At 35.8% G+C, this 288,358-nt stretch overlaps 8 protein-coding genes and 2 long non-coding RNA genes across 11 annotated transcripts; 6 read left to right on the forward strand and 4 right to left on the reverse strand.

The window, feature by feature from the left end:
• The first annotated feature begins 12,909 nt into the window (after nucleotides 1–12,909).
• LOC105210903 (odorant receptor 94a-like) lies at nucleotides 12,910–14,251 on the forward strand. The gene is made up of 4 exons (XM_011182100.2): nucleotides 12,910–13,658; nucleotides 13,719–13,818; nucleotides 13,872–14,138; nucleotides 14,198–14,251. The coding sequence occupies exons 1-4, from the start codon at nucleotides 12,910–12,912 to the stop codon at nucleotides 14,249–14,251; spliced, it is 1,170 nt and encodes a 389-aa protein (XP_011180402.2).
• Nucleotides 14,252–84,104: 69,853 nt separating this feature from the next.
• Nucleotides 84,105–86,043, reverse strand: LOC114803782 (uncharacterized). Its single transcript, XR_003752201.2, has 3 exons — nucleotides 85,902–86,043; nucleotides 84,383–84,538; nucleotides 84,105–84,324 (listed from the first exon to the last, which is right to left on the reverse strand). It is a non-coding gene; the product is annotated as an uncharacterized LOC114803782 (long non-coding RNA).
• On the forward strand, nucleotides 84,954–86,264 carry LOC105210888 (uncharacterized). The gene is made up of 4 exons (XR_851656.3): nucleotides 84,954–85,211; nucleotides 85,280–85,603; nucleotides 85,673–85,830; nucleotides 85,910–86,264. It is a non-coding gene; the product is annotated as an uncharacterized LOC105210888 (long non-coding RNA).
• Nucleotides 86,265–115,267: 29,003 nt separating this feature from the next.
• LOC105210887 (C-type lectin domain family 3 member A) lies at nucleotides 115,268–116,157 on the reverse strand. Its single transcript, XM_011182086.3, has 3 exons — nucleotides 115,956–116,157; nucleotides 115,790–115,898; nucleotides 115,268–115,725 (listed from the first exon to the last, which is right to left on the reverse strand). The coding sequence occupies exons 1-3, from the start codon at nucleotides 116,103–116,105 to the stop codon at nucleotides 115,457–115,459; spliced, it is 528 nt and encodes a 175-aa protein (XP_011180388.2). The 5' UTR covers nucleotides 116,106–116,157; the 3' UTR covers nucleotides 115,268–115,456.
• Nucleotides 116,158–117,540: 1,383 nt separating this feature from the next.
• On the reverse strand, nucleotides 117,541–118,304 carry LOC105210886 (lithostathine-2). The gene is made up of 3 exons (XM_011182085.3): nucleotides 118,113–118,304; nucleotides 117,935–118,043; nucleotides 117,541–117,872 (listed from the first exon to the last, which is right to left on the reverse strand). The coding sequence occupies exons 1-3, from the start codon at nucleotides 118,251–118,253 to the stop codon at nucleotides 117,652–117,654; spliced, it is 471 nt and encodes a 156-aa protein (XP_011180387.2). The 5' UTR covers nucleotides 118,254–118,304; the 3' UTR covers nucleotides 117,541–117,651.
• Nucleotides 118,305–121,544: 3,240 nt separating this feature from the next.
• On the forward strand, nucleotides 121,545–232,946 carry LOC105210902 (cell adhesion molecule Dscam2). Of its 2 annotated transcripts, none has more exons than XM_054226595.1 (15): nucleotides 121,545–121,917; nucleotides 123,319–124,128; nucleotides 202,985–203,175; nucleotides 205,939–206,041; nucleotides 207,158–207,442; nucleotides 207,562–207,702; nucleotides 211,480–211,611; nucleotides 212,760–213,697; nucleotides 213,776–213,895; nucleotides 214,200–214,623; nucleotides 218,877–218,972; nucleotides 219,184–219,430; nucleotides 219,671–219,834; nucleotides 223,283–223,514; nucleotides 228,902–232,946. In XM_054226595.1, exons 2-15 carry the CDS (start codon nucleotides 123,918–123,920, stop codon nucleotides 230,331–230,333), a joined length of 4,716 nt encoding a protein of 1,571 aa, XP_054082570.1. In that variant the 5' UTR covers nucleotides 121,545–121,917; nucleotides 123,319–123,917; the 3' UTR covers nucleotides 230,334–232,946. The 2 variants fall into 2 exon arrangements, with proteins under 2 accessions (XP_054082570.1, XP_054082571.1); XM_054226596.1 differs by having other exon boundaries at nucleotides 121,545–121,773.
• Nucleotides 232,947–252,868: 19,922 nt separating this feature from the next.
• On the forward strand, nucleotides 252,869–253,759 carry LOC128920096 (uncharacterized). The gene has a single exon (XM_054226508.1). The coding sequence runs from the start codon at nucleotides 252,869–252,871 to the stop codon at nucleotides 253,757–253,759; it is 891 nt and encodes a 296-aa protein (XP_054082483.1).
• An 18,664-nt stretch (nucleotides 253,760–272,423) lies between these two features.
• Nucleotides 272,424–273,319, reverse strand: LOC105210885 (galactose-specific lectin nattectin). Its single transcript, XM_029039391.2, has 3 exons — nucleotides 273,076–273,319; nucleotides 272,899–273,007; nucleotides 272,424–272,846 (listed from the first exon to the last, which is right to left on the reverse strand). Exons 1-3 carry the CDS (start codon nucleotides 273,280–273,282, stop codon nucleotides 272,590–272,592), a joined length of 573 nt encoding a protein of 190 aa, XP_028895224.1. The 5' UTR covers nucleotides 273,283–273,319; the 3' UTR covers nucleotides 272,424–272,589.
• Nucleotides 273,320–276,323: 3,004 nt separating this feature from the next.
• On the forward strand, nucleotides 276,324–281,023 carry LOC105210884 (apolipoprotein D-like). Its single transcript, XM_011182083.3, has 6 exons — nucleotides 276,324–276,564; nucleotides 276,681–276,795; nucleotides 277,498–277,628; nucleotides 277,699–277,778; nucleotides 277,933–278,028; nucleotides 280,788–281,023. Exons 1-6 carry the CDS (start codon nucleotides 276,542–276,544, stop codon nucleotides 280,913–280,915), a joined length of 573 nt encoding a protein of 190 aa, XP_011180385.1. The 5' UTR covers nucleotides 276,324–276,541; the 3' UTR covers nucleotides 280,916–281,023.
• A 1,724-nt stretch (nucleotides 281,024–282,747) lies between these two features.
• LOC105210883 (apolipoprotein D) lies at nucleotides 282,748–287,421 on the forward strand. The gene is made up of 6 exons (XM_011182082.3): nucleotides 282,748–283,133; nucleotides 283,992–284,100; nucleotides 284,162–284,292; nucleotides 284,792–284,871; nucleotides 285,148–285,249; nucleotides 286,782–287,421. Exons 1-6 carry the CDS (start codon nucleotides 283,111–283,113, stop codon nucleotides 287,129–287,131), a joined length of 795 nt encoding a protein of 264 aa, XP_011180384.1. The 5' UTR covers nucleotides 282,748–283,110; the 3' UTR covers nucleotides 287,132–287,421.
• Nucleotides 287,422–288,358: the final 937 nt, after the last annotated feature.

Raw genomic sequence — 288,358 nt, forward strand, 5'->3', positions numbered from 1 at the left:
CTTGACCACTGTTTGGGACGATTCACCGGGATTCGACCACGACCGATTTCGCTTGACATTGTCGTATGTGATCCATTTTTCGTCGCCATTCACCATCCGCTTCAGAAATGCGACGAGTTTGTTCCGTTACAGCAGCATATCGCAGGCGTTGATTCGGCCCAGAAGGTTTTTTTGTGTCAAATCATGCGGCACCTAAACATCAAGCTTTTTTGTGTATCCGGCCTTCTGCAGATGGTTTAAAATGGTTTGGTGACTAACTCCCTTATCCTGGTCGATGTCCCGAGATACCACATGATTTGATGATTATTCGTCGTCACAGGTCTTCCGCCGGCTGCCTTATCCTCATTCCTCTGCAGTTCGAAGTTATAGAGTACCAACCCCAAAACACCATTAATCTCACGGAACGTTTCTCTAGCGGATTTGCCTTTAACGAAGCAAAACTTTAAAGTAGCGCGAATTCCGGCGTTAGTGAACTCCATGTTTACACGTCTTTAACTGTTGAACGCAATATCCAAACTAATCATGCATAGCGTCGTTTTGTAAGTTATGTCAACACCTTTCAAAGATTTCGAAAGTATTGCCAGATACGAGCTCTGTAGCGCTTAATACATAGCCGCGAAATTCAAAAGACAAAAAGGGGGAAGGGAGATATTTTCATATAAGGGTTACTCCGGCATGAGATCTGATTGTTTAATTAAAAAAGTTTAGCGTGTCAAAACTCTGTGGACCTTGATTTTGTGCCACTGTACCTCCAACCACATTCCTTACCCACTTTGCTCTGTGTTCAAGCTAGTCACTTTGTTCTTTGTGTGCTTTTTTGGGTTAAAGTAGTGAAGCACAACATAAAATTGAAATATTTGCGTGCAATTTCTATTATATAACATAAACATTATTGAAGATTATTATTTTTTGCTTGCTAAACGCAACATTTTGCGATCTTTATCAAGTTTCATGTAGTAAGAACTTAACCACCACAACGTGGAGGGTTGCATGCCACATGTGCGATGAACTGCATCCCTTAGTTTGGTACTTCACAACGCTTGCTGGCCCTTACTACCTGCCAGCAATACGGAAAAGAAGTTCTAAGACTGCAGAAACTTTCAATTTCATGTTTCATGCGCCTTTTCGTACTTTTGTACTTCCGCGAGTAATTTGCCCGCCTTCAAATTTTGTTGCTGCCAACTTGCAACGGCATGGGGGGAAGACTGCGTATGTGCTCGAGTACTCCATATGAGGGGTAGTTTTTATTTCTTGCTAAACGCCTTACAATATGCAACACACTACAAATTCACTCGGCGCGTCGTGTAGTGATTCCACACGAATGCGTGTATTTATCGGCCTCACTAAATTTCTGCCGGTTTTTTTGTATGCTTCAATTGCATTTGCTTGTACGCACTTCCTTGCCATGCACTCGCCATTTGCCATCTACCGGTGAGTACTTCAAATTAAATGTGTTCGCATATCCCCTTTGCCGGCATATGCAACGCCTCCCTCCCCCACACCGACACAATTTTTGACTTCGTTTAATTTGTAGCGCTCTTGACTTTAGCACGCAGCAGCAGTAGAAGAGCCAACAGCAGCACATTTAGCAGTTTTAGCAGTTCTTCTCCCCCAAGCGAAGTCAGTGTTTCGCCCCTGCAACTCACTAAACTCCATTTAGTTGCGCTCTTTTAACTTCCTCTAGCCGCTGGCTTTGGACGCATGTCGGCATCCCTTTTAATTATGCCAACCTTTCGCATCTATATCGTTTATTTACCGTTGAGTGGCTTCATATTGTACTGACATTAAGTAGTTTCCGACAAAAGCCTGTCGTAGCCGGTACAAACTCTTGCAGGTACGTTGCATGTCTGTATGTCTGCAGTCAACTCCTTCTGTTTTGAAATGTGTCCTCCCTTCTCATGTTCCATTTACTCTTGAAATATCTTCATTACTTCTTCGGAGGTTAAGTGATTTTTAATAGAACTCATAGCCGTTTTAATTATTTGTTTGTGTGGACTAGTGTTGGTATGCGGATTTGTGGAGACATAAGCTCATCCACCTTCAGCAAGGAACTCGTTATAAATAATATTAGCTCTTGGCGGTCGGTGATTCGATTTTTGTTTTTGGAAGTCATATCACTGAGTGGGCTGAAAGAGCGCTTGGATGCTGTAACGGACGGCTGATCTTTTTGGATGGTAATACTCATAAATTTTTTTAGCGAGTTCCAACGTAATAACCTATCGAGTTTTGAGAAACCACATTCTAATGTTGCTAAAAAGCCTACTATGGAGTGGAAAAAGTCCACGATCTCGTATTGGCAGACCATCACGTAAAGGGCCGTAAGATCATAAGACCACATGGGTTACATTGGGTGATTGTATGAAATATTGGGCCTGAGAAAGCTTTCGGCCGGATGAGTGTAGCGTTTTGTCAATCCGAACAACTAAACCCCAAACTTGAGACCACCTCATAGCTGCATAAGCGCAATCCGAAGAAGTTTCTGGACACATGGACTCACCAGAGATCAAGGAATGTTTGGAATCGTGGACTTGTTGAATATGCTCCGAAGAAGACGAAAACTCAGATATGAACCAAATTCTTGGATTCACAAGCTGTAAACTATCCGATTCCGGATCCGGATCCGCATGGCTCATATCTCCGCAGTCACCATGGCTCAATTATTGTTTGAATTAGGACACGAACTGCTGTCCCATTAACAGTATTCTGCAGTTTTGACCCCATTTAACTCCTTTTCCAGATTTTTTCTCCCAAATTCGAAAGGATCAATCGCCCGGAAATGATTTGAGTAGAATGAGGAAGTTATCGCCGCCATCGAGGCCTACTTTGAAGAATTTCTTGATCTAAAAGGAGACTATGTCTTCCAATAGTTATTCTTTTTTATAGGTTAAGAAGTGATGGGCTTCCATCGTATAACCAAATCAGCTTATCATATTCCACAACTTTCGAAAAAGTCTCTGGGGTATCTTTTCATATTCTTCGGCTCTCCTAATAGATTGCAGTATTTAATAAATTACTTTGTTATAAATGCACTCATTAGTTCCCATTTGTAACTATAGATTATATTTATATTCATATTCATAGTAATAGAAATTAATATGAACCAGTTCTCAATGCACTCAAACTTTCTTACAAAAAATAAGCCATTATTCAAATATTTTCATTATTCTAATTTCTCTTCTACTTTGGTGGCCATTGCTCGCCCATTAGAATGCTCCATTCACCTAACAATGTCTCAGCATTCTATACCACCGCCTTTTATCACTTGCTAACAATGCATTTTTTATTAATACACCAACAGACACACAAGCCGACAAAGATTGCAGAAAAATTCAATTTTCCATATGCTTTCAGCCGCTTCGCTTGAATTTCCATATTCATTGTTTAATTGTTCGACATTTTGGGTGGGTGGCGCGCGACTCATCTATACACCAATTGCTGCCGAGTCATAACGGTCAATGTGAACGCATAAATGACTTTGACAATTCTGCTCTCGATTGTGCGTGTGTGCTTTCGAAGTGGCTTGCCGCCGACAGAATTTTAGCTTTTCATAGGAAAATGTGAACATGTATGCTTATGTTGCAATCATGTGAGTGACCACACACCCGCAATTGTATTTCTAACAAGTTTATGATCAAGTATATAGATACATATATGAACACACAAAGCGCTTGCTAAAGACTATGCTTCATAAATAATAAAGTACATTCATTTTTATTGCCCACTCATATATAGTACACTCATTCATATATGTCTTATATATATGTACATATATGTATGTATGTCTGTGTATGTATGTGTCCATCCATTATGTCATTGTACAATCCAACATCGATTGACATTGTTGTTAATTTCTTCTAATTCTAATTGAGATTTATTTGCTATCATTTTAATACAGTCCATATTTACTCATACAGACATAACTAATTGTTTCGATATGCACACAAACACTCTCACATATACACACACACACATACTCACACTCACATATGAATTTACATCATAAAATGAATTGCTTTGCTTGCTTTTCTCTGTGCACAATATGTACTTTCTATTGGGTTAATATTCTAGCAAATGATAAACTGTTTTCTTTATTCAATTGTTTTCCATTGCTTTGGTCGTAGGTCAATTGTGCAACTTAGTTGGGATTTTGTAATTAATTTTCTTGATTTGCATGTTTTCATATGTGTAACACATAAACGTTGGGATCATTTAACAAGGTAATGCTTGTATGCAAATATTATTGCAAGATAGATAACATAATTGCATTATTGTTAAATAGTCAGAGCCTTGCTTGAACCATAAGGTTGAATACATACATACATGGTCGTAGTCATCTAACGAACAGTATATTTCGAGTTGAAGTAGCATCCTGATAGGTTAACGAGATTCGGTAAATATTACATACTGGAGCCTTTGGCATCCGAAATCAGATGAGACTGACTCAATGAAAGTAATCTAGTTTCAATTTGGCTTCCGAGTACTTTTTGAACAGCGGTGGTACTTCCTAGATGTGACATATTCAATCATGTCTCTCGCGTCAGGGTTTATCTTTTATTTCCCAAATACTCTAAGGCTAATGCTGGTATATCGAACGAATTTCAAGGTTTAAGAATACTTTTTTCTGTCTAAAACTATACCAGAAGCAAACATTAGAATTTCGAAGATTAACTAAAACGATTTTCATCTATATGGTGTTCTTTAGTTTCTAACCAGACCTTATTCATTTCAAAGAAATTATTTAAATATGACATACACTCCTCACTGGAATAGTTACATTGAGAATCTAAACTGAGTTGAATATGGAATCCATACTAGAAATTACTCGATTTGTTTCTAGCTTTAACTTCAAGTTGTTTGACATCTCACAGAACTGTCTGTTTTGAAGATAAAGATTTTCATCGGAAACTCATGTCTAGACCTTTCTCTTTTTCGATTTCTATCGATTCTATCTTCTAACGATCTTTTCTTAATCTCGAGCCAACTGGAGAGATTAAAGTGAATTGGTTATAGAGGTGATTTTAATATGTTGAAGTCTTACACTGCGTAGGTTTTTGGCCCTTCACACGCAAAACGCAAAAAATCGGATCAAAGGAGTACTGTTATCCTTTAACCACTTTATATGCCTGATTTTATTTTATGAAGCAGCTGATAAAGTCCAGAATTACTGTCAAAAGTTTAAAAGCTCTGCGGCAGTTTGGCAAGGTGCTTCGGGAAGTGATCTAACGAGTTGCTTATAAGGTCCAGGAATAAATTCGAGAATTATTCTGATGATTGCCAAACAATTTTCCAAGGTTCCAAGACAAGCTAAAAAAAATGGTGAATGAAGCTGGATGTATACAGATGGGATCCAGATTTCGCACAAATAATGATTCCTGTAGTTCCAATTTCACGATATTGTTGAAATTTAATCTGTTAATGAATTTTTACAAACATTTAAGTATTTCTTAACCAAGGCTGTGGGTGTAATAAAAGCTTAGTATACTCTAGTATAGACATTCTTCTTAAATATGTAAGAGTGTCTGTGGTTGTTCATTAGTGAAAATCAATCTACTTATTGACACGCGCGGAGTTTATGATATAACGAATTACCATAACGGAACTGTTAACAAAGCATAAATGGTTGAAACGAATATAGATTTCCGTGCAACATAATTGCGGCTATAGTAATGCATATAAAGAGCAAATAAGCGATCGCTTAAAGTATAAAGCATAACACAAAATCAATTAAAATTTTTCGGAAAATGCTAAACAATCAGAAAGGCAAAATAGACAGCTGGACTGTGGAGAAAGCATTAAGCAAATGAGAGCGTAAAAATTCTATGCAACGAGTAAATTGAAAACACAAATACACACACTCTAATAGAGAGAACAAAAGCGTAGATCAATGCATAGAAAATACACTTTGATCGATGATGATTAAGTGGCAGCATTTGCGGTGCAACAGCGCTGACGTTGCGATGCGATGAGGCACGAGCAAACTGGGCGCATAAAAGTATGCTGCGCTTTGTGAGAAGATGTGTGTGTTTGTGGAAGCGAATGGGGTTTAATAGCGCTGCCATTTATGGCATAAATCAATAGCAAACCGCACAATTACAAATCGAGTTAAGTACGAGCATAAGAATTGTGTGGATTAGGAGGAGGAGAACTGCGTGTACTGAGTTAAGCGCTTTACCAGTAAACGTAGAAAATGCAAACTTCCCATAAGATAATAACAGCAACAACAACAGCATTCGAACAAAAGCAAAATTTTGACCAACTCCAGCGTTGCAGCACTTCCTTTGATGTTCTGCATTAAGCACCGAAGTGGCAAGTAGATTGAAGGTGGAAGCGAGTTAAACTCGCGTTGAATTGCGCTCGGCATTCAGATTGATGGGCGGCTCATAACAAGCGCGTGATTGATATACACCAATGGATTTTCCAATTAGTGCCATCAATGGCTAAATGGCAGCTCATTTAAATCCCACGTTATGGATGGCATTTTAAAGAGGCCGCCACGGCCAGCAACTGCATCCCCAAAGTGTATATTCTCACAGTAGCTCAACAATCCGGTCGTTTGGCTGGCGAAGTTAGCTTGTCACAGTGTTGACCTATAACTTCTACGTGGCGCTTGCAGTATTTGCCGTTTGGAGAGGTTACGAATGCCATGTGGCGCTAATTGTGGCACGTAGCAAGAAGTGGCGGCGCCGTCAACAGTCATGCTTAAACAGGTAGTGAAATTATCTGCGCTGATTACGGTGGCGTATTCAGTGAAATTGTGAACAAATGGGGCGCAAATCAGGGCGACCGTGTTGGAGATGTCATAAGGGCTGTCTTGAGGCCTGGAGCTTGGAAAATATATAGATTCTCCTCCGCATATCAGACATTTTGACTCAACTTCTTCCTTTTCGGTCCCTGATTGCCAATCTAGAGTTCGGACAAGTTCATTAAAGGATTAATGGTTGCCGACGAGTGAACAGTTAAAGGTACTCGAAGAGAACTTCTCATCGTACCGCTAAAGTTACGGAACTCGGACTAAGAAACTCTAATTGATTCAGTAGTTAAGGATGGAAGTCCAATATTTGGGAGATTCTCTATTCGTAGTCACAACAGCTACATCTCTGCAGTTTTTAGTGATTATACAGTTATGAAAACGAGAAGTAATCTAAATTTCCGGTCCTTAGTGCAGATATCGGATATACCGCAGTCAAATACACGAACTGCAGAATTTTAAACAACTGCAAGCCTCGACTGGACTACAGCTGGAACTTGTTCTTCGATGTTATATGGAACAATGAGATCGATTTTCTGATCTGATCTAATCTATTCTCATCTATGGACTCTGTATCTATTATTCCATCCTAATATACCGCCATTCAACAAATCCGCCGGTGCTTGAACTGCGAAAGCAGCGCTAATGCAGCACAGCAATCTCTCAAAGCGGCCCATCGACGCGTTGCCATTATTGTCTGCGTAAGCTTTGGATACACTTAGCAGGGAATGTGCATTGCATGACATTAATGTTGCAAGTAGCAAGTTGCAAGTAACCCTAACACCAAAATGATGAGATAGATGACGATTTAGTAGCGAGCTGAGGAAGCATCGAAGACGATGGATGTACTCGCAACGCAGAAATACGCGTGTTAGTATTTGTAGCTTCCTGGGAAGTTGAGAGCTTAGCAGCACTTAGACGCGCTTAGATTTTCAACAACTACAAGTGCAACGCGACGCCAAAGAAAGAGTGAGTCTGCAACACACACACACATGCATGTAAGTTAACGGTGTTCATGCGATTTCTACGAGCACATTTCGCGATAATCCTCTTTTCGTATTTGCCGTATTCGCCGTATTCGCTTGTGACAAAGAAGCGGAAAGTATTGCAGTGGAACGAGGTATGAGGTATGGATGAGTGAAGGCGAAGGAGGTTTGAGTGGAAGTTTCGATGGCAGATGCGACATTGTTTGCATAACTAATTTTTGTGTAACATTTTAAAGAATATAATAAATTCATAAACGAATACATCTGGCTTGCTTAGATGAGATTGTGAAGGAGTTCGATGATGCAGTATTGCCAGATGACTGAATTTTTGAGTTGGTTAGATATATTGAGTACAGAAAAAGTTATTCAGGTTGTCGAGACTGAGCTCCTAATGACTACGCCAGAAGAGTTACTAAACCAGGAACCTCTTTGACTGCTGAATAAGAATGACAATGTTATAACCGAGCAGACCAAGGGAAATAGCGCGTATCATACAAATACAATTTTATGTTTTTCGATTTCATGTTTCTTGTAGTGTGAACCTTAGGAGACACATTTAATTAGAGATTAGAGAGAGCTAGAGATTTAACCTTTTACATCCCAACAAAAGCAGTCTCTAGACTTTATCTGTCGACTAAAAACCTCTTTATTCCAGAGATTCTCAAAGCTTCTGCACAACCGTTCATCATGAGAGCTCCTTGGATCTCTTACCGTTCCCTATATAGTCCTTACGAAACAGACCCTCATTTATATCTGTCAACGCGGCAGCTTTTCTCAGTATTATTTACCTTTGGGCTTGTGCGCTCACAACTTCAGTTAGCGGCCGTAACGGAGTCAGCTCAATGTTCAATTTAATGACTTAGAGGTTAGACTGTCCGTTTACCCCGCTAAGGATCAGCCTTAAAATAATCGTCACTGTTTTTAAGGTATATGAATTTTCAGTACACAAATGGATCAGTTCGATGTTTTGTGTACAGATAACTTACATGGAAAAAGTCGCGAAAAAAGAAAGCTTCAAGGAACATGTGGGCATGAGGGAACTGTTTCATGACAGGGTATATACATATAATGAAAGGTCGGAAATATTTTGGTTAGCAGTCGGTTACCATGCTTAAAGTCATTTGCAGTCATTTGAAGGAACTTTATAAATAAACTCGGGGAGAAACCGATCTCTTCAGTCCTAAAATCGACTCCGATCGGGTTTGAATATAAGTACTAAAGCTAAGACTCATCCAAAAGAGATTAAAAAGGAGGCTTCCGGAATGCATCGCTGGAAACTGAGAAAGGTCGGAATACGTGAGTCTTCAAAGACGGAACAAGAGAGCATATTATATATAGCAAATTGGAAGATAAAGTAGAAATATTGACCTTACCTTAATTGCAGCTTATTAAGATTAGTTGAATGCAATATTTCAAGTTTGTATGTATACAGGGTTGCTATGATCGAATTTCAGTTTGTCTTCAAAGCCGGAACAAGAGAGTACAGTATATATAGAAAATTGGAAGATAAAGTAGAAATTAGTTTATATAATGCCGCATTGTCTGTGCTTTACTCAGTCATTCCCAATCAGTATTTGGAAATCGAATTTTTCTTTTCGATTCTCTCCTCTATTTTTTCCAAACTTTTGGACTGATTGATAACCGTCAATCCAAATATCGGCTTACAAAGCATTTTCAATACCGAATTGTGTGTTCTAATCCCTTGTCAAAGCAGTGCCACATTTGATTTTCCTAAAAATTGATTAACTAATCTCAGAGTAAATTGTCAAATGACACGTTGCACGCGCACATGGTTGCAACAAGCAACAAAAACAACAAGCATTTGTATTTGAGTATTCGAAGAGTTATGCAATTGTTGAAATCATTAGAATGCTTGTTGAGCGCGCAAAACGCCAATCAAAGCATACGAAACGCGATTGCCACCAATTCGTGCAACATTTGTGTAATTTGAGCGCAACGGCAGAGTTTACTGCACACATATTTGCTTGTTTTACACGGCCACCCCGTCGAGGTCACACGACGCGACACCTCTGCGCCCGCTCTTGCTCCGCGCGCTATTTACAAAAGTGATAAAATCATCAGATTAATTTGCGATTTTTCATGCATTCGCTCGAATTCGCATGAGAACCGACGCTCCAGTGAGTGAGTGCATGTATGTATGTGAGTACGTGTGGCAAGTTTGAGGAAGCGTGCAGCCTCTTCGGTTTTACATTTTCCGTGCTCTATTTTGACTGCAAACCCTTTGTTGTTGCATTGCGCGGGCCGAGCAGCATCATTTTTCAACGTGCGTCACGTGCCACAGGCGGCATGCAAGCGCAATTATGTATATGGAACGTATTTATGTTCATATTCCTGTTTTACAGTGTGTTTGTTGTAATCTTTTTTGGTTTTTGTAAATTGAAGCTCAACAGCAATGTTGCAAGTAGTAATGATTGCTATATTGCAACAACGCCAGTCGGTACAGGGTGTGGGCGTCTGCTGCCGCACCGCTGTGTGGCATTGACTATGCGGTTGGTCGCATTGGCTTACTGGCTGTCTAACGGTACTCTCCGTGCGTGTCTGTTCAATTCTCAATATGCAACCAGAAGCGCGTCTGTTGTTTTTTAGCTGTGTGGCTGCTGCCACATTTTTTATTGTGTCTGTGCTTTGTTATTGTTGTTGTTGTTGTCATCATATTGCAAATCGTTACATTTTCCCCTTCACTTCCTCTTTCATATGGTTTCTTTTGACATCGGCAACTATTTGTTTTTTTGCTTTTGTTGTAAACTAATCAACGCCAGCGATCGCTTCAACACGCTGCGCAACACACGACCTTCACAACACCGATTGTTGCAACGCAGCTGCCTTCATTGTAATTACGCGGCAGATACTCAATCAGTTGATATATATACTTACATATATATTGTTAAAAATGTTGCAATATAATTTTTATTATTCCTTTATTTTTTGTATACTCCAAGGGTGACAGTTTTCCATTTCTCCATTGTCACCGCGATTTTCTTTTTTTTTATCCTTTTCAGTGCACCCTGATTGTGAGGGTGTATTTTGATTTATTATTTTTGTAGTGTAAATAAGGATTATTTGGCTATGTTTGTTTGTTTGTAGGAATATTCCTTTAACGTTCGGTAATCGTTCAATCTCTTGGTGCTTCTCGACGTCTGCCACCTTTGGTCGCCTTGCGTTCGATAATTATATGGTTTCCTTTACGTTTAAGTGCCTTGTTCCTGTGCCAAATTGCTTATTTTTATAACATAAGCACCCGTATCCAGTGATTTTAAGATTATCTCTGTGGGTTGTGCAAGTTCTGTGAGACAAATTTTGAGACCTTGTTTCAAATTTTCACAGAAGCTTTCTTCGCAAAATGCAGCGACTCACTGGAATACCCTCAAACATACCTTAATGTAAGCATATAAACTCTCCACGATACATGGTTTCTAAGCACCTCTCTCAATTTAATACAATACAATCTCATTTTTAACAGATTTAAATGTTTAACTATGCAATTCTTATATTAGTTTGGCAAATATCTCCCTTCCGCATTTTTGTCTTTTGAATTTCGCGGCTATGTATAAAGCTTCTATCTGGCAATACTATACATCTTTGAAAGGTCTTGACATAACTTACAAAACGACGGTATGCATGATTAGATTGGATATTGCGTTCAACAGTTATAGACATGTAAACATGGAGTTCACTAACGCCAAAATTTGCGCTCCTTTAAAGTTTTCCTTCGTTAAAGGCAAATCCGCCAGAGAAACGTTCCGTGAGATTAATGATATTTTGAGGGGTGTTGTCTATCACTTCGAACTGCGGTGGAATGGTTTCGACGATTCAGAGCGGGTGAAAACGACGCCATGGATAAGCCAGCCGGCGGAAAACCTGTGACGACGAATATCGATCAAATCATGGAAAACATCGAGTTAGACCGGCATGTGGCATCTCGTGACATCGCCCAGGAGATGGGAGTTAGTCACCAAACCATTTTAAACCATCTGCAGAAGGCTGGATACACATAAAAGCTTGATGTTTGGATGCCGCATGATTTGACGCAAAAAAAACTTCTGGACCGAAACAACGCCTGCGATATGCTGCTGAAACGGAACGAACTCGACCAATTCTTGAAGCGAAAGGTGACTGCGACGAAAAATGGATCACATACGACAATACCAGGCCAAACGGTCGTGGTCAAAGGCCGGTGAATCATCCCAGACATTGGCCAAGCCGCGATTGACGACCAGGAAGGTTTTGCTTTGTGTTTGGCGGGATTGGAAAGGAATCATCCACTATTAGCTGCTCCCATATGGTCACACGCTTAATTCTACCATCTACTGGGAATAACTGGACTGTTTGAAGCAGGCGATCGACCAGAAGCGTCCAGAATTGGCCAACAGGAAGAGTGTTGTGTTCCACCAGGACAACGCCAGACCACATACTTCGTTGATGAGTCGTCAGAAGCTATGGGAGCTCGGATGGGAGGTTATATCGCATACACCATATAGCCCGGCCACAGCGCCAAGTGATTACCACCTGTTCCTGTCCATGGCTAACGCCCTTGGTGTTGCACAGTGGAACTCAGAAGTTGCCGTCTAGATAGAAACAGATTATCGAATGAAACGGCACATATTTGTAACAAACCATTTCCATTTACATCTTTTTGCTTCCCTTCTAAAATAGTAAATAATTGGTAAAACGAAAATTACAACTCTTTTGACCATGATTTGTTTCACTAATAATAACGACCACAACTGGAAAGTTTTTTTCAATTTTTCAGCCTGGCTAATATGAAGTCACAGATAATCTTCTCAATCAGATTTTTTCCAATATGACTAGTTTCCTACTTGCCAGTTTTTGCTACAAGTTTACTTTCGTGAAGAGTCACTGTGAATCTACGAAAAAGTTTGTAATCGATTATTGAATGAACAGTTATTCAATGTGCACTGGTCAACTGTCCAAATTACGACCCAATAACTGTAATTAAATAAACTTTTTCAAAACTTTTAATTTCTGGTCGTTAATTGTAGGTTTTGTCTAAAAGCAATTATGAAATGTTACACTGGTGTTTTTTAATTCCAAACCAATTTTTCCAAGCTCTTCAATTATAAAAAAAGCGTTCTGATATATAAATAACATCAAATTTCCTTAAAACTGTCAGTTAGTCAATAGCAATTCCTTGTAATGAAGCTCGAAGAGTTCGATAACATATCCGGCGGACGTCGCGTTATAAAAATACTAAAACTGTTGGGACTTTGGCACTACGGCGGTGCTTTCAAAATGCCTTACTTACTCTACTCCGGTCTGCTGCACTCCAGCTTCACCATACCATACACCATAATGATGTGCCTGGATGTGGTGCAAGCATCGAATTTAGAGAAGTTCACTAATACCATGTATATGACACTCACCGAATTGGGTTTGGTGGCGAAATTGGTGAATGTTTGGATTTACTCGAGATTATTGGTGGACTTCTTTGCGGCTTTCACTAATGATAAACTATACAAGCTGCAGGACGCAGAAGAGCAGCTAAGTTGGCGTCGTACGCAAGGAAATTATGCACGCATAGCTTTCCTATACTTCGCGATGAGTTTGGGTGCCTTGGCCTCAGCGTTTGTGGGTGTACTCTACAGCGAGGATTACGAGTTACCCTTTCCGTATGCGCCACCCTTTGACTGGCGCACGCCGCGTGGCTATTGGTACGCCTACTTCTATGAGCTGCTGGCAATGCCGGTCACTTGTCTCTCGAATTGTGCCTTCGATATGATACAGTGTTATATGTTGTTGCAATTATCGCTGTGTTTCAAGTTGATTTCCGGTCGGCTAGAACGTATGGGCGCTTTGCGAGAAGACAGCGCATCGCGTGGATTTAGTGAGTTTAGGCTTCATCGGGAGTTTGTCGACATAGTGCGCTTGCATGCGCGCACCAAGAAGTAAGTTTCATGTGAAAGCTAGAGAACAATTTCAAAATATCTATCATTACTGGTTTGCAGACTCTCTCAGCAATGTCAGACTTATATCTCGTTTCCCTTTCTCATACAAATTATTTGTTCGTCGTTTGTGCTCTGCTTCAGCGCTTATCGATTGCAGAAGGTAACTTTTTTCTTTATTGAAAAATTCATAAAATTTTCTTATGCCAACGGCAGGTTCCAATCCTAGAGAATCCCACGCAATTCCTCACGCTCGTTCAGGCGAATTTAATCATGGTTTTACAAATTTTCATACCCTGCTACTGCGGCAATGAGATCATACAGCACTCCAGCGGTTTAAATAATGCCACCTACAATTCAGAGTGGTTCCGTTGCTCACCGAAAATGCGTAAATATCTGGTCATCTATATGGAAATGCTACAGCGTCCAGTACGTGTGCGAGCTGGAGACTTTTTCGACATCAGTTTGGCTATTTTTACGAAGGTTTGGTACAATTGTAAATTTTTAAAGCAGTATTTTTGGATTTTTTATTTTTTTTCTAGACCATGAACAATACTTACAGCCTAATGGCGCTATTGTTGAATATGAATAAATGAGCTCAAAGAAGAAGAATCTTATATAAAATAAAAATCTGTCGTCGATATGCGATAAAAGAAAGTTGAAATCTACTGAGAGTCTTTTTTACGAAAAATCTTTCTGTTGACCCAATAAAAGGTGGCAAAGAACCTAAGCTTATATTTTAGAATGTTATGTTAGATATTATATTATCCGTTAAAGGTAGTATGTCTTGGTAAATATCAAGTTCAACACTAAGGTATCCTTAATGCTTCCTCTGGCACCCAAACCATCGCAGTTTCAGCCGTATGTATTATTTTCCATAGTGGTCCATTTATAGAAATTTTTTTACAACTAGTTCATTGGTTTAGCGGTTAGGTTTCAGAAAACCATAGAACATCATCTCTTATAAAATAAATATGGGTAAAAGAACATTTATGGTTTTATGGAATCGAATCGTATGTTATATTTAGTAATAGCAAAAATGTTCTGAGAGATTGGTTTACGACAAATCTGTCTATTGACCCAATACAAGCTGGTAAAGTGCTTCGGTTTATTTTTGAGAAGATTGTATTAGCTATTATATTATCCGAGGAAGTTAGTAACGTGTCATGTTAGTAAGGTATCCTTAAGACTTACTCTGGTAACCAAACCATCGCAACTTTAGCCGGATATGTTATTCTAACCATAGAGGTCCGTTGACAGAAATGACTGCCAACTAACTGATCATCCTGTTTCAAAATATGTAAACAAATACTTTCAAGTAGTACATCAAGCAGAAGTATTAAATTTCTTGATAAGCGTGTAAATAGTTCCTCAGAGTCTATAAAATTCATTATTACTTCTAGGAAGTGGTCAGTTCTTTGAAGTACGGTCATTGGTAATTTATAAATTTATAACTAGGGAACAGGGAATTCAACGGACTGAACGAAGAGAAATTTTGGCAGATTTCTACAAACTAAAAGCTGATAAAAAATTAGTATCAGAGTTTTTTGAGTTTCTGGTAAAGCCAAGGAACATGTTTTCTTAAGAATAGGTATCCAAAGCAACTCTGAAGACACATAGAGATAATATTGTTATCTATTTCTATTATCTTTCATCTCAGATATATTTCATCTCCCTAACATTTTTCAACTAGACTTTCTTTTTTTGCTAAAATTTTATTTCTTAAAGCCATCACCTGAAATTCTCAACCAGTGTTATTTATATAACTTATAGACTGAAGGAAAATTACTAACATTTTTTATTATAATTTGAGGATTTAATTATTTTTGTTCTCATAAGTACTCTAATAGCTACCAGCTGACTAGCAACCCGATTTCAGTCAATATTAGTAGCCACTGTAGAATCAATGAAACAATAGACCAAATTATCAGACCATAAAATCGATATCCTACCGGAAACTCAAAATGATTGCACCACAAGTTGCACACATTGAGAACGGAATGGACTTTTTCAACACACAAACTATAAATATTTGAAACGGGATATTAAGCGAAATTCGTTAGACATTATGAAAACTCATACAAGCATGCGAAAAGCGATTAGTTGGAATTACACACACAAAAAACTGTAGAGCACTAAAATTATGTAGAAGCAAGGACATGTAGAAATGTTTGAGAGGGAGCTAGATTGAGAGAGATGTACCTTTGTATTTTTGTTGGACTGACATACATATGCAACTTAGTAAATATGTAACCCAAATTCATTGGCTTAAAATACGCTAAATTTCTAAATTCACACATGCGCAGATTAAGACCACAAACAAATGCACGCACACACAGCCATAGCTCTAAAAGCAAATATATACCCATTACATGAAGAGGAAACTACGCTAATTTACCTAGCATGCGTGCGCGCCGGCGCAGTGAAGTGTGCAACGCATCTATGAATACGCTCACGCAACATGCAGCATGCAACCAATAGTGGCCAAACAATAAAAAAACAACAATGACATACGAATTGCCCGGATTTCCGTGCTCCGTTTGCACAACGGCTGCTGCTGTTGACCCCTCGGCCACTTGATGACTGTGTTAGCTCACTGGACAAGGCTGCAGGGCAGCGCTCTGGTGGCACAGACGTTGATTGGCGCACTCGAGCGCATGGCATTATCAACGCTTTGACGCAAAGTCATACAATTGAAGAGACCATTGCGAATGCGACTTTTTGCGAGTGCCAGCTGGCGCGCATTTGAAGCCAGGCCGAGGCTGAGGCTGAGGGGGTTGCATGTTTTGGGTATCTAATAAAAGTGCTCGAATGCGAAACAAATGAATTGTGCAAACAATTGTAAATCACAAATGCATTGAGCACACACACATGTGTAATTTAAAATCGAGAATTTATTTTGTAACGGCATTAGGTAGCCCAAATGTGCACCAAGGTGTTAAGTGTGTTGATTGTGGTGATCAGTGATTTTGAAAACAGCAAATCTCCAAATCACATTTGGATTTTATTGCCACACACTCCAGAAATTGCTTTTGTTGTTTTTGCTATTTGTAGCTATTGTTCGTGTAAGCCGCTCAAATTTCACACAATTCTCAGCAGATCTAATGCCAATGGGAAATTGTGACCTTCAAATTTTCGGCAGCTAAGCGATAAATCTTCAAATTGCTGCCACAGGCACTCATACAATGACTCACTCGCCAAATATCCTGTAAATTTCATCCAAAGTAGTATTCGATACTTGAAAACATTGTTAGCTGCTCGTAAATGCATTGTTTTACAGCTGTTATGGGTGTGTCAAATAACTGTAAAGTACAAATTAAAATGCACATTATACATACATATGCGGCAAGCTACCTAGCGATAACATACATACAAATGTAGTTATGTAGAACCAAATAGCTTTCTTCTACCTTTCTTATGCCTTGATATATACTCATAAGTGCTTAAAATCACAAGCAAACCTCCTACGCTCCCACATCCTCTGACATTTGTAGCCAAGTCATAAACTTATTTTTCACGACGTCGCCGAAAGTCTCCAAAAAAATTAAAAAAAAAAAACGCAGCAACAATTACCGTAAACACAAATGAGTTTCTGGTTAAACGTATCGACACCATCGACACTAATATGGCATTTTTACGATCATTAGAATTTGATACCACCTTGCAGGTTGCAGAAATTTGTGACTCGATAAGCGACGAGCCTCGTAAGAAAGCAACAAAAATGTTAACAAATTGGAGAAGGAAATAAAGTCCAGTCAAACGAAAAAAAATAAACGATCTTCACCTTTTAGGTGTTAGATGAAATATAAATTGGATATTCGTATCAGCATAGTACCATAAGTGTCCCATTCGGGAAAGTCTGTTCCCCATAAAAGAGGAGTCAATGAAACCTTTGGCAATAATGTAGTGACTACTCCCTCTCTAAATAGAGAAGGTACAATCTTATTTCTACAAAAGCGTACAGCTGCTGGCGTACGCCGATGATATTGATATCATCGAAAGCAACAACCGCGCCGTTTGTTCTGTTTTTTCCCGCATGGATAAGGAGGCGAAGCGAATGGGTCTGGAGGTGAATGAGGACAAGACGAAATATCTCCTATCATCAAGCAAACAGTCGGCGCACTCGCGTCTTTGCTCCCACGTCACTGTTGACAGTCATAACTTCGAGGTCGTAGAGAATTTCGAATACCTGGGCACCAGCATCAACACCGATAATAATGTCAGCCTTGAAATCCAACGCAGAATCACTCTTGCCAACAGGTGCTACTATGGACTGAGTAGGCAATTGAACAGTAAAGTTCTCTCTCTCAACGAACAAAACCCAAACTCTATAAGCCGCTTATCATTCCCGTCCTATTTGATGGTGCAGAAGCGTGGACGATGTCAACATCCGATGAGACGACACTAGGAGTTTTCGAGAGGAAAATTTTGCGCAAGATTTATGGTTCTCAGAACATTGGCAACGGCGAATACCGCAGACGATGGAACGATGAGCTGTACGAGTTATACGACGACATTGACATAGTTCAACGAATAAAAAGACAGTGGCTACGCTGGCTAGGTCATGTTGTCCGTATGGACGAAAACACTCCAGCCCTGAAAGTGTTCGATGCAGTACCCGCCGGAGGAAGCCGATGAAGGGGAAGGCCTCCGTTCCGTTGGAGGGACCTGGTGGAGAGCGACCTGGTTACACTTGGAATCTCCAACTGGCTCCGAACTGCGAAGGAAAAAGAGGAGTGGCGCGCTCTCATCGATTCGGCTGTAACCGGCTAAACGGTTGTACGCCAATCACATACATACAACTCCCTCCACTGCCCATCTCCACAGCGGTCTTCAGGTTCCAAACAGATACGACTTACAGTAGTTTTAGACAGAAAAAATGGAATCCACTTTAGTTTAAGAAGACCAATATCCATTCTCTAAAATCCGGGTGAATAAGGGCCTCGATGACCTAAAGAATCTGTTGTTTTCATCTCCTCCTTCAGAATATACTATTGTCATATCGTCATCGAGACAAAGGCGATAGTCTGCCTCAGCAGCAGGAAGTTAGCTAGATCAATTGATGTGAAACCGTTGCCAGTTATGAAACCTAGAAGACTAAAAAGAATAACTGTATAAAAATACCGTCTTTCAAAACCTTGTATTGCTATCTAGTACTATCTGAGCTCGGCAACAGTCATTTTCACTTACTTCCGACACCATAGTGAAATCCCTGCATAACCTTATTATTTAGTTTCAACGAAAGCGGTGAATGGTTCCCAGGTATTCTTTGACAAGTTTAGAACTAAAAGTCTTGTTCAAAAACCGCTAAATACTGTAGAAATATTTTAATAATCAATTGCTTATTTCAAAATATGGACAGTGAGGCATCTCTCAAGCTTTTCTCAGGATTGCATTCGGAAAACGTTGAGATAGCTAAATCTTAGTCAGAAAACCTATAGGAGTTTGAGAATTTTGTTCCCACATGAGTTCATTTCGTGGATCCGTCCAGTTGGAATACTTATGTATCCAGGTCCATTTTGACTACATAGTAAAAAGTGTCCTTCTTTGGAGTGGCTTCTTAATTTAGCATTTGAGATTTTATTTCCAGTTTTAAAAGAATCCAAAACCTTAAAGTTATGGATGCTTATCATTTTTCTTTTTAAAAGAAGGATGCGGTAATATTAAAGTCGCCTCTAAATGGATTATCTATTTATAAATCCGGATCAGAGCTTCAGCTTCGTTGTTGTAATTAATAGATAGATTCTGACTGGTTTGGTATTCAAAACATGTTTTGGACAATATTATCATACAGATTACTATTGGATAAGGAATAAATTTTCAATCGCTCCACGATAAGATTCCAAATAGATCTCGTTGCGGCAGCGTAAAAATCTACAAGTAGTACCTTTCTTTTTACATCTTAACTGGAACTATAAAAAGCCGCTTGACCTCTGACATCTTTCAAAGCGGCGGCTCGACGTCATTTTCGTTATGACCACAGAATACCAGAAATTGTTTAAACACACACAATTGAACATAGTACCCGGGAACAATAAAGATTCTACGACCATCGTGGACAAGCTGAAAAGAAAGAAAAGAAATAAAAACGCGAACGCACTTGAAACGTACAAGTTGTAAATCTGCATGTACCGCTAAAGCACAAAAACGCGCTCGTAAAAAGGGTCTGAAAATTAATTCAACATATGTCAGTTATGCACAAGCGCTTTTATGTTATGTTGCCACAGCGTTGCATGCACCTACAACCGCGTCTCAGATTCACGTGTGTGTGCCTATGAGTTTGTTGCAAGCAAACTCGTTTTCGAACGTGCAACCACTGGATGCCACAAATCCGCTGCGCTCGATGTTGCACAGCCATACACACATATATATATATGGAAGTCTATGTGCCTCGGTGTGCGTGCGCGTAAAACAATAAAAGTCGCTTTAATGATCGGCAACGTCATAAAAAATATATTATGACATTTACATGACGTTTACGGTTACGCGCTATTTTCGACGCTTAAACGTCAACCGTGAACAGCAACAACAACAACAACGGCAACGGCTCAACAGCCGTTAGAAATCCATTTTCCAGTGAAAATGCGTGCGACTGCTTGTGGAGCATGCGCCGCTTGCCGCTTTCCAAACTGTTTTACAGCAAACAGTAGTTGTTGTTTGAGAAACTTTGCGCTAATCTTTATTGCTAAGTAAGTACTCGATACTTTTATTAGTGGCTTAAGCCAGACGGTGTCGTATGAAGTACATACCTGTCAGCTTTGTTACTAGAAACCGCAAATTGAGTGCCTACAATTACGTAGATTTGCGATAAGATAGTTGGTAGTGAGCTGTTGAAGGTAGAACTGCTAAAAGCTTTTCGTCAGCTCCCTCTCTCAAATGGCCATTTCATGCTGAAAAATAACCCTCTAATATGATAAGGGCTCCAGCAACTATTACTTCTTCGTCGAACTTCCTCTGGATGGCTTAAAAGACCTTTCGCAATTTGCAGATTTATTGACCAAATCCTTCAAACATCACCAGCTTGAAAAAGGTTTTATGAATCGGTGATAGATATGTATATACTTGAAGATAAGGTCATATTCGATATCCCACTTCTCTTTTTGGTCTCTTCGACTTATGCTGACTTGTCCAAAAATGGTTGAGGTGTTTGGTTGTGATCTGGTCGATTTGGTTGTGATCTGGTTGTGATCTAAACGAGTTGATTATTCTAGTCTATGTAATCTATGGATTGTTCGATTCGCTACTCTCCAAACCATGGAAAATCGTATAACTCTTCCTACTGCCTTCAGTATTGGGGTAGTGTCGTTAAACCTGAGATCAGTTGTATATTTCCAATAGAGAAAATCACTACCATTTTTTTTTGGTTTTAGTGACTGCCCAGGTCTTATGAAATTAGTGGTTAGATTGAACTCGAGGTATATTATATATTTACACATTTGTATTGACAAGTCCATAATCCGAGATTACTGTTACCGTTTTCGGAAGTTTTTTATCAAACTTGATCCACTTTCTAAACTAAGTCCTTTGTGGTTAACTGACGGATTATTTGTTTGTTGTCTGTCTCTTGTTTCTGTCCCATCCGTCGGACTCATGAAAAACTGTTTCAGAGACTCTAAGAATCTAGGATGTAAATACTAGATTGTTTAGCAGTTTTAGCAGAAGGTTTAAATCCATCTTCGAAGAATCGAGCTGGAAGAGAAGAAATAAATGTGTGGATCAAAATTTTTCCCTCGAGAACCTGTCGAATACTGTGTATTTGTAGTGCGAGAACTGGAAAAAGTGCGTTGAAGACGGTGGGTCAGGTTTAATAAGCCTTCGTGAAAGTATAACCATTTCACATACCTCCGATTGGACCAAACTTGACAAGTCTTCTTTCAAATGAACGCATACTGGACATAGACCTAGAACATAAATTACATATCAAGACGATTCGCAGTTCAAAAATTGAGGACATTGCACGTACTCAAGGTAGAGACGGTCCCTAGTCGGTTCTAAGTAACCAGAATGGATCCAAATTCATATCTAGAAAAGGACAGAAACCCCTACAGCTTCCCTAAAAAATATTACGATTTATAAATTTGCCGCCACAACAACACCAACAACGTTGAGTTTAGTTTCAGAAGAAGATTTCAACTTTTAATTGGACTGTATGTTTCTCTACATAATACCGTACAGTTCCTTTAAGGTCACACCGCATATCGGCTCCAAACCTTATGCTGTCTGTAAAGACACCACAATTTTTCTTCAAGATATCATAGCGCTTCTTATTTAAATATTCATTTATCTCTCGACGTTTTTTATTTACATATTCACATGCAAACCTTGCCTTTGTGTGCTTTTGCAATTTGTTATGCTGCATGCCACACGTGGCGGAGGCATGTCCTGCCACCCACACCAGCTAAATGTCAAGCAAACAAAACCAAATGCATTCACTCATGCTTGGCTAAAAGCGGCACTCAACACACACACAAGCGCAAACATATTGACACAGACACATACATACATACATACACACATATTTAAAAACGAGGCAATATGTATAGAAAATTACACAGAATACATATATTTATATGCTTGCATTCAGTAACTTATACACTTGCTTGTAAGCGCATTTGAGCGCACGCCTATGTTTGTGGGTGTGTGCGTGTGTCTTCCACAAATATTTGGACGATTTGTCGCCTACACAGTGTCGCAATTACCATGTTTGCTTAGCGCGTTGCATGACATTGCATTGTGTTGCATGCAACATGCCAAGCATCCATCCATCTTACCCTCCAAGGCTATGGACGGCTTTATTCAACAACACAACGAATTGTGTTTGCCAGCCATGGTTGGCGCATATTATCCTTTGTCAATGACAAACGCCTTCCTTCACGCTGTCAACAACTTCAATTCTATGCCTACAACAGCAGCAACAACACGCAGCTTCATTATATCCTCTTCTCTTCTACTACTATTTGAGTCTATTCTAGCTTAGGCTTTTGCTTCCCAGTTCTATTTATTCCATTTGCTAAAATGTCACATGCGGTCGGCCAAATGATGCCACATCTGACGCCAGCGCGCTCGGCGCTCAAAGCTGATTTCGGTTTGTCTTCATATTTTCATATGGATTTGGCGACTGTCGACTGTCTATTGGCACTCTTGATATTTGTTATTTGTAGGCGCTGACGTGTTGGCGTTGTGCTACAGTGTTGCATTGGCGGCAAAAGAGTGAGAACTTTTTGTCTTTTCTTTCGTGGAACAACTGGCAAATCGGAGCTTTTACCGATTCTCCACAACTTACTTCATTATCTTTTAGAGACTAACTAGTTAAACTTCCACTTCTGGGAGATCATAGATCTTTCCGTTTCTCTTTTCATAATCCCTTATAAAACTTTGTCACCTTCTGAAATGAAGATTGAAAAGCAAAGAAAAATATATAGTATATATATTCCTCTTCTCAAATTGTGGTGAATTTCTACATAAGAAATCAAACTTTCCAATTTAATGTTTTGCATGCAATTCCATCTAAGGAGTGTCTACATTTTTTCATTGGCTGGATTGGCAAATCCCTGAAAGCTTATCCGATATAGCAAAATCTGGACTTGCTTTGGTTGACAAAGTCCTTATGGGGCATCAATTATACAGTTTTTGGACTCATTCAGGAGTTTGAGTGGAATCAAAACTACCTTGTCTTAAAATCGGGCTTGCTGTCAAAGAAGGCCCTGAATTATGCTCGGATTTTATGATGTTTAATAGTTGGGGAGTCGGAGACAATAGAATTGACTTGTAGACGGGCTTATATTCGAATCCAGAGAACTTATGAGTTTTTTACCGGTAGTAAAGGTCGGCTTGTGGAAATAAACGGACAATAAAAGACTGTGCTAGTATTTTGCTGTATGGTCTGATATCGAACTAACGAAGTAAAGCTAAATCGGTCTTTCGGCCGTATTACAGCTGAAGTAAGTCAAAAAGGAACAGAACATATAACATATTAATAACGCTAAGGTACGATCTCTGTCTGGATTTAAAACAATCAGGAGTTGGAGTCCAATCAAAACTTCCTTGTTTTAAAATCGGTCTTGCTGTCAGTTCCTGTCAAGTCCCTGAATTACGCTCGGTTTTAAGATGCTTGAAAGTTGGGGATTCGTGGACAATAGAAGTAACTTGTTGACGGGTTTATATTCGAATCCAGAGAACTTATGAGATTATAACTGGCAGTAAAAAACGGCTTGTGGAAATAAATGGACAAACCGAGGTTGTGACTGAAAGACTGTGCTAGTATTTTGCTGTATGGTCTGGTATCGAACTAACTAAGTGAAGCTGACGGTCTTTTGGTCGTATTACAGCTGAAGTAAGTCAAAAAGGAGCAGTACATATAACATATTAATGCCGCTAAGGTACGATCTCTGTCTGGATTTAAAACAAATTTTGAAGATTTTTAGTCCCAAGCGACAAGGAGTTCAAATTGATAGAGTCCAATTCTATCTTAAAGTTAAGCCCTAAGACCTAGGGATTCCATTAAAAAAACTGACTAGCGGCATCTGTCGATTGGTTTCCCTTGAGCTCTTCTGATAGGACTCTTTCAAACCTATTTCTCAGTTCCACCTTCACTAGAGTTCACTGTATCTCCGCCACTACATACGACTTATTTAAAGCTATGAGTGCAATCAGACTGCCTTGAAAGTGCTCATATGTATGTATGTGGTTGTTGTGCGTCTGTGTGCGTGTGTCTCCATATCTTGGCATCGCCCCAAATACACAATAACAGCAAATTATTTAATATTCATAACATAATTTTGTGTGTTTTGCATTAATATTTGTTTAGCTCTATGCATGTTGTTGTTGCATGGCTTTGTGTTGTTGTAAATGCCGCCACTGCTGCTTCTGCACATACTTCTAACAAATGCGCTTGCCGTTATTATTATTGAATGCAATGTACATATGTGTGTGTGGCATGTGAGTATGTGTTGTTGTTTTATCAGCTGCAAATTGTAAACTTGTAAGCCATATTTGTTGTTGTTGGTGTTTGTATGAGTGTGTGTGTGTTTGTCTGTATTTGATTGTGCAATGCAATAATTCTGTGTCAGCATGTTGTCTCCGCCGCTGTGAGTATTTTTTAATAAAGTGCGCCTTCGGTTGCCACAGTTACACGCAAATATCCTGCCGCATCTCCCCTCTCTCACTACTGCTCCTCCTTATCCACATACTTCCTGCCTACATGCAAACACACATAGATAAACAAATATTTCTTGTTATCTCTTAAAGTGTCCTTTGTCCTTTTGTGCTTCCATTTCTTCTTATTTGCATTTGTGCTTTTGTTTACCGAAAACAACAACAACAACAACAACAGCAACAAACAAAACAACAAGCTGTTTGTGCTGTGAATTGCTCTTGAGTTAGCTCCTCTCAGCCGCCTCGCCTACCGTTTGCTTGTTGTTGTTGCTGTTGTGTTGTATATTTTAATCAAAAGCTCACAAGTTCACTTACAACAAAATTAAAATGTGGAAAATATGCATTTATCTGCTGCTGTTGGGAGCTCATAGATTCGTTTTAGCATTTTAAATGAAATGTGGCAAACGCTGTCAACACTTCAATTTATATTCATTTGTAGAGAAATGTTTGTGTGCGCAAGTGCAGCTTCGAGCAGTCTCGAGTCCTTGGTAAACTCGAAATTTTTTCAAGCACTTGAATTAGTTAATAATAAAGATAGAATGCGGTGTCAACACAGGTGTGACATATTTGAAATGAATTTTCTGTTATTAATTTTGATAAATAATAATGAACATGTTAGAAATAAATTATAGATGAAGTTAGAGGAGAGCGGTTGAAAGCTGAGATAATGGTGTAGAATAAATTGCCACTTTTTATAGTCCGAAAAATCCAAACCTAAAATATATTGAAGCTCTAGTTCAAATGTATTAGAAATTCAGACTTTTTACGCCATCGATCGATGATGATAGAGTGAGAGATCTACTAATTAACTTACACAGTTCTCTTCTAGCAAATTTGAAAATTTTGCGTATAAGATGGGATATGGTTTTCGATCCTACATATGCCAAAAATAGATCACCATTAATAGAAAGGTTAATGTTAATAGCAAATAGAGATCAAACCCGGGTACAGTAAATTGGTAATCATATCTTTGTATCAAGTCTCATAGAAGTGATCCTTCTCACTTCAACTTTCTTGAGGAACGCTGGTAAAAGCTTTAGTCTCGTTTATATAAAATAATGAAGGAAATTTGCTTTTTCATTTAGAAGAAGACTATGGAATATTTGATGCAATAGATCATGGATTTTATACGTTTCTAGAAAAAATAAACACATTCAACTAGGTCCTAAACATTTTCCATCAACAGTGAGAGCTATTAATCATGTGGAACAGTTCTCTGACAGAAGCTCATTTCAAAGTGTATTGTGTAAGAAGGGATATTGTTTCCGATCCTCGTATGTCTGCCAATCAGTCCATGGTTCATAAAAGATATTTTGATGTTAGGGATTAGGCCGGGTCCACTACAGTAGTAATATTTACTGATCTCATTGTATCGTAATGTACGGCAGAAGTGAATTTTCCCACTTCAACTTTCATGGGGAATGCTGTAGAAACTGTAAAAAATTTAGTATCGGTTATAGGAAATAATGAAAGATATTTCTTTCTTCATTTACCAGAAGACTATGGAATATTTGATGCAATATATCAAGCATTTTATAAGTTTCTAAAAAAAAATAGAGGCCTTCAACTGGGTAATATGTAAATATTTTCTATAATTTTGTGGACTAAAAATTGTATTATGATTTTTCTAAACTACCTAACCTAAACCTAAACTCTTTCAGAGAGAGAAAGAGGCGGTTGATATAAAAGCTTTAAGATAGTTATAACAAAAGATATACAGTTGAACTTCCCTAACAATAAACACGGTAATCTACAAAAAAAACTTCGAGTTAGAGAGACTTCCGAGTTTGGGAAGGTAATTATTATGAAATTTGACTTCTATTGCCAATCAGGAGTTCGTGTTATATCTTTAAGAATGTAATAATTGGGTGAATGTAAGTTGTAAGGACTGGTTGGTCTATTGTAGTGCAGATAACTAGATCAGTGAGTGGTTTCCTATTCAGCCCCAAGTTGTTGGTTTACGATTCTAACCATCGAAGATAGATAGTTTCTAAGTATGTGAGATCTGATCACCGAATATTTCTGCACTTTCAGGTGCCATTCGCTTTTGGTTTTGAGAAACTTTTTGTTACAATGTTTCCACGTTAGATCGCTCTTTTCAAAAGGTGCAATGAGAATCTCTCCGAGAAGTGATTATGTTATGCCAGATATAACTTAACTACATTCTTTACTACTCATTTTCTGGATTTTAAAAACATATTTATGTGCAACATAAATGTTCAATTTAATGGTACATTTACATTTAAAGCATAAAATATGACAAAGACTTGAGAAATTGTAATAAAACTGCACTGCTAGTAACAACTCACTCAAGACTGAGGAGCAGTGATAACTTCATTGAAGTGAAGAAATACATACATACCTACTTAAATAGTACAACTCGAGGCGTTCTTGTGTTTATTACCATATTTTATCTTTTAATATGAAAATAAATACCAAGTTGATAATGATGAGGAAGTAGAAGTAGAAGAAGTCAAAGGATGTGTAAGGAATATTATATGATAAATACATATTTGTATATTTGTATATGGTGTGTATTTATCAGTCTTGTAGTGCATTCTTGTATATATAATATTTATAAATATGTATATTTGTATCATTCCTGCCTCACTGATTGACTCCTGCTGATAGCTCCTGTCGAAATTTGATGCTGAAAACATTGATTTCAAGACCAAAGGCATTTTATGCATAAAAGAAAATGGAATATACACATATACATATATACTCAAATGCATTTATGAGCGTCTTAAATTTCTTCATTCAAATAAAAGTCAACATTTATGCATGTGCTCCGACATATCAGTCAGTGTTGCATGTAATTGCTGACAGTTATGTGCAACTTTCGACATGCACTTGCCTCAGAATGTATTGAATTTTGAAGTACTTACATACATATTTATATACATACATACTTACATACATTTACGAGTATATATACGAACATATATCGAGTTCAATTGCCTGCAGCGCACAGTGCACTAGAGAAGTATACATACATACTTACAAGGCATTTATAATCAGTTTATTTTAATTTATTAAATTCTGCTTCAAGTCTTTATTGGCTTAAGAAAAGTTTCATATTTTTATACTTATATATTTATTTACTCATATTTTATGCATTTCGAACAAAAATATGTTTTTTGTTGCTGCTTTGGCAAGCAATAAGCCCACACACAGTCAACACTCCAGGCGCTGCATATTTATTTATTTATTTACGGCGCTATCGAAATGTAATATTACTAGAAATAAATATAGTATATACAGAATTATTCTTTATTCCAGGCAAAGAGGCGTTTTTTGCAGCCAAAAGCCCCTCCTTTGCCTTTCTTCTTTACTTCCTCTCGATATTTTTGCTCTACTCATCGGTTTTGTATTTTGCTGGGTGGCCAAACTAATTTCTTTAATGGACGTCATATTTCTTTGTGCTTTAGATAAATCTAAGTAGAGCTGCAACTCCATATGTAAACACGCATTTATTTACTTGTATTCATAAAATTTTGTTTGCCTTTTTGAATTTGATTCTTTTTGTGTGTGTTTTCTGCAGATTTTCCGATTTCAATTGCAGTTTTGGTTTTCTTGCGCTCGAATTTCTTTGTCTGGCCTGTCATAACTGCTGTTACCACCAACACATGGGCCATAAACTATCGTATTTGTTATATATGAGAGCCTACAAGCACTGTAGGAAATATTATATATCTTTTCAAGCATTCTTCACCGCATATTAAACTCTAATCTGTTTAACAGAAATATTATATGAACGATTTTCCGACAGGTTACTCTACAAGTATATATTTACATGTGTATATGTTTCTACCATTTTCACCAATAAGTTGTTGTACCAGTTCTCGCCTGCTGACTGCCGCATATCCTGCCTTTGCCGTCTTGCGGCGGGACATGTCTGCCATTGTCGCTGCCAAATAAAAACTTAATTCAGATTTTTAATATTTGCAAAATTTGTTGATTTCTTTAGCGCATATTTCGTTGGCGGTTTTGGTGTCGGTTGCCAAATTTGGAGACACTTGATTTCTTTTTTAATGTGTGATTGCGATTGCTATTAAGTTTATGTTTATGTTGAAGTTTTATTCTGATTGTGTAGGATTAGAATTATGATTTGGTTATGGTATTGTGCATAATAATGATTGATGTAGTTCAATGACCAAGTTATTTTAGATTGGGTATCGAAGGCCTGATTATTTTTTGTTTAATAATTTTTGTTCATTTGATGCCAATCTCTTAGAAATGGAGCTTAAAAATGGAGGTATTTTTTTATCTTACTAAGTTTTGCATAGTCAAACTTTCATACTTTGAGAATAGATGATTTCTGAAACAGAATAACTACCATTCAAGTTTCACTGTACTCTTTTTGCTTAAGGTGTTCATCCCATGTTTTTTAGGATTCTTTTTATATTTCTTTTCTACGACCTAAGTTTATTATCACGTACCAACATATATTTCGACAGTATAAATATAAATTTTAAGCTAAAAATATTGGGTAGAATATGAGTTGCAGCGAACACCCCCTCTTCGAAAAAATGAGCTCGCACTCCTCCACGATTCCGGCTGATTGGCTTATCGGCTAAAACAAAAATTGAAGTTTTAGTAGACATTTGAAAAAAAGAATTACACAAATTTCTTTTTTTTTTGTTTTTTTTTTTTGCTATAAAAAATCGAAAAAATGGGAATTTAATTTATTCTGCTGAGTCTACCCTACAAATTTCAAGTCATTTGGGCAAGCCGTTTTGGAAATACGATGGAGAAAAATTTGAAAATCACATTTTTAAGAAAAACACGTTCAAAGTTTCTAACTCAGCGCTTCGAACAGCTTCTTCTTCTAACTGCTGTATCTTTAAAACGACTTCGAATTTTTTGAAATCTCTTAGCTACCGTATTAGAAGACATGTTAAGAAAGTAATTTATGAAAAATCCATTTTTCGACCCCATCACATGGCTTCCCTGCCTATGTATACTAGAACATTTTCGGATGTACAAATTAGTGGTTTATAAAAAGGGTGTAAATTATAAACAAGTATTAGGCAATATTTTTATGTGTGGCCTACTTTAAGGGGCATAACATATGTACTTATTAGAAATTTATTTTAAAGTAATTTTGTACAATTATCTCTCACAGTTTTTTTGATAAGGAATACAACAAAATATTGGAAAATATTGCCTACAATTTTGCGCATTATATTTGTTTCTTATCAAAGACGCACACCTTTTTCATTTGATACAAAATGTATCACTACTATATATGGATGCCAGAATTTTAATTCATTAAATACTATATATTTTAAGGGGTTGCATGGGTTTTGTCGCTTAAAAATTGTCTATTTTCAATATTTTTTTCTATGTAAAAAATTATTTATTTAATTCAAACTTTTTTTTGTCTCATAGATACATATTTAAATAATAATTTCTGAAAATTTCAAAATAAAATTAAAACTTTTCCGTTGTGACGTCATTTCCGGTGACACCTCGGAAAAAAGGTGCGTCCGCGTTCTCAGCATAGCTCCTGACAGGATCATCCAAAATGAATCAAAAATAAGTGTTTTAGACAAGACCATAAACTCGTGCTTGAACGAAGGAATGGCAAAAAAAGTAAAAATTGGAAATTTGGCAGACATTTTTTCAAAAAAATAAAAATGACAGTCAAATTTGCTTGATAAAAATAAAAATCCTTCGTTCAAGCACGAGTAAATTGTATCTCGAATACCTGTGCAAAATTTCATCAAGATCGGTTGAGTAGTTTTCGAGAACATTTGACAACCGACTTTGAAAACACGGAAAAACGCGTTTACAGTTTTGAGTAACAATAATACCGGACTTGGAGCGCACACCTTCCAAAGGCTGTATCTCCGAAACTATTATTCGGATCGACTTGAAAATTCAGGAACCCACGAAACCCATGTAACCCCTTAACTCCATCAGAACAGAGTTTTTAAATAATCCCAGAAAACCAATATGGCGGACAGTGTTTTTAAAACTATGTCGGAATCGAGAACCCCCGAGTAGCGAGTTTCATGCGAATCTGATGAATTTTTAAAACGCTGTCCGCCATATAATATAAATAATAATTTCTTTAATTTTTATAATTTAAAAAATTAACATAACAAAAGCAAATGCTGCTACTACTAGTTATTATATGTTAATATTATTATTATTTCTTCTAAAGAGAGATTTTGCTCTGTTAATTTTTAGAAACATATCTTAAAGTACCTTCATAATTTCAATACACTATTTTTATTATTATTAGCTACTTTCGGTGGCTGTCAAACCCTGAAGAAGCCATTGCAGCAACAGTATATGTATACATATAAATAACAAAAACAATTTACACTGAAAACTCAACAATTTTTACGACCTTTTGATTATGTTTATTTATTTGCAAGCCATTTTACACTTCAACTTAATAAAACAAAACAAAAGCGCTATAACTTTAAAGTGCTATTACTTAGCAGCACAAGGGCTTGCATATACATACATCCATACAAACATACATTTACGTGTGTGTATATGTGACTGTGTGGTTGTGTGTGTCGACATGCTTGGTGAGCTTAGCAACATCAACGCCATAGCATTGGCAGTGCCACCGACGCATTGGCGCTGTTTATGCAACAGCAAATCACAACAACAACAAGAAACACTGCAACAAACAACAACAATTGTAGCGCAACGTTTGCATTTCGCACATGAAAGTGAAATGTAAACAGACGGAAAATGCACTCGAAGCAAACAAAAAATCATCTTCAACAAACTACAAGTGGAGCTACAACAACAGCAGCAACCACAACAACACACACTTGCATGCACAAAATAATATGAATGGCGAAGACCATAAATGCCAAGTGGTAAAAATTACTATGGAAGAGAGAATTTTTAAGTAGGCACTCAAGGCAGACGCAAGGCGAGGAGGTGAAGGCGGGGGTGCGAAGTGCAAGACTCCGGCTGCAGCTGAAGGTGAAGATGCAAATGCACAGATGAAAGCAAGATTTGCAACCGAGTGGCAGTTATTGTTGTTGTTGTATGTGTGTTGCAACATTTCTGGCTGCAGACGTGAAGCAGACGCTGACGAATGACAACAACAACAGTAGCCAAACAAGATGCAGATAAAGTTGAAGCAATTGAAGTCGCAGCAGATAATGCAACTGATGAGGATGATGATGTGCTGGCTGTCAAGTCAAAGTCAAGAGCGGAAAAGATGCCTGCTGCCTAACTGCTGGCTGCTGGCTTGTTTGCAACAACGGTAGCAGCAATCAGAGTGCAATATCAATCTGCAACAACAGCAACGACAGCTAAGAATGCCGGCTCTCCAACAGAAATAAATGACAACATCATCACAGCTGTCGGCAACGTCTTATATTGGCATCATCCGCCACAAGCGGACGTCTGTCGGCTCAACAGCAGTCGACAAGTGCGGCATGCAAGTATCAACAGCAAGCAAGCAGCCGCCTGCCTACAAACGACGAGTAGCCATTTAGTCAATACAACCGACAATCAAACGTCAACATCACGGGCTGTCAACGGCGGCGTCCGCAACCGGTTGCCTTCCAATGTGCACTGGCTCTCCACATAGTGTGTGGCGTGGTGTGGCCAACAGCAGTAGTAAACACCTCAAGACAACAGCAGTCAACACACAGAGAGCAGCTAAGGCGCGCGGTGCAGTGCGGTGGCTAACGGCATTTTCGAGTGCTCAACGTTTAAGTAATACGGCCAATAAATGTCGTTCATTCGCTCATTCGTTCTTGCAACATGCATAACTCGGATGACTGTTGCAGACTCTTGCTTGATGTTGTTGTGTATTTTGCATTTGTTGTTATCCACCGGTTTGTAGTATGACTCTTGACGTCTGCTGTCGATGTGTTTATGTCTTGCAAATTGAGGGCGTGCATCAGTAGTAGGCCTCCCAGTATTTTTTTTTCATTCAGCCTTGAAGTGTGAATAGTTTATAAACAGTGGATGTGGCAGTTTCAATTTGAAAAGTTATGCAATTTGGTTAAATACATCGCTAGGTTAGGTTAGATTGAAATTAACCCGTATGGACTCACTGAACACGTTTAGGTTTTTACAGATTGTTCTTTGAGGATCCATACCGCTCAAGAGCTCCACTTACGTCAATTTTAAAAATCCGACCGACAATATTGACAACATATTTAAAGTTTGTAGTATTTTTGACAACATGGGAAAATCCTTGGATCTCTCCGCGATTAGCTTGATGATAGAGAGCAGTGAAATCGGAGCTGAATGACAAATAATTGAGTTGAGCTGGGAGGGCCATTAATTAGTGATGAACTTTCTTATCAGAGCTCAAAGCGAATTAAAGATTGTAGAGAAGTATTAGAAGATGTATGGGGGGAAGTATTTGAAAAGGCTTTCGATGTCTCTAGGAGGGATCAATCTTGATTATGATGAGTACAGGACTCCGAGCTCTCGAATTCTTACTAACTATGGTTAGATGTGAAAAGCTCTAACTCTAGAGGAAGTGCGGATATAAACAGCGAAGTCTAAGCTGCATACTGTGTATAAACCCCCCACAAAAGTTCTAAAAAGTTAGCCTCAATGTCATTTCAAGTACCTACCATTCAAGCGTTGCATTCTCCTCATTGCTAATAAATAATTTTTCAATGCCACTTGAATGCATCTAATAATGACACAAGTGTCCTTGCAATTTTCTACATCATTTATTGCCGCTTTATCTGCACTCTTTGAGCTGAGTAAATAAAATCAAATGTGAATCGGCACCCTACCAAATTGTCAGCGATTTCGCGTATCACATGTCATTCGGAAAATACACATAGATATGTAATTATTGTGTGAGTGTGTGTGCGTTTGCATAGTGGCTGGATGAAAGACAATTGAATTGCCTGTTTTTACTCGCAATTAAACTTGAAAAATACAACAATCGAACCATAAGGTGGATGTTTGCTGCCGGCCAGCGCAACCGAAAATATCATACGAGTTTGAGAGTGGCATTGATTTATATTTAACAACAACAAGAACAATACGTAATTATGGCACATGTAAACACAGCGATTAAATATGCCATTTGAATGGCTCAAGCGAAGTCAGCAAACTGATGCAACAACCAATCCGAAGAGCTGCACAAACAGCCCAAGCGGCGCCGACAGGACAGGAATGGGTTCTATAATACTTTTTTTTTGTTGCAGGTAATAAAAATTGCAAGCAACAGCGTTAGCGGCAGTAACAGCTGCGCTGTGGGGTGACATGCGCGAGCACCCTTTATGCAACATCCCTCTGCGTGCGCTGCAACAACGCGCAGTGCCTTGTTAGCCGCTTGGCTACCACGTTGATTGCCTGAATGCTCAGGCGGCTGACGTGCTCTCAAGCGCCGCTGGACCGCACGGCTTGGTTGCCTATTTGCACGCTTGCAATTGTCGAGTGGCACTTTGACGCTTTGTTCATATTCATCTCGAAATAATTACTTTTTGAATAACATTCACTCACTCGCACACAGCGAAGGGGTTTTTAGCAGGAGGTCGCCGTTGTGTAATCAGTGAAAATGAAAAATTGCCTTTCCAGTCCATACCTCACAGGCTTCTACGGTCGTTTTGCTTTCATTTCATTTGCAGAGTGGCTTTCGGGTTTGAGGGCGTTGGTTGCATGCCGCACACACAGGGCACAAGCTGGTTACGCCCATTCGCATATGTTGCGTTTGTCGTTGCTGGCGCTGCAAAAAAGTGAAATTTCAATTTTGAAATTCAGCCAAACATCAGGTTAAATCTTCTATGCAAATGGCAAATTAAAAATATGCACGAACTTAAGCAAACACACATTCACTTGCGCTCACTTGTTACGTTGCTTGTGTGTGCGTTTGTCGCATGTCAACATTTTTATATGACATGTGCACCACCGCCGTCGTCCTCATCGCCGCTGTCACCATGGGTGCGTAGAGTCAACATGCAAATAAATGCGTGTTGCACGACGAACCCTTTTGTGATCTGTGTTTTGCTTTGGGTTTACGCCGCAGCAGTAACAATAACAAATGTGGCAATGCAGTTGCGTGGCGTATTTGAGTTTTCGAGATCCACAAATCGTTGTGATGTTTATTTTTTTAAAAATGTCAGTGAAGTTCAGGAAAAGGAGCTTTCGAGCTCTGAGCCCAAAACTTACCGAACAGACGCTCAAAACTGGTTAGTCAGTGCTCAACCTCACTTTCGGTTGTACCGAAATGTTTCCACTTGTGCTTGAGGCTAATCTTGGACAGCTTGGTCTCATGTTATCTCAACGTGTTCCTCACCGAGCTCCTTGAAATAACCAGTATACTCTCGGGCAGTCCAGTCTCAGGTAAACTCAGCGAGCTCATTGAAATAATCAGTCTACTCTTGGACAGCTCAATCTCATGTAAGCTCAGCCAGCTCCAGGAAATAACCAGTATCCTCTTAGACAGCTCGGTCTAAAGTAAGCTCTTCCAAATAACCAGTATATTTTCAGACTACTCAGTGTCTTGTAAGCTCAGCGAACTTTTAGAAATGACCAGTCTATTTTCAGACTACTCGGTCTCATGTAAGCTCAGCTAGCTCCTTGAAATAACCAGTCTATATTCAGACCGCTCGGTCTCCTGTAAGCTCAGCGAGCTCGAGTTTTTGACAGCTCGGCCTCATGTCAGCTCTAGCCAATAGCAAGTATTTGAGCATTGGTAAGCTCCTTATCGGTTGTGAAATTGTTGCTCGTAGAAAGCTTGGACTAGAACTTTCATGCACTAAGTAAGATATATTTAGATATATATATATATTAGATTTGAGATTTTATATAAAAAGATAATTCTTAAACCCCACTTTCCATCTCCTTTTGTCTACTACGCCACTGCGTTACTTCTCAACCTACATCCCCTCCATCATGCAACAGTGTCAACGTCATCACCATTACCAACATTTTAGTCGTACTTGCCCTCATTGGCATACTTCTACCCATCCAGTCAACAACTTGCCCAACTCTCCACCCGCCCTTCTTGTGCTCATCATCAGCAGCATCAGCGCTCATCGTCAACATTCTCATCAGCGGCTAAGTAAATATTTGCATAATGTCCGCAATGTGCAACCATATTAATTGCGGCCTACGCGTATGACAGTCGCAGCAATGCAGTGTACACATGATAAAAAAATAACAACAACAACAGCAAAGCTGTAAAATACACAGATTGTCTTCCCTTCGCGAGCGCTGCGCTCACTTGACATTTCAGCTCTCGCTGCCGCCGGCTTTGTTATTCTATTTTAAATAGTAACACAATATACAATTTAATATTTTTAGTTATTTATTATTCTTTTCATTTACTCATACTCACACTCATACTCATACTCTAAATGCATTTTCACCCTTCAGCGCAACTGTCAAAGTGTTCGCGCCACAAATGTCGCGATAAAATTGTATTTAAATTTTAGAAAACAGTTGCGGTTATTGTTTTGTGCCCTCTCGCCCAGACCGCACTTGTTTCCACTATTTTTCAAATGTTTGCATAAGGCGTTTTTCAAAATTTTGTGGCCCTTAAAAATTGCGACATATTGCATTCGTATTAAGTCGCTTAATCAAATTACACTTTGTGGAAAGATTGATTGGCCAGTTGCTTTATAATTAAGCAGCCGAAGTGGTGGATTGAAAACTAGCTGATTTGCATACGCAATTTGATTAAAACACTTTCGGTGGGTGGGCTCTCGAGGTCACTAATGACTAGTTTAGTGCTATAAAGTTCATTTTTATCTAAAGAACGCTTCGGGATAACTTTTACGGTCAAGCTTGACATCAGACCGATAGTAAAAGAATTGATAGATAGAGAAAATTTACCATTACTAAATTTTTTTTTTTTTTTTTTTTTATTTTATTTAGAAGAAAAATAATTATAAATAATTACTCCACTTATATATACAAAGCACTGGCTGCCAAGGCCTTCGGCTTGAATAATCATAAATCTAAGGTATAAAATTAATACGATTACAATTCAAATAGTTAATAGTGTGTTAAGAATTATATATACGATTACTTAAAATTTAAATATTTAACTTGCTAGACTTTAAGAATTTTACAAAAAGGTTAACGTTATTGTCGTCTGTACGATTAAGTAAGTCCGAGGGTTTCGTGTTGCCAAAAATCAGAACTCTGAGCTGTTGTAGAGGTGAGCATCTGTCGAGGATATGGTTTATTGTGAAATCTCCAAAGCCACATAAAGGGCAATTAGGTTTGTTTGTACTATTCAAAAGGTGTCCATGTGTGGCAAGTGTATGTCCAATCCTGATGCGAATAAATGTTTTTATATTCTTGCACGTGTTGTTATTTGAATAATGTGGTGTTTTCCCTAATGGATTTGCAAGTTTGTAATGATGGTTGTAGCTTATCCAATCGTTTTGAAAACAGTCGTTGATGTGTTGTTTGACATACTGCTTAATATCTTTCATGGTAAAATAAGGTGACGTATGTAGTGGTTCTTTGCTAGCTGCTTTTGCACATATGTCGGCCATTTCATTTCCTTTGATTCCAACGTGTCCAGGAACCCACATAATTTTGATTTTGTTATTACATTTATTTATGAGGTTTCGAATTTTAGTGACCATAGGGCAATCGTTTAATTGGTTGAAAATGGCATCTATGGCGGATTTACTATCACTGCAGATAATGGTTTTATTTCCACTATTCAAAGCAAAGAGTACAGCTTCTAATATGGCAGCTGTTTCAGCTGTGAATATTGAGCAGTATGATGGCAAAACAAAGGCAGCTATTGTGGCACCGACCTTATTTGTCACAGCAAACGTGGTAGAGGTATCACTTTTAGATCCGTCTGTAAAAATAAAATCCCACTCATCGCTATATGGTCCTATACTTTCATTATATAGTTGTATATATTCGGTGTTGCTGGTGGAATTCTTCTGGTGCTGTTGTATGTCGTTAATGCGACACGACGATAATGTCAGCGATGGTGGAGTTAATGGTGATTGAATCAATGAAGGGTACGTAAATAATCCTATTTGTTTAGAAGTCATGAGACAGCGTACGATGGTTGAAGGTTTGTGGTACGTGCGTGAACTTTGGATAGCGCTATTTACGTCCTTAAGTATTAACTCATTTCGACACAGAAGCAACTTTGGGATGAGCAACATAGTGTTATATGAGATTCTCTGGGATATATCTGGTAATCCGGATTCTGCTAAAATTGCTTTGATCGGTGATGTTGGGAAAGCACGTATACTCCTTCTAGCTGCTGCATGATAAGGTGCTTTTAAGAGTTTGATATTGGTTTTGGCACTGTGTCCGTAAATAGCAAGTCCATAGTCAATTTTTGATAATATTAAGGCTCTTGTGACATTAATGAGCGTGTTTGTGTGACATAAACAATGTTTCGATGATAAAAATTTAATGATATTTAGTCTAAGAAATAAGTTTGATCGGATATATTTACAATGTTCTTTATAAGAAAGAGTTTTATCAAATATAATACCTAGTATTTTTAAACTTTGGGTATGTGGGATTTGGATATTAGACATTGATAGAATAGGGAAGGAGCAGTTGTGTTTTCTACAAATATGAAATGTGGAGCTTTTGTTTAATGATATCTTCGCGCCGGATATTTCGGACCATTTATTGATATCATTTAGTATTTTTAGAAATATACGTTTAACTTGATTCAGATCTTTAATTTTTGTAAAAACCACAACATCGTCTGCGTAAATAAAGTGATGCGTTCGAGGGTTGGAACTTATAATGGTGCTGACTTTATTAAATGCTATTATGAAAAGCGTAACGGAGAGCGGTGAACCTTGAGGTATACCATTGTATAATTTAAAAACTTGTGAAGTGCATTTATTGACACAGACGGTAAATTTTCGATTATATAAAAACGATTTTACAACGTTAAACATTTTGATGCCAATTTTCCAGCGCTTAAGTTCACTGAGTACCATGTGAGCTCCGACTCTATCAAACGCTTTCTCGAAATCTAGGCTAAGTACCGAAGCGTGGTTACGGGTTGCCAAGTTTGTGGATACGAAATGTTCGAAATGTAGTAGGGGGTCTATAACTCCCAACCCTTTTTGAAATCCGAATTGGTGCTGGCTTATGAGTCCATTTGCTTTAGCGAACCACATTAGTCGGGTAGAGATGATTTTTTCTAAAGTCTTAGATATACAAGGTAAAAGGGAAATTGGTCGGTAATTCTCAATGTAGGAACTTGGTTTATTGGGTTTAGGAACGGGAATGATTGTGGAAATCTTCCATTGTTGAGGGTATACACCAGAGTTTAGTATTTTATTATATAGTATGACAAGTCTATATTTAAGGGAGTATGGGATATTTTTTAGAATGGGATACGATATTTTATCAGAACCAGGGGTTTTTCCTCTTAGCGTTGAGATTGTAGTTTCGAATTCATTAAGCGTAATATCAGCTTCAATTTGAAGCGCTTTTGATGAAGGTGTTGGGTTAGTATATGTTTCATTCTCGCTTTGAGCTTTCAATGAGTTAAAGTTAGGGGGGAAATTTGGATTGGAAGAGTATGATGACCACGTTTCTGCAAATTTTTCTGCGATTTCTTGAGACATATAAACAGGTCCAAATTGTGTGTTAATATGGGATATATTAAATTTTTGTGAGGACCCTGTTAGCATTTTTATGTCTGACCATATTTTTTTAGGATTCGAAGTTGGGTTTATGTTGGCTGTTAACTCTTCTAATGATTGCCTTTTAGCCAATTTTAACTCCTTTCTAAAAATCGCGTTAGCCTTTTTATATTCAATCAGATTAGGGTCAGTTCTGTTAAGTTTAAATTTTTTCCACATATATTTTTTCTTGTTTCTAAGAGTTGAAAGTATATTTGTCCAATAAGGCAGCTTTGTTGAGAACATTTTGGTGTTATTTGAGGGTATGGCAAAATGAGCTGCAGATCGAATAATTGTTTTAATGGCAAATGCTTCAGCATTTACATTTTCACAAGGGCGCCTAGTATTAGATAAATATGTTGAAATATTACAGAACTTTGTCCAGTCTGCCTTATCAGTCAAAAATTTAGACCTTGGTTTGATATTGTAAGATTTAGGAATGGAGAGGGAAGTGACTATTGGAAAGTGATCGCTATTGTGAAGATCATCTATTGTATGTGAAGAAAGTTTTGGTGCTATAAGGGATGAGGCTAGGATAATGTCTGGATGGGTAAAAGTGCCATGTGTAGAGAAGTGTGTTGGGAGCCCATCATTCAAAACGATAAGGTCATGTGAAAGAATTATATCTTCAATGATTTCACCCCTTTTATTCACAGTCAAGGATCCCCAAAGTGGACTCCATGCGTTAAAATCTCCCAAAATAATAATTGGTGTAGTGAATGAATTTAAAATATTAGAAAGTTCTATATAAGAAAAATTCTGTTGAGGTGGAATGTAACAGTTAATAATAGTGAATTTAAATCCGATTTCGATTTCTATGGCTAAGCAAGAGATGTTGCTGTTGACAGGAATTTGCTTATGATTTACTGATTTTTTAATAAATATTGCGATACCTTGTTTAGCGCATGTATGTTGAGAGCTATTGTGAAAATAACTAAAGTATTTATTAGGAGGGTAAATCTTTTTATGAATAGGTATATGAGTTTCTTGAAGTGATATAATTTCTGGTCCAAATTCATTAATAAGAATATTTAAATCAGGGTAGTTATTAAGTAGACCGTTTATGTTCCATTGCAAAATTCGCATAATTTACTCTATCATTTCATTATTTGTTGACGGAGGGGAGAATACTGTAGGTAGTGGAGTGAAAATTGCAGAAGATGTTAGTGCTGGAGATGTAAGGTGAGAGAGCAACGAGGAGATCATTGCTTGTGTTTGAGAGTCATCGACTGATGCTGCTGTTGTGTTTGTTGTAGCATTTGCTGTGGTGTAATTGTTTTCGTTGGTTTCTTTTGTTTCTTTTTCATTATTTTTAGTGATACCTTCATTATTTGTAAATGAGTGAATGAGTTCTGTAGAGGTTATTTGGGTGTTTTTGTTGTTTTCTTGAGAGTTGTTAGAATTATTTTTAGTTATGTTGGCAAATGTAGTGGAGTTTTCAAAGAGAGGAGGAGATGAGTAGGATTTATGTATTTTTATTGCTTCACGCATGGAACATTTTTTGTCTGTTTTTATTGTTATTATTTGTTTCATTTGTAAGAATTTGGGACATGTTTTGTCAGAAGAGGGGTGATTACCTGAGCAATTAACGCAAGAGGTTCGAGAGCAAGCGATAGGTTGGTGAGGGGGGAGAGCACACGTGTCACAAACAGGGGCTTTAGTGCATCTTTTGGTTGTGTGGCCCAAAACTTGACAGCTTTTACACCTCATGGGATTTGGGTAATATGGCCTTACCTTGGTTGTGTACCAAGACACTTCGATCTTTTCCGGTAGGTGATATTTATCGAAAGTGAGTAGAACAACACCACTAGGAACCGACTTTTGGTTAATATACTTGGGGAATTTAAAAATTGACACCACACCCTGTTCTTTTAAATGTTCTATGATTTCATCTTCTGCAATTTCGTTAAGGCATGGTGCGTAAATTGTTCCTTTTGTATAGTTAAGGTTATTGTGGAGTTTTATATCTACATCGCAAATGCCATGTAATGTTTTTGTAATTATGAATTTTCTGGCTATTTGTTGGTTTTTAACTAATAATAGAAGATTCCCGTCTCTTAGTTGTGATATATTAATTATTTCACTGCTAATGATCTTTAATGCTTTATGTACAGCAAAACACGAATATTTGCTTATCGGCTTTTGTGAATTTATTGCACTTAACACTAGGTATTTCGGATTGTCTTTTGTTGTTGGAGGGAGATTTGGGAAATCGTTAATGGGAAATGATTGGGTTTTTTTTCTTTTTGGTTTGGGACTTGATGATAACAGGGCAAACCTGTTATCACCAAGAGAGTGTCCCCCTTGGGGCATATTTCTTGTAGTAAACAGTGATTATATATTAGCACTCTATAACACGTGTTTTAAATGAAAAATATGACACTTTAAATATAGTTCAGAGAGAGGGAGTGAAAGAGCAAAAGAAACTCACTAATAGCACCAAACACAACCGTTCGCTTCAGGCATCAGTCGATGACTGCATTACTAAATTACTTTTAATATTTGAAATGGCCGTCTTAACAGCTAAGAAGCCTCCAACGATAGAGAGTAAAATTGTCCCAAACTCTTCGACCTATGCCAATGCCAACTCAGAAATAATCGATACTGAGATTCTTCTAACTAAAAACAAATCAACTGAGCTTGAAAAACGTTTTTATTTCTTTTATAGCCCAAGAAGATTTATGAGTTTGTTAATAATTAAAGCTAGTCGAGCCTGTGGATATCTAGATGGCTCCGGATGATCTACAGCTTAAGACATTAAATAGTTAGTACTCTCCTCGAGCTCAAAATATTTTCTGGGCATCGGATCAGTAGATAGTTTGTGAGGTAGGGAGACGATGTATTGAGAATGTGTTTACTCATTCCATTGGATCTTCCAACAAGCAGCAAACACTGGAAGGATATATGGGTAGTGCAGATCTATTCTTATAATTCCTTTGGTGTTGCTATTTCCCAATACTTTAGTGTATAGTGTTCTGTGATCTTGTAGTTAGTACCAAAATTTACTATTCTAAAGTTAAAGAAAAAACTTGAAACTAAACTTCGGACTTTGAAGAATCCACTAAAGCACATCTGAGAATTATCCACTATCATGATTATATGAACAAGTCCTAGTATACTGTATTATCTGACATAAGAAAATTCTTTTCAATCTGACTTTTGGAGACTTGTGTAGAGTCAATCCAGTTGATGCTTCTTAAAATATTGGTCTAAATTTTTATAAATTCTTAAAGAGACCAACCCGCTATTTATGACATAATAGAGCCTAAATATATCAAGTTACATTTTGAGCTTCGATACTAATACTTACACAGATCCTAAATAAGGGATATTCGTGCAAATCAAAAATTTTTGTTATCATAAAATATTGGAGTCAGTCATTCCTAAGCATACTTAAATTTGCCCAAAGATAATTTCCAATGATAGTAGCGAAAACTGCGGAGAATGAGTGTGAGAGAGAACTAGATTGTTCAAAGAAAAGGAAGGAGAAAGAGAGAGGCAGTGTAGAATAAATAAAATGGTGATATGGGAAAAGTTTAGGGAAAGGGAAAGAGAGGAAAATAATCGGGTATTTAGGTTAGGTATGTATAGATTTAATAGATTTCAGAGCAAGATCCAAATGATGCTATTAAACTCAAATGAAAATGAGTAAATATATGGAAACTAGAAAGTTAGTTAACTGATTGAAGCTTAATAAAACTCCAAAAAGTCAATAAAGCCAGCTTTATAATTTCGCACGACCTGTTTACACACTTCTCAGTTTATTTGTATACAATTTTAGATGCCTAACAAAAAGCGACTCAAAATGCAATTTGAAATAGTTTTTGCTTTCAACTATCTTATTGTTGTTGATTTTTTTAATCCACCGTCCAATGTACGTATCAAAGAAAAACGACTACAAAGAGTTTGTGTCAAGCGAACACGCAAATCTCTTGTGACAACATAAATACCAAACACATGATTTAATAGTGATGTGCAGAGGATCAGCGCAGGATCACTAGGAAATTTACAACCGGGATTACAAGCAAAGCCGAACGCTGTCGGAATAGTTGTGATTAAGGAGGATACACGTTTTCGAATATATTCGCGGTGTGGCAGCGCAGAGTGACAAAAGGAGTGCACAAAAGTTAGAAAAAAAAGCAGAAATAATAATAATGGCACCCCGATGGTGTGGCACTCGAATAAAGTGATGATACACATGCAACAACAACGCACACACACATTCACTCAAAATGCGCATATTCCCCAAAGCCGTGGAGGGGTGCAAACTCTGCGCAAAGGCAGCAGCTCGTGTGATTAGCCCGACACGCTTGCGCTTGCCGCTCTTTCAGGCCGGAAATGGGCTGTGCCGTGTTATAGTTTTGGGTGCCTTCCACTTTTTTATGTAATACATTTCGGTGTTTTGTATTTTATGAGTGCATGATTTTGTTATTGTTTTGTTTTTTTGTTTCTCATAATTTCTCCTTTTCCTGTATATCCGTTGCGCGGATTTGGCACATTTCGATGCGCAATAAATTTAGTTTCCTTTCTTTTAGATGATTATTTTTTCATTTTATGTTTTTTGCTGTTGTTGATATCCAGCTGTTTTTTAATTAAGCATGTTGCGCAGGGTTGATTAGGAGGGGTTGCCCGCTTGTGAAGAATGCTCGGTGAGTAAATTACGTCGGATAACATGACCGAGTTGTGTCACTTGCGGACAGCAGGGGAACCAATTTCAAAGAGCAGGGCATTATGCGGGCTGTAGGGTAAAGTAGGAAGCACGCTATTGTCTAGGTGATGATGGTAAATCAGTTTTGACGTAGAAGGTATTTTTATGAGAGTTGTATAAATGTAGTAGAAGTGGTATAATGATGTCTATGCACCGTTTGAGAAGCTAGAGAGTTTAGCTTAGATGTTGAGTACTTTGGAATTGATGGACATATAGCAATCTGTGTTAAAAACAGCCTTTCCTCCATCCACAACTCCGGAACAATGTGTACTAATGAGCTGGGGAGTATATTGGTACAAATGTATATAGATTACAGTAAAATAGATCCTTAAAAGACTTTCCAGACTGTATTGAGTTCATGAGAATCTTAATCAGAGAATTGAATCATTAAAATCACTAAGCTGCAGAACAAAGTCTCTAGTTTAATTGGTTCTTCAGAAACCTTGACTATTTTCTTTAATATATATCTTGGGTCTTTGAACTCCTTGCGCCGTTGGTTTTCTTTCAGCTTCTGATTTCTCGGATCCGACCCTCCTGCAGTCCATCAGTTCTCTATGTCATATATTTCCTTTATGATCTCAAGACTCCTATAAAGTTCAGAGATTGCGACTACTGGAATCATCAAAAGAGGTTCCATTTACTGGAGCTAGGAGTGAGCAAGCTATAACTGACATCGCAAAAGCTTTATTATCTAAACTTTGAAACAAGTCTTCATTATTCTACAATTTATCATTGCATTGTATGAACCTCCTGAATGTTAGAAACGCTCTAAACTGTCTTGCCACATGCTCGTCCATGATTGATGATGTACAAAGTCGGACTAAGCCCACTTAAGCTTAAAATACAAAACGCAAATAGTGCTGTATTGCGCAAGAGCATAGCAGTTAGCGGAGGTGGTGAAAATGCGACACGAGCGAGATGACCATTTAGGAGTGCTGGTACTTGCATGCCACAAACAGCAGCTTAAGCTGCATGCAATCTATAGCATTATGCCAACAAGAACAAAGCCAAACAAGCCTATACTAAGTCCCCCAATTTGGTCTAAGAAACCCGAAACACATAGTAAGCCTTAACTTGCAACAAAACATTTCGAAGGCAGTTCAGTAAGGCGAGCAATTGTCCTGCGCTGGTAGTGGCAAGGCAGCAGTACGCATTTAACGGGTCTTGTAAGCCGTTATATAAGTGTGTTTCGCATTCATTGCAACACTCATGATTATCCTACTATGAATTTCGGTTTTGTGTGGCATGTCACTGCTTTATGTCAATGTTGCACATACATACATATTCTATCTAATACTGTTGTTGCTGCACTCATGCATTTATACATACATATGTATGTGTACGAACTCATTACATAAATATACTTATGACTGCCTTAATGTCGGCTTGTATTCTGTGGCATGTTGCATATTAATGCTTGTGTCATTAGCCGGTCACTACTATCATTACATATTACTATAACTAAGTGTTGCATGATTGCAATGACATTTATCTACTCGCCGTCAGCGTTGTTTCCCATGAGATCGCTTGGGTCTGAGCCGGCGCTTGCAACTCTGCTTGTCCTGTCTTTTGCTAGGCCGCTCTGCATGTTTTTGGGATTTTGTTTTTGCTCTTAATGACCATTAAGTAAAATGTGTGACAATATTGATTAAATGTAGGCCTCGTGTAGCAATTAAGCCGGGTGAGAATTCTGCCGGAGGTTTATTATTATTGATTAAGACTTGATTTGGTAAGTTAGTATATACATACATGCTTATATACAAATAAATGTATTCCGTGTAAATTAAAAAACTGTATTTGTAATTTAATATTGGTATTATATTTAATTAATTACTTATTTAAATACTTGTATATTGTAAAGTGATGGAGTTTCAATTTCGAATACTTATTTTTATTTTTACAGATTTTATTTCACTTCGCACCAGGCACCACAATTATGAAGGTAAGTCATCGATTTTTTAATATATACCCATTATCGATTACTTTTTACTTTCCTAACTAACATCACTCTGAAAATTTTCGAAAGCTTGGTTCCAAAAAAAAAAACAGAATTTCCATCAACTTTTTGGAATCAGTGGCATTAGATCGCCTTGCAGAACCTAGATGATGATTATTAACTCCTTCACTTAATTTTAACTTTTTAATCTACATACCCTCCACGGTTCTTTCCGATTCCTAGATTTTTGCGGACCGCAATACACTTTGGGTTTCCATATTAAACATTTTCCAGGTTAAATCGACTCAGTTACGAGGAAAATTATTATCGCACCAAAGAGATTTATTATCAACAGGTACAGTTTTGGTATTGGGAATGTACTTTCTGATTTTCTTGTTTTAACCACAGTCCAGGCCACAGTCCGGGGCGTCAAGAGCTGTAAGACATTTTTGCAGCCAGATTCAATTGTAATAATATAGATCTACCATCACTTCTAGAGTAACCATCGGTATTGTCTTTAGAATATCGCTTTATTTTCGAGAGTATAGAATCTTCCTTAATAAATTTGTATACAGACAGACTTTTCTGTTTCCTACAGGTTTTGAGACGTTTGGGGTCTATTCAACCCGTTCTCAGATTTATTGTTTAGTAATTGGATTAATTTTCCGGTACTCTCTTCAGTATTAAGGATGTTTGATAGAAGTATTGATAGTTTTGCTGACGTCATGATAGCGCCTTAATTTGATTGAAGATCTACGTTTAGTTTCTTAAAAAAAAGAAAATATAAATTCGCATTATTCAGTCTTAAGGGGCTATACCAGTGTAACCCATGAAAAATTAGGCAATTTTCATTATTTAAGAAAGTACTTGATCGACTGTCTCAAAGTTTCTTCGACATAATAAGGTATAGCTTCAGCTATACTTTAAGATTTTTTTACACACATATTGAAAAATAACGGAGTTATGTGCTATCTTGGGAGGTGCCAAAAAAAAAAGTGCCCATATTCAAGAATACTCAGTTTAAATTTGAAGTCGATCGGTCGATTTCTCGTTGAGTTATGATGTCAGCAAAATGAGAAATGTCGTTTCGAGAAAAACGGGTTTAAAGTTTCGACTATAGCGGCTTACACCTGCGAGTGGTCGCTCTTTCGAACGCTTCCATTCAAAAACTATTCAAGATACGGTCTTGCCGATTTCAGAAGATATTTTTGAAAGTAGAAACTATCGAATAAGCACTTAATAAAACAAAACGATTTTTTGGAAATGTCACACCCCTTAAAGATGTTTTCCCGAAGAGCATTCCTTTTAGTTTCGCCTTCAGTGAAGGTACATTTGTCATCTCAAGGACCTAGGGGATATAGTATGATCTTCTTGACTAAAGTTTTCAAAATTAGTAATATACTATTAATGAGGTAAAGATTACCTATATTGTGCAAAACATCTAACTCAATATTGTTTAATATTAAAAACAAGGGTTCCAGTGAGAATCCTTGAGTCAAGAATGGATAATCACTGAATATTGAATCCCCACCATTTTTTTTTCAAAAGCCCATTATAAAATATTCTCAAACATAATTCCCTGGAGAATTAACTCCACTTAAGCTATTTTACCTTGAAACACTTGAAGTAGGTGATTCATTAAAAATCTTGCCAACAAATCGCAACAATTTTCTCACACAATTTCTTCACACATGCTGAACTGATATTACATAAGTGATTTTCGTTGTTAATCTACCAAATATATGACAAACAAATATCATTAATTTGATACAGCAGGCGAAACGGCGCAACATAAATCGAAAATGTGCCCAACAACAGGCGACGGAGGCAACAAACAGGAGCAAAGGACACTTGAGGATATGAAAAATCGACACACATTAATACTATCATTATCGGCACTAGTGCCATGTGTGCCGAGTAGAAAGTAGAGCGAAAGGATAAAAAGGACATCTCGTATGAGAGTGTGTGTGTGTATATGAAAGTAGCTCGAAGGTAGGCCACTTCAGTGGCAAACACAAACAAAATTTATATCATTGATGGTGGCAAATATTTTCTCAATCGAAGCATTTATTAAACTACTATGAGATGGCTGTGAGGATGTGTAAAGATATGTTTGGTGTTGTGTACTTACATGTGTTGCCTGAGGTACGCATATCGATATCCTTAACGCTTCCTCGCATTGTTGCGACTGTTTTTAATCGCTTGTCAAGCGCAGCCGCATTCGGAAAGTCACACTCTTCAAATTCGTCACAGCTAATTTGCAGTGACAATAAAAAATACAACAAAAATTCCAACAACGAAAAATACACAAACAAAATCATATCGACATTATTCTAATTAACAATAGTTGTTTTGTTGTTATTATATTTTTTCGAGCCGAAAAAGGTTGGTCCTTTAAAAATTACGAAACCAAATTTTTTACAATTTCCAAAGCCGTTAGTTACGGTTAATCCGCTTGCCAGTTGTTGTCGAAAAAATTGATAGTTTTCCAAGCTTCTGAGGGGAGAGAAAGCAGTCCTTTTTCTGTCTCTGTGTCTGTGCGCTTTTCACGCGCTCAAATGCAATCGACACTGTGTTGCTAATTAAAATAAATGATCGATCGTTTGCATTTGTCCAAATAATCAGTGTATATATGTAATGTAAGGCAACAACAACAAGAACACTATCGCCACCACCAGCAAACACACCCTTAATCCTGCTGCTGCATGTCCTTTGTGCTCAAGCTCGCAATCAGCTAGTTTGGCTTACTTTGTCTATGCGACACTATCGCCTGCAACCATTCTACTCTATATATATGTGTGTATGTGTGTTTGGTAGACATGCTTATCGCTCGCAGCATCTCGTCGAACGCATCGAATTTCATGCACACGCGATGCCAGGATTTGCTATGCTAATGTCCTTCAGCGAACGTTCGTACGCTTCGCCCGTAAATTACACAACGCAGTAGAAGTAATTGTTGTTGTTGTTGCCGAAATATGCATTGCGCAAATACGGTACGCTGGCAGTCAGTCTGTCATACTCGCTTTGTGGCGCTTTCGCTTCGTGTGTGCGCGCGTCGGCAGTCGCCTAATCTTACATTGCAATTTCAAGGATTAGTGGCTTAACTCTATGACCGGATTACTTGTGTTGCTCAAATAGTGGCGCACACACTTATACTTAGACATACAATCTTTGAGTCCTTGCCTCCCAGCCGCTTGTTTGCCGTTTGCCTCATCTCCATCCTCTTCTCATACTTCGTTTGCTTTCCTTGTGCGAATATTTTCAATTTTCCAGTTCCGCTTTAATACGCATAAATGGTTGCAAATAGACTCGCAATCGGCGGGTCTACGAGGTCAATGGGAATTGATTGAATATAAACAGACTACTATTTCTGTACGTTCAAATGTATGTACCGTTGTGCCGATTTGATTTGCCACTCAAGCAATTTTATGGCAAATATTTTCACACGATCCGCGCTTCTGAAGTTCTAGTGTAAATTAGAGTAACTGTAATAAAAAAAACAAGTAAGGAAAGGCTAAGTTCGGGTGTAACCGAACATTTTATACTCTCGCAATTTATTGATGTAATTTTATAAAGACAACACAATTCGACCCATATATTCGGCATAAAGTTTAATAGAATAACGAAAATCGTCATATATAGTATATGAGGGCTGAGGTAATTCCTGAACCAATTTCATTCATTTTCATCAGCAAGGTACACTATATCCAAGACGATACGCTCACTTACCCATATTTTCGGTTAAAATTTATCCTTAGGCACTGACATGTTCGATATCTGGGGCATTGAAAAGTTTTGATCCGTTTTCGACAATTTTTTCGCAAGTGAAGCCAGAGATGATATGCACTAATTGTGTAAAGTTTTATTCCGTTATCTTCATTGGTTCCTTATGTTTACATTATAAAGTGAAGGAATAAGATGGAATTAAAAATTGAGTTATAAGGAAAGTAGTCGTGGTTGTAAACCGATTTCGCCCATTTTTTGTCCGTGTTATCAGGGTGTCAAGAAAATATTATATACCGAATTTCATTCGAATCGGTCGAGTAGTTCCAGAGATAAGGTTTTTGTCCCATAAGTGAGCGATGCCATGCCCATTTTTCATTTTGTAAAAAAAAAACTGAGTACAGCTCCCTTCTGCTATTTCTTCTGCAAAATTTAGTGTTTCTGACGTTTTTCGTTAGTTAGCTAACCCACTTTTAGTAATTTTCAACCTAACCTTTGTATGAAAGGTGGGCGTGGTTTTTATCCGATTTCAACTATTTTCATGGTGTGTGGTGAGGTACGTAAGAGAACCGACTGCAGAAAGTTTGGTTTATATAGCTTTATTGGTTTGCGAGTTAAATACAAATAACCGATTTGTGGGCGGGGTCACGCCCACTTCCCCAAAAAAATGACATCCAAATTGCCCCTCCTAGTGCGATCCTTTATTCCAAATTTTACTTTTATAACTTCATTTATGGCTTAGTTATGACACTTTATGTGTTTTTGGTTTTCGCCATTTTGTGGGCGTGGCAATGGTCCGATTCCGCACATTTTTGAACTTAACCTTCTTATGATGGCAAGGAATATTTGTGCCAAGTTTCGTCAAGATATCTTAATTTTTACTCAAGTTAAAGCTTGCACAGACGGACAGGCGGACAGACGGACGGACGGACAGATATCCGGATTTCAAATCTACTCGTCACCCTGATCACTTTGGTATATATGACTCTATATCTAACTCGTTTAGTTTTGGGTGTTACAAACAACCGTTATGTGAACAAAACTATAATACTCTCTAGCAACTTTGTTGCGAGAGTATAATAAGATATGTATGTTAGTCGATATTCTGGAGTTTTGCTTGTTATCTTTTTCCAAACCAGTGAAACGGTGCTTAAAAATAAATATATATTTTTTTAAGACTGTATATAACTGAGCTGCCTACCGATCTTCTAGTTCACCTAACGGAACTCGTATCCATTTTAAGATCCCAACCGTGACATTGTTCCATAAGTTTGAAGCAATCGGAAACAGCCAGAACGAACCAAATGTCTTCTACACTTGATCTTTCTAACATAGTTCAGACAACTTCCTTACTTTGATATCTCTCACTTGTACGCAAGCTTTCAGATCCTCTTCCTTCCAGCTATAAATACTCCACCGAATCTTTCTATCCAACACCACCTCCCAACAGGTTTGTGGAATTTCTGTCGAACCAGTTTATGTCGTTCATCTCACTCACAGAGCAGGCTTTTCAGGTTGACCTGGGATATAAATATGTATATGATTGGCGTAGAAACCGTTTAGACGGTTATAGCCGAATCGATGATAGCGCGGCACTCATCTCTTTCCCTCGCAGTTCGGCGCCAGTTAGAGATCCCAAGTATAGCCAGGTCGCTCTCCACCTGGTCCTTCCTCTTCCTCCGGCGAGTACTGCATCGAACACTTTCAAAGCTGGAGTTTTTTCGTTCATTCGGACAATATGTCCTAGATATAAGTATAGTCTCAATTTTTATGAAAACTTAAGAATGTAATATTTAGGAAGTCTGTAAACTCTCCCAGAAGAAAGTGGAAGATATTTATAGCACAATAATAAAAAGTTATGATACAATTGAAAAGACCCTGCGATATTTTGGACGTTGACGTCACTACGGTGGTATCTGGGAGGTTAGAACTCAATCATTAACGTAGGTTTAGTCAATAAATTTTGGTCGCAGGAAAATTAATTCTAGATAAGAATGGTGTCTGGGATCTCAAAAGCCAATCGGTATCTTTCTTTTAGAGAACGGACTGGGAAAATTAACTTAGATTGGATATCTTCTTCTTATGGCGTTAGTTTTGAATTCATCTGTTATAGATCTCACTCTTCTTGTCGACATATTAACAAATCAATTCTAATTCTGTGGCTCTGCTGTTAATGGATATCCCCCAATTGATCCAGCTAAAATTATGAATATCATTAAAAATATATCACTTGCTAGACCCTTTTTCGAAAAAGAAATATTAGTTCGATAACTCTAGTCTTATGAAAGCATATTTCTCCTAACAAATAATTTAAAAAAACAAAATTTAAAGTATGTTTTTAAAACTAAAAACCATTAAAAATGCATTAACAAATCAAATCAAAAAACACCGCAACAAGCTAAAATAACAAATTCTTCAGAAACAAAAAGAAGCCTAAACAGCAAAGCTATTAAGGACAACATTTAACAAACCAAAAACATTACAAAAATTCGAAAATTAAAGAACATACAATAACAACAAGCGCTTAAGCATTTCTTTTAAGATTTGTTGAAAAATGTAACATTAAAATAAATGAAAAATGCGCTTACATGAAAACATTTCAGCATTTCGGTAAAGTTCGATTTTTTCTCCACCACTCACCGCCATATGCCCATTCGGCGCTCCTGTGCGTTCCTTGTTAGCTGCCAAAACAAAAAAAAGTCGTACAACTGTTTGAAATATACACTCGTTAGTGTTGTTATTGTATACGTTTTCGAAAATCTCCTGCATTCATTAATCAAAGTGACGTATTTTAAAAAATGCACAGCTCAAGTATCTTCGTGTTTGCGGCTCGCATCATCAGCGTCGTCAATTGTATCTATTGAAAGAGTATCGCTTGTTCTAATGTTTGAACATTTTTTTTCATTTCCTCTCGATTGCTTTCTTGCAATTTGATGAAGTGCCCGGTTCTCAACACTCTGTTGGGTGTCCAATATGCACTAGTGCGCGGCATAATCCCTTAAGCACATAGCGGGCTTGTTAAGTGTCGACATAACGGGGAGTCTAGAATGTTTGCTGGAGAGAAAAATTAGTGTGTTATGGCGCGCTCTTTGATGCTATACAGAACTTAGTCAAAATTGATAAGTGGCTTATTAATAATAAATATTATGTAATAGGTTACAGATGACTCCCTCTGTGAGAAGAAGAATTTGGAATTTATTAGAGAGATGAAGGTTGGAAAATAGTATATTCCAAAACATTAGACGCTTTCGAAGATCTGAATAAAGTATTTTCTTAATTAGTTGTGAGTTGAGGAATTATTCCAGGTTTTGCTCAATTTAAGTGAGATTCGGTTGAGGACCTTCCACTATATTAGTTGTGTTTCATATATTAATTTGTTAGCTTAATTGAAATTGATGGATAATTCGTGGAGTTTGAAGGATATAGAGATGGAGATAGAGATAGAGATAGAGATAGAGATAGAGATAGAGATAGAGATAGAGATAGAGATAGTGACAGGGATAGAGATAGAGATAGATATACAGAAAGAGATAGAGATAGAGATAGAGGTAGAGATAGAGATAGAGATAGAGATAGAGATAGAGATAGAGATAGAGATAGAGGGGAGAGATAATGTTTTAACTATCTACAAGTTCCTATTGCTCTCTTCTGCATTATCTATGAAAATTTTAAACTTTCCAAATAAAACAAAAACAAAAATACTTTTTTCTACAGTTTCTCGTTAATGGCGCGCTGTTGTCCTCAACAATTATTTATTTTTATTTTTAGCAAACACATTTTTCTCAAAAACCAAAAAATTTCAAACGACCTACGCCACTTATAAATGAAACGACAACAACACCAAAAACAATTCTTAAGAGAAATGCAACTTTAAGAGCCACAGACAGTGCATTTAATAAATATTGCAGTTGTTGTTTTGAAAATAAATTTATAATTTCAACAGCGAAAACACTCATCCGACGCAAATTAACACACAATTTTCCATTTTCATAAGCAAAGCAAAGCAAAGAAATGAAATTGAAAAAAATAAAAACAATAACAAGAATTATGCACTTAAGTTGAGGGCACAAGGGCGTCCGTGCGGTTGCGTCAATTTCCAAAGCAGCCATTAAGTTCTCTCCGTCTGGCAATGTGAATTCACATATGTTTGCCTTGCCACTACGAATGTGTGTGTGTGTGTGTGTAGGTTGCTATGTCTGGCCAACTGACTGTCTGTCTGCCAATTTATGTTCTATATGTACGCATATTTGTAGCGCTGAATATGACACAAAAATAAATTCTCGCCAAAAGAATGTTTCAAGTTGCAGGCGTGAAGTGGCGTAGCATGAGCAATTGGAAAGTTTCCCGTGCAACGCTGGGCTGGCAGGCGATATGCAACATGCCGCAGTGAGGTTTTGAAGTATTCATTGGGTGTTTCGGGAGAGAGCAGGCGTTATAGATATTAAAAGCAGTGGAATGTGTTGGAAAAGTATCAAGACTGAAGGGGTTTGGTGGTCGAGGAGTAAGAATATAGTCTAGTGGAAGGAACTCTAATCTAAAGTTAATTCGAAACCCAAAAATGATCGAAAGTACAGGATCTTACGGGTTTCTTCGAGTGTCCCGATCGATTCGAAATTAAAATCCACATGGGTTGAAGAATGAGCTTTGGCTTTTTCTGAAAAACTATTACTAGATTATTATTCTATATTTGTAAAGCTTTTTCTAGTAATCTTGAGTATATGTTTTTTCTTTTCTTCACAATAAAGTCAAAGTAGAACTTTCGACTGATTACAATAGGTGATTTTGGATGGTTTTTCATTTTCTTAGATTTGTAATCTTGATCTTCGTTAGTTCATTTCAGTCTAAAATGTTCAGTTGTACTACCCCAGGTTTTTTTCAGCGTGGAGATCTCTCTTCTTAAATATTATTACACTGGCAGGCCTGCTGAATACTTTCCGAGCAGAAGACTCTGTATCCACTCTGAAAATGTGTTCTAGTTTCCTGTATAGTATAGTATGTATATTATGACTCAACATTTCTTCCCAGGTGGTCATATCAATATAATTTTGGACTAATTCCACAACAGCGCCATCTTTCGGATTTTCGATGTAAAGATATTCGATCATTGTATGGAAATTGTTTGTTTTCGAAGTATTTATTTATTTATTTATTTACAAGAATATTGAAGCTATAACTAAATTATAGAACAATATATTAAGTTAAAGCTATGGCATCTGGGGCCTTAAGCTAATATGTATGTGAGGATATATAGTAGTGCAGTTAATTTAGGTGGGATGGAACATGTTAGCGTGAGTGAAAGATGTGAAGGAATAGTAAGTTCATAATTTATTGTATAGGTTACAAAACTTTAAATAATTTATTAGTGTTATTAAGTTTTTAGTTGAAGGGTTTTTGAGTAGGTTTGAGGGTGTTGGATCTGGGAGTGACAGTCGGTAGATATCGAATAATGTGCATGAATCAAGGATGTGCTTGGTACTAATTGTCTGACTATTGCAAAAGTTACATATGTTGGACAGGTTTTTGTCAATTAAGTGTTTATGTGTGAGATTATTGTGTCCTAGTCTTAGTCTTATAATTTTTGTTTGGTCTTTTCTAGTCAGAGAGGTTGTATTAATTTTTAAGTAGTCGTTGACTGTCTTGGAGTTTTGTGATATATTTGAGTACCATTGTGAAGTATTGTTGTTATAGTTTTGGTCTTTTTGGAGGAAGTGAGATTTTAAGAAACATTTTATGTCTGAGAAGAGTAGGTTGGGTGTAATAGTGAGTGGTGCGTTTAGGGCATTTTTAGCTGCCATGTCAGCACATTCGTTGCCGGTTATCTGTACGTGACCTGGGATCCAAATTAATTTTAACTTATTTGGTTTCTCTAGTAGATATCTACGAATTGAGTTGGAGTAAAAGTTTTGGTTGTTAACATTTTTTATCGAGTCAATAGAAGAGAGGGAATCGGTGCAGATTGCGAATTTTCCTGGTAGTTTTGTGGCGTATTTGATAGCTTCGTGAATGGCTATTAGTTCGGCAGAGAAATTTGAGCTGTAAATGGGTAGGTGTGAGATTCTTATAATTTTTCGTTTGTTTACGATTATGCTGTAACTGACTTTGACGTTGATTTTTGAGCCGTCCGTGTATATGAATTTGAAATTTGGGAGTTTTTCTATAATTGCGTAAAATTGCTTTCTATATACTAGTGGAGGGGTATCGTTTTTTTTTAAATGAGCTAGATTTGTGTCTATTGTTGAGTAATCCAGTTTCCAGTGCGGAACTTTAGAGTTTATAGAAGGTTTAAAGTTTAATGGGATATCGAATTGTTTAGCCAAATTTGTTATCCTATTTAGGCAGGATGGTGTTTTGTTGATTTTTTTTGGGGGGATTTTGGATAGGAGCGCGGGAAGGGGGGATTGGTCGTTGATTATGACTGATTTTATAAGTTTCGATGTTATAAAATCTCTATTGATGTTCAACGGTAGGATATCGGCCTCGGAGTATAGGGATATGATTGGAGTTGTTTTGAAAGCGCCAAGGGCAGTGCGTATACTAGAGTTGATGGTTGAATTCAGTTTTCTTATAGTCGATTTTGGCGCGTATGCGTACAGGTATATGCCGTAGTTAATTTTTGATATAATCAACGCTTTTACTGCTAATAGTAATGACACTGTGTTGCAATTGTATTTGGTGCTTGCGAGGCATTTAATGATGTCGAGTCGTTTTTTAAGCGCGGAAACTAGGTAGTCGATGTGACTATTCCATTTATATCTTTTATTAAATATAAGTCCGAGTATTTTTAGGTTGTCAACAGAACTTATGTTGATGTTGTTGCAGAGGGTGTTAACCTGGCAGTTATGTTTTTTACATATGTGGATATGTTTGCATTTTGGTAGTGATAATTGGGCTCCTGAATATTGGGACCAGTTGCTAATGTCGTTATGTAGGTTGCTGAGATCTAGCGGGGTGTTTTTTGATCTATTCATTTTTTTTATAATAATGAAGTCGTCGGCGTATGCAAGAAAGTTTATATCCTTGTGAAGAGAAATGATGTTACTAAGCTTATTGTACGCAATGAGGAAGAGTATAACGGATAATGGTGATCCCTGAGGGATACCATTCTGTAGGGGATATTGTTGAGAGTAGTGGGAATTTATTTTTATTTTGATGGTTCTATTGGTCATAAAGTTCTTTATGTATCGGAAAATTTTTGGACCGATATTCCAGAGTCTAAGTTGATCCAAAATGGAGTGTAATCCCACTTTGTCAAAAGCTTTGGAGAAATCTAGAGAGACGATTGATATGTGTTTTTTGGCTGAGAGAGATTGAGTGATCTGATAGTCTAGATATACTAGAGAATCAGACACTGATTTTCCCTTCCTGAATCCCATCTGGTGACTATGTATGAGTTTGTCTGTGGTGACAAACCACCATAATCTATTGGCGATGATCTTATCTAGTACTTTTGAGCAGCATGGGTTAAGAGAAATAGGTCGGTACGATTTAATTAGAGTTTTATCAAGTTCTGGTTTTAGTAAGGGGATTACCATACTATTTTTATATATCTGAGGTAAGTATTGGTTGAATATATTGTTGAAAAGAGTAAGGAGTCGGTGTTTTACGGTTTTTGGTAAGTGTTGTAACATTTGGTAGGATATGCGGTCATGACCGGGTGTTTTGCCTTTTAGTCTATTTAGTGCAATGTCTAACTCCAAAGAGCTGATTTTTTCTTCGATGAAGGAAGCAGATTTGCTTGGTATTAGGGTGAAGGTCTCTTTGAGGGTGACTTGTTTACATTGCTGAAATGTTGAGGAAAAGTTACTGTTTTGAGCGTCTTTCGACCAAGATAGTCCAAACATATTCGCAATTTCCGTTTTATCTGTGGTTGTATTTCCGTTTAAGAGATGCGTATCGATACAATGAATTGACGATCTGGGTTTTAATCCGCAGAAGGAGCGAATGGTTGCCCATACTTTTCCTGGTTGTGTGAGAGGGTTAATAGTTGAGGTGAATTGACTAATAGACTCAGTTTTTGCTAGTTTTAGGTTTCGCCTAAATTTTGCTTGAGCCTTTTTATATTGTATTATATTGTCGTTCGTGATGTTTCTTTTTAGTTTATTCCAATGGTGATTTTTCAATATTTTTAATTCTTGTAGTGTATTATTCCACCACGGGACTGTGTATTTTCTTTTTATTGATGTTTGGGGTATGGATTCGTTGGCAGATTGAAGTAAAATCCTGTGTATGTTTGCAGTTTCTTTGTTGATATTTGAGCTAACCGGTCTGTTGTTGCTGAAATGGCTTGCTAGGAGCTGAAACTGCGTCCAGTTTGCTTTATTTATATTGAAATTTGGGCGGTTAGGGGCTATTTCAGTGTTACTGTCGGAGAAGAGAGATATTATTATAGGGAAATGGTCACTCCCAAAGAGCTGCGACTCTGTTTTCCAATGGCTTTGAATGGCGATGATTGGAGATGCGATTGATAGGTCGATATGTGTGAATGTGTGGTGGGTGGTGAAGTGAGTTGGCGAACCGTCGTTTAGGAGTGTTAGTAACGATTGTGTTATGAATTTAGATATCATTTTCCCCTTTTTATTATTGTTTTTGGCGCCCCAACTAGTGTGATGTGCATTAACGTCACCCGTAATTAGTACAGGTAATCTAGATTGTGGAATTAAGTTTTCAAGGCTATTGTAAGTAAATGGTGTTTTGGGTGGAATGTACGTGGAGTTGATTAAGAATTTCATCTTAGATTGAATGATAACGTTCGTAACATCAAAGTTGTTAATTGTAGAGTTGATATGTTTATGTTGCAGAGAGTTGTGAATAAGAAGAGCGGAGCCACCGAACGCGTTTCGTGTGGGTCCAGATGTATATAAACTGTAGTTGATAGGTATCGGTATATTTTGTTCGTTTTGTATGTGTGTTTCTTGGAGAGAAACTATTTTCGGAGTGTGTGATTTTAACAGTAGTTGTAAGTCGATGTAGTTGTTTGTGTAACCTTTTATATTCCATTGGAGTATGGTAAGTGGCATGTTAGTAGATTATATTAAATACTAAGTAAATATAATAGTAATATAATGAGCAGATATATGATAATATAAAGAAAAGGAAAAAATGAGGGAAATGTTGTAAGAACATTTACTCTTCCATAGTGAGACTGTCAAAGTCATCACTATCATCTGAGTTAGAGTTGTTTGTATCTTGTTTATGATTGATCATTTTTAGTTTGTTTTTGCCTATTTGTTCTTTAGCTTTAGCTTTTAGTTGCTTGATAGTACGGTTTGAGGTTGATTTAGTTGAGGTTTTTAAGTAATAACTGTAAAAATATACTTGATTTTTGGTTCACGAACTACACATTTTCAATTTCCTCACAGTAAAGTGAGTTCAAAAATAAATTCTGTCGTGCTACTTTTTTGACAGAGTGTAGCAACTTATTATGACATATACACATGAGTATGTATGCAATTAAATGAATGTAGTGAAAATCAAGTATGCAATATTTGAATGAAAATAGAGAATAACTGCAAAGTGCTAATTGAAAAAATAAATAAACAAAAACTTCGAAGTGTTTGACTGTATGAATGGTATATGAGTTTACTGTGTGTGGCAGCTGCAGACAGCGGAAAATGCGTGCATCCAAGTACTTGCAACATTTTTCGAATTGTGTAATATTTAATTGCGCATAGACACACAACAGAGAGTGGGGTTAAATAAGTGGGGAGCAGTTGGGAGCTAGAAGGCGACAAAAGTGAATGACAATTGGCGGATGTGTGGAAAATTAAGTATTTAGTAGCAGGATCAGTGACAAACTTACTTTGGTGGCAGGACAGGATTTAATGGAGTCATGTGCGACAGAATGCATTTCATGCCTTTGGAGACCCCCTTTGATGTTATTTATACACACATTTATACATCGATACAATGCAACGCCATAAAAATTCCTGAAAAACACATAAAATTTACGAACAAGAAATTAATTTAATTTTAAATTTAGTTCAAGTGCAGAAGCCAAAAAGGTAATCATCACTGCAACCCGGCAAACCCCTAAAGGGATTAGGGTTAATGCCACCGCACCAGCACTGCCATCAACATATTTTGAGTGCAGTTGTTGCACAAATGTCAAATGCGACAACAAAAGTCACAGATGGAGTTGTTTTCTTATACAATATATTGTTGGTATTATTATTGTATTCTGCTCCCTTTGTTCGGGGGAGTAGGTTAATTGCTGGCCACAATAGTTTTTCGTTGTGAAAATCACACGTAACACAGTCGTCACCGCTCATTAATTAACCCCTTAAGTGCTTAAGTGGACTTATAAGTAATGGTGTAATGACTTGTGCACACACAAATAACTGTACATACAAACACTTTGTTGTCGCTAAACCTGTACAACACAGTGTTCTTTAAATAGGCGAGACGTGTTCGAGGAAACCGCATACTTATAGCTTAATATATTGGCGATATTACGTAGATCCAAATAAATTGAGTTTTCAGTGCTTCAGGTTGATTTATAACCGTTTCTTGAGAGTGCTAATGAGTCTGTTAGAAAATTCCAAGCCAAAAGTGAAAATCCTGACAAATTAGAGTGATAATAGATCAAAGAAAGCTACTGCCAGCGAATCTTTTTTTTATAGAACAGATATTAGAAATTGTTGATTTTAAAAAATATAGTTAATCTAGCCACATCGATTAAATAAGCACCTAATTGTAGGCAACATTTAATATGTATTACTCACATGAAGATTCTTTAAAAAAAAATATCTAATAACTTGTCTAAATGGTCAATTCAAAACAACAGAAATATAATAAAAAACTTAAAAAAATCATACTTTGGACCTCTTTAACCTAATAGCTGTGTTTTCGATAAAATATGTATACGCCTAAATGTAGGCAATGTATAAATTTTTATTGGGTTTGTCTGGCCTTCCAATACTTTTTTGTTATCGAGTTAAAGTGATACGTTGAAGGCTATTGGGTTTAAGTTTATATATTGCTTTTAACGTCTACTGTAGGTCAATTCTCCGACTAATGTAAAACTGATCCAGTTGAACATACTATTAATTATATACAGCAATTTCTCTACGAAGTGAGATTAAGTTTCTTACTGCTCAAGGCCTTGCACCTTGAAATCCGCTTCTTAATTTCCACCATCTCCAAGTAATATGTGGTGCTTTCTATGTTCAAAAGTTGTGTTTCGAAAATATCAAGCCACTATTATAGACCCCAGCTTTGGAAGTAGTTGGAGGTCCAATAAATGTATAAATATTTATTTTCATCAAGAATCTTAGTCCATCTAAATTACCTATTCTATTGAACACTCAGGAACATAAAATGACGAGATCCTTTATGAGATATTGTTCCAGTTGTAAGGACTCGATTAGGTGGAAAAGACTAATGAGAACTCTGGAATTGCTTGAACTAAAAGATTACTTCGAGACTGTTTCTGATTCACTACTACTATGAATTACCTCGGCAACTAGAGCTCGCAAGATAAGGAACAGATTAATTGTTTTCAATATAGTAGTTTGAATGTAAGTCTGATATTTTCAAAAATTAATGATAGATGACAAACTTTCGGTGCTTCCAGATGGTTGAAGCAAGCGCTACGTCGATAGTCTAAAATTTGCTATTTACTAGATCATTATTCTCCACGATAACTCAAATTTTGACCCGACATCAAAAAGTCTCCCAAGATTCCCTCCCATGCACCATCTAAGATATAATAATATGTTTCCTCTAAGAAAAATCTTCAAAAATATGACAAAATTGTCGGTAATTTATTCAAAATATTCGCTGTTGTTGTCACGAATTATGATATATTGTGTAATGTATTCCAAGTCTACTAAGTAAACCACTTACATATGTAGCTATGAGATCACATATTGTATTAGATGAGAAAAGTTGAGCGAAAAGGTGACGATCCCATAAACAAATAAAACACTTAAGCTAAAAAACTATATCGCCAATAAATTTTACACTCAATAAAATCATAAATATTAAAAGCATGTAAAAAGCAACAATTTAATACATGAGACTGGAGGCAACATTAAGTGGCAGCGAGTGTCATGACACAACAAAACGCTTCCACATAAAATGTATTGCGGCAGCCACAGCAGACACCACCAGCCAGCCAGCCAGGCCGGCGTAAAAAGACGCCTACAACACCGAAAACTATAGTGCGAGGGAGGCGATCGCTTCATTGAAGAGCTACAACAACTGCACGATCTAAACTAAAGTAGCTCGCTGATGGCGAGGAAAGTGAAGCGAAGAACAAAAAGTAAAAAGAAATAAAACTGTAGAAACTTAATGAATTCACTTAATGGCACATTTGTCTTGAGCGCTCGCTGCTGCACTCTAACAAAGTGATCTTGAAGGGCGTACACACACAACACTCAACAGAGCTCTGCAGACGAACGCCGCATACTGCCTAGTCAATGAGGCAGTCGGCCAATGAGCCGCGAAATAAGAAAACAGACAGATGCACGAGTGACAACCGCGTAGCAGATGGAGTCGGGCTCCGCATTGGATGTGTATAATGTTGAAAGTAATCAATTGGTGGCTTCCCTCAATAAATGCGACGCGCGGTGCGGGTGCGTTGGTGTCGGCGTTCATGGTGGCGCTCCTCATTTCAACGCAATGATTTTGTGGAGGAGTTGGTGTGGTAGTGAGAACAAGATCAACAAGTTTGTTGAAAAAAGTACACGTTTTTACCGAAGCCAGAGTTTGGCTGGCTGCGAGATTGATGGTATGCTAATGAGTTGGCTTCTGGCAAGTTTGGCTGTGTGAGGAACGGGAGACCGGTGGTAGCTGTAAACTAATTGTAAGATTTTTGATATTGTGGGTTAGTGACTTCGGGATGTTGATCCTTACTTCCTATTGTGATAATCCTTTGGTGGTGAGATTGATTTTTGTTTTACTTTGTTTGACACGTTTTGGGTTTCCGCTTTTCCATATCATCGAAAATTAATACAAGTTGCTAATGATCTCATTTATATACAAAATACATTGGGCCACAAAATATACTAAGAAAATTGAATAGTAAACGTACATTAGTGATGCTGAGCTCCGACCCGTTCTCATTTTGCTATTGGTGAGGCTGAGTTATCTTTCTTTACAGGCTCATGAGCTTTACAATTTCCAACGATTACTTTGGCTTGGCATTTATACTAGTCTTATCTTAATGTCGTTGACCTATTTTCTTCCTTTTGTTTTGGAAAATCCAACCAAAGGATTTACATGAGATTAAGAGCCATTTCTACGAAGTCTAAAAAGATGCGCTAAAGTGACGTCATGCAACAACTTGCGATCTTCTGTGCATAATTCCATCAACACTGCTCGCCAATAATATTATTGGCGGAAACCACACTCAGTTTTTCCATGAATTATGGGGTCCACACTTCCAGAAACCAAAAAAAAGTATCCAAACTTAAATTTCTCAATACTTATTGCGTGGCTCTTTTTAGTTCCTCAATAACTCGCATTCTCCTCTTTGCTTCTTCTTCTTCAATGTACTCGCAATCTTGGCACTGTGTCATCTTTGACAGAAATGTCAGACGCGCCTATCGACATCATTTATCAATATTAAGACAAAATTAGCGAAATTTCCATTTACATTCTTACACACATACAATTCTTCCAGATTTCGTTTCACTCACGCGTTCATTAGCGGTTTCGAATCACGATATTTTATGCATTTCATGCAAGTGTAGGTGTTTTTTCGAGTATGTTTGAGTGCGCTTTTGGTCCACTTTTTCTCTCTTAATCTGCGCCAATTGATGTTTTCGTCTGAAGTGGAGCATATCTGTTGCTACAATGATATCTTTATGGCATTTGGGCTGATTTATTACAGGCGGACATGACAGGCGATATTGTGAGCGAGTTTTTAAGATTTTTATTTTATATACAGATTTTTTATTTTACATGAACGGGCCGAAAACTTTTTCCCTCATTACATATGTATAAATGCCAGGAGATTTCTGTTGATTTTTCGAAAAATGTGTGGAGATATTTTAAGTGTTAATTGCCAAAATTAACCCAATTTTCATGTACGGTGAAGTGGAGTTCTATTTATCTAACTTTATCTTATATTCCGCCTCAATCGGACTTATCTGTATATACGCAGCATGTTTCTTTAATAAATAATGTTTTTTCAATTGCTAAGAATACTGATTACATAATTGTTCTAGGCGATTTCAATTTACCGTGTGTATCTTGGAAATCTGTTGACGATTGCATTACCCCTTTTTGCACTCGTTTAAGCTTTAATGAGTTTTTGGAAGAAATGTCTGGGATGGGTCTTAACCAAATTAACTTAATACCGAACAAGTTTGGTAAATTCTTAGATTTGGTCTATGTTGATAATACTTCAACAGTTTCTGTGGTCCGATCTGATCCTTTAGTTTTGCCAGAGGACTCTTATCACCCTGCCTTGGAAATTAATATCGAAATCATAGACGAATTACTTGTATGCAACAAACAGGACCTTTGTTCTCGGTTCAACTTTGCGAAAGCTAACTTCAAAAAGATTAATTGTGAACTTTCTAAATTGACTTGGCCTGATTATAGTGGTAATATTGAATTAAATGTATCACATTTTAATGAAACAATTTTTAATATTTTTGAAAGATTTGTTCCGAAATGTTTTACTATCAAAAGAAAAAGTTCAAATTTGTGGTATTCGAATGAGCTATGTAAATTAAAAAATAAAAAAGCTCGTGCTTTTAAACTTTATAAAAGAACTGGAGCTCTTGTTGACTATTTAAAATATTCTAAATTGCGTCGTCAGTTTGAGGAACTTAACAAAAAATGTTATAAAAACTACATAATCAAAGTAAAAAATAATATTATTCGTAATCCGAAATTGTTTTATGGTTTCGTTAACTCCAAACGCAGGATTTCAAATTTTCCGTCCGCGATGAAATATAAATCAACAATGTCATGTGACAATTATATTATTTCTAATATGTTTGCAGAATTCTTCAAATCCAATTATTGTTCAAACTACCCTATGAATGTGCCATATCATCAAGTGTTATGTCCGAGTACTGTAATTAATACACCAATTATTTCTGAAACAGATGTCTTAAATTATTTAGTTACGTTAAAAGATTCGTTTAAATATGGCCCTGATATGATTCCCTCAAGCTTTCTTAAAAATTGCGCAAAATATATCTATCTGCCCTTAACTAAGCTTTTTAACCTATCTCTTAAACAAGGTATTTTTCCGTCAATGTGGAAAAACTCTTTTATATTACCTTTGCATAAAAGTGGAGTTAGATCATCTGTTGAGAACTATAGGGGGATAGCTAAAATGTCAGCTATACCCAAACTTTTTGAAGCTATTGTCACTGACCAAATAACTTTCTTAATCTCTCCTTTAATTTCATTCTCTCAGCATGGATTTTGTAAAGGGAAATCTACAGTAACTAACTTGCTTGAATTTGTAAACCATGTGTCAATGGGTTTTAGGGATAATAAGAATACTGATGTTATATATACAGACTTTAGTAAAGCATTCGATAGAGTAAACCACTCAATTCTTTTGCAAAAACTGAATCTTCTTGGTTTTCAACCAAGACTTCTTGAATGGGTATCCTCATATCTTACTAACAGAAAACAACAAGTTTTATTTAATAATACTTTATCCGATTCAATTAGTGTCACTTCAGGGGTTCCACAGGGTAGTCATCTCGGCCCGATTCTGTTCTTGTTGTTCATCAATGATATACCTTCAGTAATTAAGTTTTCAGAAATTTTATTATATGCGGATGATGTAAAACTTTTTAAATCATATACTTCTCATAACGAAAGGACTGAGTTGCAATCGGATTTAAATAATTTAGTTACTTGGTGTCACAAAAATGATATTCCACTGAATCTTAAAAAATGTAAAACGATGTGCTTTTCCCGTAGAACTGTTGATCTTTCCCCCTATGTAATAAATAACTTCAGTTTAGAGCAAGTTTTTAGCTTTGTTGATTTAGGAGTTAATATGGACCCTAAACTAAATTTTAATTCTCATGTAAATTCAATTGTCTTAAAAGCTAAAGGTGCTCTTAGCTTTGTTAAACGTTGGTCTAAAGAATTTAGTGATCCGTATATTACTAAAATTCTTTTTACAACATTGGTAAGGCCTATATTGGAGTATGGTTCTGTGGTATGGAATCCTAGCTATCAATCCCATTCTGATAAGCTTGAGTCCGTTCAAAAACAATTTTTACTTTTTGCTTTAGGCCACTTACATTGGGATTCAAGATTGAATCTTCCCCCGTATACTAGTCGTTTAAAACTTATAAATCTTCCCACACTCACTAGTCGCAGAGAAATGCTAGGTATAATTTTTCTAGTAAAACTTCTGAATGGTTTAGTTTGTAGTTCATTCCTTTTGTCTGATATTAAGTTTAATGTCCCATTGCGTTCATCCAGGCAGTTTAGACCATTATTTCTAAAATCTTCTAGAACAAATTTTGAGTTAAATGAACCATTCTGCCGAATATGTCATGATTTTAATTCGCATTCCAGCACATTTGATCCATCTGACTCAATATTTAGCATCAAAAAAACTATTTTGTCTTCTCTTAATAAATAATATTCAGAAATTTTTAACTTTTTGTTTTTATAAATTTTTAAATCTCAGCTGTTGAAATGTTTCTTTCTGTAGCTGAGCAGTTTGAGAACCGGACGCTTAAAAATCTCTTGCCTTTCTAGACTCGGCAAATTCCGCTCGTATGCGGACTGCGCCCCACGCGTCGGTTGGGCGGGAGGAGGGTAATCGTTTGGGTTAATAATAACCATTTAAGCAGCGGTGATTGCTAACTGTGAATAAATACTTGAGAGTGTTGAGTGAAACTAATTTCTTAGGTGTTATTGGCATATTTATTATTATTAATATTAAGAGCGTGGCGAAAATTGCCTTAAAATGGCTTAAAACATTCAGCATTCTGGTATTATTTATATGATAAGTGTATGATATCATATGTTGAATGAAGTGAATGATTTTCACTTTTATAAGAATGTGTGAAATAGAGAGAAAGATAGAGATTAATAGATTTAAAAAGAGGTAGATAGCCGGGAACGGGATAGAGTTGAAGAGGCTGAGAGAGATGCATATTGGTACTTTTTGATACCCTTTTCTGTTCTACATGAAAAATCTTCGTAAATTTAACTCCGACCCTGGAGTCAAATTTTTCGGAATCTTCCTAAATGTTTCTATTTTTATGAATTCGCCTAAAGGTATGCTACTTCATTACATTTAATAAAAATCAATCAAATATAAATCATTGAGTTTAAAGATAGAGCTTTCATAAAATCTTGAACCCGAAAAATTATTTTCTTCTTCATTGAAATCAAAGCACCCTTTGAAGTATTAATACAACTATATTTGTATTACTCTGACTCAGCGAGCATCTTTACTAATTTTGATACATTGTTGCTTTTTTGAATGGACATTCTTAAGATCATTACAATATGCATATAAAAAAGTTTGTAAAAACAATCCAAAACCCTTTTTAGCAACATCATAAGACCCTTAGTGTTCCAAACAATCAAAATAATTATGAATTTTCGAAGAGTTGATCATAAATCAAGCTTTAAAGCAAGTTTTTGGCAAACCGAACACTTAAGCCACAGAAACCGCTAAAGCAAGTCTGATGAATATGCAAACACCAGCCAATAACTCCAAACAAACGCAATCCAAAGTGATCAACAACAAAAAACAAGAAACCAAACAACAACAAACAGCTAACCAACCAATGAACCACTGAGGTGACTAATTTATGCAACACAATAAATTAAAAACGACAGAAAAAACAGCAACAAAAACCACAACAACGCAGCAATTAATGCGCAACAATAAATAAGCCGCCACAACAACAAAATTAACTGAAATTTCGGGCGTTTTTCGTGAAGTGTTTTTCGACGCGCAGGCGCGGTCCACAGGTCTCCGGCTGGAGCGTACACTAATTGACACCTTTCAGATGTCATTAACGAGGCGATAATATGAGTAAGAAACAAAAAAGAAATAAATTGGCAAACACGCAGATAACGCAGGCAGGCAATGAGGGAGAAAACGAACACAAGAAAAAAAGAAAAGAAAGAAATACGAAGAAAGATAGCCGAAAAAGCGAGGAGGGCAAGATCAATTAATGCAAATGCATCTGCTGACGGCGATGATATGGCAACAATTTGCGAATGTGCGACGCAACAAAAACAAAATAATCCAAAAAATAAACAACAACAACAAGCAGCTAAAGCTGTGTATAGTTTTTATGTTTATTCTTTCTTTTAATCTTTGAGAAGAAATGTGAGCAGGAAGTGCTGAAGTATTGCTCAGGATACTTGGTTAGGCCGCCTAATGTATGCATATATGCACAACAACAATAACTCAAGCACGGACTTATCTTAACGGTCGATGAATCATGCAACGCTGAGAAGCGCTCCAGCATGCGACCGTTGACCACCCTGTTGAAATACAACCAAAAAAATCTTCACACACTTCTACACTTACACTCAACTGGAGTAACTGGGTGTGCCTCAGCGCTTATTTGTGTAATTAATCATTTGCGATACGAATGCGGTGGCGTTTCCCGATGATAAGCGCGTTTAAGTGCCGAATAAGACAATGAAAAAATGTCAAGATTATAAGCAATCTTCCTTTTTCTTCCTGAAAAAAATACAGTAAAAACCAAAAGCAGCATAATTGAACAATTCATTGCTGCCTGAATGCGATGAGTATGAAATGCAGCGCATTTCTCACGCACGCACGTAATTTATCTACTTCACTCAATCGCTCTAATCAAATCATCACCGTTACCAAGTACTGCAAACGTGCTGAGCAAGTGTGTAAAAATGTTCGAATGCGCTGCCGCAAACGTTTGAAATGCCATCTATCACCTAGTAACTATGCGCACTCACACTCAGCCAAACTCACACTCATTTGGTTTGCGCGCAAAAACTCATTTGGTAAAATACACACGCACAACGGCAATTAAGTTGCTGCATCCTTGCAGGCAGCGCTTTTCCTAATATCCTGCTTGCTTCATGTATGTGTATATGCAACGTGCAAACTTGCAACCTGCTGCACTTCTCACGCCGCTACACACACTCTCGCAGACACTGTTGCAACTATAAATATCTAGTGCATCGCTTATCTAGAGACTCTTCTGCTAGTTTCTAAATAAACCATTCGGTTGTGAGTTAGTCTGTGTGTGTGTGTCATTATCGATGGCGCCATGCCACGTCCGAGTCGTCTTGCTCACGTCTCGGCACTGCAAGCATCCTCAGCAAATACAAGTGCAAGTGGGTACAGTGGAGCAAAAAATATGAAGTGTTGTAAAACAATCTAGTTAGTATACAATAATGTAATAGAACCATAACCCTACTGGTAAATTGTTCTTCTAAAATACAGATTATTTTATTACAAAAGGGTACAAAATTAAATGAAGATTTCTGGCATCTTTTTTCAGAAGCTTAGAATTTAATTAAATATCCGTATTAACCCTTGCAATACTGACTTGTATATTTTCATTCCGATAGACTTCTTGGTTCTTCACAATATTATTGAGTATATTTTCGATATATGTCATGTGTTCAAAAAATAACGGTTATTTCACAGATTTGGAGAATCGAAGTGTCAAAAATTCTTTTTATGTTGATATACATACATACCCCTGAAGTACTATACAGTAGTGTCCGAAAGATACCCAATTTTTGAACGCAGCCGATGCCGATTAATCGGCAAGTTGGCAAGGTATCGGCCGATGCCGATGTTTGGGTGCCGCATGATTTGACGTAAAAAAACCTTCTGGACCGAATCAACGCCTGCGATATGCTGCTCATACGGGTATTTTGTAGTTGCCGTCTGGATGAAAACAGATTGTCGAACGAAACGAGATATTTGCCAACCTAATATATAGATAGAATAAATATGTAAGTTATTCGTCTTTCTTCAAAACCAGTTGCTACGTCAGCAATATAGCTTTTTCGTTTAAGAACAAAAAGAAAGCTGTTTCGGGAGGTTTTTTTACATGCACCTCATAGACCAAACAGGCCCCAAATGATTATTACCTGTTCCTGAGTATGATGTTAATTATGAAAATTTATCAGCTTTTTTTAATTTTTGCCAATAGCAGCAAGGGCTTCTATAAGAGTGACATTATGCAATTATCTTCAAAATCTCAACAAGTTGTTGAACAAAACTGTGCGTATTTAAAATAAATCGGATCATTACAAATAATGTAGTAATAAATTTAAAACAAATATAATAAAGTTTTTTATACTAGATTTAATATTATCATCGTGAGGAACGATTCGTTCAGGCAAATATGAATCAAACTGTGTTTTATAAGGTGAAGAAGACTTAATACTTTAGGCTTTTAATATATCAAGAAAGTAAAAGAAAAATTAATGTAAGTGTAGTTCAAAAGAAGTAAAAAGAATCGGCTAAGAATCGGCCAATATGGCCGATGCCGATGCCAAGGCCGATTAATCGGTCGGACTCTACTATACAGTTTTCAGCTATATTCATTGCTTACTTTGTATGTAGTAGCCGCTAAGGTTAGACGTGTTTTTATGAGCTTGGCGATTTTCGTTTGTTAAAAGAGGTTGTTCTTGAATTCTTGACAATACTGTAACGATGCTTCAGCCTCCATATTCGCGAGATATGGCTCTGTTTGACTTTTTCGTATTTCAAAAAAATATAGAGAACCTTAAAGGGTCGTCGTTTTACAAGCATACGAGAAATAGCTGAAATAACCAAAGCCTATCCTAAAAATCGAGTTTGAGAAGTTTTTCGAAGATTGGAAGAAGCGATGGCATAAGTGTATATCTCGTGTATCATTTTCAATTCAAATCTGTGATCTTGCTAGTTTTTCTACTGTAGATATGATAGATCCGTTCGCTCATTAGCTTCTTTTTCATTTTATTTCTTCTTTCATTTTTATTGAAAAGCGAAAACTTTTTGTAACTTATTAAGACCTGGAGCTGTTAGATTCCCAACCCATAACGTACTTGAAAGACCTTTCTAACGAAATGTTACTTTAAGAATGAATAGAAATCGAATATGCTGTTATTTTCAAACATCTGAAACGATATCTAATTCTTTAAAACTGTATACATATTCCTTTATCAGTTTACGATATTTCTTTAATATCTATAATTTCTGCCCAAAATTGTTGCAGAAGCCTTGCATTAAGAGTTTAAGAAACTTATGGGAGAGCTCATTCTATCTAGAACTCCACCTTAAGTTATTTATGTTTCTAATGATATTTCAACCGTATTCGGTTCATCACTTCTCCGCTCTCCATATTCAAAATATTTACAATTAAATTAAAAACAAGTTAGGAAGGGCTAAGTTCGGGTGTAACCGAAAATTTTATACTCTCGCAATTATTTATTTAACTTTATTTATATTATATAATACACAATTTGACCCACATATTCGTCATATATATTGTATAAAGTCCATTGAAAGTTGGAAACCATAATATTAGGTTAGAAGCACCGAGGTCCACGTGTTCGATTTATGGGGCCTTAAAAACCTATGGTCCGATTTCGGTGATTTTTAGAATGGGGCTGCCACACTATAAACATAGTATTTGTGCAAAGCTCTGCACCGATATCTTCACTAGTGCTTACTTTATATATTATAAAGTAAACGATTCAGATTCAGGTCTTCAAAGTTCTGGTATATAGGGAGTAGGCGTGGTTAAAGAATCCTAGATTTTCTTCACGTGACTTTAATATTTGCCATTACTGTTGTGGACTATATTTTAGTTACTAACCTTAAACTTTCGGATCATGCTTTAGTCAAGTCAAGTCAGATAGAAATTCCAGTTGTTGCATTAACTTTTCAAAAAAGGTCTCTCAGAGTTACAAAGAACTTCCTCATTTGTCCACCAACGCACCACTGTACCTCCACAAACGCTAAGGATATCTTAAGGATATGCTACAGTATCATGCTATTTCCACTAACTCACTTCAGTTGTTACGTCTCAGCACATATCCTCGACACATGCAACATGATGCAACTATCATTGCGGGAACAAATACAGCTGTATGTAGCAAATGCTCTGTGCTCGCTCGCTCCGCACTCAACGTGTGGCGTCACGTCAACTCGTAATGACTCGTTTATCAACAGCAGCGCAGGAAAAAAATAAAAAACAGCAACAACAACAGCAATGCAATGTAATGCATCCACATTGCATGCGATAGCAATCAGTGAGCTGGACCGCGTTGCAATTGAGAGCGCCGCGCACTGGACCTGTGTGTCTGTCTGCCTGTATGTGCACCGTCTATGTTGCAAGTGCAACTGTCTCCTAGCTCATTCAACGCCTCGACAAGTGCATTCAAACTGGTATCAAATTATTTTGTTGTTTTTGTATTTCGGGTTGTTAGTGATCGCCTTTATTATTGTGACACTTCTGCGCTCATTTCTTCTTCTGCTTTCTTCGTGCGGCATTTATTTGGGTATTTGTCTTCCTTGTGCGCGGGCATGTCCTTTTCGGCAGCGCTGCTCGTAAATACAATGAAAGTGCATTGAAAAAATACAATTGTTTGTGTGTTTGTATTTGTATTTGCTCAGCTACAGGCGTACAAATGTTTGCTTGGTTGGAAAGTCAGCTTGTCAGCGATAAGCAATCAATTGGCGCCAAGTCTTGCGTAATGTTTTAGTAGCTGTTTAAATTTTATTATATTTTAGTGTTTACCGTTTTTTTACGTCTTCCCTTTTTTGTTATTTACTGTTTGGAAGCGCCGTTTGTCAGCCGTAATCGTTGTAATTGATCTTAGTTGCGATGTGGAACTGTAATTGTATTTGGATTGGTATTTGCACTGCATGTTTTATAGCTGTTCGGAGATGTTAGTGTTGTTGTAGAGAAGGTTGTCCCTTTAAGACTCTACCTCTAGACCCGTTATGTTGCTAGCATTTCTTCACGTAATGCAAACATGCTCTGTTGGGAAGTGAATTTCTTAGAAAAAGTAGGAAAAGTCTCATCAGATATAGATAACCCCACTTGACGTTCTCTTTAGTGCCAAAATCAGTACCCAAATGATTAAAATATTATTAATTTTTGAAATATCTTTCATTAGAAAACAGTGACTTATACATTCCCGATATTGATCCATTTGTTTAGTTCTACAAATGAGCGAGGGTTTCTCTATTCTGCTACACTTTAAAGAAGAAGGAAGTCTGCACCCTTTAGCAATTATACATATCTCAGTCATAAATCCTCTTTAGTCGAGGTTTTCTGATTACTGCCTATAGAAGGTTACTAAGCTTCAGTATTCTGAAAAACTACGCCCAGAAGCCTCGAAACCGAGTACCCCGAACGTCACACCACACAAGTCCATGTCTCGTATTGGCAGACTAGCAATCCTATCGGCCGTCAGACGATGACCACCGTTTTCTGGTATTCAACATCTAGTTGCTGAAAAAATCAAAACGGTTACACACCGCCTTCATATTCTTATAATAGACCCTTCTCTTAAGATAAATCTAGCTTTTCATTCCCCTCCTGTCAAGTTTTGAGTACTCCTTATCGGCATCTATATCTATGAACATAACATATATGAATATCTAAGGTTTTATCCCACTCAAGGCAACTTTTGTGGCTCGGACAACTATGATCGTGATTATCGGTCGGTAGTGGAAGGTTTGACCGACCTAGGTACAGTTAAAGAGTAAATCTATAAATATACTTTACCTTATTTTCGAACATCCATGTTTTTTTATAAAATTAACATTTTATTTTTGTTTTTTGATGAAGTCCAGTTCCAAAAGATTATACCAAGAAATATGCTCATGTACATTTCCTGTCATGTTATGTACTAATGAAACAGACGTATTTGGAAATTTATTGCGAACAAATCGCAGGGAACCCATCAACTTATTCTTCGCCTGTTCGAAGCTGACAATGCGCGCAGCTTTTGGCGAAATTACAGAGGCGTGAACGCATGAACCCGATTAAGTGTGTTGAGAAGCGTCTATAAATTAATCACAAAGATACAAGCGCGTAAATTCCGGCATATCAAGATAAAATACAACAACAATTGGGTATTAAAAACACAAAACCACCGCACAGACTACACGAAAATATGTCGAAAACCACATATCACACATCCATTTCGGTGCAAAGCGAAGAGTCCATTTGTACAAATGGAAGTGCGAAGAATTAACAAAGAACAGTGACCGAAGAATTCCAATGAAACGCACGAAAAATCGGCAGCGCCCAGTGCTCCTCATGCAACTGGCATGTCGGCAAGTGCAGTAGCACTGCGCCCGCGGAATGGAACCTGGCATGCACCGCGCCTCACACGTCGCACACCTCGCGCTGAGGTAATTAATTTTAGCATTAAGTGCTAATTTCACGACAACGCGATTATTATTTTTTATGGCGTGCAAGCGCAGTGCACGAGTGTCGGCAGCGTTGCATTGAAATTTCGTCTGGGTTCTGGTTCGACGTGGCTGTCGTTGGCGGGCACGTGCAAATGCTGCGAAGACGTTGCACACTCGGCGGCGCTGTGTAACTCTGACGTGCCATTGCGTGCTGGAAGTTGGCAGTGCGTGATTTTATGTCTTTATACTTACATCGGCTAGCATGCAACAGCTAAATTGGCAAGTGCAATTCCATTTTTTTCCTTTTTTTAATAATATCCATGCAACTGCTACCTAATGAATGCGAATAATGTCTAGTTATACGTTACAACATGCGAAGCGCGCAGAGTTCAACTGAGACACGTGCCATAACTTTGCTACCGCTTTCCCCTCGCAACTCCACTTAGTCAGTAGGATACTCGAACTCTGATAACCTCTGCATTGACTTCAGATCGGTTAAAGTTCATATTTTCGAAAATAATACAGACCAGACCAATCAGCATCTTATTTTGGAGTGACTGGAATCTGTCTGGCTCTAGACCTAGATCTAGAAGTGAAAAAATTCTGAGCAATCTCAGAGTTCGGAGCTATTTCCATCATTCAGCGAGATTATTTCTTACTTGTAAGTTCAGGTGTTAATTAAGTTTCCCAAAGAACTGTCGGCGCTGGTCTGAATTCCTCAGAGAATTACTAACTTGGGTCTGTTTGGTTTCCGAACACTTAATTCAGATCTGCTATAATTAATTTGGACTCTATTGCAAACCAAAAATATTATAAATTGAGATACGGAAGAAAGGCCTAAGTAAGGAACTACACTTGAACTTAAAGAACATGAAAGGTAGTAGTTTCCAAATTCAGTTCAGTGAATGATTTGATATGAGATACTAAATCTGGAAGGGCAGCATTTGCATTCGCAATCCCTTCCACTATAAAACCGATAGGGACCTTTATTTACCTCAGATCTTCTCTTCTAACCCTATAACCTTTTGGAATCACTCGCTTTATGAAATTGATATTCAGAGTTCTTGATGGCTTGAATTAGGACCACAAGCCGGTATCAATCTCTGGAATGATCCGTACATAAATCTCATTTTGAAAACGAGGACGTTATCCACAATAGCGTATACACTCTCAGACAGATTTAGTTCGATTAAAATTCCTAAACTTTAGGACGAACTACGAAGGACTCTTCATATATGTTAAACCAGTATTTATTTCTAGTAGAACTGGGTGTCTGGAAATACCACCTAGCCACAAATGATCTTCGCTCCACATCTTCATATCTTCGGCATTGTGCTGTAAAGGACCGATTCTATTGACCAAACTCAATAATCGTTTATAATTCTAACACTGCTTCATTTTAATAATTTTACTTTTATAAATATCGTTCTCAAGTTTCTTCCAAACTTCCTGCTCCACATCTTAAGAAAACTGATCTGGATCTAAACTACTAAAATCGTTATCTTTTTTAACTCACAAACACAACCACTAAACTAATAAAGTCAAATTTAAAAGTCCCAACGAAGAACACACCTACGATTAATTATAAAATAATTGGTAATAAAACTAAATTTTTTATTACCTTGTACGAGGAAATTTTATAGCCATTTCCAAAGAATAGAGAAAGGCTAAAAAACAAAATATTGCATTTCCTTATGTCAACAATTTCGCTCATAAATCTCTTATCTACGATCTCTCACTAACTGCGCAGCGGACAAGTTACATCTTCGAATATTTATTTAGAGCATGAGAAACATGGTATTATCAACGCATCGTGGACATGAATATCATACGAAAAATATCCGATAACTAACTACCGGCCTGCCCATGAAGAGAGTCAAGCGACCTGTAAATGAAATTAACAGATACTCGTATGCGTATTGTGTTACTGCACAGAAAGGCGACGGACAAGTTCATAAATTAGGTCAATGGGCATCCACTTACGAATATACAAGAATGGACTAGAAAAGCATAACGGAAAAGGAAGTCAAGCAAAGTGTGTAAAGAGAGTAGAGTAGAAAAAAAGCCGGTACTAGGATAGAGTCGTTGAGCAGCAGCTGAAAAGCAACGGCATTTTCAAAACAATGCAAATAAATAAAGAATAATAATAAAAAAAACAAAGAAAACAACAATCAAAACGAAACAGTACCCCACCAGAGAACAGGTAAATGTTTGGTACGAGTAGAGCTTCAAAAATTTAATGGTAAAGAAATAAAAATAAATAAAGCGTAGAGCAAGTAAGAAGTACTAATTGCGGATGGCACCAATTCAATATAATTGAAGTTTGTTAAAGTTAACTCTTCAGAACTGTCTGAGATTCGAGCCTCATTAAAAATATAGTTAGACCAATAGATTATTCAATTGGCTTGATTCGGCAATGAGTTTATATTTCTAGAATGAGTTATATATGTTAGAAGTGGGCAATAGATCTGGGTAATTTCACGAAAGTTTGTGGAGATATCTTTCGAATTTTCAAAATTTTTATAGAGTATGATTATGGGCCTATAACCTTTATCGAACTCAGTTCATAATCGAAATCGATATCATTTATAATTTTAAAACCGTTTCCCGTTCCCTCAAAAATATTAGAATCCCCTACTTTTGTATCAGCTCTCAAGCCTTCTCATATAATATAAAAATTAATTTAAGGGCGTCGATAAGATCCAGTTCCATTAATCTATGATATAAGACTGTCGATCTAACACAAGATCAATTGCTATAGATTCTATAAAGATCTATAGCCAATCTTTAAGAGTTATATTGCACAAAAGCGGAAGAACATTCTAATCTAGTAAACTACCACAACAAAAACTACGCTCGGGTATAAAAATCCGAACACCAGCAGAGTCTGTAGGTGAGCAAATCTCTTCAGGCAACACGCTGTTGACAGCGTCTCAGGCGCTGATGGCGGTAATGCTGTTGACGAGGAGTATTCCGTTTGAAGCGGCAACACATCCCGCAGACGCCGTAGAGCCAGTTTTTGTTTACGATTTCAAGCATTGGAAACGGACGGTCAGTCGAATTGCTTTCTTGCTGCTGCTGACGATGACGCTTGCGGCATTTAAACACGGCAGACTGGATTACATTTCAACATTTTCAGGTGTCACCGATAAGCATCTAAATACGGGTCGGCCAACGCGTTGCCGTGCGCACCGTACGCAAGGTAAGCCGTCGTGCAGCACATGAAAGACCCGGCCCAGAGTGCGAATGCCGGTATGTAGTGCGTAGAACGAATGAACGCTCTCATACTTGAAGGTGGCGAAGTAGCGGCAGCAATGAGGCGCAATGCTGCGGTGTGGTCTCATTATGTGGAAATTTCACATAATCCCGCATTTTTCATTTGATATGCGCATAAAGATAGCAGCCAAAGTGAACCAAAAATGAATGAAATAAAAATGAGAAAAATAAAAAGAAAATAAAATCAAAATAAATAAATAAATAAACGTTATATAAATAGTGGCGTAAACACCTGAAGAATGAAGCGGACAATCTGTGGCGTGCAACAACAATTCTAGTGCACAACCTGAAATAAAGATTGATTGCGGTGCGCGGCGAGGCTATTTTGCGTTTATTTAATTTAAATAATTTGCATTCAACAGATTTAGGCGGCGTTCAGCCTTTTTCATACATAAAGACATGTATAAATAACGCTTGTAATCCCGGCTTCATTTTGGCTTTAAAATTGAGTGAACTGCGAATCGAATCGTTCTGTGTGGCTTGTGAAGGATTCATGTGTATGACATTTATGCGACTTATCAGTGGTATATTAAAATGATGCAAAGAGCAATACTAGAACTAGGCTTACAAAACGGTATCGTAATTTAAAGCGCTTAAATACAAAATCATCACATTCATTACTTCTGCCATAAATGATGCGATTTAGAGGCTGTAGTGATCTCTTTTCTAAGACAATTATTCATAAATCTCACATATTCCATATTTGTATACTGTTTTCGCATACCTCAGATTCTTGAAGAAAGCTCTTATCTTCATTCACGGTATACACAAATGTATGTCTGACCTTTTTTGGGAGCCCATTATATTACTGTAGTTCTTTCAGTTATAATTGCAGTTTTTTTCCAGAACTAAGGCATTTTGTCAATTTTTAATATTTTTCAAAAAAAAAAATTCATTGAATGGAAATATATTTAACTTTAATATCCTTTTTAATTTCTTTTGTTTCAGCAACTCATTCGGCCGGAATCATGTCAGCCATCAGGGGAATGTTTTTTGGCACCTCCGAAGATAGCACTATTTTTCACTAATTTTGTAAAAAAAAATTTTAAATGAAGCTGAAAATATACCTTATTATGTGCAAAAAACTTCGAAACAATCGATCGAGGTTTACCCATACAACTAGGGAAAGGCGGATCTTGTTAAGAACGAAGTACTCAATACACCTCTTATGATTGGTAGAAAAACGCAAAAAGGCGTAGAAGGTCAGGCTTACTGATGAACTGATGTCGTATTCTTTCACTTGAAATAATAGACAGTTAGCAACCCATCGAGTTAGTTGATCTTTAAGTTTGAGATTACTAGTAGTCATTATTTCAAGCATCGACTTTTCTGGTTTCAACAGTTGTCTTTTCTGGAACAAGTATTATTTCGGCCGATATGTCTAAGCTTTATTGACGCAAAGTCAGTTCACAATACTGTATACAAATGATCGTTGATAGTAACTTTTTTACTTCCCTCACTCACCATCAATAACTATAGTGACTAGTCAATCTTTGATGCAATACGTATGGTTGATTCGGAAATTAGATCAATTTTTCGCGTCCACATTATCAATTTGTTCACATCAAGCCACGTCTGAACAGATCAGAAACCAAAGAATGTATACCGATCTTTAGAATAAATCATTACCACAAAGTTTTCACCCTGTTTGTAAGGAAACTGTGCGAAAACTAGTACTTATTTCATGCATAAATAAGATCTAGTGTCTACTTACCAGTAAATATATAAATATAGTTCCTAAAAAACGTAAAGAATTTAAAAAAAAAAATTCAAAAAAATTTCAAAATTTCCAGCATATTCCAAATCCATCCATTCCACAGAGTCACAACATATTAATGATCTATTAGTCGTTTACCACAAATAATATATCTTAAAGTATAATATACGCCCAGAAATTATTAACTTAATCAGTTGTGCACTTAATCAACACAGATTAACTCATTATTCAACACTTTCGGTGGAACCACAAATATACACCGGCATATGTACAATAATACCTCCTCTACATAGATAGATACTCGTATTTATGCCAACATTGCGTGTATTTATTTTGGACTTTTTTCGAGTTCTCGTGTCAGCGCTTGCTGCCAAAGCTAATTGTGTCGACAAACTGCTGCCACAATAACACGAACAACAACAACGTTCTACATCTTCAAGCAAACATCTTAAAGAGACAAAAAACTTAAAAGCGCACACAAAGATCACAAAGTATTCGAAAGCAAATGAAAAGCGAAGTATTTTCGGTGCGTACGAGAAGTGTACTGTGTGTGTGTGTGGCATTCGAAGAATTCCCTCGGCCCAGTCATTCACTTTGGTTATTTGCCGCTAAGAAAATGTCATTAGCGGCGCTCATGTTGCGGTACTAGTTGGGGGAGAGGTACAGATGTGAGTGTGGCGGTGATGAGCTGTGCATGATATTTATACTCTTGCAACATAGATATAGGATGGTGCCTAAGTATATATGTATGTATATATACAAATGATCTGGCTGCCGAGACGTCTTGAAATTCGAATATCTGTCTATAGGTCCGTCCAATCGTACAAGCGATTACTTGTGTAAAAATTGAGCTTGAGCTTGATTAAGCTTGGTACTTGGTACTCGGTTGTCCTTGCTTTGAAGAGCTCTGAAATATAGATTGATAGAAAGAAATCATTATATATTTTGTATCAGTATCGAATTTTTAGTCCACCACAACTTAGCACATAACTAGTTTAAATGGTATTTTAGTGAACGCTAGTTTTAGATAAGATGAATCTTTCGAACCCTTAATTTGCTTAAAAACCAAAATTATCAATACACGACCTAATGCCTTTTTTTTATTCCTTACAGATAGACCAAGGAGCCAACCTAGCGTATATTCGATATGGATGGAAGTTCATAACTTACCGGCGCATACTGCTCTGACGGAACAATTGATGGGTAGGAACGTGTTTTCGTAATGAATATTTGAGGGACTATGAACTGAAGTCGAACGGAGGTAGACGAATAATTAAATCCGTGGCTTTGCTTTCCTAATCCTTTAAATGGTAAATATAAAAAGCACCTTTACTAGGGCTTTGGATCTCATTGCTTTATTCAGTCATCACTCCCTTTGAGTTGATTGAGTAATGAAAGCCAAAGCTTTAGAATTACTATTATAAATTAAATTCCTATAAATCAAATCTAAATTTCTAAATTTCTTTCCCAAATTCAGACGCAACTCTGCTCATCAACAACCTGGAGCCTTACTACTACTTACATATGATGTGTGTACCACAAAAGGCAGATCTCGGATCCAATCTTCGACAGCACTTTAAAACTGAATTTTGAGGACCCTTTGATTACTATCAATATAACACTTACATATATTTTAATATGAAATAAATAAAAATAAATTTATAAGTTTAATGAAAGTGCAATAAAGGTATAAAAACACTGATTTATCTAAATAAATAAATTAAGTTAGTTTACAAAAGAATTGTACATTATTTTTAGAATGAGCGAAAATGATTAATTAAACTGAAACAAATTATTTGTATAAATATAAAATATTGTTGATATATTTATTTTTTCATTCTACTATCTGAATCATGTAAGTAAAAAATAATTAAATTTAAAGCATTTTTTGTTCAAGGGATAAAAATATGACGCAGTACACACACAACGTACTCACACAAGCAAAAAAATGCATTTTTCGCATATTTATTTAGTTAAATTATTTAGATTTAATTTAAGGTTAAGGACGAAAAATATTTCCAGTGAGTCACCCTGTAATAAAATAAAAACATCAGCGAAAACGACGAAAATTTAATATGCTTGCTGCGCCGTGATGCACCAGGCGATCATAATTGCTCAGAAGGCAGCAAGCAGCCGGTGGGTGACGTCACGAAACTAAAATTGGGCAACAACAAATGCTCGTAGGTGTGGTCACCCACTGCATTAAATCTAGGCAACAACAAATGCACGTTTCGTTTATACCTCGTTGTCTCGCAGTAAACATATAAACACATCAAACGACACCCACATTCCTTTCTATGCAAGCGAGGGTTGCCAAATATTAAATTATTACAGAGAAAACAACAAATACGAAACATATTTATTTAGTTAAATTATTTATAATTTCTAAAAAGTTTAAAGACAAAAAGTATTTTACTGCGGGTCGCCCTGTCACAAAATAAAAAAAATCAGCGAAAACGACGAAAATTTAATATGTTTGCTGCGCCGTGATGCACCAGGCGAACATAATTGCTCAGAAGGCAGCAAGCAACCAGGTGTGTGACGTCACGACAATAAATTTGGGCGTCAACAAAAGCACGTAGGTGTCGTCACCCACTGCATTAAATGTAGGCAACAACAAATGATCGTTTCGATTTTCCCACATTGTCTCTATAGTAAACATACCAACATAGCAAACGGGACTTGCATTCCTTTCGATACAAACGAGGGTTGCCAAATATGAATTAATTATTGAAATATTTACACAGTGAACAACAACAACGCTTTGAGCTGATCGCTGAACTACCAGGCGCTCATGATAAACAATAGGCAACATACATGACACCGCAGTAGCGATATTTTTTATGACAACAGCAAATTTGACAGGGTGATTGTATGAAAAATATTTTAGTTAATTTATATAGAAATTCTGAAGAGTTTATGGTAAACATATATTTTACAGCGAGTCCCCCTGTAATGAAATAAGATAACTCTGGTAATTAATAAAAAATTATATAAAATTTAATAAATTTTAATATTTATATAAAAATTAAAAAAAAGTTTTAGGGCAAAAAATATTTTACTGCGGGTCGCCCTGTCACAAAATAAAAAAAAATCAGCGAAAACGACGAAAATTTAATATGTTTGCTGCGCCGTGATGCACCAGGCGAACATAATTGCTCAGAAGGCAGCAAGCAACCAGGTGTGTGACGTCACGACAATAAATTTGGGCATCAACAAAAGCACGTAGGTGTGGTCATCCAATGCATTAAATGTAGGAAACAACAAAAGCTCGTAGGTGTGGTCATCCAATGCATTAAATGTAGGCAACAACAAATGATCGTTTCGTTTATACCACATTGTCTCTATAGTAAACATACCAACATAGCAAACGGGACTTGCATTCCTTTCGATACAAACGAGGGTTGCCAAATATGAATTAATTATTGAAATATTTACACAGTGAACAACAACAACGCTTTGAGCTGATCGCTGAACTACCAGGCGCTCATGATAAACAATAGGCAACATACATGACACCGCAGTAGCGATATTTTTTATGATAACAACAAATTAAGTGCGCTTAGACAGGGTGATTGTATGAAAAATATTTTAGTTAATTTATATAGAAATTCTAAAAAGTTTATGGTGAACATATATTTTACAGCGAGTCCCCCTGTAATGAAATAAGATAACTCTGGTAATTAATAAAAATAATAAATAATTAATAAATTTTAATATTTATATAAAAATTACAAAAAAGTTTAAGGACAAAAAATATTTTACTGCGGGTCGCCCTGTCACAAAATAAAAAAAAAACAGCGAAAACGACGAAAATTTAATATACTTGCTGCGCCGTGATGCACCAGGCGAACATAATTGCTCAGAAGGCAGCAAGCAACCAGGTGTGTGACGTCACGAAACTAAATTTGGGCAACGACAAAAGCTCGTAGGTGTGGTCATCCAATGCATTAAATGTAGGAAACAACAAAAGCTCGTAGGTGTGGTCATCCAATGCATTAAATGTAGGAAACAACAAAAGCTCGTTTCGATTTTCCCACATTGTCTCTATTGTAAACATACTAACACAGCAAACGGGACCTGCATTCCTTTCTATGCAAGCGAGGGTTGCCTAATATTAATTTATTATGTCAAATTTATATGGGGAATAAAAAAAAAACAACAACAATTTATATTTGCAATGACAGGGTGATTGTATGAAAAATTTGTATTTAGTTAATTTTATTTAAAAATAAAAAAACTTTATTAACAAAAAATTATTAGAGCTGACCCCCTGTAATGAGGACGAACAAAATATAGAAATTATTATTAAAATGCCAAATAAATTGCTAATGAACTGCTTGTGCAAACAAATTATTGTGGTTTTTATTTTTTCATCCTCCTATCTGAATTATTTAGGTAAAAAATATTAATTAAATATTAATATTTAATATTAAATACAGGATACAAAATATTTTACATTACTAGGTGTTCTTGAAGTAAAGTAGAGTGCCTGGTAAAAGCAAGTAATATACACAACACCTTAGCCGGAGCATGAATTGTACCAACTGATCTGAGCTAATACAGCGCAATTAGGTACAAACATTACCTTCAATTAAATTTATTTATTTATTTATTTTGCCAAATTATTCCAAATTTTAAGCTTAAAAATTAAATTAGATGCACCCGTAAGCGAACGAACAAAATCATCAACACCGTCCGAAATTTATCATTGCTGCACCGCCCTGAAGTACCAGGCGCACATGACTGCTGGCGATCAGCAGCAGCAAGTAAACACCGATTACAATTCAAGTTTCGCTGCTGTAAGTGCATAGCATTGCAATAACAAAATATTCTTATTAGTTTCAATTACCATTTCGTTTCTTAGTAAACAACACAAACAGCTAATCGCATTCCTTTATATACAATGATTGCCAAGTGATAAGTAAATCAACATTAAAATGTTTGGATTTTAGTATAGAAATAATAATTTATTTATTAAATTTAAAATGTATTTTATTAAACTAATTTAGAACTCTCTCTCTCCCTCGAATAAAAGTATTTGTAATTAATTTTAATAAAATTGTTGTTAATTACCAATAATTTAAAAATGTAATAAAAAATTGCTTATTTATTGCAGAACTATCAGGCGTTCATAAAAATTAAGTAGTCAATAAACATCAGCAGGCACTATACACATGCGATATGCCAATAATTATAGTTATTATTTAAATCCCACGTTGTTTGCAAATTGTTTATTATCCTGTGTATTAAAAACCAAAAAAGAAATACATTAAATAAATTAAAAATCTATGACTCACTGTACTACAAGGCGCGCATAAGCAGCATTGGTAGGCATAGTAGGCTGCTGATCTTTGCTGACATTGCATTGTTGCTAATTTACATCAGAGCCTTCGGCAATTACAAATATGCAGCTGGCTAAGCTTTGTTGCTTTGTTTCAAATACCACGACGTGCCTAAGTAAATATAAATAGAGCAAAAAAGGCATTTAGTGTATGTAAGGGTATGTAAGTATGTGATATAAAAACAGAATTGCCAAATAATAAATATTATACGAAAGATTTTTGTAATTTTAAATTTTTATTCTTATAAATCCTTATTTTACCCTTATAAAAATTTAAAATGAATTTAAGGTTGTAAAAAATAGTTGATAATATACTATAATTATTTTAAGCGAGTGAAAACATTATTCAATTATTATTATTATACTTTGCCGTTTATATTAATATTTTCATATTCAATTGAAATTTTATTTTATTTAATGCTAAAATATTCCACATTTGGCAATCATTATAAAGGAATGCGATTAGCTGTTTCTATTAGTGTTGTTTACTAAGAAACGAAATGGTAATCGAAACTAGTAATAATATTTCTTATTGCAATGCTATGCACATACAGCAGCGAAGCTTGAATTGTAATCGGTGTTTACTTGCTATTGCTGATCGCCAGCAGTCATGTGCGCCTGGTACTTCAGGGCGGTGCAGCAATGATACATTTCGGACGACTTCGTTGATTTTGTTTTTTGCTTACATGGGGATCAGCTTTACATATATGCGTACACAAGGTGATAGCAGACAGCAAGGTCAAGCAGTAACATTTGACTTTGTATATACAAACATACATACACTTGTAAGTATTAATATGTAATATGTGTATTCTAATGATGAGCTGACAATTAATAACTGCATCAATTGTAGGTTCTGTCTTGTGTTCACCTTCGTCGATTGGAAACCAACAACGAAAATGCGTTTCAATTCAAAGGTTGTATGAAAGCAGTAATACTGAAGATTTTATACCAAAACCGAGAGCAGGGCAGCCAAATAGTAATATTTCGCAATTAAATTTATTGTACGATAAAATGAATTTTATCAAAATTTAATATAAAAAGACAATATAAGAACTGGGATGTAACTAGTTTCAAAGCAACTAGTTGAGGACTAACACCAAACAAGTTGTACATTATTTTCGAAGAATTTTTAAGAGTTGGTTTTAAATTAACTGGTTTTAAAGTAACAAATAAGGTAAGTATGGACTACTAAACTATTTATGTGGTTGAGGATATATTTTGATCTAATGTATTATAATAATAGCCAAGGAATTGAATGTAAAGCAGAACCAATGTTCACACATTTCCTAAATTGCATCCAATGTCTTGTCGTCATCAGAACGAAGACAGCTTTCGCTCTAAGAAAAGACATTTTTTCGATTGAAATAAATCCGTGAGCAATTGCATGTGCTCGGTTGACTGGTAAGTTACCAGATATCTTTCAATTTAAACAGATTTTTGTCTGCGTAAACTGATTCTCTACTTAATCTTACCTTCTTAGATGAGATGAACCAGAAAACTTTTACTGAATATCGTTTGACTTGAAGCATAATTACTTGGATGGATTTAGCTTAACTACTTGGATCCGATTGACGTTGGAAAAGGCAATGTACCGGCATAAGAGTCTAGGAAATCTATCATCCGTATGAATGACATCGGTTTAATGTATTTTAAACTGAAAAGAAAATTCAAAAATAATATTATCAATAGAAGAAGACTCGCAGAGTATAGAAGCATGTTATAAAAGAGAAACCTTAACTATAGGTATATAGAGGATTATTCAGGTTCATATAGATTTTTTTACATTTAGAGATATGTATAAATAATGAGAATAAAGCTGTTAACAAGACTAATAACCCGATCGTATCATTTTTTCATTAACATTGTTGTAGTAAAAAATTTCAGAATATACCCCACTCGCGGCAATTACTACTTCATTGCAGCAAGGACTTTCTTTCCAGCGAGATTGCGCTTGGTATCTAAGAGCATGAAAAAGGTCTCTAAAGGTCAGATCTTTTGGATGTGACAGCAATTTGAAACCCAAATTATATAATTTCGTCGCCGCTTTCATTGATTTCTGACGCGTAGCATGAAAGAGCACCATTTTCTGTACAGCTTGACACGATCGACGTTGCACAAAGCCACTCTGTTGCTATTCTATAAATTCCTCGGTTGTCTTTCTTGTCTCTTCTAACCGCACTAAATCTGTCATTAAGTTGTTGCGTGTAATTGTTGTGCAAGCATCTTATCTTTGTTGTATTCTCGTTGTTGTTATTGTTGTAGTTAATTGGTTTCATTTAATTTATGAACAACACTCAACATCAGTACTGGCTGAGAATTTATTTTGGGCTCAGCAGTTGACGCGCCATTTGATTTGTGATTTTGCTCAAGGCAATTAAAAATTCCACCGCAAAGATATTTGGAAATATGTACATACATACTTAAGTAAGTGAAATAAATATTTGTGAAATTGTCGCATTTCGAAATGCATTTATAAATACTAGAACTTACAGAAACAAATATTTTTCTGAATATATAAATGTATGTTTATATATAAATATATATGTATTTGAAGATTAGTCGTCTTCATGCAATTTATTTGAATTAAATCCAGGTGAATAAAATGAAATGATGTTGCAATAGTGATTTTAAATATTTGCATAGTAATTTCCTAATGGATAATAAATCTTGGAAATCCTGCTGTTGAAATTTTAAAGAATTTGTTTTTCTCATATTAATCTTTTGCTTGGACAATTGTTTTTCGAAAGTTTTCGTAAGCTGATTTAAGTAATTACTTTTTTATACATAATTTGTTAGTTGTTAGCTAGTAAATTTCTTAATAGGAGAGCTGGTGAGAGGTGGGATAGAGTCTAGGAGAGTTAGAGTGTACCAATGAAATGCAGAGGAAATCAGTGAGAACCATGTAGACCCACTGTTGACTGGGAAGGATCGATTACAACGTCGGTGAGAGCCGTTGGGAACCAGTGAGAGCCGTAGGGAACCTGTGGGGATAGTAGGTTAGGGTCTAAGAGAGTTAGATAGAACCAATGAGATGCAGAGGAAATCAATGATAATCATTGAGATCCACTGATGACTGGTTATAACGTCGGTGAGAGCCGTTGGGATCCAGTGAGAGCCGTTGGGAACCAGTGAGGGCCGTAGGGAACCAGTGAGAGTCGACCAGAACCGGTAAAAACTGTCAGAGCTGAGCAGAATTGTCGAGAGTAAGTCAAAATTGCGAAAATCAATGAAAACCGAGAAGAGTAAGTGGAAGCTGACCAGGACCACTGAGTGAGAGGAGGATTAAACCATAAATTTAAGTATAATGTAGGTAAGAAATGGCAAAAACCCTAGTCTTCCTTTGGGATACCAAATCAAAATGATCTTTTGTTTCTGTTCTCTGGTCCTCCGTCCCATATGGGACTTCTATGACTAAATTACCTTACACTGGGTACATGAAATGTCCCTTATCTTATTTGAATTCCCATGAACCAATATGTACTTCTACAAACGCTGTCTTCTTGTATAATCAAACGATGGCTGCCACACACAATCTGACCGCTGCCAACCGGCAACAGCCAGCTGCCAAGTGTGAGTCACACGACGATGTGAAGATGCGCCAAAATGTCGACGCGCCGCACAAATTTAGCGACAATTTTCTGCTTTTAATTCACGATTTCTGCAGATTATTTGTTTCTGCTAATTCAAATGAAATGCAAATGCCGCATTTGTCGAGGCGAGAGAAAAGCGAGAGCAAATCGAGTTGGTGGATATTGTGAAATGCCGAAATAAGCTGACAATTACAATAAACCGCAAAATGCGTGGATGAGCCGCTAATGCCGCGATATGTGTTCACAAGCAGTTGTTGTTGCGCACACATGGCGTTTGTTGTTGCTGTGGTTGACTGTCGAGCGCTTTGTGGCACAGTCGAGTGAAGGTATTCTTCTTCATCTACATATTGCACCAAAGTAGCTGGCTTTGTGTCACTCTACTTGGCTCTGTGGCATATTGACGTATCTATATGTGTGTATACCGTAAAATGCAACAAACTGACAATTGCAGTTGTGCAACAACAAAAAATGCATCACCATGAGTGTGTAAATATGTTGTGCTTGCCTCGCGCATTTTCCGCGGCGGCAACTATTTTCGTCCGCCTTAGCACTTATCGACACCGCACCGCAATGCAACAGCTTCACCTATATGCTAGCCTAAACACATAGTACAAATACACAAGTAGTGTTCTCGCCACGCTTTGTTGCACGCATATTCTTCTAGTGCACTTATGTTGCAAATTAGTTGCTTTGGAATTAGCGCAGAAATAATTGCCTGTTGTTGCCTCGTCTTGCGCTAAGTTTGCTAAGCAAATACTATTTTTTAGACAAATCCCCAGCAATTGCTAGCGAAAAGTGGAAAGCTTACGGAAACTGCCAAAAATATACGCAAGTTTATTGGCCTAGTTGCTTTTCTGAGAATTTCATATTGTTACAAGGCACTAAAACATACGCCGAACTGTGCGAAGATTACTCATTTCCATTACTTAGTGACGCGTCATCGATCGCTGCTTGAGTTGAGGATGAAATTAGTATGCTCTGTTTAGTCTCCACATTATATATTGGCTTTTGGAGTCTGAAGTTGGACCCCACTAAGCGACGTAAGAAACATATTTGCTAAACTTGTCAACATGTCTAACACAACTTGAAGAGACTTTAAAAGAAGAAGCTTTAGGAAGTTGAGCTCCATCCTTCACCATATACTATTGTCCACAACATTTATAGTGAGCTCTCTTATATGATGATATTAATTAAAAACGATGGATCGTAACTTATTCCTCCAATAAGTCTGTATTAGATCTATGAATGTCTCCCGAAAAACTGCATCTAACAATTTACTAACTACCTTACCAATTCTCTCTCTTTTTATCCCTGATCCTGTTCAATAATAAGCAGAGCTTTTACCTCATTATTGAGGTGGGGACTTATAAATGCTATTGCTTGTGGTATTAGCCGTTTCGAGGATGCCTGTAGTCAGATCTTCTAACTTGAGATCGTTAATACTTAGAAAGTCTTCGAATTCTGTACAAAGTTTTGTCTCTCCCTAAGAGTTCTAACATATTCTATTGATTATTAGATTATGGTCAAGTGTTTTGGGGCTTGTTCTGCATTACTTTTATTTTTGTAAGAGACACTGTCTTGTAGTTGAAAACTGTACCCTCCACAAGTAGATTTAATTACGGCTAAATTTTGAGATATCCAGTTAATTTTCTCCACATAAAAAATCGAAATCCGTCCAATTAATTATTGTACAGTGGGGCCTTAAAAGAGAGGAAGATCGAAAAAATATCAGACGGAGCACTGTAATACAGTACTTGAAAAATATTAATAACTTTAATTGCAAAATGCGTGAAGAGACAGTTGAAAATACTTAATAATATAGTTGAACTTCCCTAACTCGAATCAACATCTTCTTCTTTACTGGCTTAGACACCGCTTACGCGGTTATAGCCGAGTCGACAACAACAAGCCACGCATCTCTCCTTTTGTCAGTTTGGCGCCAATTGGTAATACCAAGTGAAGACAGGTCTTTCTCCACCTGGTCCTGGTCAACGGAGTGGAGATCTCCCTCTTCCTCGGCTTCCACCAGCGGGTACTGCATCAAACACTTTCAGAGCTGGAGCACTTTCGTCCAATCGAATAACATGACCTAGCCAGCGTAGTCGCTGTATTTTTATTCGCTGGACTATGTCTATGTCGTTGAATAACACATACAGCTCATCATTCTATCGTCTGCGGTATTCGCTGTTGCCAATGTTTAAGGGACCATAAATCTTCCGCAAAACCTTTCTCACGAAAACTCCAAGTGCCGTCTCATCGGATGTTGACATCGTCCACGCTTCTGCACCATCAAATAGGACAGGAATGATAACCGACTTATAGAGTTTGGGTTTTGTTCGTTGAGAGAGAGAACTTTACCGTTCAATTGCCTACTCAGTCCATAGTAGCACCTGTTGGCAAGAGTGATTCTGCGTTGGATTTCAAGGCTGACATTATTATCGGTGTAGATGCTGGTGCCCAAGTATACGAAATTATCTACAACTTCAAAGTTATGCTGTCAACAGTGACGTGGGAGTCAAGACGCGAATGCGCTGACTGTTTGTTTGATGACAGGAGTTATTTAGAAACATAACTCGAATCACCATAAACCACAAAAAAAACATCGAGTTGGAGAGACTAGCGAGTTACGGAACGCATTCAAGAGTTCGAGTTATGGAGAACTTCAAGTTACAGAAGTTCGAGTTATATACATAAGTTCAACTGTTTATAGTTCGCTGTTTCTGGGGTTCCAGCTATGGTTCTTAGTTCGGGAAATTTCGTAAATTTTTTTCGTGAAAATTAAGGTTAGTGTTTCTAGATTTTGTGCTTTGAATATTTTCGTTCTATCGCTATCCATCGGGTCTTTTAATCGTTAAATGGCAATCGTAACTAAATAGTGTGCTTTTCGAAAGCTCGATTGGTCTGTCGGAAATTGTTTACCGTACTCAGCTTTAGTTTATCTACTTCATATGCAGCAGTACTAAAGAACACTGGGCTACGATAGCGTCTTCTGATATCATCAAAACGCATAAAGGTGATTAAAAATAATGTGAGTACGCACTTTAAGTGTTTATTCTAAAAATATTAAAAATAATTGAGCTCCACTATCGCTTAAGTGATTATCAATGACGGCGATGAGTGAAAAGGTGCGCACAACGTGCCACAAGCAGAGGTTAAGAGTCATAAAAACATGCAAGCAACAGCAGAGCGTACGCTGCTGCACTTGCAACAAGACGAACAACAGCAACAACAAAAACAAAAAATAAAAAATTCCAACCCTTATCAAGTGTGTGCGAATGAAAAATGAATAGAATAAAATCGAAATTAACAGCAAAGAAAAAATTTAAATCCCTAAAAATATGGTTGATAAAACGCGTAAGCGTGAAGATGCGCCAAGCCAAGTCAACGCGGCAGAGAACCAGCTGGAGAATTGTCATTGTTATCTGACAAAAAGAATTTACACTGCAGCAATACATAAGAACAACAATAAGTGTGGCTGCTGGAGCATCTTCTACTCCACCACACTGCGAATGCACTTTCTGGACGACGACAAAGTTAAAGCACAGCGCAACAATAACAACATTGTACTCTCCGCACAGCGGTTAGTCGTCGCTGCTGCTGCTGCACACCGTTCGGGGTCGCCTTGTCGCAAAGGCGTCGATAAAACCATAGGGGGCCATAAATTCTTTAGCGCGCTCTTCAGCAGGCGGCCGTGCGACATGCCGCAAACGAACGGTGCTGCAAGCACGCTGCTGTTGCTACCGGCGTTGGATGGCTGGCTGGCTCAGCAATCAATGATTGCCAAAGCCTTGCGGCCGGGTTGCACGTTGTGCGCCGCTGGCTAGGGTTGGGTTATGGCCTTGCAATCTTCCAACAAATTCGATTAAAAATCTTTGCACACTTTGCTGGAGTTGTTGTTGTTGTTGCTGCTTTAGACGCTGGTGACAACTAACGCATTCGCCACTTTGTCTGTTGTCTGCGTTTTGTTGACGTTGTATGTTGTTGTTGTTCTTGTTGTTGTGCTTCTAATTTCTTCCTCATATCGGCGCACATTCATATCTGTCAGCGTGGCTGCTTGACTCTGGTTGACTGTCTGCCTAGCGGCGGCGTTGTTGTTGCAGCGCGATAACTCTGTCACTTGCTTTGGCATTTGAATATTTTTTCAATATTTTCTTGATATTGTTGTTATTGTTGTATCATTGTTTATTGATAAATTTGGTTGTGAAAGAGAAGGGTTATGCGTTGTATTACTCAAAGCCCTGGCTCGCAGAGATACTTATATTTGTATACATGTGTATGAATGTTTATATACATTTGTATGTGTTTGTTTGTGCGTGTGCTGGCGTCGCAAACAAGAAAATTGTCTGAAAAATTTGATGCATGTTTTTATTATCTGCGCTGATTGAACGCTTTCCCCCCACTTTGTGTTGTTCTCATTCTGGTTGCTTTTAATTTTATTTCTTCATTCTAATGCATGAATCTCCTACGTTCCTGCTTTGTTTACTTGTGTCAACTGCGTTGAATCATGTTTCGAACAAAATTCAATAGATAATGGATTATTAATAGATTTATGTCGGTCATTAACGTTATCATAATTGTATGCAATGGCAGAAAGGTTTCAATTTAAATGAGTGTGTAAATGTGAAGCGCTCTTTACGGATTGATTTATTGTAGTTTATATAAGTATAATAATCATATTAATGAGTGGAAGTAGAAGTAGAAAAACAAGAAATTCTATTGTTGAAGAAATACATTTTTCACTTAAAAATTGAAAATTTAAATATTATTGCTACTCCAGCTACTTTTGTATATGAGATTTGAATATAATTTATAAAATTTTATAAGAACTTCTTCCAGCACCATCTTACATAATTTTTCGGCCAACTGTTATTGACTGAGGTTTGAAAAAAAAGCCAGGAATGATCAAAGATTCAGTCTAGTTAACCAAATCACCTCACATTTTCAAAAAAAAAACTTTTCTTCTAGTTTTCATACTATTTTAATACCTGACTCAAAACTTAAAGAGTACCGAAACGAACAAACAACTGCTATAAATAAATTTGTTGACAGATTTAAATCCCACTATTTAGAGTCCCTTGTAAAGGCAATGTTTAAGTAAATTCAATAAAATTACTGATAGGCAGGAATTTATTCCTTTGCAGTGAAAGTAAGACCTCTCTCTAACTAACATTAAAGAATTAATCATTACTAAACTTGCTCTACTCAGATTTTTGTTATGGAAAAGTTAGAACTAGCAATGGCTTTGTTCATCCTCGGTTAATGAAATTTTTTTGAAGCTTATGGAACCTATATATGGGCTAATTTGAATCTTAGAAGAGCTTCGAGCAGCTAAAAGCTTTGTACCAGTTAAAGTCGTGAGCGCAAGTTAAGGGGTTTTCAAAAGGGACGCGACAAAAGTAGTTCGATAGAGACAATTTTTTGACATTTCTCTTCAGTAAGGTTTGCCATTTCATCTTGGAAGGACATACGATCTCACAACGATTCGAAATTGTTAAAATTTATAACCGAAATTCGGAGTCAGTGGCCCCAACTTTAAAAGCGCTACGTCCAGTATATAGTCCTCATAATCGTCCTGTCAGATCAACAATTGAGCGTCTAGTGGATAAATTCGAATCCATAGGTACAGTACACAACGTCCCCGTGCCAGTGAGACACAGAAGTGCCCATAGTGTCGAGAACATTGCTACCGCTAACGCATTAATTGAGGAAGACCCAAATCAGTCTCTCACACGTCGTTCCCAAGCGTTGGGCATCTCTGTGACATCGTTGTGTCGAATTTTGCGAAAAGATCTTGGCCTACATCCTTACAAAGTCAAATTGACGCAAGAACTGAAGCCGATTGATCATCAGAATTGTGGTATGTTCGTGAATTGGGCTGAGCATCAACTTGAAAATGATTCGGATTTTCATCAAAAAACCAGCTTCAGCAATCTGGCTCATTTCTGGCTGAAAAGCTTCACCAATAAGCAAAATATGTGTTATTGGTCAGGCATAAGTTACCATTGCTTCCCGGAAAAATTACGGTTTGGGTCGTACTTCTTCCGTGATGATCAAGACCGGCACGTTACTGTGAATGGGAATCGCTACCGCTCAATGATAACCGAATATTTTTTGGAACGAATTAGATGATATGGACATGGACAATGTGTGGTTCCAACATGACGGCGCCAAACGCTACACAGCGAAGGTCACAATTGATTTTTTGAAAACCAAGTTTGGTGAATAAGTTAAGTCACGAAATGGCCCTGATAATTGGGCGCTTAGGTCGTGCGATTTGATTCCGTTAAATTAATTACTGTGAGGTCTATGCCAACAAGCCAGTGACGATTTATGACCTTCGTACGAATATCGACCATGCAATTGCAGCAGTATCGGCCGATTTATGCTTGAACCTACGAAAATTGGGTTCAACATCTGGACTTCTGTATGCGTGCCCGTGGTTGCCATGCAAAATAAATCGAGTTTCATACATAATGGCATCGAATATACTTTCACAGGAATAAAGAGTATCATTGATATTCCAAACCGTTTTGTGTTTATAGTGCTCTTATTGAAAACCCCTTTCCTATCTTCTGGTTAGATCTACCTACGACACCCACTTTGTTGTTTAAAAATCAGTTATGGTACCCCATCTTTAAGCTGTAGTCACATAGGGTTGATTTCAAAGCTTTGAGGATCTGCAGAGGGACTAAACTCAAAACTTCTTCGGGCAACTACAGTAAATTTTACAACTAGTGATTAGAGATTAAGCTTTATACGTTTTTTATAGAAAGACTGCATACTTGTTCCACCAAAATAAACGGATTATAATTAGAACAACTTCCGAAAGGTTTATTATTAGTTTACGAATATAGGTGGGCTGATGTGAGGGACCGATTACAGTTGTGTATGAATGATATAAATCGTTGAAGTAAACGAATCTTTCATTAATAAGAGATGTTCTTCCGGTGGACTGATGTGAGGGACCGATTAGAGTTCGGTATGAATGATATGAAATCGAAATGAAAACAGAGCTTTTAAGCTTCGATTCACATTACCTATGATAAGCTCTATATTGTTTGTTGAAACTAATAGACGTAGGGGACCGCTGCTCGAGATCTTCGAATTGATATTTTTCTATATTCTCCTGAGCCATAAACACAAATCAATGGCTGGTTTAACTTTGTTTATAAAATTATGTTACTGCTGAGGAAACCAACTCGAAGAAGTCACCGCTGCCTCGATGTGCTTCAAGTTAACCACTTCTTATTGAAAATAAGATTCATTGAATCCCTTTGAATGCAATTCTAAGAGAATGTGCAGTTTAATAAAATACCGACAACAAATAACAACGTTACAATTTATCATTTAATGCTTTCCGATGCAACAAATAACAATGCAACAACACTTACGACACTCATAATATCAATAGGCAATAAATTTGCCTTACCAATTACAAAGGGCTTCCATGAAATCACTCATTATGAGTAATAAAAATTTCCGAATACGTGCGAACATAAAAGTTTGAGTTATGAGCTGACGCACAAACACACATAAGTGAATCTGTAAAATGCATAAAGCTCTTAAACTGCGCCAGTCTACCTGCCTGCAAGCCGGAATGGAGCAAGACCTAGGGCCACAAGGTGCATATGAATGCAACTACAAATATTTTACACAAATGTTTATAAAGTCACACACACACACACTTACACATGCAGGCATACATATTTAAATGGCTTATTCACAGTTTTGTTGGCTCATCGACACAATACAACGCCACTTCCTCCACTTCATCTTCTGCTTCTTCTTCTTCTCCTTCTTACACTTCATGTATAACCAATAAAGGGCTGCTTGGCCATCGTATTTAATGCCGATTTATGAACTTTTATTTGAATACAAAACGCAGAAATTTATTTGCCATACATTTCATACGCACAAACACACACATACAACTTCGTTTATTGTGCTCTTTAGTGTGCCACACTTCATTTGTTGCCGTTGCGCTTGAGTGCGTCTGGAAGGCGGTGGGGAAGGAAGAAGAGAAGAAGCAGCAGCAGCAGCAACCAAAGAGTGATCTTAACCCGCTGGCGTATTTGCTGTATTCTTCTCGAGCGTCTGCTCCGTCAGCTTCTTGGACTTTTCGCATCGCCTGACCCGGCCGACCCAGCGCCATTCATCGCGCCTTGGCGATTTTAACGATGAACTTTTTCACTTGCGCACTTCAACTCATATTTATTATTCGATAATTTCTTACGTTTACAATTGGTTTGTTTCGTTTAAACACTTAAAAGCGCTCGCACTAACACACACTCACACAGCCAGCCTGAAGTCCACATGCCCCTCGAAGTGATATTATTTATTTGTTATTGTTGTTGCGCTCTCCCACTTCATTTTGCTTTTGTTACATTTTATGTGGGTAATAAAATTGGCAGCACCACAATAACAAAAAAGAAGAAGAACAACAACAACAACACCAACAATTGGCTACCTCAAGTCCTCAAGTTGGCCAACCGCGTTCTTCTACTGCTTCTTCTTCTACTTCTACTCTAGCCAATGCGCATTCAAGCTGAAACTATGTACAAATAACTCTGAAAAATTTTCTGTTGAAAAAATAGAGTTTCTCTCTTTTTTTTGTTGCTTTTGGCTCACTGGTAAGCAGCAGTTATGATTTTAATAGTTTACGAGCCCATTTTCACAATTTAATCGATTTACGCGAGCGTGTTAATGGAATTCCTTGAGCGTAGCTGCAGCAGCTGCTGGCAGCGCGCGGCGCTACTGGCGGCTTCATGTAGGGAGCCTGTTGGTTTGCTGTTAATTAATAACTTTTACAAGCATATTGCTTTTGCATTAATATTTTATTAGCTTCTGATGCTTGGTGCGTCATACATGACGGAGGTTTGGAGAATTTTTTATGGACTCGCAGCAACACTATTTCTGGAAGAGTTGATCATTGTGTTAAGAGAAGTTTTGCATTTCCACGTGTTTGAACTCATTGGAATATATAATTATTTAAGAATATGGCGGAGAAGTCTTTTTTATGTTCTATCACTATAAGATCAGTCTAAATATACTGATATCTTATGTTATGTTATGTTAAGTTATGCTATGTATGTATGTTATTGGCGTTCAACCGTTTAGCCGGTTATAGCCGAATCGATGAGAGCGCGCCACTCTTCTCTTTCCTTCGCAGTTCGGCGCCAGTTGGTGATTCGAAGAGTAACCAGGTCGCTCTCCACCTGGTCCCTCCAACGGAGTGGAGGCCTTCCCCTTCCTCGGCTTCCTCCGGCGGGTACTGCATCGAACACTTTCAGGGCTGGAGTGTTTTCGTAAATTCGGACAACATGACCTAGCCAGCGTAGTCGCTGTCTTTTTATTCGCTGAACTATGTCAATGTCTTCGTTCCATCGTCCGCGGTATTCGCCGTTGCCAATGTTCTGAGGACCATAAATCTTGCGCAAAATTTTCCTCTCGAAAACTCCTAATGTCGACTATCTGATGTTGACATCGTCTAAGCTCCTGCACCATAAAGCGACTTGTAGAGTTTGATTTTGGTTCGTCGAGAGAGGACTTTACTGTTCAAGTCTTCAATTGTTAAAATTACACTGAAAATCTGTTGAAGGGAGCTTGAATAATAAAGTCTATATAAAATCGGAGATTTAACTAAGCCCTACTATAGATACCTTTATGTAACCAGCTCAAATGATATCTGATTAAAAGCAAACTCAACTCAGTTAGAACTCATACCACTGATTGGAGGGAGAGTGATAAGAACGATATAATAATCAATCAATTCCTGGAAAGGCAGACCTTGCCAAACTTTCGCCATCAGCTTCGCGATATCTATAGAGCTCCAAATATGGTTTGGAACTGTCCTTCCATATTTAATATATCGTTTTCTGACATGGAGGTAGAACTTGACGGAGCTTTGCCGCAACTCAGGGTCTCAAGATAAGTTTTCAAACCTCTTAAAGACCAATCCGAATATATCTAAACAATCGGGATAGAAATTGTATGAACTGTGACGATATTAATCCGGAACTCAGGGTCTCAAGATAAGTTTTCTACTCACTTAAAGACAAATCGGAATTTATCTCAAACAGGCGGGACAGAAATTGGCTGAAATGTGACGATATTGACCCGAAACTCAGGGTCTCAAGATAAGTTTTCAAGCCTCTTAAATACCAATCCGAATATATCTCAAACAGTCGGAACAGAAATTGGCTGAACTATGTCGAAGTGTATGAAGGTCTCCAGCTACGTTTGCTTAGTATCAATCCGGGTACCTCTCAAGTAAATCAGGATAAAATTTGGCAGAACTGTCATTATATCGAAATTTTGAAATCAATCTCAGGATCTCTCAGGTCAGAGAGATTTTAACTTGAAGCAGCTTGTTTAATCTAGTTTTCAGACAAAATTGTATAGTCTTTTTTTTTGGAAATGCTAAAATGTACGAGAAATGAAATACTGACTCTCTTTAATCAAGTTGAAGGCTTTTGGTATCAGCCAGAGTCGAGAGGCAGAATCACTTATGAATTACTTGTGTGATCAGACCATGGAAATATTATGAAAAATACTATTATTGTTTCTAATAATTGATTTTTACACTATCGAGAAGATCAATTTCTTTTTTAATTCCACCTAATCTAGAATCACATTTACAAGTACATTGAATATTCAATTTATTCGTCTTCATTGCCTTTAAATATAATTATGACGTTTTTACTGTGTCAGTAATGCATTTCCTTGTATTTCTTTACAATTATTTTCCCTTTCCTTGCCTTCGACATCTCCTTGCGTTAAATATAATTTATGATTATTGAAAAAATTAATTGAAATGTCGCTTAATAGCCCGTTAAATACATTGCCGATGATATTCGGCATGACCGAAATGCAAATTTAAGCCAATATAAATATGTTTGTAAGGTAATAAGCAGCAAAAGTAACTATCTTGTTCGTCTAGACAGCAAAAACGCGCCAATTCGAGTCAGAAAGATCAAAGCTAAATGGAACCGCATAATTTGACTTAAATGAATTACGAAAACGTTAACTAAAGTGCCACCGCAAAGAAGAAGAGAAAACTAGGTAGGTCAAAAAGGATGACAGACATGAAGACAACAGGCAAAGTTTAGAGGCAAGACAAGCGAGCTCATATTTAGCGAATTAAGGCGAGCTGAGCAATGAGGATGACTCGAAAAATATATAGAAAAATGCATGTTAAACGATAATTGGTTAAACGGAAGGGAACCAAGGTAAAATAGAAATAATATACGCGGATTCGTTAAGTAAAAGAATGTACGGGAAGATCACCGCAGACACAAGTCAAGCAGCGATCCTCAGCCTGGGTAAAGCTACAAGTTAGCAGATCGAGGCTACACACATAGTAAGACCGACAGTGATCGTAAAAATGTGGTAAGGAAAGCAACAACAACAAATTCCCATAACAAGCGAACCGAGTCAAGCGCCAGAACGCCATAGACTGTGAAAAAGATCAGCGAATGCAAAAATAAAATAAAATCGTCCGCCGTCAGTTGACTCCGTACCAGCTCCGACTCGCCAAAATGCCAGCGAAATTAGTTGTGAACGCGACGTGCTAAATGCCATAGTCGCCAATTGCAATACCAACAACAAAGAGGATATCAGTTGGATTGAGGTAAAGTAGAGCGTCTTCAAAGTGATCGGCCGGCCGATCACTGCTCTAATTGTTAGCACTTTGCTGGCGTATGTGTGTGTTTGTCTGTTCGTCTGGAAGCCGATTAGCGAAATTAAAATGCTCAATAAACCGATAATTTGTGAATTTATGCCACATAATTCGTGGCGGAAATTTGAATTTAAACGAGAAGTAGAGGGGCATGCCTCGAAAGGCAATAAACGGGATCGCCTTGCAAAGACTTGGTGTTTATGTGTGCCCAGAAGGACTCGTTTATGTTGCGCATGCGCTTTATACGATGGTTGGCATTGTGTTGTTGCCACGATCTAAGTCGCCGTGCATAAAAATAGTTTTCATTTTAGTAATCGTGCCTGCTGTTTTTTGAGCCGTTTCTAATTCGAGTGGTTTGTAAGGTATTTTTGAACGATTTGTGGTCTGTGTTGGCGAATAGAGTTCCCACGTGTAAGAATTAGGTTGATATTATCCCATTCGAATGGATTCAGATTTTACTTGACTCATAAGGTCCTTGCTTCCATATTTGGAGCATTTAAATGGAGCTTTTTGGCTTCTTTAGTCAGTGAATATGAGCTCCCCATATCGGAAGTGATAAGTTCTTAGTAGCTCCCTCTCAGAGAAATATGTTTCAGGGTTTTCTACACTACCGGATATGATGTTACGGCAACCGGATATGAGATTGCCGGATATGGACATTCGGAACCGGATATAAAATGGCCGATTATGGACATCCGAGACCGGATATGGTGTTGCTAAGGCAAACGACAGCAGAAAGTTTGGTTTATATAGCTTTACTGGTTTCCCAGATATTCACAAAAAACTTACTTAGGGTGGGCCACACTCAGTTATTATAAAAATATATATAAAATTATATCCAGATATGCTTCTTTCTAGTGAGACCCTTGATCCCAAATTTTAGTTTTATTTATAGCTTAGTTCAAAGACTTTATATGACATCCGGATGTCAACTCGTCTTGTCATCCTAATCATTTGGATATATATAACCCTATATCTAACTCGTTTAGTTTGAGGACTTACAAATAACCGTTCTGTGAACAAGCAACTTTTGTTGCGAGAGTATTAAAAAGCCTCTGATGCTAAGTATTCTGGAATTTAATCTTCTCTTCTAAAAATGGTTACCAGTTATTCAGGAGTCATATGTAGAAGTTCACGTAAGTGAGGAAAGTTTCTGACTGCCATTCACTTGGGAGTGGCCAGGAACGATTCTTTTACATGTGGCTCAAGCAGCTCACAACTTCCGGTCTTAGACCAAGTATCCTCTGGGTAGCCAACAGACATCCGTCTGGAAGCGAGCTAAAGTGAGAAGGCGAATCCCGCTTATGCGGTTGTGCGTAGGGCTTGGGACCCACCACATAAAAACGAATAACCAGTGAATAAGAAACATAGGCCTCGGATGAGAAACCCCCCTTTTGATGACGACCACGGCAAACGTATAAAGGACTATGATTTAAGGGCATGCACCTGGAATGTCCGGACCCTTAATTGGGAAGGTGCCTCTGCCCAGCTGGTTGATGTCCTCGTAAGAGTAAAGGCTGACATCACCGCAATCCAAGAAATGCGATGGACGGGACAAGGACGGAAGAAGGTGGGTCCTTGTGACATCTACTACAGCGGCCATATAAAGGAGCGCAAATTTGGTGTTGGATTTGTGGTGGGAGAGAGACTCCGTCGCAGAGTCCTGGCATTCACCCCGGTGGATGAACGTCTTGCCACAATCCGCATCAAAGCGAGGTTCTTCAACATATCGCTGATTTGCGCCCACGCCCCGACGGAAGAGAAGGACGAAGTGACCAAAGATACCTTCTATGAGCGCCTAGAACGTACCTATGAGCGCTGCCCCCGCCACGATGTCAAAATCGTGCTTGGCGATTTCAACGCTAGGGTGGGTAAAGAAGGTGTCTTTGGCACAACAGTCGGAAAATTCAGCCTCCATGACGAAACATCACCAAACGGTCTGAGGCTGATCGACTTCGCCGGGGCCCGAAATATGGTCATCTGTAGCACTAGATTCCAGCATAAGAAAATCCATCAAGCTACTTGGCTGTCCCCGGATCGAATCACTCGCAACCAGATCGATCATGTTGTGATAGATGGACGACATGTCTCCAGTGTTTTTGATGTGCGTACGCTTCGTGGTCCCAACATCGACTCAGACCACTATCTTGTAGCAGCTAAGATACGCACCCGCCTCTGTGTAGAAAAGCGCACACGTCAACAAACACAAGGAAGGTTCGACATCGAGAAGCTGCAATCACAACCGACAGCCGAACGATTTTCTACTCGACTTGCACTCCTGCTCTCTGAGAGCCCTCATCAGCATCTCCGTATAAGGGAGCTGTGGGACGGCATATCAAACTCCTTACGTACAGCTGCAACCGAAACCATTGGCTTTCGGAAAAGCCAAAAAAAACAGCTGGTATGATGAGGATTGTCGTCTCGCAGTGGAGAGAAAACAGACTGCCTACCTCGCAATGTTGCGATCGACACGACACGAGCGGGATGGGAAAGATACCGAGAGCTGAAGAGGGAAGCGAGACGCATTTGCAGAAAAAGAAAGAAAGAGGCAGAAATGCGTGAGTATGAAGAGCTTGACAAGCTGGCCGACAGGGGTAATGCTCGAAAATTTTACGAAAAGATCCGGCGACTAACTGAAGGTTTCAAGACCGGAGCACACTCCTGTAGGACCCCCAGCGGTGATCTAGTGGTTGATGACCAGAGTATACTGTGTTTGTGGAGGGAACACTTCTCCAGCCTGCTGAATGGCAGTGAAAGTACAACACCAGGAGATGGCGAACCCGATTCCCCAATCGACGACGATGGAACAGATGTTCCATTGCCCGACCGTGAAGAAATTAGAATAGCAATTACCCGCTTGAAGAACAACAAGGCGGCGGGGGCCGATGGATTGCCGGCCGAGCTATTCAAATACGGCGGCGAAGAGCTGATAAGGTGCATGCATCAGCTTCTTTGCGAAATATGGTCGGAAGAAAGCATGCCCGACGATTGGAATCTCAGTGTACTCTGCCCAATCCACAAAAAGGGAGACCCCACAATCTGCGCCAACTATCGTGGGATAAGCCTCCTTAACATCGCTTATAAGGTTCTATCGAGCGTATTGTGTGAAAGACTAAAGCCCACCGTCAACAAACTGATTGGACCTTATCAGTGTGGCTTTAGACCTGGAAAATCAACAACTGACCAGATATTCACCATGCGCCAAATCTTGGAGAAGACCCGTGAAAAAAGGATCGACACACACCATCTATTTGTCGACTTTAAAGCTGCTTTCGACAGCACGAAAAGGAGCTGTCTTTATGCCGCGATGTCTGAATTTGGTATCCCCGCAAAACTAATACGGCTGTGTAAGTTGACGTTGAGCAACACCAAAAGCTCCGTCAGGATCGGGAAGGACCTCTCCGAGCCGTTCGATACCAAACGAGGTTTCAGACAAGGTGACTCGCTATCGTGCGACTTCTTTAACTTGATGCTGGAGAAAATTATAAGAGCTGCAGAGCTAAATAGAGAAGGTACAATCTTCTACAAGAGTGTACAGCTCCTGGCGTACGCCGATGATATTGATATCATCGGAAACAACACCCGCGCCGTTAGTTCTGCTTTTTCCCGCCTGGATAAGGAAGCGAAGCGAATGGGTCTGGTGGTGAACGAGGACAAGACGAAATATCTCCTGTCATCAAACAAACAGTCAGCGCATTCGCGTCTTGGCTCCCACGTCACTGTTGACAGTCATAACTTTGAAGTTGTAGATAATTTCGTATACCTAGGAACCAACATTAACACCGATAATAATGTCAGCCTTGAAATCCAACGCAGAATCACTCTTGCCAACAGGTGCTACTATGGACTGAGTAGGCAATTGAAAAGTAAAGTCCTCTCTCGACGAACAAAAACTAAACTCTACAAGTCCCTCATCATTCCCGTCCTACTTTATGGTGCAGAAGCGTGGACGGTGTCAACATCCGATGAGACGGCACTAGGAGTTTTCGAGAGAAAGGTTTTGCGGAAGATTTACGGTCCCTTAAACATTGGCAACGGCGAATACCGCAGAAGATGGAATGATGAGCTGTATGTGTTGTTCGACGACATAGACATAGTCCAGCGAATAAAAAGACAGCGGCTACGCTGGCTGGGTCATGTTGTTCGAATGGATGAAAGTGCCCCAGCTCTGAAAGTTTTCGATGCAGTACCCGCTGGTGGAAGCCGAGGAAGAGGGAGACCTCCACTCCGGTGGAAGGACCAGGTGGAGAAGGACCTGTCTTCACTTGGTATTACCAATTGGCGCCAAACCGCCAAAAGGAGAGATGCGTGGCGCACTGTTGTGGACTCGGCTATAACCGCGTAAGCGGTTTCTACGCCAGTTAAGAAGAAGAAGTTATTCACTCATTGAGGAACTCTCTCGATAAAATTAATTTTTAGTAAATCATTGTACCTTAGCACCTCTTTCGTTGAAATTATAAATTTATAAAAACATTTTGTTTCTACTGGCAACACTATTTCAAACATCTAATAAATATATGTACCCACACTATTTAAAAATAAATACCACACACTTCTAAATTAAATGGGCGAATGCATTTTATGGTTTCATAATTTGGTTTTGTACTCAATATCAATGGAGCGTAACCGAACAGCGATTTGTCAAGGATTTCGGCGGCGGCAAAATAAAATGAGTTACCGCAAAGGACACACGAAGCGCAGACACATACATATAAATTGATAGATTGTGTGGGAAAAATAGTGCATATGCGTCGATTCGTTACACCAGTCAGACTCTGATGGTGACAATGACAGGACAGTGACAGCGCGCGAGAGACAGCTGAGGGTATCAGAGCTCGGTAGAAAATTTTGTAAAAAATGGAATTTTTGGTGGAGTTTTTTGCTATGAGTTTGGTTGAGTAATTTTAGAACATATATAAAATATTAAAAAAAATATTTAATATTTTTTTCATTGAAAAAAGGTCTACCCTTCAAAAAATCTGCTCTTCATCCATAAAATATTTTCAATTTCATCAACATAGCAATTTTTCCCAATATAAAACTTCATTAAAGTGATTCTTCACTCATTTAAAATAAACAAAATTTTTAAATAATTAATTACTACCGGTCATTTTAAGCTTTATTATGCGGTATTTATTATCTCTGTAATGGATATGTTTTGGTTTCATTATGCGAAAATTGCTCACGTACACAGTCACGTGTATATTTTGTGATTTTATGAAATATAAAATTTGTCTAATTAAAATGTTTACATTTATGCCGCAAAGTGGACGGCAAAGCGCATAAATATGTGGCCATGTTACGGTAAATATTATTTACAGCTACTAATGCACTAAACCAACGATGGAGTAATTATAAAGAGTTACAGTTAGTTGTTATTATGTTTACATTTGCACATTTGCCGACAACAAATTTACAATGCACTTACATACTGGAAAATAAATATTTTTGTAACTAACTGTATAAATAAATATGGAGTAGAAATATGTATTTATGAAAGTGGCATACTGGCAAGGGCTGTGTTGCATATTGACAACATAAAAAGAATAAAATACATAAAAACTAACTGTAATTAATATGCTATATATTAGTATTATTTAATATATTTTTTACAAAAAAAAAAAAATCAAACTTTGATATTTGAATAATAATATTTTCAGCGACGAATTTTAGATGATTTAAATTTTAATTTTCATTATTCGTTTCACCGTTAGCCATCAGCTCGGTCAAGAACACTGCTCGGTCTAGTGGTCCTCAATAGACAATGGAAAAATTATGTACCCAAATAGGAAGAGAAGTTTTGTTTTAAGCTACATATATGTATCGAAAATTATGAAAGTGACGAATCGAATAAGCAACTAAATCAGATATACAATTATTAAATAAATAGAAACGTCTTTATAGATTAAACAGTTGTACGAAGGTATACTGATAGTTTCTAGTTTATATTTAGTTTATATTCATATTCAAATTTTTAAACGGGAGAGTTGAGCTCAAACATAACGATCCAGATGGAAGACTTACATCGATGTCTGATATGACAATATTCTTGCTATAATCTCTCTCAACTTTCCTCTTCTCTCACTATTCTTAAATCAGAGTCAAAAAATATAGACCTCAATTAGTAACCGACAGTTACTGTCTCCAATAAATTAGTTCTTTCGAGTTCCTTCATTAGAATTGTAATTCCACAGAGAATAATTATTGTACAAAAGGTCAAATAGTAAGAAAATTCCAACAGCAGTAATTAACGGCATAAATATCGTACTGTGATACACCCACCATTGCAATAATTAACCCTAATTGATATTGAATTTCTTCACGCCCAGTTCAAAATGCATAGATCACAATCTTTCGCTGCTTTGAAGATACTGAATCATGCTCGATAAATTGTTGTTGGTATTTTCGCTGTTTTATGAGTTTATGAGCTTCTCCAATGAATATTACTCAGCACAACTCAAATTATAAATATGCAATTGTTTAATTTATGAAGAGACAGTTGTAAGACATAACCAAAAAAAGACCTTAACAGAGTTGTTTACTGTCATCAGTGATTGAATGTGTCACTGGTGTTATGTGTCTTACAGTTGGAATACAACTTGTTCAGCCATGTAAATCGAGGTCCACCCGATAAATTCAGATGACTACTCTGAGAGAAAAACAAGAAAAAACGTTAACTTCGTCTGTACCTAAGCTAATATACCCTTCACAGGTGCATTTCTTTTAGTAACTATGTGTTTTATCAAATCTAAAGACGTAAGAAAAAGTAAGTAAAAGAAAACATTTAAGTAATGCTTTTTAGCCGGGTTGTTTGCTAGAAACATTAAGGTTATATAGTTAACCGATCTGAGCAATTTCTTCGGAGATTATATTATTACCTTAAGCAGTAATACATGTCAAATTTCGTGAAGATACCACGTCAAATGCGGAAGTTTTCTATACAAGCCATTGATTTCGATCGTTCTGTTTGTATGGCAGCTATATACTATAGTTAACCGATCTGAACAATTTTTTTGGATATTAAATTATTTCTATGAACAATAACTCACACCAAATTTGTGAAGATATGTAGTAAAATGCGGAAGTTTTTCATACAAGCCCTTGATTCCGATCGTTCAGTTTGTATGGCAGCTATATGATATAGTGGTCCGACAAATGAGCAGCTTCTTGAAGAGAAAATAACATCTGCAAAATATCAAAACGATATCTTAAAAACTGAAGGACTAGTTCGTATATATACAGACAGACGGACATGGCTAAATCGACTCAGTTCAACATACTGATCATTTATATATATTAAAGTATAAGTAAGAAGGGTCTCCGACGCTTCCTTCTGGGTGTTATAAACTTTGTGACAAACTTAATATACCCTGTTCAGGGTATAATGACTTCAATGGATGAAGTGATCTCACTAAAGTTCTGTCTCTTTCGGCTATGATCCAAGGATGAGCTATCTCATTTGAAAAACTATGGTAGGTAGCAGTGCCTTAACTAGACCTTCAAAAGGGTTTTACGATATGGTTCGAGTTTTTATAAGATTTTTTTATTGGGAAAGTTAAGACCCAGCTCATCTTTCAACAAAAGATTGCAGAGAAAGCTAAGTCAAACACCTCACAATGGAACAAAAACCAATGATGATTAGACATATTCAATTATTCTGACTATAGGAGGAGTGTGGGACACATTGGGCTAGGCTATAAAAACCAGTTGTAGAAAAGCAGAGGTGTATTTCTGTAAATGTGAGTATACATAACCTCACATATGTCGTGATGTACTTAAGTGAAATTGTAACATTACGAGCAATAAACAATAAAAATCAATTGCAGTGACAGCAGGCCACATTACACACAGCAAAAAAAAAAACAACAGCAACATGACAATTTGAACTGAGCAGCAGATGTACACCAAAACAATAATATGCAGTTAAGCGGCACACCCAATATTTGTACCTGTCTGACAGCAGAGCATTTAACTTCGGTGTCATATCACTAGAAGAAATTTCAAGAGTGGAGGGGAAAAGGCGAGGAAAGTGTTGCTGGTGCCTGGTTGGCTGCGTGGCAGGACTGACTGGCAACTTCGACAGCTTGCGACCCACTCACTATGGGTTGGGCAGGAGATGATGACACATGCGTATGACAAAAACAAACGAAAATTGAAATTGTTGAGCTCAAAGAAAGGTGTTTGCTTGTGTGCAGCGGACTTACACATGCTTTATGTGTTTGTAAGTAGACACCTTTGCGACCATGGCTCAGCATTTTGGCCAAAAACGTCGCTCTCTTAATACAACAATTAACAACAAAACGGAAAATTATTTTAGACAGCTATGACTTGCCAGAAACGTTGTTGCATGCCACAAGTCGCGAGCTGCACGTTGCAATGTCAATGTCAGCACGTGTTTTCAACGTGTTTATTTAGGTTCGATTTCAATTAGTCGACTTGTCATTGCTGCCACATGCAACGCTATATGTCTACGTATGTACATATGTATGTCAAAGCCTCAACTAAAACACCACAAACATATCAAAATTTAATTGTAGCCTGCTCTGTGGCCGCCGGGTCATTCCACAATTCCTGCGAATTTTCAGCTTCGTCGCGCATTCAACGGAAAATTAACGATATAGCTTAGTGGCGCGCAATTTGTTTCTTCGCTTGCAATGCTCAACGTCAGTAAAAACATATGTACAACAACAACAACAACCACAATAATATCTACAACATCGCACTAACTTGTAATTAAAGCAATCAAAGGCGTGAAGTGTCGGCTGACTGGATGGATGGCTGGTTGATGGCGATCGACAGCAAGTTCGAGTTCGAGTTTGCCACCGCCATGGGCACCGCTGATATTATCGTCGCCCGGCTGGCTATGATAGTGAAGCCGTCGCTGTTGACATTGACACCAAGTGAGCGTGTAGCGTTAATGGTAGTGCCACCGTCAACGTTCATCAAAATCGGTTCGGAGCAGCAGCAACAACAATAATGGCAACGGCAAAATTTCAAAACAACATCCTCAATTTATTTTAGTTGCCACCAGCTACTCTTCAATATACTACCTACTTGCACATGTGGACAGTATGTTGATTTGGATTTTGATTGGAGAGATTTATATTTTTAAATAATATATATTCTCATATAATGGTATATTTTACCCATTATATAGCTCGAGTCACCGGTAGTAGCGGAAGTCAAAAATTTGATAAAAAGTTTAATAAGGTAGATTTATGTATGTTTATTTGAGTAGAAAGCTTTATCTGCCTAAAAGGCTTTCGGTAAGTGATACATTTTTTCGGGAAATCGGCAAATTTGGTCTGTATCTTTTCTTAACTTCTGAATAACGACGTTTTTCACATCAGATTGTTTCTGTAATCATAATCTGCGGTTATAATAAAAGCGGAAAAGATCTGTCCATATCTTTCCTAGAACTCACTTATCGGATATATTGATTTCTCTCTATATTATTGACTTTAAATCGTAATTAGGAATTAGTGGGTTTAATCGGTCTAAATCTGCGCATTATAACACATATTGACCCCGAACATAACCTTTTTTTGTGTATAAAATAATTTTTAAGACTTTCTAGTACTCGGAAGTAACCTTAAGTTCTGGCGATTTATAAAAATAATAATTTCATATCAACTCTACTTTCCTTTCTTATTATAATTCCCCGTCCATATAAAATTCCACAACATTGTACCGCCATTAAGTCCACTGTGCAGCAATGCGTTGCACCATTAACGCCTCGAAGAGTGCTATATAACTAACCGAAAGTCTCCACCAACGTCTGACGCACTTTAATTTGTTAGTTGTTTGTTGTAGTTGCTTATTTTAATGTGGTTTTGTGGATATATTTCATTGTTGTTGCTGTTGTTGCACGCTTGACGCTTTTGAATCGCCTTGATTGTGCGACGCCGATAAGCGCATGCGCGACCAAGCGACAGACCATACGTTCATCAACCAAATATATATTTCAACGATCGCTGATTTTACACATGTACCTATAGCATGTGTGAGTGTGTGTGTGTGGTTGCATTGGACCGCCCGCTGTTATTATTAACGCCTCCGTAAAATTTCCGTCGAAATTCATTTTCGTTCATTTCTTCATTGTTATTTCGGTTTGTGTGTGTCGTTTTCTTTAATTGTTGTTATTGCTGTTGCTTTGCCGTTTCAGGCGGCGGTAATGATTAATATAGAATTAAAAAGAAATTAAGCCAATCGACAGCAAATGAATGTGTTAATTTTGGTACAAATTTCGAACATAACCTTTAAATTGTACTCAAGGCCTTCACACTCGCTTTTGATTGGTGGTGTATTAGTTAATGATCTCTAAGTTTTACCTACTTAATTTGCTAGAATATAGAGAGCTTCGAAAAGTATCTCAAATTATGAGAGTCGTTTATAAATCTGTAGGACTTTCTGCCGCGAAAGATCGTCGAATTTATTATTATAATTCTAACCGATATCTATGATCTCTCAGACTCGGGTAGTCTACCATACCTTTCGCTAGTCTTAAACTTTTTTACAGTTGAGATAAAGCTTATATGTATAACCAGATGTCTGACTTAGATGCTCTCTTCTGGTAAAGCTAGTTTCCAAACAGTTCTCTATAGAGCCCATTGACCTGTTTCGGATCTCACACCTAGAATTCTTTAGACTGTTTTCAGTCCTTTTAGATCCCTTTATTGATCTCATTATTAGTTGAAGCCAGACTTAATTCTTCTAACTAAAGAAGCTAGTCTCCTAGAGCCTTGTTTTTTGTGCAAATAAAGTTTGATTTTAATTTAAACCTCCGCTTTTGACTCTTCACTATCTTATTTCCTAAGCTTAGACGACAACCAAAACCAAAAGTGAAACTACATGCGTACCGAATTAGCCACTCCATGCACGCATGCCACAAATAGGCGTGTTGCATGCACCTACACAGTATGTAATAAAAGTGCGACGACAAATATGTAACTAAATGCGTGTTCATACACGCAACGCACATGAGTAAGCCCAACTCTAAAGCCAGTTTTTGCAAAATCAGTTACGAGCCGGCGTTCATTCAACACATGACACACCACAAAAACGTTGCAACAATGCCTGGCTGCTACATCAACATCAACAGTTGACAGTTTTACAATGAAAGTGCTGTTTTATGCGCATCATCTCCTACACAACATATGCTAATTGTGCAACAAAGTGGGTGTTGCATGACAAATTCAACGTGTGCCAATAATGTGGCATGTGGAATAAGGTGAAAAGTTGAAAATTAGTGACAAAAATGTCAGTTACTTGTGATGTATATTTTTTTCCATAAAAAGGATGCAAATTTTGAGATGTTTTAGAGTTAAAAAATATATGGAATGGTTCAAGTATGCCCAGTTAGTATATATTATTAGCCTGAATGTAGGCAACACTTCATTTTAGTTGTATAAAAAACGTTGCCTACATTTAGGATTGAAAATATACCTTATTTCAAATAAATTTTAGTTTAAATCAACTTTTACTTCTTGAAAAAGATCCGACGTATTACAGTTACGTATTAAAATACTTGAAGCTTAAAACTTTCAGCCAGCGTTTGCTTTGTGTCCCAGCCAGTGCTTCTTGCAAACCCCTTCTTTATTAGCTCTACAGAAAGGTCGTGCTTTCGCGCTTTTGTCTGCTGACTGCCACTTGAGTTTTCGTGCTTTTTTTCACGAACATTTTTTCAAGTTTTTAATCGTGCAAAATATTGACTTTTATTTTTGAGCATTTTTGATTGCCTGTTCGCCGTAGATAAGGGTTAAAGAGACTAATGGGAAGTGCTTCAACATACATGTCTGTATGTTTATATTCGTACAAAGTCTCAATTGAGGATTAAAATGTCAACTCTTGAGACTGTTGATATGATAATTAATTTGTTTTCGGGTTTTCTAGCGGATCATGTTCACAGTTGTGAAAGAATTGGTACAAAATATCGCGTATTTAATATTAAATGGGTTAAACTCACTCAAACTGCCTCAGAGTCGCCTTTCAAATCGTTCCGAAATCCCATCTAACGTCGTTGTGGCTCTATGCCAACCATCCTGGAAGAGAAAAAATATCTATAAAATATAATATATGTATGTATGTATATGAAAAAATTTGGTTAAACTTCCCAAATCTTTATTAAAACATAAAATTGCTCAAAAAGCAACTAGAACACTAATTAGGTGTCAATACCTAACAAAGAAACATCACACAAAGCTTTATCGCCATTATTTCATGGTAACCTTGTCATTTTGTTATGGAAATATCTTTATCTCTCGAGTCGCATATTTATGAACTTATAATAGACGCAGTTGGTACAACTTATTTATCGTCTGTATTAAAAGACTATTTTACAAATTTTATGATTTTTCAGAGTGAAAGCGTCTTTTCATACGCTTTGGTTTCACGCCACAGATTATACCAACACCCAATGCTCAGTTCCATTAAAAACCCATTATTCTGACCTATTTTTCGTTGTGTTTTCCATTATCGAAAAAATTAGCTTTTTCTTTCAACGCACCAATTTGTATGCCAATTTAATCACGATTTATGCACTTTATCACTCTTTTATGTTAAAGTATTGTCGAGCTGGAAGTCTATGGAAATTGTAAATGCGTTGACAAAACGTGACAAAAAACTCTCGCATAGAAATAAAACGCACAATTTTAAGTGGATTAAAATAAGCCCTGATGCCATGCTATGCTATGCTATTGTTTTGGGAGAGAGTGTGTTTAAATGAGAACTTAAATATACATAAAATTAAATGCATTTAGTCGTATGTATGTATATTTTTATCTCTGATTGACAGTGTGTGTTGTGGGCAATTATGTATGAAAAAGCTTAATATTTTTATATGAAAATTGGAGTTGCATCTGTCATCGGGTTTAACAATGCAAGCGGAACTGGGGTGTTAGTAAATTGTATGTAGAAAGAAATTATTTGTATTCTATTCCCAAAGTTTATTTGTACTTCTAACGCCAAAGATTACATTTTTTATTCCCAAATTATTAAAGCTCAGATCTTTAAAAAGAGATTTTAAAAGAGAGAGAGGAAAAGAGAGATGATATAATATATTGTGTGAAGAAATTTGCCTTATGTTTACTAGTTATGATCACTACAGTATGGACGTGAAAGCTCAAAAGTTCTTGAAAATTACATATGTTAAGAAAAAGCTTCAGAAGCCTTGAAAAAGCTCTCTTTTTTTCTTATTTTCTTATTTAAGATTTTGGTTTAGTCTATCCCTTTAGTGTGGAAGTGAAAGCTCAAAAGCACTTGAAATGTCATATGTTAAGAAAAACTCTAAAAGTCCTATAAAGCTCTGTTTTTTGCATATTTCATATTTTCGTTTAGCTTAAATAATATTTAATCTTTTCTCTCTTGCCAAATTTGCAAAAAAGAGCATTCCAGTTGAATACAATGCAATATAACATATGGATACCCCACTAAAGTGGTGTTATCGCTTACTATTCTCTCTTTATGGGATTATGACGGTATATATAGCGAATGATGTAGAAAACTATTAAGAAATTTAGATCTAGCTGATAAGCTTGCACAGTGTTCTATAGTAAAGAAGCTCCCATGTATTGTGCTTTCATTTTTGAGCTTTCACAAAAGCTTGCCTTGATACCAAATACAATTAGTGCTTGAAGATGATGATTTTTAATGCTGTTTATTAGTAGTTCTGAATTCTTAAAATCAACATTAAATTGGGAACATTAAATAGGGATTAAAATATATTAAGGTTCATTTTTTAATTTAGATATGGTTGAAACCATCAAAGCAATTAGCATAAATCACGCTAAGCATAATAGCTTAACACTTTTCACTTTTCTAGCCACTTAAAATCTTATCACAGCCAACAAATAAGGTTTTCATTAAAGACATGATCAGAAGAAAAGGGATTTTGGGACCTTGTGACAAAAAAAAAAAAAACAAAAAAAAGAAAAATTGGAAAAAATATTCGAAAACTTGTTCAACAAATTTTGTTGTTTTTATTTGAAGTCCGGGTTTATTAATGAGCATTTGAATAGGTATCAGCGTAGAGAGGATAAAGGAAGAATGAAAATCATTTATAGCCGGTCTTACATATGTATGTAGATATACACGTATTCAAAAATGCCCACAGGTCACTTTGTGATTTTTCTCACAAAGCGGACGATATTGATGATATTGACTAGAATTCTAAGCGATAAATGCAATGAATACTCGATACTACAAATTACCAAAAAAAAAAAACAACAACAAAAAAGAAAAGTCGTCAATTTCGTCAATTCTTCAACGCAGCGTGTGTAAAATTCGTAAATATTGGCTGGTACGTACAGCAAGTGAATGAAAAATCGAGTAGGAGGGCAATTGATGGCAGAGTAAAGAAAACATTTCACGCATGCGCAAAGCTGACTAGAATTATAAGTGTTGAGCAATAACCTAAACACACAAACATAGGCTTGTAGTATACGAGTATTACACGCAGTGGCAGTGGCAAGGGAGGATATGGAAGGTATAAAAATAGTTTAAGGCCGTAATAAGTAAATGGCGGTGATGATGATACCAACCTAAAAAAAAGAAGAAAACGAAAAGTCAGCTGAACCTTTGACACGGCCAAACAACAATACGTACAACTATGCTTATGTGATAATGGCAATAAAGGCAGGGAAACAGGAAAACGTTGAGGCAGGTAGAGAAATATAGACATGACGGCGGTACTAGAGAGGGGTTTTTTGCTTGTGTGTTGAAGCAGGTGTGTTTCGAAAGGTAGATATGTGGATATATTGTATATATATAAGAGTATTTGCCATCAACTGCAGCTTCTTCTTGAAATCTTCTTCTAGCTTCTCTCTGCAACTATGCTCAAACCGTATCCTTCGACAGTGAGAGATTTCGACGACTCTCTCTACTCTCTTCGTTGATTTTATTTTAGTTTTAAATGGCAATAACAGCGTTGTTGTTCTTTTATATTTATTTCGGGGTCTCACATTGCCAATTTGATGCCGCAGTGAGGGTATGTGTACATATGTATGTATGTGTATTTTTATTTGTGTCTTCATTTCTAACTACCACTCTATGTCAGCAGGTAATATGATCTTCTGCAAGACTACACGAAGATCAATATGATTATTGCCTATTATGTTGTGTAAAAGATATGCACCTTCTACCAATACGATTTGTTTTGAGTGAAAATTGGCAACAGTGTATTTCATTTCATAATATCTTTCGCATAATTCTAACATTTTTGGCTGCATTATCGAAATTCATTGGAAGAATAAGCTTTGATATGAATAAGGAAATCGTTATTAATATTTTTTGGTCATCCTAGAGAGGTTTCTTAGAAAGCTTTCGTATTCTAAATATAATAGGCTCGAAGAACCTTAAAAGGATCGAAGATAATAAACATGCCAGAGAAATATGAGTCGAAACATTTCGTTCCCTTGCTGATAGAAACCGAAGCGAGGGAAAAGGGAAGTCCTATGAATTTTCATTTCTCTATTTACTGGCTGAGATACATATATGGGTAGTGCTTCTCTAAGATGTTATAATGGAGTCAGAAATTTCCAACTTAAACTTTGTTTGAATTAAAACAATTAGTGGATTTCTGAATTCAACAATTTATTTGATTAATTTTTTATACAATTTCGAAAAGTTCGATATTTAACATTTTACTTTATAAAACCTTCGATAATAACTTTTACAAAAACGTATACTGCGTGCTAAAATATTCATCACCTTTCAATAAAACCCATAACATTTAGTGAAACACCTTCCTGAATCTTCACATCGCTTAGAAAAGACTATCCTTGCACTTCTTTGCCGCTTTGGCTACCTTGGCCTTGGTCTTCTGACAGATAAACTTGTTTTTGGCGGCACAGTCAGCATCGGCCCACAAAGATTGCACAGTTTGGCCAATCAACAAACACTTCTCGCTGTAATTACCATTCGGTTCGTTGGTAGCCCAGTTAGATGTAGCGAAACTTTCGCCACCAAGTCCCCAAACCCAGTTGTTGTTATAAAGACGATTGCCAGCAGACCAGTATGCGGTGCCGGTCACCTCTGTTGCGGATTATATGCGGATTTTGGAAAATATATTTAATATCTATACACCATCTATACTCACCATACAATTGACGGAAGCCCTTGAGTAGTGTTTGTACGTCGAAATTTTCGGGTGCCACCAATTCCCAGCCTTGCGAGTAGCAATAATAGTTTGCTTCGAACCAGGAAACCTAAATATTTACGGCATTTAGTAGGGTGAATTCACCTCAAATGTGGTCTCTACTCACCTCCTTGCTGCTCACATAGTAGTCGGTGTTGTCACTGAGACTACCCGGCCAACCGAAGGAGAATTCGTTATCCACGCTGATCGCTGTGGCTTGACTTACGCCCAGCAGCGCCACGAATAGAAGCACTAATTTACCGCTAAATTGTTTCATTTTTTTAAATGTTTGCTTTGCACTGTTTGATTTAAAACTAATTTCGTTGGACATTTTTCGCACTTTTTATATATCTCTTTTCACTTATCTTCACTGATTTTGTGTACTTAAAACATAACAGATGGCCTGACTTCTGTGTCTGGCAATTTAATATACACGGATTAAAAATTGTTAATATTAATGGATATTTTAGTTAAGTTAGTTCAAATATTTTGATTATTGTTTATGTACATTGCGTTTACTATTAATTATTAAAAATATATAATATGTATCTGATATAGAATCATTTATCATGTTTGTTTAAGCTTTTATGTGGAAATTGTTATTGGCATATAAGGCGATGAGTGTTGTCAACACTTTAGCTATATATGTATATAAATATATCCATAATCAATTCAACGCTGATAACATTGTTGTTTTTGTCAAATTAATAACTGTGAAATGTAAACAGTAATTTCACCTGCAGGTGGCTCAGAGATCTAGGCGATTTATTAGCATTGGACTAGTTTCTTTCATATAAAGTGGTAGAAACTTAGTTCGGATCCCGTCGATATAGTGTTGGATGTCATCCGATCTATTTTTGAGCAGACAATCGAAGCGTTGGAGCCTACATTTTACGAGCGTTTATAAATCTCCTTTTCCTTATTCATTATATTCGATATTTGGAAGCTATGAGCTAGTATATCGGAAGATTCTTAATCCATATATGCTCAAACATGTTGTTAGTGGAAGAGTAGAAAATAAGGTCTAATTTCGCCAGTGTTTACTATCACCTATTTTCAATAAAATCCCTCAAATATTGATCGATATATCCGGTATAAACTGATCCGAATGGACGGAAGTCGTTCTTTCTATTATATATGGGGCTATTTGATGATATTAATCGATTTTGTCCATTTCGAATAACCTAATCTCAATATCTCAAAATATATACGGCATAATTCCTCATAAACAGACATTACCGTCGCATTGTTTCTTACGGTTATGGGAGTTGTCCGGTTATGAAAATTCAGAGTATATAGGATACAAAAATAATGTTATAGAGGACCTTCGCCGATTTCATTCATTTCGATACGAAAACCAAATCATATTTACCGGGTTATTTTGAACTTCTTTCATTGCGATATTTTAGACCTTGGCTAATATTTATATAAGGAAGAACATAGATCACCTGCACTTCTACAATCGATTGATTCTATGGCAACAAAAAAAATTAATAATGTAAGATTATTACAGCGTATTCCTAGAATCACAGATACAGAAACTCCGAAGACACTTATAAAGTTAGTCACTGATCAATGAGTTCCTAGTTGACTCATCTAGAAGGGATGAAAAAAATTCTAGAAACCACTTTCGAATGGCATAATTCTTCGTGAAGATACAGCGAGATTATTTGAAAATTATTACACATCTTGGAACCCAGAAACATATAAAATCTGCTAAAGGTTAATTAATATTTATTGTTTTTTTTTTTATATTTTTTGTGACGAATCATATACATACATATCAGCAAATTTTAATAAAACTATTCATTTCTCGTGTGAATTCAATTCTTCTGGCAGATGAAGTTGTTCTGCACAGCGCAATCTTGGTTGGCCCACAAAATATCGGTGGTGTTGGTTTGCACAAGCAAGCAGTTACCATCAACCAATGGCTCGTTGACACCCCAGTTGGTGAAGGAGAATTTCTTGCCGGTAAGACCCCAGAGCCATGTTGTCTGGTTGGCCAAACGGTTGCCAGCAGTCCAGTAGTTATTTTGGGTCAGAGCTAGGGGTACACAGAGCATACACTAAAGACTAATGAAACTAGAAAAAGCTACACGCACATACCGAAGAGTTCAATGAAGCCTTTCAATTGGATGTCGGAAACAAAGCTATTAGGTGCGACCAGTGACCAGCCGTTCGAGTAGCAGAAGTAGTTGGCGGCGAACCAGGAGACCTTTTGATGCAACAAATGAAGGAAGATTATGTGAAATACTATTTTTTACAGTTAATTTTTTGAACTTACGGGATTCTGGCTGACATAGTAGTTGGGATTCTGTTGCAGATTGCCGCGCCAGTCCAATTCAATGACGCCAGACGCTTGATTGTAGGGTGTAGCTTGGCTAACACCGATCAAGGCGGCGAGTAAAATTACGAAGTATTTCATGTTGGAATGTTTTGCAAGTGAAAACTGTTTGACAACTAATTTGCAAACGAAAAGATTTCACTTTTATAGCACAGAATTTATCTTTCTTGTTAGACGAATTTCCGCTCGTTGTGGTTACATTACATACGAATTATGATGAATTGCGCTTAATAGCAAACAAATTGGTGAACGAGTGTGGTCGTTATGAATATGCATATCGTAATGATTGCTATCATAATGGTTTATCGACAACACACTTATTTGGTCTGAAGCACGTGATTAATTAGACATTCGTTAATCGGTTGTTGTTGTTAGAAATAAATACACTTTAGCATACCAAATGAGATTTGCATCTATTGAAAGTGGAGCCTAATATTATGTGTATAAAAAGAAATTCAACAAGTAAGGTTGGGCAAAGTTCGAGTGTAACCGAACATTATATACTTTCGCAATTTATTTATTTAATTTTATTGATATAACACACAATTTTATCCACATATTCGGCGTAAAGTCCATTAGGAAACAAAAATCTATATAGTATATGTAGGCTGGGTAATTCATGGACCTATTTCAACTATTTTTTCCAACTAGTTACATTCTTTCCAAGATTATATGCTCACTAAATTTTGCTGATATAATACTAAACGATGTAAACCAATGAATGTTTGAAACCCCAAATATTAGGTACATGGGAGATAGGGAAGTTATGACCCGATTTCACTCATTTTTGGCACGGAGACATATTATTAGATGAAACATGTTCCCTCTCAATTTCTTAAAAATATCTAAGAGACTTACTTATATTTTCGGTAAAAAGTATATTAGAAGCATGTTCGTTACATGGGGCCTTGAAAATGTTTGGTCCGATTTCGATAAATGTAGTATTTGTGCAAAGTTTTGTTTCGATGTCTGCACTAGTGCACTCATATATTGTATAGTAAACGATTCAGATCGACTTCAAAGTTCTGGCATATGGAAAGTAGGCGTGGTTGTCAACCGATTTGGCCTATTTTCACAACGCATCATTGGGATGCAAGGAAAACATTACAAACCGAATTTCATTGATATTGGTCGGATATATGGTTTTTGACCCACAAGTGGGCGGAACCACGCCCATTTAAAATTTTGTATACAACTTTGAGTGCAGCTCTTCTGTACCATCTTGATCATGTAATTTACTGTTTTTTCTATTGTTTTATTTTTAGTGAATTGAAGCATTTTTAGTAGTTTTCTACATAACCTTTGTATGGGAGGTAGGTGTGGTTATGATCCGATTTCTTCCATTTTTGAAATATATAAGAAAGTGGCTAAAAGAAACGACTATAGAGAGTTTGGTTGATACCGCTTTAATACTTTACGAGATATGTACTCGTTAGTAACTTTGTTGCAAGAGTATAAACAGTTTTAATATTTTTCGAATCAAGAGGTTCTCGAATGAGGGGAGTATTAGCAGTCGAATTTAATCGGTTGTAATTTAATGTGAAATTCAATATATTTTTGCAAACGGCTTTATGATCTATTTGGCAGTCAAACATTTCTTTACAAAATCAATAATCCTAGGGTTGGTCTAATTAGTATCTCTGAAGAAGTTATATTTTTTTGTGGCTCTTGCTTGCTCGTTCTGAAGGCTTGTTACTGCTCACAGATGTATTCAAAATTAATCTGAGTAATTAACATGGCCATAGTATAACATAGAATTGAGATAATGATTTTACAAAATTAGGGTTATTTTCATTTCGAGGTTAATACTAACCTTTTTCTTCATATTATTATTTTTTTTTTCATTATGAAGAAATATATAAAAAACGATTCCAAGAACTTGTAATAACTTTAGTTCATTTCGGGACCTCAAAAGCGCATTTTCGAATCCCGAAAATTTAAGGAACATAAAAAGAAGTGATTTCAGGAAATTATCATAATTTTAGCTAATTCCGTGATTCCGAAATTTCGGGATTCCAAAAATTATGGAAAAAATTTTGCTAAAAATTTTGAAATTAATTGTTCTTTATTGATAAAATATCTAAAAATCAACAAAACCAAGAAATGTCTCTTAAGATTTGTATATTAATTTCCTAGATGGTTGGTCCCTTACATATCTATACTTCAATTATGATAAGTTAATGTTTATGCACTGCGAACCTAAGTAATTATCAAATTAATATTATTACACATGTCGCACTGATAAGAAAACGCCGGCAAATTAATGTAGCAGATAAATATTAATAACCCGTGTGAAAATTATAATCGATCATTTTTGCGAAGGCAGGTACTTACAAAAACAATATGAAATATTTTAACAGGAAGTATGAAAGTCCAAAGGGCTTGATAGACTATTAAAATTAAAGTTTTTAGATAAAATTGTAAATATTCAAGCGCACGAGTCAAAATATTGTATCCAATCTTATCTCTAATGAACATTAGCACTTAGATATGTTGTGGTACATGTTGGAAATTCGAATTTTTAAGCGAAAAATATGATATGTAAATTAGGGTCTCCTCATAAAGGTCTCCTTATAACCCTTCGAAAATTACTAATGAAGCCATAAACTTGATTTTTACTTAAAACTATGATTTTGGTACGAGGTAGTTATTTTCCTTATACGAGTTTTTGCCTCTTCATACATATAAAATTATATTATTGACTCAAAAAAAAATATTTTTTTATCATTCCACCAAAAAAAATCAAAATAACAATTTACTCTCAAATTCTACGAAATATGTGCCAATGGCAACATTTGCTTGAACCAACTTCCAGAGCAACATTCCGCTGTAAACATTTAAACAAACAGCAACATGTTGCCATGCAAACAAGTTGCAAATGTTGCGCAACATTTGTTGCCGAAAGTGAAAATGCACGAAAATGAAATGAAAACAATTTCCTTTGCTTTACCAACACAAAAAGCAACACAACAAATGCACACACCCAAACAGACACACAACAAAAATACGATCCACCACATGCGCGTTCCCATTCACTGTGTTCCACAACAAAAATCAAACAAAAGCCAATTGACTCGCGCACTGCCTTCGCAGTTAACATGCAACAAGCGTTTGCTGCCGCCCGCACGCTGCAAATAACAACAAACTCATACACACACACACCTTCGTGGTAAGACACAGATACAAATGCAATCCACAATTACTTCGGTAAGCAAATTGGGAATGTGAAACACGCCGCCGACTGCAAGTGTGGATTGTATCCGACAGATACGCGCACGAATCCGCTGTTGTGTTGTGTTTCGTTTCAGCTACGAATGCGCGTGTGTGTGTGTTGTTCGGCTGGCTACCAAGGTTCGGTGCCTGCGTTGCAGTTTCCGCCACTCGCTCGATTCAGTTGCTAAACGTTTGCCGGCCTTTTTGGATGTCGAAAATCATTGATGTAACGGTAGTGTGCCGTACGGTTGCGCTCGGTCTCAGTTCGTCGTTTACGTGCGGGCGATTTTCTTTCTACCTGCCTTTTGATTGTGTGCAGTAAAGGTCGCGCGCTAAGGAAAAGCGGAAATCATCAAGCCCAGGCTTGGACTACACTGTGCAACACAGAGTAGGTAGACGCGGGTGTTTTGAAGCGCGCGTTGTGCATTTATTTTATGAGAAAACAAAAATTTTGAAAAGATTTTCAACATGTATGGGCATTTTTTTCGATAAAGTGAAAATGTGTAAAATTTGACGAAAGAAACAAAATTTTGTAAGTTACTAAATGCTAGTAAATACGTGATTTCATATATTGGATGTTAACTGATTGGTGTATTATGTTTGAAAAATGCTGGATATTTTGAAGAGACAATGTTTGAAAAATGTTTGAGGTGCCTAATTGTTTAATTCATGAAAATAAACCTTAGGTGTATGAGATTTTCGAATTATTGGAAATCATATGGATGCTGTTGAACCTGAAAATATTATTTATAATTCAAAAACCTAGTGAAACCGGTCCTAAGCCAAAGTACTAAAACAGCAACGAATTATTTTGGACTTGAAAAATATTGACATGAAATTGGCTTGAGTGTTTGAAGCATTTTGAAAACTGTTGGACAATTTTTCAGAAATATAAAAAACTAATAAGAACTGGTATAATACAAATATGAAAAGTTTTTATTAAAAAATTTTAAGTGCCAAAAACAATAAAAATTGTTAGTGTTGTGACGTGCTTTAAGTGTTTCCAAGATATTCTAATCCCTTGCCACATGAGTGACAAATGCCATTGAAAATTCTTTTAAAACGCTTGGTAATAAAAAAAATTATTGGAAAACTATGCCCTAAACGATTTTAAAATTTAAAAAAATATACCTAATTTTGAAATTCATTGTATGAATTTTGGAATCAAAAATATTTAAAATATCTTCTTATTGTTGTTATTATAGAAGAAGGCAGAAACAATTGAGAAAACAGCTTGAGATACAGTTTTTGAATCACATCTTTAGTTTTATGTTATAAAAATGTGCTATTAAAACTGAAAATTTGAAACAAAAAATTTAAAAATATTTTTTCAGTTACAATAAGTTGATATTTTGAGTACGAATCAAGGAATCGCTATTAGTTTTGAACAATATAAAATATTTATTTGTGTCTAGCAATATTAAATATTACCAAAACCTACAGCTACAAAAGAGCAAAGACGAATTGACCAATTAATTGGAAAATGATAAAAATTACTCAAAAATTATCAAATGCTGATATTTACTTTTAGTGTAAAAATATTGATTAGAAAACACTGACGAGTTTTAAACCATCAGATTTTTTTACATCAAAAAAATTTAATTTACATTTTCGTAAATTGAAAAACTGAATTATATTAGTATAATAAATAAAACAAAAAATAATAATAAAAATATAATAAAAAATATTGTAAGAAAAAATAAAAGCGCTAAAAATAATAATTAAAAAAAAAAAATAAATATTAAAAAATAAAAAAATATTATTTTTTTTTAAATGTATACGAATAAGAAAAAAATATATTTTTATTATTAAAAACAAATAATTATTCAAAAATAAAAATATTAAATTTTTTTTTAAATGTATACGAATAAAAAAAAATAAAAATATTTTTGGAATGTTATTAATTTTTTTTCGAATTTATTGCAATCTGCAGCTATTATTAAACTAAAGTGAAATTGTGCGGTGTATTAAACTCAAAACACAAAATTATTTAATAAAAAAAAGTCCAACTTGACTTTTTCACATTGAAAAGTGGCACAAATAAAACTTTTGCGGCAAAAATATATGAAATAGTGAAATAGAAATCCTTGAAATCAATAAAATTACACCAAAATTATTGAAACTTCAACAAAAATTACAACAAACAAATCAAAAATATGTTTTAAACAAAAAAATAAATTAAATACATGTGTCGCTTTGTTGCATAGGGCAACAGCAAAACACACTTGCAACAAATCCAAACACCAGTTAGCTGTAATGCTAAACCGTGACACGCATATACAGCATTAAAGCTTAAATTACAACAATAAAAAAATATTGCATTGACAAAGAACAAGTGTTTTATTAGCAGCAGCCAGTGAGCGCCTGCAGCTGGACGCCAGCCAAGTGAAAAACAAAAAATCAAAAAAAAGTGTATAGAATTATAAATCAAAATCGCACAAATCAAATATTGAGTGGAAAAGCACAACAACAAGGCAACAAAGGATTTGCAACAACACATTTACAGTGCATTTTTACAAATTTTGAAATAAAATGCAACAAAGAGCCGCCGGCAATATGCCACATGAGATGGATGGGGAGCGACAGCAGCAGCGGACAACTGTCGCCACAGTGCCAACGACGCTAAAAATACACACAAATGCTGCGTCATCGTTGCTGTTGCGTGGCGCAATGTTGTTGTTGTTGCTGCTAATGGTCGAGAACAACGGTTTAGCTGGATTGCAGCATGTTGCAGCGCTTAAGGGTAAGTTTTTCACTAACAAAAAAAAAAAAACAAAAAAAAAGAGCACGAGAGCACGAAGTAAAAATCGTAAGACAGCAAAAACCAAAAATAAATTGGGGCATTAACTTAGCTACTTGCAACATTAGGCAGCGTTGTGGCACGCACTCAACTTGCCACAACGCATTTTCCGGCCAGCTTAAACGACAAATTCTCGCAAAGGAACTGTATGCGCGCACAGTAGGAAATGTTGTTGTAAAGTAGGCGTGGTTGTTGTCTTTTTTCCTGTCTTTGGATTTAATTTTGTGATTTTTCTACTTCTTAATTTCGTTTCTTCTGTGCGCGCGCTATCAGTTGGCGCACACAGTTCGTTGCACAATCACATCTCGACATACGCACTAAGTTAAATTACAACAAGAAAGGCACGCAAACACACGCTTACCGAGCAAATCGTTGTGTGTCTGTCTGTCTGCATTTTGTCACAGATATCTATTTATAAATATCTAGATATCATCAAGCCATGCCACATCTGTAGGCATGCTGGTGCGAGCGCCAGCAAGATTTATTATTATTTATGTGCATGTGTTTGCATTCGCTTCAGTTCAGAATGTCAATGGCTCATCATTTGCCGGCTTAACGGCGACTCCTGTGTACGAGTATCTCGTTGTTGTTGTTGCCGGTTGTCACTAGTAGCACATTGATTAAGGCTGCAGTTGTTTTTGTTATTTTAATTCACATTGTAGACGCACGTACTCTATATATATTATATAGATAGATATCGAAAATAATGCTTTATGTTGTTAGTGTTGTTGTTGCCACACAATTAGTGCGGTTGAACTTTTTGGTAAAGCTTTCATTAGCTAAGCTTCGTTTAGATTTATATAACACTAAAATAATTGTTGTGATTTGTTGTTGTTGTTATTTTTTATTTTTGCTTTTATTGTTGTTGTCGTTTTTTTGTTGTTGTATGTGGTATTAAATCATTAGCAATATTTAAGAACAGTGTTTATTGAAGATAACAGTTTATATTAATACCGTATATTTGTCGTTGTTGTTGTAATGTAGCTTCATTATTTTCAACCCTCCCTCCCTTAAAATCTCTAGATTTTCCATATTTTCTATAAGTTTGTCAATTCTTGTATATCATTGTTGTTGCCACTTGAAGTTAGTATTGTTGCTGTTGCCTTTACCCTATTTGAAATTGCGTTTATCATACCGCTGGGAGGTGTTAAGTCAAAATGTTAAGTGCTCTGTGCGGCACCAACTTCGGTTATAGTCTATACATATAGAGTTTAAATTATAATATAAGCAATATAAAATATATAATATAAGCAACTAGCAGCTGAGCGACTTTAAACTGAGATTTCAGGCTTTTAAAGGAGTTTAAAATTGATTTTTAACGGTGTTCTATATTAATTTGATATGTTGCAAGTACATTGAATTTACATTTTCTAGTATATTCAACATTTTCTTTACTCATTTCAACTTAAACTGTATCACTTAAAGTATATCAAGTAATAAAAGCTGTCACATCCACCTTTTCGGACATTTTAAAACCACATAAAAATTTGAAATCTCGGCACATGCAATTGTAACCCTTCAAATGTCTTTTAAACTGGCCTTAAGTTGGTTCAAAGTTACTAATATGTTCATTAAGTTAAGCTGTCTTCGAATCTCTAAGAATTTTTGAAAAAAAAAGTGAATCGAACACACAACTGGTTTAACTCCTATAAACTGGTATAAATCTGGTATAATGAATTACTTTAAAAATTAAGAGCAGTAGTTTCGCATATACTTTATTGTAAATCATTCGACAGAAATAGAGCAGTGCTTAAATTTAGTGAGCAGAGAAGTGGCGAATCGAAGGCAATTGATATTTTATAGTTGAACTCACTTTGGGTTGAACGGGTATATTAAATTTTTCATTCTATTTCTCTTATGATAACTGAGGTATTGCATGGCAATATTAGGAACAGAATTACCACCTAAAGGTTACTCCTTCCCTCTCTCACCTCTTCTATTATAATTTGATAGATTTTCATTCAGCGACATAATATAACCTCATTAAATGCTATAAGAATTTGTTTTCGACGACTTAAATTGCTGATATAAGTAACTGTCTTCTAGAAAAATATTGGATAGCACAAAAATAGCCGCATTACCTTAGCTACTTTCGCAAGCAACAACAATTGCGCGCGCTGGAAAATTAAATTCCATATGCAATCACCTACAAATTAGGCACTTCAATTTGCTCTACCAGACAACTACAAATAAGTAACTACACTAATTTTACAACCAAATATGCATTCTAAAACAATTTGTTTTGTGAAAATTGCCAGCGCAGATTCGCATAGAAGATTAGTTGTACTTGCAACGCACACAAACACACATACACGTGTCTGGAAACACATATGCGCGAGAGGCAGGCGAACTACGGCAAAAAAATTGCCTACCAAAACTGACCTACTTTCAGACGTAATTTGACGGTTATATGTTGCCATATCATAAAGTATGTATATATGTGTGCCTGTGAATGAGCGAGTGTAGTTTGAGCTATGACTGCGCGCACAGATGCTGGCAGTAACTAATAAAAAAGTTGGCAATGGAAAAATTGAAAATGAAAAAGCGCATTACAACTAGCCAACGAGCTGAAGGATAGTAAAAAAAAAAAACAAAAAAGAATATAACAACAAAAACAAAAGCAATAAAAGTATGTAAATTCAAATAAGCGAAAATTTTCGCAGAAGTATATAATAATAAATAGCGCGCAGCAATTTCAAAATAGAAAAGAATAAAAAATACATGCTTGCAACATTAAAACAGTACCTAGCGGTAGTTGGGTGCCGCGTTGACCTGTGAACAAGAAATGTAGGCATAAGGCTACAAGTTACATGCGGCCCACACGCGGCAGCCTTGAGCCGTAGTTCGCCAGCTTTTTTCAGCTTTCAGCTGCTGGCTGCTGAAGCAAGGTGGCAATTGGCGCACATTGTTGCGCAGTTTTTTACTATTCTATGCGCCCCACTTTAGTTGCATGCCGCATGGCCGCTTCCATATAACTCATCAAAATGGTCTCTTGAGGCTCAAGCTTGTTGCTACATACACGTTGCACTATCACTAACTGCCACACACAGGCGTACACTAGCGTAAACTATTTGTTGCATTGCCGCACCATGGCTTGTAGCAGTTAACTAACAACTGTACAACAAATGGTGGCTATGAATTGCTTTTGCAATTGTTGCAGTTAAAAGTTGCAACTTCTTCTTCTTAACTGGCGTAGAAACCGCTTACGCGGTTATAGCCGAGTCCACAACAGTGCGCCACGCATCTCTCCTTTTGGCGGTTTGGCGCCAATTGGTAATACCAAGTGAAGACAGGTCCTTCTCCACCTGGTCCTTCCACCGGAGTGGAGGTCTCCCTCTTCCTCGGCTTCCACCAGCGGGTACTGCATCGAAAACTTTCAGAGCTGGGGCACTTTCATCCATTCGAACAACATGACCCAGCCAGCGTAGCCGCTGTCTTTTTATTCGCTGGACTATGTCTATGTCGTCGAACAACACATACAGCTCATCATTCCATCTTCTGCGGTATTCGCCGTTGCCAATGTTTAAGGGACCGTAAATCTTCCGCAAAACCTTTCTCTCGAAAACTAGTGCCGTCTCATCGGATGTTGACACCGTCCACGCTTCTGCACCATAAAGTAGGACGGGAATGATGAGGGACTTGTAGAGTTTAGTTTTTGTTCGTCGAGAGAGGACTTTACTTTTCAATTGCCTACTCAGTCCATAGTAGCACCTGTTGGCAAGAGTGATTCTGCGTTGGATTTCAAGGCTGACATTATTATCGGTGTTAATGTTGGTTCCTAGGTATACGAAATTATCTACAACTTCAAAGTTATGACTGTCAACAGTGACGTGGGAGCCAAGACGCGAATGCGCTGACTGTTTGTTTGATGACAGGAGATATTTCGTCTTGTCCTCGTTCACCACCAGACCCATTCGCTTCGCTTCCTTATCCAGGCGGGAAAAAGCAGAACTAACGGCGCGGGTGTTGTTTCCGATGATATCAATATCATCGGCGTACGCCAGGAGCTGTACACTCTTGTAGAAGATTGTACCTTCTCTATTTAGCTCTGCAGCTCTTATAATTTTCTCCAGCATCAAGTTAAAGAAGTCGCACGATAGAGAGTCACCTTGTCTGAAACCTCGTTTGGTATCGAACGGCTCGGAGAGGTCCTTCCCGATCCTGACGGAGCTTTTGGTGTTGCTCAACGTCAACATACACAGCCGTATTAGTTTTGCGGGGATACCAAATTCAGACATCGCGGCATAAAGGCAGCTCCTTTTCGTGCTGTCGAAAGCAGCTTTAAAGTCGACAAATAGATGGTGTGTGTCGATCCTTTTTTCACGGGTCTTCTCCAAGATTTGGCGCATGGTGAATATCTGGTCAGTTGTTGATTTTCCAGGTCTAAAGCCACACTGATAAGGTCCAATCAGTTTGTTGACGGTGGGCTTTAGTCTTTCACACAGTACGCTCGATAGAACCTTATAAGCGATGTTAAGGAGGCTTATCCCACGATAGTTGGCGCAGATTGTGGGGTCTCCCTTTTTGTGGATTGGGCAGAGTACACTGAGATTCCAATCGTCGGGCAACTAAGCTAAGCAAAAAATAAAAATTGTAATAAAACAACAACAACAGCGTGTCACAAAAACAGCGTGTGGCAAGTAGTGGCGCTGGTAACAGCAAGACAAATGGTCCCACGGGTGACATTACCCTTTTTTGTTACAAGGACACAGGCGTTGCAAGTTAGCTTATGCGTGCAACATTTGCGTTGTTGTTGCTGTAGTTGATGCTAGTGGTTGTTTGTTGTTGTTGTTGCTTTGAAATAAGCACGCAGTTTTCCCCCAGCGCGACAAACAAGGATCTGCACCGCTGATAGTGTGGCACTTGCAACAAGGCTTTGCTGCGTACTCATGATAGTTAGCCTTCGCGGGGTGTCTCTTGGGTAGCGGCGCATATCAACAGACATGCGTGTCGTTTAGTGCTAGATAATTTTTATTATTGCCCAGCGCGTACAGGGATTTACTTGCTCTCCTCTTTTTTTATTTATTTCGTTTTTAATGACAACTTGCACTTGCTGCAGCAGTGACAACTAACGCATGGGTGGCAGTAGGGGTGGTGGTGGTTGTTGATTGCTGCCTAACTGCATACACAACTCACAACTGTTGGGAAATAATATGTATTGGGTGGCGAAAACCCGTTCACATGCAGCCTTTGACCGTTGGTGTTGTGTGGCAACTTCAAGTATCCTGTAGGAAAATGTGTTTTGAAGAAATTATTGTGAAACAAATGTTGTTATTCATGTATTTTGAGGTTAACTGAATCCAAATTATTTTTTGACAGGGTAGTTACAGACTAGTTCCGAAGTAATCTATTAAAGACCAGTTTATTAAAAACTTCTAATGCACTCATAATGACTTTTAATAACATATAAACTAGCTATAATACGTTTAATTCAACCATAAAAGCAAAAATTATACAGTTATTTGAAAAATTTATTAAATTTTATCAAAATTAATACTAACTATTGTTATGGGCTTGGTGGCTGCTAATTTTTTTCTGTGTAATGTAAAATACACTTCTGTAATTAACTTTTTAAATTTTAGATATTGAAATTTCGATTATTTTTGAAAAATTAAAACTAGTTACAAACTAGTTATTTTAGGACTAGTCGGACTAAAGTCGCAAAAATACTTGTAAAAGCTGCTGTTATAATATCAGAGTTTGAATTTAGTACCAAATCCAAACTAACAACATTTATTGCTAGCAAGTTGAATTCCAACAGGGTGCTCGCGCCACCCCACAAGCACACCAATACCATAGTACAGATGTGCGTGTGAAGGTGTTGCATGGAAAATTATGTGCGATTTATTGGATTGCGTGTCACACTTGGCGCACGTCAACGCCTGTTAAGAATTAAACAACAGCAACAACAACAACAGCGAAGGCTGAAAGGCGAGCAGCAGTCACAGTCAACAAACACTGAAGCGGCGATCACGTGCTATAGAGCGTTTGAACAAACAGCGCGACGCCGCGGTAAACAGCGGAAATTGCAAGTATAATAACAACAACAACAACAAACACAACAGTAGCGAGATAAATGACAACACGAAACCATTGGCATTGCTCCACAGCATCCAAGCAAGCTTGTGTTGGGACATGTTGCCCTAGCAAATGACAACCAGCAGCGGCAACAGCAGCAACAACGTGGCGTGCTGTATCAGGTTCGCCTATCTCGTACAGCTGCATACAACATATATACATACTTTGACATTGCGTGCGTGCTGCAGCGGCGTCGATTTGCGCCTCAAAAATAATTTCGTTTTGATTTTTAATTTATTTCTTATTTTTTATTTTTTTATTGCTTGAGTGTTTTAATCACTCTTTTTGTTTTTGTTGTTGTTGTTAATATGAACCTCAAGCCTGTCTTGTACGCCGATGTCTTATCAAATTTTTTTAAAAGGCATTTAATAAGCGTTTAAACGGCGATTACTCTGAAACACGCACTCTATAGTGGGAATTGAAAACTCTTAGCGCATTATGCTTGAGGTATCATGTGCTCATATGTATGTGTGTGTATTTATGTATTTATAGACAACAAGTTTTGTTACAGTCGCTTATCAGTAATTCCCTGGTGTATACCACTAATTAAATATTTAATATTTTTTATTTATTTGAGTTGAATGGTGGTTTTCTTCTTCAGCGTAACTAGTCCGAAACTAGTTTCATTAAAATTTTCTATAATTCAATTTATAAAGCAAACATTTTTGTATTTCAATAATTTTATTTATATTTTGAACTAGTTACCAACTAGTTACCGAATTACTTCTAAACGGACCAGTCAAGAAATATGTACTAAAATGCAAATTTGGTTGGTTTTGTGTAATTAAAGCATAAATTAAAATTTTTATAAAAAAATTCCTAAGCTTTCTCGTCCAAGAAACGTACAATTTGAAAGGAGAAGATGAGATGAAATTTCACACTTTCGAAATACATGCCACGTATGCATGTGTGTGTAAATTTCGTATATAGAAACATTAGCTTATTTTAATTAAATCCACAATTTACCGTAAAGCACACTCTCTCTCTCCCAAAACCCAAACTAGCAGCGCTGTTGCACTAACTATGCAAATATGCCGCAGGACTTCCTGTCTGCTACTCAAGCCATAAATAAAAAGTAAGAAAAATGCAGAAAAAATGCGCTTGAGAACATGAAAATTAATTTTCGAAAGCCTACAGCCTCTACTACTACTACTACTAGTTCTAACCTAACAACAACAACAAAGCACACAGCTGCAAGCGCAGTGAATCGTCTGAGAAAAAGTAGTTGGAAAATCAAGTGGAAGAAACACTGAAAAGCAATAAACATTAAAAAAGGTTAGCCGAAAAGTGCATTGATTTGCTTTGGGATTTGCATGGCAGTAGGGCCAGAGCGTTGCATGGATGTGGCTGCAACACGCTATATTGGAAGCACATGTGTATGTGTTGACTTGCAACAACGCATTAGCTTGTGTGCATACTTGGTGGTGTGTAATTAATCTTCCAACGAATTAGCAGCCGCCAGCTATGAAATAAAAAAACAACAACAACTACAAAAAAAATGAAGACATATGTATGAATGTTGTTGCATGTGGCATACATATTTCAATTACTAGGCGCAACTTTGGACTTGGAAGGCACTGAGTAGTGACCAAAGCGAGTAGGTTGCAAGTAGGTAGCGGTTATTTTACATATATATGTGTGTATGTATGTATATTTCTGCATGTCAGTTTATTAATTATGCTTGACTGCTCTTAAACGCATTCGATTTGCATTTCAGCGCAAGCAATGAAGAAGTTTAAGCACAGATAATATCCGAGAAAAAATTAAATTAATAATTACAATGAAATAAGCCGGCATTAAGCCAACAACAACAACAGCAATAAATGCAAATCGGCGAAAAACTGGCCACAACGCGTGCTTCCTGTTTTTCCGCAACTTTTTCAGCAAAAAAAAATAGTGTGGCAAGCTAATGCTGCAGTCACTAGCATACTACAACAAAGAAAGCAACAACAACAATTGCAAATTTTAATTACTTTCGCGCGACGCGCCGCAAAAGCTGATAGCTAATAAATTTCTATGCGCTTGCCAGTTGCTAATTGTTGTTGTTTTCTTGCTATTATTTTTGTTGTTGTAGCGTTGTCTTTGGCCAACACTGCTGACCGCCAGCAGCTAAGCACAGCATGACACAGCGCATTTAGACGAAATTATTATTGAAGTTTCTATGTAAATAAAATAAAATATTGCCGCAGCTAGTGTGGCAGGTTGCAAGCAACAAAAGATAAAAAAAACACTGCAAAAAATATATTTAAAATTTACAGCTATAAAGCTGGGCAGCAGCAGCGCTGTAGCAACACCTATGCGTATGCAAATAACAACTTGCCACATAATGTTGCATGGTCAGTTTAAGAGCTTATATGCATATCTTTTTACATATATGCATGCAACACAACGCTGACGTTGCGAATAAAGCGCGGCAAATTGTTGTTTAGCAAAGCAATTGCTTGCAACATGGACAAACCTTGCACATATGCATGTATGTATTATGGAAATGGGAAAATTTTCCGCGCCAACTATTAGTCTGGTCCGCCTAACCTAACCTTGGCTGCCGTTAGTTGGGCGAGTCAGTGGCATATACATATGTACGTGCAACATGTGTACATACAACGCTTTTTTCACTTCTCACCTGCATCAAATTTCAACGCCCACTTTGTTTTGTGTGTGTCTACTTTCGTACTCCTACTTTAGTGCGTAGCTGCCAAAACGTTTCCGCGTTGCATGCCACACACTTTTTGTACACACACATAGCGTCAAATGAATTGTTTTACGCGTGGCAAGTGTTGCACACTTTTTTTGATATTTTATTTTTATGCTTAATGTGTATAATAAAGCGCGCGCACATCTTGACCTGTGTAGCCGTCATCAAGCGAAATTTGCATTGCAATGATAAGCATCTAAGTGGCGACGTGGCATGTAATTGTAGTGATGATTCTATGTACAGCTTATGCATGTGTCTGCAACATTTATTTAGCATCTGTGTAGTGTTTGAAGAAGTGCATGAGTCACTGCACAGCCTAATCTGCATATTTGCATTTAAACCTTGAGTGCACTTTGCGGTATTTCGAGCACCTTGTGGAATTACATATATGACAAGGAAGGTTTGAAGTTCTTATTTAATGAATAGTTGTGATATTTTAAGGGAATATTAGCGTTGCTATCTCATATAAGAAAATCTCATTTTGTTAAAAAATATAAATTTAAAGAGTTTTCTTTGGCTTGGTGGACTCACTAGGTTGCATACCTTTTCAGTTATGTTGAAATTTCTAGATGAAATATTTACCCAATTAGCAGAATTTTAGAGTTTAGTGCATAAAACACATAATTTTTAATTGCATAAAATATATGAAACTAGTTGTGAACTAGTTACGAAAATACTTACTATGTAACTAGTTTAATATATTTTTTGCGGAAATTAAAAAAAATAGTATTTAATAAATTATTATTATTTTTAGACTAGTTTGTACATTTTATAACTAGTTACAAAAACCATTACAATGTAACCAGTTTGGAACTAGTCTATGAAAAATGCTTATCATTTCAAATAAACTAAAATTTTATATATTTAGACTTATAATATTTAAAAAAATGCATAAAATTTCAACTAGTTACAAATATCATTACCATGCAACTAGTTACGAACTGGTTAATAAAAAATTAGTATTTAGTTCAAATTTCTAAAATGTTCACTATATTAACATTTCTCACTTGTTAGAAAATGCACAAGTATGCAACATAAATTTCATTCAATTATGCGCCGCCTATCTGTTTGTTTGCCTAAGTAAATATTTACGATCGAATTCTGCTATAGCTTAGCAGTCATTTGCAATCTTATCGCATTGGAGATGAAATTTAATATTTGCAAAATTTAAAGAACCTTCAAAACGAAAAAGGAAATGCGCACTCAAATGCACTTCTGGGTAAACAAGCGTTGCAACACAGTCACTTGCACATACGTATATAAATAAATATCACTTTATGAGCAAACACTTAACGTCCTCCAAGCCAGCGCACTTATTCTCATATGAACCTTGCAAAACATACTCTCAAATATATGTGCATGTGCTTCATGTTGCATGTCGCTGCACTTGACTCTCGCACTAACAAACGAAAAAAGATCAAGTGTTGTTGATTTCCTGTCGCGTTTGCCTTAAGCTTTTTATCAATGCTTGACATCTAATATCGCGCTTTGGAATTAAATTTAATAAAGCAACAACAACAACAAAGATAGCAACAAACGCTGCAACGCAATAATGTGGCAACACGGCAATGACACACTTGCGGACTTAAGCTGCCGTGCGCAAATATTTGCTGCGTGCAACATTTAGAAGCATATCGGGAAATTTAGTAGCTTCTATTTGCAACATGGACAATTGTTGCATACTACGGTTGCATGCAAGTGTATGTGTGCTAGCGCGTAATAGTTGCTAACATGCGTCCGACATGCCGCTAACCTAGTACATGGTGCCGTGCACGCAGACTATAGCTGTCATGTGGCAAGTGCCACATATGCAACAACAACCCAAACACAATCTGCTGCAGCAATCATTGAACTATGCACGGTCGGTTGAGGTGTTGAATTGCTGGTATGTTAAATTGCTGCCGCTGCTGCTGCCGCTTGGCTAACGTGCAGCATGTCCACTTGCCTGTGCTTGTTGCACGGTTGCTTTATGTGAAATCTACCATAAATCTAAATGAATGTCAACCTACACTGACAGCAATTGTTGCTGCCAGTCCGCGCAACTACTACTACTAGCTGCCGAGTGCAAGTGCGTTGTTGCAACAATATCTTGCCACATTGCTTCGGCTCTTTCGTTCTGTTCAGACGCCACTTGTGTGATAAGCCGTTTGGCAGCCAGCTACAGTAGACTAGTATGCAAGTAGGTAGGCTCAACTTGATCTTGCAATATATTTATGTTTGCATTTCTATTTGTCTGTGGCATGCCACACTAACGACGGCTCACACATAGATATTCATATATTAAAACCACTTGAAATTGTATCTGGTTTATCGCTGTTTTAACTAAAAAGCGCTGAAGTGGTCATTTGCCGATCGTTCGCTCAAGCAGTTTGTTGTTGGTGTTATTATTGTTGTAGTGAGTGTATCTTCTCAACTAGTTGTGCCTGCGTAACCATAACAATTCGCTGCACTTCTCAGTATTACGCCATACTTAGCGTTGCTAGTCTGCTTCACAAGTTGTTGTTGTTGTTTCTGCTAACTGCTAGCGCAGCTTAATTTGTTGTTGTTGTTGTGCTAGGTTTTTACCATATCTTAAATCGCTACAGCGCTAAGTGCTCTTCATATTGGTAATGCGACATTTTTCACTTGAAACGATTTTTACTTAAAGCTCTTTAGTAGTATGGCGGTCTGTGGCATCAGCGGTTTAAGAAACTGTTGCAAGGCTTATCAGAAGTGAGTTTGAATTAATTTTGAAAATAGAAGAGCTGATATAGTTGGTTGAATATGTAAGAAAATTTACAACGCAGTATGTAAAGGCCTTGAAAAGCTCCTTGAAATCTTTGGAAAATACTCAAATAGTTTTAGAGCATTTAAAATCGATATGCTCTTAAAGAAACATAGAAGTTTACAAAATTAAAAGCTCTTAAAACTTTCACTTTAAGTACCGAAGCTTTCAAAAGCTTTTCTAAACTATAAGTTCTTAAACGCTTTTAAGTTTTATATGACAAATTCAGAACTACTGCAAGAGCGCATACTTTTAAAATGCATTCAATACTCTTAGGAGCTTTCATTAATATAAAAGCTTTTAATTTTGGGAAAATTTAGGTATTATAATTTACAGCCTATCTCTTTCCACGCCCTTTAAATTTCAACAAATTTTTAACTTCTTCCATGTTCTCCTGTGGCCTTCATTTAAAAAATATGCCTTTAGTGCTTTTTAAGCCGCTTATTGGTTTTAAAAAGCTTTTTTGTTGGCACTAAAAATAAATGTATATTTCTTAAAATGCAGCCTTTATCATCACAGCTCACTTCGCCATAATTCCACAAGCATTTGAGGCATGCAACACGGAAGTGCAACGCTCACAAACCTGCGTCTTATGAATATTATGTTTTTTCTGTAATCATATTACATGCCTCTTAGCTCATCCCTTCGAACTGCAGCCGTAGTCACTTGAAAATCGTCGCATAACCAAAATGCATTTAACCAAACTTGGTCACCACGGTCATTTATGTAGAATTTATTAAATTTTTACTAAAACTGTAATATGAGACCACTTGAGGAGGACCATAAAAGTGGACACGCACACATACGCGCATACAAACGAAATACTTTCGCCATACAGAATCAGCCGACAGACTCGCTTAGAAGGCAGCAAGCCAATATGCATGCGGCAGGTAGCCCAACGGCTGCATGCGCCGCTTTGTGGCATGTGTGAGACATGCCATAAGCTGAGGATTGGAAAATTCCAGCCTGCCACACAGTGCTGCATGCCACAGCTAACGAGGCACATATATGTGCGTATGTGTCTTAAAATAGCAACTGATGCATTTGGCAGCGGCTGAGGGAAAGGACAAGCAGAAGAAGACACTGATTTAACTATAACTAAGAAAAATGCCAATGCGTTGGCAGGTAGCGCAGGAACGGCCGTAGGTTGCTGAAATTGTGCTGCCTTTGATACGGCTGTACTTGTTGCAATAGCTGCAATTCATTACATCGAGTCACTTGGTACAATCTGCTTTCGATATGAGAGTTGCTTGTTTATGAAGTTTATGCAGCAATTCCAATAAACTAAAGTAGAGTTGCCACATATTTGCATATGAACATACACAGATATGTGTTGCAAGTATATATGTATGTGCGTACCGCTAAAAAATGCTTTGCTGATTGATGACTGCATCGACACAAAGTAATCGAGCAATCTCAATGCACTTTCTACTATTGTTGTTGTTTTTGCTTTTGCTTGTTGCACCATTGGCATTTTGTTTGTTTTGTGCAGCGCAAATAAACGGAAATTTACGTCAAAAGTCATAACAACAATTAGTTGACTAAATGACTAACTGCCTCAGCGGCTTCCTGGCTCGCTATATAACGGCACATGTGCGTGTGTGTGTATGTGCTTCGGCTGCAGCAATTGAAGCCAACGAAACATTACATTTTTATGAGCCAGATTGAATTACGCATGTGGCATGCAACATATACATACATATATATATATGCACACGCCATACACATGCGTGGCCATTCAGTCACTTTGATGAGCAGTCAATTTAAATATTTACATACGAAATGCGTGTAAATAAACAAAATAAAAAGGAGTTTTATAGTAAATGGGGATGTGTGTGTGTATCCGTGGCTGAGTGCGTGTATTTAGTCTACGGCAGGCAAATTGTTTATGTTAAAGAAAATGACATCAATCGCAAACGACACTAGGCGCGTCAGTTAGCATGTTGTTAACAAAAAAAAAAAAAAAACAACAACAACAAAAGTAAATTTTTTGTTGTATTTTTTGTGTGTAAATAAATCATGTAGGAGGTCGCTTGTAAGGGGTATACGCAGTATGTTGCATGAACAAACAATAATTTCCCATTGTTTTTTAGTAAAATCAACAAATTGATATGGAAAATGCAAAGAGCTCAAAGAAAATGTAAATAAAAAGAATTAAAATATAAAAAAATGTACAAATAAGTATAGAAAAATAAAAAAAAAATATTAAAAAAATAAAAGAATTTAATAAATGTAATATTAATTTCAAAATCATTTAAATACAACAAATATTCAGCAAATAAAACGCCAAATCAAATATTGATTTAATATGCACATGCCTATAAAGAAATATTCATATTATTGCACTCCCACACTGCCACGCATTCAACAACAAAAAATGAATCGCAAACAAATAATATTTTACCACACAATTTGCGCCACAATTTCATGGGAAACTTCTATTTTCCAATCATATTTTCACAGTTGAGTAATTTGAGCTGTTGAAAGGTGCGCATGCGCAAGCGCGGTGCTGTCAATGTTTGACTCATGCGCCTAGCGTTTGCTTGTTGCCGCCGTTATTAGCGTGTCTAAAGGGTTTTCAATTAGCACAAACTATGTAATAGTATGGTATTTCACACGAGAGAGAAGGCAAATAGAATATTTAGAAAAAATCTCAAATATGAAGATTCTTTAACTGAAAGATGTTGCCGCTAGATGAGAGAATCTCTATAATTGAAATTTAAATTTTAAATAATTTCACGCCTAAAGAGAATGCTTTGACTGCCTTGCAGGGTAGCACTTGCTTGAAAGCTGAGCGTTGATTATTTTGGTGTATGATATTCAACTGATGGGGGTTTTGAGTCTATAAAAGCAGTTAATTGGCGGTGTATATGCTAACTATCCAATTTATATTGTTGCTACTGTGAGCTAGTGCACCTCAATCATTCTTGTTGCATATAAATAGGAAGTAGACACGTGCTTAAGGATCACTTGCAATATATTGCAACAAATATGAATTCATATTTCATGAGCTTTCATTAAAAAGCTTTCACTTAAAAGTTTACTAGCACGCTTTCACTACAAATCTCTTACTAAAAAGCTTGTACAGAAAAGCTTTTACTAAAAACTCACACTACTAAGCTTTCAATAAAATCTTACGCTAAGAAGCTTTCACTCAAAGCATAGGTAATAACTTTCATTAAAAAAGCTTTCATTTAAAAGTTTACTAACAAGCTTTCACTACAAATCTCTTACTAAAAAGCTTGTACCAAAAACTCTCACTAACAAGCTTTCAACAAAAGCTTTCGCTAAGAAGCGTTAACTCAGAGCATAATTAAGTTATTTTTAAACAATTATGTTATGATGAAAGCTCTGTTATGACTGATTCACTGAAAGTTGAGCGATTTTAGCGCCTTGGATCTCTATTAGCATACATATTACGTATCAAAGCTGAGTTAATTCCTTCTTAAGCCAGTCTAGAATTACAACCTTTTCAAATGGCAATATTGCTGCCATTCCAAAGTGATTTTAAATATTAGATTCGCTACCTTTAAGCTTTGAAAAATATTTCTATCAAACATTATTTATAAATTTTCCACTAAAAACATATATACCTGAATTGAATAGCCTTAAAAAACCTGAGGTAACACATCACGTTTCCATATCTTATTACAATAGTGTTAATTGATTGCCCATTTATTTTGGTGGTAACAACAACAAATTCCATTAAAACGTGAGCGAAGTTGAGCATCCAATCAAACGTTGTTGTTGTTTTCAAAAGCTGCCAACAAATTGCGCTACACAATACGACGCATGGCAATGATTTCTTCATTAGTTTTTTATTTTATTTTTTTTTGAATTTTTTCTAATAACAATTTTTATAATTATATTACTACAAGCGTGTCTTGATTACATGTTAGGCGTGTAAAATGTATTTCGGTAATTAAAACTTAAAAAAAAGAATACAGAAATTAAATTAAACGAAAAATAAATAAAACTAAATTTTCAATGGTAAGTAAACAACACAACTCAATTAAAATGTTAGCAACGCCTACTGAATGTGTTGTGTTATGTATGCTAGGTGAAGGAGCATTGATGTGGGTTCGAAAAATGTTGAAGAACAGAAAAAAAACAAAAATAATTGACAACAAATTTCATATGTATTGTATATATGTTTATAAACATGTTGCAAGCATTTTGGTGGTACGAAAAAAAAATTTAAGAACACAAACTACAATTTTTTTCCTTTACATACAATTATACTCTACAAAAATCAACATAATTTTGTCTAAAAAAGGCACAAGAACTCAAAAATACTCGTACTCATACTCACATATACTATATACACACACTTGAGTAGAATGCTTGAAATGAAATGAATTCTAATTAAGTGATATTACCTTTCGCCTATAATAATACTTATGCCAAGCAATTTAGATGAAAAAAAGAATATGAAATACACACACACATACAAATACATGTAGTAGAAGAACCATTTGATTGCCGCAAGGTAGGTGTGTGTGAGCGGAAAATGAAGTAAAAAAAAATTAAATAAATTCAAAAACACATTTGCTTTGTATGACGCTTCGTAGTAGCTAAGCTAAGCGTGTTACAGCGTGCACTGAGTGTCTCGTCCTCCTTCACGTCAACTTAATTTATACCAAATCATGCTGAATCAATTAGTAATCAAGTCAACATATAAGAATCAAGAAATATCAACTCATCACTTTTTCACACAGAACAACAAGAAAAAAAGAACAACAACAAGAAGCGGACAACAAAATGTTGAAAGCAACAAAAACACACAAGAGAGCTGCATATGTAGGTTTAAAAGTTGATTTTTGAAAGGAAAAACGCGTTGTGGCACCTACATATAGGCATGTTGCATGAACAATGGCAGGCAGGCAGACATACACACGCATGAATATTGCTTTAGGCACACATGATGACGCTGTGGGCATGAGAATACACATATAGTTGGCAAACAAAACCAAAAACAACAAAAATAGTGAACGCAACAACAACAGGCGACAGCATACGAGCCTAACAATACCATAATGACTTGACGAAAAATTTCAGACACGCATTGTTGGAATAAATATATGTACATATATGCGGCATGCTATGAGTGTCTTTCCAAGAATTCTTAATTCTTCCGATAGTTGACGGCAAAGATGGAGTTAAAGGTGCGTCCGAAAACAAAAGCAAAAAATGAAGCAGAGGAAATATTGAAAATATGTCTCTAACAAGCGCAACATTTTTCGACAGAAGATGCGTCTGCAATAGAAATATATATAGTATGTGTGTATATATAGATCGGTTGCATGTTCCTCTCTATACAAATCACTCTTCGCTGTTAGCCCTTTAGCTTGTTGGCTTACTTATTAGACATATTGAATGCTTGTCGTCTGCTGCGACTCAATGGCCTCCTGTTATGCGACAAGCATTACAACAGCCGTGTTGCATAGTCACCCACTCATACATACATATTTACATGTATGTGTTGCACGTCAATTTTATTGCAGCAGCAACACAGCAGGCCCAACAATTGCATATTTATTTCATTTTTTATGACACTCGGATGCGTGTGGGGACATTAACTGCCTGCGTTTTGTTGGCATCAAGATGCTTATCACAGCGGTGGATCTGATAAAGATCAGCTGACTAACTTGACTTGAATTCTGACACATTCACATGGGTGGGTGACATTCAGATATGCATACATTCATATTTTGTGCATTGATAATTATTGAGTCGAAGATTACTATTGATATGTATATTTACATAATTATTTTACAGCTATTTGTCGTTGTTGTTGTAAAATTGAGCCATAGCGGAAGCAGATCATTAATGGTTTCGTATACTCATATTAATTAGCTCATCATAGAATATTAATGGAAAGAAAGTGTTTTCGAGAGAGCTTTTATATTTAAAAGCTTCAAAAGCTATCTACGAAAGCTTTTCGAAATTTTGATAAGAAGTATAAAGTTGTTTAAGCTTTTTTCGAGAGACACAAAACAAAAAAAAAAAAAAAAGTTGAAAGCTTTTTTCGAACACATTTCAGAAGCTTATGGAAGATATAAAGAAAAATTCGCTCTAAGCTTATAATGAAAGCTCTACATAAAGCTTTTATAGTTAAAATAATGCCGTTAAAATGACCCGAAGTCCATATTTTGCTTATACTAAAAGCTTTTAATATTCATTTCTTTGACAGACATGAATATTCTCAGTGAAAGCTCCATGGCTTTATTTAACTAAGCTTTCACTGAGCTTTTTTCATATTTTTTGTTATGTAGCGCTTTTCCATATACATATTGAGTTAGAGATGTTCCACTGTATTTGAAATGAACGAGCTTTTGAAGAGCTTTTAAGTATTTCGGCGATTTTGAGGTTTCAAAATAAAAAACTGAAAAAAATATTAACTGTTATTTTATAAAGGCAGTAGGAGAAACATTCTTAAAATATTTAAAAACGAATCGTATATACAAAAATGCAATAGTCATCTCTCCGCCTACAAGCGACTGAGTAAAAATCATAAAAAGGGACGAAAGTTCATTGAACAAAATTAAAGGCGGCATTGCTGCCTGCACAATTCCCTAATGAATCAATCAATAAAATCATGCACTTAAGTCATTAAGAACTATATATATTTTATATAGTATGTGTGTATATAAATTTTCAGCGCTTGGCGTTGCTAGAAATAGCACCGGCTGGCGGCCAATTCAACTAACTAAACGAAATGTGACTTGCTTTTACGCAATGAATATGCCTTTGAAGTATGGATATAGATGAAGTAAAAATATATTTAGTACGCATATAATACGCTTAGTCAAAGGGAGAATTAATAAAACGAACTACCCTCGGCCTGTGAGAGTGCGCTTTTGCTTTCCTTGAACTGGCTATGAACGTCATTAATGTTAATAAATACAAGCAATTACGATCATAAGTCAACTGTGCGGATACTTGAGTTAATTAATCACTTATAGCTCTGCGCGCTCGCCGGCTGGCCAAGCGCAAGCAGCTGCAACCATAGCGCTGCCACGGCGCGGAATGCTTCCTTGAATTGTGGGACGGCGCGCATGGAATGCAATGCCCGGCGGTGCAGGAAAGCTGCAATAAAGCATTCGAGGCAGCGACTTAAAAATAAATTGAATGGAGGCGTGAGACGTGAGAGCGGTGAAGTTGCCGCGCCGTAATGGAGCTATGCCGGCAGAAAGGAATGATGAGCGCAACGAAATAGCAAAATGCGCCAACGACACGCATGCGCAACGGCATATTTGCATATTTAAAATATGCATTACAAAGTGCGCACTTGAGTGACTAAAAGCCAAAAACAACAACAAAGCGAAGAAAAGCAAAGCAACAAACCATCACAGCAAAGTCAACACACTGAGTGCTTGGCATAAATGGAGTAAAAGTGAAGTGTGTATAGACAACCGACCGGTCTCCAGCCATCAGCGTGAGCCGTCCATCAACGCGCATCGATATTCACCAGCTGAAAGATGAGATGGCAGGCGAGGCGGACGCTCGACGAATGGACGGACGGACATCACAGTGATCAAATGCGCGCGCTCGGTTCTCATGCATGAGCCTCGGATGATTGATACATTTGCGTCTCATGTATTGCTCACATGCGGTGCGGCAGACAGACGGACAGCGCGCTAACGCTAGTGAAGTGGCTGGAGCAAAACGAGCAACACGACGAGCCACAAACAACTGTGAACTAGAAAAAGGTGCACTGAAATCAGCAAATTGAAATTCAAGTGCCCCAACTAGTGGCGACGGAGCGCGCTGACGCTGGACGCAAGTTGCTCGCGGCGGCGGTCAGCGAGACGAAAAACCAGAGCGTGATCATCAATAAACCGCTGTGAGCTGTCAATAAAAATCAGTAAGACAGGCAAAGTAAAAATAAAAAATAACAACAACAACTGCATAACAACAAAGCAAATGTTTCAAGCAACATTTTAGAACTCAAAAAGCTGTAGCGCCTCGACATGATACACGAAGTTATTCAAATAATTGAAGTCAAACCTGAGCATGTGCAACGCTGACTTACAACAATAATAATACCAACAACCAAAATTATATGTATGATGTTTAAAAATATTAATTTCACTTGCACTTGAGTAAAACAGGAAATTTTCTCGCTTACAAGCTCCTCTTATGCATTCGCTCTCTTCTTTTATTAAGTGATTTCGCTTTGACTTTTCGCTACAACAACAACACTCTAAGTGTTTGCTTTCTTATTTATCTGCACGCATTTTGAAAGCTCTCTGCCTCATGTGTCACGACCCCCAGTGGCGTTGTTAATTTGTTGCGAACAACAAGTGCAACGAGTGCTGCTGGCAACCACTGCAGCTGCTGCAACAACAATTCGTTGCTGATGTTTTGGCAACCTGTTGCTGCTGCGTACGATATGATATTTATGGGATATTGAGAGTTTATTAATTTGAAGGGAAAATATACACTTATTATTGATTTTCCTAACCTCCACATATAAGTATCCCTATATATAGATGCACATATTTATTAGTCCTTTTCTTCATTCCTGATCATCTAACTAATTTATTTTCTATTTCTTTCTAATTTCAGGTAAGCATCACATTAAAAATTCCTCCTATATTTTTATACACAGAATAGAGCGTACAGGTATGTATTTTCTAAAGCTCGAAAAGCTGCTTAGAAAGCTTTTTCAATATTTACTTGTAAAAAACATTAAAATTTAAACAACTGCAAAGTTATTTAGACGATTTAAAATTAAAATGAAATAAAATGAATTAAAATGTTATACGAATACAAATCGAGTGCTTTAAAGCTTTTTTAACCAAATAAATCTATACAGAAATGCAATATAGCTTAGCATTTATGCTATTTTCTTTGAAAAAAAAAAAATTAATAGGAGAAATATTTCCATCAAAACTTTGGCCAAACAATTACAGTTGCGAGCTTTTTAAGCTTTCATAAATAAAAGCTCTTGCACAATTATATTATTTATATAAATTTGTTTGTTAATAGCTACAAGTTTGTTCTGTAAGTAATTTTGTTTAATTTCATTTTTAAGCTTTTAGAAAAGCTTTCGAAAATGTTATACTTTTTAAAGCTTTTTGTAATTTTTACTGAAAGTTCTTTCGAAGTGAGGATTTATTGCCATTTCATGTTTACTTAGCTCATAGTATGACATTTTTCGAGCTGTAGTGTTAGAGCTTTTCATATTATTTACAATTTACAAATTTATTAAATTTTATTATTTAAGCTTTTTGAAAGCTCTTAACTTAAACGAAAATAAAACAATTTTAAGCTAAAGCTTTCAGGACGAAAAGCTCTGCTAGTGCTTTGCATTATTGCCAACGCAGCTGTTTTACCAAATTTAAAATTTCTTTCTAAATTTCTACCAATTTTTCGCAGTTTTTCATAGTACTTTGAACAAAAATTATAAAAAAATATTTACTGTTATTTAAAATATAAACACAAGCCATTTTGAGCACATTGCAACATGCAACATATCAATCTGCTTAATGTTGTATGACAAAGTGAATATTGCATATTAAAATACGGCAAAAGAAAACATATTTTTGTGACAACAACAACAACAGAAAGGGTGGTAAAGCTCATTGTTTCAGTGTAAAATAAAAAAAAATAAAAAATATGTGCGCGAGAGGGCTTCACAGATCTATATAGTTAGATATAGGTGTTCACCATTTTCGCGTCAAACCATAGCAGTTAACTAGATTGAGCTTTGCCGTCTGTTTTGCCGTAAAATAAATGTGGCTATTACCAATTTAGCCGGAATACATGCTTGCGAGCGCTGCGGTGATTGCTTTGCAGCCCTATCAAGGCAAGCGGCACGCAGACTATGCTTGCCACAATCAGTTTTGGTGTTCTCTCTTTTTCATTGCAATACCTTCGCTGATTGCTACCTTTTCAACCGTCTATTCAGTCATAGTCAGTCAGTCAAACGTTCGTTTGTCTGCCCGTCCGTCCGTCCGTTTGTCATCATGTGTCATCATTATGTTGCGCGTGTAGCTGCTGCCGCTTGCGTGTGCAACATTGTGTTATTGTTATGATTATTTTTTTCATGTTGTTGCCAATAAGCGTGCAACAACAACGACAACAATGCTGCCAACAACTACCGTTTAAGCCCAAATAAGTTGGTTGGCAAACAATGTGGTTGCTAGCAATATAGATGGCGGTTGTGGCTGCGGCTGTTGCAAATAAGGCCAAGCACGTTGGCTGTGGCAAGGCGGCGGCGTGTACTCGCATTCGTTAAAAGGGTTTTTATTCGCGCAAAAACAAAAAAAAAAACAGTTTCAATAATATATTTTCACTTTTTGCGCTGCTCGCTTCCATTTTTATTTATTGACTTGTTTATGTAAACGCATTGCAACATCGCCGCCGTGTTGCACTCGTTTTTTTTTTTGTTTTTGTCCTTTTCGCCTGTCGTGCACACTTTTGATTGAGTTTTGTCTACATTATGTTGTCCGTTTTGTCAGCAGCCGCCGGTGTTTTTCCTGCTGCTTCGCTTTCAGTTTAGTTTGACATTTATGCGCGCACTTGCCGCCCGCCATTGTGGCAAGGATATGATTTCATGTGAGAAACCCTATTCATTTATGCAGCAGCTAGTGACTTTTTGTTGCCTGGTTTATTGTCAACATTGCTCCGAATTGACTTGCTGGCTTTGTTGATGACAAAAATAATAAAAACAACAACCATTTTGCTGCCATTTCCGCTCCCTTTCGCTCCCTCTCTTGCCACATTTTCTCAAGGTTAAGTCGCCGCGCCGCACAAACTCTCAAATATTCACACACAAGCAACAAAAACTGAAATATACTCATTCATTTCGTGTGTTGTTGTTGCTTTTGTTGTCGACTTAATATTCGACACTTTTGTCATAAATTTCGATTTTGTCTGGTTATTAAATTTAATTGGTTTCCATTTTTTTTTATCATCGCATTCTGTAAATTGTTGTAGCGCTCTTTTTGTTGCCCTTTGCTTTGCTTCCTCTTCTTTATTTGGTATAACTATTATACTCTTGCTGTTGCTGTTGTTGCTGCTGTTGGACATGGGTCATCATTAGTCGAGTTGAGGGTGCATCATGTCGATTAACGCATTGCCGGCATTTATGCTTTAAATTTGTATGCATTTATTCTTCGCCACTTTGTGAGTGTGTATGTATGTCTTCTATAGTTCCAGAGTGTTGGTTTCATTTTGTTTGGTAAGAGGGTCGTCTTTAGATTGTATGTTAAAGATGAGCGTGTTGTTATATTTATTTATTAGATTAGTGAATAAAAAATGATAGGCTTTTAAGGGGAAATTAATGTATAAAAGCATAAAAAATTCCAAAAGTATGTGATCTCATATATATGATCTCAATGATAAAACACTCTTTCACTCTGCTCTGCTTCTTCCATTTTAAAAAATAACAAATCTTGTGATGAATGTATGTATCTAGTTACATTTCTAGAACAAATTATCCGTCAGAAATTTAAAATTTATATCTCTTGGGCTTTACTTATAATGTATAAACGTCATTTAGTCTGATTTCAAATTTTCTGATTTTGTTCCAAAATTTATAATGAAGCGCTTTTAGTAGAAGTTTCTTACTAAAACACCTTTAATTCTCATATATTCTGTACCTCGAGTACTTTTTTGGCGCCAAAATGTAGGCAACACATGATGAACTAGTTTTTGCTTAAGAAAATGCAAAAATGTTAGTGTTACACCCAATTGGAAGGTATAAAAAAGGTTTTGAAACGTCTAAAAATGTGTTTGGTCTACATTTTTATTCTACACGAACATTGAACCACTGCAACATTATATCATATAAACGGTTATAAGAAAAAATAAAACGAGTTCATAAATATGACAAAGTTGAATTAAAAATAACGAGAAAATAGTCGACCAAACTTATAGTCTTCTAAATTTAATAAAAAAACCTTTATAGCTTTAAAAAATGAGGTCAACAAGGTCAGAGACCGATAAACTGTGAAGAACGACATTTTCAAGTTACTCTCTTTCGATCTGTTGCGTAAAACTTTAGTATACTAAATAGCTTTCATTCGTTATATACTTTTAAAAGCTTTCCATTAAGCTTTTTGGAAGCTTTTATCTAAGTTATGAAAGTTGCGAATAGCTGAAGACCTATGTGTTATATCTCTGGATATTCTCAACTTTAAAGGTGTCAAAATGAAATTGGATTTAAAAAAAGCTTTAAGAGTGGCATTATCAAGTTATTTTTTTTTGAATGTTGCGTGAAACAGTAGTATACTAAATAGCTTTCATTCGCTAAATACTTTTAAAAGCTTTCTATCAAGTTTTTTGGAGAGCTTTCAACGTAGTTATGAAAGTGCAAATAGCTGAAGACCTGTAAGTTATTACTGTGGGTATTTTCAACTTTTTTAAAATCATTAAAATAAAAGTAAATGCTTTGTTCACAGCTTTTACACCAAATTTAAAGGAAGCTTTAAGCTCCATGCAAGTTATATACCCATATTGTTACATTTAAGCTACCTTAAAGGCGCTTGCAACACTTTAGAAGCTACGAATAAAGGTATGTGTAATCATTCCCAGTTGCGTTTAATTTTTAATGGCCACATATATAAAAATATATACAAAAATGTATGTGATACTTAAAAACTGCGCCTCTACTCGTACAGCGGTATGTGTGCGCAAATACACTTTCGGTTGTAATTAAACTTAACCTATCTATTTATCCTTAAGCCGCGTACATGAAAATTACTTATTTATAAACTAAATAATTGAGCGCTGAAAAACCTGAAGCTCCACAGCAATACATATATAAATACCTTTGGAGTGCTTGCTGGCGATTCACTTTCCATTTTCAACAGCATTTTCATACGCATTTCCTCATTTTCAAATTTAAATAATTAAGCGCGCGAGTGGAAAGGTTCAGCACATACACCTATGTATGAATGTGTCTGTGAGTGTGTGAATGAATTTTTGATGTGGGGCAACACTCATTATCAACTGGGCTGCAGCACAAATGGCAAAAAGAAAACAGCTGAGAGCAGTCAAAAGTTGCGCGCTGGCAATCAGGAGACAGTTAAATAGCAGTACAAGAGCAACTACAAACACATGTGCGTTCGTGCCACAGCCGTTGAGTAGCAATTGTGTGACAGCCAAAGTGTCATCACTGTCATCATTATCGTCATCATCATTGTCAGCAGCGCGCATTTATCTGCACTTATCCGCATACGTGTCTGTATGTGTGCTTACTACTTTTATGTCTGTCATTATGCTGCCCCTGCCCTCAAACGCCCGCTGTTGTTGCAACGTAAATTTCATTTTAATTAAGTGCGCGCGCATTTTTCTCATTTTTCTTGCAATTTTTTCTGCCACATTTTTGCTGTTGTTGTTGTTTTTTATATTATTTCACTCAGCCACCTCAGCTCACCACTCAAACCTAATTTTTTGTGTCATACTCTTTGGCTTGCTTGCCACAGTCAGACACACAGCTGCCGAGCAACAACGTTGAGAATTAAATATCACCTACATATAGTTATCAACAGCGCTGCCCAAATGCTTGTCGTCGGGCTATCATAAACGCCATCATCAACCATTGACATTACCATTGCCGCTGTCGCTGTTGCTGCCGCCACGTCATATTGTTATTAGTTGACTGCGACGCCGACAGTGGCCGTTGTTGCTTTTGCTTTTGCTTCTGCATTCATTGCTGTCATCATTAAGCGCTGTTGTCATCATAGCCAGCAGCTATGTGGCACACAACACACAAGACATAACGTGCAACATACAATAACAACAACTCGTTGAGGCCAAAAAGCGCCATTGTTGCGCAGCTCAGTCGCTCGGTCGGTTGATGATGGGCCGCCGCTTCATGCTGACATGGCAACATTGGTGGCGAAAAAGGCAGCAAAAAATGGTAACATGACATTGGCAACAGTGGCTGGCTGACGTCGGGCAACATGTGAATATGCGCGCGATGCGGGGCAGGGCATGAGCTGGTGGCGCGCTGGTCAACTATTTGGCTTGAATGCGGCGTGAATCATACGCCATTCGGCCTCAGGGGATTTGTTGTTGTGTGGTTGTGCAGCAAGGTGGCAAAGCTTGGGCGCAGTGAGATGTAGATATGTGTGTTTGTATGTAAGTGAGTATGAAGTGGCATTATTTCATTATTACTTTTGTTATTATTATTTTTATTAACATTTGTGTGCGTTTTTGTTGTTATTGCTGTCGGTAGGTGTTCTTGAAAATGGGCGTCATAAGCATATTTTAATTACTCAATGTGGTGGCAAAGTTTACAGCTTTAATGGTGGGAATTTGCTGTGGCTTAAGCGTTATTGAAGCTTTAGAGAATGCCTGTGTATATATTTATTAATAATTTGCAGTCATTTAACACTGTAAAACTATATAATTTGCAGCGCGACATAATTAGTGGTTGTGGCAAAACTAAGTACTTTTAACTTCATGGTTTTGCTAGGGATTATGCGGGATATATGAAAGTGAAAATTTTAAATTTAATAATTTTACTTTGCATTTTTACGTGAAAATATGTAACCCATCCAAGTTTTTCGGTTTCTGATGCTAAAAAGCTTTATTGAGCTTTCTAAAGCTTTCATGTTTTCTGTTAAGATTTCATTTCAATACTGAAATAAATGATGGTTTTTAGGTGTAGTTTGCAATATGTGAAAATTTCAGTCGAAAGCTCCAGTGAAAGCTCGAAAGCTGTTTAACTAAAAAATGTTGGAAAGTTGAAAATATCACATACTATTGAAAATAAACAGATTTTGGACATAATTCCGAATTTTTATATTACACCTACACAAATCACAGTCTCAAGAGCTTTCGCTTTTTCCATAAAAATCATAAAATTTCAACCAACATTGTAGTACAAAACTACAAATCAAATACTGCCGTTTTCGCGCCACATGAATCACACTCGAAACAACTGCTCAACATCAAGAAACCCAACATCAATAGTGACAGGACACTAAGGACTAACAACATAAAAGAAAACAAGAAAATATTAACAGGAAACACTGAATGGCGACACGCTTATTATTTATTATTGTTTTGGCAAAAGCAGGTAAAGCAATGTGCGAATATGCCGCTATTGATGTGTTTATTTGTTGTATTTGTTATGTATGTGTTAAAATGCGTATCGCCTCGCACATCCTGTTGTGTACAGCTATTTCGTCTCTATGGACTTTTGTACAAAGAATTTGACGTTTATTCGCAAAAACTAAGAAGAATTCTGACAGGCGCTGGATTTATTTATGGGTATATACACATATACAATGCAAATATGTGTGTGTTAGTGTGTCAAACAGTACTTGGTTTTTAGGCGCTTTAGAATTTAGGTGCCCCATGGGGTGTCACTAATATTGTTTTACTTGCATTCTGCTCGCTCGCTGTGTCTGTGTCAATTACACTCGACCGCGCACAATATGATTTTTACAAGCGTTAAGGATATGAAGAGACGGGGTCTTGATATATATGTATATATATGAGCCCTGATATATATGTAAGAGTAGGTGGCATATATATGTCGATTGTGTGCTGTTACAAAATGAAAAATTGGTTTAAAGCAGATTTTAAAGATATTTTCGCACAATAAAACGCTGTAGTTTGGCTTAGAAAATGAAAAATGACAGCAATGAGAAAGAGAGAGAAAGAGAAAAGAAAGAAAGAAAACGAAAGAAAAGTGAAAGAAAAATGTGCTAAGGCCTGTCATACCTGGCTTTTCACCTCTGCTGCGGCTGCTACATGTCTATAGAAGAAGAAATTTTTCTTTTTGAAATCCATTTGGGTTCGGCGAGTGGCCACTTTCACGCTTACCTGCGCACGCACGCATACACACGCATATTAAGATGCCTTATCCAGTACATGGTATATGTAGCTGCCTACTATCAGGCGTAGAAGCGTAAAATGAAAAGTAAGCAGATAGCTGATAGGAGTACTATAAAAGCCGGCTCTATAAAGCGAACTAACGAGAAATGCGTGCAACAACAACAATGCTGTGGAAAACCGTCGACAGAAAACCGAAATTATTGATAACATTTGTTGAGCGTGGATAATCCGCTGTTCTTTGTTGTTGTTGTGCACTCATATTCTGTTTCAGCGTCTTCTCTTTGTTTGTACCTTTATTTTCTGCTTGTGAGTGACCAGCTGCACATGCGAGGGCACAGGTACAGCCGATACGCTTTCTAATAAGTATGCCGTTATGTATATACATATATACAGATCCAGCATTGTGAGTTGTATTTGTAGTGGTTTTCATGTTTATTTTCAATTTTTACGCTAGGCCATGCCTTCCAGGAAGCAACAGCAGCGGTGTTGCCACGCACCTACGAGATCCTGCAACACAAGCACACCTACACTCACACTTGCCACACGATTTATGTCCATCAACTTTTATTTCGACACTGCCCATGCAGCATTCAGAGCTCTCAGTTTTGCGTTTCGTCCAAATTTCGAATTTCGCCTGTGTGTTTTGCCAACTCGACGGTTTGCCGGCCGTAACGCCAGCTGTTTTGCACGGCTCACACTAACTGCTGCGGCACTTTGTTTTTATTGCCAATGTTTTTTTTTGCAATTCTTGTTTTTGTTTCTCACTTTTTGGTTGGTTCTATTTTGCTTTCTTTCAGCTATTTTTCAACATTTTTTTGCACGGCGTTTCACTTGCGAAATATAGGCAGTTTTTCCGGCATCCTTCACCGCATCCTTCTTCGGCGCTTTCACGCTTGACTGCTGTCGCACTCGCTTTCTTATTTTATTCTTTTTTGTTTTATTTTTTTTTTTCACTTTACGAGTAGCAGCAAATTAAATTTTTCTATTGTGAAAAGTTTGCAAATAAAATTTAAGAAAAACAGTAGCTGTAAAAAGCATGCAAATATAAAACAAAAGCATTTTCGAAGTATTTTTGAAGTTTGTTCGCCTAAATATTGTTTGGTCTAATACAGTTTGGATAAAAAGAAAATAGCTAACACGTTTTGTGAAGTTCTTGTTAGAGCACATATGGTAACAATAAGAGCAATACATTGTTTCTTCAGAAACTTTTACGAAAAATTAGAATTGTAGGATTCTCTTCTCTGAGTTCTAAATCTAAAGTTCCTCTCATTTAGTTTTCCTATCACGTTTAGTCTTCATAAATAACATATATTGGCCTTCTTATCCATATGCTCTCCTCAAAACAGTTTACTTCGTAGTTATGGAAACTTAACTTAGAAATAAAGCCAAAAAAATTGAAATTTAGTTTTCAACGTTTTTTTATCACCTTATGTTATATTCTTACTGAGAAGTGATCGAGAAATAGAAGTTGTTCAATAACATTATCAACAAACAAACGCTATAACTTTAGAACGATCTCTCCAATATGACCTCGGATGATACTGTTGTCATCCCACAGGCATAGCGAATGAACTTAAGTGAAGAAATAATTACTTTAAGATCAAAGCATTCGTTACACTTTGGTCTAAAAGCTCTTTAAACGTTCGGAACATATTATAGATGAAAGAGATAATGTTATAACTTGCTCCTTGATCATCTTTTGGTTTTTTAGAACCTTTGTTTCATATTTACGAATGTGTTCTCAAGTCAGATTATGAAACATATATCAACTATCAATATAATCTATAACAAAACTCTTAATTTTTGAGGTTAAAATTACATAAATGAATATAAAACTTTGTTCAAAAGTTTGTTCAAAAAATAAAAAAAATTCTCGAGTATGCCCAGTTTTCTCTCTCAGTGGCCTAATCAATTTACTTGCTTCCTTTACAGAACAAATTCATCTTTCTTCAGCATTTTTGCAACCTTTACATTAGCTAATTTCACTGCTTAATCTATTCTCAAGCCGTTTCTCCTTTATTAATTTCACAGCTTTGTATTTTTCTTTTTTCCTTCATTGTAAGCCACATACACATCTAATCCATGCTTTACTTGTTGTTGTTGTTATCCTCTGCAATTTTTAATCTAAAATCTGCCTCCTTCGACTGCTACAGGCGCTTAAGCATTGTTGCCACCGCCACTGCGTCGGCTGCTACTGCACTCGGCGTCACACAGCCGGACCACCCAAACTGCTGGCTGCTTATACTTTTCTAAATTCTGGCGTTTTTCTCTTCCTGTAAACTGCATTTTCCTTACGAAAATCATGTTATATGCTTTAAGTTCTAACTACTCGAGTGTTAAAATAAATTTTTATTACAAACTCATAATTTTCATGTTGCATTTTCGTGTTTTGTTGTAAATTTGTATTAGCTCCTTTTACGGCAAACAATGGTCGCATACAAATGTACAGACCGACATGTATTCCACTATATTTCTATATAAAATTTCATAAGATCTTGTTAATGAAATGGTTTGCTTTGGAATTGCCGCCTCAATTCCTTACTTACGTTGAGCACACACACACACATACATATGTATACTGACAAATATATTTTTATAGGTTATTCTTCCCTTTCTTATACCGCTTTCGCTTCATTTGGCGCTTTATTAGCCGCTGTAGATGTCTAAGCAGCCTGCAAATAATCATAACAATAGCAATAACCGTCTTTTTCACAAACACACACATACATATATGCTTCTCTCTTTTTGTATATGTGTGTGTTTGTGTTGTCTGCTAAGTACAATAACCATTTAGAACATTTGCTTGCTTGCTTGCTTCGCTGCATCCATATAGACAAGGTCAATGTGAAAGCCACAATCAGCAACATATTGTTCTATTAGACATGTTGCGTAGCTAATGTAACTGCTTACAACAACAATAAGAACAACAACAGCAAGCATGTAGTGTGGCATATGCATATGGTAAGTAGCGTAATAGCAAATAGTTGTTTAGAAATATAACAAGACATTCATAAATGGAAAACTAAACAATAAAGTGTAATGAAAGCATTGAAGAAATCGACAGAGTACAAAAACAATAAAACTTAGATGATATATATATATATATATATATTATACACACACATATACTCAACTATATTTTGTTATATGAAATACATTTGCCTTCGTCAGCATTGCATTTTCCATACCATCTGATGCTTTTTTGCCACACAGATAAGTGAAATATTTGGTGCACTCAAAAGGAAAGCAACAACAATAACAAAAGCAAGTGCTAATGATATTGGTGTGGCTATAAATTTTATGGGTTGTCCCTTAAAGGGAGCACAGCTAGACACACTCGGCACTCGCTTGCCTTTTTGAGGCGTTCGATGCTTTCTTCTCCGACTTCTTCCTGCTTATTTCCCTTTTTAGTGGCAACAACTACAACAACAATTTTTCAAAATATGCGTTTTTTTTATCGACAAATGCATGAACTATCTATTTGGTTGCCTGCACACACACACACCTAAACATTTCCTCACTCACTTATACATACATATGTATATGCATCTCTCTTTATTCTAGTTCATGCAACAAACTTTTAATTTACGACCAAGCGATGTTAAAGGATGCATAGAAAACATTAAAGTTTTTCGAAATTTTCACATCAATTTTGTTGGCAATTGGTTTTCAGTATTTTTATATGCACTTTTTCCTTTTCCAACTTATTTAAACATATTTATATACAACTGCTTGCTCCATATACGTATGCATCTGTGGCACATATTTGGCTGTGCCATTGTGTGAATTGATTGTTCCTGCAGCTGTGGGAGTTTTCTAATTTACTGCCAGACTTCTAATGTGCGTTGCAAATAAATAAATCTTCTTTTGAGGCGCACGCAAGCATTTTTTTGTTTTATTAATTAGCAACCTTTCACCTTGAAGCTTAAATCACTTAAATAGTGAAAGTGGCGTTGCTATTTAAGTACAAATTTAGCTATAAATCTAATTAAGGAAGCTAAATATACATAGTTGAAATGAGTATTTCATGGCTATTTTTCGATTAATTATAAGCTTGAAGCTTGATCTCACCAGAAGAATAATTTTTTTCCATGCTATAACCTATAAATTTATGATTCTCCTCTAAAGTCTAAGTGATTTGGGAGTAGATAATTTATTAATGGTCGGTTTTATTGCACAATATTTAAATTTTTGATGCAGCAAATCTAGGTCAAACAGTATGCTGTACCTCTCTTTTGTGTTTCCTAATATAACTTTATAACAAAGTTTACTCATAGAGGATATATTTGATTTATTAAGTACTTATTTACACATTTTTTTTTCTTAAAAAATCGATGAGATAAATAAATTTGTGGGTACTTATGTCCACCATTGAGCCAATAATGAAACTAAAATCAAAGAAAAATAAAAAAAAAATTTAATAGTTAAAATGGCCTAAGTCTTTAAAAATGAGAGAAAATCGAAAATTTTCAATTGAAATATACTTAAGAAATAAGCTAATGAGAAAGAATTGCCTTTTTCTTGCTATTTGATTCGAGACTCGAATTATTTTTCTATAAAAATTAGTGAAAATCGAATGATTCCAAATCAAATAGACTTATGATAAAAGATATAATCAGATTTTTACTAAAAATATTATTCCTACCTCATAAATCTTAACTCTACATATGCTGTTTTAACGAAAAAACTTAATATAAACTATTTAACGCAATAAAATGCTTAAATAAAGCTCAAATGCCTCAAAATTATGCAGAAATGTATAATCAGCAAAATTATTATCTTCAAAAAAATACAAAAAATGCACTATTCTCTCTTTCTCGCTCTCTCCCTCAAACCAAGCACACCACTTGGGCCACAACAAGTGCCCACCGCGTACGATTTCATTTAATTTATTCATTCACAATTACTTTTTAATCTGCTGATTCGACTGCTGGTGAAACGGTGCTGCTTAATATCCGCACCGCCACCGCTACTGCCACAATTGGCGGCCGCACTTTTTAAGCTAACGCTGCAGGCGCTGAGCACGACGATTGGGCAGCGCTTTTAATTGCAGACAGTTATATATATATATTCGCCTTTGTTGTTGTTTTTGTTAATGAAAGCATTGCCAAGCCATAATAAAATCGCATAATTTTGTTTCAACAAAGAAAGAGAAGATAACAACAACAATAAAGATTAAAAATATGAAAAAAATAAATGGAAACTGTGCAAAAACAATGCAGCGAGGCAGACAATAACAACAACAACAACAATCACTGTACGTTGGCCAGGCGCTGCGGAGTGGCGAAATTTTTTTAAACGAAATAATTAAATGAACATAATTCACAGCGTTCACCGCCTCAAGCGCTGACGGTGGCGCTGGCAGTGGCAGTGGCGGCATGGCTGACGACAGCATACAATCTGCACTGGCGGCAATGCTTACTGCACTTCCGTTGCGCTGAAGTGGCAAGTATATACATATATCTATATATGCAACTGTGTTTTTGGTTGCCGCTGTTGCCTGCAGAATGACAGCAGATTTTTCGTTTACTTCACAAACATCTTGCAACATGCCTGCTGGAGGCACATTCACGATACATACAAATGTAGCTTCTTCAGTTGCGGCATACACAAATATACACACATGCCACCTCATCACCGCATGCCTCATATCTGCAGTAATTAATATTTTTGTTGCCATAATTTATCTGCAATAATTTGTTGCCGATTGCGTACCGCCTCACTCCTGCTGCCACAAGGCGCGCACAAATGCATACATATGTATGTATTTGTAAAAAATTATGCAACTATGTTTGTTGCATGTTATCATTTTTTTCAGCGAGAATTCCATTTTTTGTGCATCTTTCTTCAGCAACTTCTTGCTGTGCTGCCGCGCTTTAGTTCTACTTACATATGGAAATATGTATACATTCTTGGTTTTTGTTGCACGGTTGAGTGCCACTGCAACAAATTGTTCAAATGGAAATGTTGGATTCTCATGTTTGCGCAAAAAAATGCATTTATTCATACATATTAATGTTCAACTGTTAGCAATCGTACATACTCTCATATATAGTATGAGTAAGCTTATGAGGCGCGCCTCATGGCTACAAATGAATACATGAGCACACAAATCGATTAAGCTGTTTCCAACGTGTGGTCAGTGCTGGAGGAGGGTTATGAGATACAAAAAAAAAAAGAAAAAAAAATACGAAAAAGATGCGCCGGGCCTTGTAAAAAATGTAGTGGTTTGAGTAGAGACCCTGTAGGAAATATTTAGCATTACTGCGGATTTAATAAGAATTCAAGAATTTTATAAATCAATAATGTTCAGAAGCTTTAAAACTTATTTCCCAATAGAAGCAACATATAAGTTTCTGCGCATGCGCCAAAAGCTCTAAAAGCTCTCTACTGGAAACAATCAGTATTATAATAATATTATTGTGTGTTTTGAGTCTTAAAAATAAAATAATCGTTTTTTCTTTGGGAAAGAAAAAAAATTCCCAAAAAAGCTCCCGTAAGAAAAGCTTTTGACAATCTTAAAAATGCGTTGTTCTGAAGATTTTTAGGAAATTTAAGGAAATTATTAATTGTTGTTGTTGTTAACTCTAATATATCTGCTTATGTCCAAAAAGATTTGAAAGCGTTTAGAAAACTTAAAAAAGCTTTCGAGCTTTCGAATACAAAATTTAAATAATAATGAGTTTTTGTTCTTGTTATTTCTAAAGTATCTGTTTATGTCAAAAAAACTTAAAAAGCTTTCATGAAAGCTTGAAAAACCTTCCGAGCTTTCGGAAATAATTTCGAGCTTTCGCATACAATTTCGAGCTTTCGCGTTTGTACATGTTTAAAAAACATTTTTTGAACAAAAATTCCCTACTGACTCTCCACACTTCCTGTTCCTTAATCACATTGTAGCGCACAACAGTTTTTTCCGAAGTTTCTGTAGATTTATTAAGAAAATATGAAGCGGGCGGACATCTTCGCACAGGACGCAAGTAAGCGCCTTTACATTTCATATTTGTTTTATAACCACTCAACGGTTATTGCAACAACTACAAAGTCGAATGTACAAATTTACAAATTTACGAATTTACGCTGTGCGGTCGGTCGCTGCCACACACCAGAGGCGTAACATAAACTTGTATATGAATGTATGTGTGTGTGCCAGAGTGTCTGTGGCATTAAGGATGCGTAGCAAAAATTCAATTTAATATATTACCGCTGTACGCGTTGCTTTATGTTTTTTCTGGGTTTTTTCGTGTTTTTTCACAAATAAATTGCATACTTTTTATTTTATTGCTAATTTTGCTTGCCAAATGTGCCGCGCCGCCTATAGATGAAAGCGTTTCTACACAAGCGAGCTGCGTATATTACTTGGGAGGCAAGTTGCTTGTTGCTTAATGCTATTGTTGTTGTTGTTGCTGTTGCTGTAGCCTCATCATCAACATGACCATCCAGCGTTTATGAGTTGTGGGCTTTTGCGCGCTTGTAGTTGTTGTACTTGTATGTGCGTGTGTTTGCAGGTGCTTTTGCTTGTGTTTTTGTATTTGGTTGTTGCTTTTTGCTGCTAAATGCCGACATTATGTTGGCAATGAGTTATAACTTTATTTCTAGTGGGCGCCAATGCGTATATTGACCGGTGCTTATGTGTTTCTATATATATATGTATGTTTGTTTGTATGTATGCAGGCGCAGCACTTGCATGCGGTCATCTAAGTGAAAAATATATGGGATGTTGCAAATTTAGACGCTGTGCCGTCCTGTGAAAATGTGAAAATTAAGTTGCGAAAAGACAATTAATAATTTTTTGCAAAGGTTTGTTGTTGTTGTTGGTGTGTACAAAAACAACGCTCATACAATTACATATGCAATTATGACTGTTATATAAGCAATTTGTCGCTGATAAGACTATATTTATATACTATTTATATATTTTTGGACATTTTATTTCGAAAATATATATTTTTCAATATCAGAAAGATGAAATATATAATCTTTCGTTCATAGTTTGGATCTAATAATTCTAATAATTAATAAAAATAGATAATTTTGTGAATTTTCCCAAATTTTTTTCATGAGAAATTAGAATTTTGCTACTACATATAAATGTTGCTCTTAATCATCATCTTCCTTTGCTTTATAACTCTTCCTCATGCATTTTATTTGCATTTTCTTAGCAACAAACACTCGCACGACTCTTCCCAGACTTGTATGCGTCTGCGCATGCGCACATTTTGCGCATATTTTTCTCACGTAATCGCGCTACTTTGCATTTACTGTCAAATTAATCCAATTTAACGTTAAAGTCCCCAGCGTACAACGTAATCACCGTTGAAAATTACGCGCAATGGATACGCATGCGCGACGGACAATGCTTAATGGGGGTTACACTGGGAAAAAATTTAAATGAAATAATAATATGATACAAAATATTTAAATCCCATTTATAATTTCAAATATGTTTATGAATTATTTTGAATAATTTTTACAAAAAATATTTAAATTTTTTTATGACTGAAAATACAAAACAAATTCGAAGGGATTTTTAATAGAAAAAAATTTATTGTAATTTTTTATATATTTTAAACAAAAATAAATATAAAATATAATAATAAAAATTTATTAAAAATAAAATACTAGTTTTTTTATGAAAGAAAAAAATATTTATTTATAAAATATAAATTTAAATGTAAAAATTAAAACGGAAATTTTTAAATTAATATATTTTTTTTAATTATGTTGTAAAAAAAAATTATAAAATATAATTTAAATAAAAATAATTTTTTAAATAAAAATTTATTTTCTTTATTATATAAAAATAGTAATTTCTATAAAAATAAAAAAAAAAAATATTTTTTAGTTAATTTTCTACTGAAAAAGAAATGCATAGAATATTAATTATTTTATATTTTATATTCATTATTATTTTTTTTTATAATTAACTAACATTTCTTCTCATCTTTCTTTTCAGGTAAGTTTCATAAATTGTTAAAAAAAAATATGAGGAAACATAACGGTAAATATTTAGATTTAAGTTTTTTCTTGGTTAAAATATTTCAAAATGATTAAAAACCAAAATTTTCAACAAAAAAAAAAAGCTCAGTGTAAGCATTTCTGCTTCACTATACGCACTAAAGAAGAATCACACAAAAAACAACAAAACAAATATTGCCATAATGGCAACAATGACAATGCAAAGAATAGCAGCACAGCAGCCAACGACTCTCAGCAGCAGAATAGCAGCAACACAGACAACGCGGTATTCTGTACACTGATTTAGGAGGCCATTGCGCAAAATGTTACCTTAATTGCCTACAATGTCCAGCCGAGTCGAACTTTAAATGGTGACCAGTCAGCCAACCAAGCAACCGCGCCGAATTCAATGAGCAACAGCGCGCAGCGTATGGCGAATCAGCCTTTAACAGCCAGTTAGGCACAACAAAAGATCTTTTGGCTAAGAGCTTTGCATCCGTCGCATTGTGGCCATTCGGACGATTGGTTCGTTATCTCGGCGCAATGTTGCAACGAATTTGCAATATGGGAACGAATCGCGGCAACTGATCACCAGCAGCATAAAATAATGAAGCAACGACGAAGAGACATAAACGCAAGCAAAAAGCAAAAAATAATAAATGAAATGCAAACAAAAATTGCAAATTGCATAAAAAATTCAATACAAGCATTGCGCGCTTATGTTGCGGCTACATGTTGCGGCGCGCTCGATAATGTTGCTGTCGTTGTGGCCGGCCAAGCGAACGTTGAACGCGCGATCGCATTCCGCGGTGCGGCTAATTCGTCGATTTTTTCAGAAGCTATCCAAAATGTGTTTGCGCGTACGTAAAAATGCCAATAATGGTTGTGGCCACTGCTGGCTGCTGTTGCCGCACATGCATGCAAACACACACTCACATGTGTCATGTTGCCGCGCTACGCACATTATGCGACTATGTTGCAGCGCGTAGCGGATACGCTTGCCATCGCGGCCGCGGCGGTTCACCAAATCAGATACACATTTAGATTTTTCTGTTCTGCATAATGTCGATTGTTTACCATACATAAAATGCAAGCAATGAACATCATCTGACCGGGCCAAGAAGGGGTCATTGTTATGTGTGCGCGCGATTGCGCCTTTGTCGCGCCGTCTGCCTGACACCGTCCGCTCAGCGGTGCGCTCAGACACGCATGAGCGATTTTTTGCGCTGTTATTCCGCCGCCTTCGCGCGCTTCACTTCGCCGCTACCAAGTCTAGCTTTAGCTACAGCTCAAGCTCAGCGCGGCGACAAAGGCATCCAACCGCTGTTCGTCTCCAACATTTGCATGTGTTTGCATTTTAAGCGTGTTTGTTGCATTTTTTTTCGGTGCTCAAAGTGGCAAACAACAACTGAAATTGCAAAAAGATTACATAATGCGCAGAGAAAAAAAGAAAAATGCCGAAAAACGAAAAAGTTTAGCTACAAGTATTTATGTTAAATTCCCAGTGTTGAAAAATTCGCGTAAAATCCATGCACCGTGTCGAATATTTAAGTAATGTGTGAACGAATTCTGTTTGCTTTTCGGTATTTGTAATAGACACGAAAAGTCGCTTTTTATGCATTGTGGCAAATTCAGTTGCTCACTTGTCTCAAGTTATGTAGATTGAACGCCTTAGGGTTTTGCATATTGAATGTGTTGAATAATGAGTCAAGCAACCTGAAGTCAAAATGCTGAATTGTAAACTTTCATGTGAAAGCTCTTAGAGCTTTTTAGCTAAACATTTCAATTGTCATTTTAAAAATATTAATTAAAGCTCCATATTTGTATGAACATGTTAGTTAGTAGTTTTTTGTGAGCTTTTGTTGCACTTGGACCACTTTTTCAATTAAATAAAGCTTTTTCTTCATTTGTGAACTGCAATAATATATTTTAAATTGTAAACGCTAATGGTATTTTTTCTGCTTAAAAAGCGCTCAAGAGTTTTTAAAAGCTTCTTATGTTAGAATACTCCAGTTTTTTAAATTTTAGTTTTTATAACATTTATACTTTGAAATTATGTTTCTCAGTGATATCTAATATTAGTAGTATTCTTGTGCAATTAATCAAAATATACTAATTCTCCAGAGCTTTCGCATTAAAAGAGTGCTGTTTAGATAAAGATTCTTATAGAGGGACAATGAACATGTTTACTCCATAACTATGTTTAGAACTTGGGCGAGATTTTAAATATGATATATCCAATTAGATTGTTAGAAAACCGAAGCTTTGACGAGTTTTCTTCTGAAATCATATTTGTAAAGTTTACGTTTGTAACTTTTCTTGCTTCCAGCGCTTTGAGAGCTTTTAAGAGCTTTTGGAGAGCCATATAGTAGTTTTGTTTTCATGCTTTTATTTGGAAAAATATACAAGAGCTTTTTGTAAGCTTTTGGAATACTTATAAAGCTTAGTCATCGATCTAAAAATGCATTAGTGATTATTGTTGTCACAAAAACATATATCGTAAAGGTGTTTTCATGAACTTTTTGCATAAAAGCATAAAAATAAAGCTTATCTTTAATAAAACCTTATGGGAATTAATGTAAAAATTCTGCGCATTGTTGTCAAAACACATTTAACAGAATATTCAATGAATATTCAGAAACTGCAACAACAGCAGTAAGTCAACAACAAATATTTCCATATTGCGAGCAATTAATTTGAAATTTCACAGCAATAAAAATATACATTTATTTCCATATTTTTGCAGTTTTTAACTTGCTTTAAAAGCAAAATTCTATTGAAAACATAAACATTGCAACTTTGCATGTAATATTCATTACTTTCTTGGCGACTTGCAACAAAACAGAGACACGACTACAAAACTTTGATAGGTGAGCTTTCGTTTAATTTGCAGAAAACTGAATTTATAGGCGACTCGGAAATATTTGAATTGCAAGTTCAATCAAAGAGACTATACTAGAAAGACACAGAGTGAGTACAATCTTAGCATTGCAAGGCAGCAGGTGAAAGCGGCAACTAATAAAATGAAAGCAAAACATGTCAGAACTTGAAGACAAAACAAATATTTGCGAAACCAAAATGATGAAATTGAAAAAAAGAAGAGAAAATAAAATCGTTGCAGTTTAGTAAAGGCGCACACTTGCTGGAACAGCAAGCAGCAACATATTGCAGCAAATAATAGACAGCAATAAGCTGCAGCAGCAGCAGGAGCAGAACATAGAAATTGAAGAAAAACAAGGAAATCAAAAGCACTCGCACACTGAGCACAAGGGCAGTTGAGGTCTAATAGCAGTCCAGCAGCATATGTATGTACGCCTGTATGTGGCATGCAACAGCGCTGTGTATGGCCTGCAGCCGAAAAGTACTACATGTGTGCGCACAAATCAATGCACAATTTCTATTAGTGAGCAAGACTGATGACCAAAGATGTGCGCCATGTTAAGACCGGAGTAGCAGAAATGGCAATAGCAACAACAAAACCAACAATATGAACGCTGGTAGTGACTATGAATAGTGCACTCAAATGCTAGAAAAACAATGCACTATATCGAGAGGCATATGTATACACGTCGCATAACATTCAACGTTGAGGAATGCACGCATGCGCAAACATTGGAGTTTTTGGTTCACACACGCACACATATATACATACATACATACTCAGTTGGCTGTAAGCACTTCGAATTCAAAGGCAAAGGATTTTGCTTTTTGCGCTGACCAACTAATAGCTCTGCAGCCAAGTTTTCCATTGCGACTGCCTTTTACCCGCTTGCGGCTGGCTGACCGTTGACTGTGGCCTGCGCCGCCTCTTTGCTCGACACGTTGGCTTGCTTGCTTGCTGCTCGTCAGCATTTAATGGGCATGTTGCACTTGTAAGCAAAAGCTACGCTCGCATAAGAAGTGAACACATACATACTTATATTTATGTCTATGTGCTCGTGTGGCATGCCCCAAAGCCATGGCAGCCGCTTCAGCTGCTGCAAATGCATACAACAAAACAGTGGTGCTACAGTTCATTGCAATATCAATTGCTGCCGCTGCTGTGACTGACTATTATTGCTGCTGCTTTTATGTATTATTGTTGTTGTTGCGCTGTGTTGTAGTTTATTTATTTGTTTTTTGTTGTTGTTGCTGTTGTAATGCTTACTTGCACATTACCAGCGTTGAGTTGAAATTATGAGACCACCTTTGAGCATATTTGCTTGTGTCTTGTGTGTATTATTGTTGTTGTATTATTGCTGCTGCTGCTGGTGCTGCCATGGTTGCCGTTGTACGCTGTTCATTACATGCCCTCAACTTGTTGCTCAGTCTCGCAATGTCTTTGTTTTTGTTATTCTACATGTTCGCTGGCCCCCCATACATCAATCGTTTGTTCGCTCGTTCGTTCGTTCGTGCCTTTCTTCGTTCGGTTGGCTATTGTGCAAACAATTGTTGTTGTTGTTTATTTGGTTGGTGTTCAAAAAGCAAAAAAAAAACACAGAATATTGTATGTAAAATGATTTTTGTCTTCGTTTTCGGTTTATTACTTTTAAAATGACGCCGCTTGGCACTTTGCTTTTGTCATAAAGGCTTTGAGGTGCCATAGGTCCATTTATAGATAGCAGCTGTATATATTTGTCCGTTTCTAATTTGTAAAGTAAAGTTTGCTTAAAGAATTCATTTGCCATATTTGTTAATATTTTGTTTCGGTACAGACATGTATTTTGGGTTCAATAGCAAAAGAGCTTTTGTGTATTTGATAAGCTGACGGCAGGGAACACTAACAGCGAATAGAATTTTTTAACGCTATAAATATATTTAAAATTTTGTCTTTATGACATTATTTCAAGCACGATTTTGTTACCTTACTTCTAACGAGCTTCAAAGCTTCAAACTCAAAAGCTTTATTGAAAATAGTATAAATATTTACACATAAGAGTTCATTTTCTACTTGTAACAATAATTTTGCAAAGCTTTCGAAGAAATCTTGAGAGCTTTCATCGAGCTTTCGTGTTGAACTTAAGCTTATATGCACTCAGTGTTGAATTTAATAATGATAATTGCTCAAAAACGTCTAACTTGCTATATTTAACGAAAAATCTATAGAGCTTCTGAACGAATTCCGAAAGCTTTCACCGAACTTTGATACAAAAGTTGCAAAAAAAAACTTTCCCGAAAGCTTTCCGCAAGCTTTGTTTAACTGAGGCGAGCTTTCAGTGAGCTTTCACATCTTATTTGACTTATTTTCATGATTTTCATTATTTGAAACACCTTCACTCAACTTACATTCACTTTACTGTAGTTCCTAGTCACTCCTATTCTCTATGTCGCATTACGATCACTGCAACACTCCCCAAAACTCTTCACGTTCACTTTGTCATGCACACAGTGTTTATCTTCAAATAATTTTCTACATCTCTCCACTTTCTTTGCTGCCAGCGTTGTGTCTTGGCTTTTGTGTTACGCCCTCGACCTGTGCTATTGTGTACTTCATACCTACAGCAGTCATAAGACAAATATACTTTTTACGGGATTTTTTTTGTGTCTGCAAGGGGTTGACTGTGAAAAGCTACAACTACCTTTTTTTGGGTAAACAACGTTTCAGTTTAAATATTTGCTTTATTCGGATTCTTAGCTGGAAGCTAAATTGATTTATTCATAAACAATGGCTGCTCATTTTTACAATTCTTCGTATACTTTTTTGAATAAGCGCTTCTTATTTCGTATTCCCGTTGCTTTCATATTCAATCATTTTTTACTGTTATGTTAATTAAAGTAGTATTTATATACAATATTTGACTTTTGAGTCACTCTGTTGTAGACAAGCTTTACGCATGCGCTTCTCTCACAGCTACCAAATTTAATGTACTCTACAAATATGCCGATCTTGTCACTTCACAATTTTTTTTACTTAAAATATTTGAAGTCTTTCTCAATCAGTTGTTTCTTGTCGGTATATTGCTTTGAGCATCGGATTTCCCGCTTCATATTTGCATATTTTATATGGCTTCAAACGTTTTTCTAAGCTTTCGTTAAAGCTTGATAAATGTTTTCATACAATTGTTTGAATATTGATAAATTGCTTACTGGAAGAAACATAAAAATATAAACATTTGTATATTTCAACATATTTTTCGCTCAATAGCTTAAATATTCACAAATTTATGCAACTTTTTTGAGTAGCTTAGTGACATTAAGTCGTTCATTTATATGTTAATAATATGTAAAGGGATTACCACACTATTTTCATAAACAAAAACATAAAATATTGCTCGTAATTTATCATGTCGCTTAGCTTTGAAGAAGAATGTAAAGCTTAAAAAAACTTTTTAGCATTGGTGAGTAGAAAAATAATAGCTATATGTTATGAACAAAATAGGTTTTTCTAACATTTATGTGAATGAAAGAGATATATGAAGATTGAGGATTAACTGAACCTGCTTGGTCATGGGCATGCAGGAGAAGGCGCCTGCGTTAATAGAACACAAGTCAAATTATATTATGCAGAGGTATTAGAATTCAAATCTTGTGTTTTCTGCTGAAAAGTATGAAAGCTTTGAGAATATGTGAAAGCTTAAAGCGTTTTAAGAAAAAATAAAGTAAAAGCTTCTGAAGCTCTTACAACGTTATGTTGTTAATATTTAATTTAGAAAATTTTAAACATCGCAGCTTTCAAGAAACACAAAAAACTTATTTGTGGTATAAATATGTAGGCAATAAAAGCTTGCGCAAAAGCTTGTAAATATTTACGGAAGCAAAATGTTGGCAAATACTTATGAAAATAACTTTAAGTTAATTATAAACCTTTGAAACAGATACAAATTAACTTTTGAAAGCTTTCGGACAAAGCTTTCGAACAAGCTTTAAAGGCGATATAAAAAGTTAAACTATTACCGTGAAAGCCCAAACTATAAGCTTAAAAAATAAAATTTTTCTGATCTTTAATAGCTTTCGCAAGCTCTCAATATACAAAAATCGCCTGACTCAATACTCACTACATTTATGCGTTTATTAACGTCAAACCAAACGCATGTAGTCACTTAATTTACTAGCTTACAGCAATTTACCCTGCTTTTTTGCTATTTTCAAGAATTCTCACTGCTGTGTGTGCTCCCTTTACGGCGCAAATCAATGTCGGCGCAATTTCACTCTAAGTAGTCCCCGCGGTAGGCAACAATAATGAATATATCTGTCTTTTTTAGAATTCAATGCGATTCAATTATTTCACAAGCGCTGCGGGCAAACGCAAAAAATTGCGTACACAAAGACAGATAGGCACAAAAAAAACGAGAAAAAAGCATAATCGAAAATCAATATGAATAAATCGGAGCAATGCGCAATGATTTCATATCTCAGCTGAAAGTGCGCTTGATATACGGAGTATAAGAACGCCAGTGCTTTGTAGGCGCAAAGCCTGCCGCTGCGCATGCGCAAACGCAACATATGCATGTGTGTTGTTGTTTTTTTTATTTGGCATCGACTATTTATGCGCGCTTTTGCCTTCACATGCCTGCAGTTGAATGCATTTTTGCCCTTTTTATGCGATAACATTGTCGCTTTGCGTTCATGCCGTTCTGCTGTTGCGCCTGCGCATTGTGCCTGCAAGGCATTCCATATAAAAAGCAACACACTCAAACAAACAATTGTTGCGCTTGTTCGCGCCCGCCGCCACAACGTCCTTCTGTTTTTGATGCTCAGCCGCGGCCATTAGGCTGCATTGTTTTTCGCCTTTCACCTCCTGCTCCTCCACCGCTGTTTCTTCTTCACCTCAACACAGTGTTGCAGCTGCTGCCCGTGCCACCGTTGTGCGCCGCCAATGTTATCTGTTATGTTGTTGCTTTTGTTATTGTGCATTGTTGTTGCAGTTAGTTGCTTCCTTAGTTTGTTTATTGCGGGCATTTTTTCTGTTTTTAGCTTGACTTGGCTGCTCCTGTTATTGTTAAGTTGATAACCATGTTCAAATAAATCACCTTTCGCTACTTTTTTCTTGCTCGCCACTGTCGCTACCTACCAACAACAGCAGTCATAGTAGCTGCAGCGGCAACATATCCTTTCCTAGTTGCTGTGGCGTAGAAGAAGAAAAAAATGCCGCATGTTGCATGTTGCTCCTATTTATTTTTCCGCCATTGTTACTGTGCGGGCATTGTTTTCATATTTATTTGTTGCAGTTGTTGTTGTTGCTTGTAGCTGGCGCGTTATCTTGACTTGATGCCATATTTAAATGCATACATGAGATATGCTTTTATTTATTTATATATGCATTATTTTAACATTTTTGTGCTCAAAGGCAAAGCTTTTTCAACCTCCTCATACTCTGCTGCTGCTTCTTTTTCTTGCACTGCTTGGTGGTACCTTAGCGAGACCCTAAGCATGCAGCAGCACATACGTCGTAAATATTTTATCTTCCTAGCACAATGCCTTAGACTATCCACATATGTGTGTGTGCGTCTTCCGACATTTCTTACTATTTATGCATTGTTTAGTTATTATAATAACCATCTTTTGCTGCCGCTGTAGCGCTGCAGCACTTACATTGTTCAAATTTTTACTTGGCGCATCCTTTTTTAGTTAGCTGCGAGTATGCTAACTCTGAAAAATGTTGCGCTTAATTTCACATAAACATAAGTTTAGTTATGCAAGCCCAACACCGACTACAATTGTATACACTGCTCCAAAGCATACTTTCAGAAAAATATATATATATAATTGCAGCTCAATTCGTTGCAGAGTCTTCAAATGTTACGCCAACTTCCTCGCATGCACTTCTCCGCCATATGTTGCAACACTTCCTTGTCTATTCAGCCAAATCTAACTCCTGTCCATCCATCATAACCATCTTCCACATATGCTTATGTAGCCTTGCTACTCTCTTTACAACTGCTTTTACTCTTTTTTTCCGTTAAGCTTCATTGCAACTGCTAAATCGTCTGTCCGCCCCTACAATATCCGCCTTTATTGTCCATTTGTTAGTAACTTAAGTTGTACCTTTAGTATAATATTAAGTGCTTATGTTAACGTATTCGCATTCTGGGAAATCACAAACCTTCAGTCAGATAGTGGAAATGCAAATTGACATGTACGCTTTAGCATAATCACATTTCTTAAGTATTTGCTAGAATAAAAGCTTGCTTTCTGCATGTGATTTTAAGCATTTCAAATGTGAAAAATGCAGAATGCTCAACAAAGAGCTTTTAAAATGAAAATAAATAATCTTAAAAATAAAAATCGATTTTATGTGAAAGCTCAGCAGAGTCGCAAAAAGCTCACTGCACGCCGGTGAAAGCTCAAGTTTCATTCAAGTTTATGAATTGTAAAATCTAGAATATTTACATATATCGTAAGAAACGCTGAAAGCAATAATAAAGCTTTAGAAAATAAAAACTTTTAAAGTTTTTTCAGTTAAACCAGACAACTATATAAAATAAGCTTTAAAATGTCAATGGTGTTTTACCATTGACATAATCAATCATAACCATAAATCATGTATTAAATTTTATATTAAAGAACGCGTTAAAAACTTTCACAAAAGTATATTTTATGTAAATAATACCTTAATAATAGTGCGGAATAGTATTTAATCATCATTTCCTACCTCAAAATTATTTCTAAAGTTTTGAAAACATAGATTAATTACTTATAGATTTCATAAAGCTTTCGAAAGCCTATAAAGCACACCTCAACTAGTATAATTAATGGAAAAGTGTGTAAAAACTTAACTCTACTTGCTATTCGAAGCTTTAAAAAAGCTTAAACAGTTAAAAAATGTGAAAGCTTTGTAGTCAACTATAAACCTAGATTCTACTAAAGCTTTTTTCAAACTTATGATATAGATGTTTCCGATATTGGTTGACTCTTTGTGCCCGCAAATTAAGAGCTTCAGCTACTCCACAGTCCCCCCATATGTAAAGCTCGACAGTTTGTCAAGACTAAAATTCCTTAGCTGTTGTTATTTGCTGTTATATTACTCATTGTTTACTTTACTCAAGCTACGCGCCTATTCAATTAACGACATTTGCCGGGGCGACCACGCGCATATCTCAGCGCCAGCTTGAAAGCATAGTATGCATTTAATGCTAGACTCTTGCATATTATAAGCAAATTCAAAAACCGCTGGAAATATGCAGCTCACGCCTCTTGCCAACAGTGGTGCCACCTACAGCCGTCAGCTGCGTGCCGATTACTGCATTTACAGCGCATTTGGCAGCGAGTTGATTACAGCAACTGAAAGACTGAAAGGTGGTGATTTCTGTCGGCCAGAGCGCTCTTTTAAAGCTGCTCTACATATGCGCGCTTAATGAAGTGTACACGACATACCTACACATGTGTGTTTTGGTATTTGTTTGATGCAATAATTTCTGACTTTTAATCAAAATCTAGCTTTATTGTTTGAATGCAGATTTTGCTGTATCGAAAAAGACAGAAATAAGTAAACAAAAACGAGAAAACGTGAGCGCTTTGCAATCATTAAAAACCCACGCGGCTGCGCTGTTGAGTCAGTTGTTGAAAACAAAAATGTTAAATAAATATATACAATATACAGAGATAAATGAGCTTGTCTGTATATTCAAAGCATTCCGGCCTCTTTTTTTTATTAATTTCTCTATTCCTCCTCCCCGGTTTGATGAATCACTTTGACGATTAGCATATCGAATTAATTAATAACTAACATTTTTATGCATATGAGCGCAGACAATTGACGCTATGAGCTTATGAGCTTGGAGTTAACGAAATTTAAAATGGGCAAATTTATCAAAAATTAGCATAAATTTAAGATTCAAGCGCAATTAACGACTACTCAATAGACAAAATTTATTTTTTGCGAAAAAATCTCTAAAAAATTGAAAAAGAGATAAAACTTAAAATCTTATAAGCATTTTTAGATATGATTTTGCTATTTTCATTATAATTTTTAATTCTGGCTGCCGTGAAAGCTTCATTTGACAAGAGCTTTTATAATAACTTCCCTTGTTCGAAGCTTTCAAAAGCTGTGAAAGCTCCAAATATAATTATATGAACATAAAACTTAATGCATTTTAATTTAGGAGAGCTTTAGCAAAAGCTTCAAAGACATTTTCTTAAAATTGTTTAAATCACTAGTCAAAAAAACTGTGAAAGCTTTTTTAAGCAACAATAGTCTTTTCTCAGTTGCAAAGTTTCCGAAAAACTTGATGAAATATCAAAAACTTAGCCCTCTGTTCATTAAAACTACTTCAGTAAAAGTAAATATTACGCGGAGTAGATTGAAAAGCTTTGAGAAAAATCAATTATAATGAAAATATATTAAATATTAAAAAAAAAATTACATGCAAAAGCTCATGAGACATGCTTAAGAGCTTTAAAAGCTGCACAAAAGCTTCAAAGCTTCATAATTTTTATCAAAATCTCATTAAAAAGAGACCCCCTTTTATTTAAAATTTACAAAGCAAAGTCAAATTTTCAACAATGCTGTTCTTTTATTTTCAAAATACCACTCAGTACTCAAAACATGTCCCAAAAATAGGCGCAACAAATAGAGGTAATTTTTCATAAATACACGCTATTGTGGAAAAGTCTTAATGCGCATAAGATTGATGACTGTTTAAACAAAACAAACAATAAAAAGTAGAAATCGAAAAAAAAAACAACAAAAAACCTCAAACAGTTTAAAAAGTGCGAGCAAAATCGGTCGCGGCATGCTACTAAACACACAAAAATTCATATGCGCATGTATGTTTATGCAAATATATTTGTATTTACATATAATATGTATAGAAATATCAAAAAAGTCCGAAAATATATGCTGTCATACAAATTTCGAAGGCGTGATTTCGCTACACTCAAGGCATGTAAGCTTTTTGCTGCTGTTGTTGTTTTTTCTGTGGTTATGTTAATACATTTTTTTTTGCTTGTTCAATGTAAGCCGCCGTCTGCTTACAGCATAGAAATTTATCAAATTTGATTAAGTGTGTCGAATTTGCTTTTAAGTAGTTTTGGCGCTAACAACAACAACAAGAAAGGCAACACTTAAAAAAATATTAAAAAAAATAAAGTGTCAAGCACAGATTTAGCGGCAATTTTGAGTTGGAAAAAAATGTGAGTCAAAAATAATTTTAAGACAGAAAAAAATTTCAAATAGAAAAAACAGAAACAAATACAAAGTTTATTTTGTTTTTGTATAACGCGCACCAATTATCATCGGCTGCGCCTCTGTGTCTACGCCGCGTTTTTGTTGCAGTGGCGCATATGCAGCGTCAATTTTCTTTTTATAAATTTTCTATGCTCAATTATTTGACAGTGTCAGACTATTTGACATGATTGACATGATTGACATGTGGGCATATTAATGCGCGCTTATGCGAGTAAAAATATGTAGACGCCTTCAGTGGTGTTTTGCTTTAAAAATATTTTTTTTATTATTGTAAATAAGAATAGTAATTAAATTAATTAAGATAAACGTGATTTTTTGTTGAAAATATAAAAATAATTTTTAAAGTAATTTTAAAAATATTTGTAGAACTATTTCCTGGCATGACGAGTAAAATTTTCTGAATCAAAATAAATAATTACTTGAAAAAAAAAAAAAATATTTAGAGGTGAAAAATATTTAAATTTTAATAAAGCATTGAAAAAAAAATAAAATTTAATATATTTTTTTTATTTTTTTAATTAAAGTCTGTCAACTATAATTTTATTTATTTTTTAATAAATTTTTTTATCAATAAATTATGATATATTTTTTTATAATTTTTGTATTTCTTATATAAAAAATATTTTTTTATGAATAAATTTGGGGCCGAAAATATTTTTTGTTCTCAGTTTTTTATAAACATCTTTGGTATTTTTTTTCCCAAAGAAAATATTTTTTTTATTAAGAACTGCCATCAATCACAATCTTCTTTCCACAATCTTCCACTCCACATTAAAACCAAAATTTCCGTTAATTATTGCATATAACCCTTCAACAACATCAAATACGCAATTTTTCAACAACTCAACGCAGCCGCTGGCAACTTCAGTCTTGCCTAAAATGCGTGCCTTTTGGCCGCCGCTGTCAAATATATTTATTTATTTATTACTCATGCCAGTCATCGACTAGCTCTCGTGCCGATAAGTCGTGTCTTTTGCATTTCGAGTGTTTTTTTCGACATCTTCTGATTCTTTTCTTCAGATTTTTTATATACGATTACTCCGTTCTTTCTTACCTTTCTTTTACTATTTGCGCGCAGAATCTCATTAAAAGTGCGAATAAGTGTTTCTCGTGCAAAATGGCCCCTGGCCCTCAAATCATCGAGGCGAATCGTTTCGCCGTATTCGATACAGGACCTGGTAAAAAAAAACGTAAAACGGGTAAAAGTGTTTCGGTTATGGATTTTCCAGAACTCCCAGATATAAAAGTTGACGACCCCAAATTCGTAGTTATGGAAGCTACTGACTCGGCCAAACCTCTTTCATACTATTCTTGCTTTGCAATTTATCGTGCCATTAAGCAAATTAGTGATTACGTTCATTCCATATCTACTCTTCGAGATGGTAAACTACTTCTGCTTGTCAAGAATAACGATATTGCAAAAAAATTCCTGAAAGTAAAAGAACTACCCAACATATGTTCTATATCAGCCACTCTACACGAGTCTCTCAACCAAGTAAAAGGAACGATATATGCTCCATTTCTAAACAACGTTTCAGAGGAAGAGATAGTAAACGAGCTCAGCTCTCAAGGCGTCGTGTCAGTATTTAAATTTAATAAGTTTATTGAAGGAAAACCCCACCCCTCGGGTGTTTTGTTACTAACCTTCAATCTCTACAAGTTACCAACTAAAATCGACGTTGCCTGGTGTAAACTTTTGGTACGTCAATATATTCCCTCGCCAATGCGCTGCAAAAATTGCCAGCTTCTCGGTCATACAGCAAAGCGCTGTAATCGTTCCCCCCTTTGTGTTAATTGTTCCCTCCCTCCCCATGCCCCATCTGATTGCGAACGCATTTTTTGCATCAACTGCTTCCAACAACACGCATCATCCTCCAAAGACTGTACCAAATTCTTACAAGCAAAAGAGATAATAAAAATTAAAACAATGAACAAATGCTCAATGCGTGAAGCAATAAAAATGCATAAGGAACAAACAACACCAGCATTTCTATCCAATAACACATATGCTTCAATAGCGTCCAATTCCAACGAAAATATCAAAACAACAAACACTAACGTTGACTCTCCTACCACCATAAACACTAACAACATTAGTTCTCCCAGCAACACTCAAAGATTAAATTCACCAAAAATCACCAAAAATAGCACTCAATTTAAAAACATCTCTCCTTTACAGCAAACTAATATTCCCAAATCGTCCATAGTGGAATCCACTCAAGCACTAGAAACGAACATTTCAACGACTCTACGGACAAACGGAACTAACCTCTCTCGCCGCTCCATAAACTATGATAGTCCTCCAAGACTCTCTGCCTGTAATGATTTCACCACTAACCTTCCCACAAATAATAGCACACCTCTTTCACAATACAAGCCATCCACTCAAATGATTTCACCATACCAAACAAACTCACTATTCTCTCCGTCTTCTCATTTCCAATCCCTACCTTTTGAACCTCTTCCTTCCCTTCCCCAAGTACTTGCCAACGCCCAAGAAGTACTTACATCCGAAGATGAAATTTAATACAAACAACACCTGAACATACTATATACAGATAAACAACATATTTTTTTCGCTCTGTCTTATTAATGACGTTTAAAATCATCCAATGGAACATAAACGGGTACAACAACAATTATGATGAACTCTTATTACTCATAAAAGAGCAAAACCCAGACGTTATTTGTATTCAAGAAACACATATCTCATTTACTCCCAGAAACAACATTTCCTGTCCTAGGCAATACAGGGGCTATTTCTCAAATTTGCATAACATCCAAAGCAATAAGCAAGGCGTTTGCACTTTAATAAAAAATATCATACCTCATGAAATTATCGATTTAAATTCCACAATATCATCAATAGTTCTTAAAATCAACTTAAATTTTAGCTTTACTGTCATTAATACGTATATACCACCCCAGCAAGTTGTTAACGAAACTGATTTGAAAGATTTACTTTCCCAACTACCCCCACCGGTTTTATGGACTGGGGACTTCAACGCGTGGAATACACTTTGGGGTTCCCGAAAATCAAACACAAAGGGTGCAATCATAGAGAATTTCTTATTGAACAGCAACCTAATTCTTCTTAACAATGGCGCCCCCACACATTTTTCTACCCACTCTTCCCTAACGAGCGTCGACCTTTCCCTATCCTCCCCCCAGCTCTCCCCCAGAATCAGTTGGGAAGTTTCCTCTATTCTCAGAGGTAGTGACCACTTTCCTATATCGATCTCACTTCAAACAAACTTCCACTTTGAAAAACATAAACATCTCCCAAAATTTATTATTTCACGGGCAAACTGGAATATATTTCAAAATGAAATTTTAAAAATGTTACCAACCACTCCAATCGACAACATCAACCAAGCCACATCGGCATTTACAAAACTGATTCGTTCTGCGGCAAATAAATCAATTCCTCAAACCAAACGCAAGTCTTCAAAGATTTTTCCGATTTGGTGGAACAAAGATCTGGACCATATGCGTGACAAGAAAAATGAACACTGGAATACTTTCAAGAGATCAATGTCTGAATATAATCTTAACATTTATAAAAAAGCAAACGCCCTCTTTAAAAGAGCTGTAAAGATGGCTAAAAGGAAAAGTTTTGAAGTATTCACCGCCAAAATCTCTCCTGCGTCAACCACCAAAAAGGTATGGTCAGACATTAAACTTTTGACTGGTATCCCTCACAACCGCATTAATTTCATTAATACAAATCAAAGTATTCTGACGAATTCTGCAGATATTGCGGCAACCTTCGCCAATATTTGGTCCACATATTCCCACGATAGTAATTTTTCTACAGAATATATCGCAGATAAACAACATTGGATATCTGCCACCTATACACCAACGAATATCTCTGCATCAGCAAGAAGCCTAGAGTGCGATATTACTTTCCGCGAACTAGAGTCTGCATTACAAAACACTAAAGGCAAAACACCAGGCATTGATAGGGTATCCTACCCGATGCTCTCAAACCTACCTACAGCTGCCAAAGAAAGACTACTCTGCCTGTACAACAGAATTTTCCACAAAGGTTCATACCCACAAAACTGGCGGATAGCAACCATTATCCCAATTATTAAACCAAATAAACCATCCAACCTAACTACTTCTTACAGACCAATTTCCTTGCTATCCTGCTTAAGTAAAATTTTCGAAAAAATTATTGCTAGGCGACTTTCATGGTTTGCTACAAAAAATAATTTTATAAATCACAACCAAACGGCTTTCAAACATCAGCACAGTACAATGGATTCACTTATTCAACTCCAACACTATGTATCTGACACTCTCTCCTCCAAAAACCATGCCACTATCCTGGTCACTGATTTTGAGAGAGCTTTTGATCGCATAGGAATTCATGCAGTGCTAAGCCAACTAGCAGCTTGGAAGACAGGTCCAAAAGTTTTTAGAATAGTAAAAGCTTTTATGATCCTAAGGAAATTTCAGGTTCGCATAAACAATGTTCTATCTTGTTTGCATCCTCTCAATAATGGTATACCGCAAGGCTCCCCTCTATCGGTGATGCTTTTTATCATAGCTTTTGATAAATTAACTGAGATATGTCTTAAAACTAAAGGCATTAAACTCACTATGTACGCGGACGACGCTATTATTTATTGTAATATAAAAGATCCCCAAATTGCTAACAATATTTTTAAGAAAATACTAACAGAGTTTAAGAAATGGGGCATGAAATCTGGTGCAACAATTTCGATTCCAAAATGTAAATTACTACATATTTGTAAAAAGACAAAATGTATATATCCACAGTTAGTTTTTGAAAATATTGTAATAGAATCCGTAAGCAATTTAAATATTTTAGGAGTATATTTTGATAAAAGATTTAATTTTCGGTATCAATGTCTTAACCTAAGAAATAACTTAACAAAAAGGCTACACATAATTAAATATTTAACTAGTAAACGATCTTTTATTCATCCAAACTCTCTAATAAACGCTACAAGAGCTTTAATACTCGCTAAAATCGACTACGGTTTGCCCATCTTTGGATGGTGCGCCAACTCTAATTTGAAACTTTTGGAACCTCCTTATCATGCAGCGAGCCGTCGGAGTATAAACGCTTTCCCTACATCACCTATTAAGTGTATCTTGGCGGAATGTGGCCTACCAACAATAAAGGAAAGGGTATACGAAAGAACGATGCTACTGATTCCAAAACTGATATACTCTCCAAATGCCAGCTTACATAAAACCGTAATTTACGCGTCACGACATAAACGGAACTTCAGGCTAAAATCCACTTTACGCCGTTGTATCAAATACGGAAAAGACTTAAACATATATCCGCCCTCTAAGTACAAGAGAGTCAACAAACAGCCGGAATGGCTGTTAAAAAAGGAAACTATTAACTTGTCCCTGCACACCTTCAAAAAGAGCAACACCAGTAATTTAGTATTTCAGAAACTCTTCTTAGAGTTAATGAATAATTATGAAGAAAACAATTGGACTGCAATTTACACAGACGGGTCTAAAGCGATAAACACAGCGTTTGCTCTCACCAAACCAAATGGAGAAGTTATTACAGGCGGGATTCTTCCTTGTTACTCATCGATATTTACAGCTGAGGCCTTTGCTGTTTTCAAAGCTCTAGAATATGCGATACATAGCAAAGGCAAATTTGTTATTTGCTCGGACAGCTTTTCTTGTCTATCTGCTGTTTGTAACATTCGCAACACTGCCTCACTTATATCGAACATTCGTGACCTGTGCGTTAAATACAGTCACAAAGTTGCACTACTCTGGGTACCAGGACATGTTGGTATTACGGGTAATGAACATGCCGACCACGCAGCTCGGTTTTTTGAATCAGCGCCAACCCTACAATATGAGCCACATGACAGAAACGACCTCTGTAATATGCTGGACCGCCACGTTTTCGAAATTAAACACGCGGAATGGAAACGTTTCGACCATTGGTACTCTACCTTCAACCCCACAAGGACAAAAGTGGTATATCCAAGAAATATATCTCGCCTACAAGCTACCATCTTCACACGTCTAAGGATTGGTCACACACAACTCACACATCAGCACCTCCTTACTGGCAAAGTAAAACCATCTTGCCCTCTCTGCACAAGCACGCTATCACTTCATCACATCTTTAACGAATGTTCGGCTTTAGCGAGTATTAGGCAAAAGCACAATTTTTTTCCAAACTATCAAGATTTGTTGAAACTTCCTTCGTTTGTAAATATTATAAGCATTTATAATTTTATTACTGATTGTTACTTACAAAATAAAATATAACTTTATATTTAGCTGGTAACCTAAGATATTTGTTCATTCAGAGTCGATGGCTTTAATAGCTCGTACTCTTTTTAATATTAGGTTTAATATTACTTTGTATATTTCTCCTAATAAATAAGTAAGTAAGTATTACTCATGCCATAGGTAATTACAAGCAAAGTGAAAAGTAAACAGCATATTTATTTTTATTTTTCCACATTCACACATAATTCATTAATTTTCCATGTGCCACAAACAACAACTAACAGTTAAGAAAATACAACAACAAACAAACAAGCAGACCATTTCTCAACACTAATGAGTTCACGTGCACTTGCCACACTTAGTCTAATGCCTGAAATGTCTATATATGCCCACCCCTCCCTCTCTGCGCCTATAAGCATGCCTCCATCAACACTCGCACTAGTTTCGAACAGCACTGACATCTCTCACTGTGCTTGTTGTTCTAATGTTATGACAGCTCATCATCAACTGTCTGCCCGAATTGGCTGATTGTCTGCGCTAAATGCCCTCGCACTCTTCACCTCCTTCCAACAGCTTCAAATGGCTAAACACAACCAGTCTGCAAATTCATTCATCTTTCAACGTTTGTCGGCGACATGCAAACACACACACTCGTATATATTTGCACTTGCATCATCACTTAGTTACTTAGCCCACTCCACAACAAAAGCACTAAATATTTAGTTAGCTCTGCTTCCTGCCTCAACTCTCTCATCACAGTCATGCTCGTCTCACCTGTCCATCATCATACTCCTTGCTTCAGTCTGTCTGTTCGTCTGCCAACAATTTTTCGCCGTTTCATCTGCTTGCATAGTCTTGGATTTTGCCATATGTCCAGCTCTGCAACGGTACATCCTAATGACATTTTACTTTTAGTTAACGCGCTTTCGCAAATATGCACTCATAAATTAGTTTTGTTGTTGCGTCGCTCCACTTCTCTGCTTATGTGTGCTTTTTTTGTCTATTTGGTCTATTCAACTGTCTGTGTACTCCGAGTGTTCGCTGTTCTTTGAAAAACTACTCAGCTGCCACTTGTTTAACGCAACAATATCTTCCTGGTAATTAGGCTTAATGATCCATAATATGCCACTTGAAACATTGGCGGAAACTACACAACACGCACGAAGTGGAAGTGGTGAAAAAATTAGGAAAAATTAGTGTTGATGAACTAGTTGCTACTAAAGCTGCTGATCATTCACTTAATTTGATATTTTTCTTGAATTATTTTAGTTACTCATCGGAATTAAGACTACGAAGCATCATATTCTTGAGCTTTAACTGGTATTAATTTATAAGAATCTTTTTTCCTTTGCACAAGAAAGTAAAATAGAGTTTTTATGCTGCCAATGTGTCTCTGAAACTTTATACATCTCTCCTTTCCCCTCGCTGTTTCATTAATCATATTTAATATCATCTCAAATGTAGGCAAAGTATAATTAGTGGCATGTTAATCGATTTTCTATTTTATAAAAAAATGTTGCCTACCTTTAGGCTATTGCAACAAATGTTTAGCGAAGTCTTGCACCCATCGAGTAATTTAATTAATGGCGGCGTACCTTGAAATTTTCATATAATACTATTACACTTCTGTTTGTTGTATTCCTCCGACTCTCAACGAGCTGAAATTCACTCTTCAAATATATATTTTGACTTGAAAAATCACCATGACCTTTTAGAGCCAGCTTTTGAGCTAAACTTGACCTTTTATTGGCTTCATTAATGGAACAACTAACCTTCAACTTGAAAAAGGATTATGTAGACAACAACATATACATATATATTAGCACACATGACGCTCCAAGTATATATATATTTATTAGTATTTATAAAAGGTAATCAAAATTAATTAAGCCACAACAACAAATAATCTCAATTACATGACCAAAAGGGAGCCGAGACACTTGCCAATTAAGGGTCTACTGAACTTTGCCGCTGTGCAAAGCCCTAAATATACTATATATGAAATGGATACTGAGACAAACAAACAACAACAAGTTGTATATATATATATATATATGAGATTGAGCGTAAAGACCCAGCCACTTCTCGTTCGCAACATTCAAGAATATTATGTCACACCAATAAGTCGACATAAAATCATAATAGTAATCATGATATGACATTAAAGAGAGCGCAACGAAAAAGGCAACAGCAACAACAACAACAATAACAACAACAACAACAACAACAACAACAATAAGTGGGCATTAGACAGCAAGCGGACCATCAGCGCCAATTGTCGTCTTCACCGATGACTTGTCCGAAAAAAATTAAATGATATTTTGTTGCTGTATTTTTTTCGGATTTTTGTTGTATTGTTGCTGAAACAAAATCTGCTGCTTAAATGCTTACAAGCAACTTATACACAAAATTATTTGAATGAATTGTTATTATAATGCTCGCTTTTATTGGATTTGTCGGTGCGGCAATCAACAGAAAACAGAAATTCACACGGAAAATGAGTAGAGCAAAAACAACAACAACAACAAATAATGATAATAATAATAAAATTGCCAAAAAAAGACAATAATAGCAATAATATAGAGAGAAAGCAAAGAGAGAGAGATAGAAGACAATATGAAGTGTTATTAAATGCTTGGAAGTGGTGGCAACGAAGACAAGGGGAAGGAAGTGGGGTACATTGAAATGTTTGTATAGATCTACATATATAAATATGGTTATTGGGATGTAACTAAAAATTAAGACTATTAGCGCCAGCGAAATTCCAGCAAATCTCATATTGAGACAGACAGAGAAGAGTGGACCTTACAAATATTGTGGCACAATTGAAAAAGGAAGCCGCAAACAATCAAGCGAAATTTGGAAGCTGCCACAAAGTCACATGCTCACACTGTGTTGTTGTGGTCGCACTGTGTGCCGACTAGCCACCAATTTAATCAACATTTATTGGTTGAAGAGCCGCAGACAAACACACCGCCATCCATTCGGTATCAGCGGGCGTGAGAGTCACACATAAATGCCACATTGTTGCTGCTGCTTGAAAAAGGGAGCGACAAATTGGCAACAATTGTAATGAGTTTAGATTTTTATGATGGCATTATTATGGTTTTTCGCATTTCATACGAATTTGAAGCATTTTTTTGGCAATCAAAGCGAGCGAGCTACCAATACAAACAACCGCAGAGACTCAAATGTAAAGACTCTCTCCACTCCAAACGACATAATGTAAATATTGCCAGTAATGCTATAAGCTCCAAAGCGATTTGATTATTGGCAATATCAGCGCTCCCACATTGTTATTGTTTTTGCGATTTTCATATATTTTCATATTGGCCCTAAGCGCCTAAGTGGCTAAAGGGTGACCAAGTGTCTTTCTGAGTGCAGCTTGTATATACTTTTTGCTATCTTCTCTGTTAATTTGTTGAAATGGCCAAACATTTTGGCCGAAAAGCTGATATTTTTGGCTCACAAGCAGTTCAAGCACCAAAATATAAGCCGATTTACGAGCAAGTGCTGGCGCTTCAGCTGGCGGCGAAAGCAATGAAATAAACTGGTTTTTTGTTGTTGTTTTTTAGCCTTTAATTGTGTTATTAATTATTTATTTTTGTTAGGAGCCTACGCGCTCTCAGTTGTGGACAGTTTTATTTCCAATGACGGGTTTTGCTTTGAAGCTTTCGAGTTACTGGTGGGCGTTTAGGGTAATTTAATGTATACGGAACCACATTTTTATAATTTTTAATTGAGAAAAAATTAATAAAAGTGGTTTTCGGGTTTATAATTGAATAATTTAAAAAATTTTATATTATTAAACAATACAGAAATAATAATTAAATCACCAAATTTGAATTTTAAAACTTTTTGACTGACTTTTATCGATTATTTTATAATTCGTTTTTTCTTATATAGGTTTTAGATGGTATATTGACTGATTATAAATAGCTTTTTCTTGTACTCTCTTCCTCTTCAAAAATTTTCTCTGAGTTCATATGTATTCGCATCCATAAATTGGTCCCGTCTTGCGTTGGATGAAACCCATAATATTGCTATTTGTCTATGTTCGTCATTTATAAAAGTTCAATAAAAGTGAGGAGTATTATTTCTATCGGAGATCAAAGCAAAGTTCTTCTATGGGTTTTTTGAGAACATTTTGATATCAAAGTCGTAGTCTACATTTAGGCTGTTTAAGTAAATTTTTAGTGAATTCATGAACCTTTAAAAAATAGATATCTTCCATGAAATGTCATTCAACAAAATTTTATTAAGTAAGGCGACAATCTATTGCCATTGAAATTAGTCGGGTTATTTGGAGACTGAGCAATAATGAACCATTACATATTTCGAAACAGGTCTTTAATTAATTAGCTGTATAAATAAGATTAGCTGTATGAATAAGATAGGGAAAGAGTTACTGCTTTCAGTCCAAATATATCTTCTTAATGCGTATGTTTAGAACACTCGTTGTATGCTCTCTTTTTAGTAAGATTGTAAAATAATATTTTTTTGATACATCTGGTAACTCTCTCGACACAATTTTCATCAGAGTATTGTAAATGAAAATATATAAAGTAAAACACATAAGTATACTCATATCAAAGTCCATACATCTATCAAGATAGTGTCATAATTCCATCTATGTTTATGCAACTCTAAATGCTCCCGGGTGTATAAACCAAAAATGGCGGTTAAAAATATGACAACAACAGAAAAAAAACGCTGCCAACAAGCTTATGGGCAAATCTAAAATGCCAAATCAACAAATCTACCCTCAACGCAAATCTAACTACCAAATTTTCTATATAAAAAGAACCATACATAATCCAGAAATCCAATCCAACTTGCAATGCGAATAAAAAGAGCGCATATATGTATGTGAGTATGTATGACTGACTATTAAGTATGACTGGCATTCATCTTTGCCATTTAGTATATTAAATGCAACCCTGCCTGTTGTTGTTGACTATGTTTTTGTGATTGAAATCACTTTGGCATGAAATCAATCATCTGATATTGGACAGATATCAAAGCGCAAACAAATACATACATACATATATATGCATGAATATCGTAACTGCAGTGTGTGTAAATATGTATGTAAGTCTCACTGCAGTGTTGCAGCAAATGCCGCACACCACTGTTATCTGCTTTTAAGATCAGTTTTTCCCCATTTTTGGTTATGAGCACAGACCTTGCTTGCATTCAAGTCTGTTTTTGTTGCTTTTGTTCTTTTCAATTTTTTTTTGTTTTCGTCTGCCGGCCAGCAGCGAGGGGTTCTCTGCATTTGTAATATGTAGTATATCTTTGTATAGTAGCTGTGTGTGTGTGGGTTGCTTGATATACAATAATCATAAATAACTGACTTGCATTGCTTAGCTGCTGCTGCAGTGCTGCTTGCTGTTATTATTATTGTTGTTTTCTTGTTGTTGTTTGCTGCATATAAATATTTTTATTGTATTTTTATTCGATTGCAACTCATATGTGTGTCCACACATGTGGACTTTAGGGTAAGACAGCAGGCCTTTAGGGCGTTATTTGGACTGGAAGAGCAAGCGGGTGTATGGTTGTATGTGTGTATATATACAAATTATTTATGTTTATATATGCATACTATTCATCTTGCTGCATTGCAGTCTTTGAGCATTAAATGAATTAATATCGTTCATACCAAATCTTTCTCTAAAAAAAATGTGTATGAATTTATATACTCATACGTACATATGTAAGTATATCTGTATGTAAATTTGACATTGAAAGTAAACAAATGTGCTTCATAAAAACGTGCAGTAATATTTTAGAAAATATTTGCTTTCAACTTTTTTATGCACTATGTGGTGGCAGCGGTCAGTGGTTGCCTACATATGTATGTGCACATGTGCCATTGAAGAGTTCACCTCAAAGCGCGTCTATGCATTTATTTATTCAGATTTCAAATTCATTTTCCATAATTGTGCCGCATTTTCCAACAAAAGCAACAAGTAAAGATGAACGTGCGCTGCCGCTTGCCGCAGAACGGTAAACAAAATGAAGCAATAAGCTGGCTTGTACATACATATGTATATATGTTCTTTAATATGTATGTGTGTTGAACATATGCCTTTGTACGTATTCGAAAAGGTAAAAAAGTGGCAGCATTCGCCCAATATTTATGCCATTGAATTAACAGTATTGAGCCGACTGATACGTCAACGCAAATGCAAATACATATACACATATTTATATATTATTTCTATATTTTTACATATGTACATATGTATATTATTATATTTTTGCCTTTATTTAAAAAATAATGAAAAAAAAAATCCCTCAAATATTATTTTGTCTGCTATTTTATATGTTTGACTGCCCTTTGACCCTGTGAGTACGCCACTTTTGTTGTTTTCCATTTTTGCTTTGCATCTCGTTTGCTCATCGATACCATCAATTCAACAACATCTGTTCGCTTTTCGGCGCACTGAAGTGCCTCGCTGCAATTGACTGCCTTTGTTCAGCTGCTGCTTTGCTAAATTTTGACAGCTTGAAGGTTTCGATGCTTTGAAAATTTTCCAAAAAGATTTTAATGTTGGAAAGGATTTTTGTGAAGCTATACAAATGCTTTAAGGCAATTTGTGTGTGGCGGTCATATTGGAGATAAAAATAAATTGTGAGGTTATAATTTAATTTATATTTTGGTTACTTGAATTTATAGCAATTTTTTTTTTGAATATTACATTGCCCTCTAATTGCAATTTTTCTAATGATATCCTTTTCTTTCTTTGCAGGTAAGCATCTTCAGAACTATGAAGACAATTTTCCGAATTCATATAAGCTGGTTGGTAAGCAATCAATTAATTACTCATTGAAGAGAGATGTCAACATTGAGGTTTGAGTTGAAAAATTCTCAGTTTAGTATTTATAATAATATTTATTTATTTATAATTCTATACGGAAAAGCCTAAAGTTGTTTGAGAGCAAATAATTTTGCCGATTTTGGTTAAATCCTTCAAATATATTAGAAAAAATCAAATAAATTAAATAAATGAGCAACCGCGCCAAAATGTAGGCAACAACCATAGTAATAGTAAGACTCCTGTAGTAAAACACATGGCATTGTTGCCTATCTTTAGGCGCAAAGAAAAAAATTAAACTGAAATAATTTTATGACATTTCAGAAAAAAAAGTTTCAGGAAGCTACATAAATACATTATCTATAAGATGGAGCTTCCTAATAAGAAGTCTTACGTTAGGATCACTCTAATGTCATATTTTTGATATTTTTCTAGAATAATTTTTCGATTCCTTTCAAAGTCATCAAATTTTTATTCTTCCGCTATTTACTAATAGTTGGTATAATGTGCTATCAAAGCAAACGCCGTAAAATCTCCACTGAACTGTAACAGAAAAAGATTTCGGTGCCATTGAAAACTAAATTTTATAGAACCATATATGAATTTCGAACAACTCGACAAACAAACAACAATAAATTTGTTAACAAGTAGCATTTAAACTGTTGTAATATGCATTAACAACCTTATTTTTCTACAAAAAAAATAAAAATAATAATAAAGAAACAGCGAAGACATAACCACAAATGCCACTCAAATCTTTATAGCTGCATACCAATGAGTATGTGAAAATTTCGCAACTGTCTGCAAGTGCTAAAATTTGTTTGGCTTTGTTACGACTATTTTACTATTTTTTTGTGTTGCTGCTGAGATATCATTTCCGCGCGCTGTAATTTGATAAGCGTTTGTCTGCTTACAACAACAATAACATACACAATCCAAATGGCATTCCTATGCTTCGCCAGCGCTCGAGTTCACTTGATTATCGCCGCATATCAATTTGTGCAAATCGAAACACTAAAAGCATCCTAAATGTATGCTACAATTCCGTACGGTGCTGCAAGACTGAGTTGTTATTGTTGCTGTTGTTATTTGGCTGGCTGCCTGCCACTCCCACATGATTTTCGCCGCCGGCATGGCGCGCCATTTGGCTATGAAATATTCGTATTTGACTTTGACTTAATTAGTGAAGCAATCAGCGGAAGTGTGGTGTGAGAGAGGGGCAGCAGACATTGCTTGAAGTATGACTGAGTGGCTGCGCGGCTGAGTTGAACAGCTGGCATTGGACGCAGAGCAATCAAATGCGCTATGTTAGTGCTGAATAGTTGGCATTGCATACACTTAGGAGCGCAGGCATTTCTGTGTGTGAGATGAAGTGTGCGAGATTGCATAGCATACATTCAGGCGCAAAAATGCTCATAAAGAGATAGAAAGAGAGGGAAGAGAGAAGGAAGTGCTGGATATCATATGTCAACATTTCAATTACCGTTTTTCTTAGAAAAAAAGCCTTGCTATTTTTTTCTTCACGACTTTATTTATATTTTTTTGCCGCCTGACTGACTGACTCTAATTTAACACCTTTAGGCGGTTTGCCTCATTAGCCAGTTGGCAACAAATTCTGACTTGCAATTGCTAAGAGTGGCTGCTGAGACGTAACAAGCGTGTTGAAGAACGCTAAGGACCTGCGTGCGGGCGACTGCAAGGCGAAGATGAATACAACTGTTCTCAAGGGAGAGGGAGAAAGCGAAGGCTTCTAAGGTTGTTGAACGTGCCAAAGCATAAATACGCCAGCGGCACGACATTGACAATGTGTTTCTCTTCAGTGCAGACAATATGCCAAGACAATCAAATGAAGGAGCCAGCATATACACACACAGGACACAAGTCCTTGCAGTTAAATAATAAATGTAAGCAAAGTGGAAATTGTAGAAAAACGCGCACAAACAAAAGTTGAAATGAAGCAAGGCATACAAAAACAAAAAAAGTATAGAGTGTACTACAAAAACAATAAAAATGCATAGAGCATAGGGTGCGCAACCGGCCCGCAGGCGATGTGTCCTTTCTTATGGCTGTTGCTGCTGCTTGCCTGTCACAGCTGCTTTGTGCGGTGCTAACGAGCAATATGCTTCTAGGAGTTTCTGCCACAGACAATTGTGGCAAGATGCCATGCTATACATATGTATAAATGCTATATTCTTCTTATACGCTTCCTTATCCAATATCCTTTCGATTCCGCTGTCGCCGCATAAGGATTACCAATTTGTGGTTTAAGCTCAAATTCCTTTCCTCGCGCTATCCGCCTAATCCACACTCAATACTCTCTTCTCTGCACTCCTGCTTGCACTCACTTTGACTACATAATTGCTGGCATTTCATTGCCGCAAACGTTTCAGTGTGGCCTTTTTTGTGGACATTTGCATAATTTATTTGATTTTTTGATTTCGTTAATATTTTTTTGTTTGCATGCGTTTTCGCCCCTCATTCGCTGTGTTCGCTGTGTAATAAAACAATAAAATTACCACAAAACACACGCTCCCCAGCGGCGATTTCCAGAGCGAGCGAGCTCTACCTTAACTTCCCTTTAGGGATTGTCAGTTAGTAGCGCAGGGATGTACGTGCGTGTGTCCTTTATGCTTGTGTGCTTCTATGTACGTCATATATATGTATGTGTGTGTGTTTGTGCTTTGGTTATTATGATTTTTGTTATGTGCCATAAATTATAATCCTTTTGTTTATTAAGCGATTTCTGTTTTATTTGCTTTCGGTAGTTTTGGGAAAATATATTTGAATAACATGTGTTAGTAAGTGGCGCTTGGCTGTGTTTGTATGTATGCGTGTATTTAAAGTGTGTTCGCTTGAGGGGTAAATAGATTTGGAATAGTTTTTTGAGTAGCTTTTAAATGTCGCTGAAGTTGATTTAAATATTTTGAGGCGCCGATAAATGAGTTGGGGTTGATAATTCCTAATTATTGCAAAAAAAAACAATAAAGAAATAAAAAAAATATTTTGACTAGAATATTTTCTAAAAAAAAATATTCATTAAAACCAATAATCACCAAAAAATAATGAAAAAGAATTTAAAAAATATTTCTACTCGACGAAATTAAATAAAAAATATTTTTTTAATTTTTATTTACAATATATAAAAAAATATTTAATATCTCTGTGCTCAAAGAAAAAGCTAGAAGAATTTTTTTATAAGAAAAATCACACTTCGACAGTAAATATAAACCTTAGAAGTGTATTTCAGCCATGAAAGAGTCTCTCGATAAATCTACCAGCCTTCATGAGGCATAATGAGAGGTCTTAAATCTTCTCTTTAATGAAAATCGTTTCAATATCTTTGAGACATTTTGAGTATCCATTGTAAAATAAATTTGTCTTCAAACTAGTACTTAGAACGTAATTTTAGAACATAGTTTTCAAAGAACTACATTTTCATTACAATTAATATATATTTAGTACTATAATTGACTCATATTTATTATTATATAACTACAACAACATTGGGATTTAAATTTTGAAAAAAAAAAATTTAAATCTCTAAAATCGAAGCTTCAGTAAAATGAAAGCTCAAAACCAATATTGGAAACACCAACTTTTATCACTATTTTCTTATTGCTTTCTTGAGCTTAATTGACCGCTCTTATTTAATTGCTGCTCAATTATCAACTTTTGACAGCTGATAATCATGTATGTAAGTATGTAAGCTTTCCCGTTCCATCAAATTAAATCACACTTGCAATGAATCAACTTCCCTGCAACATTCTCAAAATTTCTAATTTCCAACAACAACACAGAAGAAAAAGATGAATGCGTTATGAAGTCACACAAAATTGATATTATGCTGCAGAGTCAAAAAGGCTATCAATCTAAACAAAAGTAGAAGTCAATGCGGTATTAAATTAAGCTCAACCATGAAGAAAGCTCAGCTTTTTACAGACATTGTGGCACAGAAACAATTTTTAATAAAAAATATAAAAAATAAGAATTCCAAAAAATTGTAATAAAACTGCAGTACCGCAGATAAGCAGACCTACTTATGCTTTATAGCCGCTCGCGCGCCTGCAATAAATTACACAAACACTTGTCAGTCTTGTCGGGCGCGTAAAATATGGCGTTTATGCATTTATGGCTGCGCCAAACAATTTAATGCTTTAATTTAGCGGAAGCAATTCTAATGATTTGGTTACTATGCGGTAAGCAATGTTATAGCTAGTGATTAATATTTTTTTAAAGAAAAATAAACAAGCGGTTATTAAGAGATTTATTTTATAAACAAAAATTGTAGCAAACTCATTTAGTTTCTAGTACGAAAAAAGTTCTAGTATTAGGCAATCGCCTACCTGATAAAATATTAATTGTTTTTAACAGGTTTGTACCATATAAATTTGATAGTAATTAACATTTTATTTTGATAATTCTAAGTGCTGACATATTCAATTTCAATATTAAATTAATATTATACACAAACAATTGATTTCTACAAGCAATCACCACTGGTTTAAGCTTTCATCTCGTTAACTCTACCTAATAATTGTATGGCAGGGAAGTAAAAATACGTTTAAACGACTACAGCATCACTCATTTCTATAAAAAGTCGAATTTTTCAGTCACTTAATTACTTTTCATACAATTTTTTGTTATTTAACTGGTGCGCTACTTCGCTAGCAACTCATATTTTTTTGTACTATGCACCTAAATGTAGGCAACACTTTATTTTAAATTTAAATGTTAGATGCTATTTTACTAAATTCTGTATTTGTCACATATTTAGAGACAACAACAACCTAAAACTAAAAAATTAACTTGAATTATTTATAATCAAATATTTTATAGAATTAAGTCTTTTTATAGAACTTGATTTTCAATGAGTAATCTTATCAGAAATTTTAGATCTATCCATTCTTTTGTTGAATTCGTGCCCATAAACAATTTTTTACTTTTTTAATACTTTTTATTCCGACTGGTGTGCGACTTCGCTAGCAAATCGCATTTTTTGTACTACACTCCTAAATGTAGGCAACGCTTTATTTTCGTTTTTAATTTTAGGCACTTTTTCACTTAAAATGTTGAAATTAGATTAGAGAATGAGTAATCTCATCAGAAATCTTAGATCTATCAATTCTTTTGTCGAATTTAAACATATAAAAAAATTTTGGAAAAAGTATTTTAAATTTCTTCAACGTTTGTTGCAGACAAATATTATGTTTACCATAATCTAACAAAGCCGCCCTTTCATATTATTGACGTACGTGCTTTTGGCAGCAATCTAACAACAATTGCAACACACTTGATAACATCTAAGCACATACATATATACATAAGTACATTTATTCACACCTCCATGCAATGTTTAAATAATTGTGTTAATAAAAAATCACAAAAAAATTTTAAGAAAGCACGGCCAAACACGCCACACCCTTTCAGTTGAGCGCAGAAAGCCTCAAGTGCGTAGGAATTGCTTGGCAGCTGCGTTGATTTTTCCAACAAACACATCAATTTCAACATTTCACATATACTTCCTGTTCGACTGCTGCACGGCTGGCAGCGCTTTTGTTTGTGCCACATTGCATCCTCACTTGTGGAATTATCATCAAAAGCAATTGCATTACAAGCGCAAGTACATCGCAAGTGTAAATATACAGACATAATTGTTGAGTTTATTTTGCCACAAACAAATAGACAAATAGACGCGCGAAGCTAGCGAACAAACGCCAAAGATAAAAGCGTCAAAAGGGCCGCAAGCGTGTAAACACCGGTAGCGGCAGCGTTGATTTATTGTTTATTTACCTCTGGCGCACAGGTAAACATCAAATAATGCATATATGTACTTATATAGCTTTAAATAAATATATATACATACGTACAGACATACATATATAAATATTTATATACATATATGAGAATATTGGTTTGTATGCAGTCTGGTCTATTGACTTAGACATGCTATTTACACGCGTTTGCCCAACAATTGTTTGCTGTTGTTGGTAACAATAAAATGCAAGGTGCGTATGCTGCTGTTGTTGTTGTTGCCATATGCTTGCATTGTTTTTGTTGTATGCTTGCTAGACATTTATTTGTCATCTTCATTATTTTATTTACTTTGCCTTGTCTTGGTGTGGGCGTTGCAAGTGGCTTTCTGCTGCTGCCTCTTCTTCTTCTCATTATTTTTTTTCTTACACTGCAGTGGCATAGTGGACGCAGGTGCGAAAACTGTCAGCACTTTTGGTGTCAACTCCAACGCCTACTCGCCACAGCTATGTAACTGAGTATCCCCTCAACTTCACACCTCTCATCTTCAACTTAAGCTTAGCTGTGGCACATAACGCAGCTACTTATTACGCATATCGCATGCAACCGTGAGTGGTTGCAACCGTGAGTTTGTCTAGCCGTTCGTCTGCCTTGCTGTCTGCCTGTCAGCATTGACTCTGGAGCTGTTTGTTGTTGTCGTTGTATTGTCTGCTTTTAGCATAATTTCCTGTCCAACTTAATCTCTAAGTGTTTGTATACATATGTACATATGTACATATGTCTAACTGTAGATGTGTAGATATGCCTGCCCACATTTGGGCACATCAAAAGCTCTTTACGCACATTTCTTTCGTATTCTTCGAACTTTACTCTTGCGCTGGAAGTGCGCTTTTGTTTTACCATTTTTTATGTCTTTATGATGACCAAGTAAGGTATGGTATATGCAAATGGAAAATTTCTGCGCTTTGTCTGTTGTTATATGTGTGTATATTTGTATAACATACATAAATATATATATATATAGACATACTAATGCATCTTACTTATGCGCTTAGACTAAGCAAGCGATTTTACTGCATTTTAGTATATATCTAAGTATGTATGTATGTATGTATGTATGTTTGTTTGTTTGTACGTTTATACCGCTTTCGTGTGGGCGTGTAGAAATTAGGTGAAGCATTGTGCAAACAGGATGTTGAATTAGTTGAATAATTACGCTAATGTGCGAAGAACAGCAGCAGCAGCAAAGTCATAAGCCTAAGTGGGATTTATAGAGTTTGTTGTGGCTCTGCGTACTAAAAAGCGTTAGTGTGCAAATGCGCTTACTCACTCACTTGGTTATAATATTTATATAGTGTAAAATTTTACTAATTTAATAGTAAAGGTACTCACAGCTTTATTATAACTAATTCAAAACAATATGGCAACTCCTCTCAATAAAATATGCAATTACAACTTTTTAACAATTAATTTAGAAATCACTAATTATAAAATATAAATTATTTGTTTCTATACAAACTCAAAATTTTAATAAAATTAAAAAAAAAAAACGATATGGCAACCCTTTCTCAGTAGAAAATTAAAAATTGCAGTAACTTTGAGATAAAACATTAAATTTTGATAATTTTTTAAGTGACTGTATACAATTTTAAATACAAATTTTCAATAAAAAAGTTTTAATTATTGGCAACCCTATTCATAAAAGTTAGAATTGTATATTAAATCTTTTATAAATATATTTTTAAAATATATGGGCAGTTTTGTTTACACTTTTCTAAAATATATGATTTCAATACCCTAAAAATTATAATTTCGAAATTAGGTGGCAACCACGAAATATTCAAAACTATTTTGCTGTGACAAAATTTAGCCTTTACTTGCCTTATTAACTCATTATAGTAAGATTTCTGCAAAATTACAATTTTTTTATGACTATTTTGCTTGAAAATGTGGCAACTCCAAATATTGTATTAAATTTTAATATGCATTAGCTGAGTGAGAATTCAAAAATGTTTGTTTTCCAAATAAAATCTCATAATTTACAACAATTTACAACACAGAATCTCGGATATAAAGCTCTGAACAGAAAAAAGTTAAACCCTAAAATCGTCAAAGCACAGTCAAGTCACCAACTAAAGCCAACGAAATGCAGACAATGCAAGTGACACTCTCACACCTGAAGTTGCACAAAGCAGCAGACACATGTTGCAACAAACACCTACATTCATACATAAATAAGCACCAAGTGAAATCAGCCAACGCCGGCGAAGAAAGTCGGAGGTTGCAGCTGCAACACACCCCAGCTTAATGCCCCTGAATTGAACGTTATGCATGTGTGGCAATCTCTGCAAAAAGCACACTGGAGGTGTGGCATGCAACTTTTGCCACAAATACTTTGCTGCCAGACAATGCGACAAGTGCAGCTGCAAAAGCCAAGGTAGCCACCAAGGTGCTTGAAACGAAACAGTAGCTGAAATGGTAGCAACATTCAAATTGCAGTGCAAACAACAATAAAAGCGCTGACTTACAGCAAGCTTACTGCCTCAGTAGTTGCCACTTTCCAGTTGGTTTCTTTTTCTGGCAATTATTTGTATGCGCCACTTTCGACTACCCGTTGCATGTGGGCGTTAGAGCCTCCACTGGCCTGCTTGCCTTCGCTCTAAATTGCCATTGTTTGGCACGTGTTGGAGTTGGGTTTGGTGTTGTATGTGAATTTGAGTGGTCATATAGGTATACGAATAATAATTTATACGTATATAAAAATATAAAGCCTAATATGACTCAAATGATTATAGAAAAGGCAAAATTTTCGGGATTTTTACTTTCTGTTCCTCAAATCGGGATTTTTGGGTATAGAAATCGTGGAAATTTAACGTATTTGTGAAGAGCAATTAAATCAAAATTTTCTATTTATTAATTTTTATATACAGTCCAGGAATTTCGGGATTATATTTTGTAACTTACAAATAAATTTTAATCGTGTATCCTCTACTTAGAAATAAGCAAAATTTCTACCAATTTCGATCATTTGCCACCAAAAATGGCCATTCAAAGCCCTTAAATACACTTTCTCTACTACTGACTGCAACGAAGGGTTAACACATACATATCTATAAAGTCGTCATCATAGGTGGTCTGCATCCAACTTTACATATCACCATATGCCAATGAGTTACTGTGCTCCTATTTCTAATCATTGCCATTAGAGTTGTAAGATTTCCGCATTATTGTTGTTTTTGTATTTGCATACCACCAACGTCTGCATGCCGGCTTTATACAGCTTGCTGTCACCAGGTTTTTGCATTATTGTGCTACTGTTTATTATTGTTGCGCCCCTTTGCATGCGTAATTATTGTTTTGGTTTGTGTTATTGCCCCAATGGCTTGATTAGATGCCCAGCATATCCGACAAGGAAGCGCTGGCGGGCACTCAAGGCAAGCAAAGTCTACTTGTTAATATATGCTTGTATGCCTCATATGTCCTCTCTAGACTGTCTATTGAAGCGTCTACACATTTTACATATTTTGCTTTTTCTTATCCCGCCTTCTCCACAAAAGCTTTGGCACTGATTTGAATGTGAGGACGTGCAGCTGCATTTCTAGACTGGAATTTTTGTATGCAACCAAGTGTTTTTGTTGTTGTTGTTGCCTACATGTCTTTGTATACATTTAGGCATATGACTTTGCATTCATTAAATCGAACGCTTTGGGCTCACATCGCCTCGAGCACAAAGCTTTCACTGCAAGGCAGGTGGTTCGGCCGCCACTGCGTATACGCAATTAAACGCTTTCAAGTGTGCATATGAGGGTGTGTGTACCCACGTGTGTGTGTGTTGGCATTACTGACAACTTAATCATCACTCTGGCAATGGTAATTTTCTTTCGACTCTTGCATACAAATCATTGCAGACTGCAACTTTTAAGCGCAGTTATTTCACAATATATGCTTGAAATGTATGTGAGTGTATGTGTGTTGGTCTTTGTATACTTTTGTTGTGCTTGTATGCAAATATTTAAGTGTATACCGTTATCTCTGTAATCGTTGGCAAAAGTTTCCAAAGTGTCTGCTATTGCTGCTGCACAGCTGCCGCCAGCTATTTCTGCTGTTACTTTCACAGTTATTGTTACTGTTTCCGTTTGCTACCCCGCTCCACACCTCATACTCTCTCACCCACCACACACAACTAAGCAACGACACACTTCAACTCAGGTGTTTGCTTCACTTTTGCTTTCTCTCTTTTGTTGAATGTGACATTTTGCTGGTGGAATTTTTGCAATTTAAAGAAAAGCAAGCAAATTTCATTGTGTCTGGGCGTTTGTGGTTGACTGCAATTGGCAGCCAGTTGGCTCTGCTGCTGCCTGTTTATATTGTAGTTTGTTTGATATTTATTTTTATTTGAATATTTTATACACAGGTGATTAGGGAAGTTTACTATCTAGAAGGTGTTATTTAAAGTTTTGTAAAAACTTAGATGTTGCGACATAATAATATTATATAAAATAAAAAAAATTGCCAAAATCCTTTAACTCTGAATTGTTCGCAAAGCCTCTTTTGGGTCAACTTAAAGACAATGCCATGAAAAAAGGACAACCAACCAGCAGCTTAGCAGCTAGTGATACCCAATAACAACCCGAATCCATCACTAATACATTATTTACTCTTTCAAATACAATAAATCCCTTTAAAGATGAAAAGCAAGATGAGAGTAGACAGGACCAAAGAGTTTTTAATTCTGATTTGCAGCTTTTTTACAAGAATTAGGCACTTTTAAGGCATTTATTCGCGATTGTCAATGTAAATGTGTTTTGTGGACATAACTTAGTAATTTTAATCATAAAGAAAACATAAGGAATAGGCATCCTAGATAGAAAATTTTGTGGTTGTCTTTTGCAAAACGAAAATATCACATTGCTTGAAGTTTCTTAAATTTTCTAAGCAATTATACTGTGAATTCAAAGTATAGCGCTTATATCTACTTTTTAATGAACTAGACCCAAACTAGTTACATATGGGACAGTTTCAAAATTTCGTTTTCAATTGAAAAATTACTTAAATTTTCCTTTGAAAACATAATAACAAATTTTTGATAGTTGTCAATGACCTAGTGACCAACTAGTTACTTTTGGAGTAGTTTAGAAATTACGTTTTTAAATTAAAAAAAATTGCTATAATTCTCTGTAGAACATATTTGACAATTTAAATTAGTTAATTCTTAATTTTATCTCTAGCTGAGGCTTATTTACTTAATTAAATTTAACTTAAATTTACTTAATAAATTACTAATGTTTACTTGAAGAAAGAATAAATTCAGTTCAGATGTGTGTCACAATGCGCCCGTCAAATGAAGAAAAATTGCAGCTCAGCTGCAAAAAATCTCATAACAAGCTGATTAAATATTTAAAACTTTAAGAAAAATGACATTGAGGGCGAAAAAAATTTAACAAATTGACAGCAAAGAAGCATACGCATGCTGAAATGCGTATGTAGCTTTGCATAATATATACTATATCCATGTATATGTATAAAAACAAATAAAGCGCTATCTTGAGATGCTTATATATGTAAACAGCAGATTAGGTAACAAAAGGGCAACTGCGGCATTAGTAGCGGTAAATAGCAATGCTGTTTTTTTCTTACGAATGTAGTGTTGTGTGTGCTAAGGAACACATAAATGGGATAAGCAGCTTAAAGTACGTGCAAAGCGCATATTTACACATTGTCGAAGAAAATGCGACTTGAAGTCATACTTTCATATATATGAATGGAGGTGTATGTAAATAAAAACGGAAGTGTAAATATAAAAATATATGTGTATTTTCTGTTGAGTGATGCGTGTACATGTGTAACAAACAAAGTAATGAAGGGTGATTTTATGCGCCGTCAGTAGAAACCTGGGTCACAGCTGTGTATTGTTTAAGGCCATGCCAACTTACAGCAATAATTGGCTTTAAGCACATGTTTGTTTTATGCTTATGTATATAAATAATGATATATAGTTGCTTATTTAATATTATAATATTATTTATTTGTGGACTTATAGATATTTGTTGATAAAGCTCTTTTAAAATTTAAAATATTCATACAAATATGTGGTATATATTTGAATTTGAGACTTTACTTGCGTAAAATAATACTTCAAAAGAATAAATAAGAACATTTACAAGTACATTTGACTTCCACAAAAGCTATATAGCTACCATCAGCTCCAATTGTTCTCAAAAGAATTATTGTTCTACACTCTTAAAAGAATTCAAGGTTTATCGCATTCATTTTAGTTTTATTTTTCATTATTTATTAATAAATAATAATTTATCATTTAAAAAATCGCTGCAAAACACCTTTTCTTCCTCTACAAACACAATACAAAATCTTCTCACAAATTTAGTTACTCATCCGCCCTGTCCGACAACCAATTCAAATCAACGTCACAGCGCCATTAGAGAGCAGCTATGAAATTACGCAAATTTGTTGTTGAAATTTTACGCACACCCTTTCGCCGCTTGCCACCACACCCCCACACACTTCCTTCACATTTCTTGTTCATATTTTTAACCTCTTGAACGCTCGACACTCATTAACGCCAAGAACTCAGCCGCCTTTTAATGTCACTCAGCATTTACTGGCTTTCAACTAACACAAAATTTCATATTGTTGTTGTAGTTGTTGCTATTGCTGCCACTGAAGCTACGCAAGACTGAAAAGTGTTGACACTGAAAGCACAAAGCGGTGGGCGGCAAGTGGCATGCGATGCGCTGTCCATTAATGCCACTTGACCAGCAGCTGGTACAATAACAAGAACAAGTTTTAAGGCACAAAACAAGTATTTCGTTCACTCCTTCGGCGTTACTTCGCTATTAATTATTAAAAATGCGCTAAACAACTTCTCATCATTTTTCCAACGCGCTGCTATATTTAAACTTTCGTCTTGCGGAAAAATTTCTTTTCTACTTATAACTCATTTTCGTGTGCCCTTTCTAATACACCGTTATTTATTTTTTTTGTTGTTGCGCATTCTTGCTGTCCTGTCATTTTGCGCTGTCCATTACATAGCTGGGCGAAGCTGACGTGAGCGCTGGCGACCAAGCCTTTGTCGCGCTAATTTTTTGTCATAATTTTTAATTGACATTAAGTACTTGAATGCGCTTTTATGTGCTTTGACGACAGGCAGCTCGCTGAAAAGCTCTAAGCGGTAAATTGACAGTGAGAGAGAGAGAGAGGAGAAGGAAAACTGACGATGATGCCGGATTATGGCGTTTGTGCTGGCTTAGCGAAAAGCCGTAAAACAAAAAAAAATACAAAAAAAGATAAAAATAAAAAATAACAACAACAACAATAATAAATTATGCTCACAAGTAAATAAAATATTTTTTTTCTTTGTCTGAATTCACTTGCCGTTCATTGCCCATCTTTAAGACGCTGCGCTCTCTCGTCCTTTTGAGGCACTGTGCGGATTAGCAGCTGTCCGGCAGTTAAGCGTCACGACAGTAGTAAACAAGACACAACAAAGCAATTAGTAGCTAAGTATTTTTTGTTGTTGTTGCGCTTTTATTTTTATATTTATTACTGCCTTTTTTGTATTTACTTGTTTGTAGTCCTTTGGCAAGGCAAGCATCAGCAAAGGTCTCACTTAAATCCTCTAGCATATTTCATGATTTGCCTGCTGGTTGTTGAAATAAATACCCTCCCCACCACTAAATGAACTTTATTTTAATTACAAGACATTTACGAAATTAGTGAAGAGAGGTCATCTCAGAAATATGAGCGCTCGCAAAGCGGCTGGCAATTTAAGTCTAAAATGTTGGCAAATAAAAATGAAAATTAAAATAAAAATAATGAAAAAGGTGAAAATGGTGAAAATGGTCCCTTGTGTGGCTTAGCAAAGTGAAAAAAAAAAATATTTCTGTAGTCAATACCGTTATGTTCAGACTGTGTTAATTGTAGTGAGTGTTAATTGCACAAACGTACTGCTCGAGTTCAAGTTGAAGGATAAGCGAGTGCTTGTCAAAAGTGGACTCGTTTTTATTTTTGTGAGTGATTGAGAGAAAAGGGAAATGCTTGTAAAAGTTTAGGAAATTAAGTTTAAGTTGAAATGAAAAGCCGTTTATATGGTAATTTTCACTAATTTGGATGTATGAAGTGAGGAATGTAAAGTATGTAAAGTAGAAAAGTTGATTTTATTTCATTCCAGGTTTAGTAGTAATAAAAAGGATTGCAGAAGAGCAATAAATGGTTTGTGTTGCAAAGGATATATGGCATATTTAAGCAGAAATATCAATATATTGACAGCAGCGCCATCTGTCTATATTAACACAAACATTTCCCAGGCTGGCAATTTCATTTCATAGAAGCAACTAAAACGTTTTCAAATTAAAATTAAATACAATTCTTCTCTTTACTCTTCTTTCTTTCTTTTTCAATCACTACAATCCGTACTATTGCACAAACTCTTCATTTACTTTACTCTACGCCTGCTTGCATTCAATTTCTGCAGAACACTGTACACTATAACTACCTGCAATGTTGTTGTGAGCGTCTTCAACGTCTTCTAAAATGTTGTTAACCACTAGGCATCTATCTTCAGCTAGTTGTTGCCAAAAGGTTACAGAAACAATGGAGAAACAATGACAATAATAAGAGCAACAGCAATACAACAACTTAAGCACTGTATTAGCACCTTAATCCTTCTACTTTGCCTGGCAAAAAAGTGAGCAGTCGTAAGCACCTTAGACTCTGCATTGCCATTTACACTGTTGTTTCTTAAACTTTGGTATGTTTACTTCCTTAACTCGTTTCGGTTTTCCACTCTCTTTGCGTCCGCTCTTATTGCTTTTGGTACTCCATTATTGTTGCCTTGCTTTTTGCTAAGTATTTTTAACTTTTCGAATTCCTGCTAGGCTTTGTGTAATTACTTTGCATTCCAATTTCATACTGAGATCTATGTATATAAATGCAGGGTGGTTCAAATATCAGGAAAACAAAAAAAATTAAGTTGCTCCAGACCCAGCAAAAAGTCGCTCACGAAGGATCTGCCTCTAACATAAATGTAATTTCCATCATAATTTTCAGGGTAAAAGTAAGCAATATTGCCACATTTCAAAACTGCCATTCTCAAACATGTCAGATCTTCTCTCTAGAGTTTTTGCAGCAAAGAAATCTTAATCTTCCAATTAAATATCAAAACATTTATGAACCACGCTGTTGTAATCCAGAAACACCTTCGTCAAACACCACACTTTGGTACAGCGGCTAACCAGTGTCCTCACTATGCATTCTCCTTGATTTCTCTGTATTTATGTCTTTCAAACCGTAGTCCTCTGCACCGTGTCGATTTATATCTGTTTGTTTCTCATTAAAATTTATGCATTGTGTAATAATTTTTGTGGCATTCTCGCCGCTCCGCACTGCCTTCATACTCCAAGCCAGACTCATCCTGTCGTCCGTTTATTGCGTCACATTTGCTCACATTTGATGTTAATTCAATTGTTTGCTAAGTGAATTATGTCCTCTAACATCCTGTCCTCGCTGGCAGCGCTTTATTTATGAGCATCTCCTTGCACTTCCTAACAGCTTTAGCGTTGTTTGTGGCCGTTGTCCTGCGTTTGCCCGCTCGCCACCGCTGGCAGCTTTCGATAATTGAGTCCTTATTTATGTTTATGCTTGCTTATTCTACATTCATTCTTTACTTTGCTTTTGTTTTTGTGTTTTGTGTTGTTAAACATTTAAGGATTATCGTCCCACTAAAGTGTCCTAAGTGTCCTAAGCGCAGCGCTCACCTACATTTGCCATCTACATATTGTCGTTAATTACTGAGAATTGTGGTCATGCTGTGCCTTTGGCCGCGTAAACGCGTAATAAATGTTAATGTGCATTGAAATTTAAATTACCCATCGTTTTCAATTAGTTATTGTGTGTACGCTAATTGGGATTTGGATTATTGGTTTGTGCAAAATTTATCGTCGCTGCTTTTGTGTGACTGTGTGTTAGAATTATTTGCTCGTAAAGTGGAATTGTAGTCAGTTCGTAAAAGCTTTATTGAGTAAAAGTGTGAAATTAATTTGCGTGAATCGTTAAAGCGTCTGTGATGAAGCAATAAGTTGGTGGAAGTAATAACTGTATATTGAAATGACTTAAGGTTCACATGTTTCATGCATGATCTTCATTTTACTTTATTTTGTCTTTACTGAGAATAATATAATTAAGAGTCTTCATATATCATCGTTGCGTTTCTTTTTTTTTTTTTGCAAAACAACCTAAACGAAGTTGTAAGGGAGCAAATTAAGACTTAATCTACGAGTTAGTCGAAAATACTTCACCCATATTCTTGTGACCTCAGTTAGATAGGAAAGAAACAAAAATATTTGTTAAACTCTTTAAAGTCACGCGAAGAATATTCAATGGCCTGTTTAATAAGTTTTAAAGTTGTCTGATATAGCCCGTACTAAGACCACTATTTAAGTTTAGAAAAGCAGCATATTTCAGCATATTTACCTCAAAAAATACGTGAGTTAATGGACTAACTCGGAGTTTACTACTAAATACTATTCATAAACTCCGAGTTTATCATACAAGCGTTAAATTTCCTCAAAGTTTCTCTTCAAATACTATAGTTGATTGATTGATTTAGTGTGTAACACCAAACACTACCCATAAACTCCGAGTTTATCATATAAATTCTAAATTTTCTTCGTAATTAACGCCTTAGCATACATTTTGCTCAAATAGCATACAATATTCATATAAAATTAAAGTAAATATTTTTTCTTTCAAGTTGAGCTCACGAGTTCCAAACACCCCTATTAATTTCAGTGTTTATACCTCAATATATTATCTGACGATTTATGTGCACACAAATCAATTAATTCACTTTGGAAATCAACCCTGACTGGTAACACACGCGTAATTTATAGCATCCATTGAAGAAAAGTATACTTGAAAGGACATTGTAAATTTAAATGCAAATATTAAAAGAAAACTGCAGGACCCCTCTTAACACGAAATGTTGACGCATTCTTATTTACAATATTTACAATGTCATTAAAGTCGTTTGACAGCGAGCCGATGACTGTGGAATGCAATTTATATGCGAGTAGCTAGCCTTGCCTCCCGGGCAAAATGTAGTCGGCGCACGAAGAGGGATGTTTAGCAAGATTGAGAAATCGCCTGCCTGTTATGTGAAGCTAGAAAGTCGATAGTTGAATCTAAAAATTTCTCTTGCTTGAAATTTAATTATGCGCTGGGATATTTCGGGCACATTTACATTTTTCTTAGGCAGATTTATGCGAAACACAAGCGGCTCAAGTAATAATGTAAAAATATTTGTAGATGAGTAGGGTCAAGCAGCTACAACATAATAATTTACGATAATATTTGACATTTTTAAGATTTTTATTTGTTATTGTCTTCCATAAACATAGGCAAAATAAGTGCTTAAGGCTTGAAGGAAATTAAAATTGTGTTGATATATCAAGACTGTGGATATTTTTATTATTATTTCTTTTATATTTAAATATTTTTAATGCAAAAATTATATCATCTAACTCTCTCTCTCTCTCCCTTTCTAACTTTCTTTACAGGCGATAATCCTCGCATTATCGAACACCCTATGGATATGACAGTGCCCAAAAATGATCCCTTCACATTTAATTGCAAAGCCGAAGGTGATCCAACACCATCGATACAATGGTTTAAAGATGGGCATGAATTGAAAACGGATACGGGTTCACATCGGCTTATGTTACCAGCTGGCGGTTTGTTCTTTTTGAAGGTAAGTGAGGTTAAACATTTCAAAAGATAAATGAATATACATATACATGGTCTTAACCTTATATAAGAATAGAATATATACACATGAAAATTACATAGGTATGTTCCCTTCATGTTTTGGAAGCTATATATTGAAGGCAGCGAGTATTATTTTTTGCCACAAAACAAGGCTGCTCATTTGTTTATTTATTTATTAGCATATATGCATATTTAATTAGCTAAAGTCAGATTGTCAAACAGTATTTTGTTTAAGCATAAATGTCATGCATAAACATGCTAAACAGCTGATCAATTCATAGCACACATTTAGGCTACAGCCCTTCTTACCTTTCTTCACAATATAAAATATGCTTGCTTTGATATTAGAAATTATTTATTCAATATTTGTGTTCGAGCATAAATATGTTCAAAGATATTTGTAAATAAAATGTAAATTAATTTCGTTTGATTTAAGAAGGTTTTACGCACGACTAAGTGTTTGGGAAGTTTGACATAAGGTTGACTTTTTAAATCATATACGGATTATTACTTTTAAAGAAATATGCGAAAATTAAATACAATTTGTGTAATGTCCTTAAATTTTAGAATAATATTGCAATAAAGCTTAAAAGCTTAAAGCTAATGTTTCAAATAAACGACAGAAATAATAAAAATTTAATTTGTGGGAAGTTACTAAAAATGAAAGCTCTTTTTCTGGATTTAATTTTTAAGAAGAAATTGAAAATGAAAAAAAGAAAAAATGAAAGAGTAACTCATAGAAATGAAAGAAATTATAGCACTTATATTAAATGAAAGCTCTTTTCTCAATATTTTCTTCTTCTTAGACATGACAGCTCATATAGCACTTCGTTCTAGTCGCTCCAGTCTCATAATTTTGTGTTTGAGCTATAAATTGTAGCATTTAACGAAAGCTCAGTCGAAAGCTTAGTGTAATGATGAAAGCTTTACTCAATGGCTAAATGGATGAAAATTCAATATAAGGCTTTTTCAAGGGGTCAAATTGATAATTCATAAAATAATTTCCATACGACTGAGCGATTTCAATTCATTTGGAACAATTATTGCAAAAATATAAATATAACAGTATAAAAAAAATACCATAAAAGCCGCTCACAAAGGCGCATCCTGCAGCATTTAACAAATGGCAGACCTCTTTAGTACACTTCAGTTAAACTGAAAGAAAAAAATTAATAAAATAAAAGTTAATCGCTCTTCGCATGCATCAAAAGGCTACGAGGGGCTTCAATCAGCGCACTCAATAGCGCTCGAAGAGATACACACACAGCCAGGCATATAAGTACACTTGTCGTTTGAACAAACAAATGAGGAGTACGAGTTGACACCCATTAACTGACGCAACAAATTTTCAGGACTTCTAACATTTTGATACAAATTGTAGTGTGTTGCAAGTGGATTCACATACAGATATACTATATACACGATGTACGCGGCGCGTCGCACACATTAAAACTCATTCAACTTGCAAAATGTTGACTTTGTAACTTTTACATTTGCGTATTTACAAGCTTGTTCATACTTTGTTGCCGCGTCGCTACAAACACATGTATTTCTAATGCCAAGAGGTGGTGTGGGAAGGACAACGTTGTCAATTAACTCGAGTGTAGAATGAATTTTTGTTGGCTTTCTTTTGCCTTTACGACAGCACAAAAGTATCTCTTTCTTCTTCACTTTGAAGCCCGTGGTTGTAACCCCTCAAATCACAAAAAGTGAGTGAGTAAAAGTAAAAGGAATGAAAGCAGGCATCTAACAGTGGAGATGCTCGAGATAACACACTTGCGTAACATTTTTAATTAAATTAAATGAAGTCGGACAATGTGTCTTTCGGTGTGAGTATGTGTGTTGACGCGCACGCTATTTGCCACTTTGTTGCCAGTCGGTTGACCAGCCGAGGGTTGTTGCTGCTGCTGCTAAATAACCAGCAACTCCGTAGCTTATGTATTGCTGTTCGAACCCATTGTCCTCGCAGCGACTGTTGAGATTTTGGGCGGCAGACAGAGATTTTGCAATATTTGAAATTTTCACTTTGATGTTTTCAAAGTTGTTGCTACATTTTTGACGCGCACGTGCTGCCTTCAATTTTGACGCATACAACAAAGTGTGGAATGCAAAATGTAATAGCTTCGAAAGTGTGGACAAAAGTTGTTGTGTTTGTTGGTAAAAAGAGATCTTAATCTGAATTTAAAAATTTGATAAGAATTTTGTGTGAAAATTTAGTAAATTTTTCAAGTAATTTCTAAATGAAATTAAACACTTGAGCTAATTAGTTTTTGATAGGCTTTGAAAGTATTTGAGATGAAAGCTCTGATGGATGAAGCTTTGATTGATAATAAGCTTCGAATTATTTTTCTTATGCGCTGTCACAAAAGTCATGAATACTCAAATGAAAAAAAATGTCTAATAAATTGATGACATTATGGAATTTTTTATCTAATTTAATTAATTTTAAAGATGCCACTATAAAGAAAAATTAATTTCGAAGTATGTAATCGCTCTGTGAAAGCTTTTGTTATTGAGCTTTCACCTAACTACTCATTCGATAAGGGAAACATATTTTTATCTTCCATATTATTATTAAGTTTGTTTAAAATTAAAGCAAATAAGAATCCCATTTATAATTATAACTACAACTTCTTCAAATATTTACGTTTTAAACGAAGAGCGAAATAAAGCTTTCAATTATCGTTATTAAACTATCAATATTTTATGCGATATCTGTCTAAATTTTCTATTTTTCTACTTACAGGTGATACATTCACGTCGTGAAAGTGACGCGGGCACGTACTGGTGTGTGGCAAAAAATGAATTTGGTGTGGCACGTTCGCGCAATGCCACGCTACAAGTTGCATGTAAGTGAAATTGATGTTATTAAAAGAAAAAGGACTAAAAAATTGCAAGGAAGAAGGAGAAAATATGTAACTTATAGCTTAAGAAGAGAATGATGAACATATAATTATAGTTTTATAGGATATATCTACTGGCAGTGGTTTATTAGCATAAGAGCATATTGACAAGCATCAGCTAACGATAAAAAGGATAAAAAATATTCAAGCGTTGATTGATTGCGGTATATAATTTTACATAAATAGCCAGTTAAAGCAGCTGCTAATCAGTTATTTTAGGTGTTTGAAATAGTTAAGAACACTCAGTCATAATTTAACACTTGTTTTAGCAAAAGAGAGAGTCCTTACTGTTGAGCTTTTAAGCTCTTTTTAATGCAAATCGTAATACATATATACACACAGCATCTCTCCACCACTCACTTTAAGAAACAACTCCTAGCTGCCAAGCAACTGCATTTGCAATTCAATATCCTTTCTAGCCGCTTCATAGAAATATAAATTGATTGATATTTTCAATATTTGCAATATCCTTTCTCTCGTTATACATCTTCCGACTATCTTTGCCAGTTATTGCCAACTAATAATAATGAGTTCCATTCAATGGATAGTTTACTTGGCAATGCAAATCTTGAAATGGCAAATAACGGCAATAAAGCTTGCATTCGCAAAGGAGATTCGCATTAATGCTCTTGTTGTTTTTGCGCTTCTAAATAAATAAATAAATCACAGGTAGAATTGCAGAAATGGCTGTGAAAGGTTTATGGCTGCACAAAGCTTTGTAAAGCTAAGCATATTATTTGCATTGGCGTGCCTCATTAGAAAGGATAATAAAGGAGTAGTAGATTGCGTTGCAGGATGCTTAAAGAATAGTAAGGTTGTAGAGTGGGATAGTTGAATATTTGAACGGTATTGTAATTGAAATGAAAGGTGATATTGGTGGGTGGTAATTTGGTTCAGTTAGTTGGGTTGGAATTAACTATTTAGAAAAAGAAAAGAAAGGCAGGGAAAATGAAAATAAATATTCTGAATTTTTTTATTTTTTTTTACTATTTATAAGACATTTTCAGATTTTATTATATACAAATTTCATAATTCTTATTTTCAACTCTCTTTTCTCTCCAGTTCTACGCGACGAATTTCGTCTCGAACCGCAAAATACACGTGTCGCACAAGGGGAAGTAGCGCTGATGGAGTGCGGTGCGCCGCGTGGTTCACCAGAACCGCAAATTTCATGGCGTAAGAATGGACAAACAATGAATTTGAGCAACAACAAACGCATACGCATTGTGGATGGTGGCAATTTGGCCATACAGGATTCGCGACAATCGGACGATGGGCGTTATCAGTGTGTGGTAAAGAATGTGGTGGGGACACGTGAATCGGCGACGGCTTTTCTAAAAGTGCACGGTAAGTGGCAGTGATTTGTAAAACATAATTACAAAAAATAAAAAAATATTTTTTATATGGCAACCCTTTGCACGCATTTCACTCATTTCATGTCTCTTTCCTTCACATTTTACTTGCAGTACGTCCATTCCTCATACGCGGACCGCAAAATCAGACCGCCGTTGTTGGCAGTTCGGTTATCTTTCAGTGTCGCATTGGTGGTGATCCATTACCGGATGTCCTGTGGCGACGCACCGCTTCGGGCGGAAATATGCCATTACGTAAGTGCTTATCTTGCAGCTTTGTCTTTGTAGTGTAGTTATATACATTTGTACATATATATATATATATATTGCTTAACACCTTATTTAAATACGCTTTGACACGTGCATACATATACAGCAGTAGCTTGCCACACTTTGGTTTCAAGCTTTGCGGTCAGCCACTGCATTGCAACTGATTTAATGCGCGAACTCGCCACTGTCGCGGTGGTTTAAAGGGGGAATATTAAATTTAATTGTTCTTGTAGCCCTGCTGATGTTGCAGAGTCGTATTTTGGATAGATTAAAGATTTAAATTTAGTTTGATACAGCGTTTAACTGATTTTTATAAATAAAACATGTAGAGTGAATCAATCAGACAACTGGTATAAGTTTACCAGGCTGGCTGAATCGTCTTAAAATTGTTAGCCAGCGATTATACCAAATTATTGACGTGAATTAAACAGAAACTAGTATAAATTAATAATACTGGTAGACCAGTTTAAAAAGGTGAATCGAACAGACAATTGGTATAATTTAATGAGACTGGGGAAATCATTTTATATTAAACCGAAAGCGTTTATACTAGTATAATGATGTGAGTCGTACAGACAACTTTAATGGGTTACTTTGTTTTTATTGTCTGTAGTAAATTTTTAAGGGACCGAGTAACACGCACAAATTTCAAATCAAAGACAGTTTAAATATCCATAAACCAGTGCCACCTAGCGACAAAGTTCTTATCTTTAGTCCGTTAAAAGCTTCTGCCAATATTAAGACATATTTTTGGGCATAGACAAATATTTTAACAAGAAAAGGTGTCGTCTACAGGCTAAAATTATTTTTAATACCATATTCCATTATCACTGAAAGCTACTTTTGGTTTGCAAGCAATAAATGAAAGCTCACGGAGAAAGCTTTCGATCTTTCGAGGCAGTTATCCACACGGTTGAAACGATAAGAGTACAGAAGTGAACCCCTATAAAATGTCTTTACAGATGAATGTTATAAATTATCTGAAATAATTAGTAATTCACTGTTAAATTTAACCCTCGAAGCTTTGAGCTTTCACAAGCTTGGCTCATCGCACTAAATAAAATTAGTTTTGTTTGAAATTACTTCGAGCAAACTCACTAAGTAGCCAATAGACTGCTTTCAAGCCAAAAAGTTAGCAAACATACTAAATATAAAACACAGATACATATATACCAGTAAATAAATACTTTATATGTACATATGTATCGCCCTCTAATTATATGTACATGCGTGTTTGACTTCTTGAGTGGCATCTTAGAGCAGCAGACAGTTGCTACCCAACGCCTACAACCGCAAAGGTAAACTCAGTACAAGTGTACTTGGTCAACATCTTCTTGAGTGTGTGTGTGTGTGTATGTGCACAGGTGTAGTGGTGCAGCAGACAACTGATGAGCCAAGTGCTGATGAAAAAGTACAACATTTATTTGCGTTGGCAGCAAAGTCATTTTGTTGTACGCGGTTTTGTTGTGTCTGCTGTTGTCCGCCAAAAGAGTAAAGGCGTGTTGTTGTTGTTGTATTGGTCGCTACTACACGTACCACAAAACAAACTGCAACTTTTAATTCCGTTAATTGCCAATCTCTGTTGCCAGCAATCAACATTTGTGCTGTTCGTTGGTTTGCTTGCACAACACTTGAATGGCGGAAAATCAGCACGAACACACACACCAACACACGCAAACGCACACGTGAAAGGTGCTTCGGTGGCAGAGAGGCACAGGTGAGGTTTTAGTTGTGTTAACGGTGAGTTGAGGTTCAAATCGAAAAAGGGTGCTACGGTGGCGCGCCAAAGGATGCGCGCAAACAGCACATTGTTGTACAATAACAACGAAAACAACTGCGCACATGTACACGCTTAGCCACTAACCTATGCAAACAAATAAGAAAGCGACGGCTGAGTGCCTTTTACAAATGTATATATGTATGTGTGTTTTAGTGCCACAAAACGCTAACGAGCAAAGGCGCTGACTGCTAAGCGTGGGAGAGTGTGTAGTTTACGAGCGCAAATACCTGTCGCTGTTTGTCGGTTTGTTTGTTTGTGTTGTGGCAAGAAAAAGTTTCAACCAACCGGACGCGACACTGTGGTTGTTTCTGTTTGGTGGCATTGCAGCGGCGCGGAAGCAGCAGCAGCAGCAAATGTAAACGCCAAAGCTTCCGTAAACTTTTGTTAAGCAAACAATTGCCATAGACAACAAAAACATTGGAAATCCTGGCAGTAAACACACTGCTGCAAGTTGGAAGACAATGCAACTTACATACTTCTTCATACATATATGTATACAACCCTACCTGCTTAATATTAACCGGCACCTACATCAGCGTTGCACCTTCAGCATCGTTGCATGCTGTCAACCGCAAAGTGTATGCACCCTCTGCTGTTATTGTTGTTAGCAGTTCTGCTTCTTCTTCTTCAAGCTTGTTCTTCTGTATTTCGCTGCTGCTTGCTAAGAAATCCAACACTTGACTAGCTGAACACTTGAACTACTAACTTACCTAGATACATACATATAAGCATGAGTTAGTTGCAACGTGACTCAAAATAAACCAGGGATTTCGCAGCTACCAACTAACCGGAAATACAAAGTGTTGATACAGCCATGGTAGTAAGCGTTTAACACTGTAGAATTGAGGTGGACAGGTGTGACCTGAAGTGACAGGCTTAGTTGAAGTGGTTGGCTGATTTAGAATGAGGGAAGTAAAGAGGTCGGTAGGCAGGTGAAAAGGAGAGAAAGGTAATGATATGAGTAATATTTAATACAAAAACAGTCTCACTGAAGATCCATAAAAAGGTCAATGTGAGGAAACCCAGCTTTCCTGAAATGGTTAGACTACAAAGTAGGGAAACGGAAGAGCTTCAGACTAAGTAAGTTATATATTTAATAACAATTTACGATTCCCTTCCTACAATTTCTACAAAAAGACTGATATCTAAGTCCAGAGGTCCGTTCTGAACTTTTGATGAAAAAATCTCACATCAGTTTATCGTATCAGCATAAGACTATTCTATAATCCTGTCCAAATAACCCTATTTTACAAGAAAATGTATAAAATTGTCTCAATATATCGAAAAATAACCGTACAGCCTCCCTTGAATTCAAACAAACTATAAGCATTGAGATAAACGAATAAAAGTGCACCCGTGCGTATACGTAACTTCTTTTGTATGAAGAACTACTGACGCCTATTTAACGCACAACAAAGCCACTAAAGACACAGATATACCTTAAAGCATGCGCTGAAAACAATAGACAGGCTTTGGCTTAAACAAAAAAAAAAAAAAGAAAAAGAACAACAACAACAACGTCAATAACGCTAACAATGGCAACGGCAATACCGCTACCAACAATTATCATCACATACAATACGCTGGCGCTTTTCGCTTGCAATTTGTTGTTGTTGTTGGTTTTTTGTTTGGACGCTAGCAGCTTCCCTGCGCCACTTTCGACGAATTTTTCACCTTTATACTAAAGCGTTTATTGTTATTTACGCACACAATGCTATTTTAATGCGCCCCTTTTGCCAACATACCTCTGGAATATAGCTCTGGAACCACATACACTACAACAAATACATATATGTTTCCACCGTTATACTTATCTACGCACATTAAACGTGAACTATTCAAGCTTCAACGGTTTGTTTGGTCAACACTTGAACTTTAATTCTTCTGCCTTTATATCTACTACCACCATCACATTTCATTCCTTTACATTTGACTCACATTCTTTATTTCTCTTTTTGTATTTTTTCCAACGAATTTCACAGGTCGTGTGCACATACTCGAGGATCGTAGCCTGAAATTGGATGACGTTACGCTGGAAGATATGGGCGAGTATAGTTGCGAGGCGGATAATGCGGTCGGTTCAATTACAGCCACGGGCATACTAACTGTACACGGTGAGTTAATTGCTATAAATGTTGTTGTTGTTGTACTGTGTAAAGATGTGTGCAAATGAAAATTATACGCAGCACTACACATGACAGCGTGTAGGGATGTGCAAAGCGCTCTAAAAGCTTTATTGCTTATATACATACATACATATATATGTGTCTATGTTGTTGTTGCTGTTAGCGTAAAAGTTTTACGGCTCATTTGAAGTGTTTTTGTGCAGCGCCATGCATGCTGTGAATCAGAATCAAGTGTTTCTTTGATGAAAGTTTGCATAAAGGGTGCCGAAAGTTCGACCACAGCTTACAGTTGTCAAAGTTTAAGCTGCACCGTTAGTTACTGCGGTTAAAGTTGGGAAGTTCTTGTGAGTTCGTATTGACTAATGAGAGTTTTGATTAGTTGGTTAATAGAAAGACAACTTAGTGTCGATTAAAAGATTTGTTGATGAGCTAAAATAACACTGAGTAGGAAAAGTAGAAATATAAATTTGATGAAAGCTTGCAATTTTAGAGCTTTCATAGCAATAATGAAAGCTGAACATAAAGCTGATAGGTGAAAAAATATTGATGTATTGGAAAGGTTTCAAGTACTAAAAGCTTTCAATTTTAGAGCTTTTATACTAATAATGGAAACTCACATTAAAGTTCAAATATGCTTAAGATTAAAAATTTATACAATGAGACTTCAAAGTACTAAAAGCTTTAAATTTTAGAGCTTTCATACCGAGAGTGAAAGCTCAACAAAAAGCTCAAATTTTCGAAAGCTTAAAAATTATTGGAAGAAGGTGATAAGTAAGTACCGAGAAGCGTTAAAGAAATACAGGGCCTTGAAGAAGCAACAGAAATAACTAAAAGCAAGTAGATTTCAAATATCAGAAATCTCTTAAACACCCTGTGGCGCAACAACGCGCCCACACCAGCAGCAATAACATAAAAATTAATTACCTGACCGCACTTCAAAAACAGAAAGAACACAAAGCGGAGACATGAAAATCCTGAAATGAAAGAAATACCAAAAAGAACAACAACAAAAAATGCGCTTAATATGTTCATTGCTTTGCAATAACATTTACCGTTATTAACAACTTATTTACTTTTGCAACCCTCCAAACTTAAATATTTTTATTACGCTTTCTCTCCCGCTCTCCCCTGCACAGCACCACCCAAGTTCATCATACGCCCCAAAAATCAACTCGTCGAAGTCGGTGATGAAGTGCTCTTCGAATGTCAGGCCAGCGGTTACCCTATGCCCACACTCTACTGGTCAGTGGAGGGCAATAGCTCGTTGCTCTTCCCCGGCTACAAGGACGGTCGCATTGAGGTGACGCTAACGCCCGAGGGTCGTACGGTACTCTCGATATTGCGTTTCGCACGTGAAGACTCCGGCAAAGTGGTGGTTTGTAATGCTTTGAATGCGGTCGGCAGCGTGAGTAGTCGTACCGTTGTCACTGTGGACACACAATTCGAATTGCCACCGCCTATTATTGAGTTGGGTCCTGTCAATCAAACGTTGCCGGTGAAATCGATCGTAACGCTGCCGTGTCGCACCAGCGGCACGCCAACACCGCAAGTCTCTTGGTATTTGGATGGCATGCCAATCGATGTGAACGAGCATGAGCGTCGCAATCTCTCCGAGGCCGGTACACTCACAATTGCGGATTTGCAGCGCAATGAAGATGAGGGTCTGTACACGTGTGTGGCGAGCAATCGCAATGGCAAATCATCGTGGAGCGGTTATCTACGTTTGGACACACCAACCAATCCGAATATTAAATTCTATCGTGCGCCTGAGCTCTCAACGCATCCAGGACCACCAGGTAAACCGCAAGTTGTGGAGAAGACCGAAGATTCGGTGACATTATCATGGACGCGCAGCAATAAGGTGGGTGCCTCCAGTTTGGTCGGATATGTGGTCGAGATGTTCGGCAAGAATGAGACGGACGGTTGGGTGGCCGTGGGTGCGCGCATACAGAATACGACCTTCATGCAGGTAGGTCTGGTGCCGGGCGTGAATTACTTCTTTGTCATAAGAGCGGAAAACTCACATGGGCTATCGTTGCCGAGTCCAATGTCGGAGCCGATTAATGTGGGCATGGTAAGTAGGAACAGCTCAGATTGAGGGTGGTATTTAAGCGGTTTTGTAATATTCTACTTTTTTGTTTCCATTTTACAGCGTTTCTTCAACAGCGGCTTGGATTTGAGTGAAGCACGCGCCAGTCTGCTGTCCGGCGACGTGGTGGAACTAATTAACGCGAGCATCGTAGACTCGACAAGCATGAAATTGACGTGGCAGGTTAGTTGAACGCCATTTTCTCTACTTCTTCCTTTACTTCCTACTTGTTCCTTTACTTCCTTCTTCTACTCTGCTGCTGACTTAATGGCATGGTGTCAATATCGTTGCAATAGCGAAGCGTGACAAAGCAGTTAAGCAGTTAAGTCAGCGCGACGGTGTCAAGCAAGGTCTTACACCTGCCTGCGCGCGACAGGGACGTGGCATAGCAATTCAAATTGCCCAATTTTCCCCAAATCCGTTTCACATTTTTGAGCATTTTCCTAATTCTTTTTCGCTGTTTTTTCTTCTTCTTTCATCTTCACAGATAATCAACGGCAAATACGTGGAAGGCTTTTACATCTACGCGCGTCAATTACCAAATCCGCCAACGAGCAGCGCCACCGCTGGTACGGATCGCAGCAGCGCGAATGCCAATCCATTGCTGGCGGCACGTAGCGCCAGCTCGTACTCAGCCTCTGCATCCGCCGACGCCGCGACGGCCGCATTGATTTCGGCTAAACCAAATATTGCCGCTGCTAGACGTGACGCGGCCGTTAAAAACGCCGCCACCACAACAACCAGCAGCACCACATATCGCATGTTAACGATATTGAATGGCGGTGGCGCCTCTTCCTGCACGCTGACGGGCCTGCTGCAATATACGCTGTATGAATTTTTCATTGTACCCTTCTACAAGTCGGTTGAGGGAAAGCCATCGAATTCGCGTATTGCACGTACACTTGAAGATGGTGAGTACACAAAAACATATATACCGTTATTTGCGTGTAAATAAGCAAACAATTATGGTAGATGGAGTAAAGCAAAGTAGAGACATCAAAGTATTGATAGCGAGTCATTTGTCGGTGGGGTGTATGTACCTATAGCGAATTGAAGGGGTTGATTTAAGAGTCTTAGTGCAGATTTCGGTGCAATCGTTCCTTTAGTGAAGGCATGCACTTCTTATATTGAATAAATGAAGATTCAACATTTCAGTGCATTCCGAAACGGAAATGGAAAAGGGACATGCATGATATGAAGTGTGAATTTCATTGTCTGAAAATTGTTTAAAGCTGCTGTCAAGCCAAATGTGTAAATGTACATACCGTTTAACGAGTTTTTTATTTATAACAGTTTTTCCGAATCGAACAAACAAGTGGTATAAGTCTCAGAAACTGCCATAATCAAATGTATACTGAATTTAAACAATTTTACATTTCTACCAGTTTTTTCGAAACGAACAAGGAACTGGTATAAACTGGTATAATCAGGTATAAGTTGAAAAAATATTTAATGACAGTATTCTTACGCTTCTTTCGATTGAATCCCTTTCTACACCTTTATTGTTGTCGTCACATGTAAATTTTTTGAGCAGAACGAACAAAGAAGTTAAATCGAAAACGGCTAATATTACCATTTGCTAATTTGTGCCAATTTGGCTCACAGCCAGCTTTTTGTATCGCAACACCGAAATATCGAAGACACTATTGAACTAGTTTTCTTTAATTTATGTAAATAGGGGCAATAACATTAAGCACATGTGGCACAATGTCCGCCAGAAGTTGTATAGAGGACAATATGCTCCTTTAGTAGTACAGAGGGACAGCTGAATGCATTAGTATAGGCGAAAAATGTGCAGAAATAACTATACACATACAAATTCTTGGCATATGTATGTGTATTTTCAGTATTTAATGTTGCTACATACAGTGCCTATAATTCCCATGCACCTTCCCCCCAACTCTACGTTCATTAGTTTTGCAACCCTTATCCCTTCAGCAAAAAAAATTCACTCATTCAGGAAATAGTTGCTGAACAGCCTAGCCACCAATCTGATTACCAACAACACGCTCTTGCAAACATCTCCCGCTCATATATCCAACTCAACAGCCCGTGCACGCTACAACGCCAATCCTTTGTTCCCTTTTTTTGGCAACAATAACCTAATTTTATAATGTAACAACGCAGCAAATAATAAATGATTGAAAAATGTCGAGCAAAAAAAAAAAGCGAAAAAGAGGCGTACCGCTCATTGTGTAAATGCGAAATTTTCGATTTCAATCGATGTGTTGCAACATCAGCTGTACCCAAAATGCCTAAGTAGCGTCCTTAGCTATGGCACATATGTGCGAGGCTACATTTATTTGAGTTTGGGTCGTACTGCTTTCCTCCACCAACTGTGCCGCTGCTGCGGGTAATCAGAAGTTGGGTGATTTCAAGGGTCGTTTGAGAAAGTGTGCGCAAACACAAAGTGTATATTGTAATATTTATTGAGTAATATTGCGAATGGCATTACAACGGGTATTGTTTGTGGAAATACTTGCAAATTTATTTGTTGCTTGATATTTTTGAGGCAATGTGTCGCTGAATTAAGCAGCTGGGCGCATGCGAAGAAGTCATGCGTTAAGCTTGTAAATACACAAATTAGTTAAGTTGACGTTGTGCAAACTTTTGGGGAAGTAAATATGTAATTATTAGCAGAAAGTGGAAATCAGTATTGAAATAAGTTAAAAAAATAGTGGGTATACAGCTCTGTGTATATTATTTAGGGTTAGGAAAAGGAAATATATTTATCTTTGTCTAAATTATTTATATTTTTCTAAATGTATCTTTATCTTATTCTTTATCTTCATATTAATATTTATCTAAATTTATCTTCATCTTATGTTTATCTTCAAATTTATATTTCTCTTTATCTTTATCTTTATATTTATCTTTATCTAAATTTATCTTTATATTTATCTTTATCTTTATCTAAATTTATTTTTATCATATTTTTATCTTTATATTTATCTTTATCTAAATTTTTATTTATCTTATTTTTATCTATTTTTTTCTATCTTTATTTTTACATATATCTTCATCTCACTTCTATATAACTTTAGTTTTATCTTTATCTAAATATATCTTTATTTTTATATTTATCCGTTTCTAAATTTATCTTTATCTTATATTTATCTTCAACTTATATTTATCTACATTTATCTTAATATTATTTTTATCTTCATATTAATATTTATCTAAATTTATCTTTATCTTCCTTTAATCTTCCTCTTTTTATTTGTCTATATATTTATATTTATCTTTATCTCTATACTTATCTTTATCTAATTTTATCTTTATCTTGTTTTTATCTTCTTCTTTATCTTTAGCTAATGTCTATGTATCTTTAATTCTCTTTTTTTTATATAATTATCATTACCCCGAGTATATCTCTAAATTGTGGATATATAATATATATTCGTAAATATGAAAATCTGCTCGAATCTATCGCACTTCTGTACACTATATGAAAATTCCAAATCCAAACCGATTTTCTGGCACAGCACAGCTACTACACCTACTTGCCCGCGTCGCGCTACAAAGTTGTTGCGTAGCAAAAATTTTAAATCAAACTCATTCCGTATTCATCACATTTCCACTTTGGAATTGCTTTCTTGCGCTACAAAAACATATACTTCACCAACAACACACAAACACACTTACATGCGCCACAACAACCACCCACAACTAGACTGCTATTAGAGCGAAGAAAAAAAGTCAAAATTGTGCAGAAATTGCAATTGCAATTGCGAAAAAGATAAACAACAATTATTTTATATGCAGACACAAATACATAAACAAGCCAAATACAAACACACACACGCAAATGCATTTGCCGCACAAAACAGATTTATCATAGCATACATGCAGGCGCTTGTGCAAGAGCGCTGGAATTCTCAGCAAAGCAGCGGCGGCGACATGTAAATAAGAAGCAACAAAGGCAGAAGGTGTGCACTGTGACGCTGTGGGTTTTCTATACTTCGCTGTATATGTTGTGTCGTTGTTGTTGTATTGCCTGTGGCACATTATGCGACTGTTGTACTGAAGTACTAGGGACGCGCTCATTTCGAGTTGAGTTGTGTAAACAACCGCAAAAGTTCCAACCAGTTTCGCTGTAAAGGCGTTTTTATTTGTTTGCGTTCAGCGTATTTGCTGAGGTATTGCCACAAGTGCAGCATGGGATATGCAGATCACATACCAAGCAGCAATGATGAAGGCACATGTGGGAAGCTGTGTCGGTGTGTAAGGGTGTGTAAGTGTTTGTAGAGGGGACACAACTCAAATGTCAACTGCTGTTTCGTGCTGCAATTTGTATGCAATTTGAAAAATGAGGCAAAAGAAAAGCAAAAGACAGCAATGTAAACGGTATTTTACATATGCACACACATATAGTACGAGGGAGGGTGGCACACATGCAACTGTGAGGCACACTAATTTGTCGCCTTATGCATCTATATGTGAAAGTTTCGACGCCTCATTTGACTCTCTCTAGAGATCACATGCGTTGAGCTTGCATCCACACTCTCGAGTAAAGAAGCCACCTGCTTTTAGCTAAATGTTTGCTTGTGTTGTTGGCTGGCAACCACTTCCCGCACCGCCTAACCTTATCCATTACTTTGAGAGGTGCATAGAGTGTGTGTGTTGTGTTTATCTAAATAGAAATTGCTTTGCTTTGCGTTACTTAGCTACCGTTGTAGCTTAACTTTTCTTTTCTATACTTTCGCACTTGCTGCATGCATGCATAATAATGAAGGCAAAAATTACAAAAACAAAAAAATAACAAAAATATTGTAATGCACACGCTGGGTAGAAAGAGTTACGAGCATAGACGAGACGAAAATAGCTTAGCGAAATGAGTTAGAAATTGCAAGCGTTGCCACAAAATTCCAACACTCAATCAGCTGGGATTTAAGCACTCAGACACGTACTCACACTGGTTAACGGGCGCTGTGGGATTGTTTTGTGTATAATATAGATATATTTACCATTTGAAAGTACATATGTGATAACCCTCACTTTCGTTTTAAGTTATATTTTCTTAAAGACTCTACTCTTCGTGAGTCTTTAAAAATAAATTGATAAAATTGAAAAAAAAAAAAAAAATTTAATCTTACAAAAATTCGCTTTAATTATCTCTTTAATTACCCAAATCAAAATTTTATTTCAATTTTAATATTTTCAGTCATCAACGAAACACCATTTGGCATGGAAGCTGTCTTATTGAATTCCTCAGCGGTATTTTTGAAATGGCGTGCACCAGCAATTAAGCCACAAAATGGTGAGTAATACAGAGAGAAATATTTGAAAGTGAAGAGCAAATAAAACATAAATTTACTTTGAGAAAAAACATAAATTTCTTCTCTATTCTCTCTTTAATTTTGGTCCCGTTGAGGACTCATAAAATTATACTTTCATTTCAAGAGAAAGTGTTTTGCTATTATTTAGCTATATTAGTAATTTCTATATTCTCTTTTTTTATTAATTTCCAGGCATTTTACTATTCTATCACGTGATTGTGCGTGGCATTGATACGGCGCACAATTTCTCACGCATACTAACAAATGTGACCATTGACTCAGCCTCACCCACATTGGTGTTGGCCAATCTAACGGAGGGTGTTATGTATACAGTTAGTGTGGCAGCGGGCAATAATGCTGGCATTGGTCCCTATTGTGCACCGGCAACACTGCGCTTGGATCCAATAACCAAACGACTGGATCCGTTCATTAATCAACGGTGAGTAGACCGAATTTGGAATTGAAAAGGATAAGAAAATATTAAAAATCATAGAAGAAAAAAATTATTAAACGTTTGAAAAAAATTTAGATAAGGGAGAGAGCATCTGGTGATATTATTTGCTATTAAATTTCTTACTTGAAGTTTTTTTTCTAAATAATATTAATTTAAAATATTAATTTAAATTTAAAATTTATTCATTAATTTAATTTATTTATTTTATTACTATCTACCCTATAGCTACCCCATCAATCAGGATCATGTCGACGATGTGCTCACGCAACCTTGGTTTATTATATTACTCGGCGCCTTTTTGGCCATGATGATGCTATCACTCGGTGCAATGGTGTTTATTAAACGCAAGCACATGATGATGAAACAATCGGCATTGAATACAATCAGAGGTGAGTTGACACTAAAGTGTTTAAGAATTTTTCAAAAAATAGAAATTTTCCACAAAAAAGATAAGAAAACTATAAAACGGCAGAAAAAAGTTGTCACGCGTGCATAGTAGTTATATGTATGTCTAGGCGCCGAGAACAGTTGCCAGCTGATTGCGCTGCCGGATGGAGTCAGCTGCAGCAGCATTGATGACGACGCGCCTGAATGTCGGCAACGGAAACATTTAACACGCGTGTTACGTGCGTGACGCAATACAACAACACAGTCACATATATTTTTACATAAACTTGCGCATGCAAATAATTTGCGTATGCTGAGGAGACTGTTGGTATTTAAATTGTTGATAGAACTATTAAAGAAGACTTTCACGTTTAACTCGGAACAGTAGCTGATATTTGCGTTCTATATTATTCACAATGAGAGAATCTATTTCTCTACTAAATGCGTGGATTTGTTGAGTCGAATAAAGCGAATTTTCAATAAGGATTCACGACCAAATCTTGATAGTAAATTGTGACTTACAAGTAGTATTTGTGTCCAAATGAGACCTAGATAGAAGCCTACTTCTTCCAAGCCTTTAGTCATTCTGTCCTAATTTACGAAAGCAGTTCACTATAAATCTTTTAAAAGTCTTTAAATAACTACTTTTGTCTAAAATTGTATCTTTTTGTAACCAAACCTAATCTAAAATTAGGCGCAAGTTTCCCAGTTTTGTATTTTTGCTGCAAAGTCAATGTTGTCATTATATAAAAAGCCTACACTTGCGATTGGAGACGCCTTTTGAGTTCATTCTCTCCACAATATGCCGAAATTTTAATATTTTTAGTATACATCTAGGCGCTAAACTCTTTAAATATGAATTTTTGAATTGTTCTTCGAACAATACACTCTTTATGCACATACATGACCGCAATAGAGGAATATAAATTAGTAGTAACTTCATTTTTTGCATTCTACTCATTAATTTCACTTTTCTTAGGAAATTGTTGCCTACATTTAGGCTTTAAGGTTGAGATAGTCATAAAAAATGCAATTTATTTAGTATTCTAGTCAAGATTATTTAATTCCAAGATTTTTGCAATATGTTGGAAAACCCTTGCATACTTTAAGGCGTTTAAAATCACTGACAACACACCTGCGCATTAGCACATCTGAAAATTGCTTGCATATTTCAATGTAGCACACAAGTGCCAGCAAATTGCAACTATTGCAAAAACTACAACAATAAAGCAAAAAAAACTTAAATGTACAACTACATCTAACAACTTAAAGTTGTTGAAAAACTACAATTACATACAATTTACAGTGTATTTGCCGCAAGAGCATCCACTTGGGTGTGTGTCCAAGTGCACGCTGGCACTCGCCAAACTAAAGCACTCAAAAGTAATAAATGCGCAGCATATTTGAGCATTGTTGAGTGTGTGGAGTGCCAACAACAGCAATAACAGCACTAGCAAGAGTTGTATTGTTGTGCAACAACAATAAGAACTTGCGAAAACAAGCGCTTTAAACAGCAGCAACAGTTAAAAATATGCAGCAAGCAGGTGCTCAGTGCTTATGTGTGGGTACTCTTATATATGTATGTGTGTGTGCGAATATATGTGAGACTATACGTTGGTGTGTGTGGGCAAATATATGCGTTCTCTCGCTGGTCACTGCATTCACTGAAGTGTACTTAAATTGCGCATTGCGCTGCCCATCCAAAAAGTGTGCTTGGTCAGCTGGCCATACACTTATACATGTATGCATGTATGAGCCACACATACTCACTTAAATACACATACACGCATTTGCTTGCCATTTAAGTGGCATGAATGTCAGCCAAGTACCGGTGGGAGTCACCACCACACATATGTTTGTTGTTGCATGTGTAAACGAAAATTCATGCTTAACTGCTGCTATGTTAACGGTACATGTGTGGCATGCAACAAAAAACAATTTATATATATAAAAATAAAAGTATAACAATGCTTGCCGTGACAATGACAACAAAAAAAAATTGCAAAAAAATAATAATATGTTGCAAGTTAAAAAATTAATTGTATGTATGTGTGTGAATGAAAAAACAGTTAACAAGAAATTTAATGCAATAAAATTTACAAAAAAATAAAATCGCAATGGCAATAAAACACTTGACTGAGCGGCGCGCTTGTTGTACTACTGACAGTTTAATTGGTTCATTGCGCGAACTGCAACAACAATGAAAACAATAATAACAAGAACAACAATAACAACAATAAAAACAACAACGAAAAACAGTAATTTGCCATTTTTTCATTGTTTGTTGGCAATTTTCCACTTTATTGTGATTTTTTTTATGCGCCCTTCACTTATTTTCTGCATTTACTATTTGTTTGCTTTGCTTGCTGCTGCCACTGTGATTTTCCGCCATTTTTCTTGTTTTGTGCTTTTTTTTTGTCACATTTTTCAACATTCACTTTACTAAATGCCACACAACGCAACTAACAGCGCCGGTCATTCTGGTCACTTGTCTGCTATAATGGCATTAAAAGCTTTCCAGCACGCACGTGTCTGTGTGTGTGTGTGTGTATGTGCGTGGGCAGCAACATTGCATGCAACAATATTTATGCATGTGAAGTAGCAATACACAGGACAATGATGGTTGCATGTGTCATTTATTAACACATGACAAAATGCCGCAGACGCCCACAATGCAACCGCGTATAAAGTGCCCACGCTGCGATTTATTTTTCATTTTTATTTAAATTTTTTTTCCTCTATCATGCAAATAAATAAATGGTAAAGCGTTGAATGAAAAAATGTTAATAATGCATATAAATCAAATGCGTAGCAGAAAGAATTGCGTGCTCAGCAAGCGGAGCGATTTAAAAATTAGTTATTTAAAAAATTGAGAAATTAATTTTTTGCATTAAAAAAGTCGACGTGTTTTTTTCTCAAATTTGCAATTATCAGCAATAATTTTATTATTTTTAAAGTTGAAATATATTATTTTATGATATTAATGTCACGAAATTTTTTTTTATCGCATGCAATATTGCAAACCACTTCAGAGTTAGACAATCAGTAGCATTTAGTAAATGTATTATGCACCATTGTGACATTTTTTTCTTGTCTAGTTTTCTTTGAAGCTTAAAAAAATCAGTTTTTAGTATATTCAGCCTAAATGCAGGCAACGAAAATTACATAGATACCTATCGAACCACTTATTGAGCTTTTTGTAAAGATATTAAAAACCTACAGCCTAAATGTAGGCAACAAAAATTAAATTCAAGGAGTATAGTCAAAGTCACTTACCAATCTTAGCATATTTAAAAAAAAAATGTTTATGTATAAAAAACTACGAAATTGGTTTGGCTTCACTTTTATCCAAACTGAAAAAGTCGCGACAAAAAAATTAGTACCAGACTTCAGTAACAATTTTTGCAACAATTTAATATACATTTTTCCCATCTTTTAATCTACTTTCAGGCGCCCACCCAAACGATGTGCTGAAAATGCCTAGTCTATCGCGCAACGGCAACGGTTATTGGTTGGATGCATCCACCGGTGGCATGGTGTGGCGCACCTCACCCTCCGGTGACACTCTGGATCTGCAGAAGGATCAAATCGCCGACTATGCACCTGTGTGCCTGACCAATGGCACTGTTGGCGTGAATAGTGGTGAAAGCGGTAGTGGTGTGGGCGAACGCAATCAGCAAAGGTGAGTTGAATTTCTTCTAAAATTATGACATTTTATTGTTGTAGTTGTAAGCATTGTGTTTGGTACGATTTATGCGTAGCACAGTTTTGGGCGCTTTGGCCAAAAAGGACAGGAAACTGATATTCACTTTAGTGGTATACTTATAAATATATATGTATGTTTTCTGGTTGCAATAAACACTCTATAATTGGTAGTCTACTGCTTGGCGCCAAAAAGTAGGTAACGTTTAATTAAATCACCCTTTTTTGGGATAAATTTCATATCACTGCGCACAGAAATGCAATTTTAATAGTTCCCAAGCCTATTTGCACTAGTTTCCAATGCAACAACTGCAAGGAAAACATATATACAGCTAAGTTTCATACAAAGGCTGTGTGCTCGTAATACTCAACGCCTTTAGCTAACAATATTAGTTAGTAAGGCCATCACATGAAAGTGTGCCACTGTAACGTTTAGTATGGTTATTTTTGCATTTACGCATACTAATTGCTCTGAAAAGTCTCCACTTGCCATTTTTGGTTTGGTTTGGAGCTTTTCGAATTTCAGTCTTGATTGGTCTCCTGGCTTGGCTTGGCCTGCACGTTGCTGATAGCAAATGAAGGCAATTTATGATGCCGGTTTTCTTATAAGTGTTTCGGTGTGTGATTAAAAATCGAAAAGTGAAATCGAATTTGAAGTCTAAATTGAAATTTCACACTCTAGGACAATTATGTTTGAGGAAATTTTTGCCAAAATGTTTAATATCACTGAGCGGAAGAGGAGGAAAATTGTAGAAAATTTAATTTTTTTCATTAGTGAGTTAAGTTTTGAGGGATAAATCATCAAAATTAGCTTTTAAAAAAAATTTCGCTTAAATTTTTGTTTAAAAAGTCCTCTAAAATTCGATCTAATAACTTTTTTATTTTTATTGAATGAAATATTGCCTCATCTCTCAATTACTTCAATAACAATTAAATAATATTGACATTTTATATAAATGTTTGCCCTTTACTTATCATTTAACTTTCATGTGACAACGGATGTAATCAAAAGCTGTTGGCTGCTTCGGTTGTCGATGTGGCTGCCTAAATAATTAATAGCTCAATGCTGATGAATATGAGTAGTTTAACATAAATTAATACATTATTAGTACTAATTAGTGTATATAATTATTGTGGCAGCAAGGTAAACATATTTAAATAGAGCAAAAACGAACTGCGAAAGTGTGTGCACTGAGAAAATGGAGGATAAAGAGAAATAATACGAGGTGATCTTGATTGGTTGGGAAGGATTAGAGAAGCTTTAGGGAATTAATCCGTGATTAATGAAAGCTTTGAATGCATATTAACGCGAATTAAGACAACAGTTCAATTAAATTCTCGATTCTCGGCGGTTTAGAGAAAATTAGTTTATTCAAAAAATTATTTTTTGTGGTGTAAATATGAAATATCATTAAATCAAAGAAATTTTTTTTAGTTTTTTTACAAAATTTTTTATGTTTTTTTTTTGTAGTTCTTTCTATATTTCTATTAAAACTTTTTTTATTATTTTTTTTTTTAATGAATTTTCAGTCTTAATCTTTAATTATTTTACTAAAAAATATGTTTTTCAAATTATTTCCAATATTTTCTTGATTCTTAAATTTTTTTCCTTTTCCACTATAATCGTTTCTCCCAGTGTAACGCTTCCACTAAGTATCGCAAATTAGCGGTTACGCTTTTACGCGCTACCATGTCATGTTGGCAGTCATTAATAATTCAATTTTTGAATTTGCATATTTATGCAGAAAAAACAGACCGTCAAGCACACAACTAGAACAACATTTAGAGCCAAAAGCAAACAAACATACCGTTATGTGCATTTGTTATGCGCTTTGAACTTTCAAAATATTTAATATGCCTTGGTATGCGATGTTTACGAAAATTGCTCAAATATTTAGCATGTGTCGATGTGGTATTATTAGCGGTTAATTTGTGGCAACAAAAATATTCAAAGAAATAGTAGTTGTAGTTATTTTTACTTGATTTGTTTGCGTAATTGTTGTAAAAGAGTGTAGGGATTGAGCAAATATTTTTGTTATAAAGAATTTATATTTTTGAATGAATTTAAGTTTTTTGGTCATTTTTATATTTTTTTTTAGAAAAAATTTTTTCAAAATGTTTAAAAATAAAATTTTTTCGAAATAAATTAAATTTTTCGAAATTAGTAATTTTTTTCAAATTTCATTTTAAATATAATTATTTCCCCTTTCGATTTAATCTATTAAAGCTTTAATCACTCACTCGTCACTTTAATATCGCTCCATCACAGCAAACACTCCATGCACTTCGTTTTAAATTATCACTCATACGCCCTGTTGGTCTTTAAATTTTTAATTGCAAATTCCCCATGAACTTTACTCAATTTCAAATTGCATAAAATAATCATTAACTGTTGTGTGTTCATTTTACTGTGTAATTTGTATTAATTTGTTATTAATTTACGCATAAAGGCGCATGATAAAGCGCGCACATACAAGCGATACATAGCACAATACGTAGCATACATGCCATGCATAGTGGAAATGGAAGTGTAAGTTAAAGCTCAAAGCAACGCATTTATCGCGACAATTGCATTTTTACATATTTAATTAGTCATTAAGGCATATTAAAAAAGAAAAAATTAAATGTAGCAAGAATAAAAAAAATTTCACAGCATGGTTGATATGAGGATACATGTAAATACATATGTATATGTATATGTGACTAACAGTAGGTGCTTTTATGATAAGCACTACCCAATAAGCTAATAAAGTAAGAATAATAATATTTTAGCTTCTATTTTAGTATTTTAAACACATATGAGGGGAGAGTACGGATGTAGGTGTTGAGTAGTACTAGTATGAGACCCTTAAAGTGGGCACATAGTGCTGCAGGGAGTACAACAAATAGAAAATGGAAGCTAAAACTGAATTATGTGAAGAGATGTGCATTAAAGAGAAAATTAGTGATTAGAGATAGAGCTCTTCTCTCTCATCACGAATGAGCTATTCACTTCACTATGTACTCAGCCATAACCAGCTTGGTGATAATAAATATTTAAATGCATATTAAAAACTATAGAAACGGTAGGGATTATTATTATTAAAGGAATAATAAGATTCGAACTGTGATTTTTGATATTTTTCTATTAGTTATAGGATCTAAATGATATTCAAAAGTACTTATTGTTAGCTCAGATTTGAAAAAAGATTTAAGTTTTAACTAAATAAAAAATATTTAAAAAAAACAATATTTAAGCCTTAAATACTAGAAAAAAAGTAATTTTAAGTGGTTTTGAACAGTTGTTAATATAAAAATATATTTCAAAATTTTTTAAATATTTTTCTCAACACTTTTTGCTCACTGGGTATTGAAAAAGTATTCACAACACACATATCTCTATATACATATATGTATGCAAACACCCGCACGAATAGTCAAAAAGTTATAATAATAATAAAGTAAATATTATCATAATATCCGGCAGAGCGTTATGCTGCTATGAAGTGTATCATATAGCTGTGTGAAAATAATTAATAATTATTAAAATTTAATTAAAGCAAAAAAAAGAGTCATATGTACATACATACAAACACATATGTTGCAACTGTATATTGCTCCGGTTGCAACGTTTGCTGTGTGTGTCGTACTTATTATAGCCATGGAATTTTACACCCTTTAGCTACCATTTTTCCCTCGTTTTTCCACTCGAACAGCAGCTAGTTGTGCTTGTGTTGATTTTAACGCGCAATTTTCACAATTATTTCCACAATTATTGATGACAATAACAAAGCGCAGTGCACAGTAATTGCGATTATTATGATTGTGTGGCTATATATGTAGCTTTATATGTATATATACATCTGTATATACATATATATGGGTAATGTGCAATAATGGCAAATGAAACAGCTAGTGGACTCAGTACAATCCAGTTGTGTACTTCCGTTAGGTTGTTTTTGCACGGAAGCACAACATTTGTTGCCTGAAATTCATATTTTTAGTTGCACTTGAAGCAATTATTTTGTAGAAAATTTTAATTTGGTTTAAAAATTAAAAAAAAAATCTGAAATTAAAATATTGATAGAAAAATATATTTAAATTTTTGCATTTAGATACAATGTATCTGGCAACATTTGAACGAAATTTCTATACATTTTGCTTCTTAAACCCCTTCTTGCTATAAGGAATATGTATTTATGCACTAATATCTTTATTAAATACGAATATCAAGTATTTTGTTAGTTTGCAAAAAGACTACTTCAGTCTCCAAAAATATATAAATAATGGAATTTAACATGCCACAAGTGAAACAATAAGATATTATTGGGTATGGAATGTAAGATATATGTATGTTCTGTCAACATTGTCGTTATCAAATATTGAGTTCAAATTAATTTTTAAAATATATATTTTTGATATGATTTTCTCAATATAAGTCTAGCCGAATCAAATTATTCAGTCTTGGTTTTATGAACATCTGATGTTCAATCTTCCAGCTACTCCTCTTTTATGGCCTATGTTTTTATTATTTTAAGTCTAAATGTTTTCTGATACTCAAATCACTACTACCTAACCTAAAAGTATTTTAAAAAAATCTACATAAAATCTAAAAGCCTCTCAAATAAAAAAAATTTAGTTCAACTCACATCACATCAAAAGCGAAAAGCTTAGGCAAATGCATATCATATTTTTAGGCGCAATTTCGTCATCAACTAACCTCACTATTAACAAATCTGACTGACAATCAAAATATTTGTATATTTTTAGAATTATTTTTTTTTTAATTTCCGAATATTTTTACAAAACATTTTTCAGCTTAACACTGAGTCGCGGCTTAAATATATTTATTTGACATTTATTGCAAAGGCTTTACAAACTCTCGGCGCTTAATACGCCATAGAAATACTTTATGAATCGCAAATCCCGCATATGAATGTAGGCAAAAGCGCATTCAAATTCCTATCTGACGCTGACCATTTGCCGCATTTCGGCGTATTAAGCGTTAATACCGTAACCCATTACACACACAAGCAAAGTATTTCGCTGTTATCAGCACTCTGTATGAGAGGGAGTCAGCGATGCGCGCCTATAAATCGCGTTGAAATCCACTGAAAAGTGTTAAAATTATGATTTCATTGGAAAAAGGAATTCAGTGAAATTTTGCATATTTTTCCGCAATTCTACTCTTCCTCGTAAATTTTGTAAGCCTAAAAGCATGCTACGTTTTATTTTTATACAAAAGTGCCAGCTTTTGGCAATTCATAGCCGACATTTATAAACTGTGCTTCCAAAAATGTTGTTGTTGTTGCTTTTGTTTTTGTAATTTTTGTGCTTTGTTATTTTTGCTCAAACTCTATACGCTTTTTGTTATCTTTCCCATTGCAGATATGTCGGCGAATACTCGAATATACCCACGGACTATGCGGAAGTGTCCAGTTTCGGCAAAGCGCCCAGCGAGTATGGCTGCGCTGGTGGCCAACGACATGAGACGAGCTCACCAGCACCCTACGCCACATCGGCCATATTGAATGGTGGTCAACACCAGCAGCAACAGCAGCCGCGTTATCAGCAGCGACCAGGCGATTTCCGTATGCAACAACAACAGCAGCAGCAACAACAATTCCAGCAGCCACATCAAAGACCTATGCATCCACACTATCACCATCAGCAGCAACAGCAACAACAACACCAACAGTCACAGCATCAGCAGCAACATTCTTTGGGCAATATTTATCAGCCAATGTCGGTGGCCAGTGAAATATATCCGAGCAACTCGAGCAACCGCTCCGCCTACTCGGAGCAATATTACTATGCCAAGGAAAAGATACACATCACTGAGAACAAGTTGAGCGGCTGTCACACCTATGACACGGCAGGTGAGCAGCAGCAGCACCAAAAGCAACAGCAACAACAACAGCAGCAATTGCAACTACAGCCAATGCAGCAGCAATTTAATGGTGTTGGCACGCTGAGGCGTCAGCATGGTGGCATGGCGGGTGGCAGCGGACGTTTCAAAGTTATTATGCAACAACAACACCAGCAACAGCAGCAGCCTGGCATGAACGCTGAGAAGCAGCAAGTGCAGAAAATGAATGCTTTGAATAACAACAACCATAACAATGGCAATGGCGGCGTGCATGATAACGGCACAACAGAGTTGTCGAAAAATTTGCTGGACTTAGATGCCGGCTCATTCTGTTATAACGGACTTGCGGACTCCGGCTGCGGTGGCTCGCCTTCGCCCATGGCCATGTTGATGTCGCACGATGACGATCAGGCGTTGTATCACATGGCTGACGGGGACTTGGATGGCGATATGGAGCGTCTCTATGTGAAAGTCGATGAACAGCAGCAGCAGCAACACAAACAGCAACAACAACAGCAACACTTACTGCCCTTAGCGCCCTCAAATCAAGTGCATCCCAGCGTGGCCATCACATTGAACGCCAATAACAGCGCCAACAGTTGGCGCACAACACAAAGTAAACAGCAACAACAACCACAACAGCCTTTCGTGCGTGCCTCATATCGCGCTGGCAGTGGCAGCAATAACCTAATGATGACCAGCAGCAGCAGCAGTGCCGCCAAGAGCAACACCAGCAGCAGCATCGGTGGCAGCAGTTCGCTGAGCTCGTGTTCGGAAAGCGCGGAAGAAGCACGGCAACAGCAACAACATAAGATGTTGCAGAGTGGCGATTGTGACTTGATTTATGCACCGAGTAGTGTGGCAAGCGAACGCAGTTTGTTGAGCAGCAGCGGTAGCGGTTGTGGCAGCGGTGGCAGCATGTCGGCTCATCCGCAAGGACCGTTGGTGTGACCGGTAACGCAATGCGTTAGTGTGACATGCGGCGTGAGTGGTGGCACTTGTGTTGCTGCGTCGAAAGGAAAGGGTATGTTGGGTTACGCAGGGTTGGAGGATGGCAACGCGTGCGATGAGGCAGCTCAAGTGGATTACTATACACGCGAGGTGCAGGAGTTGTTGGCGTGGTGTGAGCGTGTGAATAAAGGACAGTTGGAGTCAACTGAGTGAAGTGGGCGGGAAAACGTAAAGAGTGGAATGTATATAGTAGGAGACAATGAAAAGGTGGAGCGGTGGAGCGGTGTCTATGGTGTCCGTAGGGAGATTCCTTTAATGTTAGTGCTAATGAAGATATACTAAAATTATAACTATTAATTTTTTTTAATGATTGCTTAAAGTTAAAACATATTTTAGCTGCACCTGTTGTCGTAAAAAACTGTTTTTAGCAACATTTTATTTCAGCAACATGTTGCTAGCAACATTTAAATTATAGAATTTACGCAAAACGTTTTAAAATATCAAATAACTGCTTTGTAACTCTAATTTTTATATTTTTGTTGCTGGCAACATTGTTGAGCAACATTTTTTTTGGAAATGTTGCTAAACATTTTTCTAATTTTTACGAATTTCGATGCGCAAAATTTGGTTTTTTTCTTTACTTTTATAATTTATTAAATTTTTTTTAGTTTAGTTAGTATCAAAAGGGACACCTATAGGCAACAGCTACAATGTTGTGCAGCATATACATAATTATTTTTCGCAACGCTTCAAATGCGTTTAAAGACTGAATCTATAATATAACTGTAATTAAAATGCTGCTGAAAATTGCTGGATGTAAAAAAATATTACAGAAAATTACTTAAAAAGAAGATATAATATTCGCCAATGAATATAGCTCTATATTCGAGTGAATATTGGGGTAGTCCTAATAAGAAGTAAAGTAAATGCTAAATAATACATAGAGGGGTATATATGTATGTTTGTATAAACCATGAACACTACCACTGCCAGAAAAAAACGCACATACACACATATATATATGGTAATGAGTGAATCTCATTGCAGGCGAAACACTTGTAAGATAGGCTGTTATTGATGTGAAATATGCATAAAGGAAAATGTACTAAAAATCTAGTAATAAAAATACATTTAAAATTATATAAAATAAGTTATTATATAAAAAATATTTTTTTTTTAGAAAAACCCTCAAAGTTTTTCTAAGGTGTCATAAGAATATGAAAAAACATATTTTCAGTAAGAAAATACAAGAATTTGAAATTTATGCGAGAAGTTGCAGCAGAAAATATTGTAAAAATAAAATGTCTTGAAATAAAAATATTTAATATTAAAATAAGCAATTAAAAGTTTGTGGGTGTTTTTTTGTACATAGAAAATCATATGATTTATGAAAAAGTATATAAAATTAATTGTATGATATAAAGGTATATGTCTGATACATATTTCGAGCGAGATTTTGAGCACGAATTCTTGGCTGTTAGCACGTAGGAACCACTACTCGATGCAAAATGAAAAAATAAATAAATAAATAATTTAAGAATTTGCACATGTACTTGTAGTATATTTTATTTTATAATGTAAAGTTTGAAATATTAAAAAACAAATAATTTTTATCGCATGCGAGAATTTTTTTAAAACTTACTTCATTTAAAATTATTATTTTAAAAAACCCTATTTTTATTTTAAATAAATTTATTAAAAATATTAATTTTCGAAATTTATATCATGCGACAGTTTTAAATATAATTATTGCATGCGAGAAATTTTCAAAAATATAACTTTTTCAATAAATTAATCTAAAAAATTAAAACTGAAAATAAAATCTTATTTAAATATAAAAAAAAAAAATATTTATTTTTAAAAAAAAGCCTACGCTACGATACCTTTTTTCTAATCTATACCGCATGCGAGAAATTTTCAATTACAAAAATTCTTTTCACTTTCGCTAAACACACAACAGTTGAAGAAAAATGCATGTACATAACTGTATAGGTTAAAAATTGCTTATTTTATATACATATCTACCGATGTATATACATATATACGAAGAATGCTAATGCTACTTAAATATAAAATTAAAACAGTTAAAAAATATGTTTATGTGTGTAAATGTGTAATAATAGCAATATTATATAATATTAAATTAACAAAAAACTAAATTTAAATGAAAATAATGTAAATTTTTAACTCAAAACAAATGCCACAACTGAGCACAAAAACATTTAAAATGCCGTTATATGTGTATAGAAGGTATAAATATCTAAAAAATATATATTATATTGCCACTGAAAGCATAATGGCTGGTCTACAACTAATATATAATTTTACAATAAAATTAATTTTTTATAAGTTTCTTAGTATTAGTTTGTAAACATTTGAGCTAATTGCTGTGTGACTGTAAATTATTCGCTTTATTATTATAATTACCAATATTTTTACAATATAGTACTTCCGTTTAATTACCAACATTTGTATGTATACATATATACCGTTATATAATTTACGCTTACAAGCAGAGCGCAATATTTGTAATAAGTACCTTTACGCTTAGACTAAGCATTGGCATTGGCATTAACACACATACACACAAGCAACAACAAACACATATACATATATAAATATCGTATACAGAATAAATTTAGTTATATAGTGTTGTTATTCTAGTGCTATCCTCCTAAAATCTACTTTATAATTAAAACATATGAGAGATAAAATATAATAATAATAATACTAAAATAAATGTAAATTGTCTGTGTGTACGTATGCATGTATTGGTAAGCGTATATTTGATAATTGCCTTTTCATGCAAAAGGCTAAATTTATATCTATAACTAATAGTAATACAACAATACAACAACTATGAGCATATGTAAAATATGGCTACGGCACATAGAGCAGAAACTTGTGTTGGTTGGAAGGGGAGATTTAGCAATTAGTATGAATAAATGCCATAACTATCGAATGAAAATTAAAAAAAAAAGAAATAATTGTGTTTTTATTTAAAATAATGTTGGGATGGTTTTTTTTTTAAATATTTGTTGGCTATAGATGTGACTGGCTTCAAAAAAATTGCAGGTTAATAGCGAACTGAGGTATTAACAGGTAAGTAAAATGGCTTAAAACCTTTAAATACTGTCAAGGCTTGGTGAAAAGCATAATTGAGAGTTATATTGTAGCTCAATAGCGTGTTAATATAAATTATTTGTGAAACAAATAATCAATGAATAAATTCCTGCGCTGAAGCATAGAAATTGTAGCATACCCCCAGGCGCAATACTGAAATAAGTGAAGTAATTGGTAATCTGAGCAAGCAAACAATTATAATTGAGTGAAATACGAAATTACATGCTCTGAATTCTGTATCTGGGGAAAAGATTCTGTATGGAAAAGAAAAAAATTATATGTTATATAAATTTAAAAATATATATATATATTAAAAAAAAGTTGGTTATCATATATTAATAACGAGGAACCTACTCAGAGAGTCTTTCGAATTAAACCACAATTTTTTTTTAATTTCATAAAACAATTGCAGCTAATATAGGTATATGAAAAAACGAAGTATATACATAGGCACAGTGAAGGAATAAATATAGTTATAAGCAGGAATATGAAACGTATTAAAATTTTAGTGGTAAAGAAAATATAATAAAGGTTCTCATCTTCATTAATGCATAAAAAATTTATATGAACAAAAAATAATAAAAAATTTAAGCATACCTTAAGGAGCAAAACCAGACTTTAGAGTATTTTTCGTGAAAAATTTGCGCGATTAAGTATTTTTTAGGAATAAAGATGATTTTTACCTCCAACGACACCAAAAAAATATCTTGAGACCAATATTTAAGTATAAACGTCTGTGGATAGGCTACTAATTTTAATAAAAAGGTATTTGTAATCATTTAATTATGCAAAACGTATAAAATATTAGAGTGTTGTAGGAAATTTAATAAAGGTTCTGAACGTTATTAGTGCTATAAGAAAATTATATTAGCAAAGAAAGAGAAAAAATTCGAAGCATACTTTTAGGGGCAAACAGTACAGTACAATTTATGAAAAATTTGCACGATTATATATTTTTAGGAATAAACACGAATTTTACCTACAACGACAACAAAAAAATATCTTGATACAAATATTTAAAGTATAAACGCCTGTGGATAGGCTACAATATTTTATAAAAATCTATATTTAAGCAATTAATTATGATTTTTCGGCAACAAAAGCGATTGTTTTTGGGAGTAATAATTTTTTGAATATTTTTTAATATATCGAGATACAAAAGTCTAAAATAATTTATTCACAATAAACACAAATATTGCAGAAAATCAATAGAGTTGTAAATTTATTAACAATTAAATGCTGTAAATTTCCTACAATTGCATTCTACATGTGATAAACGCTACAAAAGAGATGGCAGAAAATGCACTGATAATAGAAAACATCACCAAAAGACATTAATTGCTACAAACATATGCATGTGTGAGCGCAGTGTTCTGAACGAAAGAACAACATTTTTAATTAATCCCATCAATGTTGTGGCATGTTTTACAAATTTGCAATTTTAAAGCGGCGCTGTTGTTGCTGCGGCATTGCAAAATTGCGAGTGAAAAACTGTGTACAAAAGCAGAATACACAGAGACTAGGAAAATGACCACGCAAAGTGAATAAATGGGAATCAACTGCGAAAATGTTGTTGGATGAAATGGGCGGTTATGCTGCTCTTGATGTTGTTGTTTCCCTTGTTGTTATTGCTATTACTGTTGCTACTGCAGTTGGGCAAATCACATTTGACCAGTGAAATATTCATACAAAATGTGAGAGCACATATTACAAGGTACATATTTGCCCATACACACGGACACATGAAGATATATGTACATATGTATGTGTGTGCAAGTAATATGGTTATAAAATGACCGCCGCCACTGCTGCGCCCGCGCTGGCATTACGCAAATTCATTTCAATTAATTTGAGAACATTCGTACAAAAACAAAAAAAAAAAAAACGTTGGTGCGGTGGTATTGCCGCAAAATACCGTTAAAAACTTTAAAAGCTCTGTATGTGTTGAAAATTTTCGTATTTAAATATTTATTTTTAGTTTCCGCTTGCTGACAGTCATTTGTAGCAATGCAAAATCCGCCCAAATGATGTTTTCACATTTTCAGCAAAGAGAACGAATAAAATGTTGATATTGCAGGAGATAATAGTACAGCGCACAATAAGAGAGCATATATGCGTACGGTGTAGTTTTACTAGTTCGCTTGTGGTAGATTAAATTTCAATTTCTATTTTTCACTGAAGTGTTGAAAATTTTGGTAGAAAATTATAAGGCAGGAGCAAAATTTCGTCACTATATACATATTTGAACTTCCACCCCTAAAAGCACCCTTTAATTTAACAACCTAAAAATTTAAAAATAATTGTAATCATTATTTTGCATTTAACTAAAATTCAAATCCATATTTTTACACTCTCTTCCTGCCTCTAATTTACAACTGACTTCCGTTTGATGCTCCCATTATGGCAGCTGTTGCAACGCCATCTGGCGCTCAGTTGCCTCAAAACTGCTAGATATACAAAAGTGTGCGTGTGTGTGCTAATTAAAAATTTGTTTGGAAATTTGTCAAGAGGCGTTTTCTAGGTGTATACTGCCATAAATGTTAAATTTTTTGAATATACATATATTTTCAGAGCCAAAATGACACATTTTATAGCCTACATTCAGGCGTATGAACCACTATTGTTATTTAAAAGCATACATTCAGGCGAGAGAATTTTTTTTTTTGGAAATTTTAGTGGGTATGAGTGATATTTTTAGTAAAAAAATCAGATTTTCTAAATTCATGAATGTCTATGATGGTGTCTCTCAATACTTTATAATAAATAGTTATACCATAAATAGTAGAAAAACTATATTTGACAAGTATTCTTTTCATTGCATTTTTATTCAATTTTAATATAATTTAGACAACAACTCTATTCGTTGCAACATAGCCACCATTGTTGCATTATTGTTTTGCTACTTTTGCTACTTACTCTTGTTAACACAACGCATATGTGTGCTTGCCACAGAATGACATCCTTGCTAAACTACAATGAAAGTTTTCTCGTTAGCGTCGCTAATTACCGTCGCCATTGTCAACAAACAACAGCAACTGGAAACATTTGCGAACATACAGTTATTTATAAATGTGTAGCGCATATGGGAGCATGCCGGCTTACTAATGCGACCCTGTACGAAAACTCTAACGAATAAAAATGTCACTCAATAGCTGAAGGTTTTTCTAAGATTTATTTTATTGTTAGAAAGACACTCAATACTAATTTTTCTCTTGATGACCGACAGTCATTAGGAAAAGTTTTTGGTCGATATTGGGTTTCGATGCCCTGTCATGTCGCTAATTGTTTCAACTCTTCCTTGCCAAGAATTTATAAATTTGGTCTCAGCCGATAATTCGTCGAATTAGACAATATTTCATTATTATTAAGCTCGAGTTGTCGAGATTTCAAGCACAAAGAGAGATCAAAAGCACAATGAATATGTCATCGTATTTGCTTTCGCACAGGGCTACCGCACAATTATCAAGTAAAACCATGTGCGCTCGTACAAACTGCATGTTTCAAAAAATTAAATAAATAAAATTTACTGGTGATACTCGTGGAAAAATTAACTAAAATAATTCGAAAAATATATATATAGACTTTTCTTACTCAGAAAGATATATATGGAACTTAGATAATTTAGTCAATTAACTTAATTAATTAAACTATATTGACTAAATTAGCTAATATCAATAAATATATAGTACCAATACTTTAGTTAACTTATTAAATTAGTTAATTGTCTACATTTGCTAATTGACTAAATTTTTATATGGATTTTTGTTAATTTAGTAAATTAACTAAATTAATTAAATTAGTTAGTAAATTAACTAATCTCATTAAAAATCTATTATCCATAATTGAACTAATTGACTAAATTAGTTAATTGACTACATTAGTTGATTGACTAAATAAGGAAAATTTTCTTATTAATGAATAATAAAAATTTGTAGATGAATACGAGGAAATTCTTAGTATACTCAATAAGATCTTCTTATACTCAATAAGATGTTAAAATAAGCAAAAATTAATTCCAATGGTCATAAGAACATTTAAATATAATAAACTAGTTAATTGACTTAAAATTATTTGAGAAGAAGTATTAAGAATCAGAGTTAATAATCAGCAATATACATATGTACATAATAAATGCGTGTATCACAATTTTTAATCAAAATCACAGGATAATTGCATTCAAACTTTGAAAGTAACAATTACTCCTGTGGCGATGATTTATCCAATAAAAAGAATATAATATCATAAATATGCTCAGATATTGTAAATGTGTATGTGAATGCTTTAACTACATACAAAAGTGATATGATAACACACACCGCCACTGTTATTAAAGGATAATTGAGTTACAAAAGGATAATTGCTATTTAACTCGTTCCTCCTTTACATAAACGAACACACGCACACATGCCAGACACAATATTTCAGCATTTTCCTACGCCTTAATGGCGATTTAATTGAATCTTGTCATAATTAGTTGTGTAAAATTAAAAACGCTGGTTTTTTAAACTAATAACATGCCGTCGCATATGCTACATGGAGGTCAAAGAAGGGTGGAGGAGGGTGCGTAAGCAAAACATATGCAACAGCTGCTGTTGATGCAACGTTGATTGCTGCCGGGTTTTGTTGCGTTTTTCACTACATACAGTTGGGTTCTTTCGTTGGCAGGCTTTTCTATACAATTTTACTGCTATTTTGTGAAAATGTGCTGGTGTCTAACGCTGGAAAATTAAATTGGGGAATCAAGAGGAACATATAGAGTAGTTTCATGAATATTTTTCTTAAATTTTTCCTTCGATTTACTATTTCAACTGTAAGATAGAGTTGCATTTCCAAGCCATATCTGGAGCTGTACGAATGCAGTTGCTTAGATAAATCGAAGAAATTCGGATTGAAAAAAGTACTCAAACGACTAAAGAAAATTTGGGTTTAATTAATTTAAGTTAATTGAGAAAATATATAATAATTAAAGACAAGGAAAATATGTTACTATATTGTATAATTTAGTGTGAGTATTCAATTTTTATATGAGTAAATTTACTTTTTATTAATTTAGTCAATTAGCTAATGTAGACAATTAACTAATTTAGTCAATTAATGAAATTATTGTCATCTTATATTTATTGAAATTTGCTAATTTAATCAATAATTTATTGAAATTAGTTAATTGACTCAATTAACTAATTTCTTACTCAAATACTTTTCTGATAAAGTAGATAATGCACTCATTTAAATTGTTTTTAGAATTATTATATTGGATTTGGAAGTATTTACAATGGATTTACCGATTTTTTAACCTTCGGGTTATATTATATTTTTGCCAAATAATATAGGACAATATATTTAGACTGTATGAAAAATCACTTAATAAGTATTGAGAAAATAAAAACAAGTAAAAATTACAAACAAATGTCGATTAAAAAGCAGCAAAGTAATACCACACGGATAACAGATATGAGTTTCTTATTATTTGCAACGCTTACTGAACTTATGAAAAGTGGAAACTCTAGCTGTAACTTTGCGCATTTATCACAAATGCGCAATGAATTGCTAAAATTTGAACTTTTGGTAATTTCAAGTGTCAATTGTGTGCGTTACCGCAGCTCACACCCACACACACTCAAAGTCACGCTGCTAACAATGCTTAACGACTTCTTAATAGCTTTTCCCATCAACTGACGTTTCGCTTTTCATTTGCGCTGATTGCATTTTTGCGCATTTTTCCAACAGACGACCCACTGCCAAGGATTTTTGTTTGCTCTCTTCTTCAGTTTTTATTTTTTTATATTTATTTTAGTGCGCCGCTTAATTTTTTGTCGCTCGGCCGTTACAATGCTCTGGTTGTCTAAAAACATATATGAATGGGTGTTTGTGTGTTGGAAAAATTAAAAATTCGCGCACATAGCACTTCAGTCTGTCTGCCCGACTACTGTCAATGAAGTTTCACTTTGCACGCGTATTTGTGTTGACTGCGCTGTAATCCGGTGCCGTCGCTTGTTTTTACTGCTGCCGTCGTATATTTAAAACTCATCCTGCCACATGCAACACACACACACGACACGCACAAGTGTGGTGCTGCGCTTTGTTATTGTTGTTTTAACTTCACATTTCAATGAATGTAAAAGTTTAATTTACATTCCCGACGACTCAACTGGATTTCGAGGCGGCTTGTCTGAATTCGCAGGATTGTTGACTCGACGCGACTTGATGTTTTTATAATTTACATATTGTTTTTTTTTGTTGTGATTTTTTGTAAATTTCACTTTTTCACACAGTCCACATGGCTTTGTTGGTTTTATGTTTTTTTTTCTTTTTTTGCTGTATGTTTTGCTATATTTTCCGCATATTCACTGTATTTAATGAAACTAAACTGGGGAAGTGCATGCCCTAAATATTTCCGATTTCACGCTGGTGATGACTTTTACGGGATTTTAAATCTTTTTGTAATTTGATGGACCGTTAAATTGTTTTAAAATAATATTTAATTTTAAAAACTGTTACGAGTGATTGCCGGCATGATTGAAGGACATTAAATGTTGTCAATTAGCAAACTTTCTAAACTATTTCTAATGGGGTGAAATTTCTAATTAACTCAATTAAAGAGCTCTCTGAAATTCACAACACTAAGAAACTAATAAGTAATATTTCAATGAGTCCATAACAAACATAGTTCCAGTTTGTTGGCAAATATTTTAGTCGATTAACTTAATTAAACAAAATTATTAAATAAATTAGTCAATTTCAATAATTGTCTGATAGCAATAAATTGGTTAATTGACTAAATTAGTTAATTGCCTATATTAACTTAATAAAATGTTAATTTTATCGAACAATAATTGAATAATTAATCAAATAATGTCGTACAATTTTTTTAGAGAAGAACTATAAAACCGTTAAAATTAGAGTTAGATTTCCCAAATCCACAAAAGCTCCACTTAATTTAGTCAATAATTTAAATTATTTACTAAGTCATCTAATTTCTAATAGCAATAATTTTTAAAATTGACTAAATTAGTTAATTTAAATTATTTACTAAGTCATCTAATTTCTAAAAGCAATCATTTTTCAAATTGACTAAATTAGTTAGTTGTATACATTAGCTAATTGACTTCATTAAGAAAAAGAAATCCATTCATACAATAATTTAATAATAAATAATAATATATCCGATTTTGAAGAATTTTTCAAGGAAAATGTTTCCATTAGAAATTTTCTCAAATCAGACGACAGCACCACTTAATTTAGTCAATTAACCAAGTTCATCAAATAATTTACTAAATTAACAAATTTTATTAATTATCTAGAAGAAATAATTTTATTAATTGACTAAATTAGTTAATTTTCTACATGAGCTAATAGACTAAATTAAGAAAAAGTTGAAAAAATTGAAAAACATATTCAGGGATGTATAATTTTGTAAATATTTTAAAAAAGAATTATGTGCCTTTAAAAACTAGAAATTCTCCCAAATTTTCACCACTGCTCCACTAATAAGTGGTAATTGAAATTATGTAATTTTGAAGTTCTACACACTCACTTAGCGGATGACTAAGCGGCAATTCTAAACGACTGCCATTAGCAACTTGAAATTGAAAAAAAAGAATCACCCGCAAAAACTTTGAAGTTTAACTTGCGCTTTCGACACTCGAATTTACAATTCATTTCCGCACATGCAGAGGAAATCAGTCATTTCCTTACCCGCAAAAATTACATTCGAAAATAAATACTTAAGAAGAACTTGCCGAGTGCCACAACAACTACCACACTCCACAACAACAACAGCAACTGCAAATATTAATGGTTGTTGTTATTAAACAGCAAATATCGTTAGCATTTCGACGCTTCAGCGCGCCGCCTCAAGTACCGTTTTGGCAGCGCGTGAATAGCGGAAAATAAAACACAGACAGACACAGATGACTACTTGTAACTCAGCCCAAAAAAGAATCGAACACGATTTGGAGAAACACCAGCAGTGCATGATTTGCTCGTTTTCCTTTGCGCACCGAAAAATCCGTAAATGAAGCGTAAAATGTGTGCAAGTGTGTGCGTCTTTGTGGGAGCGGGGAGTGACTGGCATGATGAAGAAATTTTGTGAAATTTTTAGTATGTGAGCATTTGGTGGGGTGTCATTGTGATATTATCGGCGCGAAGCACTCACTACTACCGCGTGGCAGTGCAGTCGCAACGTCGACAAAACGAGAGCTGCGAAATTTCAATTCAAATTCAGGATTCTGTTGTGAATTCGGCATTTCAATTGAATTGATACGGAAGCGGTGATATGCTTGCTTACTACCCCCGACCACCGCAAAATACATAGCTTCGGTTCATTGAAGAGACTGTCTGCGGTATTAGTTTGAAGTGACCCAATAGCAATATTTTTGTTAGAAAAGAGTGATAAACAAGTTTGCGAAAAATCAATGTTTCCTTAATTAAGCTTTAAAGACACTTATTGATTTTGTGGAAGTCATTCCATAACAACCCATCTAATATATACGAACTTCTTCAAAGATAGAAGTTCAGATATCGTTCCATAACCTCAAAACCTCTAAGATAAAAGTTCAGATATCATTCCATAACCTCAAAATGTGTTGTTGCTGTTCGGGTATATAGATTCAGGGAATAATACCTTAAAAATAATAGAGTCGATAGTCTCAGACCATATATAAATCCAGTTACGATCCAGTTACGTTGATCTGAAGATCCTGAGAGCGATAACACTTATATTTAACAGGTCTTCGCTTCCTAGACTTAGTTTAGCCTAGTTCACCTTCTAATCAAGATATAAATCTGGAGTATTAATTCCTACAGGGAACCATAGTTAGACCAGAGTCTCCAGTGATTACAATCAGATGCAGTCAAGAGAGGTGTGTGAGTAGCCTGACTTTGTTCTATATCAATGTTTGTTGGCTTCTCAAATCGCAATGATTTTTGACTTTTACATTTTATTTTTGCTTGCAATAACATAACTTCATTTCGTTGTTTTTGTAATTGATAGTGTTATTGTTGGAAATTCGTATTTTTGATTATTCAGACATTGCAGTGCTGCCACTCACTACTCAAACTCCTCATTTTCATTGTCACCATTGCGCCCGTAAACACCTCCGGCTACAATTTGACTAGCATCCCAGTTGTTTGCTTGACTGACTGACTGACTAACTGAGAGAGGTGGCAAGTTTATTTCGGATTATCAAATTTCGTTGTCGTTGTTTGTTATTATTGTTGTTGTTTTTTGTGCTCAGTTGTTGTTATCGGTACGTTGCTGTATTTAACAATTTCATTGTTATTTCACAATAAACGCCATTTCCTTCATAGTAATTTACTTGCTAATGCTTGTTGTTATTATTAGTGTTGTCTGTCGTCTTTGTCTTTGTTCCTTTTGTTGCTATTTTTGCCATTTCCCATTGTTTGCTTCCGTCCGTTTATACTATTCGTCGAATTGTATGCTTTGATTCCTGCTGCCAGCAGCCTTTCCAACACAAATCAGTTGACATTCAATGGTCGGGCGTGACGTCTACTGTCAGACTGTGACTAAAGGCTGCAGAGCGTAGAATAACAATACCTTTAATAAATAGCACTTTAAAGCACTTTGTTATTATTTGGTAATTAATGAAGCTACTTAATTGACTATTAATGCTTTATTTGGACTTTAAACTGGCTAGGTGCTTATGGTGAGCACAGATTTTGGAGGTTGCTGGAAATGGATTGATGTTCTACATATATCAAATTCATGGATGTGGATATATAAAACTCTTGCAATTTTATTAAAAAAACCGAAACCGATTCCTTTTTACTTAATCCAAAATAAGCCAAGTTTTGAAATATAATATTATACATGATCTAACCAACCGAATTGAATATGAAGTATAGTTTTGAGTACTTTATTTCTTAAAAATCTAGTCTTTGAATTGTTGAAAGCGGTTTAATTACATTAGTTTTACATTACACTCTTGGTAGATGTCAAATCGGCAGAGAAATTTGTTTTTCGATATCTCTACACATAGTACTTCTTTGTTCTATATTATGGTCTTCTAACTAGCGTGCGTCTTGAAGTTATGGGTTAAATCTAGAAACATACATATCGGTAAAATTTATTTTTGTAAGACATAGTTCTTAATGTTTCTTGAATCTTTCCATCCAACTCCTTTCTCATTTTATTTACTCTACTTAAACTGGTTTTGTCATCTTTTATCTGTTACCTTATTGAGACTTTAGTAAATATTTCTGTAGACGTTTACAGCAAACCTCATTCTGTTAGTCTTAAATTACTAAAGTTTCCTAGAAATAAAATTTTTCCATACCAAAACGTTGTTTTAATCAAATTAGCTGACTTAGTGCAAATCAAACAAGTGAAGAAAGAATGAAGAAAGATGAAAGAGAAACCAAAATCTCAATGAATACAAAGCCACAATATAATATACTTAAGCATACAAAGTTCTATTACTTCGGCACACCATCAAAGCATAAAGCATCAACAATATTCAAGGCAAAAACAACACAAACAATGAACGAAGTAAGCTTGAGGCGATAAAAATCAAAACTTCTCTTTGGTCATTCAATCATGATAACACTGCCAATTCATTTACACAAAAGCGAAGCAAGGAACCAGAAAGGATATGAGTATAATCGTACATATTTACACATGCTTCATATTAAATACATCGAGTACTTCAGTATAGTTTTTAATGTGGGCATTTCAATTTCAGAAATAACGAGGATGTATTTTCCATAAGAGTGGAAACCGAAATATCCTTATTGTGGAAGCTGAACGTAAGAAGGGGAGGCTATCTCGGCTATGTCATAAACCTTTAATTTAATAATGAGCACTAAAAAGGTAGGATCTCGGATCTCTTGTAGGTATCTGAAAGCATATACAGTCAAGGAAAGAGCGGCCTTTCCTTTCCTGCTTTGGGCAGTTCATCTCTCCCAAAAGTACTTGAATGGATGTTATAGGAGCATTTCTGGTCTTGGAACACCATCGATTCCACAAAATATGTAGGTGAAGCGACTGAGTAGTTTAGTTGGAACCGTCATAGGAGACACACCCATACGATCTCACCTTCTTCACGTTTATGGATTTTTCTCCAAATACTCCTCCATTCCCTGCAAGTTCTATATATATCCTCACTTACTTACAATAATAACATTTGCGTCTGGTAATAGGTACTCAGGGTATTTATGAGCAAATTTAATTTTAGCTAAATTTACCGTTATACGTATATTTCTTTGAATTAGCTAAGCACAATGCACCATTAGTTTGGCTGTGAGCAGGAGAGAGCTAAATAGTTCTGTATCTCACACACGTTTGCCTTTAATTGAACGTTCAAAGGAACAATTTGTGCATACAGGACTAAGGTATTGTTATAAGGATGTACGTGTATGTGGATATGTGCAGCTAACTCAATTATAGTTAAACGTGCACGTTCATAAATGCAATTAATCCACTACATAACAAATTGTTGCTGCCGGCAATTGATGGGTAGTTTCATGAATGCATGTTGAAAATTGAATTATATACCAAATTATGATTAGAAATGTTGTGGAAATGCCTAAGGTTCAAGGAATTGTGGAGTTTAAGGGAAATTAAAAGGACAACTACTTTCATAATTCTATAGCGATAATTTCAAAATTTAGAACCGCTTTTGAGGCTAGAACAGGTGGGAACACACGCTCCTGCGAGAGATGTGTTCTTGAGAGGGAGAGGTAGGGAGAAGAGAAGAGTGAAAAGAGAGGGCGAGAGAGATGACAACTTAGTAAAAACGAGAGAGAAAGATAGAGTGAAAGATTATTTTAACATCGCCCTTTCGGATTAATGATTTTTGCAAATCAAAGAGAGAATGAAGGAGAGAAATGAAAGGAAAAAAGAGACAGAAGGGCAGATAAGAAGAGAGAGAAAGAGGGTCTCCCCTCTCGCTGTTAACAAAGCAATATTCAGATCAATCGGGACAGATTAAGACCGATAAGTTCTTCCTGTTGAACTGGTTGTTTTACTATCTGGAATACCAATTTTATTGATATTTTCTGAGTAAAAAAAAAAAGAAAAAATAAACTTAATAAGCCCACTAGACAACAGTTAGAACACCATTTTGTCAATGTACAAAAAATACCAACAAAACCTACGCAAGTAAAAGATAATATAAATGCCAATATCAGCAAATCCAATTATTTAGTAATCATGCATCTTTACAGCTTAGAGTAAAAAATATCAAGCATATTGGTATACAAAGGTACATACAAATACACATGATATGTATGTATTACACAAGCAATTCACCAACCAATCAACCATCCAACAAAATCCATGCAACAAGCCGAAGCAAAACAAGTAATCCTTCCTACAAGCCGGCCCACATCAACGATCATCAAGGATATTTCACATCAAATGTCAGACTTAACCGTTGACCATGAAAAAGAGGATATGGCTATTAACTTGATGCTTATTAAGTGCATGAAGGCGTACACACAAAATGCGGGTATGTTGAAGAGATACACACATTGGATGGAGTTCTATGTGTATCCGAATATATATACGAGTATATAGATATGTCTATAGGTATTTTAAATATACTTCTTTATTGTCACACAAGGAAATAGGAAGTTTTTTGGTAAAAGCTTACTTCAATATATATGTAAGAGATAAGTATACAAAGAGATTAATACAATTTCCTTTTTTGTAGGTAGCTACATAGTATCAGCTGCCTTTAGATTGATTAGAGCTTCGTTTACTAATTACTTGACATATGTCACCCTGAAAAAGATGTAGAACCCGTTTCATCCCACACCACTTAATACTTCTGTCGTAAAAGCTGGTCTGTTGGTGATTCTTATTTGTTGTTGCATGTTGTTATTGTTGTTGTATACATTTCTTTAGTTTTGATTTATTTATGAACAGAGGGATGTTTAAAGAAATATTTAACTCATATATTCACTTCTTAATCTTCACTTTTTGACAAAACTTGTACAAATTTATTTCCTCTTCCATAATATTCTCTATCTTAGATTATCACTAACCCTAAAGTCTTAGGAAACTGAAATCATAGTCCAAAATTGAAAGCTTGTTGAGTGTTCAAGCCACCTAAAACTTATTGCTTTAAGTGAAAAGCTTTCTTCTAGAGCTTTTTTAAATATCGGTGGGCATTTCAACAAATCCTGAGACTATATCTAAAATCTAATCAATGTTATAGCCAACTGAAGCTTACAGCTAAAGTTAGCAAAAGCTAGTTTAAAGTGCTTTTAAAGCTTTCTCTTAGAATTTTAAGCCTGATTATAAATAATTCATTAATATGGTATCCATTTTCACTGAGAAATCAAAAATAGTGCGTAGGATGGTCAAAGGTCTGAGATAGTGTTATTGAGATATTGAGAAAATGATAAAAAATGGAACCGATCCCATTTCGAATAAAATATTAATGGCTTTCGAAAGCTATGTATATATTCATGTAAGATAACTTAGTATTTAAAGTCACAGGACCAATCTAGACCTCAATTTTGATTCATACGTGAGAAGATAACGAAATTGTTCACCTTTAACACTCTTTCTTGATGAAAAATATTACTTCTACGGAATTCCTAACCAATATAGATATATTTCTGGTAGCCGGCATCTAACGCTCGACCGCACAATCTTACCCCACACATTTACTAAATTAACTGCTCTGAGACAGTGGAACAATCCCCAACACCATGGGTGTTCCAACTTCTGAAGAAGAATACGCACAACAATCACATTAGCAACACATTTCATGTGATTTATGTATTTCTCTGCATTTTTTTGCAATGCTACCTAATAAAAATCATAATGCGAATAATGAACCGAACGTAACGGAAATGAGAAATGGCAATGTGAATATTGGAATACAAAGAAAATTGTCATTTTGTCACAATAATAAGAATACATTTACCACAGGAGGTTAATCTAACGCGCAAGAAAAAACAAGAGATTAGATAGCTGGAGATGCACACACTCGTATTGCTAGTACGTAGGGTAATCTATGGTGATGCGTTAACGATGTGAATGCTGCGTAACAAACTTCCGTTTGTGAGTGCGTCATGCCGAGCGCGCGGCGATGAATGATGAGATTGCTGTAAATTTGAGCACTATGATTTGTGTTGCTTATCAAATATATATGTGGGTCTAAATATAAACAAGTGTAGGTGGGTTTATTTGTCGTTTTTTTTTACTGAAAATATGTCACGCTACTGTTTTATGACTTCCTGAGGTGCGCAGTCGAACACTCCTGTGGTTTTCTTTGCATAGTACTAGGCGCACATGCTAGGGGATTTATGAGGTAAATAATGTGAACATATGTTTACTTGAAGATATTTGCGTAAGTATATGCTTTACATGGCAAAAAATATCTAATATATTCTCATTATTATCTACAGTTGTCATTATTATCTTAATATATAAAAATCACTTGTCACGTTGTTTGTTTTCGATGGACTCCTAAACTACTGAACCGATTTTAATGAAATTTTTAACACTATGTGCAGTTTGGTCCAACTTGAAAGATAGGATAGTTTATAACTCTCCTTATAGTCGCATTATTTATTTATTGCAAATTATTTGTTTATTATTAGCAAAGAGCTATCCACCAGTTGGTGGCGCTAAGTGCGCTATGTTACAGTAGATGGCGCTACATTTCTTTCTAAATTTTCATGGACAGCCTGTCATAACAAAGCTGCCACTTGCTAAAAACATTAAATGAATATGCGTTGTTTGAAGTTTATATTATTTGTGGTAAAGTTATACGAATCTATGACTTCCAATATTCTAAATTTAAGAAAAAATCACATACAATCCGTGAAATAAATAAAGTTATGTACATATGTATGGTCAGACAAATAAGCAATGCTGCCACTCTTTTCTAGTAAATCTTCCTCGAATTTGGGAGATTTCAGAGGAATTTAGGAAATCGCAGTGTTGATTTCTGCATATATTTCCTAAATGCAAAAAAAAAAATTAATTTATTTGCATTTGGGTATAGAATTTCGTATGGCTAATGCCCGGTTTCACAGTCCATACTTAAATTGTGCCTAAATCAAATCTTAGCTAAGTATTGTTGCAAACTGGGTAGTCGTTTGCATTTCACAGTCAATGCTTAATTTCTATAAAATTTTATTATGATATATGGCAACGTTATGGGCAACATATGTTTTACAAATGTCATTCATAAAAATATGTTTGAAATATTTAAATTATAACAGACAATGCATAAATTTGCGAGGAAAATTATATCAAAAATTGATGAAAACAACAAAAGAACCCCAAATTTCATCACTAGCGAGTCGGAGTACCTATGGGAACTTAAGGAAAAGTATAAGCTGTTATTGACTGCAAAACGAACGGACACTTGCCCTACGCTACGAAATATGTCGCTGAAAATTCAAAGCAAATTCAAAACAAAAATCAGCTGTTATTTAAGTATTGCTTAAGCCTCCCAAATTAAATGTTACATGTTATCAACTAACAATTTTGTAATTAACTTATTTGTTAAAAACTTGAATATAAAATCAAAAATGAACTATTTTATGAAAATTTGTGCTTATTATCAACTCTACGAAAATTTTCATCAATAATTTTAAAAATTTTGACCTCAAGTTCAAATCTCAATCCCGTGGATTTTTATACCAGATATATACTAAGGTTTCCGTCTTTATTCATAAATAATAATTTCACTGTAGTGAATAGTTTACTACAACACAGCAAATCTAAAAGTGAGGAAATGTTCATTCTGAGAATTCGAATGATTCAAACCGATTTATCGTTTAAGTTCAAAATTTTACAGTTTCATATTTTTTTTTTTTGGCCTTGAACAGAGTTCAAAAAGCGTTTTAACTATTTCAAATAAAAATTGGGCGGGGCGAAGTTCGCCGGGTCAGCTAGTATAATATATATTATTAAACTTTGCGCCGAAAACTATACTACGTTAAACAAAAATTCCTGTTTTTCATGCAAATTTTTATTTACGTAGAAGAATTTTACAACTTACTCTAACTTGTGCAAAATTTCTAAATAAATATGAGTGTATTAAATGAGAAAATAATTTTTTGTGAGCTTCAATTCAGTTACACTGAAAAAACAATAACATTACGGGCATATGCGTTGGATGGATACTTGCCCATATGTAGATATGCACTAGCCGATTCAGGCTCACTGGCAGTCAGTATGTGAAAAATTTTGGTAAAAATGGCGGCTGCTGTTGGTAGAAAGCTGGCAAATGTGAGTGAAAGAGCTGTAGAGCTGGAACAATGGATATGTATATGCTTGTGAACCCGGCGAACAAGACAAGATAATTTTCAGCATAATTGCACCTGTAGTTACAAAGAACAATAAAAATAGTCAAAAAAAAATGTTTATAAAAGGACTGCCGTAGCACATATGTAGCTTGAAAAGGTGCCTAGGAAGATGATGTTGATGGCGGTGCGCCTGAAGCGTCACCTCAAAAACCACATGTCGCATACTTCACAAATTAAAAAACGCTGGCAGAACAGTATGTATTGTTCGAGTTGCATGTGTGAGTTCTACTATCAACAGGTCAGACGATGGTGTATGGAGAATTTATATCTATATTTTTGTACGGTAAACTAAAAATCTTTGGTTAGAAACTCAGTAGATCAATGAGAATGACTTATTCTCAAATTTATATATACAGTTGTAAAATATCCCCAAGTGCTATCCTGTCTTCTAAACCATTTGTGATCATATATTGTAGAAAGACTACAAAGATAAGTTTTTGCGGGAGCCAAAAAACTTAAAGCTCCCTCTTCATACCTAATACTGGTTGACTACTATCAATACTAAAATTATGACTTTATCAAGCAAACTCTTCTGTCAATCGGCTACATACTTCGCTGCTTGGGAGACAAACGGACTATCCATCAACTTGTTTCTCATCATCAACTGGAGACCTTTTTGGCGATTTCGTTCCAGTTCAGAGCCATGGAAAAGCCTTTCCAATTCTTGTAAAAATGTTTTGAACCATTTTAAAACCATTTTTTTCTCTACCTGGTACAAAAACGTATATTAATTTATATTTGTATTCCATATTGTCCGCTATACAAGCGCGATGTGTGAGTAAAAATTTTTCGCATGCTCAGCAATGTCTGCAGAGAAAGACTCCACAAAAAACAAGTATGAGAGCGATACAGAAAAAACGAAAACACAACAAAAATCCTTTCGTAGACGCATGAAGCTTGAAAAAGTAAACGGTACAAACCGAAACAGCGGTTAGGTGCAGAATTTTTTGAATACTTCGACAAATTGAGTTGTAATTAATGAAGAGTTAAATGACGGCGACGACACTGATGACGATGATGAAGCAATTTTTAAGTTGTTGGTGGAAATTGTTATATTTTAACGACATTTTAAAAAGAAGACGTAAAGGACATTTGCGGTGCTAGAAAGCTTCCGAGCTATTATTGATGTTTGAAGTTTTTGGAAGAGTTTCTAGGATTTATGGGTCTCGAAATGAGAACCCTTTTATTGAAGACCGGAAAACAAGTAAATTTTTGGGATGTAATCCTCTCCAGTGATTCTCGCCACAGGCCCGCATTACAACATTGAAACCAGTGGTCAAAAAATAATAAAATTTTTCAAGCATCGAACTTCATATTTCATTCCCAAGCAGCAATAGAACTACACTCAGCCGGATTAATCTAATCTAACCTTAAATTGCAACTGAAATCATTTATAAATGCTTGTATTTCGACTATTGTCTCTCTCAAAGCATTTACAAAACTAAATCATGCCAAATAAAATAAATAAATGTTATGACGACGCTAATGAGTCAGAAGACAATGTTAAATATTAACGCATATTAGTCTATCCCTAACAACAACAACAAAAATACAATGAAATCTACAGTTGAGTTGAGTTGAGTATAACAGCCTGCTAAATGCTCCAACTGAAAGACCAGCAATACAATACAACATACAGCTACCCGCCGCTTCCTGCTGCAGAATTACATTGCCAAACGTTTTCCATCATCCTGCAGCAGTGAGACAGCGAGCAGTCAGTCATGGCGCTTAGCTAACCAGCAAGTGCGCCAGCAATGTAAATTGCTAATAATTTTCAACAAAAGCACATTCATCAGCATTAGTGGCGTTGGCGGCGATGGTGGTGGCGGTGGCTGGGTCACAGGTCCTTTTGCTCGCTCGCTTGACAGTTTATTCAAATTTCGAAGGATTAGCCGTCTGCGTGGAGTTAGTCAGTGCGATTATGTGCCTCGAAATGAACGGCAGTTTTATGTTAGTGTGTGTGTGTTGTGCCGCTTGCTCGCTGCTTTACGCCCTTGTTTCATTTTGGCTCTGCTCACTGAAGCAGCACGTGGTGTTCGCATTTGCTTTGCGAATCTCCTCTCATTTATTTTGCCTATGAGTTGAAGTTGACTTAGCGGCGAGTAGCGAGTGGTATGGGTCTCTTTTTTATTTGGTGGGAGTTTTATTATTTGCTTTTCATTTCTTTTGCCTTTTTCCTTTTCTCTTAACTTAAAAATTACGGAAATATTTCAACAGGAACGTGGCTCAAGATGATTTCGTTTTGGAGGGAAGGACAAAGGGGATCAGCATAGTATGCACTACACGCTACTAGTTATTTGGAAAAACTAGTATATTCGCTAGTTTGTAGCGAATTATGTGAGTGTTTTTTTGCTATTGTAAGGCATATATATTTACAAAGATATTACTGGAGGAAATTTTTTCCTCTATTTATATATTGATAGAGCTAAATTGAAGCCGGCAACTAATAAAACATTTGAGGGAGTTCCAAAAACCAAGGTCCAAATCTACTAATATATTTTTTGAATATATAGAGTTGCTTGATGGGGAGGTTGATCTTAACCTACGGCTAAAATATTACTTTACAGATAAAAATTACAGACGAAACTGTTTTTTAGCGAAGAGAAATAGTTCCACGATCAACTGGAAACCATTCAAGTGTCTAACAAAAGACTTTCGGTTTCTGTATCAAATTATTCGATTGTCTTCTAGGTCTATATCACGCATTTAAAAGGAGGATAGGATAAAAAGCTTCATTTCAAACTAAAGATGTTTTCAGCATATAATACTAAATTTTTCTTAGAAAAACCTAATATTTTATGAACCACATGGAAAAGTTAACATATGTGGCAGTATAGTACGCGAACACACCTAACACCCAAGGACAGCACTATCAATCTGTGGCAACACCACATAAAGCTTAAAAGTTTTTGACTACTAATGCAACCATGCATTTTGACGTTTTGTTTTGTATTATCTTTTATGCTAATTTTACTAATTTGTTATATGCCAATAAATCATTCTTTTTGGTTTAACCTTCAAACTGGTAGCACGTGCACGGTGCTATACTGGTGACCCCGACGAAGCGGCAGAACATACTGGCTACCCCCACAAGTGAGAAATCTTTCGAAAATAAAAATATGCTCAACGACGAGCAAGAGACACCGGCTCCAGAGCAACAGGCACCAATGCGGGTGGACACGCTGGACCAAGGGAAAGTTAAGCTCCCAGATTTCGTTGAGGAACATACCGACCTATGGTTCTGGCAAGTCGAGGCGGCATTTGAAGCGGCAGGTATCGTGTCCGACAGAAAACGATACTATACCATAATTGGACAACTGCCTACGCGCGTTATGTACAAACTAGCTGATTTCCGTACCAATCCACCAGCACGCAACGAAATGTACGAAAACCTAAAGGCTCGAATCATTAACGAGTTTGCCGATAGCACACAGACCAAACTAACAAAACTCCTCAGCGACTTATCACTCGGTGACCGCAAACCGTCACAGTTGTTAGCCGAAATGCGGACAAGGGCCGCAGCTACACCGGTTACAGACGAGCTCCTAAAGCAGTTATGGCTCCGGAATCTGCCTGAACAAATACGCGCAATTCTATCCGCAGACGAGCACATAACATTGGTCAACGCAGCAACGATGGCCGATCGTATCATGGAGGCTACTAAAGACAGTAACTCATTCATACACGCCGTTCAACAAAGCCCAGTAGTAAACAAACAGCAGACAGTAAACAAACACCCACAGCAAAGCGCCGGCAATGAACCTGCAAGTCAAGCAATTCTAGAAATGCAACGCCAGATCAATGCGCTCTCACGGGATCTCCGAGACATCAAATGGCCACGCCGCGACAACCAACGAAGACCAACACCTACACGATCGGGTTCACGAAGTCGCGAACACCACGACACATGCTGGTATCACTACAAATACGGGACGAGCGCTCGTAAGTGCAGGCCACCATGCAAGTTTGACCGTACGGCCGGCAGCACACAGGAGGACCCAAAAAACTAGTACCCCGAGCTCAAGCCATTGGAGGCGCTTGCCAGCTCGGCCACGGCAACAACAACCTCCGCCTTTTCATAAAAAACGTTTACGACAATCAACATTTCCTCATCGACACCGGAGCAGATATATCGGTGATCCCAGCAACCGCAACAAACAACACTCATAAACCGACGATTACCCAGTCAATTTACGCGGCGAATGGAATGCCAATACAAATATTCGGACGGAAAACTCTTAAACTAAATTTCGGTCTCCGTCGCCCATTCGAATGGACATTTTGCATATCCGAGGTAAAATCGCCAATTATCGGCGCGGATTTCCTAGCGCACTACGACCTGCTAGTAGACTTAAAAAACAAATTATTAATCGATAAAACGACGAGATTACATACATATGGCATAACGCGAGCTACAGCTACCACTGGCATTAAACTTGTTACGGGTACAAACAAATACACAGAATTACTCTCAGAATTTAAGGAACTATTCGCACCGTCACCTAATAAACGCATTGCCAAAACTGCAACGTTCCACCACATCGTCACGAGCGGTCCACCAGTGAACGCAAAACCACGTCGCCTCACACCCGAAAAACTAAAAGCCGCCAAAGCGGAATTCGAATACCTGATGGCGAAGGGTATTTGCCAGCCGTCCAAAAGTCAATGGGCTTCGCCACTTCATATGGCCCCTAAAAAGGACAATACCTGGAGACCGTGCGGGGATTATAGGGCACTAAACGCCGTCACCGAAAAGGACAGGTACCCCATTCCAAATATCCAGACATTTCATCAAGTATTTGCGGGCAAAAGCATATTTTCCACTATCGACCTAGAAAAGGCGTACCACCAGATACCCATGCATCCCGACGATATCGAAAAAACGGCCATAACAACTCCGTTCGGCTTATTCGAAATTCGATACATGACATTTGGGTTATGCAACGCGGGCCAAACATTTCAACGACACATCGACAGTGTGTTTCGAGGATTAGACTTTGTCGTACCATACCTAGACGACATCTGCATCGCGTCCTGCACCGAAGCTCAACATGAGCAACACCTTCGAATTGTGTTCGAGCGTTTAAAGCAAAACGGCTTAACCGTTAATGGCAATAAATGTGTTTTTGGCCAGTCAAACGTTAGGTATCTCGGTCATTTAGTCACACCCAACGGTATTTTGCCACTGCCAGAAAAAGTAGAGGCAATAAACGCTTACACGGAACCAACCATCGCAAAGGACCTACGACGTTTCATAGCAATTATCAACTTTTACCGAAGATTTATACCCGGCGCCGCACGTACCCAATATATCCTGCAAGCGCTTATTCCGGGCAACATCAAAAACGACAAACGCAAAATTCAATGGACCGAAGAGTCGCGAAAAGCATTCAACGATTTTAAACTAAAATTAGTCAATGCAACCCTGCTCGCGCATCCACAAGAAAACGCACAACTCACACTATCAGTCGATGCATCAGACAACTGTATCGGAGGCGTGCTGCACCAAATAAAAAACGACGAAGCGCAGCCCCTAGGATTTTTTTCCCGCAAGTTAACAACATCTCAACGTAATTGGAGTACATACTCAAGAGAGCTTTTCGCCGTGTATAAAAGCGTTAAATACTTCGCCGACCAACTCGAAGGTAGATGTTGCTCGATCTACACCGACCACAAACCAATCACTTTCGCTTTTAAACAGAAACCCGAAAAGGCAGAGCCCCGACATCTCCGATACTTGCATTACATCAGCCAATTTACGACCGATATACGTTACGTAAAGGGTAAAGAAAACACAGTTCCTGATTTCCTTTCACGCATCAATGTAATGCAACGCGAACCTATCGACTACGAGGTCATTTCGGCAGAACAGAATGCGGACAGTGAACTGAAATCCATTCTTCAAGGGAACGACCGCTACAGCATAATTTTGACTAAGATGCCCGTGCTCAATTCAGCAAACCAGATATATTGCCATATCTCAAACAATAAATGCAAACCTTACATTCCGAAGTCATGTCGCAAAACAATTTTTAACGCTATACACGACATTGCACATCCTGGTATTCGAGCGACTACCCGACTCATCAAACAAAGATTCGTCTGGCCCAACATTCACCAGGACGTTGCAACCTGGGCAAGGCAGTGCATACCATGCCAAAAATCGAAAATTCAGCGGCATAATAAGACCACACCTGGACGTTACGATACCACAGAGTCACGTTTCGACCATATTAACATCGACATAGTCGGCCCACTACCGCCTTCAAACGATTACCGATACCTACTAACGATCGTCGACAGATTTACGCGATGGCCAGAAGCAGCACCTATCAAGAACATAACGGCTGAAACTGTCGCCACCACACTCATAGATACATGGATCACGCGATTTGGTGTACCTTCTAAAATTACAACGGACCAGGGGCGACAATTTGAATGTCAAGTTTTTAAGCAGCTCAACGAAAGACTAGGTATACGTCACCTCCGCACAACCGCATATCATGCCCAAGCCAACGGTTTAGTTGAGCGTTTTCATCGTACACTAAAAGCAGCACTAAAATGTAAAGATCGGCGAAACTGGGCAATCGAGTTACCGCTCATCATGCTTGGACTTCGATCAATATTTAAAGAGGACATACAGGCAACACCAGCGGAACTAGTTTACGGAAAAAGCCTGCGACTACCAGCAGATTTTTTTACCGAACCGAAGCCGTACCCAAACGAAGCAGAGTTTGTTCAAAAATTCAGACATGCAATGAAATCGATACGACCGACGCAAACGGCACACCACACAAAAACAAAACCATTCATACAAAAGGAACTCCATCAATGTACGCAAGTCTTCGTGCGAAACGACGCAATGGGACCACCACTGCAGCAGCCGTATGACGGACCATTTACAGTAATAAAACGTCATCCGAAATATTTCACGCTGGACATCCGAAACAAAACTAGAAAAATTTCAATCGACAGGCTGAAAGCGGCATTTACCGACGACAACAACATTATCGACGAGAACGCAGGGCCGACTCCAGCTGAGATCAGCGACTCTCAAGTAAAAACCACAACTCGCCTGGGAAGAAGAGTTCGATTCCCTAAACGTCTGTGTCTGTAAGTACACACAGATTGAAAGGGGGGCTGGTTGTGGCAGTATAGTACGCGAACACACCTAACACCCAAGGACAGCACTATCAATCTGTGGCAACACCACATAAAGCTTAAAAGTTTTTGACTACTAATGCAACCATGCATTTTGACGTTTTGTTTTGTATTATCTTTTATGCTAATTTTACTAATTTGTTATATGCCAATAAATCATTCTTTTTGGTTTAACCTTCAAACTGGTAGCACGTGCACGGTGCTATACATACATATATGATTATCAAAGCTTCGTTCTTAAGTATTTTTCAACGGGTGTATATCGATCAAGAGCTTGCTCTGTTAATAAATCTTTGGGAGCCGAGTCTCTTTAAATCTACTATGACTCCCTTGCAAAAATAAAAATAAAAATCGATGCTGCTCGGATCAACATGATCAAGTATCAACGTTGAAGGGTTAACAAATATCAAAACTTTCATTTTAGAGCCAAAAAGCACGTAAAATATTTCTCCAAACTTAATTAAGTTAATTTGCAAAACGGCACATAAACACGACCCATACTACTTTTGAAATAAATGCAATTATATTAAGCATTTATATCTTCTTACATCTGTATGACTAAAGGTCACAACCCCATAACCACAACAAAGATATGACAAATCATATGAATGGATGTCATTTACACTAAAGAACAAAAAGATAGTGACTATTTTGAGAAATTATGTGGCGAGGAACATAAAATGATATTTAATTAAATAAAAGAAGCAAGACTGAATGAACATTATCAACAAAAATTTTGAGAATTGTATTAAAATTAAATTGTAAGTGGACACCACTTTTGGGACGACGAGTGTACAATGCAAGGTAATAAACTTAATTTCCAAATATGTTCGTAGATAAACTACCAGATTTTATGCAAAGTGAATTTTAGTATTTTACAACCCCATTTAACCGTTTAGCCGCAGCACTCTGCTCATAAGCTACCCAGCCACCTTACCGCCTTCTAGAAAACGGTGTACAATTGAAATTTCCAAGCACATTCCGCAAACTAATAAAAATTAAACACAAAACCACTACTACTTAGTATCAAAAACCAAACGCATGCATGCTTTCCGTCCCTCAGGATGCGCTCAAAGGATGTCCCCAAAAATGGATGTGGGATGTGTGTACAAAAAATGGCAAAACTTCAATTTGTACAAAATTGTTATGCAAATTACGTGCGCCCAAGTAGATCACGCACGCAAACGGATTCAAACTACACACTTGCATTTACACTGTGGTAGTGTGAAGGAGCAAAGATGAAGGAATTGACCGGCAAATAAATATGAACCCAAAAAGTGAAGCGCACTGGACATTTCCGCTAATATTTATGTTATGAATACAAAACAATGCAAAACATATTCATATAGGTGATGCTGTAGATGTAACTGAAAAACGACTGGTTCTGAGATCACTTCTTAGAGACTAACTCTAAACTAGTTTGAAATGAATGTGGATACGTTCAATTGTTATAGATAAATTGAAAATGAAAACGAAAACGGTCCTGGAAAGTTTATTGACTTATTTGACTTGTCTACTTCGTTTGTCAAGAAGGAATCATCTCTGAAATAGTCGGATAAATCATCCATAAGGCTTGAATATGTCCTTGAAAGCCGATTACGTAACACCTTAACCATAAAATCGAGAAAATTTACTAAGTTCACTCTAAATTTTTATTTAAAAATACTGCCGTCCACTGCTTGGTAGCTTTTAAGCTTTTTAAGCGTACATGCTTTTTTAGTGTATTTAGGAGAGAGAACAAACAAAATATGATGATATGTGACATGTTGCTATGAATACCAAATACCGATGCAATGCTGTGCATAAAATAGACCAAAGTAAGTTGCCCTTACCGCATACCAAAGACAGAAGTAATATTTTACGGATATGCAGAGGACAAGTGTATACAATGGCGAGCAAGAAAAATGCAATTTTTTTATCATGAAATAAAAATGAATGAAGGTAATGAAAGAAAAGTAAATATTTTAAAAAACAAAATAAAATTTAAAAAATGTAAATTTTTTTATAAAAATTTTCGAAAAGTGTTTTTCAAAATTTTCAATTTTTTTTTTCAATAGTAAAGTAAATATTTTGTAGTTATCAAATATAAAAAAAAAATATATTTATTTATTTTTATTATTTTTTGTTTTTGTGTTAATTTTTTAACGAAAACTGCATTTTTTCTCCGCACCACAGTACTAATTTGTCAAATCTTTACTATTTTTGTTTACCAACAGATTTTGGCATCCCTTGTGTGCGAAGTTTTCTTTACAGCACACAGGAGAGTTTGTATTGTTTTAAGCTCTTCATTCAAGCACTGATTTTTTTCGATTAGCCAGAGTTAATAGGAAACGTACGCCAAGCATAAATTCGAAATTGGTGTATATTAATTTAAAAGTCACAGGATAACAGATATGAGGGTCAATATTTGAATATTTAAGCCTAAGGGTGGAATGGGCATTTGGGAGTTTAGATATGAGAAGATGGAATGGGATTTTCCTCAATTCAAAACAAAAAAGTGAGATTTTCTTGACATTTTCATCATATACAGGAAATTAAATTGTTATGGGTGATGGGCAGTTTTATAAACATGGTTGTGATTATATATTTGTATAGTTTAAGAATATGCCATGAATAGTACTCACCAAGGGTCGATATTATGGAAATCTGTAAAATCTGTAATAAAATATAAAAAAAATGTATTAATTTTTTTTAAATTAGTATGTTACTGTATAAAAACCTTAAATATCGAATTTAAATAATTTTTTTTTTAATTTATCTTTATTTATATTAATAGAGGTTGTCATCTCTTTAAACCTGGAAAAGAATAGAAAACTACTTTTCTTGGATCATTCAAAAACATTTACCAAGAAAAAAACTCAGACTTTTTTCAAAATCATAAATCAAAAATTTCAACGCCTAAAAATTTGCCTCACACAAACACAAAAAAATCACCGCCATAACAACAAATCAGCCAGACATGCAAAGCTGAGACTAGTCAGCCTACGCGCCACAGCACACCGAGACTCGTGTCGACACAAATAAATTCACTTTCAATGCCCCCGAAGATTAGAGTACGAGCGTATACTGGCAGTGTGTGCGTATGCGTTTAAGTGCTATTAGGCCTTCAATGTCAATGCATTGTCATTGCCGAATTTGTAGAGCAGTTTCAGGCGCTCTAGACACTATGCCCAGCCTACTTCCGTGCGATAGTGATAGTACGTTTATTGTTGTTGTAGGTAGGCATTGTTTGTGCTCTTGTTGGGGTTAACGCCATAAAGTAGGCAATAGTGCAACGTGTTATTGGCAGTTGCGTTGTCAGGAGCTGCTGGCGCTGTTGGGCATAGCTTGCATTCGCAATGAATTGACTGCTATGGCTGTGGCTACTGCATTTAACTTCTCTATACACATGCATTTAACCAGTCAACTGCGTCTAATGTGTCTCTATCAGATAACGTGGCGTTGACTGATGCCACTCGCTGGTGTGGGTGATTGTGTTACTGCGTTGCCGGTGATGATGGAGCGTTCACAATTGAAAGTCAGTTTGTTGTTACCTCGACTGTCTTTTTCTTTTTGTGATTTTTGTGTACTTTTTTGGAAGAGAAATTTGCGTGCAATGAAGAATAAAGAAATTCGTTCGTTTGCGGGTCCGTAATGTTTGTCTGTCGCGTAATTGAGTCATCACAAATTGTTAGCAGCGATTATATGGCAAACGTGATTTTCAATTTCATGGCTATGATAATTATATTGATGATTATTACGGAGTATTGATATCTGATTTTCCTATTCATTGTCATTCGATGCTTTTAGACATAAACTGAGCTGTAAGGAAAACATTTTCAAAGTAAGCAAAAAAATCACAGGCCTATAGCTTTACTTATAACTGACTCATATTCCTTTGACCTCCTCTTCATTGCTCTGGCGAAGTTCGTTTTCCGGCTTGTTGAGCTATAAAAGCATTCTGAAAGCTCAGCTAAAGTGACGTCACTAAATGAGGCAGATAAAATGAAAGGCATAAACAAATCAATGATATTTGTATATTAATAAAAAATATAGTATAGTCGATGAAGCACAATCCAGATCAAACGGAAATTCAACCAATATTCGATATGACTAGTACAGCATACTAAGACGAGGAAGTCCGAAGATGATTCAGTATTTACTACTTAGATGCGGTTCTATCAATATCAGAAGCTTTTTTCATCACAGCCTGCCTATCAGTTGTGAGAGAGATCTCCTAATATATTTCTGTAATAAAATCGTTACGGTATCTTTCTTTCTAGATAGATCAAAAGTTCAAAGATTTAATGGCTATCGGACTAAGTGTTAACCCCGAGGTGGCTCATAACACAGTTGATCCATCATTCTACTCCGTCTGACTTGAACTAAGAAAACTTTGGACCCATCAGTGAGCAACTTCCTTTTCAACAGCTGTTTTATTGACGAAACTTTAAAGAAATGAAACACAGGGAACGACAACCCCTTTATTCACATCCACAACTGCTACATCAGGTGCAGCTTTAAACTGTCTCACAGAACCGGTTTCAGTTGGGAGATCTCCTAGTACTCAAAGGATTTCGACCTGTGGGTATTTTGTTTTCATCAGACGAAATTATTTTTCATCTCACACACACCCACCCTCTTTACCTCTTTATATTTTTGTGTGACATTTCCACATGTAAACATGAATAATTGAATTGTTTGATGGCGCAATGAGAGTGGTGTGAAATTTAGCAGCTGTTGCCACGCCAACAACAATGACAGCATTCATAGAATAACCCGTAAATTGCCAGCGAGTCTCCAATAGCTAGCACGAACTCCAAAACCCCCCAACTCCTCAATTGGGCATTCAATCCTTTTTCGCACTAAAATATTCATTTCGACACGCAAATAACGGTGCAGGTTAAATGTCAAATGTGACATTTGTCGAACAGCAAGTGCCAAACAGCAGCAAGTGAACCGTCAACGGCACATTAGTGAGTTTTGTCTAAAGTGGGGGTGTGGGTCTGTCGAACGTAATTCCCTTCGAGTTTGTGATGGATTTGCTAAGCGGCAGCAACGAAATGCTCGGAATACCAAAAAGCAAGATGCAGCAGTTGCCAAGAGGCATCAGCTGACAGCAAGTAAATCCAGCATTGGTAAAAAAAACATCAAAAACTGTCAAAATGGAAGTAGCGTTAAAGTTTCCTTCATTTCAGTTGTGCGACGCTAGCTATTGACATTCGGAGGAAACTTTATGACTTTTAACAAACAAATACAAATATAACAAACATTTCCTATCTGCATTCGACATTTCGCACGCGTGAATGGTGCGGACACTCGTAAGCATTCGTTGTGGGTAGTGGACTCTTTTTGTTTTAGCTTTTTAGCTTTGCGGAAAGTGGAAAGGGAACGGTTTGGTCACGTCGCTTTGCGGCTGCTGCGGATTTCAGCTGAGCCCCTGAGATTAGCCCGCAAGTTCAGCGTGCGTCTGGTGGCGACAGATAAACTTGTTGGAGGTAAAAGTTGTTTTTGTGTGCTCTCCAAATTTAGAGCTTGTTATTTTACTAATTATGTTTGAAAACGAAATTGAAATTTAAAATTATTTGTGATAATTTTCGGTTCTTTTATGTGATTGTACTGAGACCGACGTATGAAATAGAGAAGCTAGAATTTTCTATAAAACTGTACAGCTGCTGGCGTACGCAGACGATAATGGTATCATTGAACACAACTACCGCTACTTTTACTACTTTTTCCAGACTGGATATGGTTGCAACGAGTATGCATCTGGTGTGGAACAAGGACAAAACGAACTATCTCCTGTCATCAAACAAACAGTCGGCGCATTCGCGACTTGGCTCCCACATCACCTTGACTAGTGTTTTGATTAACGTGGATGCTTACCTGCGAAGGCTTAACCCCACGTGGGCTCAAGAACACAAGCGTATCCTCATATTGCGTTGATCAGCGCTCTGATCAATTGGCGTGTGGTATGGACACACTGATGCCACCTTGGTAGGTACCGAGGACCATCTAAAACCTCTGCCGTACTTTGAGTCCGGCAACCGATTGACATGCAATTCCACACCGAGTAACCAAAGGCCCTCTGCCTGCATTTAGGTTTTGAAACCACAATCAACACGAGATAAAGATCCGGAGGTTTGAGATTGCATGCTGTGAGAATACTGCCGGTTTTCTATGATTTCAGATATTTACCCGGCCAAGGTCTGAATCACGACTCTCCTAGTAGTTGCCTAGCCAACTATGTACACCAAGTTATACCAAGTAAACCACTAAGTCTTTTGAAATGACCTGTCTTCCATTATGGAGCTGAAAGCCGATCTCACTAATATTATGATAATAATATGGCATTTTCATTATTATCAGAAGGGAGACAGTTGAGATAGACTATCGATACCTCTGGTATAAACATATATGAATTTCGAGATAAATCTATAACAATTCCCAGACTTTCGTTGGTTTTTTAGAGCTATGGTTAATCATTTATTTGGAAAACCTGATAGAAGTTTCGAAAAATACGATCAAATCATATATTCCATTTGGAAATTAAAAATTCATATTTACACAATAGAGCTTAGCTTACACTTACACTCTTACACACACAACAACAAACAAATACTCAAATTTACATATATATAAACACTAGATCATCGCTAAATGACATTCGCATCCTCAAAAAGTACTTTGCTGTTTAGAAAAATCAACCCTGCAAGCATCAATGTCCGCAAGCACGAAAGAGGAAACCGAAAAGTTAACCCCGTTAGAGTGTGGCATTTTAAATGCGCCATTAACATGATTTATGCGTATTTAATTTTAGCATAAATTTCATACAGTAACTGGATAATGCAGGCAACAGTGACGCATCAGCGCTACAGCGAACAAGGATATTAGTGCAAGTGTATTTGTATGTATGAGTGTGTGTGCGTGAGTGATTAGACGACTAGTGTGGCAGTTATTTATTTGTTCATTTATACACGCCGGCATTGAGTTAAACATTTCATGGTTATATGCATTCATAAATTTAACAACGATCATAAAGTGCATAAGCGAATTGGCATTAAATCAACCACCAACAAGGTTGTATGTGAGTCCTGGTTGTATAAGCGCGCTCTTTGCAGGTTGCTCACATTAAAAGTTCTACTTACAGCCGATTAAATCACTATTAAATGAAATTAGAGTCAACATAAAAGAGTGATGCCGCCAATTGTTCGCTGTTCCTCGCATTTGTTGCAGCACGAGTGTCCTTTTCGTCCTTTTCATATGCATAACAAAGGACAATTTGCAACGCGACAGCGACAGCGACGGGTAACAAAAATCGAAAAGGCGCTTTATTTTCAAACAAAAAAAGAGTAGAAAGGCAAATTAAAGTTTTAACATAATTGAAAACGAATGAATGAAGGGGTGGGAGTTGGGAGAAGAAGGGTGATTTGCAGACCATAGAGTACTGAAAATTTGTTGAATGAGGGGAGTTGAACATTTTTGTGTGTGTTTCATTTGCTTTGTTGCTGTGAAGCCTTGTAAAATTTGCAAAACGTTGTCACTATAATAACCATAAACGCGCAACAAACAACAAAAGCAACAATAAAGGCGAAATATTTTAGCGAACAATAAAGAAATTTGTATGGGGAAGCGGCTGTAATCACAATGAATTATTTATTACAGCAACTATTCGGTATTATTCGGCCATCTGCTGTTCTAGCGCCTAAAAATAGATAAACTTTTATTTGAATTTTCATTTACTAAGGTTGGTAATGAGGAAATTTTATATATTACATGCCGAAATACAACCCTGCAATTATGTCATGCCCCAGTATTGGCGAGAATCATTAAAAAACCGAGAGTAAACTGTTTGATTGGGTCTTATAAGTTTAAAATATCTTATATTTAAGGTTTGAGGGACTTTTTAAGTATTTAATGATGTTTTGAAAGGGAACTCTAAATTAGTTAACTCAGAGTACCCAAAATTTGTATTTAATTCCGTACAATCTAAATTAATCAAAGTGTTTCACAAGTTCATAAAGTTAATTCAAACAGAAAATGGAACTCATAAAGGCTTTCCTAATAGTTTTCTTTACAAAAAGTGTTGGTTTTTTATAACTATTAGATTGGAATATATCTATCTTTCGCTTTTTTGCTCTTTATTCAATGCTTTATAAAAAGTGTTATAGTGATCGGATTTAGTTCAAATATGCGCCGTTTCGTTCAATAATCTATTTCCATCTGGACAGGTGTAACAGGTGGTAATTACTTGGCGCTATTTCCGGGGTATATGGTGGGTGCGATAAGACCTCCCATCCGAGCTCCCGTAGCTCCTGATGAGTCATCAACGATGTGTGTGGTCTGGCGTTGTCCTGGTGGAACACTACACCCTTGCTCTTGGACAATTCTGGACGCTTCTGGTCGATCATCTGCTTCAAGCGGTCCAGTTGTTCGCAGTAGAATTAAGCGTCTGGCCATATGGGAGCAGCTCATAGTGGATGATTCCCTTCTAATTCTATCAAACACACAGCAAAACCTTCCTGTCCGTCAATCCCGGCTTGGTCACTGTTTGGGGATTCACTGGCCTTTGACCACGACCGTTTTCGCTAGATATTGTCGTATGTGATCCATTTTTCGACGCCAGTCCCCATCCACTTCAAAAATAGGTCGAGTTCGGTCAGTTTCAGCAGCATATCGCTGGCGTTGATTCGGTCCAGAAAGTTTTTTGCGTCAAATCATGCGGCACTCAAACACTTAACGAACGGATTTGCCTTTAACGAAGGAAAACTTTAAGATAGCGCAAATTTCGGCGTTATTAAACTCCATGTTTACACGTCTATAACTGTTGAACGATATATCCAAACTAATCGTGCATAGTGTCGTTTTGTAGGTTATGTCAGGACCTTTCAAAGATGTATAATATTGCCAGATTCGAGCTCTGTTGCGCTTTATATATAGCCGCCAAATTCAAAAGACAAAAAAGCGGCATATTTGACAACCTAATATTACCTTACTGGCACAAATATCTCAGAGTCCACCCTAGGATTCGCAGATTATTTAGATTTCAAACAATATTATTTACTTTTAACCCGCCAACAATGCTATATTCAACGTCCAAACTAAAGCTTCAGCTCCTCTCAATGAAAGTTTGCTCAACTACAATGCAATTCACCGCAAATAGTTGCAAGTAATTTGCAGTTTGCGCAAACTTTTAGCGCTACACAATAAGACAAAAATGCTAACTGTACACAATAAATTGATGAACGACCAATTTTCGTGCTTTTATGCGTAAAGCTGTTTGTGTTGCCTGGCTTATTATCTCGTTACTTTATGTGCTAGCATGAAAAGCTCAATTAGTTGGGTAATTTGTTGGTCAAAAGGTGGAGGTGCTAATGAAAAGATTGTAACGCTGTAAGGTAATTGCATAAGAATAACCGTAAACGCGTACACTATTAGTTATACAATAGAAAAGTTTATGCAGAGCTTTTTGTGATAAAAGTTTTGTTGAAAGTTCGGTGAAAGTTTAATTAAAAGTTTATGATAATGAAAGCAAATACAAAATAGTGTGATTACTAGTTTACAGTAATAGTTTAATTCATTGAGCGGATGTTTTGAAGAATGTCTTCTTATTCTTTCGTTGATTTTGTGATTCTGCAATCAGTTGTCTCCAGCTTGAGAGTTTTCAAAACTTGCTGAACATCCCATTTTTCAGAAATTTAACAATGAAAATCGTCCGACGGTCTAATATTAGTTCAAATTCTGAGAGATAGGGGCAGTATTGTTTGCAAAGTCTGAAAAAACGCTTTTAAAATTTAGAATGAGAAGACAACTCTGAAAAAGCTTCAGTAAAATGTCCAGTTTTTACAAGTTTTTTGACATATCGTTTAAGCTTCCATTATTAAATCTTCACCGTCATCTGGAGAGGCAAGCCAACGGTCAACTGTTTTCCTCCACACTTCCGTAAAGCAATAAGTAACGCACATTCGTCGATAATGACGAACAATTTCTCATATTATTTTTTTAAAGCTACACACATATGCATCCACACGGACTTTCTGTCTACAAGTAGTAAATCCCCGACATTCATCTCTAAGCAGCTCCTTAGCTCCGCTGTACTTGTATACTCATAACTTATAGCTGACAATTTGCACCAGCTGTGAGCTTTGACATGAGCTCTAACTCAAACAACAAGCCAGCCGAGCGCCGCCGCGTGTGTGTAGTGTTGGAGGACACCCTTGGTAATGCTTATCGCATATTTTTAGGTTATGTAATATTTCTTTATGCACGCGTACTCAAACATACATACATACTTAAATATTGTGAGAGCCAGTCACGTTATGCGCCGCCAAACTCGCAGCAACTGTGGCAAAGCAACAAAGTTGAATGGAAGTTCGGCCATCAAAGATGCCAGCCATATTTTTTTTTTGGTTTTGCAACCGTTATTGACGCCTCTCAAGTTATTGTCGAGGGCTTGCGAAGCGCAGGCGGTTCGATACTACTCAGAAGCATACAGGCATATGCGACGGGTGGCGAGGGCACGAACTTGTAAGTCGATTGCAACATTTGTGCACGGCAGCAGCATCAGTTTGTAAGCAATACGTGACAGGCGGAGAATTTGAGAAGCCAGAAAGGGTCCAGCGCGAAATTTAAAAATAGTTTCTGAATCCCTTTGTCCTGGTTTTAATACTTTGATCTCAGACCCTGACTGAAAGCTCTTAGTTTCCTCTTTTATTAACCCTAATAGTAATACTTGGATCTCTGACTCTGATTGGGTAATTTCCCAGTTTTCCTCTACATGTTATTATCCCTCCTAAAATAATAGTATCCCAGATGTTCTAATATAACATTAACAACTCGATTCGGTCTAAATTGACTGTTCAGGAGAGCTCTCTGAATTTAATAATGACCTTTACAGCCTATATACCATATAAGTCCATATCTCTAAAACAATTTCTAGCTTCTTCAGAAAGATATCCAAACCAAGTTCCTATCTAAAACTCGAGATCCTCACATATTTCCTGGTTTCGAATATCCACAATTCTCTTTCAATAAAATACTTATCCTTCCATTTCCTACCGGGTGTTTTAAAATGCTTGCCACTCGCGTATACATTTCATTTATTATATTCCAATTTGTAGTATCGGTAGTTTGCTCTCTCTAGGCCATGTTCTACACGTAAATGGGGAAATCAAACATAATTCGTCGATGACTTTTTCAATATTTCCGAAATTGTTTTCTAATCACAACGATGGCGAGCTGAAGTGAAGTAAAAAAAAGAAGTGGCGTGGAGAATTATGCGCCTTTGTATGACAGGCAGGAACAGAAAGAAGGCACCAAAGTAAAAAAAAAGCTTTCTTGGTGCGAATTGATTGAAATATTGGTAATCGTGGACGTGACGTTGTAACTGACACTTTGTCAGTTCGGTTTGCGTGTAGTGCAGGCTGCGAGATTTTGGTCTTGAATTTTTAGGAATATTGGTTACTTAAATAGAAAAAGCTCGAATTTATGGCAACCTGGTGTAAGCATCAGATATATAAAAACAATTGAGATTCTACCAAATGACATCAAGGGAACTTTATCGAAAGAAAGCGAGACTTATTGCAGAAAGTTTTATGTACTTAGTTAAAGGAGCTTAAAAAACTTTGGAAAGGCTTTTTGAACCAAAATAAGTTATGAATTGTATAGAAGTTTTCAAGATAGATCTTTTCAGTATATATATATTTTAATTAAGTTGAGAAATTCGATCGAGCTTTCAAAAGCTTTTCAAGAAAAATTTTGATTATTTAGAGCTTTTCAGACAAAAAGTGAAAGTAGAGATAAACCAATGAACTATTTAAGAGAAAGGAAAGCCTCCAAGTATACGAGATATTCGCAAAAGCCAGCCATAGGGGGCTTTGAGTGAAATATTTCGGTTTAAAAAATGTTATTTGAATTCAGAAGCTTCAAAAGTTGTTTGAGTGCCACAAAGTTAAATTTTTTCAATTCAATTTATTTATATACGTATCCTCTGAATTTCATAAGCGATAAAGCCGCATTTTAAGGCTGCGTAGCCGCACTTCGCGGTGCATTTTAATTTATACAATTTTCGCTAAATTACATTTATAAACCACTAATTGAATTAAAGGACAGCAAAAACGTTGAAATGCACGCCTTTCACATAGCCACAAGTCTGCAAAGGAATGTATGTAAACAAAGAGCTGAGCGCTGAAGTGAAGCGATATTGCATTTCACCTGGCCAACAGCATTGAACGCTGAATATGAACAACAACAAAAGCAAAAGCAAATATGGTACAAAAATAAGCAAAAGTACATACATACATTAACCATACATACGAACATGTACCGTTATTGTTGAGTGTGGCATAAATTTCAGGTTGTTGGTTAAAAGCTTGCAAATATTATTTGTTGCTGTAATTAAATTCAATTCATTTAAACCGCATATGACTACTCTAGAGCTACCAGATTTTATGCCTGAAATCCTTTTAAAAACCACAACGCCCCCATATACTCGTACTTGCATACAGACAGAGCTTCATGCACTCGCTCGGCTATAAATGCACTCCGAAGCACTTAATTGACTGCAGAAGCGCATTGAGTGCGAGTATCACTATTTATATATGTAGCTATGAGCATACATATATGCATATGGACATGCATATTCTGCTGATATGCGGCCCCGATAGACCTTAATTGATATAACAAGGATAATACGTCCAGCAGTGTTACCGCTTTATTGTGTGCTTTATTGTCAAAGGGCTTTCTTAATGCATTCTGCAGCTGAAATATATTAAACAAATTGCACTCAATTCAATCATTTAATTTTAAATGCAGTGAGTTTACGATGAAATTTAATGAATTAGTCTCCGTGGAAAAAATATGGAAATTATTAATATTAAATTTGCCATTTTGATAGGGGCAATAAGAGCCTTGGAGATTGAATTATTTATGATAATAAAATAAAATTATAAATAAATTAAAGCAGATTAGCTTAAATTATTACCAGAAAAAATATATTTTCCCTTGGTTCTTCATATGAACCATGGAGAACTTTAAAGAATCCAATAAACCTAAAATGCTAACATAACATAACATAACATAACATATCATAACATAACATAACATAACATAACATAACGCAACATAACATAACATAACATAGCATAACATAACATAACTTAACATAACATCACATAACATAACATAACATTACATACCATAACATAACATAACATAACTGAGCATAACATAACATAACATAACTTAACATAACATCACATAATATCACATAACATTACATAACATTACATAACATAACATAACATGGCGCAACCTAACATAGCATAATATAACATAACATAACTTAGCATTACATAACATAACATGGCGCAACATAACATAACATAACATAACTCAACATAACATAACGCAACATAACATAACATAACATAACATAACATAATATAACATAACATAACGCAACATAATATAACATAACAATATAGCAAAACCTAAAATAAATGGGTACTGAAACATAACTTAGCCTAGCATAGCATAGTAAAAATAAAAACCAAAATTTCGCATACGCTTATGTTATCAAAATCAAAAATATAAAACAATTCTCAAGAACCATAGCATTATCTTTCAAAACTTCCTTTCAAAAGCTTAAATATTTAACCATGCGATTTTAGCAAGCGGCTACTACCACCGCAGTTATTTATCCGGCAGCGTTATGTCCAGACATGTAGGCGGCTTTCAATGCTACCGGCACATACAAACGCATTAGGAGCGCTTGATTTCACTTGATAAATGTGCTTCATTTAAACTCACCCATTGTCTCACATAACATTTCACTTAGAACGCTTAGGCGAATAGCCGACAAGGAAAGCTGGTCAGAGATCACGAAGCACAACGCAACATATGGAGTGAGCGGAGCCGCAATCCGGTTGCAAGCTGGTGGAGGGGGAGCAGTAAGGATTTGGTTAAGATAGCCAAGAAGAATCGACTGATACAAGACCCATAAGCACACACACATACGTTTCTAGAATATGTGTATAACTCCATGTGGTTTGGGTTTTGAACTAAGTAGTAACAGCAGCTTGTTGAGTAACTCACATGACCACAAACAAATTCGTTCGAAAGCAGCGGGCCGCCAACTACTTCGTGAGCTTGTAGCGAGTATGCCGGACTTGTTAAATATCTCCATACACATGTGTATGTGTGTCTTTGCAAATGTTTGTCTGTCTCGTGTACGTGCGTCCGTAGTAAACCACAATGAGACAGAGTTCACAACATGTACATTGTCAGAATTTGACATTTTAAGGGTGCTAATAGACGCAACAAATGCCAAGTAATTTATGACCGGCTAACTGATGCAGTTCACACACATATCAAAGAGTAAAGCACATGTGGTTAGGGGCTCACACCAGATTTGATTTCTACGTAAATATATATTCAAAGTAGTGGGAAAGTAACTAGATTGGAACTAGTTCTGTTAGATAAAATATCAATGCCTGTCTTTTTATATTCCAAGATTACATCTCTAAGTCTTCTTAGATATTAAGAGTAGCGTCACAAGAGTGCTGAGCTCGATTTGAAACCCAAAACAGGGAAAGAAAAGAATTCACTCCTAAGATGGCTTTAAAAATTCCAGAAAAAAATTTCAAATTATTACACTTGTATTTACTGCATGGTAGAGTTTTTTTATACAGACAGGAGAGCGCCTGCTCTTGTGGTCAAACCATACGTGCCGTATTCATTTCTGTGATCTAACTCAAAATCTACCTACAGCTGGAGTAGGAAAAGCATTCGAACACATCAAACAATAGACGATAAATATTTAATGGTTGCTCAAGTTGCTGTATTTCAATTACTTCAGTAATGATTCTTTTTTTCTAACATTCCCTAGTTGGACCCAAGGTCTACATACTTTTCAAATTATTTATAACAAAAATGTAATCGCCGGCTCTTACGTCGATTTATAGGACTGTTTCTGAGCTCATAGGTTGCCTACATATACCAGACCATATCCATTCCACTTACTGAAACAGGTGAGTTAATGGTAAGAACCAGAAGTTGTAACGAAAAAACCCCGGACTAATTTAGAAGAAGTGAAGAGGGTGTGCTCTAATTTGGACCAATCAAATGTGATATCTAAGCATCGGTATTACCAAAGCGTAGTTTCTCCTCATACTTCAGAACTTTTCAAGGGTGATGAAGAACTGACAAAGAGCTTAACGGAACCACATTTTTTTAAAATGTAGTCTCTGTATATTGTCTTGCTCTTCATCACTTTCTCATGCACTTCTCCTTATTTAAAAAAAACCAACTGGAGTCAAAGATCCTTTTTGCTCAACTTTCATAAGCATATCGCCATGGAAAAATTATTCTTATGAAAATTTAACAATATAAAGCATCTACAGTACTGGTTAATAAAAAGGCAAGTAAAATAATTAACCAATTACTATTTTATTTAAATGTTGCACTAGTGAGCTTAAAGCTTTTAAGCAGTTATCGAATTTTGTAAATTTAGCAAAATTAAAAAAAAAAAAAAAATTCAATGATCCCCGAGTAATATTTAAGTTGCCATGTAGGCTTTTAATAAATCCAATTACTTTGATACATATTTTTTTCAATTCATTCATTACAATTTTGGAGAGCTTTTTATCTTAGCACATTTTATTAATTCCACCAATTCATTCCCTTCTTTACAACAGGGTTTTTAACGTCGAACTGTATATCCATAACCTGAATCTATATTCATTTCACATATGAAATGATGACTATTCTCGCAGAAATCATTATCCCACTTCAAAGTGTTCTCCTGCAATTTTACACAATGTTGACCACCCATGAAACTATTGGGTCCACCCGTCACCCAATTGGTATAACTAAATTTCGAGCCATTATAACCCCAGCGATAGTTTTGCAAGTCGGCGAGCTTATTACCTGATGTCCAGAAATGGTTGCTTTGAAGGTCTACGGAAGTGTGAAATTAATTTTAAGAAGAAATTGGTATAAAGTTACTTACTAAAGTAATTTAAATAGTTTTGCACTTGAAATTGCTCCAACGTAGATTCAATGCTGGCCAGAGACCAACCATTTTGATCGCAGAAAGCATATGCTGCATACCAGTTCAGCTGTATAGTTGGTTAAAGCGTGAACTTGGTGTGTAGTAAGAGGGTCTTTTATATTTCAAAAAATATACCTTGATTAAGGTGACGATGTATTTTCGCTGTAGTGGAGAAAAAGGCGCATCGTAACTGGTTAGTCGTTTCTCAGTTCTATTTAAATAATCTTCGTATGAAAAATCGTCTGGTGTTTTCTGTTGAACTTCTGTTGTAGAAGGTGTTGCTTTAATTGAAGCTAGCATTAAGATTGTAAGCAACAGGATTAATTTTCTCGAAGACTTCATTGTTTCACTTTGAAGAAATAATCAGAACTGTGGGGCTTAGCGAATTGCTGTGCTTTTATAACGAAAAGTGCTTCATATATGTAAATATATAATTAAAGTTGGTGATATGTTTGTAACCTAGGCTTAATTTTCACTTTACTTTACAATAAACACTCTTCTTTATGAGAATCGTAAATTAACCAACTGTATTTTGAGTGATTTAAATGAAACTTGAAGTAGATATAAGACAATGCTTGAAAATACAACTTATCCACATGTGAAATAATACATAAAGCCAAAGGGAGTCTGGAAATCTTTATATGGGGTATATGGAAGTGGTATTAAACCGATTTCATCCATTTTTGACACCAAGGTATATAAATACTAGGAACAAATATCAACTGAATTTCATTAAAATATATCGGAGAATGCCCAATATTTTCTGAAAAAATAGCTCATAGCTATCTCGATTAGTTTTAGCTAATACAAACAACCGTTAGTTGAACAAATCTATGATATACATATATACAGTAACATTTCCGCCAACACTTGCAAGTTCAAGGGCACCCACTCCGGCGATGCTTTGTGGAATGGAATCCACATGAAAGCATTGCAGAAATTTCAACTACAGATGGCGCGCAACGCACACTTGTCGATTAAGCAGTGCAGAAAAGAACAATTAGCATGAGAAAACAATTTCAGAGGAAGGTGGGTTGACTAAATATACTTTTAGGCGCATGTGTATTAAATAATATTAATAATTAATAAAATATAATTAAATAAATTGAGTTGGTTGAAGTGATGTTAATAAATAAAGAACAAATAGTTAATAAAAATAGTATAAATGAATTAAATTAATATAGGGTAACATAAAATAAGCTATTATCAGACAGGTTCTGCAATCCGAGTAAAAGTGAAAATTAAAAAAAATGTGGAATTTGAAAAATAATATCGAAATTCAGTACACCAAATATAGGATTGAAAAAAGTAAAAAGAACTAAATTCGGAAGGAACCGAAAATAATTTTTCGGGAAAGATTAAAAAAAAGTTATATGCAAGAAAAAGTGATCCAAAAGTAAACGAAATCGACCGACATTGTTGCTTACGATTCCGACTGATATGTGAAATATCCTGATTAAAGTAACTAGTCGCCTTAAGTAACTATGATTTAGTGCCGCGAATTGTTGAAATCGACCCAGATCTTCAATGAAATTCGGTCTATAATACTTTATTGACACCCAGATAACACGGACGAAAAATGGGCAAAATCGGTTTACAACCACGCCTACTTCCCATGTAACTCAATTTCGCATTCCAACTGATTCCTTAACTTTATATTGTATACATTAGGAACTGATGGCGATAGCGGAATAAAACTATATATGTATATGATCTGTAGCATCTTCTTCTTAACTGGCGTAGAAACCGCTTACGCGGTTATAGCCGAGTCTGTAGCATCGCTTGTGAAAAAATTGTCGAAATCAGATTATAACTTTTCAATGCACCGTATATCGAATATGAAGAACTCAGTGCCTTATGGTAATTTTTCACCGTAAATATCGGCAAATCTCACAGATCTTTTAATTTAATTCAGAGAAAATCTTTCTTCTTCTAATAATGTGTCTCTCTACCAAAAATGGTTAAAATCAGGTCATATCTTCCCCTAGCTCCCATATACTTTATATTCGGATAGTTCGATAGTATGATAACCGGTGGGCTTTATACAGCATATATGGGTTAATATGTGAGATATCTTAGCAAAATTAAGTGAGCATATAATCTTGGCTATAGTGTACCTTGGTGGTGAAAATGAGTGAAATCGGTTCAGGAATTACCTCAGCCCTCATACACCATATATGATGATTTTCGTTATTCTATTGAACTTTATGCCGAATATATGGGTCAAATTGTGTGTTAATCCTAATAAAAATATAGCAATAAATTGCGAGAGCATAAAATGTTCGTTTGCACCCGAACTTAGCTTTTCCTTACTGGTTTTTTTTTAGTTACTTAAATAACAGTTTTTAATGATCAATATTAATTGAACTGCTGATCAGTTATCAAAGTGAATCAACTAAATAAACACTTGTGTTTACAGCTTTGAAGCCCTTCTTTCAATTCATTTTAAAAGTCATCCTTAGTTAGAACTTGGAGCTTACTATTTGCACAGCAGAAATTATAACTTTTTGTGTATCAAATGTATTAATTATGAATTTTCCAAACATTGTTGGAAAAGGAAACAGATGTTTAAACTTTATTCTTTACGATGTATTATACCACTTGAAGCTGTAAATTTTGCATTGTATTACTTTACAATTACTCATGTTACTCATACGTAGTGGTCGACCGATAACCAAGCACAAGTTGTAATTGAAAAAATTGATGCTTGTAAGAAAATTTAATTTAAAATTTTTAGGCATATTCGAAATAAAAATACTATATAAAAATTTAGCTGCTCTCAATTAAAAAAAAAATCACAAAGACCAGTCCATATAGTCGATGATGCGAAATTTGTTTATTTTTAATTTTTATATTACGGTACAAAGATTTATTTCAACTTTTTGAGGTGTTATCCCAATTTTTCTTTATTACGACTAGTTACAAACCACTTACTTTAGGACTAGTTGGCAATTTTCAGATTGAAAACAGTTTTTTTACCAATATTTCATCATACTTTTGGAACACTCACTATATACCAGCAAATTTCAGCGAACCAAAGTTGTTTCAAAGTCCGAAAACATACATTTTTAACATTTTTTCAAACATTCAACTAGTTCTAAACTAGTTACATACTACTTCCTTTAGGCTCAATTAAGAATTTCTACATTGTCTCTCATTCCAAACATGTTTGACCAATTTTTAATCATCGCAGCTATTTCTCGTCAAGCACTTTACATAAACTAGTAAGCCACAACTAATTAAAAGGTGATAAAGTTTAATTGTGAACTTTAAAATAAAGACTATGTATAACTAAAACAAAAGTCATAGATAAAAACAAAAAAATGTGAACACATGCTACCAAATGCTTGTCAATATTGATACTGCGCTTAGTGCGGCATAAAGCGTCTCAATGCGTGCATGAACGTTTGTGAGCGAGTGACATGCCGGCTATAACTCGTATAATTAGCGGCAGCAAACCGGCTGTAAGGCATTAATATCTGAATCGCACTTTAGCCAGGTTGTTGTTACCAAACATAAACAATTCGCTAGTCAAACTGAACGTGTGCGCGCCGACGGTAGTGTTCTGAAAAAGCTAGAGCAAAGTACGCTTAACGCCAAAATGCAAAAACAACAATTGATTTAGTGAGTTTCCGCAACTGGTCGTGTTAAAAATTTTCGAGTTATCGAATTTGCTGATTACTAATTAATTTTTCGTTAATTTAAAAATTAATTTATTACTGTTATTTTTGTGATTTCAGTGTTTATTTGTCACTAATTGTTTTGGTTTCGCCCAAAATGGCGGCAAGTCAGGTTGTTAATGTGGGCTTGTGTCCAACTGGCATTCAAACTGTGCGAAAATTTGATGTGGATGCGGTAAGTACTTGAGGAATTTTTATGTTTATTAGTAAATAAGGGTTGCCAGACTGTGAAAAAATATATTAGTTGATTTTCAAATTTCGAAAAATTTGGTCTGACATTAATGTCCTTTCCAAATATAATAATTTTAATTCAAAAAAAAATTATAAATTATATATGTATGCAAAAATTTTTAGTACTAGAGTTGATAAAGTAGTTAATAATTAGAAAATTTAAAGGGTAATGGTTTAAAATTAAAAAATTTCTAGGCTGATTAAAACATTTGCAGGTTCAGGGTTGCCAATTAAATTAAAAAAAATATTACCAATGATTCTCAAATATTTTTTAAAAAGAAAATTAGGTTTCAGAATTATTATTATTATTATTATTATCAATAAAAAATTTTAATTATTTTAATTTCTGAAGAAATACTTACTTTGAATATTTTTTACAGCAATCTGGCCACACTTTGTCAACGCTGTAGTTTATTTTTTTAGTTAAATAAAATTCGAAAAGTAGTTAGAAAATTATGTTGAACCTTAATATATGTTGTACAATATGTAAAAAAATAATACTAAAAAACAGAGTTGCCATACAACTCTGAAAAAAAAAATTGTTTAAAAAAATATACAATTTTTTTTTTTCAATTTTAAATGTATGTAGACATTTCATAATAATATTATTTTTGAAAAAAAAAAATTCTTCAACCCTTTTTCACAGTACTTGGGCACATGGTATGAATACGCCAAGTATCCTTTCATTTTCGAAGCCGACGGTAGATGTATTCAAGCTGACTATGGTGTCATTAACAGTAAATCGATTTCTGTGCTGAATACCCAACTATCCATATTGTGAGCGTACTAACGAACTTAAGTATGAATTTAGTTTATTTAATTATTATTTGTTTTTTTAATATTACAGCAATGTTAAATCAGCTATTGATGGCGTTGCCGATATTGTTGGTCCGGGAAAACTCGCGCTACGCTTCAATGGTATTGCCGGTAAGTCGGAAATGTGTATTTTGTCAAATTCCATCAATAGTTTGCTTTAATTGTATTTATGGTTAACTAGTTACATACTAGTTATTTTCGGTCCAGTCATTTTTTTTAATGTTTTGAACATTTTGGACATTTAAAATCATTATTTGCTTTGTAGCTCTTGCTGGTACCGCCGACTATTGGGTGTTAGGTACCGATTATGAGAATTATGCCGTCGTCTATAGCTGCAAGAATCTAATTGTCGCAAATGCACGTAAGTAGTAAATCTTAAATTGGATACTAAAAAGTAGCTTAACATTGACACCATTTTAAGAAAACTAAAAAAAATGAATTGGTATACTTTTTTTTAAAGAATTGGTCTTTTCAAAAGTTCTTATATTTTTAAAATAATTATTTAACTAAATCTAAAAATACAAATCATTCCAATTGAGTTCACGCACTCACTGTCGAGACAATTGCAGATAGTATAATTAAATAACTATCAATTTTTTTACCCTTTCTTATAGTTGATTGCATTGCATGTGCCATTTCTGACATTTTATTTTTAATTATTTAATCTACGGTCATTTAATTTAATCTGTGAGTTCATATATACATCATAGTTGTGTAATAATTAAATTTGTTTATAACAAAGAGCAATAAAATGCGCACGTTGCTAAACGAATAATAACATTGAGTGTTTTATACTCAAACATCGCATTTGCATACATACGAACAATACTTAATAACTCACATTTATATAAACTAATTTACGACTCATACAAACCTACAGACTAAACCAAACCCATAAAGTTCGAAAAGCAAGCAATAATGAACTATCTGCAGTCTAGTTCGATTGTACTAATTTGCATCTGCTTCAAAAATGAAGTTTTGAAAAAATTATTATATCACTCTATTTTTCATCTCAGCACTTTTCAATATTTTTTCTCATTCAATATTTTATTTTTCTTTCAAAAACATTTTGGTTCACTGGGTAATGATCACAATGCACTTTCATGCTTAATTAATCTACGGTGTCGATCTCTGCCGGCGCTACTTATTTCGAAGCATTGCACTCTGCGCTTGTTAGCTAGAACGTTTTGTTGTTGTTGCATTTGTAGTATTTTTTCATTTACTTTGTGTTTGCAAAATTGTAGTAAAAACAAATAAATAAAAAACAATAACAACAACTAAAATCTGTTTTCATAAATGTATGAATTACTCAGTTGAACTGTGGTGTCAGAAACGTAAGCCGGTGCGTCTGACATAACGAAAGCGTCTATGCACAAGCATTAGGGTGATAGGAAATCTTGTGAAATTTTTTAAAGAGAAATTTAAATTTTCTAAATGAAAGTTATTAATGCGGAAAACGGTTTTCGAAAGTTTTTTTAAAAGGAAAGGCAAATAAATTATGATTTTTTTTTTCAATTCAAATACATCTCAGGAGTTTTATTCAGAGATATCGAAACAAATATATTATCAAATATATATCCATAAAGTATCATTAGAGAGTAGACAATGTCGTATCATCACTATACGTTAGACGAGGTTACAAGACAAGGAAAAAATAAAAATTTTATCAGCAAAGTATAATTGCTTATCTTTAAGACAAACCTCATAGTTTTTTAAAATAAAATTTATTTATTACTATTTATGAAAAATAAACTCAGTTATAGTAAGTCAATTATATATACCTCATTAATCATTTCCACCATAACCCCAGCACCAATGAAATATTTTAGTTCCTTAATTTTAGTAAAATTCTAAATTTTCTAATAAAAAATATTCATGAAAGTACCTCCCTAGTAAGAAAAAAACAGGATAAAAGAATAAAAAAAATTGTTTTTTTTTCACAAACTAAAAATCGTGTAAAGTGGCTTATTCATTCATTAACTAATTGCTCTTCTAAGAATTTTCCAGTATATTGCAGAACATATGTATGTGTCATCGACTTCTAAATTTATTTCACGTTGCTAATTGCAATTTTTATTTATTTTTAACGAGCAAGTAAACAATTACAAACTAGTGTGTCAACAGGTTCGCCTTGTCTTACTTGAACTATAAACTCTCAGCAATATAAACTAGCTTTACGGTGGCATTTTATAATTTTTGGGTAATTTAAATGATGTTTTAGCTAGTTTCCTTAACAAAGTGTGTTTTTATAGCATTTATTAAGCTAAGAAGCTCCAGAGTTGCCACTTGTACATAATTATTTATTAGAATTTTTATAAAAAAATATTTAAAATTAAGAAAAAGTTTTTGAAATTAAAAATGCTGTAAGTAATAACTACTTTGGTTTTTTTTTTAATTTTTAGTAATATTTTTTGTATTAAAAAATGGCCACCATATTAAATTGAATTTTCTTTTTAAAATATATATTAACAACTTTTAGATTTTATCTTCTTGACTTCCTGGTCATTAAGCATATTTATAATTCGTCTAAATTATGAACCACCCTATTGTTCATGCATTTATAGGTTAAAGTGAATGCTTGCATTCTTCACCTTAGCCATTTTACATTTTCTACAATAATTTTACGATAACCCTATTAAAATTTTACAACTGAAATGCACAGTTCAGTGTATTTTAAATGTTGTTTAGCTGTAAATTAAAATTGTTTCACAAAGCTTTTTATTACGCATAGTTTGACGTAACATCAAAATACAAACAGTAGCGGTGTTTATTTTTAAACACGTGACATAAATACGGCTAAATTAGCATTCACTTTCCCCGCAAAATTTATTTTTACTTTTTAGTGGCAACTGAAAGGATTCCCTCTATAAAAAATCAGCACCTACAAACGTGATAGAGTATTAACGTAGGTTGTTGTTGTTTTATATAACTATGAGTTTCTATAGTATATATTTGCTTTCGAAAACTGATTAGTTAAATCCAAATATTTGATGCTAAATATATAGACTAAGTTTTACCCAACAAACCATAGCAAATAAAATATTCGCTTTTCAAAATTATCAAAATATTTTAGGTAAAAAAGCTTAAAAATTTTTTAATTATAATAAAAATCTTTTTCAGAAACCGCTTGGATCCTCACACGTGAACGCAATCCCACTGAAGATGTTGTAAGAGCAGCCAAGCGTGTACTTGTAGCACAAGGCGTATCTTTGGATCCGTTAATTGTGACCGATCAATCAAATTGTTGAAGCGATCTGAATGAAAATCTAAACTCTGCACAAGAATGTAAATATTAATAATATAATTAATTAATATAAAAAAATAAAGCACTACAAATACCTGCATGAAAAAAAAGCTTTCTGATTGAATTAATTATTTAAATATTTAATTGAAACAGGTGGCAACACCTCTCAAAATTAACTCAGAGAAAATTATTCGATTACCTAATCAATTTCTTCTACTTCGAAGTAAATATAAAAAAAGTTTCTTCTAACCATCACATCTATCCAAAAGGCCGGATCGGTTCAAACCCCAGATTACATAACCATCTTTTAGTGCTTAAAGCTTTCATATAACATCTGCACGGACTCGGTTTAATCCACCTCCTGGACTAACAATAAAATATATTATAATAGCGGACGCCTTTACACAGCCAAATTAATTGATCAATTAAAATTTAGATTGAGAAACCAAATTTGCCCTTCCCACTGCCGGCTATTCGTTTAATATTCAATTTAAAAAATATGTGCAGTCTATTTGGTATCGTAAATCGATCTTAACCAGCGTTTTAATCGAGCAGAGACCGGTTAATTGGTCAATTAGCTCCTGTGTGAAAAGGCTATTGTGCAGGTAATTTCAAACCATCTTGAATATAGTTAATTAACCTGATTTTTCTGACAGATATGATATCTGTTGATCAGGTCGAATCGGTTCAAACCCCATATTGCATAACCATCTTATAGTGCTTAAAGATTTTAGTTAACATCAGCATGGACTCGGTTTGATCCACCTCCTGTACTAACAATAAAATACTTTCTAATAGCGGACGCCCTTGCAGGCAATTTCAAACTATCTTGAGTATTTATGTACGGAAATAACCTTCTTGTTAAGTTCAAAACCTGTAGAACCCGATATAGGTTCAAAGTTTTACCATATTTTTGGATTCCGATTAATTCTGAATTAGGTGGTGTGAAAGAGAAAAACTCGATTCCATGATTCCTTACTCTCAGAACAAATTTCTCGAAGTAAAGGTTCTAGATTGGTCTAACCCCTTTAGCAAGGTAAAACCGTCGATGATCTGATTGAACAGTGGTTTTTTTGTTAGACAGGTTGTAGTTGTATGAAGAGATGCTCTGAGCGCCCTCTATAAGTCTATATTGATATTCAAAGATTATTAAGTTACTATTCTGACCCAAAATGGATCATCTTGAGATTTGTAAGAATTTTTAAACTAGAAAACGTATTATGATCAAAAAAATCTCAATATAATCGAAATTCAATAAAAAATGAAAACAATTTCATCATCGAAATTAAGCAATTAACGGTACTTCATAAATTTTTTATAGCGAGATCCGATTGCTCATTGGTTTATTTATGAATTAGTCTGATTATGCGACATTTTGTCATGTAATTGATTTTTATCACTTATTTAACGGTTAATTCATTATTATTGCAACAGTCCGAGAAAAAAATATAAACAATCACTGAAACTGTGAATGTGTCAAACGTAGCATAACAAAATAATTCTTTGAACTTTATTTGTACAAACAAATGCTTTGAGCGCTCATATACTGTACATATATAAACAATATTAAAACATAAATATATAGCTGCGATTATATAAAGTGAGCATATGTGATGGCGAGAGAGATAGTGTTCAGCGATGGCTTAGGGTTCTTTACAAATTATTTATACTATATTTTTTTGTTTTTGTTAACCTTTTTTTCGCATTTCATTTATTATGTGTCAAATAAATAATCAATTCTATTGACGTTACGCCGCCGCCAGCCATTTAAGGCGTATTGATGTTATTGTTATTGCATTTTATTGGATGTTGCTATAAATTATGCGCGAGTGGTAGGATGAGCTTTCAGTTGATTTCCGGCACTGGCGCGTTCAACTTTACAATTCTAAACATAATTGGCGCAAAAACGCAGATTTTTGTGTGCAAAATAAAGTGAAATCAGTTTAACGACAAAATATCAAAAGGATCATCGGGTTCTTTGTTAATTGTGTGAAATTGCAATACAAAAAGGATTCAAAACGATTTCAAACTGAATTTTTAATATTGTGCACTTACCGACAAAGTGTTTGCGAATATCTGAAAATAAAGAAGAATAAATAAGTGTTAATATTAAAAAAAATAATTGAAAAATTCAAAAATATTTAAAAAGTTTGTTTTAATATATATTTTTTGATTTGATAATAAATATTCCTGTGAGCAATGAGTCCACAACTGAAAATGAGGTGAGTTTCAAATAAATATGTAGGTGTAATCAATTTTTTCATTTGATGAAAAATAATATTAGGTTTTTGTTTGAAAATTTTTGAAATTTGAAAATGATCGAAAAAGTAAAATTTTTAATATTTAGTAATATTTGGAAATTAAAATTTTTTTTAAATTTGAAAAATTTTGCTAAATTCAAATTTTGAAATTTGACAATATTGATTTTTATTATATTTTTATATTTGACAATATTTTGGAAGTTTCAAATATTTAAACAGTTTTAAAATTTAAATATTGTTCAAAATTAATTTTTTTATATGAAAATTTTGAAATTTATAATTTTAGAAATTTGGAAATTTATCGAATTTCGAAATTAAAAAAAAAAAGGAAAATTTAAAATATTAGAATAGATAAGATAAAAATATTAAATTCCATTAAATATTTGAAATTTTTTTAAAATAATTTTTTTTGAAGTCTAAAATTTTTAGTAATAATTTTTTTTTTAATATTGAATCTTAAATGTGGGATATCTCGTTCTTTGCGAAACATTTTTTAGGACCTATCATCGAAATTCTTATAAGTAAAAGCTTACTTAAAACGTTTTAAAAAAATGTATTTGAATCATAGTGGTCCACGTTGAACTTCTTCATTAAAATCGGCCGTAATACTATCTCTAAGTCCTATAAGCTGTATGAACAGATATTAGTAGACTAATCAATATCGCAAATAGATTTTAGAATTCGAATGTTAAGGATCTTTATTTTATCAGCGATCAACAGTTTCTTAAATATTTGCAACGGGAATGAACATATATGAATTTGGGAGTAATTCTAACCACTTTCTATAACAAAATTTTTTCTCTCTCTCTCTTTCCTCAGTATTTACGCCGCTCTCTTGCTCCTCATTTGCCAAATGACAGCAGCGCAAGTACCCTTCCCACGTAGCTGTCCAGAAGTGAAGGTGCCCAAGGACTTTAACGCCGATGCTGTGAGTAAATTGTTTAAATTTTAAATGAAAATTTCTTAAAAATAAATTTTTATTCTTCCAGTACATGGGCACTTGGTATGAGTACGCCAAATATCCGCATATATTTGAGATCGCTAAGCGTTGTATGTCTGCGCGTTACACCAACAAAGGCAACAACACAATCGGTGTGGTGAATACATCAATTAATACGATGTAAGTGTATAATAATAATGATAATAAATATATTTCTGGCAATATGTAAAGTGGTTTAGGTCGATGATAGCTAGTTGCGGTGTTTATGAGAGACTCGAATTTTTATCTTATGCGATACCTTATATCTTAATATTACTATTCTATAAGTAGATTGTTGAGTAAGTATAAGTATATTTTATATATGTGTGTATATAGGAAAATAATATTGAATGAATAAATAATGTTATATAAAAAATGTTATTTAAAATAAAATTATTTAAAATTTCGAAATTTTCGAAAGCTAAAACTATTTTTTGAAGTAAAAAACTTAAATCAAAAATATTTTTTTAATTTCCTGAAATTTAATTTTTTTACTAAAATCTTTAAAAATATTTTTTTTAATTTTTGTTTACCTCAATAGGTATTTATTTTTATTAAATTGATTAATATTTTTTTATTTAAACAGAAGTATATATATTTAAAATAATTAAAAAAATATAAATATATTTTGAATTTATAGCACTGGCCATACAACAAACACCACGGGAGTTGCACGCATGCTTGCCCCATCCCAGATAAATGTGCTCTTCAGCAAATATCGTAAGTAAATTTCATATATTTTAATTAAAAATATATGAAACAACCAATATTCTAATATATTTATAAATTTAAAATTCCTTTTTTAAACTTAAATGTTTTAAATATTTTACAGTTATATATTAAATTCTAGCATTTTATAAGTTTTTCAAAAAGTTTTGATATTATTTACATTTAATTATTTATTTAAATGTTTTCCAATGGAAATCTTTTCTGACTTCATTTTACATGTGATTTTCTTAATAATTGTTATTTATTTTTCTTTTACATAATTTCCAGCAAATGCCATTGATATACCGAACTATATTGTGCTGGGCACTGATTACAAATCATACAGTGTTGTCTACAGTTGCACTAATCTCACTTCATTTGCGCATACAAGTAAGTGTTAGAATAAAATGATGGAAATAATTTTTTTAATTTTTAAAAATTATAAAAAAAAAATTTATATTATTTTAATATTTTTTTTTGGTTTTTTTATTAATTACTATTTTTAAAATATTTAATTTCGATAATTAGAATAAAAAAATAATATAAACATATTTAGTTGTTTATATTATTTTTTATATTTTAATTTTTGAAACACCCTATACATATCTACTTTTATGAAAATATTGAAAATATGAAGTAAAATCAAAAATATTAAGTATTAATCTTCTAACACACAAAGAATTTTTTTTCTAAATCTCCAAACACACGCACTCCCAACCATAACAGAATATTCATATATATTCCTATAGTTATTTTCCTAAGTACATACGAATATATACTATGTATATTTATATAAAACAATAGCTGCTTAGACAAAAAGCTATCACATCCGCTAATCACTTTGGCGTTTGGCGTTAGCAAAAAAAAAAAACGAATAAAACAATTATTATGCAATCCACAAAACAATTATGCTCATCGTAAATAAATTAAAGCGAACCACAATTAATTTATGCAGACAGCTACACCAAATATGCAATCACATACAGAAGTACGCGAGTGCTTACGTGCATATGTACATAAGTATTTACATACGTGGTAGCTAGAATATATAGCGTGCGCGCAGGTCATTCGATTGCAGAATAAATGCCGATAAAACGGTGCTCTGTTGTTTCCAAGCACTTTTCCGCATTCCCTTAAGTATATTTAAATATGTATATGGAAGTATATATATAAACAAAATATTTTTGGATTATATAAGTCAGACGTTTCTTTCCTACAAACTATTTAACGATTTAATAACGGTTCCAAAAATGTACATATTGAATGAACAAGCGCATAGCAATAACAAATTGTTACTAAAGCTAACGATATTTGCTTAAGCTCTGTAAAGCGAGTAAGAAAAACTACATTTTGGATGGAACTGAACATTAAATATTTTCTAAATTCTAAGAACTTCGGGAATATGAAATATACGGAGGTAACCGAAGTCAGGTTTTGATATTAGACAATGTTATGAATCTATTCGGTCCGTATTTGTTATAAAAATGAATTATTCTAACCTTCTTAGATATCCATATCTATCATAGCTCCAAACAGACTGACTAAAATCTTTCAGATTGGTACTAAGCCCACAAGAGAAGGGAAGTCCAATTCTCGAACTGATCCATATATGATTCAGTTCTGTAAACCGACTGGCTTTGCTGGATCCATCTCCACCTGGTCTTTCCCACGGAGTGGAGGTCTTTCTTTTCCTCGGCTTTCTCCAGAGAGTACTTAGGAATCATGAGAGACTGTAGAATTTAGTCTTTGTTCATCAAGAGAGGACTTTCATTACTTTTCAATTGCCTACTTAGACCAAGCGTAGTGATAAACTAGAGCAGAGAATATTTTATTTCAAGATTACCGAGCATTTAATATACTAAAAACCAGCTTTATCGAAAATCACAACCATTCATCACAATTTTTTCTACTACCACTTACAGAACTCCTCTGGATCATGACACGCGAACGCAAACCTTCAGCTGAAGCTATAAGTACGGCTAAGAAAATCATGGATGATAATAACTTGCCACAATCGTTCCTACTGATCGCTGATCAGGAGAATTGTCCCGATGTGGTATCCAGCTATGGCACAACCATTAGCTTCGGTGATACCACCATTAACAACAACAACGCTAATAAGATTAACAAACCTGATAATGCACCAGATGATAGTGTAATTTTGAAGCGTATTGCAGCCGCCGCCACAAGTACCGCCAATCCGTCTACCGCCGAGTTCGAACTACTGGATACCACAGCAGAGACCGCGGCTAATGTCATCGAATTGGCATGAGAGTTGTTTAGGCGCATTTGGCAGCGCATCATGGATATATTGTCGTGGTTTTTTGCTTTGCCGTGATTGAGTTTGAGCTTTAAGCTCACCTATATACATATTTACATAATTACATACATATTTACCATTACTAACGTACAGTGTTTGTAGACGCCTTTAGCTGTCTGCTTTTCGAACAAGTTTTACCTATATTGTAAAGCTTTGATGCGAGTATTATATAGTTTGTAGTTGGTAGTCTTAAGAATGTTTAACACTAATAAAAAATATGAAATTCGATTTTGAAAAAGGTATGAATGTTTGTTTTTTTAACAAGGGCCTTTTTTAATATTTCGCTCATAAAAATATGCTAAACTGTGTTTCCGATAATTATACAGTAATAAAGGTAAAAAACTATGGCCTACATTTAGGCGAATTGTTATATTTTAGCAAAGTTTCACATCCAAGTTTTGATTTTCAGAATATTTGTATTAAAAATAACAAAGCTTCTGTTCTTTCCTAGTCGAGAGCGATCAGTCCTCAGCCTCGCCGCATTTCAACAAAGCCTCTATAAAATCTAGTTCTCTTCTCTCCCTCTCCTCTTTTAATCACATTAAACTGAAACTATGTTGTCTAAATACCTTGACTCAACGACATGGCATGATTCTACCTAACTTTATCTTCGTTATAATGGCGTAACGAGATACAAAAATATTTAACCTCAAAATTAGAAACTTTTGCCATTGTACGGACCATAACAGCTGGTTTAATGCCGTTTATGGTTAAATGAAAGCCATTCAATCTGGCTCAAATTGAACTTTCCTGAACTTGTCTAAAATAAATACATAGATGAGTATAGTCAAGATTTGTGGCCAGACAAAGCTAGCCACCAATGTGGTTAAAGGTGTGAGTAGAACACTGTGTGTCGATAGTATTCGGACAATATTTTGTACAAAAATGCTTAGGGTTACAGTGAAACTGAAAATATATTTTACCAAATGGAGATGTTGTAGAATAAGGCTGTGGTATTCGTTGAATGGTAGTAGATATTATGAATAGAGTCTTAGCGACTTCTTTCGGCGACTATTATTTCAGCGTTGCAAAGCATGGATTCTTCGCAGCTGAAGTTCTGTATGAAGAATTAGTGGAGCCCCACTTTTTTCAGAGACAACTCGATGCACACTTATGTGTGATCCAGTGTTGATATGCCGACGTGCGAGTATACCATAAAAACAGGAAAAATCGCAATAA

Source organism: Zeugodacus cucurbitae, chromosome 3, assembly GCF_028554725.1.
Source record: "Zeugodacus cucurbitae isolate PBARC_wt_2022May chromosome 3, idZeuCucr1.2, whole genome shotgun sequence".
Lineage (NCBI taxonomy): Eukaryota > Metazoa > Arthropoda > Insecta > Diptera > Tephritidae > Zeugodacus > Zeugodacus cucurbitae.

Excerpts from the sequence above, each read along its gene's own strand:
- LOC105210903 (XM_011182100.2), top strand. The coding sequence starts at position 12,910 with ATGAAGCTCGAAGAGTTCGATAACATATCCGGCGGACGTCGCGTTATA. Across the intron at positions 13,659-13,718 it reads TTGCATGCGCGCACCAAGAA|ACTCTCTCAGCAATGTCAGA; the intron begins GTAAGTTTCATG and ends ACTGGTTTGCAG. Across the intron at positions 13,819-13,871 it reads GCGCTTATCGATTGCAGAAG|GTTCCAATCCTAGAGAATCC; the intron begins GTAACTTTTTTC and ends TGCCAACGGCAG.
- LOC105210887 (XM_011182086.3), bottom strand. The coding sequence starts at position 116,105 with ATGAAACAATTTAGCGGTAAATTAGTGCTTCTATTCGTGGCGCTGCTG. Across the intron at positions 115,899-115,955 it reads ACTATGTGAGCAGCAAGGAG|GTTTCCTGGTTCGAAGCAAA; the intron begins GTGAGTAGAGAC and ends GTAAATATTTAG. Across the intron at positions 115,726-115,789 it reads GGGCTTCCGTCAATTGTATG|AGGTGACCGGCACCGCATAC; the intron begins GTGAGTATAGAT and ends AATCCGCAACAG.
- LOC105210886 (XM_011182085.3), bottom strand. The coding sequence starts at position 118,253 with ATGAAATACTTCGTAATTTTACTCGCCGCCTTGATCGGTGTTAGCCAA. Across the intron at positions 118,044-118,112 it reads ACTATGTCAGCCAGAATCCC|GTCTCCTGGTTCGCCGCCAA; the intron begins GTAAGTTCAAAA and ends TTGCATCAAAAG. Across the intron at positions 117,873-117,934 it reads AGGCTTCATTGAACTCTTCG|CTCTGACCCAAAATAACTAC; the intron begins GTATGTGCGTGT and ends GTGTACCCCTAG.
- LOC105210902 (XM_054226595.1), top strand. The coding sequence starts at position 123,918 with ATGCAACAAAGAGCCGCCGGCAATATGCCACATGAGATGGATGGGGAG. Across the intron at positions 207,443-207,561 it reads GGCTTTTCTAAAAGTGCACG|TACGTCCATTCCTCATACGC; the intron begins GTAAGTGGCAGT and ends TTTTACTTGCAG. Across the intron at positions 207,703-211,479 it reads GGGCGGAAATATGCCATTAC|GTCGTGTGCACATACTCGAG; the intron begins GTAAGTGCTTAT and ends CGAATTTCACAG.
- LOC128920096 (XM_054226508.1), top strand. The coding sequence starts at position 252,869 with ATGCTCAACGACGAGCAAGAGACACCGGCTCCAGAGCAACAGGCACCA.
- LOC105210885 (XM_029039391.2), bottom strand. The coding sequence starts at position 273,282 with ATGAAGTCTTCGAGAAAATTAATCCTGTTGCTTACAATCTTAATGCTA. Across the intron at positions 273,008-273,075 it reads ACATCGTCACCTTAATCAAG|CTGAACTGGTATGCAGCATA; the intron begins GTATATTTTTTG and ends CCAACTATACAG. Across the intron at positions 272,847-272,898 it reads AAACTATTTAAATTACTTTA|ACCTTCAAAGCAACCATTTC; the intron begins GTAAGTAACTTT and ends ACACTTCCGTAG.
- LOC105210884 (XM_011182083.3), top strand. The coding sequence starts at position 276,542 with ATGCAAAAACAACAATTGATTTA. Across the intron at positions 277,779-277,932 it reads ACGCTTCAATGGTATTGCCG|CTCTTGCTGGTACCGCCGAC; the intron begins GTAAGTCGGAAA and ends TTTGCTTTGTAG. Across the intron at positions 278,029-280,787 it reads TCTAATTGTCGCAAATGCAC|AAACCGCTTGGATCCTCACA; the intron begins GTAAGTAGTAAA and ends AATCTTTTTCAG.
- LOC105210883 (XM_011182082.3), top strand. The coding sequence starts at position 283,111 with ATGAGTCCACAACTGAAAATGAG. Across the intron at positions 283,134-283,991 it reads AGTCCACAACTGAAAATGAG|TATTTACGCCGCTCTCTTGC; the intron begins GTGAGTTTCAAA and ends CTCTTTCCTCAG. Across the intron at positions 284,101-284,161 it reads AGGACTTTAACGCCGATGCT|TACATGGGCACTTGGTATGA; the intron begins GTGAGTAAATTG and ends TTATTCTTCCAG.